Consider the following 227918-nt stretch of genomic DNA (forward strand, 5'->3'; position numbering starts at 1 on the left):
TTGTTTTGTTTTCTTTTTGTCAGTAATGTTGCAGAGCTGATTTTGTGATATGGAGGAAATCTGCCTATGTTTCTAACTAAAGAATTTCTTAGCCTTCAGGTAGGGTCTTCCTTAAGAAAAAAAAAAAACAAAAACCCGAGGTCCTGCAGGATGGAAAAAAAAACGGCAGAATTCTGTCACATGCCGAGCCAGGGAAGTTTTCAGTGTTGCTTTTGCGTGAAAGGCTTGGTGAGACTACCTGGAACCACCCCTGCGCGGGCCAGGACACCAGGGCTATAGGCTCTTAACTCTGAGCTCTGACGGTGCAGGCTCAGCCTCAGTTTCCCTGAGTCTGCGAAGCCAGCGAGCTGCGGCCTGGAAAGGGCCAGTGCCCCTGGGAGGTCCTGGCCGCGGGTCTACGCCACCGCCAGGGCACGACCCTCTAATCCGCTTTAGTCAATATAGTGTGCGCTCTGCTCCGCCAAGCAAACACGGGAACAAAGCAGCGGCCCTCGGCCCGCGACTCCTGACCCCAGGGTCGCGCCCTTTGTTCACCCTCAATGGGGCCGCCCGCCGCCTGGCTTGCGGCTAATTGGGGCGCGTGCAGCCTTCGCTGCCTGTGCCGGTGCGCGCCTGGCCTAGACCTGAACACCGTCGGAGACCCCAACCTGGACACCCAGCTGGGCAGAGACAGACACCCAGCTCCGGGCACCTACATGGACCCTGGAGCCTGTGCAGAGCAAAGATCAGACACTGACCCTGGGCTTGGACGGGAACCCAGTTCCGGACACTCCTGGACACTGAAGTGGACCGTGTCCAGGGTGAAGATCAGACCTGGACATTGACACAGACCCAGTTGTGACTGCAGACTCCTTCCCCAACACCCATACAGACACTGGTTTCAAACCCAGATCCAGACCAGAGCCACAGACTTGGGCCTGGTCCTTGCCAGACAGACGCATGCCCGGCTGCTCCTCCTCCAGCATCCAAGTAGTCCCCAGCCTGGCTGTAGTTTGCACACTGGGTTGCCTCGGGATTTAATGCCTGAGGCTTCAATGCCTCATCTTGAGCCCAGGACCTAGCACTTGGTGCCTAGCCGGCTTGGCTCCTGACTGCGGGAAGAAGCCCTCTTTCTTACACCTCCGAGATCCGAGGTTGCCTGCAGGAGGCGCGCCAGGCCAAATCCTCTCCAGCCAATGGGTGGGTGCTTCTGTGCCAAGCATAAGGGTCCCAAGCAGGCCTGTCTCCAGGTGGGACATTGGTCTTCCTAGGTTTGTCACTTGCCCGGGAGTCTTTAACGATCTCCGATGGTTGGTTGTGGAGTCTTTTGTTAACCCCTTTCTGCTCGTCACCGCCGCTTGGAAGTCTGTTCATGTTTCAGGAAAGACAGAATTCTCCGTTCTCAGATCCTTCTCCGCACCACATTTCTTGCCCCTCCGGATGACATCTCCAATGAAGGGTAATGCCAGGTACACCAGCACTGGACGTCAGGCACACAGCAGGCACCGAATTCAGGCCCGATCACTGGATGCCCTGTGGTCTTTGTTCTTCCACTCATATTGGACAAGGCTGTAATTTTTATCCCAAGGAGCTTTTAAAAGTTAACTCCTCCTGTTTTGAAAATGGGCTTTATCTATTTTTTATAAAAGGCACTTTCTTGTAATTAGGTGCAGAAAGGAAACAAGCAAAGGACTCTTAGAAGCCTTTGCCTTTGAAGATGGCAGAGGCCTTCAGCCCCCTGGCCCCTCTGGGCAAGGTCCTCTGGCCTGATACTCAGCTGTTTCATTTTGTTCCTAGCTTTAACTATTGCCAGGCTTTGTCAGGAAGACTTTCAAGATGTGGGGTTCGTTTCTGAACGTCTTGTTTGCAGGGTAGAAATTGCCTCCGGAAGGGCCTGGCACGCTGGAGTTGCCAGGGCATGCCTTTGCGTTGTAAGGATAGCTCTGGGACAGGGGCCTACCATGACCAGGAACAAAGGAGGCAGCGCCATTGTAGCTTGGTCTGTGTGCAATGCATGGTGGCTTGGAAGCACAGTTGTATGGAGACAGTTCTTGCATTTGGGTCTCCCAAATTATTCTCTTTCTTCATGCCTTCTTCAAACTTTAGTTCTGCCTGTGAATGCAGCAGCAACCTAGGCTTTTCCCTTTTCTGAGGCAGTTAGCCATCCGCAGTAGATGGTTGCCTTGGGGTGCTGAGGATCCTGAATACCTTCCCAGCAAGGAGGGGACCTCAGGAATGAGTAATCAATCTGTGACCTTGCTGGGCAGAAGAGACCTTCAGATTTTCCCAGCCATTTTCATCAATTGCTCTGCTTTTGATACCGAGGCCATAGGGCAAGTACCTGCCAGGGTCCCAGACATGGGCTTGGGGACCACTCTGGCTGCCTGGCTATGAGGGCTCCAGTTTCAGGGTGCTGGTACTTGGGAAATGAGGGCAGAGCTCTGGAGATATGATCCTTCAGTTCAGGCTAGGTGGTTTCTTCTGCGAATTCTCACTGGCACAGTGCGGAGCATGTGTCTGTGATTTTTATACATCACACCTGGTTTTAGAAGGGTGGTCAGGGAAGAGTTCAAGCCTCAGATGACCAAAGCTGGCTTCACAGCTCAGATTGGGGAGGTTGCCCAAAAGGATCCAGCTTAAGGCAGTTCTGGCCTGAGAATTCAAAGGAGCTCTGCTTTTTTTTTTTTTTTTTTTTTTTTTTCTGGAAATTGCTTTTACCTGTGAAGTAAGTCTTTTTGGGGAAAAAAAAATGAATGGTGATGTTTTCCTTAAAACAAAAAAACAAAAAACAAGTGCCCATGTCTGTACCAGGGTTGGGGGCCTGGGTCTGTGTAATATTGATCCAAGTCTCTATTCTCTGCCTTCTGGGCCTTAGTCTTCCAGCAGGTTTGACCATTTCTGTTGTTCCTCTCAAATTGGGAGGTTCATATGGGATGAGGTGGAAGCGTGTTGTGGAGCGCGGGCTGTTCGTATGTGATGCTGTCCTTCTGCTTTCCAAAAGCCTTTCTACACGGGTCAATCATTTTATTATTAAAATACTTAAGCAGCTCATACAGTGCTCAGTGCTGTCATTGGCGTGAACCATATCAAACTCCTCTGCACGGGCTGTAATAAAGGCAGCGACGGAACATGGGACAGATAGAATCTTAACCTTTTTCCTTTAAACATGTTAAGATGGCCCCAGTTTGGGAGATTGGAGTCGGTGGTCCTCTGGGTGCCAGCTAGCCCATGGGTAGCTCATTTGTCTGTCTAGCCTGGCAGAGGCTGCTGTCTCTGACCTGATCCTCAGCCTGTTCTGCACACTTTGGCTCCACCAACATAGCCTAGGGGCCCTTGAAGCTTTCAGAGTGGCTGGGCCAGGAGCCCTTCTCCCTTTCGCAAAGCACGGCTTTTCTTTTGAGGTTAGCTCTACTGTATCCGAGATCTGTCTGTTATCTAGGTCGCATTTTTTCCAGCTTTTTGGGTGTTGGCACAAGTGTAATGAGGAAGGGTATACCTCAGGAGGCTACTGATAGGGCCTGCCCTGCACCTGGCTGACGGCCCTCCAGAGGGAGTTCGGATCAGCCCCGTGGGCCACAGAGGAAACAGAACTGTGATTGTTGCACATGCACACGCACGTGCACTTGCATACAGGCGCACACACACATGCGCGCGTGTACACATGCACCCCAAGACGTTACCTTTATAAATCTAACACTTCATGTTCTCAGTATTAAAGACTGAGGCACCAACAGGCTGTCTTCAAAATCTCTCAGCCTGTCTGCCTGGGAGAGGTTTTATTTATAATTCTTGTCATATCAAAGAACTCTGTTTCTTGCAGACTGTTTTTCGGGGCTGAGTGTTTTGGGTTTTGGCTACAGCCGGTTAATTTTTCTGAATCTGTGGCTCCAGGTGTACACCAACAGACTTTTCCCAGCTCACCAAGTTCTCCCTTCTGAGCCTTGGGGTCCTGCTGTAAATTCAGTGTTCAGCGCAGGACAGATTTCCAAGTTTGAAATTTTGAGAGGTAGAGAAGGAGCTGGCAGTGCCCGTGTCCACTGCCTCCCCGTGACGGAAAAGACTCTGGGCAGAGTGCACTTGCAAGGCTGAACCTGCTGCTGAATTTAGAACACTGAGTTGAAAAACTGGTTCGTGGGTTAGGCATTCACAGAGGTGAAAATTCACACACGCGCACGCACACACACACACACCTCACCCAAGGTCAGTAACTCTTCTTGTCCAGTGGCCTATATGACAACTTTCTTTTAGTTAAAGAAAACAAACTTCATATTCTTTTGAAATCAGGAATCTTGTCGAAAGTTGCTCTGCAAATAGCCGGAAGCAAAATGAAAGCACCAGGTATTTCTTCCTCCTCCGGAATCTTTCTTTCGAAGCAGTTAAATATTCTCTTTTCTGGAGGAAGGAGACTTAGCTAATATTTTCTCACGTCTTGTATGAAGCACAATGTGTGAAGAATTGGGGTTTTAACTCTAAAGTTAGCATTGGATACAATTGGGACAATGAAGCTGTAGAGTAAACTTTACTTTGTGAAATCATGTTTGACTTTGAAAAGAATCAAGAGTATTTCAGTAAATAAGAGCAGTGATCAAAATCTAAATACTTTGCCACAAACTCTTAGAAAGACAAATCCTGTCCCAACCCTTAAAAAAAATTTGTGAAGTCTTGAGCTTTAAAACAGTTCCTGCAACCACTTCAATTTAACGATGAGCCGTTTAAGTTCTGCATCAGCTTCAACCCCCTTTCTTGCTAAGATCTTTACCCAGAGGTCTTCTAAGTTGCCTCAGCTGTGTAACACCGAGGTGCTGCCGAAGGCCTTTCGACTGGGGGGAAGGCCAATTTTTTTAACTGACTTTCTTATCATGTCAGCATTATTTTAAAATCTGGAGAACAAACATAAATGCTTGGCAGTTGCTGAAGTTTAGACTCTCACGGCTGTGTTCAGCTTACACGTGCTGCAGAGAGAATGTGTGGCCATTCTTTTTAAGACCCCCGTCAAGGGACAAGGTGCTGCAGTGCTCCCTCAACACTGAGATGTCTCCGTGAAGAAGGAAGGAAGCCCTCTGGCCTTTTGTGGGAGGGAAACACTTTCCAAACTTTTGAATGCAATCTCATTTTCTTGGAAATGTGTACCACCTACCAGAATCTGTGAAATTACCAATTCTAATACATCTTAAATTGCTGATAAAAATCCTGTGAGGAGCACAGGAAATTCTTTAGAAGAATGTTAGCTTCCCAGTTTATGATGGCTCCATTTTAGAAATTGTAGAATTGAGCAACTAAAATTAACTCAGCACTCCCTTCCCTTCGAAAGGTAATTTTTATTAATTTTTTTTAAACTTTAGCCGTGCTTATTCTTATTCCACATATAAAGCCAAGAATCTAGCCATGGCACTGATCATCGGGGATAATTTTCCTTTATCTTAGTTCATACTTTTTAATTTTTCTTGTTACTACTTTGGGTTGAAAAATAGCAATTATAATCCATCATCTGAATCAAGGCAAAATCTTCATTCTAAGATGCATCTATTATAGATAAAAATCAGGTATTTATGACCAAACACACTTATCACAGATCCCTAGTTGTTGTGCTCCCCTTCTATTTGAGAGATAATAACCACTTAAAGATGTGTTTGGGGTGGTAACATTCTTTGGTGACAGTCCACGGTAACTGAAAAAGAGAATGGGCCAGCTTCTAAAGTGCATTAAAGATGCTACGCAGTGGCTCGGAGAGGCTCTCTAAGCACAACTGATTGCACGGATATAGAGTTAAGCGCCCACCAGCTATGGGAGTGGAGAGCCTCATCACCGTCAGCTGCAGGCACACTTAAGTGTGGTCTTTATATTAAAAAGAAAGAGGACTGGAAAGAGGATGTAGTGAGGGGATCAGCAGGCTGCCTTGGTGGAGGTGGTGGTGGCTGTCCTGCTCTGCATCTGCTTTTGTCCTCACGCAGGCTTTGCTACAGCCAGCATTTCATTACTGTTGGTAACAAACGGATGCCAAGTTGGACATAAAACGGAGGGAAGCAAAGCAAAAGATTCTGCAAATGGCTTCATTATGTCTGGAGGGAAGGAATCCTTTCTCTGGCTGCTTGCTTGCCTTCCGTCTAACAGCTCGGAATTTTCTTTCACTGCTTTATCTGTATGCGAATCGGTGAGCTTCTTTCCTTTCTCAGTTTCCTTCATAATCGATACATATACATATCAATATATAATGTACACTCAAGGGACACGGGTGCTGATAGGTTTTGTGCATAAATAACCGAGTAGGAAGGTCGCCTTCCCAAGATAGAAGCACAAGTTCCTATGATATAGGCGTAGTAAAATGGGCTCTCAAACCTGCACTCTACTTCGAGACAAAGACGAAAGAAAAAAAAGAAAGAAAGAAATCCTAAGCCTGGTTTGCCTTTTCACAGAATACTCAAAGCTGGCTCGCAGCTCCTCTGAAGGGCACATTGTCAGCAATGATTGAAGTGGCATCTTAGCCAGGAGCGGCTGCAGACTCGCACTGCCAGGGCTCCCGGGCCAGCTTTCTAAACACCATTATTCTTGGACATGCAAGTTGAACGATCAGAACCCGAGTGAAAATCTGATTTCCCCTCTCACACTCATCTTGTTTTAACTAGATTAAGTGCATCTGTTTACTAAGTCCTCATAATGCCCTGGATACTGAAAATTTAACACCATTAAACATGTCTTTGTGGAGAGAAGCGAATCGAAAGTAGAGCCCCACAGCTTTCTGAGGCTGCACTGTGGGCCAGAGGCTGAGCGAGCAGAGAAAACCAGGACTCAAGAAAGGGCATGGCAGGAAGTTGCTGGCTGAATTCCCATCAAGCAGATCTTGGGAGAAATCAGGAAAAAATAACTATATAAGGCCAATATTATAAACATCCTGATCCAGGGACAGGCTTCCTAGGACTTCTTTTCAAACAGCTGACCCCAGGCGTGGCTGTAGTCCAGAAGGATAGCCAAGGGCTTCTTAGCAAAACTTGTCTAGCAAATGCTCACCAACAATATAAATTTTTTTTTCAGGTTTCCTTTTTGAGCATTTGAGTATAGTTTAATTTTTTCTTACTTTGAATACTATAATTTCATAGCAAGTAGATAAAAAATTAAAAACAAAATACACAAAACAAAAACAACAACAACAAAAAACAAAGCTAGCCAAACTGAGTAATGCCCAATAGAATTACCTAAAGGCCATTATTTCCCCTAAATTAGGCAGAATTTGATTTCTGAATTTGCAACCAAATTACATATAAATCCTTGCCAAGTACAGGGAGAATTTTTTAAAAAGTATGTGTTCTTGACTATTGTTCTGACTCACCCAATTTCTTACATTACTAAATAAAAATTGGGAAGGGGTTAGAAGACATTAAATTAATTTATTACAATGTGAAGGTAAGGGGGAAAGTCGGCTAATAAGAAGGTTAGCAATCCAGCGTGATTACACAATGATTTCAGGTGAAAATTACAAAGCTAATATCCTCGCATTTAATCGTCGTGCTTCATAATGATACACTTGTCAAATTTGTATTTGTGCCAATGGGACAAAAGTTGTAAGCGGCATAATGGAAGATAATCTCCTTTTCTTTGTGGCTTTTTAAAAAATTCAATGTTTTAATCCACCCATTTAATCACAAAACATATATCACATTACTTATAATATTTATAGTGTTTAGGAGCATGATTAGAAATAGATTATAGTGTTGTGGTTGGATGCAGTTTTTTTTTCTCTCTCTCACGAGCAGATCTCAGAGGTATGCAGCCATTTTAGAACTTGCACTTGAGAGAGAGAGCACTTTTATGTGGAAGTAAGCACCGAATATTTGTGTTCAGAATCCCCGTTTGGCCATTCCCGAGCCTGCTCATTATTTTGGAAAAAGAAGATTCGGCATTTAGAAGGGCCTGGTGTTTAGAATGCCAGGGTCTCTGTGGCCAGCCTAGTCCTAGGGTTTTTGTCCTTCTATAGCCCCGAAACTTGCTAGACCACAAAACGTCTTTAGTGTTTTCTGAACCATTACAGCAATAGATGCTGAAGTGAAACCTCATGGTTGAGGTTGTCCTCCTTGTCCCACTGTGGCTGGTGTAGGAGGGGCTTCCTAGGGACTTATGTGGCGTTAGGGGACACATAAGGTCACCCTACTCCACACTTCTTGATCAAGACTGAGAACTTCGATAGTAAGGAGAATTTTAAGTGCCAGAAAAGTTAGGTTTCACCTGCCCTGTGGCTGGGACTCTGTATTGCCACATGGGTAGAGAGCAACAGGGCCCCTGCCATTCTGGCCCTGGGACCCTGGCCCTGGGAGCTGGGGCCACAATGCCCCTTCCCCAGGAAGGGTGAAACTCACTGTTCGTGGTTGTCTATCTTCAGTTACTGGCAGTTGTAGAAAATGAAAGTTGATCAGGACAGGACGTGTCCTGGATTTTTTCCTTTCCCCTAAACTGTATGTTATGGGGTTGTCTGCACTGATGTAGCTGTGGCACTAGCCTAGGTCAGGGTCATGGTGGTCCACAGAACTTAGGTAGTTAAAGGCCCTGGCAGAACTGGCCAACTGGGGCCAGCTTTACCCAGTGTGTCCAGGACCTCCCTCGTGGCAGTCCAGTACAACGTGGAATGAAGTTTCCTGGGAAGCGGGACACACAAGGAATTTTTGAATTTACCAATGGCATAAAAAATTATATTTTTTATTACAACGGGCAAGTTTCAATTGGTTGACAGAAATGGCGAGATATGACGTCAAAGGATACTGGTTAGAATGCCAAGGCCAGTGGGGAGGGGGAGGAGGGAGACAGGCACAGAGACTGTGGGATGGGCCCTGGGGGCCTTGTTCTCCCTGGCCCTGGTCTTCAACGGGCTATCATGCACCTCCAGAACCAGGCAGGTCCAAGTGGCTGTGATCCAGAGCATGTCTGGGCAGGAGGAGGGAATCTAAGTCTAGGGACCCTGTGTTCACATGTGTCTCTGAGAGCCTGAGGCCCAGGCCGGCCTCTGTTTGGAAAACGCTTGGGCGCGCCAGTGAAGCGATCTGGAAGACGCTGCGGCCTCCTTGGCATTCTAACCAGTAACCAGGCCTTGGAGCCCAGCCGTCCCATTCCCCCTTGTAGGGGCCCGGTGTGGCCTAGAGCCAGCAGTGTCGCAGTTGCGCTGAGAGCAAAGCTATGGCCTTGAACTACCCCCGCAGCTCCTGTGCCCTAGTCCTAGTAGCAGGAAGTTGTTTCCAGCGAGAAGGGGGCGAGCCTAGAGCTGGGCACGGGCACTGGGCACCATGCCTACACGAATCCCATGCCTCCCATGCCTCCCCGGCACCTTGTGCGCCCCCTTTGCATGCTCAGTTCTGTGCATTACTCCCCACACCCACTCGCGAGGTTCAGTGTGCCCTCCCTGCCACTCCCCGCTGGGCACCGCGCTCCTTGCTCTGTTGGACTGGCGGGGTCGCCCGTGCGCGCGCCCCTTCCTTTGAGAAGCCACTGCCACTATCCGGCCCACCACGCTGTCTCAGTACCCAATCTAGATCTCGGCGACCCTGGCGGTTGTCCTTAGCGCCCACTGGACTGTAGGCAGGCAGAAGAGACTGCTGACCGCTGAGGGTCCCACTCGGCCCCAGCGTGCGCGCGCGTCCCGGTGCTGCCCGCAATCATGGCAGCCGGCGCCTTGGAGCGCAGCCGCGGAGCGCGCCCCGGCAGCCTCCTCCGTGCCAGGGCGGCGCGGGCGGCGCGGGCAGGGGACGCGCTCCTGTTCAGCCCTCCCCGCTGCGTTGGCCTCAGGGCTCTACGGGTGGGTCTCCGCCGAGCGGTGCCCAGTTGGGTGGGTGCGCGAGGGCGACGGGCGGGGCCGCGGGGCGGGAGCGCGCAGGCGGGGAGCGCCCGGGGCGGCGTGCCCGCGGGGGCGCGCACGCGGAGCTGCGGGGCCAGGATCAGGGCCGGGGCGGAGAATTCGCAGCTCCCGCCGCCCGCCCAGCCCGAGCGCGCCCGTCCGGGTTGGGAGGGGGGGTGCCCGGGAGGGGCGGTGCCCGGACGCACCGGCCCGCAGCGGGCACGGCGGCCGCGTTGGTATTCCGGGCGCGTTCGCAGCCCTGACCTCCGCGCGGAGCAGGGGTGCCCGGGTGCTCGGGCACGGCCGCTGCCGCCGCCCCCGGGCGGTCTCCCCAGGACGCAGGGCGCGCGGGCGCCTTGCTTCCCCCATCCCCTCCTTCCCGGTCCCCTGTGCCCCCTCCCCCGCCCCGATCCGGCGGCGAAGGGGTGGGCAGGGAAACGCGCTCTCTGGGACAGGTGCCAACTCCGAGACAAAAGACATAAAATAGGCGGCAACGGGGGAAGCGCGGCCAGCGCGCTCGGGCGGGGACCGCGGTGCCGCGGGGGCCGCATCCTCGGTGCCGGCCGGGGAAAGTTTGGGAAGTCGGTGCGACCGCTCTGCAGCGGCGGGGGACGCGCGGCCCAGGCCGCCCTCCGTGCCGCGCTCGTCCTCTCCGCGCCGCTGCTGAATAATTCATAGCGCGCCCGCCGGCCATTAGCATGCACCGGGCGCGCGGCGCGTCTGTGCCAAGCAGCCGTTGCATTCGGAGCCGAGGTAGCGCCAGACCAGTGGCCCGCAATGTCCCGATGCCCTCCGATCTTCCCTTCACTCCAGTGGCCCGCACTGTGGCCCCGCGCGCACCCTGGGCCGCTGGGTCCCGAGCCCGCCCGACGGTCAGGCTCTCTCTGAGCGTCCGGGCCCGCTGCGCCCGCCTGACCGCTCCGGGATGCACGTGAACTTGGAGAAAGTCACGGGGCACGCCGGTCCGATCCTCCGCGGCAGGGCGTGGGCACATGCGGGTCGGCACGCTTTCGTTTGCGTCCCGGACAAAGGTCTCCAGTGGCGCCAGTCGTGGACGCGTGATTCGTTCCTTCTGGCCACTCTTTTGCGTGGTGGGTCGTTGGATGCAGGACTGCAGAAAAACGGAGAGCAGGAGCTGTGGGTACGGAGCACGGGGCCTCGCTGTGCGCTCGCTGGCGGCCGTTCCAACCTGCGAAGAGTTGCAGGAGCTGATCCGCGCTGCCCTCCGCTGTTTCTGAGCGCCCAGGAGCCCGGCGCAAGTCACCCCAGACTCCAGCCAGCGGCCGCGGGTACGCCAGCGCAGCGCTAGCCGCGGCCAAGAGGTGGTCTGGCAGGGCGGTGGACCTGTCTGCCATGGGCATGATCAAGGTTGGAGAGGTAAGCGCTTTTTTCACTTTAGCTTCTTGGCATTTAAATATTTAATGGACACATTTCTAAGAGGGGTCCTTCTTCAGGGACTGCTTTTCACAGCCGGGGACGTATCCGAGGTAGGTTGCTTTTGAACCCGAAGCCAGCCAGCTTGCAAAGAACGCCAAGCTGTCCTCTATCCAGAACTTGGAATTTGTGAAACATAGCTTCTGATCTTAGGTGTGGGGGCTGCTAGCCTCGCAGAAATTTTATCACGCATATAAAATACTATAACAGACGTCTTAATACAAAAGAGAAAATATCTGGGGGGGGGGGTGTTTGGAAATGTTACTTGGAAGTTAAAGTCCTTTCTTGAAAACTTGAACTGTTTTATTACTAAACCCTTACTACTTTAATAATGTTACTTAACGCTGGATGGACGTTTGCAGAGAGCTGGTTTAAGTTTGGCAGCCTAGATCCAGGATGCAGTGGAAGGTCCTAGCGTGGAAGTTCTTGCTCATGGGGCAGTTAAATGAGCAAAGCAAAGCAAAACAAAACAAAAAAAACTCCAGTTCATAGCCTCTTGAAATAAGTGTAGCTATGGGTGGCTTGCACGGCCCAGCAAGCAGGCCTGAGGAGGTTTGTGGGGACCAAAAAAAAGGGGTGAAAGAATTTGTCTTCGCCATAATTACAGGGTTTTTAGGTAGAACTGAAATTAATTTCTTCGAAGTTGGATTTCAAAAGCCTAGGTGGTCTCTCCAGGCCCTCGATAACTTCATTTTATTTGAAACACATAGATTCCAGGTATCTGGGAAATAAAGCTGTGTCTCTCTGTGTGTATCTAGCCTGGGTTAAAACGATAAAACCACGTCATGGGGATTAAGCCTGCTTTCATATAGTCGTGTGGCAGGTGTGAATATACGGATTCTCCACATTTTCGATGTGGTTTGGATAGCCTTGCTGGGGCCATTCACTTCAAGTCACACACAGTGAGGGACACCTATTTCCATAACACCCCAGAGAGCCATGAAATGGCCAGCGCTTTAGGCCCTGTTTCAGAGAATGTGGATGAGGCCGGAGAAGTCCAGGCCTGCTTTATGCCTACTTTCCTGGACCTCGTGCTCTGGTTGATTCAGGGTAAGAGCCTCAAAGAGTAGGAAGTCTCTTTTTGCAGAGTCTGAACCAAAGACTAACCTTGACCATCTTTTACTTCTTCCTTTCTTTTAAAACTAGTCTGCTTTACGCTGCTGACCACCCCTGTTTTGAGCTTTTGTTTATTACTTAATCCGAGGCATTTAGCAAGCAAAAAACCCTGGGTAAGATATTTGGGAGCCGTCTCAGCTGTAGTAGTGCCTCTGCAGAAGGTATGGCACCAAGAACTGCTTGGCTTAACACTGGACATGATGGGGTCCTTAACAGAAGCTCACTCTCCTTGCCGGAAAAATGCTGGCAGTGTTTTCCCTTGTCCACAGAAGACCCACGGTACAGGGTTGGCAGGGTGTAGAGTAGGCGGTGGTTAGCTGAGGTTCTTCATCATGCTTAGGACAACAGCAGATGCACAAACAAGTGGACATCTCCTCAGGCCATCGTATGGAAACCAAGGCGAGCAGGATAGACCAGAGCCTTAGAGGAGGTGGTTTGAACCAGGACCTTGAGCCAAAGACACCATTTTGAAGAGCTATGTATTGCCAGACCATACCTTGGTACCTGGGAAATAGCGGGATTAAGCTTGTTTGTTTCCAGGGAGGCTGTCCAGGACATCTTCCCATTCTCAAATAGCTCGTTTTGGCACCATTTTTTTTGGGGGGGGGGTGTATACGCATACACAAAAGGGGAAACACGTACTTGTCTGTTTTTCTCCCTGTTGGATTTAATAAAAGAAACAGGTAAGTAGGCCCTGGTGGAATGGACGGCTGTGTGGACTTCCTGGGGCATGAGGCTCTATTTCTGCTATTAAATTAGGGCCGATCCCAGGGTGGCCACAGACGAACCTCACCTCTCCTCACACTGTCCTGAGCAAGTGACCTCTAGGGCAGATGCAGGCTGGGTTTAAGCACCAGGCGTGTGTGGCAACAAGGCCCACCGTGCCTTCTACCATGGCAGTGACCTCTGTAAACTAAACCTGGCTTTCTGCCTCTATCTACTCTCCAGCAGAACACATAGCCTCAGCCCATCACAAGGTCCTACTGAAAGGCAAGAGGAGAGAGGTGGAGGACTTTGCCCATCCAGATGGGCACCCTGCTGGGCGGGTACTCCTTTCTGTCCAGGAGAACCTCTTACAGGCCTTGAAAGAGGAACATTGCTCAGGGAAGTGCCAGGCCTTGTGGGCCAGGCAAGAAACATCTTACAACTTCCATGCCTCGTTTTTATTGATCCTGTTGGATTTTCAGAGTTGTATTTACATGTGTAGAGTAAAGGGCCAATACTGATACAGAACTCAGAAGGCTGGAGTGCCCAAGCTCACGTTGGGGCGTGGAATTGGAGCAGTCCAGGTTCCAATTTGTCCGTGTCTCCGGCTCACCATGTGACCCAGGGAAGTCCTGTTGCCTTCCCAAGCCTGTACCCCGATTGTTCCGAAGAGGAATAGAGATGCCAATATCAAAGGATGCAGACAACATTGTTTTCATAAGGTGCTATTGCTGGCATGTTGTCTGAGAGCATCTAATGGCTGTGCTATAGTTAGAATTGTAAATGAAGTCACTATAATTACTTATATATTTATCATTAATACCTTGTGCATTTTGTTATATATTTTATGTTATATTCTAGGTAACAGATCCCACTTCTGGTGAAAGGACACCAAGAAGTTGACTCCCCAGCACCTTTGGGTTGGCTGGTGGGAACTTGCAAAGCCAAAACTTTTCACGTCCCAGGGGATTTTGTGGAAATGTGACTACTGCATTGTGAATCTTGCCTTAGGTACAGCAGAGGAGACAGAGGTTTCCTTAGGGATTCAGAATATGTTACCCCTTCACAGGGCAGCATGAGGTTTTCCTGGAAAATGACTTCAGGGTTCCGGTACGGGTCTGAGCTTTGTTCCCTATGGTGGTCCAGCATCCTGGCTAGAGATACGGATAGGGGTTTGATAGGACAGTTTTGCCACTCTGAAACATGAAAGGTACATTTGCCAAATAGCTTGTCTTGGGGAAATTTTCTCCTGGCTGTTGGTTTAGAAAGACCCAGCAAGATTACCTTTTTTTCTTCAAAGCACCTTGTTGGAGAAAAAAAAAAACAAAACAAAAAACCCCCTAAGGACACTAAGCCATACTTTCTGATGTCACAGGGATATTGCACGAGAAATAGCAACAATTGCTTTCAAGCAGAGGCAATGGATCTTTTATATGGGGTGTTTACTTTGAGGACTGACCAGTGTCCCATTGGCTGGGACGGTGATCAGAGTTCAGGCATTTGAGTAGTGTGGGCCCTGGCCTCACAGTCAAGTGCAGAGGTTTACAGGGGAAAAACGAAAGTCCTCTGAGCTATGGTTCTGGGAAATTTCAGTGGGTATGCCCATCTCTCTTTGTGGAGTGCAGTTTAAAATTTCACTATTTTATCTTTCTCTTTCTGTGCTTTATTTTCAAAGGCCACAGGGGGTATGTCTGCAGTCCTTGGAAAGGTGGCCAGGTTTTTGATTATGGGCCTGCTGAGGTTTCCCTTAGACCAAGTCTGGCCTGCCTAGCTGGGTTTCAGAATGCAAGTGAATAAAATGGACTCAAAGGGGCAGAATAGCTTCCCAGGGGCTCCACCAGACAATGTGGGCCCATATTTGTGGTTTTCCAATGTCATCTCCTCCCCCTCCTCCTCCTCCTCCTCCTCCTCCTCCTCCTCCTCCTCCTCCTCCTCCTCCTCCTCCTCCTCCTCCTCCTCCTCACATCCTGTTCTCAGATGAACTTGGGAGTGGCCTGTAGGTTGTGGGAGTCTAACTGGAGTGGAGAAGACCACATTAGCTCTCCTTTATATCCCCGACTACCGAAAGTAGTTTGTGCCTCGTGATCAACAAACCCAGGATGTGGAGCCATGAAGACTGCCTTCTAAATTAGTTGAAAACCCTGGATTTATCTCCGAGGCCTCTACCCCAAGGAGAGTATTCCCGGCCTACCCTCCAAGGGTTGATCTGGCCCACACTATGCCTGGTGGTGGGCCACCTTAAATGTGGGGTCAATGGCTGAGGCTCACCTTGGGGATTCAGAGTGGCCTTGCTGTGCCAGGGTTTGGATAAAGAGTGCTGGAGAAGCCAGCATTATGAGATTCTGGGAATTCCAAGGGGGACCCTTAGTCAGCGAATACCTGTTACTTCAAGTGACCCTTAGGCAAGACTTTTCTGCCCCGGGGCCAGTGGAGGAAGACAGACCAGGGACAGACAGGTCCTGGCAGGGAGCACCTACTTATTACTCAACAGATTTTTTTTTTTTTGCAAATGATAATATTTGTCTCCTGAGTAAGGTTTTATTTTTAAAATCCCTTTTGTTGATCTTGTTTATTTTGAATGCTGAAAGTTCATAGCATCCCACTTTCTATATTAGCCTGTGCCTCCAAAATGCCAAGCCAAGAAACTTTTAGGGATGTTCAGACATCTAAGGCTGTGAGTATAGGCATGGAAAAGCTGAAATCATGGGAAATAAAGAAATCTTGTGTCCTGGGCAGAAAAAAAAAAATGGGTTATATTCACTTGCTGGTGGAAGTAGGCACAAAATGCAGTGTAGTCATGCCATCAGATTTTGGCATCTTCTATTTGGAGTCTGGAACCTGGAGTCTCCTCCTTAGGATGCAGGTGTGTGTGCATAGGTGTTTGGGATTCACTGTCCAGGCAGTGGTGGGGAGGGTTTGTGAGCGGTGATGGCGTCAGGCTTGGGTAGGGTTGAGGGTTAGGACCCGTCATGGTTGCGAAATGTGCACCTGAGGCAGACAGCCTCATGGTAAATTTTTAAAGGCTGGGTATGTTTTCCCTTCAGATTAAAGAGGAATGCTGCCCAGGTGCTCTGGCTTTCTGATACCGGCCTGGGTTTTTCGGTGAACTGCCCTTCTTTACTGTTGGAATTTCTGTCCAGAGTAGCACTCAGCAGAAATATCTTAAATTGGGAATCTCCCTTGATATTTTTGAGAAAGGTATATACATCCAATTTAGGCTTTTATAATTACATCTTAAATTATTAAAAAGGTTACTAGCCCTGCAGCCTTCTTTCCCCATACCTTTGGACAGTAAGAAAAACCATGACCAGTTATACCCAGGATGGCACTCAGCCCGGACAGAGCTGGTTCTGACCTGGAGGGACTTATGAGCATGTTAAAGTTTATGCATGTCAACTGCTGAGCCTTCCCACCTAGAGAAATGCTTGTTAATGGGGCTTATGACATGCGGTTGCATCGGATAAGGACCCTGCTGCCCTCCGTGGGGCTTCAGTGTCCCAAGGACTCGTTGGCCCTGCTGTAGCTGTAGCAACGAGCTGAGTGCAGCAGTGGTCACTTCTGATTGTGGTGACACTGGGTGCATAGGGGGGCATGTCCTCTTATGGCCATGCAATCCAAATTCCCTTATCTCAGCAGAACCCCCAAGCAGGGCTTCGGTGGCTTCTCTGCATTGTGGACTAGCAGAACAGGTCCCGTTTCACACGGCCTAGGGACCCTTCTCCTCCCAGGGCCAGGCTCTTGGCAGCTATGCCAAACCATTGCTGGCATGGATTCTCGGCGTTATTGGTCGAGCGCATGGCATTGGAATGCTACCTGCTTTGTCTCTGGCGTCAGCTGGCAAGCAGTCACGTGGCCGTATGCGTGAGGCCAGAGCTAGAGACCAGAGACTCCTCCGGGACAGCTTCCTCCTAGCTCACTCTGCCTATCCTCTTCTCTTGGCCTTCAGCATGACTGTCTGAGCGGGCAGGAAGCAGTAGAAAACAAGCAGGCTGCCCAGGAGCGATTAGATCCACATGCTTTGTCTGACCACCCTTTACATGGCTCAAAATGGACAGAAAGACCCTTACCATGTCCCACATGGTGAGGAGTGAGGCCCATGGGTAGTGGTCTCTCCACCATCCTCAGTGGCCGAGCTGGCCCTGTGGTGCCTGGGTGTCTGAGGAGAGGTGGCACATGCTGCTCATAAGCCCCTCCCCATACTCCAGACCCATTGCCTTTCTAACGTGAGCACCTCTGCTGTCATACAAAGGGCCCAGAGTGGCATGGCATGGAGAGGACGGCCAAGCTAATCTAGCAGGGGCAGGCGGACACCTGGAGGAAAGGGTGGCCGAATCTGATAAGTTTTAGCAAAATCGTCCCTGTCAGGCACTTAGTCCCTCTGGTTGTTTCGGAGGGCTGCAGCATAGGATTGTATGCCCAAGACAGTGACACGGAGTGACTTTAGTTACACTGAGGAATCTGAGGGGATGGAGGTGACGTATCTCAGCTCTAACCTGGCTCTCCTCCTCGTTCTTGGCTGCTTGGTTGCTCTGGGATCTTCTTGCTCTCCCAGGCATTGGGTACTGAGCACAGCGCTCGGTACCAGCCCTACTTTCTGCATCCCATCAGCTACAAAGTAGGAGACATAATCTCCCTAGTGAACATAGGTAAGAAAAACCAAGGCTAAGAGCAGATGTGTGGACACTTAGCTAAATTCAAACTCATAGTCTGAGGCAGCTCTCGCCTTAGAATGGGTCACGCTAATGGGTCAAGGGGTAGCTGGAATGGGAGCCCCAACTCTTCTAAAAGAGAGCAGCCGAGTGCCGGCCACCTCCTGCTTCTCTGCAGAACCCAGCATAGGAACAATGCGGCCTCTATCTGGAGCAGTTCGGGCAGCCTGGACTCCAGGCCCGTCAGAACTGCTTGGCTAGCCAGGCAGTCACAACATGGCGCCACGGCCACCCTGCCCATCTACAGGGCTGACTGTCGCCTGGGCTGGGGCTGGACTGGTGTTCAGGCGTCCTCAGGCTAGCTGCTGAGTGGTCAGGCACTGCGGTATCCTCCCTCCTCTCCTTGTCGTCCAACCCCCGCCTTTTTTTGGTGGTGGGTTTGGGGGCCCGGCCCACCCGCCTCTGCCACGTCTGCCATCCTCCAGGCACCCACGAGCATCTTTCGAAAATTCCCGGTGGGCGGGGCTGAGCTGTAGCGGCCGCCTCTGCCCCCCCTCCCTGGGAGCCGGTGCCAGATGAGAGAGAGCAGGAGACAAAAGTAGCATTTTCCTCGTCCTCCTAGGCTGGCAGCAGGGCCTTCCCCCAGCGCCACTTGCTCCTGGCAGTCCTAACCCCGGGTGCCAGAGTAGCCAAGGCCCAGGCTAGGACCTACGGACTGATGGATGCCAGAGCCCAGGAGGCCCAAGGGTCTGTCCGGCAGAGACTGGCACCTGGAGACAGCCTTTTGGCTGGCGGGAGCCCTCTTACCCAGCCAGGGCAGGGGACATCGTTTTCACTTCCTGGCTTTTGAGAAAGTGGCCCTGTCCTTCAGTTCCTTGGTAAGTGACCTTCTCCCCTTCTCCTGCTGGGGACGAGCAGAGGGCCCTGCCATCTTGAGCTCCGTGCCTGTTACGTCTTCTTCCCTCTAATTGGCTTAACCCAAACCCCAAATTCTATTTCAGAGCCCCCCTCCTCCTCCCAGTCTTGAGTGAAGCAGGCACTGCCAAAAAACTGCAGGGAAGAGAGAGAAACCAAGCCATTTATTTTTAAGATCCAAAGCTATGGCTTTCAAAATGATAATGAAAACACACGCTCGGTATTTCTCAGTGGCTGCGTGTTCGATGAGGAGCTGAATGAGGGCTGGAGGAGGCATCAGTCGGCAAGCCGCCCTTCCTTGCCTGTGTGGCTTTGTTGTTGGAGGGGGTCTTATTATTTCATTACCATTTTTTTTTAAACTTTGGAAGTACCGGGAATGGCAGAGGGGGAAAAAACCCAGAACCATCGTGAGGTCCTTCAGCAAAAGGCACAGGCAGGGCGGCCGCACACAGGAGGGAGTATTTTCGTGTTCCGAAACAGAGGTTCTTTTATTCTGTCCCGCATCCCTAATGCCACCATTTCCACAGTTTACGGATTTAGTCCTTTCTGCCTTTCGTTTCGTTTTATTTTTTATTTATTTATTTTTTTTAAAGAAGAAAGCTTTTCTTGGATGACAGCTCAGTGTGGGGAAGATTTGGGGTTTGCAGTCTGCTTTTTAAGCACTTGTTTTTAAGGCTTTTTTTTTTTTTTTGTAATTTTGAGGAAGGACTCTATCTACATCATAGTAATGTGCCCAGTTTGCAATCCCCTTGCCAGGCTGGGCAAGAAGTGCCCATGGACACGAGTCAGCAGGTAATCCTTAGAAGAAAGCACCAAGTGGTTCCCAGGCCTGTCCAAACCCCGTCCCAGCCTAGTTCCTCATCAGCACAGTCGTGCCAGGCCACACAGAGCGCAAACTGTGCCCGATGGGTGCTAAAGAGCCCCCGAAGACCTTTGTGTAACTCACCATGCCAGTATCGCCCGTGAGCTAAGTTAGAGGCTGTCTGAGTTTAGTCCCAGGCCCCATCCTTTATAAAAAAGGTGACATTTGCAGAGCTCAGCTGCCTGCTCACCTCCACCCCTCTGGCGCACTGACAAAAGCACCCTCGACCACAGCCTGGCCGAGCCTATGTTTAAGGGTAGCTGGGGTCTTGATTTATGGGAACTGGAAAATCCTACACAGAAAGTTCCACTGCGCAGGAAGAGGAAAATTCCCAAGTACAGACATCTTTGTTTCCCTCGTCCAGAGGCACATGGGCTCTGTGTGTCCAGGAGCTCAGCTGCAGCAGCCGCCCAGAGCAGACTCCACCAAATATGAAAACGGAGCCCAGTCTGGCTGCTTTTGTTCTTTCGCTAGGCAGCAGTCGATACTGAAGGGTTTGGGGCTGCGGAGACAGGCATATATAGCTGAGATAATTAAAACATTTTCACGATTATGACAGCCACATTCTGCTGCTGCAAGCTGGAGGATTCATTCCACCCAAATATTTAGCAAGCATCGAATAAAACACTAGTGGCAAAATAAAAGTAATGGGGGAAAAAACTGTAATAATGTTTCAAAGGCAAAAGCGTGGCAAAGAGAGAATTAGGCAAGGAAGAAAAGGGAGGTTAGGAGCTCGAGTCTGCATTTTAACAGCTGCCTACCCCTGGCCTGTTGTTTTTAATAGTTAGTGTAGGTGAATAGAGCTCCAATTTTAAGTTCTGGATGGATGTGCGGTAGAATTTCCTGAATGTTAATTCATCTTCTTTTTGGACAAGATAGGGGAAAGTAACAGAAAAATAATTCAGGTAAATATCTTCACCGTTAAATGAGTACCTTCCACTCTGAGTCAATTTATCCATTGCTTTGAGTGTATGTCTGTCACACTGTTTTTTTTTTTTTTAATTTTGCGCCTGGAAGATTGTAAGTATCCACTTGCCTGCCACCTAAGTTTTAAATTCCGATAGCATCAGACCCCTTCCCTGGTCCCCCAAATGTAAAATGTCATACTCTGTTTTTTTAAAAAAAAAAATGGGCAAAATCTCAGATCTCAGTGCTTTCTTATGGCACCCATTTCTTTTTGACAGTATTAAAAAAAATAGAAAGTACCACGCCAAGCGCTTTCCACACCATTGCTTCTGTATAAATCCCACCATAGACAGAAATTATACATTCTCGAGGCACAGATGGGCTGCTCTGTCATTACCACTGCCTGGTACTTGTTGGAACACACGGCATATTTTAATTGTGGAGTCAACAATTTCGAAGAACTGAGGTCAAAATAAACAAGCTGCATTTGTGTCGAGACGCGAGCGTGTTCCCTGATCTTCTGGAAGGGCTGACAGAGTGCCACTGCTTTGTTAGATTTTTTTTTTTTTTTTTTTGGTCTCCATATACACACACACACGGACGCATGCCGTTTGCGTGCGTGTAGGCATTTGCATACCATGCACGCCCGTGGAGGTGAGAGCACACCCTGCAGGAGTCGCTTCTCCCCCCCACCGTGTGGCTTCCAGGAACTGAACTCAGGTTGGCGGGCAAGTACCTCTACCTGTAGAGCCAGCTCACCTATCCTGCCACCATCTTTTAAGACTCCGAATGCCCTGTGTCAAAAGTCTTTCCGTGTTTTAATTAATTACCAATTTTTATCTCATTTTGCTGCGTGAACACCATAGCACTACCCTTAAATTCCGACTTGTGGGGCATGGAATTATTAACATAGCTTATTATCTATAAGGAGGTTCAGCCCTTGGCTCTTCTGGGTCAATGTGCATGTAATTATTTTGAGACCTGCGTGAAAAAAAAAAAAACAAATAATAAATATTTCAAGTGGTCCAAAAATACATTTAAGTCGAAACTTGAAAAAAAAATTCAGTGGGTCAGTTGGATAGAGTAGGTATAAATTTTAAGAAAAAAAAAAGTCCCAGCGAGATAAGGAAATGCAGAATTCATTGGGCTGTATCAGCACACTAGAGGCCAGAGCACTTTTACGGCCACAATAATTTGCAGATGATGATAACTGCTTATTTTGGGAATTGTGTCCAGGTGATGATGTAACCAGTGCTAAGCTGCACTTTTGCCCCCTTTTCCCATGTGTTAAACACTGACCTCTGTACTTCTGGAGTCAAACGCTGTGTTCCCTGCCTGGAGAGAGCATTTGAGGCTCTTGCATTGGGAGAGAGGAAGGGAAGGGCCTGGCTGCACACCGCCACCCTCCTCCCCCATCCCCGGGAGCTCCAGCCCCCCCCCCCCCCCCCCCCCCCGCGCACCCATTTGTTATTAGAAGTACTTTGTTGTGGCTTGTTTATTTGAAGGCTTCTACCTGTTGGTGGAGATGATAGCGAACAGTGGAAACGGAGCACTGATGAAATCCTCCCCAGCTGGCTAGGAGCGGTGAGTCTGAGTGTCTAACCTCTTCCTGCATTTCCTGCGGGTCTGCCAGTCTGTCCGCGGCTGCCTCAGAGTCAGGGGAACGTGTGTCCCTGCACTGGGCACCGTGAAGGCGAAGGCAGAGCAAGCGGGTGGTGACAGTGTCGTGTCAATGTACTGTTTGGGCCAGGGGTGCAGTGGCTGGTCACTTTTGGAAGAGCACATACTTAGGGCGGTGAGGCGAGTTGGGCTGGCTTTGTATTCTGTTAAATCAGTTCACTTTGTGAGCCTCAGTTTCCTTGTCTGTATAATGGGAACAGGGAGCAGAGGCCTACCCAACACCAGAAAGCTCAGGTAACAGAGCATGTCCTTGCCCAATTATTGCTTCCTTGTGGTACTTTGGAGCCTCGGAATATTCCCAAAGCAGGTACTTCCCTCTCCTTTCCACCCGGAGAGGCGGGAAAATCAGAAAGATTCAGCCAGCTAAGCAGTTAGGTCAGGTATCGAGCCCCAATGGGCTTTCCTCCAAAGTCCCTACGGGTCACTGGTGAGTACCCACACATGTACAGGTTGGAACATGGATGTGCCACAAGGTCTTTGCAGAGAAACATGCACAGAGGCGTGTGTGTGTGTGTGTGTGTGTGCAACATGCACATACATATATGAGTGTCTGTATTTCCCCGGTGGCTAGCATTCAGACCTGGCCTGGGTACCGGTTATAGACAGGCATTTTCCACCAAGGTGGGCAGTGTCTTTTAGATATTGTCTCTCTTCTTTAAGTGGATCGCAGAGCCCTTTGTCCACCCTTGCAATAACTGCACTAGACAGCCCATTGCTGTCCCTAGGGGCTTGAAATGAGCCCCTATCCTTAGGCTGGGGTAAGTTGAGGTAGAGGGTGGTGGGGTGCTGTCAGAGGTAGTCATCAGACCCAGGCAAGGCCTAGACCAGCTTCTCCCTACGTGGACGGATGGACAGTTCCAGGCGCCGGCCATTTGCAGACCCGGAGGAATGAGAGTGAGCCTCTGGGCCCAGCAAAGGAAATGGCGGCCCAGAGCGGGGAATCTAGAAAGGCGGGCCCTAGGGCGGGGAGCTGCCCGGAAGTCCTGCTATTGCTGCTGGTCAGCTGCTAGGGGCCTTCTTCCAAGGAGCCACCCACAGGGCTGGGCCTTCCCAGGCAGGTCTGTGTATGCCTGCACACATGCAGGGCCTAGGGCAGGGCTTGCCTGTCAGGAACACCAGACAACTGAAGGGTTGGATGAGATGGGACAGAAGCCCACCTGGTACTCCTTACAGGTCTTGGAGCTTGGTTTTTAAAGAGAGGATTACAGTACCAGTCTCAGAGTCCGGAGGAAGCTCATGGGAGTTCTTTGCTGGGAAGCCCATGAGTTGCTGTCTTTCTTTATAGCAGTTGTGTCCCGGTAGGAAGATCTAGGAAGCCCGCATTTCTAAGTGAGAGGTACTTGTTCACCTCAGCCTCAACGTCCCCTTCTCAAAACGGGAGAACATCAGACACACCGGCTTCTTGGGAGGTTAAAGATTTGTGATGTGATGGGACGTTTGGCCAGATGCAGGGTTGTTGATGGGTCGCAGTTGTGGGTGGGCCATGGGAAAGAGGCCTTGGCATTGGGCCTTGTGACTTTAGGCTTTTGAACTTTGAGTTTGGGTAGGGGATCTAGGCTGGAGCTGGGGTGCTCAGGAGGTAGCCTGGCCACACTAGTATGTGCAGGAACCTCTGGCCCAGTTTCCTGGGTGCCCAGCCCTGCCTGGGATTCCTGGGGTAGGTGTGCCTATGCTTCTGGCTCAGGCGTGGGAGGAGGGATCCTGGGATCCTGCCTGCGCTCGCCCTTCCGGGGCGCATGGGATGAACCTCACCTGGGCCTAGGCTTTCACAGTTCCTATTAATGACCTATTTCATCTACCAGCTGCACATGCGACCTTCTGGTGGACCCTTCAAAGTCCAACATGGCTGTTATCAGAGGTCTTAGTGTCAGGGAGACACATTCCACCCTGCTCAGGCCTTTTCTGTGAACATAGAGTGAAATCACCTAATGCCAGCACATTGGGAGACTCAGATCCTGAGGGCTGGGACCTGAGGATCTCAGGTCTGCATCCAGAGTTCTGTAGCACCCTGGAAAAGCTCTGAGATGTGGCACTCTTGAACAGGTGACTCTCTGGGCCATCTAGCTGAGGGGTCATGCCAGGCACTTGAAAGTGGGTACTTCCAAGGGCAAGCGTGCAACTAAGACCTCACAGCTAGGTACCAGGATAGCAAAGGCATGGCCACTATAGTCAGTGCCCAACCACCAAATGAGGGGATAAGACCAGGTGGGCAGGCCTGGATGGAGACCTCCAAAGCTGAAAGCCCCTGCCTTGCCCCAGGTGAGAGCTTGGTCGCAGTAGGCTTTTTCCCAGAGAGCACCAGTGCAGCTTGGCTATCACAAACATGTCTTACGCTGTGTGACTCCGATTCTGCAGAGCACCTACTAAGTGCTAGGCCCAGGCTGGGACTTTGCATGTGTTTTTAAAAACCATGGCTGTGTTTTTAAAAGTGTCCATTTTTAACTTTAATCTATCCGATTCAATTTTATCTCAGCATCTGACCAGAACCCTTGCTGAACTAGTTAGAATGTAGAATAAACAGAACACAGCTCCTGCCTTCGTGGAAGAAGTCCTAGTCTAGTGAGGGGTGGACCTCCACTTTTCTATATCAGAAAATACAGGCTCAGAGAGGCCGAGGAACTTTTCCACAGTCACACAGCTTGGGTAGCAGAACCCTAGCCTAGATCTTCCCCATGGATGTGCTAAGCAACCTGATCTTGGACCCTTGTTTATTTTCTGCCTTTTGGAGGCTGACCTTGGCTGTTTCTCCTCAGACACCCAACCCTAGTAAGGATCTTTCCTGCAGACTGGAATTCTGCTGCAGAAAGGAGTTGTCCTGGGTGGGGCTCCAGGCCATGTAGGTTTGAGGGTGCTGAAGACCCCTCCCTGACAGAACTGCCAACACCTCTACGCTGGTGCATGCAGGTTTGAAGGATCCAGGACATTGTCCTAGCTCATGGTCTCCATACCTTCATGGTCTCATTTGCTGTGAGCCACACTCAGGGTGACGGTGGGAGAGAAGGAGAGAAGGTGGTGCTGTCGTTGCTCCCCCGTGGCCCTGAGGCAGGGAGCTACTTGGGACTCTGGACCTAGATGCTGTGTTCCGGGTCATGGTAATCTTCTAAAAGGCCAGTTCCTTATGGTGAATAGGGACTGTGTCACCATAGGGAGCAAGGGAGCCTTTTAAGAACCCCAGCCAGCCTTCAGTCAGTGTGGCCCATGCTGGGGGCTTGAATCCCACATGAAGCCCACAGAGTCTCAGGCACACCAGAGTCGTGCCAAGCTCCCTCTGTACTTCAGGGCCACAATGCACAGGTTTTAAGTCCTTCAGCCTACCAGGCCAAGTGTGCTTGTGGGAGGAGACCCAGCAGCACCATCCAGAGTACAGTGGAGAGGACCATGTGGTGCTCGAGGGGTTTGCCTCCCTCTCTACAAGTACTAGCAGGCCTGAGGCACACAGAGCACCAGCATGGCTGGCATGGCAAATGCAGATATGTTCAGGAGGGCCAAGCTCTCACTAAAATGCCACTGGCTCGATCCCTTCTGAGGAGGCTCAGGGTATGCGCTTGGAACACCTGAGGAATCCAGGTGACTTCTTGGAGGTGGTGGACCCACAGCCCCGATCTCTTTCCTAAAGCTGACCGTCAGGGCTATGGCTGCAGGGCCCTGCGCCCAGCCCTACTCCTGCCACGTCCCAGGGCTCCCTGCCAGGCGCCGCCACCCCCCCCCAACCCTGTACAGGCCACATCTGCTGCAGCAGCCACGCCAGAGCTCCACCTCCTATCCTGTCCCCATGGAAACCAAGGAGGGGGGGTTAGCCACTGACTGGTTTCCATTAGAGCAGCCTGCTTTTCTGGAGCCCTGCCCCTGAGCTTCAAGGCCTCCCCAGAGACTTCTTCCTGCATTTACTGAACACCACTCAGTCTGTGCCAGGGAGCCCAAGGGTCTCAGCCTTGCCCACACTGGCTGGCTTCCATCAGGGGAGTATCAGGTGGGTCCAGGACCCTGCTCAACACTGGGGACTCTTTGGGTCTTGGCAAGTTATGGTATCAGTACTTGGCCCTTCCTCGCCGAAGACTGTCCCTACAGAGATTTGAGTGACCCAGAGAACCTGTGTGCCTGAATCAGTCCTGCCTGGGTTCCGGAACTCCCACCCAGCCATCAAACCTATGGGGCCTTGGATCCCTTCCCTGTCACCGGGCCTTGGTTTACCCATCTGTAACACGAAAGGGCCAGCAACTTTCCCTGCGTCCCTTGTAGATGTATTTAAAAAGGAAGGAAAAGAGGGAGGAAGGGTGAGAAATAAAAAAGAGGATGGGGCCTCGGTTCTCAGGCCCTGGTTTTGTTTGCTTTCAGGAAGGGTTTTTCGGGGAGCTTGGTCCTGGTATGTAACAGGGACGGTGGTTGGAGAGGCCGCGAGCCAGCCGGAGCCCTTAGCATCTGTTTGGCACCCAGTAACCTGGCCATGAGTGCAGCGACAGGAGGCTCCAGCCCTGCCAGCGGGCTCTGCAAACGCCTGGAGAGGCTTCCGGAGACCAGCAGTGTAGGCTGAAAATGAGATCCAGCTTTTGAAACCTCGGCGGGTTCATCCCTAGGAAGGCGGGGAGGCCCGTGAAAGGGACGCAACACAGTGGCTTTGTGACGTTCTCCCCAGGGCTATATGTGTCTGTGGTAGCTCAGCCTGGCTGACCTTTATACTGGGGGGCATCATAGCATGCCACCCCCCTTCAGAATCGGGAAGCTGAATTAGAGAGTATGGGTGTAGTTATCGGCACTGGCTCTGGGGGACTTTGGGGGCAACCTCCACGCGGGCTGCTTGTGAGAGACCATTGCTGGCGCTGGTACTACTGAGGCTACTGAGTTCTATCCACGTTGGTCCCACACCGGGACCAGAGAGCTGCTGGTGTCAGGCCATCTGAGTCATCCAAGCCACTGGCATTGCCTTCTGGGTTTTTTGTTGTTGTTGTTTTTGTTTTTGTTTTTGTTTTTGAGTCAGCGTTTCTCTGCAGCTTTAGAGCCTGTCCTGGAACTAGCTCTTGTAGACCATGCTGGTCTCGAACTCACAGAGATCCGCCTGCCTCTGCCTCCCGAGTGCTGGGATTAAAGGCGTGCGCCACCACCGCCCGGCTTGGCATTGCCTTCTGTGCCTCAGTGTTTTCATCTGCAAAATAGGGGCAGTGACTCAGACTCTGTGTAAGAACTAGATGAGAGGAGGGGTCGGGGCGGTGTCTGAGTGGTATCAGTGCAGGGTCCTTAAGATGAGCAAAACAGGCCACACATTCCAGATGCTACTGCCCATGCGTTCACGCACCCTCTCTCGATACTGTCTCTGTTTGATTTCCCATCCAGGTGCCACCCCAGCCTGGTATCCCTAGACCTCCCGGGGTTACTGGCCCCTCCCTGTGCCACTCCAAGAGTGGGTGTGATGGCATTTTCAGTCTTCTGCCCTGGGCAGGGAGGAAACTTAGATGTGGGACGGTGGCCTCCGGTGGCTGCTGTCCAGCGTGCAAACCATACAGCCTGATAGCTGTATGCCAGAAGAGCTGGAGAGAGCGGCATCCTGGGCCTGGCGTGGGCTGATTTAGACATCCAGGAGACTAGGAAAGCAAAGGAAATGAAGGAAATTTCCCCAGGGAAGGGAGAGACAAGATAGAGGCGCTTAAGTGTCCAGATAATTACAAAGCATGGCCTGGTGATTTACTGCCAGGCGGACTGGCTCCTCTGACTGCCTCCACGACCCGTCCTTCTGGGCCCCCCATGCCCTAGAGACCAGGGAAAGAGGCAGTGGGCACTGCCTCACGCCCAGCCTCCACATTGTCTCCTGGAGTTGAGCTCCAAGTCGGCTCTCACAGGAGGCACCGTGAAGGGGATCAAGCTTCACTCAGTGCCGGGCTCAGACATCTGGTATCTGGGTAGCCTCAGAGAACCCGACCTCACCCGGCCCCTTTCTACAGACCGAGGGAAAAGGGCTGCGAGATCAGACTCACAAACAGCATCCTAGCCTATACCTCTGTTCGCAGCCACAGGGACCTTAGTGGATAGCTAAAAAGGAGACCACTGCCTGCCCCTCCCACCTGAAAGAGGGCTCCTATCTGTTCTCAGTTGAAGGCCAGTGTCCTTAGCGGAACACTTACTACTGTGGTTTGTTCTGAGACAGGGTGTCACAGTGTAGCCCTAGCTAGCCTGGAACTTGTTGACTTCACAGAGACCTACCTGTTTCTGCTTCTGGAGTACCGGGTGTGTGCCACCGTGCCCAAGTCTTGGCGGAACTCACGACTAGCCTTGTGTCTCCACAACCCTTTTTCATTTTATTGGGACCCTGTGTCACCACCTCGAAGCCCTCCGAGCCCTGTACTCAACACCCATACTGTGGACCCCCGGTGGTCCTTTCAACCCAGTGTCTACACTGGGAGATCCAGTTGCAGGGTGGCTATAATCGCTCATGGTCTTACATCCTGGATCAGGAATGTTTGGGGGGGAACATTCCGAGAGTGAGTGAAGGACGTGGAAGGAAGGTCCCCATGCCTCCATGTATGGCACCTGACTGGGGGCCTCTCCCAGGGACTTTCTCCAGTGCTGTGAAACACAGAGTTCTCTAGGGCTGATCCACACGTGTGGGACTACAGCTCAATAAAGGTGGTTTTCTAACTCTCAGAAGGGCCTGCATATTCCTGCAGAGAGGACGGTCCCTTGTCTGCCATTCACCTTCTGGGGCCTGTGAGGAACAGATACAGTATGTCTTCATCCAGTGAAGCAGCTATCCTGTAGCTTGGTTATAGCTGTATAACACGTGTGCACTCAGCCTCATTGTTGACGGGTGGGTAGGAACTGTGTATCCTGGGGCCCATTCGTCATAAGCCTTGGGCCTCAGCGTCTCCATCTGCCTCACTTTAGCTCTGATATTCGTGGGTAGCTGGAAGGTTCTAGAGTCCAGGTTTGAAGCCACTGTCTTGAAAGAATTCCTGAGCTTCAACCTGGGGCCCTGATTTTGAAGTCTCCCTAGAGACCAGGAGGACTGACCCACAAAGCTGCAGGGTGTCTGTTGTATAGATAGGACACTCGGAGCAACCACCCAACTTTCCCAGGTCAGATGCTAGGGCCCAGCACAGCCCACCGGTTTCTGGAACATGGGAACCACTATGAGGACAGTTTAATGGATACACACACACAGGAACCCCTGTGGAGGCAGGTAGACAGAGAGACAGACAGACAGACAGACAGACAGACACACACACACACACACACACACACACACACACACACACACAAAGCTGGGTTGTAGGCCAGGCCAGACCTGGCCTCTGCTTTCTCTTTTCCTTTGTGTCCTAGACGTTTTGGTTCATGAATGCTGTTCCTTTTGCACTGGAAAGAAAATACTGAAGTGACAGAATAAACCATCTGTCCAGAGAGAAACTGACCCTGCCTAAGTTGCCACTATGTTTTTGTCCCCCAAACAGAGGCATTCCCAAAACAGGTATGACGTTGGAAGCCGTTAACAACATCCGCCAGCATGCACAAGGGTCCTAACAGAAGCTGACACCATAGAGGCCAGTGTGTCCCGTGTCCGGATAGCTCATGACCACAGCAACGGGGCCACTTTAGGGCAGGACCCTTGTGTGCTAACTACAATGTTCTGAGTCTTTTATCTGTAAAGAGAAACCAGGACTGGTTTTCTCCCTGGAACCGAGGCCTGTTACGCTGACGTCACAGACGGTGACATCATTTGTGAGACCTACCTAAGCGTTCCAGGTGGGAGTGCAGATGGCCGTGTGTCTGGCGGTGGCTTGGTTTTTAGAATCAACTGGACATTAGTGGGCGCTGGCGGTCGCTAGCGGAGACTCCACCGAGAGCGTTCGGTGGACGGATCAAAGGCTCCCACCCAGTTGCTTTCTCTCTCACCTATGAAATCCATGTAAATGTAGGTATAGGTGGCCACCCTTAGATACACAAGCGTGGCTCAGAGAAAACAAGTTCCTGAAGGCCACACAACCTGGGAGATTCTGCGTGGCTTCTTGGCTTTGGATAAAGCAGGACTTCTCCCAGGGACAGCCATTCTGCCAACCTAGATGGATGTCATGGCCCCACTGGACCCAGCGGATACATATAATTGTATGGTTGTGAGTCTGAGTAGGAATGAGGTTGGGGTGGGGCTGGCCCGAGCCTCTGGGACCTTCTGCCTGGTGTTTGGCCTGACAAATTCAGTACTACCATGAACACCAGTAACTATGCTATGGAGCATAAGCTCTAAGGGACAGAGGGATGGCGTTGGGAGACTCATCAGCCTGAGAGGGGGCAGTGCACCTCTGTGGTTTATTCAGAGGCTCTTATGGTAGATAGTGTAGTATCTGCCCACCCTTGGATCCCAGTGAGGTCCCTGTCCCAGGTACCTGGGGATTAAACCCAGGGCCAATGTCTGAAGTTAGAGGGAGCTTTGCAAAGCCCTCTACAGCTGCGGTCCCCCTTGAGCCGCCGTCAGAGCTTGCCAGCTACGTACAGCCAGGTGCATTCCTGCATTACTAAGGGTGGAACCAGGGTTCTCAGAACCACTCTTGGACTGCCGGCCAGAGTTCTGTACTGTCAGCATGGGAGTCATAGGCCTTCCTGTGTCCAGAGTGGGCCCGAAGTGACTTGTGTAGTCTTGGCCACTGACCCCATAGGGCTGTACTCAGCCCCGCCAGGGGTCTGGTCAGCATCTCTGTTTCCCTTGGCTGACCATCTTAATCCCATGTCTCCTGGCCCTATACCTGTGATCCTAGTTTAGAGGCATGAAGTTGTGCTTTTTAGAAAGCAGGGGTCTCTTCTGCTGGCTCTGTGGGCACCTCACCATTTTGCTTGTGGAAATGCCCCTCTTTGAGCCTAAGCAGGTGCAAGCTTTACTGGTTTCAATGCTCCTGTGGTTCTTTTCCTAGGGAGGCCTTGGAGCCCAAGAGATGGGTCCGGCCCACGTTCCCCCTGGTGAGATTAGGACATGGGATTGCCTGTCCAGGCTGCAGGATCTGTGAACAGCAGGCAGCTGTCCTGAGATCATTAAATTGGGTAATCTGTACACTGTGGGCCCAGAAGTGGAGGGGGTTTTACTTTTGGTCCAGGCCAAAAGAAGAGATGGGAGGGGCTTAGCTGTCAAGGGTACAGGACAGTCCTTTCTCAAAAGATAGGGTCGGAGGCTTGGACTTAGCAGCCCCAGCCCTGGGCTCTTCTCTTCCCTCTTGCCCACTGGCTTCTCTGGAGCCTTCGCAGCCCTGTGTGGATGAAGAACAGCATGAAGCTCTCATGGGCTCCCAGTTCCACCTGTGGGTGCTAGCAGCCTGTAGAGACGGAGGGATGCCAGCCGTCCCTAGTAGGCCTCGGGGCCCGGCACATTAGTAAAGAATCCCGAGCTCCTCTACGTCCTCAAGAGTTTAATGAAAAATCACTCTCTGGCGATAATGCTTATCTAAGCAGGATGAGGTGACAACCCGCACTGCTTTTGACTTGTCCATGGGAGAGTAGCCCCTGGTCCTATGGTGACAACCCTGGAGAAGGCCACAATCCTAAGAGGATACCCTGAGCCTTCTTACAACCCAGAGCTCATGGAAGTGTGGATGCCTGAACCATGGTAGACTCAGGAGGGCAGGAGAGAAGCAGGCAATTCTGTCCAAGGCCAAAACACCCAGATGTGTAGGGATGAGGGGGGAGCCTGGGAGGCCTTCTGGTCAAGGCTGACTCTTCATATTGGTGTCCTGTTGTCAATCCTGGCCTATCCCCCCCTTCTTGGCTTATAGTGATGATTACCTCTTGGTAATGCCCCAAAGTCCTGTTTATACCTCATAAACCCCAGATATCAAGTGTCATTCCCAGAGTTAGACAGGTAATGGACACTTGTGGATGCCAGGCACTGCTAGGCCCAGCGATATATGAATGGTAGGACATCCTTGTCTGAAAGACCCCAAGTCTGCAGGGGCAGTACAGGCATTGTGAGGTGAGGTAGAGGGACTCCCAATGCCAGTGCCATCTGACAGTGCATGCTGGAGTGGTCATCTATGGCGGCTGGAGAACATTCTGCCCACAGGCAATTGTGGGTACCATAGTAGGGTTGAAGTTAAGGGAGGATCTTAGCCAGGCACCAGTAAGCCAAGCCCCATGAGCCCTTCCTCTATAGTCACAGAGGACTCTAGGGTAGAGGTTAGGTCTTCTGTGTGATTTGGCTGCCTAGGAGCCTTGGCAGGGAATTGGTTTGGAATGTGGTTCCTGGCCAGCTAGAACTGGTTAAAGCCAGGCTTGGCTCTCTGTGTTGTCCTCTGTCTCTTGTGACCTGGAACTCCAGGCCTCTGGTGCCAAGGCCACAGTGAATAGCACACGGGTTGTCTTATCTTGAGGTGTCTGTGGGAAGGGAGGGCCATACTACCTCTGACCTTTCTCTGTCCAAGCTACACGACCTGCCAAGCTAACAGCTCGTTTTATTTCCTTATGTCTTGCAGAACATGGCTGCTCCAGAGAGCCTCCCAGGAAAGGGAAAGCCAGTCATGTGTATCAGAAGACCCCAGAGGACGTCATATACAGGTACAGTCTGCCCCACTTGGGCAGAGATCTCACTCCATCACTCCATCAGAAATAGTCCTGGAGATGATTGTGTGCTGGCAGACAGGAGTCCATGAGGGAAGCCAGGACCAGTCCTCCCCTCAGAGGCTTTACCTGCTGCCAGGCCTACCCTGCCCCCATCCCCTCAGGGGCTCGTCCTGGCCTCCGACCAGCGGGAGAGATCCTTGCCCAGGACAGGACAGGAGACAGTGCCAAGGATTCCGGGTCCCTGCTTCAGCCCTGCCTTCTGCCCTGCAGGCTATGATGGCCTGACTTGTCCTCTTGAAGCAGATGGAATCCGGCAGGGACAGATTGCCTCTGGTGGAGGGCAGAATTAGCTCTGAGACAGCCTCTTGCAGCCCAGTCCTGCTGTAGGCATACTGGACCCTCTCCTCCAGCCTCCTTGCTACCTGTCATTTATCAGGATAGATTCTGTTAGCATTTAAGCCTCCGTGTGCCGGTCCACAGAATGGGCAGAGATACTTGTTGGTGGAGATCAGGGGCTGAATAGTGACCCTTAAATACCTGTAGCTCAGGGGGGGGGGAGGGTGAAGACCCAGGGAGCTAGACAGTCTTTGGAAACTGTAGGTTCCCTGGCAGGGGCAGACTGTGTAATACACTGATGCCAGATTGCAACCCTGATCCCAGCCTCCCCTCAGCCAGCCTCCACAGGCTCAGAATCAGCTCTCCATGACTCAGAGCCATCCAGTTGGCATCTGTGCATGCTGGTGCTGCCTCAGGACGGTCCTTGGGTTGAGGCATTGTATCCGCCTCTGTCCAGTGGTGGAGCTGTGCTGTCTTCTCTCTTCATATGGCTGAGAAAGGGCCTGTATCTAGGAGCCCAGACCTGTAGGGCTCCATGGCTTCAAGTTAGTTTTGAGGACGGTGTGCAAGAGGCCTCATCAATTGGGATGACCTAGCCACCTGAAGGCCTAGACCTGTTATACATCACTTAGGTAGGTCAGGGTGCCCACTCTGCCCTTGGCACCCACCAGAGGTCCAGCACCAGCAGTTTAGCCAGAACTCTGAGGTTCTCTGGCAGTGCCATTACGTCCAGGGATGGCTCTGTGTGTGGCTCATCCATGCAGCCTCTCGGTCCTTCATGACTAGGATCCTTGTAGGAGGGGTAGGCCCAGGACTTTATGAGATTTGAGCCCCAACATTTGGCCGTGAGGCCACATGAACTCTCTTGGCCATGAGCTACCCTGAGTTCCAGGTGTCTCCTAAGCTGTGCCAAGGCCTTTTGGGGACCCCAGCAGGTTGGTGTTTGTAGGAAACGATATAAATGCAAAAGGAGTGTTCATGGACGTTCCCCAGCACCTAACCGGTGTCTCTTTCCTTCTAGCTTCGGCCTCTTCTTGACAACTCTCCCAGGTGACCTCATGTCCATCCCGGGTCAGAGCTACATTTTGGTTGTTTATGGAACTCAGGACCACCTCCCCAGCACTCCTGGATACTACTGTGGGTTCATGCCATACAGACCTGGAGGTGTGCATGTGCTGGGCCTTGATGGGGCAGCCTCGACCCCTGCCAGCCTCTTTCTGGGATTCTAGGATGTCTGGACATATCCAGGTGCACCCAGGACCCTAGACTGGGCCATCTTTCTGCTCCAGCCATCAAGAGGGAGATGCTGGAGACACAAGGAGATTACCTCAGGGCGTGTAACAATATCGGTAGTATCACTCGGGACTCAGTGGTAAAGGTCCTGTTTCCTCTGCCTTGGGCACCTTACAGTTAGAACTGGGAACCTGAGTCTCTTGTGTTCAGAGGGACCTGGGAGCTGTGCTCACACTTGTCCCTGCCTGCAAGGAGCCAGATGCCAAGTATAGCCTTGGACCTACCTAGACGAATCTAGATCCAGGAAATTGGTGTGGCCATGGTCAAGGGCAGTCTCATCACCCAGGCTATAGGCCGGGCCCCACGCCTTCTTGTATAAGCTAGAGAAACCTGTATTTGGGCCTGGGATCCCTCTGTTATCTGTGCTTTGGTGTATACGGACTGCCACACACAACCCTAGTCTCTGTGTCTGTTCCTGAGGTGAGGGATGTCAGCCAGTGCTTGAGAATAGGGCAAATAGACAGCTGGTGGTGGAGGGGTATTTCAGAACTCAGTAGATAGGACAGGACTGAGTGGGAGAGTCCAGGCAGAGATGGAAGAGAGAATGAGCCTCTGAACACCTGCACATACCTCAAGAGTGCAGCTGGCCCAGATATTCCTAGGGACCTAGTAGCACTTGGCCAAGGGGCTCTGATTAATAGATCCTGGACTTTCTGGGATACCCACCCTAAGACTGACCTGCCTGTCATACCCCATCTTAGCCGCAGGCAGCCTTTAATACACACACACATACCCCATTGTCCCATGGGCACAGATGAACCTTAGAGTTCAACAGTGTACCTTTTACAAGGGCTCAGGTTGGGAATGTGCTCCTGAGTCTCTGAGTCCCAAGAGCTAATGTATATGGGAGACTATAGGTGCAGGGCACCAGGAGCAAATGTGGGAGTCCCAAAGGCTCCTGGGCCAAGACATATGAGGAAGGGTCTGGAACAGAAAAGAATGGGCTGGGTTGGGGAGAGTGGTCAGTCCTGGTCTACGACACGGTCCCTACTTAGCTCCATGCACACAAGATGCACTGGATGTATACAGTAGGTGCTTACTCAGTGCAGGTGTAAGTGACGGTTAGTTTCAGAGACACCCCCCCAATACACAATATGGGCTTTACCATCCCATTCTCCTTTCTAGGGATCCCTACAGGTGGAGAGAGTTAGCCCCACCTCCCCTGTGTCCTGGGCACACTGGACCATGGGGACTTTGAGACACCAGCTTAGACTGGGAAGCCTTGGGGCTCTAGGGTTTAGTTGGGAAGGTTGGAATTGCAAGGTCTGAGCACAGGCAAGCCCTGGCCTTGAGTTCTACCCATGCATGTTTAGCCAGTCATGGTTCCTACCGTGCTTGTAGTGTTGGCCCCAGCAAGAAGCCAAGTAGCCAGCCTCAGCCGACCATCAACCCAGCAAGTGGTGGCCTCATGGCCTTGCGCAGTCTCGGAGGGAAACTTGAGTCTTGGGGTCAGTGGGCTGGACAAGCAAAGGAGAAGCACACTGGAAGTTAGATATGGGACTTCCAGATTCCCAAGGTCTGACACTCCCAGTCAGCTGCCCCAGATCTCCGAAGGGTGAGGGAGGACACAGATTTATCTAATAGCCAGGTAGTGTGTTTTTTAGGTAAGGTTTCTAGCCTAGGCTGACCTTGAACTATGCACGCAATTGAAGGTGACCTTGAACTCTTGATCCTCCTGTCTTCACCTCTTGAGTGCTTGGGTTCTAGGTGTGAGCCACTATACCCAGTGTATAGCGTGCTGGGGATTGAGCCCAGGGCCAGAGGCTTGCTAGGCAGGCACTCCACTCTCAGAGCTCCGGCTCCAGATCTCTTAAACATTTTTAACAAGATTTTTCGCCTGGTGATGGCAGCGGCACACACTTTTAGTCCCAGCACTCAGGAAGCAGAGACAGGCAGATCTCTGAGTTTGAGGCCAGCCTGGTCTACAGAGTAAATTCCAGGACAGCCAGGGCTATGCAGAAAAACTCTGTCTCAAAAAACAAAACAAAAACAAAAAACAAGCAAACAAAATGGTTTAAAAAACACCAATTAATGTGTGTTAGTGTTAGCTTCCATGCGTGCCTGTGTGCCACCTTTGTAACAGGTGCCCCCAGATCCTAGAAGAGGGCACTAGATCTCCCGGAACTGGAGTTGCCGATTATTGTAAACTACCACACGATGTTTGGAATAGAACCAGGCTTCTCTAGACGAGCAAAAAGTGCTTTTAACTGCTGAGCCATTGCTCCAGCCCCAGGACATTCTTTATTTAGTCTTACAAATACCTTGCACTTGGTCGTTGGCTTCAGTATAACTGATAACCCACAAAGTCCTAGCCTTGGTCCAGCACCAGCTCTGTCTTCATGTAGTATTCTAGCCTCCAGCTCCCAAGGACCCCCTGTCAGCCAGGCTGAGTGAGGATGATTCTAGAAAGACGTTCCTGGGAAGCTGAAAGGCCCTTTTGAAGGCACAGTTGACCTTCCATGATAGGGAGCTTCCTGGGGCTCTCAGAGAGGCTCTGATCCCTCTGGACAACTTAGTGACCTGTCACAATGTACCTGAGTTCTCATCCCTAAAACATGGCAGGATGAAAACACCCATGCTGTCCTGTGACTGGGGGTAGAGTCGAGGGCACAGTCACAGCCTCTCTGTGTTCCACCATTTAGTCAAGGATCCTGTTGTCATAAGGACAAAGTGAACCCTAGTAGTAAGGAACTTCACAGTGCCTGGCACATTGAAGGTACCAAATGCTCTCATTTGCTGGGCCTCGTCGCAAAGGCCTAGTTACTTAGGAAGACTAAAAGTTTGAGGCCAGTCTGAGCTATACAGAAATGAATTTAAGGTCAGCCTGGGAAACTTAGCAAGATCCTCAAAATAAAAAATTTTGAAGGGTAGGAGATGACACTCAATGGTAGAGGCCAGGATTCAGTCCCCAGTACCACCATCACCCCTAAACTGTGTTCACACCTATGGGTCCTTAGTGTGTACCCAGACCTGGCTCATGAGGTCACAACACTCTTGAGTGGCTGGGGACTTGAAGCCAGAACCATGTGGCTTCCCACTGAGGAGAATCCATTAGTGATTAAAAGAGGCCACCATGCTATTAACACTCTATAGCATTATCAGGACTACTATGGCTGAACAGGTGATGTCTCATGACACCTGCCCTTGCCATGTCACCGTGGCAGTTACCCTGTAAAGATGACGCGGACTCCTCTCAGTTCCACTCTTGTTTTTGTTTGTTTCTATTCTGTCACAGGCCCTGCCCTGGATTCATGTCGACTGGTCCCTGTCAGAGGCGTGAACCCTTGTCTGTGTGAGTTGCATCTCTCCTATGACCCACCCACCTGCAAGGTGGCTTCTATGACTGTAGCGTCCCTGCCCCTTGGACCTCAGACTGGCTACCTGTGAAGTGGGATTGTACGCCACACAGATTTTTGCACTGCACAGGTCCAAAGGAGGCAGCCTGAGGTGAGACCTGTACCCCCTAGAGCTGTTTTCTTTGCCCTGAGTGTGTAACTGGATTCTGAATACAGCAGAGGCTAGGATGGGGAGGGGGCACAAAGGAATTCTGCAACACCTGATCCAGCCCTCTGGAGTGCCTACTGCCCTCTGTAGAGAGGCTTGGAGACCAGCTGTGGTGAGCGGGCAGAGAGACACCTGGCCAGGGGCCGGAAAGGGGGATTGAATAGATGACGGTCACTTGTTTAAGAAGCAGCTGGAACGAGATGAAAAAGCTAGGGCTGTTCTAGTTGGATCCGTAGAAAGTAGGGATAGCGGTAGCCGTGTGCTCCTGAAGAAAGTCTTCCTGTCATCCGTCCTGTTGATGGCCGCTTTGGCAACTGATCCCTTGACCTGTTGGCCCCAGACAGGAAGGAGCTATCTAGCCCACTCATTCCTGGAGCATAGGATGGCACTTGAGCCCCTTGGCTTGGGGCCTCCCGACCCTGGCAGATAAGGACATATCCTGTAGATTCTAGAGAGGAGCTCAGGCCCAGGAAGCATCACCGTGGGCCACCCGGAGCCCCTTGAGGGGAAGTGTGGCAGTCACTCGGAGCCCAGACCCAATTTGGAACTTGGGTGGGAGGAGATTTCTGGAAGGGGACGGCTTGACCCATTTTCTCTGACCAGACCATCTTGGGCCTCAGCCCAGGGCAAAGCCTTGTTCTGGTAGGTTGTTGTTTCTCCTCCCTGCCAGGCATCCACTGGTCCCACCCTCTGGCTTCCATGGCCTTTGTCTTCCAAGGGTGCCACGAAATGGCCGACACAGCCCTCCGCCATTTTGTAGCTGAAACAAGTGGTAGCCTTGGAGAAGAGGAGACCCCTGCTTCCCGCCTGCCCTGAGTGGCCTGGACAGAGCCCAGGACCAGCGCCCCCCCCCCCACTTGGCTTTGGCCATGGCCGCCCCAGGCTTGGCACAGCCAGCTGCTTGGCAAGGCTGCCTGGGAGTCCTGGCCCCTTAGCCAGCTCCTCTTCTGCCTTACTACCCACCAAGCAAACAGAGAAGGAGGCTGCACATCAGAGTCAGGAAAGCCAGCCACCAGCACTAACCTTGGCTGGGGTGGGGCCAGCATGGATGGTTCTAGAAATGATGTCTGTACTGCGGTACCAGGTTCCTGAGTGTGGCCATCAACAAGCATAGATTTCAGTTAGGTCTCCCTGAGAGAAAAGTCTCTGGCTTCCAAATGCCCCTCATACCCTTAATCTGATCAGCGACCTTGGGGATTCCTGGCTGAGCGTGATATAGAATGCCAGTGTTTCACAGTGGCCAGTCTATTTCATGGCCTGGGTAACCTATGATGTAATCAAGTAGTCCAGGTGCTTGCTAGAGGAGGCCACTTTGCTCCAAGAGCAAGGCTACCCACTGGGCCACTGAGGCTCTGAGGTATAGGAAACTTTTCCCTATCACACGGTTCCTCTGCCTTCCTAGAGATCAGAAGGAGCACCTCCCTGAGTGCTGCCTTAATGATCCAGGCCCACAGCACCCCCAGCGTCCCTGGGTCATCGTCATACTGACAGTGCTTTCCAGTTTCCCAAGGTAGGACAAACGGGGCAAGCTCTAGGAGCCAGCAATGGCCAGACAGCCCTGCCATCCCTGTGATGGGGGTCCTTAAAAGAAGCTACGGGGCCGGGCGGTGGTGGTGCACGCCTTTAATCCCAGCACTCGGGAGGCAGAGGCAGGCGGATCTCTGTGAGTTCGAGACCAGCCTGGTCTACAAGAGCTAGTTCCAGGACAGGCTCCAAAGCCACAGAGAAACCCTGTCTCGAAAAACCAAAAAAAAAAAAAAAAAAAAAGCTACGGGGTCATTCCCTATGAAGCAGGGAAGGGTGTGGGATAAAATGTCTTTGACTCTTCCTAGGCAGCATGGGGGTTGCTCCATGGCCCTGCCTGGCTCTGTGCCCTCTGCCAGGATAGCAAGAAGCCATGTATAGACAGTAGGGCCAAGCTGTCTCATCTTGGGAGCTAGCTGGATGCCAGCCCCAGGCTTCTTTCTTCCCACGGCTCCTAGGAAGAACATTCTGTCACCGTGTAGTGAGGTTTGCTCAGGCCATGTCCCCTTCCAGGGAGACCCTGCAGTCCAAAGCCCACCTGCCCAGACCAATGTTTTCCCATGTGCCAGGCCAGGATGGAACCTCCCGGGGTCCTGGAGTATAGGCTTCCTAGAATGAGAAAAATCTCCCCAGGAAGGGCCAGGTCCAGAGGGAGTCAAAGAGCAGGCAGAGTACGTGCCCCACAGTGTGGCTTCTGAAGTCATTTCCCACACACCTTCCTATGACCTGGATGGTGCTTGGGTCGGGGAATATCTGCAGGTGAGTGGCCAGAGCTGGTAACCTGTAGCTAAATGTTCAGCTCCAAGCGGAGTGCAGGGAGCAGGAGGGCCCAGCAAGGGCCTTGCCCAGTGTACCACAGGCCTTCAGTGCTTTGCCCTAGGCATACGCCATCATGACTCCCACTGCTGTCCATACCAGACCACTATCTCATTAGCCCTCCAGAGAACACACCGAACCAACTGACTTTGTCTCAGACTCTATTTCTAGATGAAGAGAGCTAGGCTCAGACCTGGGCTTCCTCAGCCAGACTCTAGACCCTGAGTCTCCCCTTTCCTCTCGTGAATTTTGCTATGGGTCACAGTGTTTATTACCTTTGTTCTAGGGGTGGGCGTGCTACCCGGGTACCGCAGCTCTCGAGTCTACTCAAAGCTCAGTACAGGTCAAATCTACCTCGGGATCAGTATGAGGTGTGTAGGGCTAGAGAGAGCCAGGTCCGAGGCACTTAGATGCTAGCTCCATGTTTGACCTTGCATCCTTTTGTGGTACACTTTTGGGAAAGGATGTTTAAACCTGTGGGGTACTTTCCCACAGACCTGTCAGAGCAGTCCAGTCTGAAGCCAGGGTATTGCACAAACCTGGGTCATCTTTGTTCAAATACGATCTTATAATGTCTCAGGCGATCACATTAGTCGTTTTGCTAAAGTTTACACAAAGGCCTCACTTGTCTTAGTGACTGAGATTTTGGTCACCCCTAACATGCTTGTCTTAGCCAGACCAAAGAGACTCCTCAGTAGGCATGGCCCGCCTCTGGGCACACTGACCCAGGCCTAGTCAGTAAGCATGTATCTTGCTAACTTTATGGGCCGTGTTCACAAGGAGACCCGCCTTCTGCCCAGCCGGATGCCACCCCTCCCATCGTTCCCAGACTCGCTGTTGGCACGGCCTACTGAGCAGAGACACTGGTGGCTTTATGGGAGAAACCTAATCAGGGAGGCCAGGAGAGGGAGGCTGCCATGAGGGGGGGGGGGGTCTGGCTCTTGGTGGCCCCAAGCCAAGCCTGAGGTGACTTCAGGGTGACACCGTCTGTCTGCTTCTCTCCCTCCAGACATCCGCCCAGCCCTGAAAGGGCCACCTGCCTGCCTAGGCCTTTGGCGCACCTGTCCTGGCCAGCCTGGCTCCTCCCCCAGGCACCCTGCCCGTGGGCAGACACTGCAGGACTTGGGCAAGGCTGGGAGGGGGCAGCTGGCAGATGGCAGGGTGCCTGCTGACTGCTCACTCCCTGGCGACCTGTTCAGGATCGCCATTCATGTGCACTGCCCGCCCCGCCACTGGCCCTCCTCCAGCCTCGCCCCACTGGGTCCCTTTGGTTTGTTTCAGGACCCCTTCCCTGTTACCCATTAAGAAAGGAGGCATTTATGTGAGTCCCATCCCCCAGTGCAGAGGCCAGTGGTCAAGCTAATCCTGGCACATCTGAACACTTCTCGAGTATGAAGAGTCTTTTCCTCACTTGTTCACATTCAGCTCTGGAGACCAAGTAAAGGTGACCACAGACCAAGAAAGGGTGACCCTTCCAGAGTCTCGTGGAATCAGTTTACCCCCTGTGTAGGGCAGAGTCGCCTAAGAACTGAGAGGTCCATGGTAGCCGGGCCTGCCCCCAGAGCATGGAGAGACACCTGAGGGAAATGGGTCCGAGGTAGGCACCTGTGGGTCAGCCTCGCCAGACTAGCACCCTGGGCAGAGTGAGGCCCCCTGGGGAGCAGAAACCTTGTGAAAAGGAACAGGAACAACAGGTCAGTGGTTCCCGGCAGAGGGACAGACCAGGGCAAAGCCAGGAGGTGGGGAGGGCCTGGGAGATGGCCAAGGAGGGCAGAGGAGGCTTGCCCAGGGCATTCTGCTGCCTTGTGGGCTGGGGGCGGAGCTGACGGGCATGGTGGAAAGGATCAGAGAAAGGGTGTCCGATGGATAGCTTGGCCATCTTGGTGGTAACAAGCAAGGCTGGTAGCCAGGGAGGGAGGACCTTTCCCACCCTTGTGTCCTCGCCACCCTCGATAGCCAATGGTCTCATCTTCCTTTCCTTGAGCTGAGCAGGAATAGCAAGGCTTGTAACAAACTGCTCTGGCTTGATGGGCAGATCCCAAGCAGGCCTCGTCTCTGTTCTGTACCCCAGGCTCAGCTCCAGAGCCCTTCAGCTGGCTGGGCTGCTCCCTCACTGCCACCACGTCCCTGCTTGGCCTTCCATCTTTCTGCTGGCCCTGCCATGATGCCTTGGTCAGGATGGGCCCAAGGGAAGTAGGGTAGTGACTTTGATTCATGGAGGAAGCCTGCGGTCCAGTGAGTCCCTTCTCTGGGTCTCAGCTCTCAGGCGGGAGAGTTCAGGTCCCACTTGCCCTATCTTGGAAAGCTGCATCTTGCCGACAACCTCTAAGAGAGGATTAACTCTTTCCGGGGTCCAGCTAACTACCACAGTGTACGTGAGGGAGAGTATAAGCCTGTCCCCTCGCGGTGCTGCTTCTCTCAGGCTCCACAGTCAGTGGCCACATGGGTCACTGACCACCCACATAGACATGCTTGACCACCATGGACGAAGTTTGAGTCATAGTCTCTGGCCAGCTGGTTTTAGAGGCCATTCCATCCAAGCCTTTGCCTGCTGCAGAATGTCACCAGGCAGCAGACAGACTAGATGAATAGGTCACTGTGCTGTGGGCTAGCAGGGTACAGCAAGGGGAGGCATCCGGGGGCTGGGCTGTCTCCCTTCGGAAGCTGACGATGGTTGCTTTTGTTTCTAAACCCAAACAGGTCAGGAAATGGTGCCAAGCAGGAGCTTCTGCATGCATCCGACTTCCCTGTGGTGAGTGGGGCCTCATTGTCCTTCCTCGGGAGAGTAGGGAGCCTAGGGAGACCTCAGAGAGAGAAAGGCTAGGGTCAGAACCACAACCCTGCCACTGCTCCAGGACCTCGGCGGCGTAGACGCCCTTACCTGGAGGCCTGTGCCTCCCACCAACAGACTGCCCCTGGAGGATTCATCTCATCTACCCATGATGCACTGTGATATGATGATCTTTGACCCCACATTGGGCTACCTGTCCTGGATGTAGTTTAACGGAACTACAGTTCCATCCATTACTGGCTTTGAGGCACGGCCTTGCTACCCTGAGGCAACACTGTCTGTAGGCTCACACCCTTCAGGTCACCCAGCCTGAGAGTTCTCTGGGGACCTCAAAGGTAGCTCTCTGTCTCCCATCACCATCACTCAGCCCTCCAGTGTGATCCTAGTACTCCCATGCCACCCAGCACTGATGGAGGACCACCTGCCAGGAGAGTCGTGCCTGGTGTGAGGAAGAAGGCCAGATGAGGGAAACAGAATCACATCTGTTCCCAGGCTGAGCTAAGGCACGGGGGTGGTGGCCACGGTCAAGGAGGGACCAGCATGCTTGTCTCCCGCCATTTCTCTCCTACAGCTTGAGTTCTGCATGTTGCAATGAAGCCCAAACTTAGGGAAGGTAGTCAGGGGCAGGGGCAGGACAGGCACTTTTGGGGGCTATCACAGTGGCACATATCAGCCTCCTGCTGATTGCCAACTACACTGGCCAAGGAGCTGCCGAGAATCCCCGACGGCCCCCAGTGAGAGGCAGCCCAGACCTCCCAGGAAATCTTGCTCACAATATTGTATCCTGCTGGCCAGGGGCAGAACCCGAAACGTTGAGAGGCCCGTGACGAGGTGTGCCTTCTTTCCTTCTCCAAGGTGTTTCTGAAAGGCTCAGATGGCGTTGGCAAAAGTGACTTCTGGTCATTCTACCACGCCCAGGTGCATCCTGGGAACTGACAAGGTTAACCATGGCCAGTCAGTGACACCTCCTCTGGTCCACTCATCATCGATGGGAACACGGGGTTGGGGTGGGTCTGAGCCACTCTCTTCCCATGCCTTCCTGTCCCACTAGCTCTGCTTGGACCATTCTTGGGGATATTTGACCTGTCTGTTAGTAAAAGGGTACAGGCTTGAGGCAGGGGGATAGCACCCCTGAGGCTCACATAGATGTCCTTCTAGGGCTGGACAGTGCCTGCACACCTAGGTCCGGGCCACACTAGCGCTTTGGGGCCATGTTCCCAGTCCACTCTGCCTCATAGACTCCAGATGTGGACTTAAGCCTAAGGGCTCCAGGGTCCTTGGACTTGCTCCTGTGACCCTTGGCAGGGAGAGAGGGAGGTGTGGCATCAGGTGCTAGGGTTCATGTAGAGAGCCAAAGCTGCTTGGCTTCCTGGTACTGGGCACAGAGCTTTTCTCTGCATTGCTGCCTGAGGCCTGAGAGCAGAGCCACCCGGGGGCTAGAGCCTGTGTCTTCACAGTGACCCCACCTCACAGCTGGAGGAGTAAATGACTCCGCCCAACCTGATACCTGCCCAGGAAAACTATGGAAAGAGGCCTTCAGTACAGTCTCCAAGACTTTGTTGGTACCCGGGAACAGAGAGCTACGGAAGCATCTTACAAGGTGGGAAGGATGCTCCAGCGCACTGCTGCTGCTCAGCTGGGCAGGCTGTAGGCCTTGCTTATAAGATGGGCTTACAGTATACTTGCCCGAGGGTCCCCTGCAAGCTAGTGGCTGTGAGTGGTGCGGGCTCACGGTACAGGCTGACTGTTGTCCCAGAGTGGGCCTCACCTGTCCCACTACACAGTGAGTGGCAAGACCCACACCAGGCTGCCTGTTCTTACCAGGTCTTCTTCCCTGCTGGGCTCTGTCCAAAGCTCTGGGAGTCCCAAGCTCAGAGCCAAACACAGAGCCCCCGCTGGCTTCAGGAAGTGCTGGTCGCCAAGGACAGACTGGCCATCAGTGTCCAGCCAGGGTCTGCACTTCCGCCCAGCTGGCCACCATGGGGAGCTAGGCTGCCTCCCACAAGGAAAAAAAAATGGTTTTGAGCCTCCCGTAGCAAGGTCAGCTCAGGCCACCCTGGGGGGAGGCAGGGACAGAACCAGAGCCCTCAAGGAGGGGCTCTTCCTGTGAAAGAGGAGGGTGCATGCCCAAGGCCGCTGCCTTGCTGGAGTCCTGGTGCCTCCAGCGCTTCCTGTACTCCATCACAGAGGCTGGGTCTCATCCAGGTGGACGCTGGAGGCTCCCTGGACCTGACTGGCCTTTGACAAGTGACACCCTTCCCCCACTGTGGCCATTCCTGCCTAGTGACTGATCAGCTTTTTCTCTCTTCTCCCCGCCCCCACTTCCGTCATCCTCTCTGCTTGGTGATTTTGTTTAAGTGTTCTGGCCCACTGTGGGGAATCCCGGTTCGCTGCAGGTCGATACCCTTAGCACTGAGCTGGCCATGTTGGGCCCCTCACCATGTTCCCAGTTCTTCTTCCTCTAGGAGGCATCTCCAGACGCCGTAGCATCCAGCTCAACACCAAGACTGACGGACGGCCTTTGGGGTGAGGTAGTAGGTTGTATGGTTTTGGGCTCTGCCCCGCTCTGCGGTAACTATACAATCTACTGTCTTTCCTGAAGTGGCTGCAATATCAACAGAGGACACAACGCCAGCCTGGCTTGGGAGGCTGAGGGAGGTGTAGGGGGGTGGTAGCTGCCATGTCTGACAGGGACCTTGGACAGTCCCTTGACCTCTCTGGTCTGTTGGTTATCTGTAAGGGTTGAGGCGTGGGGGGTGTGCAGACGTGTGGCATTTCCGGGGCACCTCCTTGGCCACACTGAAGCGGCTTTCCTTCTCCTGACCCCATCTTATTAGGCTATGAGGCCTGGCCTCACAGGTCTCCCTGAAGAAAGGGTCTGGGCTGGACCTTCAACTCTGTTCCAGAGTTGCCACACACTCCGGACCCGGCTTATGCCCAGGCTTGCCAGCTCGAGGGCAGGCCTCTGTTGAATGGCAGTGTCTCTATCTACATAGAGACAAGGCAGCTTTTCCATGAAGGGAGAGGAGGGTTCTAGCTTGCCTGGGCACCCTGTGGGCAGAGCCTGCAGCTGGACTGTAGGCCGCTGTCCCTGGGGTGGTGGGTTCAGACACTGGAGACGTCCCTCATCCATCTGGTGGGTATAGGCCTTTCTTGCTGAGCCACTGTCTCCGCTTCCCCCCCTGCCCTGTGCCAGCTGTGCCATATGGCTCTGCAGCCTGTGACCAGGGTGGGCGGGGAGCGGCTGGGCCTCCTCCAGAACGTGGACCCCGCAGGGTGAGGTAGTAGGTTGTGTGGTTTCAGGGCAGTGATGTTGCCCCTTAGAAGATAACTATACAACCTACTGCCTTCCCTGAGGAGCCCAGGATCACATGCACATGGAGGCCCCTGCTCAGCAAGCCACGTAGAGAGCCTGTGCCACAGATTGGGTGGGGGCAGCGATGTGGGGCCTGGATAAAAATAAAGGCATTTTGACATGAATTTACAACTGGTCCTTGGTCATTCTGGAAAAACAGGTGCTGGCGGTAGGGGATGTGAGAGTATTGACCACAGCATCGGCATGTCTGTGTGGACAGAGGGTTGCAAGAGCTGCTCAGGGTAGTGACTGCTACCTATCTCTCACGTTGCATGTGTCCCTCTATGGCCCAAGCCCTGGAGAAGGCACTTGGCCTCGACACCAGTGGAGCCATAGACTCTGTGACTCTAAGTTAATACTCAGAGCACAGCCCAGGATGGCTTCCAGTGTGCCTCAGCCCACAGTCCTGACCAGATCCAAGAAATTCCCATCCTTTCATGCCTTCTTCCCTCAGGACAATATTGGGGTGGCCCTGAGTGTAACTTTCCATCCTTAGGCCGAATGGCCATTTACCTTTCTACCAGGAGCCCTAAGCCTTCATTCAGGTCGCTGTTGGAGGAGGAGTCAGTCCTCAGCTAGGGTTAGCTTACGAATATAGAATCCTGTTCTTTTCTTACCTGACCAGATGCCAAGGGCCCTCCCTTGTGGGTGTTGGCATGGCTCTGTCGAGACCTTGGCCTTCTCCCCATGGTAACTGCCCCTAGGCCCAGCTTCCATCCTGAGTCCTGACCTGCCTCAGCTCTGGGCACCCACACACCTACATGGGCACACATGGGCAGACCAATACCCTTAATACTCATGTGCGTTCATCCTCGGCTACCAGGGCTCTCAAACCTAGCCTGCCACTCCCGAAGATCTAATACTGTGCTAGGTCCATTACCCAGTACCCAGAGGACTCTAAGTAAGTACCCAGAGGACTAAGCAGCAGGGAGGACTTCCCGAAGTAGGGCTGTCTGAGCTGGGTCTTGATGGCTGTGTAGGAGCTGGCAGCTAGACACTCAGAAACATAGACAGTCAGACCTCAGTGGAGTGAACTATTGTCTCCTCCCTGCTACCTTTTGGGGCCATAGTGGCTAAAAAGCTGTCACCTTACCTCTGTTCATCCTGTAGTTGGTTAGCCAGTCATGTCTGTCAGTTCTTGTCCTCTGAATGTCATTTCTGTCCTCCCACCCTTGCTAGGCCTCAGGACCTAGAGGGGAGTCCTTCCTGCCCTTTCCTGGGAGGAGCTCGGCTCACCATCTTCATCATCCCTTGCCCCCACTCTACGCTCTTCTGCTCAGCCTAGCCCCCCACCCCTTCATCCTCACACAGACCCAGCCTCCAGCTACCACACCTAGCTGTGCCTGTGTAATCAGACTGACTTGCGGGCAAGTCATAGCCACCTGACTCCTACACCCCAGTGGGAGATGTCCTGGGCCCCCGCAGAACTCAAGAATACAAGACAAGAATACACAATGGCCACCTGGAGGCAGACCTGGGGTCGGAGGGCATCTGAGAGCTCTGAGGAGCCCTGCAGTCAGGGTAGCTTCCTGGGAGATGCCACCTGTCAGGGTGGGAGCTACCTAACACTCTGCAGAGTGGAAATTCTAGAGACCCTATATTCTCTTCCTCACTTCCACTTCCTATTGGGGGAGCAAACTAGTCCCACTTGAGGGGGTGGAGCCAGGAGGGCACCCCAGATGATAGTGCCTCAGGGAAAGGACACAGGAAGGTCCTGGTCGCTGGTCAGACGCTTGATGCCACCTGCTGGCCAATCTAAGAAGTGGATCCTGGGCTGGCCCTTGTACCAGGGTATGATGGGGGACAGATGGGCTGAGGTGCTGCTTAGGGGCCAACGGGATTCCGCAGGCTGCTGGTCCTAGGATACACCCATCCAGGCAGGCTGGGACTACAATCAGGATGTGCATAAGTGATCTTGAGGACAAACTAGTTCAAGGCCAAGGAGGAGAGCAGTTTGGAACTCAGGTAAACCTCAATGCAAGGAAGCCAGGTTCCACAGAACTGCTCAGAGCCCAGGCACCATGAGGAAGTGGAGCTGAGTCATGCAGGAGCGAGACCTGCACATCCTCACTCCTCCTGGGATGACTCACCTCCTGGGGCGGGGGTTGGGGGACTCTTCTGGGCGTGACAGGTGCAGCAGTGACAGAGGATCCAGCAGTGTTGGGGGGCGTTCAGGAGTCACAGAGCCACACCCAGGGGCTTGCAACTGAGACCCACAAGGCTGCTAGTACCCCCAAACAGTTTTACTTCCTTGGAAACTAAAAAAACAAAAATGAACAAAAATATTAGATATATAACATGAATGCTGCATATAGTGTAATGATCAGCGTTGATTCAGAAGATATTACATAGCAGGTGAATACCAGCTCTCATTCGCCATTCTACGAAAGGAAGACACACAACCCTGTGCAATGTGACCCAGCATAAGTCCATCTGGGGTTATGTATATCTGTCTACACCACTCCTGTCAGGCATGTACGGGGGGTGAGGGGTTGTGCAGAAGGCTATAGGAAGGCCATGTGCTTAGGCCCAAGGGTCTATTTCTGGGGCCCGCCCTGGGAAGGGAGCCCTGTTTCAGTCTCTGTATCTTAACCTATTCATCACATGAGCCACCCTTCTGACCAGCCAGTGAGGGGCCCTGACTGCGCTGATCCGCCTCCTCCACACGGCGGTGTGCTTCCCAGCAGCGACATCATGTGGCATCAGGAGGCTATGGCAGCTGTGAACTGAGATCACCAAGCCCCGCCTACCTTCAGCTCCACTGAGGTGGTGATATGGGTGGGGGGGGGGGCAAGTGGGAGCACTGATCTGGGCCATGCCAGCATTGGGGTCTGAGATAATTTAGGGAAGGTCTGCACGAAGCTGGAGCTGGTCCTAATATCCCTTAGTATGTTTTACCTGGTGCCTAGCTTGTTCTACCTGTCTCCACTTGGCTCTTCATATGACACGGCTACATAATAGGCCGCCTGGGAGTCCTGAGTCAGGGGAGAGCAGTGAACCCAGAGCACAGTTTGGCAGCACCCTGATCTGATCGTGTTTGCCCCATGTGAGTCAGTAGCACTATTCAGATACCCCCAGTGGGCATGATGGAGCCATCCTAAGACTAAGTCGATGTGAGGAGGAGATACCTGAGTCTTTTGAAGACCTGAAAATGGGGGTAAACCTGGGCAAGGGAGGTGGCTGAGGGGAGGCCCTGCTTGGGAAGTGGCTGTCATGGCTGAGCCTCGGGTGTTTGCATATGCACATATGCCCACGACCCTCGGGCAGATGCATACCTGTCCTGTGACATTCGGTGGGCATGTGTCTCCGGTGTCACCTACTGGATGGATTGCGGTACAGAAGTCCCTGTGTCAGGTGGGTGGATGCGGCTGATCGGCTCTCCACTCTGAGCCCAGGTCTTTCTCAGGAACGGGACAAGGAGGAAACAGCTAAACTACACAAGTTGGACCAGGAATGACCGGTGAACTGAGATAAGCCAGGAAGCAAAGTGTCTTTGGGTGTGGTTTGCTTATGGGCCCAAACCTCAGTACAAAGGCAAGCAGGGGGCTGGAGAGATGGCTCAGAGGTTAAGAGCATTGCCTGCTCTACCAAAGGTCCTGAGTTCAATTCCCAGCAACCACATGGTGGCTCACAACCATCTGTAATGGGGTCTGGTGCCCTCTTCTGGCCTGCAAGCATACACACATACAGAATATTGTATACATAATAAATAAATATTTAAAAAAAAAAGGCAAGCAGGACTGCCAGTTTACTCCATGCTTCCTCCCCCACTTAATGCATCCGGACCCCCAAGTTCGTTATGCCAGCCCCAGCCTCTTCCTGCCCAACCAGGATCCAGCCTAGAACCCCAACTATCTGTGGCCTAAAGTGGAAATCCAGGTTGCTCTCTATTCTGTAGGGGCAACTCCCTGGGGGTGGGAATGGGGGGCACAGGCTATTGAAGTAAACCCAGGTGTGTGGTGACGCAGCTTCAGGGTGTCTGATTCCAGTCTTCAGTGCAAACCCCGAGGCTGTCTTCCCAAGCTGGCTTCACGGACGTGGAGACTGAGGAACAGAGATAGAGCAGCTTTCTCAAGGCTGCACAGGAGGCTAAGCAGAGTGGGTAAAAGAGGTCATGTCTGTCCGCCACATCCATAGCTGTCCTGCCTCCCCAGTCGCTGGGGACTATGAAAGTGGCAGGCAGGAGGAAGGACTAAGGAATCTGCACAGAGGAGATGGTCTGCCCCCAGCTGCCCTCCTTGGCAAGAGGAAAGTGGCCAATACTCATCAGTCTGGTTTCCCAAGAAAGAAATGACTGCCCTGGCTTTGAACAAGGATGAGGAGATGGTCTGCCTGGGAGGTTCTCGTACCCCAGTGCTCTGGCCCTGGGCATCAGACATGCCTCTAGCCATGACCACACAGGTGATGATAAGCCATCAGTGTGAGGGGAGGCACTATCTTCTTGTGGTCTCTGGAACCCAAAGTAACATGTGTCCTGCCTTCCTTCCCCTTGTTGTCTCTCCTTCCCTCCTCCCCTCTCCTCTTTTTCTCCTTCCCCTACTGGGCCTCACTCGCCATCTACTCTTACCCTGGGCACCCTCTCTCTTAGTTCTGTCTTCTGCTCATTTCATGGGTCAGCTTGGCCTGAGTTCAGGGTCACAGCAAGAACTGGGCCTTCTAAGGAGACACTGCTTCAGTCAGTGTTTGTTAAACCGCAATCGGCTGGCCCGCCGCTGAGCAGGGCTGTGGGGTATGAAGATGTGGAAGGTTGGGGAGGGGGAGACCGGGGAACTTGTGAGGCCCTGAAGCCTGGGAAGGGCCCTCACAGGAAGAAGAAATGAGGTCATGTGGGTCTGAAGACAGGAACAGCCGCAGAGGCCCCAGGAAGAGGACAGCAAGCAGAACTGGATGGAGGCCAGGGTGGTGTGTGGAGGAGGCCCCAAGGGAGGTGCCCAGGGAATGTTGAGGAGCCTTGGAGGGGCCAGATGGCGTTGACAGAGCCCCTGTCCTGTGGACTGGTTATGGGGTGCTGAGCAAGGGGCAGGGAGGCAGGGAGTGACCAGCTACAGGAATGAACAAGACCAATGCTGAGATTAAAGTGTGCCTGGTAGAGCCCAGGAGCCCCCAAGGTCCAGCCAGTGTCCGCCGACCTGGCAGGTAACGGGGGATCCCTCACATTCCTCTGGGGGAGCTGAGGTAAGCTGTGGACAACCCTGACAGATGCCCTGCCCTTGAAGCTCGTGTGCCTCAGCCATAGGAGGCCTGCCAACGGCCCCTCAGGCCCACAGGCATTGCCCTGCAGTGCCCCCAGCAGCCACAGTAGGCCCCCAGGTGTGGCAGAAGTAGTAGCATCAGAATCCCACCCAGAACCCACCCTCTCCCCTGCTGTTTCTACTCAGGAAAGAAGGCCTGCTTCTCCCTGGTGCTTCGCCATCCTCATAGGTAGCCTCATAGGTACTTGCCAGGTCAGTGAGAGACAAACAGGTTCTGCTCAGCAGGAGGTTCCTTGTAGGTGGTCCCTGCAAATGACCTGGTCCCTCAGACCAACAGCCCCTGAGCTTACTCTATGAATGGTTCTGGCAAAGTCCTCTAGTTTAGGAACCCATGCGGCCCCACGGGGGTATCAGAAATGCAGGCGTGGAAGGGTTCTGAGGGAGGAGGGCTCTGCTCAGAGCAGCCCCTTGGGAGGTAGCTATGAGGAGCCAGCTGCCTGTGGTGAGGCCAGGGGTGTGACTGCTGGCTGCTCAGGAGTGGGGGAGCATTCCAAAGCATGGACGTTGTTCATGGTGCCGTCTGTGTTGGTGCCGAACTTGTAGGTATTATCTTGTCCTCACTCGTTGTGGGCTCAGGGAAGCCTTGTCTGAGGTTGCTGGGGTTTTAAGTGGATACACAGGTTAACCTCTTGTCCAGCCTCACCTCTGTCGTCATCCTCCTGTGCCCACTCCAGTTTGTCCTGTGCCCCGAGTATGTGGTCCACTCACAATAGTCCCCTAGGGTTCCGGGGACTGTGGTCATTCTCACCTGTCCCACGGCTTAGCAGTCAGAGCGGGTTGTTAAGTGAATTAAGTGGTAGTTTTTGTGAACTTTGTACAAACTAGTCATGGGGAAGAAGGAATTTCAACTGAGACAATGCCTGTGGGCAAACTGTGGGCCATTTCCTTGATGAACGGTCGATGGGAGAAGACCCAGCCTACTGAGAGTAGTGCCACCCATGGGCAGTCGGGCCGTCGGGCCTGAATTGTGTAAGAAAGCAGGCTGAACAAGTCATGGAAGGCAAGTCAGTGGAGTGTTCCCCCATGGTCTCTGCTTCTCTGTGTGTGTTTGGTGTGTGTGTGGTATGTGTGCGTGTGTGTGTGTTTGGTGTGTGTGTGTGTCTGGTGTGTGGTGTGTGTGTGGTGTGGTGTGTGTGTTTGGGGTGTGTGTGTGTTTGGTGTGTGTGTGGGTGTGTGTTTTACTCTTAGCTCTTTGGGGACCCACAACCCAACTCCCAAATAATCAGAGACTTATTCTTTCTTATGAATGTTCAACCTTAGCTTGGCTTATTTCTAACTAGCTTTTCTTAAATTATTCTGTCTACCTTTTGCCTCTGGGCTTTCTTCTTTCTTTATTCTCTATTCCTTTCTTTACTTCTTACTCCGTAGCTGGGTGGGTGGCTGACTCCTGGTGTTCTCCCCTTCTTCTTTTCTCCCTCCTCCCTCTTCTCCTATTTATTCTCTCTGCCTGCCAGCCCCACCTATCCGTCTCTCCTGCCTAGCTCTGGGCCGTTCGGTTCTTTATTAGACCAGTCAGGTGTTTTAGACAGGTGAAGTAACACAGCTTCACAGAGTTAAACAAATGCAACAGAAAAGAATGCAACACATCTTTGCCTCGTTAAACCAATGTTCCACAGCATAAAAGAATGTAGCGCATCTTCAACTAATATTCCACAGCATTTATCCTCTCCAGGTTAGCTGTGGTCAGTGTTTTATTGCAGTAAGAAACCAAACTAGAACAGAAGGTAAAAATTAAAATGACTATACCAGGGCTCAGGTGAGCCCAGAGCTGCGGGAGAATTCAGGAGAGGCTGCTGCAAGTTGGTGGGAACCTGGGGCAAGTCGAGGCGGTGACTGCTGGCTCTTGTAGTGACTCATGATATGTGCTTGCTCTATGAGTATTCCTGGTAGCGCAGGGAAGTAGTAAGAAGTTTTTAGTGCTGCCCCATATCCTCTCTTGGAGTCATGGAGCAGTGACCCCTGGAGGCTCTGACAAGGTCTGTAAAGGAGGAAGCAGGTCTAGTTCACTCATGCTAGTGACTGTCCCACAGAGCAGGAGCCACGTCAGAGGCTGTAGTCAACAGAAGTCTCAAACGGGCAGAGAGTCTTGGGAGCTGGCAGCCACTGGGCCTCAGGCCAAAGTGGACTCATGCAAAGCATGGCAGAGTGGCCCCCAGTGAGAAGCTGCAGCCTCCACCCCCACACACACACACCATACTTGGCCATCCACAGAGAGCCTTAGCCTGGCTTTAGGTGGTAGCCTTTCCTGAAAGAATCCAGCCTCAGGCAGGCTCAGGAGTAGCAGAGGGTAGGGCAACTGGATACGCGCACACCTGGGTCCACAGAACATTGAGATCGACTCAGAGCCAGGTGAGCACTAAGTGTCATAAGTTAGGCTCCAAAGCCAGAACAAGGCAGGAACTCCAGAGACAGAAGGTAAGGTATGGTCCTAGACACTTCCAATTTCAGACAAAGCCCGTGCTGCTTCCCTGTACATGGGACTTCGGGGATGCAGAGCCTGGCTCCTGAGTGTGAGGCTCCGGTCCTGGTGGCTTTGCTAAGGGTGCTGGGAATAGTGGGCTTCTAAGCTCCAACTTGGTCAGGGCTGGGAGACAAGACTATGCAGGCCAGAGATGGGGGTCTGTATGGTTGGGGCAGTGGTCCCTTTATAGTCAAGCTGCTTTAGCTTGATCTGCCAGCCAAGCATGAGTCGGAGGGACATCATGAGCTTGAGGAGTTTGGAAATCTGCTAATGGCTTCAGTCTCCCCACGGTACAACAAAGAGGCCCGGAGGTGCTTTCTATAGCCGTGATCAACACTATGACCAAAAGCAACTTGGGGAGGAAAAGGGTTTCTTTCATCTCAGGCTTCCAGATAACAGCCCATCATGAGGCAGGAAGTGAAGCAGATGTCAGGAAGGAGTACTACTTACTGGCTTGTTCCCAATGGCTTGCTCAGCCTGTTTTCTTATACAGCCCAGAATCACCTGCCCAGAGGTGGCATTATTCATAGTAGGCTAGGCCCGCCTACACTAATCATTAATCAAGAAAATGCCCTACAGACTTGCCTACAGGCCAGTCTGATGGAGGCATTTTCTCAGTCCGGGTTCGCTCTTCGCAGATGAATGGGATCTGCTGCTTATATATAGGCAGTTCCTAGTCTGTCCACCAGGTGGCGCCCTGCGCCAGCAAATATACCAGTAGTAAAAGGCTGGTCAAGTGGGTGCTTGGCCTTGGCCACCTGTAGATTAAATGGTTCTGGTCTCCAGGTGTGGTAGCCTCTGATAAGAGTGTGGATGGAGGCTTGGACTGAATAGCCTCAGTGTCAGCCTGGCCTAAGGGAAACCTCAATCTTCAACCCACATGGACTCCTGTCCCCAAATCTCTTTTGTAGGTTCGCAGGACTCTGACCCCACGTCCACCTGAGTTCACCATAGTGCTCTGCCTCTTTGAATTTCATTTTCCCCATCTGGAAGTAGATACACAGATATCCCCACTCCTCCCCGGTTTAATAAGACTGACCATTGCCCAAAAGAAAGTCTGCCTAGCCCCTCCAGCCAGCACCACCTCCTCCCCTACCTTCCTGTGTGCCAGCCCCTACAGATAGAGGGGTGTCCTGCAAAGTGAAGGGTGGCTGGCTGGGTTAGGCTGTCAGCGGGAGGTGAAACAGTAAGAGAAAGGGGACTCTGTTGACCCCAGGTTCCAGTCCTGCAGCGTTTCTCAACCTGTAGCTCGTGACCCCTTTGAGGGTCAAATGACCTTTTCACAGGGGTGATCTGAGATATTGGAAAACACAGGTGTTTACATTATGATTCATAACAGTAGCAAAGTTAGTTATGAAGTAGCAATGAAATGATTTTGTAGGGGGGAGGTCCCCACACATGAGGAGCTGGATTAAAGGGTCGCAGCCTTAGGAAGGTTGAGAACCACTGGAGTCGTGGGTGGGTGATGCCTCCAGCACAGAGGTAGGGGCTGGTTTTCACCTGCTCATCCCAGACGAGGCCATCAAGATAGGGACGCCAATGCCACTTTCAGGGCCACGTAGACGTGCTCCTTCGAGGGTCTCTGATCTTGTGCCTGATCGTGGGAGTTGTGGCTGTCAACACGACTGGTCACCACTGGGTAACCCTGGATATGTCATCATGCTGATCTCCCAGAGGGTCACTGGGCCCCAAGGCAGGCTCCAAAGTGCTGGACCCACAGGGATGTTGTGGTGGGGAGGGGAGGTAATTCAGGGACAGCCATGTGACACAGACAGGAGGTCCTGGTAGCTTATGTAACCTGGCTGGCCCATGTCCTACGGAGGAGCTGGTGGCCAGTAGATGAATTCTCCCCATAGGCATGGGCAAAGGCAGCTGCTGGCCCAGCACTGAAGGAACCTGTAGGTAAAGGGACCGGGTCTGAGAGCCTGGTACCTGGGGCACATGCCACCACAGGGTGAGGGTGCCTTGTCTAGGTGATGGGCAGTGCCATTTACTGTTCTGAAGGAGACAGGCTCTGCTGCACAGGGAGACAGCTAGGGCTGGAGAGAGGAACAGCATTGTGTGTCCCCACGCCTTTCCTAGCTATTGATTGGTGGTTCAGTTCAATCTCTCCCATTGAAGTGCTCACTCCTGGACCGCTCCCTCTAGCCTTCCTGCCATAGGGGGCTGCTTGCCTCTCAAAAGCACGAGTGTCCAGCCTCAGCTCACATCAGGCCCTTCTCTGGCAGCTTTACCTGGCCTCCACCCTCAGCCTTTGGGGGCACAAACCACCTGCCTGTCGGGAGGAGCTCCTGGGTATTGAGTCTGTTTCCACATCCTGGTGTTTACTCTCTTCCATCTTAAGGGTGAGAACCCTGGGATGTCAAGGGGGACAGGCAAGACCTTCCCAAGGTCTATAGCCTGGAAGACGCCTATCAAAAGCACTGGTGGCCTCGCGTTACATAAACCCCGGCTTTGTCACTGCCTGCCCTCATCTCCAGGGAGCTTTCCTGGACTCTGTCTCCCCTCTCTGCCCCAGCTCTTATACCCAGATGTTCACAAGCCCTGGCACCTAGGACGCTTGTGGGTTACTGGGACAGAGAGGAGCCAGTCACAGACATGAGGCATGTCTGTCACCCACAGGATGAGGGGGTAGCTGTATGCCCTCGCTACTGCCAACCCAGGAGGAAGGTGGTGGGTACCACCTACCCAGGGAGGCCAGGACCTGACACTGAGGCCCCGTATCTGCTTCAGACCTCCCCTCCCCCACTTTCTGAGTGGACCCAGTCCAGTGTTGCCACAAGTCATGTGCCATGCAGTCTCAGAGGAGGCCTGTTTGGACAGTGTGACCCACAAGGACATAGGTGGCAAGAGCCAAGGAGAGACCCATGCTATGGGGGAGGTGCCTGCAGTAGAGACTGGCTGGAACTCTTGTTTCATGACCCCACCTCCTTCTCCTGTGCCCCAGCCCCCCACTTAGCATAGAGTTGACACTACATGAACCTGGGTGAGTGATGTAGACCTCAGTCTGGGCTCTAAGGGTTGAATAAGAGTTTATGGGAGAGAAGAGGGGCGTGTCTTGTGTCGAGGGCACAGAAGAAGCAAAGACTTGAGTCAGGGCAGGAAGTACTGTGTGAACGGATAGCAAAGACACATGGGATGGGTAGAGGCGTTGAGGCTGCTCTACCAGGAAGGGGAAATGGGTCCTGGTCTGTCCAGAGCCACTCTGCTAACACTGAATACTTGCACAATCAAGGGTGCAGCTGCATGGGTAAGGTCCATCTCACTCACCCCCAGTCCCGCAGCCCCACTCATCTCCTATCTCCGCCTTCCCTTAGGAGGACTCCCCAGCAGGGTCGTTTGTAAGGAAAAACAACCGCTCGTTTCTATGGCTGCATGGATGCTGCTGCCTCTGTCACCGCTTCCTAGCTAGTGGGACAAGCCTAAGTAGGGCCGAGTTTTCATAATTCATAATGAGTCTCTGTGTCATTATTTGAGATCTGGTGGCAGAAAGAAATATCTGCCTAAATACCCCCATAGCATCTCATGCCTCCCTGACCTGGCCCTGCCACCCTTCCCCAGGGTGCTCTGGCAAGCACCAAGCTTCCCTCTCCTCTCCACACCCTGCACCTCCCTCTAACCGACCCCTCCCTCCTCTTGTCTCTCTTCTTGGTGGGAGCCTGAGCATCTTGACATCTCCCCACCCTCACCCGCCCTGCTGGGATGTAATCCTTTCTCTCTGGCCTCCATCCTCCACTCTTCTCCCTAACAGTCCTGGGCAGCATGGAGAACAGGCCTTGGTCAGGCTGTCCCCTCTTGTAACTTAGGTGTGATTTGGACTTGGCTCAAGACAGGCAATGGTTAGCGGGACACCTAATTGCCCAACCTTCTAGTAATGACCTGCTATGTTATGTGGCCCCCTGGGATCACTCAGGAGTGCCCTCATCCATCCCTACCCCTCTGGTCAGGCATAGATACTAATCATAGGCTTGGGCGGCTGTGCTCTGTGGGTAGCGTCTCTTGAAGCGACTGGCTTCCCTCAAGTCGGTGTGATGGGACAGGGAATATATGCAGGTTCTCAGTGGCCACCTTCATGCTGGATACAGTCAGAGCTACACACCTTCAGAGATTTGGGGCTACACACCTGTGGAGATTTGGGGCTACACACCTTTGGAGATTTGGGGCTACACACCTGTGGAGATTTGGGGCTGCGAACCTATGGAGATTTGGGGCTATACACCTGTGGAGATTAGGGGCTGCACACCTGTGGAGATTCAGGGCTGCATACCTGTGGAAATTTGGGGCTACACACCTGTGGAGATTCAGGGCTGCAAACCTATGGAGATTTGGGGCTACACACTTGTGGAGATTTGGGGCTACACACTTATGGAGATTCGGGGCTACAGACTGAGGGGAGGAACTTTCCCCTCTTTTCTGATGAGGACTGGTGTCAGGTTATTGCAGAAGTGCTGTGCCACAAATCTACATACAGGCTTTATGCCTCCGAAGACTCCCTACACCCAGAGCAGGCTGTGTGATGTGTGTCAACAGCTCTTGAAGCCAATGGGCCACTCAAGCTGGGCTGTGTCTTCACACCCCCACACTCAGAGGTGCTGACTACAGTGAGCAGCCAAATACTGCAGAGATGCTAAAGCTCAATAGAGCATGTCACCTTGGCCCCAATCCTCCTCGTCTGGAGCTGACTCTAGGTTCCAGTCTCCAGAGCACATCAAGGTCTTTGTTAGCCTAGCAGGAGCTGGCCTGTTCTGGTGGGGTCCTTAAACTATGACTGAGGCTAGGTGATGTGCAATGTCTTTCTGTATGCTGTGAATATATTTTGCTCTCACTGGTTGATAAATAAAGATGCTTTGGCCTGTGGCAAGGCAAGATAGAACCAGGCAGGAAATCCAAGCAGAGATACAGAAGAGTCTGAAAGACACCAGTCATCCAACGGCCCAAGAGGCAAGATGCCAGTGAACCAGTAAAGCCATAGCCATGTGGCAATACTTAGATTAATAGAAATGGGTTAATTTAGATGTAAGAGCTAGCTAGTAATAAGCCTGAGCTATTGGCTGCCCATTTATAAGAAAGACTAAGTGTGGTAATTTGGGAAACAGCTGCAGGACTGGGAAGAACAGATAAACCTCCATTTATAGCCAGGGTGCAGTGTGGTGCTGGACCTGGGAGTAGTTTGGTGGACACAACACTGACTGTGGAGAGGGTCTGGGGAGCAGGCACAGGGAGTGACATGCCTGCTATAGGCAGGTACTGACTGGGCTGTACAGGGTCGTTTGTACCCAGTAAGCCTTTATTTAAAAGCTGTGGCTTGGCCAGGGGCTCTCAGGAGCATTTGGCAGGGTCCTCTGCTGTTGTCAAGGATGAGGGTCAGGGAAGGGTCCTCAGGTGGATCTGAGGACAGGGACAGGGAACTATGCTTAGTGTGGACTACCAGTTCATGGTCAGCACCCACATTTGCTGTGTCAGTCCTGACCCTAGGCCCCAGTAGACATGATGATTTCAGGTCCTCGTGCTGGCCTTTTGGTCATCAGGCCACCTATGGAACTGTGTGCAGGGATCCAGAATTCTCTGATGTCTTCCAGCCAGATTGATCTAGAATGGCCATTGATACTATGTGCTCTGCCTGCCATTTCTTTACTGCATCTGGGAGGATACGCTCGGCATACGGAAGCCCTAGGAGTGCAAAGCCACTTTGGGTTACTCAGTACTATCTTGTCTCAGCCATGGGTACAATCACCCCAGTGCTGGATGCTGGCCCTCTGCCTTGTAGCCCTGGCTAGCACTTCCCTTTGGTGTTCTGAGGACAGTGGGAGTAGTCAATGGCAGGTAATGTGGGATGATAAGCATGGATGTCCTGGGAGCTAGTGGGTGAAAGAGCCTTCTGGTAGTTTGAAAGAAGATGGCCCCTAGAGAGAGTGGCACTATTAGGAGGTGTATCCCTGTTAAAGGAAGCAGATCACTGTGGAAGTGGGCTTTGAGGTCTCCTATGCTCAAATTACGACCAAGTAAAATATGCTCACAGTTTACTTCCTGTTGCCTGCGGATTAAGATGTAGAACTCTCAGCTCCTTCTCTAGCACCATGGCTGCCTGCATGCTGCTGTGCCCCACCAAGATGATAATGAACTAAAATCTCTGAAACTGTAAGCCACCTCCAATTACGTTTTCCTTTATAAGAGTTGCTGTGGTCACGGTATCTCTTCACAGCAATGGAAACCCTAAGTAAGACAGAAGTTGGTACCAGGGTCTGGGTATTGATAGACCTGGCAATGCTTTTGTTTGAAGGACTGTGGACCTTGGGACTATGGATTAGAAAAGCAGTTGAACACTTTGCATGCTGCTTAATGGGCCATCCTGGAAGGAGCGTGGAAGACAGTGATACTGACTATGATTCGTTGAACTGTGGAGGCCTGGCTTAAAGGGTTTCAGAGGAGAAGAATTTTAGTAGGTTGCCTAGAGACTGGTCTTATGGTGAAGAATGTCGCTGCTTTTGCCCTTGTCCAAAAACTCTGCCAGAGGCTAAAGTGAAGAGTTTTGGATTAATTCCACTGGCAGAGGAAATCTCCAAACAACCTAGTATAGACTCTATTGTGTGGTTGTTAACTGTAATGAAGATTTATAATGAAAAGGAACATTTATAAGCGTTGCTATGGTCATGATGTCTCTTCACAGCAATAGAAATCCTCCTTTATTGGTGTGTGTGTGTGTGTGTGTGTGTGTGTGTGTGTGTGTGTGTACCGGGTGGTTTTGTGTGTCAACTTGACACAAGCTAGAGTCATCAGAGGAAGAAGCCTCAGCTGAGGAAATGCCTTCTTGAGATCCAGGTGTAAGGCATTTTCTCAATTAGTGATCAGTGGGGGAGGGTCCAGTCCATGGTGGGTGGTACCATCCCTGGACTGGTGATCCTGGATTCTATAAGAAAGAAGGCTGAGCAAAATATGGGAAGCAAGCCAGTAAGCAACACCCCTCCATGGCCTCTGCATCAGCTCCTGCTTCGGGGATGCTGCCCTGTTTGAGTTCCTGTTCTGACTTCCTAAAGTGATAAACAGCAATGCTGAAGTGTAAGCCAAATAAACTCTTTCCTCCCCAACTTCCTTTTTGGTGATGGCGTTTTGTCTCAGCAATAGGAACCCTTGGACAGTGTGACATGACCCCAAGAGTCCAAAGACCAGGCCAAGGTCATACCATGGCCAGGCATCCAAGATGGTGTCAGGTTTCATCTCCCAGGTTGTGAAGTAGGATTTCCCTCTGTGTGCTGTGATTACCATTAATGAATAAAGAAACTGCTTTGGACCGATAGCAGGGCAGAACTTAGCTAAGCGGGGAAAACTAAGCTAAATGCTGGGAGAAATAAGGGTGGAGTCAGAGAGAAGCCATGTAGCTCTGCCAGAGACAGACGTTGGGAACTTTACCCTGTAAGGCACAGCCACATGGTGATACACAGGTTAATGGAGATGGGTGAAATTAAGATGTAAGAGTTGGCCAATAAGAAGCCAGAGCTAATGGTCCAAGGAGTGATTTAATTAATATAGTTTCTGTGTGGTTATTTCCGTTCTGAGCAACCGGGATGAACAAGCAGCCTACAAGGTTGAGCTCCTTTCTCTGTAGTACTTAGGATAGGGATGAATGGGCTATGATTTCTTTCCATTCTTGAGGGAGCCAGTCCCAGGATACATCAGCCCCTGGGTCCAGGATCTAGTGAAATCTGAGGTCGTAGAGAGGTGACCTGGGGCTTCTGGCAAACCTGCTGACACTGTCAGCTCTCTAAGGTGGCCTTGACTCAGGGGATAAGTGACCAGCACGTTGTGGGCACCTCCTTTCTTCTTTCTAGAGCAACTGGCCTTTCGGGGCCCGTGGGCAGCTGGCCAAGGTATCTGATTGCTTGGTCCTCAGAAAGGTTCTCACTTAGCAATCTGTTCAGGCTTCCTGTCCCAAAGGCAGAATGGCCACATGAGTCCAGATCACACGAGCCCTCATGTCAAAGAGAGTCCTTAGGGACCCTGGGACCTCTGTTAACACCAGCTTGGCTTCTGTCTCCCTGCCTCTCCCTATTTTTGAATCTCTGCTAATCTATTCACCCCTGATATCTGTCTTTATCCTTCTTCCTGGGCAAAGAACCTATAGGTCACTTCAGGGCTCAAAGCCAAGACCCTAGGCCCAGTGTGGACACTTCTGTCCCCCTGTTTATCTGCGTCCTGTCCTCCCTGACTCTGCCCCATCTCAGTAAGGTTACAGGAAGACTTCAGTTCCTATTCTGGCTCACTGGCCTCTGGGCCTCAGAATTTTGTCTTCAGAACAGAGATTATTATACCATGCCATAGGACTGGCATAGAGACTGATGATGTTTATGCTTACCAACACTGAACACAGGGCTCTCTCTATGCCTGTTCTTATTTGACTTGAGACAGGCATAGCCCTCCTGACCTTTGCTAGGTGTAACCCCTGCCTGAGATGGAGGACCACTTGTCTGTCAGCCCCAGGAGTCTGAATCCTCATTTTCAACCTTCACCTCAAATGTCTAAAACCCAAGCCCTCCTGACCACACCCTATTCAATGCTCTCTCACTCTTGGCTCTTGCTCTTTCCCCTTCCCTCTCTCCCTGCCTTCTTCCCTCCCTCTCTTCTTCATCCTCTCTTTTCTCTCTCTCCTAGCTACCTACTGGCTTTGTGGATACTGCAAACACCTGCAGAATGGCCCACGTGGACATCTCCTCCATAGACCCTGGCCCAGCCCCACACTCTGCCCTGGACCTGAAGTCCTTGACTTCTGTTGTTCCTGCCCAATAATTCTCCTCTATCCCTGTTCCTGTCACCTGGAGAGCAATTGGCCTCATATCTGCGAGGGGGACCTCAGGGACTGTGACTGTAGGTAAGTCAGGTGTAGTATCCCTCTGCACCTCCACCCAGGACAAATCTAGCTCCAGGCAGTCCTGGTGCCAGCCCTCTCTGTAGCCAGTCCTTTCTCCTTCATGCATGACCTAAGAGGAACCTTCACGAATCTAAGACCATGGCTTCCAGAGAGATGATATCTGTGGCCCGAGACTGTGAGTGTGAGAATTACCCCTCTTCCCAAAAACTGGGGCAGGTAGGAGTGGCCATGTCAGGAGCACAGGACTCTGGGAGAAACCCTCAGCAGAGCGGGATATCATCCAGGGGCACAGAGCCTTGCCACTTGACTATTTTGGAGTTCTGCATGCAAAACTCAGTGGTCCACCCCATGGGTGCAGCAACCCATTATCTCCCACAGAAGAGCAGACGAGGATGCTGGAGCATTTTAGACAGTAGTGGTGAGATGAAGCATTCTAAGTGTCAGCTTCAGAGGGAAGTAAGCTGGGGGAAATGTTGGTTCCTAGGGATGGAAGGCCCCGGGGAAGAACAGAGGAAGAGTGAGGGCAGGAGAGAACAGAGACCAGGAGCACCAATGTGGAGCCCGGAGGAGTAGGAAGGAAGATGCCGGTGCAGGGGAGGGAGAGATTAAGATTGTTCCAGACACCAGGTGGTGGCAGCGCTCACCTTTAATCCCAGAGCTTGGTAGGCAGAGGCAGGCAGATCTCTGAATCAGGGGCCAGCCTGGTCTACAGAGCAAGTTTCAAGACAGCCAGGACTATACAGAGAAACCCTGTCTCAAAAAATAAAAACAGGCCGGGCGGTGGTGGCGCACGCCTTTAATCCCAGCACTCGGGAGGCAGAGGCAGGCGGATCTCTGTGAGTTCGAGGCCAGCCTGGTCTACAAGAGCTAGGTCCAGGATAGGCTCTAAAAAAGCTGCAGAGAAACCCTGTCTTGAAAAACCAAAAAAAAAAAAAAAAAGAATAAAAAAGAAAAACAGACACATTGTTCCAAGCACACACATGGGCCAAGTGTGAACAATACAGGACAAACTAGACACCCCAGGGTGCTCTGGCCAGATGGCCATCCATTCTGCCTGCCTGCTTCCAGAAGCTGTGTCTGAATTCCCAGGCTCAAGTGAGGAAAGGAAGAAATAAAATCTTTGCAGTACTTTCCCGTAAGCTGTTACAATTCTATCTTTGTTCCTCTAATGAAGCAAATGCTGGAGAAAAGGACAGCCCTTCAAATTTCTGTGAAGCCTTAAATAGAAGGTCCAGGCCAGCCTGCACCCCCACCATTATGGGAGCACCCGCTGGGAGAAGAAGCAACTACAAGGACATCTCTGCTGCCTTTCGGAATGACCTTCTCTCAGAAGGCGCTACTTGCTGTGGAGAGGGAGAAATTGGGAAACCAGCAACAGAGAAGGTCAACATCAAAGCCGTTGCCAACATCATCCAAAGCAGTAGCCTGCCCCTGCCTCCTGACCTTGGCTTTGTGGAGTTCAAGGTCTCAAGGCCTTCCTGGCTGTGAAGAGACTGTGGGTCACGGGACCAAGTTCAGGACAGTCGCTGCTCTCAGCCGTCTCTGGTATTCCTAATTACTCGAGAGAGCAAACAAAAGAGTGTGCGCACCCATCCAGACACAAGCTCATGCAGATGTACCCATCTAGACAGGGGCATGCCAGCACACCTGTACGTGTCCATAAAAGCGTGAGTGCATGCTCACACATACATGTACCCGCATACTTTTTTTTTCATCTGGAATGGCAACTCTGGCCACGCGTGTGGTTATTCCATGCCACTAGTGAGCTTGAGGAACACAGCCCACTGATTTGGTAGGATATCTGTATGATAAGACCCAAGCTACCCCCTTCCTAGCTGGAGAGCCACAGGAATGTGTGTCCTTATCCGTGTAGCCCCAGCCAGAAACCCCTGGAGAAGTGCAGAGTCAGCTGAAGGCGCTCAAAAGTTACTGTTTCTCTTTAGGACTTGCAGCCTTGCTACATTTCCTTACTACGTGGCCTGGTGTTCTCGCCAGGAGATACTTTGAGGCCAGGAGATACTTTGAGACCATAAATACCGAGTTAAAATTTCACCTACTTATTCTACCATCCATGGGTGATTCCCCGCCCCCCCCCATTCCACTGTCACAATGGTTAAATGATTTTTTTTATTCCATTTTATTATGTTTTGCCATCAATCTCAGAAGACATTCTAATTCCCAAGGACTTTCCAGTCTAGTGAGAAAGACAGCTAGGGCAAACCAGTACAACGGCAGCAGTAGGAGGCACAGGGATGGAGGTGGCAAAAAGCAGGACACAGAGGCGAGATCAGGGAGGCCTTCCTGGAGGGGCTGGTGCCCCAAGTGAGACTTTGAGGGAAAAGCAGAAGTGAGTGACAGAGATGCCTCACAGAAGAGAGCGCGGAGCAGCACAGCTTAAGTTCAGAACTGGAGAGAGGTGAGGTGCAGCTGGTGCCGATTCCCGGTGTGTGGTCCCAGGGCTCTGCTCAGAACTGCCAGCTGCCACTGCGTAGGGTTGTGGATGGAGATGGGGCTGTGCAGGTAGCCGGAGATAGCCTATGGAATCAGTCAGATGGGACGTGAGCAGGTAGGGTCACCAGGTAGAGGGAGAGTCTCCACTCTTGCCCTTCATCATTCCCACCCTCCTGCAGCCCCTCAAAAGGCCCGAAAAACCAAGTCTCACTGGGCAGTGGAAGCACATGCCTGTAATCTCAGCACTTGGGAGGCAGAGGCAGGCGGATCTCTGGGAGTTCAAGGCCAACCTGGTCTACTGAGTGAGTTCCAGGACAGCCAGGGCTACACAGAGAAACCCTGTCTCAAAAAAAAAAAAAAAAAAAAAAAACAGCAAGGAAACCAAATGAAAACAACAAACAAGTTTCAAAGAGGTGAGGTCAAAGACACCCCGAGGAGCAAGTGTGGGTTAGTGTTCAGACGCAGAACAAATGGGTTTTGAGAGAGAGCGTTCTTTCCGTGGAGGGACCTTCCTCCTGGAGCCTGCACCTCTCCCAGACCCAGAGACTAATCCATGGGGCCCACCCACCCAGTTTAGAGAGTTCTTGGTGATCTTGGGTCCTGCCAGGTCTGTCACAGCTAACTTGTTGGGCTTCCTCCCAAACCAGGCAAGGGTGACCAGGCAAAGAAGTGCAGCTTTGACCTTCAGTTCTCTCAGCTTGAGGACTGAGCCTCCCCATCAAGTACTGAGGAGTGAAACACGCAAGGTCTGCTCTTTCAGAGTTTGCCAGAGCAAGCCTGCCTGGCATTTCTTCCTGCTCCCAGCAGGATGTGACGTCTATTTCAGACCAAAGTCACAGCATGGGACAGTCACAGAGCTCAGAGAAGAACTGGGGCAGCCAGTTGTTCAGGAGGGTAGAAACTCAAGAGAGATCATCCCTGCCCCAGGATGAGCTTGGGTGGTAACCTTCAGCTGGTTTGCTCTGGCCTTGCTGGATTCACTGAAAGGAATCAAATCCCCAGGGCCGTGGACTTGGGGCTAATTCTAGGCCTGAACTAGTTCTAAAAGCATTTGCAAAGCACAGAGCACTGAATTCACTACCAGGCTCAGCCTGGAAGGTCATGTGGTTGCCTCCTCTCCCCCCAGGTCAGGACATGCCCCCTGGCACTCTCCTACTGAGGCCCAGCACAGTCACGCCTCCAGATACTACACAGGATCCCAGGCTGGCAGGAGTTTTCCTGATCAGCTAACCTAGCCTCTTGTCTTACAACTACCAACAGGCTGCTGGGAGACCAAGGTCACAGAGCCCAGGAGAGAGCGTGAGGAACAGTTGAAAAAATGAGGGCGTGTGAGCAGGGCCTCCTTGCATCCGGGTCAGGCCAGCACTGCCTTTCAGCCTCCCTGCCTGTTTCTATTGCTGGAAGCAAGCAGAGGAGCAGCCACAGGAGGCTCCCTCAGAGATGCTCAACACCTTGCGGTATCATCAGTTGCCTCCTGAGCAGTGAAGCTGGAGAGGTTAGCGCTAGGTTGCCTGACCCTCTTTCCCCTGAACAGTGGCATCCTTCAGAACTGTGGTCAAAATCTCTGCCTGGCGACTTCCTCTCTGTCCTAGGGAAGTCATGGGTCACATGTTCAAGGGCAGGTGCCATCTCCAGTTATTTAGCACCTGGCATGTGGAATCAGTAATGCTCATAACTTAAGGGCTCCGGAGACTGGGGGATGGCTCCGTCAGTACAGTACCCACTGCACAAGCCTTCAGTCTCATGAAAGCCCAGCAAAGACTGGATCAAAGGCCTAGAGAAGCACTGGAAGGCACACACCAAAAAAAAAAAAAAAAAAAAAAAAAAAAAAAAAAACTGTAACCAAGATGCCACTAGGAAGAGCCCACAGATAGAAGTCGGGCATAGTAGTGTCTGCCTATAATCTCAGCACATGGGAGACTGAGACAAGGAGGATTGTCAAGAGTTCTAGGCCACCCTGGGCCGTAGAGAAAGACTCAGCCTCAACTCAAGGGCTGCAGGCTGATGAGCAGCCACCTGCATGGCCTCGAAGTACTATGGTTTCCAGGATCTACCAGAATCACGGTCTAGCCATGATAGAGAGATGACCATATTTAGGTCCAGCACATGGCTTACCTCTGCTCCCCTCAAGAATCCTGCAGAGGACTATCCTGTCCAGGAATCACAGGTGCTCAGGTGGCTGCAGGCAGGTGGCTAGGGCAGAGGCACGAAGATGGTGTGTCCTGACTTTCTTACATACTTGCTATGGCACTGTGTCTCCAACCTCAATGTATGGCAGACAGGGAGAAGCAGATTTGCTCTTAATAAAGTAAGTATAAACAAGGGACTGGAGAGATGACTCAGGATACAGGCGCTTGCTCCCCAGCCAAATGACCTGACTTTGATTCTTGGAACCCACGTGGAGGAAGGAAAGAACCGACTCCCACAAGTTTTCCTCTGTCCCCCACATGTGGGCCATGGTGGGCACCTCCCCCAAATACACTTTTTAAAATGTAAAATGAAGTTGTTTTTTTTTTTAAAGTGTAAGCAAGTATGGGGAATAGTTCAGTCAGTAATGCCTTCTAAGCATGAGGACTGGGTTCAAGTCCCAGAACCCACATAAAAAAGGCACTGTGGTACACGCTTGTAATCCCAGTGCTGGGGAGGTAGAGGTAGGCAGATTGCTGGTCACTGGCCAGTCTGCCTAGCCTGCTGGACAAGTTCCAGGCTAGTGAGAGACTCCGTCTCCTCAGGAAAAAGAGGATGACAGCTAAGGAACAATACCCGGTCTGTCTGCACACATACATCTGCACCAGTGCCCTCAGGAACACACACACACACACACACACACAGACACACACAGAGGAATCAGATCTGCTCAGGGCCCACTTCTGTATGGAGGTAAAGCCAAGTGCCCAAACAAACAAGCTGTTTTTTTTTTTTCAGGATTGTTTTCTTTCTAATTTGCCATTACCCAGAGCTACCTGGAAATTGCTAATGAGCTTGGCATTCAAATCTCCACAGTCGTTCAAGTCACCAATGTAAGGAACATGCTTACTGTTGAATTTTAGCTCCTCCCACGTGGACCTGCCGCTTCTATTCACTGCAATGCTACTCTCCCCCACTCCCCAGACACGAGAGAAGAACCTCTGGCCAGCTCAGCAGCAGAGTTCCATTGTCCCTTGTGTGTGCCATCTCTGCACACTAACCTCTGCTCCTTCTCCTGGGCCTGGGGCAGGTCAGGACAAGTAGGCAGGGGAGTTCCTACTTTTGAGTCTATGGCTGCTTGGTACCCCCTTTTGGCTGCCCATTGCCTGTAAGACCAAGCCCCACTTCGCCTACATTTTAAGACTCTCTGTGTCTTGGCAGAATGATTTTGCAGCCATACCTTTGGACTGCAGGCCTACAGAGCTGGCTCTTGCTTCCAGGTAGACAGCACCGTCCCATCCGATGACAAAAGAAGCTACAGGTCAGCCTTCAGTCTTCCGTGGGAGCTTCTGGGTGCTGCGGCCTCACAGCTAGTGAAGGCAGACTCTTCCCCACCCAAAGAGGGATGCAAGCCAGCAAATGACCCAGTCAGCAGTAGACTGAGGTTTTCCCAAGGCACTGGGGGACTGTGAAGGCAGGTGCCAGGGACAGTAATAGGCTAGACAGTGTGTGGCCAGCCTAGGACACTGTAGCCCAAGATAATGAGCGAGTGCCGAGATGTGGTTCCGTAAATGGGTAAGATCCCAGAACCCAGCTTGTTGCTTGTCAGCGCTGTGGTTGCTGGGCAGGAAGACGGGAATCATGCTTGGAAAGCACCAACTCAGCCCTTGCTTCCCACTTAGCACTGCCACATAGGTTTAGGGTTGTTTTAAAAGTGAAACTCAGCACTAACACTTGACAGGAGACTTCAGTTCCTTCCAGCGTTTCCACCCTGGGGATGTGAGGATGGGGCTCCGGTTCCTAGGCTGTCCTCCTGCTGGCTAACCGCTTTTTATTTAGAGCAAATAGTCTTTCCCATGCGGCCTGGTTCCACGTCCTTCACTGTCCCAGGCCTCTTCCAGAGAAATGGACTGCCTCTTAAACCATGAGGCATGAAGCTCCCTTCCCTGCCTCTAACTGCCCCTTGTAGGGACACTCCGAGGCTCCCAGACAGTGGAATCATGCCTCTCCAAATCTGAGCCCTGGGAGGATGCCCAGTACCTTGTGCCAGAGCCCCATGTGTGCAAAACTCCTGCAGGCTGTGCCGCCCACACCCTGCTCCTTGGCCTCCTGCAAGATCAGAATCTAGCCCTCGCGTAGAATCTTGTATTTCACACTGCAAGTCTCAACATAAGCCAGTGTGTTGACTTGAAAAATAAATATCACAAACAAAGCCAGGGGAAAGGGCTGGGCATGGAAAGTCCAGAAACCGTATCAAGAAGCCTTTGCCGCTGGCTCACCTTTTGGATCTGTAAACAGAGCCCGTTCAGGCCAGAGGTGGGAAGCTGTAGCAGGGGGCTGGGTTACTAACCCACTTGGAGACTCATCATGGGGTTGCCAGCATTTGGTGAGGCCAAGTCGGAACAAATTCAAACCTTCCTGATAACACCCGTATATTGCTTAGGGAATTTCCGTTAAGAAAGGATATTTTCAACCATAATAGATTATAAAGGATGCTCAGGAAAGAAAACTACATTTCTTTAAAGCAACTAATAAAGGCTGAAACCGTGACATGTCCTTTCCCTCCATTTTGCTGAAGAGTTAAACATGACCTGTTCCCTTCTAGGGACCCAGGTGCGGAGCACAGTCCAATCCCACATTTTAGTAAAGCCCAGGGCCATCCAGCTGGTCTTATCTACAAGGGCAGCCTTCCTGAGCTCTGTGGACGCACTGCAGGGCACCACAGCCCCTTCCAGAGAGTGCTCTGGAGTCTGGGGCCTGGAGGCTGCTCTGGACAGAAGGGACTCTTCTACAGAGGGCAATGGAGTGGCGGGCGGGGAGGGCAGCTGAGGGAAGCGTGCAGTCATAGCGACGGTAGGAGTGAGGGCTTCCTGTCTATGCCGAATGGTAGCCATAACAGCGCAACCAGAAACTGCCAGATAGCAGGGAACTGAGCTAGCTGCATGGCATAGGGAAGGAGGGTCTGGAACAGAGGGCGGCACGGCCATGAGATGATTGCCAAGAAGCCTCCTAGAGGAGGTACGAGCCTCAAGTTTGCGGTCACCACATTAAGACTGGGACCTGCTTTTCGGAGGGGGTTATGCAAGCACTTTCCTCATTCTCGCACCAGGACCCTGGAAAAGACACGTTGACCCTGCTTGCTAGATGGGGAGGCTTCTGTTGGAGTCAAGTCCAGTGCCAAAGTTACAGAGTGACTAATGGGTGGAGCAGACTCTGTGCTAAGGGGGACTAAGGGGACAATATCCCCAGCAGAGGCGGTATGTGTACTTCCAAACCTCCGGGAGATGTTGAAACTCAGTACCAGAACCTAGGGAGAAAACCTAGGAAAACCTGGGATATTCCTAGTCATTCAGGCCCAGGATAAAGTTTAATTTATATAACAGGCACAATAATAGATTAGCAACCAAGCAGAATAACCAGTAACACATTGTAATAAGCATTATTGAAAATATGTAAAATGTTTATTTCCATTTAATATTTTCAAACTGAATTTGACCACAGGTTCTTGAAAACAAAGAAAGCACATTTTGTTTGTTTGTTTGAAACTGGGTCTCTTCTATTATGCAGCCCTGGCTGTCCTGGAACTTGTTCATGAAGCAGGTTAGCCTCAGATTCACAGAAACCCACCTTCTTCTGCCTGCCAAGTGCTGAGGTCAATGGCATGGGCTACCACCCTGGCTTGCATTTGTGACTAACACACTATGCCTTATCTCTACTCTCCTGACCCTTGCCCAGTCACAACAATGTAGCTCGTGGTCCTACCTCCTGTCCTTGTCAGAACAAATGTCCTTTGGGAATCGAATCTGCATACTTCTGCACTGAGACTCTCCCAGTACACAGTGGGTCAGTCTGCAAGTCTGTGCTCTGGATTGGATAAAAGGCACCTCTAACCCAGTGCCCCAAGACATAGCCCACTGGGGATATAGTCACATGTGTCCACAAGGAGAGTATCTGTGTGCCCTGGGAGGGGAAAGGGACAAAGAGCAGAATTACTGTGGGCAGGCTGCTTTGACCTTCCAAGACTTAGAAAGACAGACATCTGACCCATGGTGAGCACAGGCAGTCTATGAACTTAGGCTGGAGATGGGTTAATTATCAAAAGAGGGTAGTGTGTTCATGATGCAGCAGTTTCTGGGCAGAAGGTTCCAGATCTTGCACACCTCCAGTGAGTTTATAGCTTTACCCTCCTCTGCCTGGGTATCCACCAGAAGTTGATATCGCTCTCGTATTATCTGTTGTTCTGATGGGATTGCAGCCCCCACTTAAAACCATCCATGGTGGGCTTCCCACAGACCTCCATACCCCAGTCCTCCCCAGCTACAAGACCCTTCCTGGATAGGGGCCCATCACCTCTGTCCACCTTGGCCCACTTCCACACTCTCCTTCCTTGAGCCTGTCTCCCCTTCTTGCCATGGCTTTTGAATTGTCTGCTGCCAATCCCAAAAGTCCTGGCGCTAGGACTGACTGTCCAGAGCACCGGGCTCTGGTGTCTGCCAGAGCCTGAGGTGTCAAAGCCAGCAGGTGGCCTCTGTACCAGAGAAGTGCAGATTGCAGAATGGATATGAGGTCTGAGAGCATCCCCATTCCCTCTAGGTGACTTCTGCCCTCGATTTCTTCATCTGTGTAGTGGGAGTAGGTGGAACTGCCTTCCAGGGCTACCGCAAGTCTCGCATCTAAGGTGAACATACTTTGTTTCCTGGACGGTGAGTGCCAGACCTAGGGTGGCATCCAAGGGCATACCGGGATTGGTCTTCTCTGAAGTCTACCTCTGGCCACCAGCAGCTTCCTATTTTCCATCAGCAGTACCTACTTCTCCTGCCCTGGTGGACTTCCACCACCTGATTGAAGGCTGGCTTCCAGGAGACCAGAAGTCACTGTCCTGGCAGATGACATATGATAGGAGGGCTTTGCAAATCAGCAGGGGGCAAGCCAGTGACCCTTGGAAGCCTTGGGTGGCTCCTGGAAAGGACTCACATAAGCTGCAAGGTACATACCGATAGGCCTGGACCCCAGATCCTTGGGAGAATCTCTAAGTGTTGGGGCAGGGCAGGTAGTGGGACTCCTACGCTTCCTGCACTGGCCTCTCACTACTGTCCATACGCTTGCTGCAGGAAAGTCCCTGCAGGTATTTCTTCCATACACCTTCAGGTAAGTGTGTGCAGCAGCAGCGTCACAGACTGGCTTTCTCTCCTGGGCTTGCAACCGGCCAGGAAATGTGAACATGGAAGGGACAAGTGTGTCTAACCTGCATCCCGTGGGCCGCAGAAGTCCCAACACAGCTATAAATGTGACTCAACACATTTGCAGGTGACATCATCGTGCAGTCTCAAAAGGCATCCCAGAGTGAACTAAGACACATGCCCAGAAACTCCCAGTGGGGTTAGTAACGTGCCAACTAGGGGACACAAGCGTTTTGATTAGTCCCCAGAATCACAGGAGTCTACTAAGCCCTACACAGGCAGTGTCTCTGCTCTATGTACATCCCTGTCTATGGATACCAGGCAACACTTGGGAAGCAAGGAGAGAGGGTGCAGAAGCATCCCAGAGCCAGGTGTGTACCCTCTGCTCTCATGGTGGCTGCAGGACACGCCCTTGCGTCTCTCTCCTCTGAAAGCAGTCTCCCAAATGAAATTCACTGTCCTCTGGGGCAAGTGACAGAGGACCATTTGAAAAGAGAAGTTCAAGATGTCTAAGGGAGGCCAGATGAAAGTCTGTTCAAAAGTGATTCCTCTGGATATGTAGTTAAAAAAAAAACCCACAAGTTTTCTTTTCTTGAAACCTTGGGAGCTCCAAGAACCCCAACTATTGGTTGTCTGTGTTCTCTGTGTTCACAGCGACTCTGCTGGCCCCTTACAAACTTTAGTTCTCATTCCTAACCATTATATCAAGATCATTCCAAATGCCTAGTAGAACTAGGTTTATGGCAGAACAGAGAGAGAGAGAGAGAGAGAGAGAGAGAGAGAGAGAGAGAGAGAGAGAGAGAGAGAGAGAGAGAGAACACCCCTGCGTGTGCTGCATGTGGACTCTGGTCCTTGGAGCTTGGGACCTGTTGTACACCAGGTAACTAAGATCTCTTTCCAGTGGCCACCCTGGCCATCTGGTACCTAGAGAAAGTCCTTCAGAGATGTAGCCCCGTGAGCAGCCTCCAGTCAACCTTGCTCACTGTTATAAACATGCCACCTAGCACAATGCTGCCACTGTAGGACAACGGTTTAATGCTGTCCCTGCCTGTTCCCCAGGGCATTCAGGAAATCATATAGGCAGGTCACTTTGCAAGTTCTTTTAATATTTCCATTTATTTATTGTATGTGGCAGAGTGGCTGGTGTGTGTGTGTGTGTGTGTGTGTGTGTGTGTGTGTGTGCGCGCGCGCGCGCATATGGAGGTCAGAGGACAACTTTCAGGAGTTGGTTCTTTTCTTCGACCATGTGTAAGGTTCAAATACAAGCCATCAGGATTAGTGGCGAGCACCTTTACCCACTCAGTCATCTCCAGAGTCCCAATTTTGCAAGCTTTGAAGCATTTTACAAATGGTTATTTCCTGGCCAGCATGAGCAAGAAAAGGAGGGCTTGCCAGTAGACAAGTAGGGAATGTTCTGTGGGTGTCTGGAGGGTGGGGCAAAGTTCACCACAGGTATGAGGCTAATCAGCAAGGGTGGGTTTAAAAGTTCCTGAATGTTACAGTTTAATCCGGTCGGGTCCCCAGTTCCCTAGTAAAGAGACGTGCGCTTAAAGTTTCCTTTCCCGAGTAGGTTCTCCAGGGCGCTCATCGCCACAAATAGCATAGTGGCAGGCGCAGCGTGAGGACAGAGAGGAGGGCTGGCATAGCACACATTTCGTTCCCAAAGGAGCGGTATCCTGATGCGTTGGCACCCCGGGGGCCGTGTGCATTCCGTGAGCAGAGATCCAGGGAGGACGCAAACAAAGTGGCTGCGCTGGGCCGCAGCACTCCCCCTCAACCCCCCACCCCTGGCGCTGGCAGTTGGCAGAACCCCAGCGCCTCAGCTGGATACAGTCAACCCCTCAATCCCTCAGCGTACGCAGAGGGGGTGCAGCCCCGGCGGGGCGGGTGCTAAGGGTTGGAGCGGTGGCGCCTCCTCGCCACCGTCCCCGATGTCCTTCACTCTCCTAGTTCCCCGCCCGCCACACCCACCCTGGCACCTCGGCCACCTGTTGCCGCGTGCCCCGGCTTGCTCTTCCTTTTCCCCCCATTTCTCACCCTGGTGCCCTGAAAATCAGATCCTTCCCGCTCGCCACCCCTACGAACTCCCCGGACTCTGGGGTGCGCTCGGTGACCTAAACCAGCTCACCGAGGGCACACGGCGGGAAGTTGTACCCGACCCGCCACCTTGAACTTCAGTCCCGGTTGGTGCGTGGGGCTGGGAACTGAAGCGCGCGCGCTTTGGGGTGTACCCTTCTCTCTGGGCTTTCTCGCCCGTCGGGTGACCTTGAGCAGTTCCCATACCTAACCAGACTCAGTTTACTAACGGATACCGTGGCCCCCGGGCACTAAACGGGCGTCGGGAAGAGCTGCCCCGGGCCTCTTCGGCCCCGCCCCGCCCCTCAACAGCCAATCGTGCTCTGCCGTCTGGGGGGTGTGTCTCGCCCTGAGCCGCGGCCCCGGGCCTAGGGGGCGGGGTTTCCGGGGCGGTCACCTCGCCGCGGGACCCCGCAGGGGACGTCCGAGGGGCGGTGCGTGTAGTGGGGGCGCGGCTGGCACGGGCTCACAGAGGCGGTGCCGGGCCGGGGCCCGGGACGCGGCGGCCCCACGACAGGGGTGACGGGGGCGGAGGCAGCCGCTTGCGCCCCGCCTGGCGCCGCCTCCCCGGGCGCGCTGGCCTCGCGGACCCGCAGGCGGAGCGCAGCCTCAGGTGCTCTGGGGCGGGAGGGCACGCGCGGGGGCGGGAGCCAGGCGTCCCGTCCCAGGACAGTGAAGTGGGTGGACAGGGAGAGGAGGGGCTCGGTGGCGCATGCGCGCGGATCAGGGGCGCGGGTCTACAGACCCACAGGCACCGGCTGGGGCACAAGCTGGGAACGCGTGCGACTCTCCGGGCCCGCGGGACTGTCCACTACTTCGGGTCCCCGCGAGTGCCGAGCGCCGGCTCCGAACTCTGTTCGCAGCTGGTAGTGGGGTTGGGGGGCTTCGCGGAGTTCTTGAATTGGAGCGACGCTGGGTCCTCTGTTTGTCCCCTGGAGGGGAGGGCCCACGGGCGGGGACATCGGGGCGCGTCCTTCCCACGGCGCGGTGCATTGGGGCGTCACCCACCGGGGGGCGTTTCCTGAGACCCTCAGGGATCTCAGAGGCGAGGTAACCTGAGGACCGGACAGACTGATTCTGGGATCACTGAGCCCGGCTACTCCTGTGGATCTGGAGAAACGCGGGTGGGTTCCTGTCACCAGCAGCAGACCCGCTTTGAGCACCATTTCCCACACTGCGTCTGACCGTAGTGGGGAGATGGGGGACAGGCCCCAGAAGTAGGGTAGAATCTGCCAAAGCCACCCTATGTCTCTGCCTCTCCAGAGCCCAGTGCCACAGCGGGTCCTGGATAGGGCAACTTAAGTCTCCTCAGCACCTCTCGCTGTGCGGCCAGCATGCTAAGGATAAAGGGAGCCTAGAGTGCCATTGTGCTAGTCGGGAGGGTGACTCTGCCCCAGTATCCGCTCCAACTATCCTGGAACAACTGCACCCCTCCTTTTCCCAAACTTTTTTTTTTAATTTTTAATTTAAAGGGAAGAAGGTGTTTCTCTGCAGTTAAGATTCTTTCTAAGAAAACCTATGGTGTTATAATGTCTTAGTCTTTGAGGGGCACTCTGCTACTGTTGGAGTTGCTCACCCACCGCAAACCCAGCCCACTCCTTTCTCTTAAGAAAACCGGAATGGCCTCTCCCCTCCTAGCACTTCATGGGGGAGGAACTCAGAACTTTCTTGGGCCACCCTGGAACACTATAGTGGTTGCAGGCAGCAGGGTCATAGTGACTTTCCCAAGGTGGCAGAGAGTTGGGGGGGATCCAGAGAACGTATTGTGACTGGTTCCTTCCTTAACGTCCCACAGCCAAGACTGAAGTTCAAGGCCCTGTCCTACCGGTGGAACTGACCTTTGTGGCTAGTCAAGCTCAGGAACAAGACGCTGTCATCACAGGTAAAGAGGACTTGAGCTTCCAGACTGAAATATAAATGCTGTCTTTGGTTGCACTAGCAGGAGGCCGGGGGGTTGGGTAGATTATTTTATGATGAAATAGTAAATGCATTTTCAGGGCTTGGAAAGCCAGGCAAATGGATGGAACTGTGCTTCATTTCTGACTGTGTGTTCCCTGGGAACTTCAGTTCTTTACGGCAGCCTGCTTTGGTGCTTTTTAAAAGGAGGTGGCATTGCTTTAGAAATAGTCTTACTGACTGGTTATAAACTGACTGGTAAGGCTGGCCTGATGTCTTCTAGCTGTTTCCAGATAAATCTGACTACGTGGTCGGTGATTTTCATCATTAGCCATGGCAGGGATGACCCCAAGAAACAGTCAGATGAACAGTCCTTAGCGGCCACATAAAAGGCCAGGGACATTGGGCCTGACGGTAAATGAAAGGCAGTAGAAAGCAAAGTGTTTCTTTTCCCACATCTTAAACATGTATGGAAACACACCAGACTCCCAGTGCTTGTTAGTAGGGCAGGATCCTGTTATGTAGCCCATGCTAGCCTGGATCTTGCTGTGTAGCAGAGGCTATCCTTGAGTTCTTTATATTCCTGGCTCAGTCTCCTAAGTACTGAAAGCTGAAGTCGTTCTTTTTAACTTATGCTTGTCAAGCCTATTAATTAAAGAGTTCTAAAAATTGTGCATGCTTTTGTGTGTGTGTGTGTGTGTGTGTGTGTGTATGTTTAAAGGGTGGAAAGAGATGGGAGAAAACATGTTTCTTCTATATAGACTTTTATAATGCTTTATTATGTTGAGGAAAAATATTTTCGTGTGAATAAAATGTCTCATTGCTTCATTTAAAGTGTCTGTATAATATCCCACTAGGCTTAGATACAGTATTTAGCCAATGCATATATAGATAAATGTGAATATATCATTCATTTGATTCATGCTTACTGTATAGCTGCTAGGGGCTCCTGTGTCATTCATGAACAAGGCAGTCATGGACTTGCTCATGAAACTAATTTTATGCTGGAATATAGGAAACAGCTGGAGTTGGAGCTCAGTTGGTGTAGTGCTTGCCTAGTACACACTGTACCCTTGGTTTGATCCCATGCAGTACATAAATCAGGTGTGGAGGGATGGCACATGCTTGTAATCCCAGCACTGAGGAGACAGAGGCAGGAGAATCAAAAATATATAATAAGTTTGAGAGTAGCCTGGGCCACATGGGACCTCATCGCAAAAACAAGTAAATAGACATGGTGGTGCATTCTTTTCATCCTTGTACTCAGGAGGCAGAGGCAGGAGGATCTCTGTGAGTTCAAGACCAGCTTGATCTACAGAGTTTTAGACCAGCCAGTGCTATGCAATAAGACCCTCTCTTAAAAAAATAAAATAAGCAAACAATAATAACAGAGCTAACAAACAGACAAGCAAAAGAGAGGTTTATAACTATCCTCATAATGGTTAAAGGTGAAGACACTGGAATGCAGGGAGAGAATGGGTGTCTTAGCCGTTTGTGCCTTGGGACCCTTGTGCCCCCTTTTAAATGTTATGATCATTTGTGGTTTTATAATATCGTTTGAAAAGATTTTATTAAAACATTGATTGAAATGTCTCTTTGCTTGACATAAATGGATTTTAATTACAACAAATTCCCTTGCCCCTGGTTGCTCTTGCAGCCTCTGTGTGGGGTGTTGTTGTTAGTGGCTGATGTTTGTCGTAGCTTTGTGGCATTTCAGCGAAGGTCGGGGCCAGTTGAATGTCTGCTTTTGGTGGCAGAAGGGAGAGGGTCTCTGTTTTCATTTCTGATTTTGGCAACTTGATAGGCACTGTTTTAAAAGATATCATTTCAGTGGACATGGTGGTGGTGCATGTCTTTAATCCTAGCACATGAGAAGCATTGGCAGATAGATCCCTGTGAGGTCCACAGTCTGCTCTGCATAGTGAGTTCCAGGCTAACCAGGGCTACATAGAGAGACCCTGCCTCAAAACTAGATAAATAAATAAATAAATAAATAAGCTATAACTTTTGTGTATGGGACAAACCTTTGCTGTGTCTGTGATTTTAGCCTTTTTAATGTGCAGAATAAACTAGATCATCTAGGGTCATGGGCTTAGAGAAAATTAGGCAGAGAATTTAAATCTCCAACTTGGTGATAAGAGGGTCTTTGCTATTGTTTTGGGGTTTTGTGAGGTTTCTGCTTTGGTTTTGGTTGTTGAACATCAAGTTCAGCACATGCTGTGCTGAGGGGTGCCCCCAGCTGCAGGTGGGTTTCAGTAGGAGCTTCCAGAGAGAAGTGTGTGCTGTTTAGCAGCTTGCATCTCTGGGCTTCGGCAGAAAGGAACACCGTGCATGTGGCTTTCTAGATTGTGCTATGGATTTACTTGTTCTTCGAAAGTGTGTATGTGTGTGTGTGTGTGTGTGTGTGTTTATGCGCTTTGTCTATGCAGCCTTCTGTGGCTGAGCATGAAGGGGCGGTGACTGCGGTGTCCTGGAAGAGTTTGTGCACATCACATAGTGAAGCCCTTGCTCTTTGGCAAAGTCTTCCTAGTTGAGCTGAGCTGGCTTGGGGTCTGCACAGCAGAAAGGAAAGGGCACTGGGGAGTGCATTGGAGACCACCTGAATACTGTGGGGAAAGGTGTGATGTCATCATTCATTATGACATTTTGGGTCCTCGCCTCTCACTGCCACCTGCTAGGCCACCTTCTTTCCACCTCCCTATACTGCTGCTTCTCAACAGAAAATGCAGCTCTCTAGATCACCTTGAACAGCTATGACACTGGGAAACAGCAGCCGAAACAACCATGCCCATCCGAGTAGCCGTCAGGGTGGCTCAGGCTCTGGGCCACCTCTGTTGTCCAACTACCCTGAGCCATTTGTAGCTGTCACAGCCTTTTGACCTCCCAGAGACTTTCTCACTACCTTCCCATGCCCTCTCATCAGATTCCAGTTTGAAGCAGGTAAAGGAGAGGGCCGAGGGCTCTAGCAGTAACTTAGAATGTGACAGACAAGTCCTGCATGTGCCCTCCCCCCAGTGCCTCTCCAGAGGTGTCCAGCTTAGGGCCAGCAGGCTGTGTGTGTCCCAGGATCGCTGTGAGTGTGACCCAGTGTGTAGATGATACGGCAGTGCAGTGTCAAAAGTCAGATGCCCATTAGACCAAACCATACTGAGGGACCTACTAAAAGGCAGCCTCCGGCAGCATAATGGGACTCATGTTTAGGTGTTGCCTGCACCATGGTTCTGGAGAGTCTGCCTCTCCCACTGAGGCGGGGGTGGGGACTGGGGGTAAGGTGTTGGCATGGAGGGCGGGGGTTAGGATCTGTCCACTGTTCACCTGCTAGCACCATAGATTTTGTAAGAACTTGGAGAATCTCATTGAATATGTAAATGACTGGAAGTAATGAGATCAGCAGAACTCATTGCCGTATACCCTTGTAGGAGCACTCAGGGCAGGTGTCTCTGAGCTGGCAAGTGCTACATCCTCATCTCCACTGTGGGGCACCTCTTGGTAGTTGGCAGCTCTCCTTATAGCCAGGATATAGTTCCTGTAGCAGTGGAGTAAGATGTGCTGGTTGCTGTCAAAATATTATGTTTGTAATTATCACTAGATTTGGGAGCTACTCTATATGAAATACTTTTTTTAACACTACAAAGCCTGAAGATATGTTTAAATAAAGTGTTATTTTTTTCTGCAAACCATGGACTCAAATACCTGACTGAGGAAGAAATGTGGTTCAAGTTCTGTAAGTTGGGACATGGAGCTAATGCCGTGTGTGTGTGTGTGTGTGTGTGTGTGTGTGTGTTTTCCTGCATTTATGTCTGTGCATCACATGTATGCCTGCTGCCCGTGGAGGCCAGAAAAGAGCATTGGATCTGGAACTAGAGTTACAGATCGTTGTGAGCTGTCATCAAACCTAAGTCCTCTGCAGGAGCAGCCAGTGCTTTAACCACCAAGTTACCTCCCAAGCTTTTAAATGTATCTATTTAATGGATTAAGGGTCTTGCATGGGATGTATATTCTTAGGAGAAATTGGAGAAATTAAATGCCCCTGCAGGTGGCACACCACAGGCTGCTTTTATTCTGCTGGATTTTTAAGAGGTTTGGAAATAAAAAAGGAGTGAGTGTCTCTAATTGGATCCACTTTCTTGACACTTTCTGCTTGGAGAACACAAGGAAGCCTTTAAAACAGCATCGCTCTGAGTCTTGAGAGTCAGGGCTGGAACACAGACTGGTTAATTGTCCCAAAGGTCACTGAAACTTGTTGTGAACAATTCAAGATTAGGGTAGGGTCAAGAGTGAGGGGCCCCCTGGGCTCTTGACAGCCATTTGTAACTGAACAAGTCTGCGGTTATGTGATAACTACTCTTGAGGTGACAAGCAACAACTATCGGGGAGAGACCTAGTAATTAGAGGTGAACGGGTGGATGTGCCTGGTTCAAGACATTAGCTCTGGCTAGCCTTAGGTGAGCATTCACGCGAAACAAGATGACCTGTGAAAAATGCAAGGTGAAGTCACACAGCAGGTGACAAATCTTAGTGCCTCGGAGCCAGTGTTTCCGTGATGGTTTTTACTGGAACAAGTTTTAGCTGCGGTTTTCCAGGTGGCTTTTCTGATTGGTCAGAGTGATACCTAATGGCTTGCAAATCCCAGAGCCCTGCTCTCCTCGTCTGGAATCACTAGCCGAGCCGCTCTGATGCATTCCAGGCTCCAGTCACAGACCAGCCTGGGGGAGGGTTTTATTCACCACTTTCTAGTCCTGTGCATGAAGAATGATGCTTTAAAAAAAAAAAAAAACTGTTCTGGGAACTTTGAACTTTGGCTGCCGTGGGGTCATGTCTGAGTAAGTGAAAGTTACTGACAATGGAAATCATCCGGGCAGTGTGTGGTAGCATTGCCCTTGGACTTCACAGTTTAGGGAAGCATTTTGCTCAAGTATTATCATTGCCTCGGTCTTCACTTTGAAAAATACTGCAGATGTCACCAGATGCAGGCAGGGGAAGTTGGGCTCACCTTTCCTGCCTGCTGCTTCGTAAGCAGGAGCCTAAAGTACTTGAAACTTCAGAGCGTGACCTCCACGATCTCACCTTCATAAAAGTCACTGTCTGCTGTTTTCCGTTAGGAAAGACAGTCTATTGCTGTTGTTTTGAAATCACGGAAACAAGCCTGACCTGCTGTACTCAGTGTGGAGGACTGACATAGGAAAGTCACTTTAAAGGGAAGAAAAGAGTTCGGGTGTGCAAAGATGTGTGCACAACACAGAAAGTAATGTGTGAGGAAGCAGGCTTGAAAAGGGAGCGTGCAGCGAAGGAAGGGGTCTTAGTGGCTAAACGTGCTCTGAGCCAATGCTCTTTGAAGTACCGGGCTCATTTGACGAGTGCCAGCGATAAACGTGGGATGAAGCCATGTATGTCACCACATGCCTATAATCCGCGTTTGGGAATCCAAGGCAGAAGAAGTGCCACAAGTTCTATAATAGCCTGGGCTGAATAACACCAACCGAGGGAGCATGGCGTGGCGAGGTTGATGCCTGGTGCCTTTATCCGAAGCAGAGAGTATTTTATATGTATGAAGGGATTATGGCAAAAGTGGGAACATTCAAAAGTAGAATGGGCTAGGCGGTGGTGGCGCACGCCTTTAATCCCAGCACTCGGGAGGCAGAGGCCCAGCCAGGTCTGCAAGAGCTAGTTCCAGGACAGGCTCCAAAGCCACAGAGAAACCCTGTCTCAAAAAACCAAAAAAAAAAGAAAAAAAAGAAGAAAAAAGTAGAATGGGGTGGACAGTCACCAAGGGTGGATCAAAGATGGTGGACAAAGGGCACCCACCCTTGCCACTGAACCTGCAACCTGGATGGGACCATGAGAGAGGAACGGGGAGTGTGCATCTGGGCTGGTAGGTGGCGGCCAAGAGGAAAGTTGTGGTTCTCGGCCAAGAGGACAGCAGTGGAGAGGGAGGAACAGCTTCTCACCTGGAGCAGCCAAGGCTCCTTGCAGGGTTCCGGGGTTGTACTTAGAGACTGGGCAGGGAGTGTAGCAGGATTCAGAAGGAAGAGTGATATGTGAGTGGCTTCCTTTTACTCTGGAGACCAAACATTATCGGTTTTTCCCGTGCCCTATTCTCTACTTGGATGAATCTAATAAAGGTAGCTTTTAGTGTCTAGGGCAGAAGTCTAATGAAGGTGAATGTTTAACCATACTCAAGGGCAGCTGATAATCTCGATAGCAATAGAGGCACAGGCTCGGAGAAATGGGAGCCCGAAGGAAGACTTCAGCCAGGACTTCCTTGACTCAGAGAGCACAACCCTACAATGAACTGTGACCCTTTGGAGAAATGAATGAATCTAGGAGAGGCTTTCCTGGTGAGAGGAAACATTTCTAGAAGATATTTTAAAAGAAGGTTTAGTGGAGACTCTGAAGCCTCAGATAAGGAAGTCTTTGAAAACCAGACCTCAGGAGATGGTAATGTGCATTGTAGCATAAATTGAGCACATCTACATCCAGTTATCTTGAGAGCTTTGTATTTAGACTCACGAAGGCAGATTACCAAAGGGCCAGTTAGCATAGACTGCCCAATTCTCAGTATCCTCAGGGTCAGTCCCCTGAACCCAGCCAGCCCCTCTGCCTCCTGCCAGGCCTCTACACTTTACCATTTCTCTCTGAACTCCAAGTCCAGACATCACCTGTGACCTTGCCATGACTCCCAAGCTTTGTGTGTCTTACTCTGAGCCACCCTGCACTGCTCCCTCTCCTTGATCCTTCCCCGTCTCACTCATTGGCTCCCACCTGGACTGGTCTAAGGGAAGCTTGGGGCAGCACAAGCTACAGGGTTCTCTCCCGTCACTTAGCAACCCTCAGACTCAGGTTTTTCACCTGGCCTGTGCTTCAGTTTCCTTGTTCATAAATGGGATGACTGCCAGCGCTTTCCATAGACAGCCCTGCCTGGCAGGCTATAAGAACTCTGTAGGTGCTTGCCTGCCTAATTAACTTTCTCCCACTGTCCGTCAGCCCACACGTCAGACACTCATGGGTTTCAATGGTGACCAGAAAGGCATAGCCCGACCCCCCAGAGCTGACATTTTCCACTCTGGCATCTTACAATTCTTTTCCTACTCTTTACCTTTTCCACAGAAGACGACGACATGCACCCTTCTCCTGACCTAGGTCTTCTCTCGACCCATAGCCTCTTCCCTTCAGATCTCAGCTGAAGACTTCCTTCTTAGCTTTCTCCCTGAGCCTCCCTTGGTGGGAGCTTTCTGACATGGGTACCAACACAATTCTGGATGCCTTCCTGTCAAAGCATGCGTGTCTGTGCTATGTCTGTTCACATGTGATTTGACGAAAGTGACTTTTCCCTGAGACCCAACAGCTGCAAGAAGCCTAGTGCTCCTCGCTTACACCCCACTCCCAGATCGGTAGGAGCAGGTGCATTCTCTGTCTGAGAGTTCTTCAAGGTTGTTTCAATGCCGCTTCCTTCGTGAAGTCTTCTTGACTCTCCCCAAAACAAGTGTGTGTGTGTGTGTGTGTGTGTGTATGCACATGTGTGTGCGTGCATATGGAAGCCAGAGCTCAGCTCCTACTATCTTCTACTATTGCTTGCCACCTTACTTCTTTTCTTTACAAGGATTTATTTTGCTTTTAAGTGTGTGTGTGTGTGTGTGTGTGTGTGTGTGGTGTGTGTGTGTGTGTGTGTGTGTGTGTGCGCGCGCGCGCTCGTGCACCATCCATGTGTGGGTATATCCAGAGGCCAGAGGCACTAAATTTCCTGGACCTAGAGTTATGGGCAGTTGCAAGCTGCCTAATGTGGGTGCCAGGAAATATTTTAAAAACACTCTGCTCAGCCATCTCTCTAGCCCTTTCTACTTTACTTTTTGAGACCAGGCCTCTCTCTGAACCCAGAGTTGATTGATTTGGCGAGGCTGACTGGCCAATGCCTCTTCCCCTCCAGTGTTAGGCTGCACACACATGTCTCTGTGCCTAGATTTTATGTGTATTCAGAGCTGGGCATCCAAATTCCAGTCCTCATTCCTGTGTGGCAGGCACTTCACTGCCAGAGCCTTCTCCCCAGCTCTGGATACAAGACTTTTGCCCATCACATACCCAGAGGCGATTTGAATCTCTTGCTTCTGCTCATTCTTCTGCCTTCTCTTGGCGTCTACCAGTCACTTGTTCCTAGGTTCGTTGGCTTATTCAATAGATATTTATTGCATCGCAGCGGATGCCAGACTTGGTCCTGAGTGCAGAGCAAGCAGCGGGAAGCCGCAGGGACTACCCTTCCCTTCCACTGCTGTCCCTCTCTGGGCTACAAGGAGTGGCAGATGGGGAGTGAAGCATGACCTGTGGTGTAGAAAGACCCTGCCTAGAGGGTCCGGTGGCCCTCCAAGGGCACATGCACAGGGCTTAACAGTGGCTCCAACGTGCATCTCAGAGCATGCTTGTTCTAAGAATTCAGAATTTCCCTTTGCTAAAGGAAAGAAGTTGAAGGAAAAGTAAGACTCACTAAAATTCACAAATCTGCAGAACCCTTTCCGTTCTTTTCATTGTGATCTTGAGGCATTAAGTGTGAGTTAAACTCCTCTTGACCCACATCGGCCGACGGGATCTAATCTTAGGTGATTATTAACTCTAATCAGGAATTTAATGACCGATATTCAGGAAGCATTGCCCGTTTAATCACCACGCCTGCCCGTCCCCTTCCTGTCGCGATGGGTCCGGCAGCCTCAGGGCAGTGACCATCTTCCCCTGGCCAGCAGGTCAATGGCTTCCTGAGATGGAGCCTGGGAGGGTCAGAGCAGACTTCGGGGTGCAGTGGGCCCCTTGCCATTCAGCTCAGTTGGCCTGCATGAGGTCAGTTGTTCCCTAGACAAATATAAGCCTCTCATCCAGGCCTGTTTGCTAGAAGAATCTAAAATGAGAGCGAGCCCAAGCTGCTCCTTGATTTGCCTGGTGGGTTTGAAGGATGGGGAGGACATCTGGAGGTCATGAGCCCACTAGGTTAGATGGGAGCAGCACTGGCCCCTGCTGCTTCTGGGCAGGGTACCCTGGCTGCCCTCGCTTGTGCATGGAACCCAGGTAGTGAGATGGATTTCAGGGTTTTAGCTTTTCTTTTACAGTCAAGCTGTTTAAATTACTGTATGTCCTCAAGAGACAAAGGCAGGCAGATCTCTGTGAGTTCAAGGCCAGTCTAGTCCACAGAGCAAGTTTCCAGGACAGCCAGGATTGTTACACAGAGAAACCCTGTCTTAAAAAAGAAAAAAAAAGAAAGAAAGATTACTGTATGTCATTTATATACAGTGAAATGCATCTGTCCTCAGTCTGTAGTTCTGTGAGGTTTGAGAAACCCTATTAGATCCCTGTTTTCTCGCTAGATGCCAGCTAGAGTTTGTTAACTGTTTCTAGTTATCATTCCCAGTGGCCTTTCTGTTGTCATTGACACCAACCCCTCTCACTTTGTTCTCTCTCACACATCACCTGTTCCTGGCTCCCCTCTGCCTTCACCTCACCCACCCCTTCTGCAGCATCTCTGCTTCCAGCCAGCAGAAGACAGAGTTCTCCACCATGAGACCTCAGGTGGGCCCCTTGCTCCCACCCTAGGTCTCAGGATGGCCCACCATCAGAGTCCCTCAGGATTCTTCTGGAGAGCTGGAACTAAGTGTCACACCCTGTGGACTCTAGGGCTAGTCATTTCTTGTGGTTTTGGAGGCAGAAGTCTGTATCAGCCGGCAGAGCTGCATGGCTGTGAAGGTTCTGGGCAGAACCCATCCTTGTCTTTCTAGTGTCTATGATGGCCACAGTCCTTGTGCTCCATAGCCCGCCAATGTGGCCCTGCTGTGACTGCTTTCGCTTCTCTCTCATATCTGTCTATAGTCGCATTTCAGCTTTAATATTATTTAGTGTGTGTGCATGTTCATGTGTGTGCACAATCATGTGTGTGAGGTCAGAGGGCAACTTTTTAGGAACCAGTTCTGGCCTTCCACTTTGTGCAGACGGGGTCTTACACTTTGCAGAGACAGGGTTTCCCTTGTGTGTGCCTCTATGCCCTATACTCCAAACTAACTGGCCTGAAAGCCATTCAGAGTCTCCTGTCCCTACCTCCTTCACCACAGGGAGTGCTGGCATTAAAGGCATGTCCACTGCATCCAGCTTTTCATGTAGGTCCTGAGGACTGCACCTTGAGTCATCAGGCATGTACAGCTAGCCTGTCTACCTGCTGAACTATCTTCCCAGTGTAAGTGGAGACTGCTCATTTGGTCCCAGCTGCCCAGACCCAAATAGTCACACAGAAACTGTATTAATTACAACATTGCTCAGCCAATGACTCAGACATAGTTCTAGCTAGTGCTTCATCTTGAAGTAATCCATTTCTAGTAATCTGTGTATTGCCACGAGACTGTGGCTTATTGGAAAGATTCCGGGTCTTCTTCTTTGGCAGCTACGTGACGTCTCCCTGACTCTGCCTACTCTCTCTCGATATCTCTGTTCAGATTTCCTGCCTGGCTTTATTCTGATAAACCATTGGCCAAAACAGCTTTATTCATTAGCCAATAAAAGCAACACAGAAAAACATCCCACATCACTTCAGACCCATGCTCCTCCTTTTTGATGATGTCTATCACTTTGCCTTAGGCCTTACCTACACCACGGTGAGCTCACTTTGACTTTATCGTTGGTGACTCATTTGCAGATAACCTCCATCTCTGAGGTATGGTGAGTTGAAATAGAAAATTCTGTGAGGAGCGCAGATCAACTGATCACAAGACCTCCCAAGCTCACTGTAGAACCCTTTGGCATGGGAGAGAACAAGCTGCAAAGCCTGGGCTCAGGACACAGACAGCTCTGGAGCCATCATTCCGTGGCCACTCATGGCTCCCGCCTTCAAGCCCACAGTGTGTTGGCAGCCGACCCTCACTCAGGGAGGTGTGGAACATAGTGGCCTTTCAATTGTTCATGCTTAAATGTGGACCTGGCAGGAGGAGCTATGGGTTAGAAGCTGATGTAGTGCTGGCCACAGTGGCTTTGCAGGGGACGGGGCGAGGGGGTTAAGGTTGATGTGATGGCCCAGTATCACAGGTGCCCCTTCCCTGCATAAGGCTGGTGTGAGGGGAAGCTGGCACCCTGTTTGCTCAGGGTATGAATGAGTAAAGAAGGCACTTCACACACAGAGGCAGGGGGTCCTTTTGGGGAGTCACAGCTCCTGGCCCCTGAAGAGAGGAAAGACAGATAGTGTGGCCATGCTCCCTCATGATCCCTGCCTGGTTTCAAAATCACCCTGTGATTGGATCTGGGTTGTGTTCCTTGAGACCATGCACAGACAGCAAACCTTTAGCTGCATGGTCTTCTCATGTCCCAGTGATAAACATGCCCGATGCTTTATAAAACTGGAAAAGTGAAAGAGGAACTGGCCGTGAATATCCAAAACCTGTCCATCATCCTTAGCCATCAGGGAAATGTAAGTCACAGTCCTACTGAGTCTCCCAGCTTGTCCCAGTCAGAGCGGCTCTAGGAAGGAAACAAACCACACATGCTGGCAAAACTGAGGAAAGAGCAAGTCGTCCACTGTGGGGAAAAGTTAGGCAGGTGCACCCATCGAGGGAACCAGTGTGGAGATGTCTCCAAAGCTAAAAACAGCTACCGCATGGTCCCGCTATACACAGGAAGGATCGTCAGGCAATATTCCTTAGAGACATTTGGACAGCCATGTTTATTTTGGCCCTGTTTACAGCAGCCAAGATAAGAATCATCCTTGCGGCCTATCAGCGGATAAGTGGATTAAGAAATGTGGGGCGTACCAGCAAAGGAGTTGTATCTAGTCACAAAGAGGAGTAGAATCTGCCATTTCTCAGAAAATGTATGGAACTAAAAATTACCATGTAAGTGACAGAGACTCGGGAAGACAGATGCTGCGTGTTTCTCTTATGAGGGGTCTAGACTTGAAAACACGCGTGTATGCACAACATGGAAGTTAGGAGGGACTCCAAAGGAGAGGATGAGGTTGGAAGGGAGTGGAAAGGGGCAAGAGAAATGAATGGGAGGGCTAGAAAAGCCAGCATTCCCCCGACCTGAGCAGTCAGGATTTAAAGACATACATGACATGAAACAGGGGAAGGAGCGTTTGGGTTGGGAGGCGAGTGAGTCGGAGAGCGTAGTTAGATGATACGGCGAGTATAATTATATAGAGGTGACACATGGTCACAAGCCCAGTACTCTGCACACTATCTAAGATATGATAATAGGTGATAGCGGTGCTGTCCCAGGGAGCGCATGTACCGCAAGTACACGGAAGAGAGGAAACCAGTGCTGGTGCCTGGGTGGAAGGAACAGCGGGAGAACAGCCAGCCGCTACTGAAGGTGCGCTGAGGTCCCCTCCTCACACAAACTGAGAAAGCGGCGGTGATGAGAAGCTTGAAGAAGCAACTCCCACACATTACAGGGGTTCACAAGGCCACTCATGACTGCAGAAGAGCACAGGGTAGCGGCTGAGGAAATCCCAGTGGTTAAAGTACTTGCCCCGCAAACACAAGGACTGGAGCACTGGTCTCTGAACCCATAGGTGCCTAGTGTGTGTGGCACCCCACCTGTCGTTCTAGCCTCAGAAAGTGGAGAGTGAGCCAGCTAGTGAGACTGACTATATTAGTGAGTGCTGGGTTTGACTGAGAGACCCTGCTTTAATGAATGAGGTGGAGGAGCAATTGTGAAGATTCTGAACAGCGACCTTGGGCTTCCATGTGCATGCACACATATGCAAAAATGCACACAAACACATGCACACACATGGACCTACACATGCAAAAACATACATCTACACACACATGCACACATATGCACATGCACACCACACAACAGGAAAGCGGAAAGGGGGGTAGTGCAGAGGATAATGTATTGGTAGCAATTCCAAACATCAAAGCAAGTCTGATGGTTTGTGTGGCACAGAAAAAAAATTGCTCCTATTCACCCTCCCAATTACCAGGTTTTTAAAAGAAGAGTGGGACTGGAGAAATGAATGGTTGTTTTTTCAAAAGACTCAGGTTCTGTTCCCAATACTCACATGGTGGCTCACAACTATCATTAACTCCAGTTCCGGATGATCCGATGCCCCCTTATGGCCTGTGTAAGTATTGCATGCATATGATGCACAGACATACATGCAGGCAAAATGCTAGACACATAAAAGAAAAATAAATATATATTTTTTAAAAAATAAAGAAGAGTAAGGAAGTAAAATTATATCCAAATATTATCAAATTAAATATAGTAGTATGCAGAAGTACAATATGTTTTAACCACATGTCAGGAAGCCAATAAGAATGGAAGTTGATTGGTTAAATATTTGGAAAATATTTGAAAAAAAATCAAGTAAGAATGATCTATGAATTTCACAGAACCTATGGAATGAAAGAGAAAGATCAGTGTAATTTATAATATTGGTTGGATGAGGGAAAAATTGTAATACAGTTAAGCATTGAACAAAATTCCAAAGAGAAAAATGTAGAGAGAATCTTAATCCAAGAAAGGATCTGTGAAATCCCTGGCACCTAACAGTGAACACTCAAAGCTCTATAAAATTAGCTACAGATTTATTATGTAGTTGTCTGCAGCATTGTGATATCAGTATATGACAATGTAATAGGACAAGAAAAATAAAAGTCATAAGTGCTGGGAAAATATTTTCAACTTTTGCTTATCAAAAGACACTTAAGAAAATGAAAAGTAAAGCCACAGACTTGGAGAAAAAAATTATAAAGCGTTTATGAGAAAAAAGTTATGCCTGAAAATAGAAGGAGCTCTCATAACCCAGTAAGAGGAAAGTGCAGTTTTAAATGGGGAAAGAATTGACTAATTCATGAGCAAAGGACATGTTCTTAAGTGGATGGAAAGAGAGCACACGGGAGATGTCTCACATCCTTAGCCTGTTGGGAAAAGCAAGTGAGCAGTACCAGCTCTCGCCTAGTAGAGATGGACCGTGACTCTCCTACTGGATCAGGTGGCACTAGGCATTTGGCACTGGCCAAGTGTGGGGGGGGGGCTGTGGGAGGGAATCTCATACATTGCTGGTGGCAATGAACGAGGACAGTCCCTTCAACAACACTGTGGCCGGTGCCATCCATTAGACTCCAACAGTAGACAGCATGTATGAACATGTTGAATCCCTGAACTGGTGCTGTACAGTATGATCATAATGGCATGGCATGGTGGGAAAGTCAAGATTATGGACCCCGTAATGAGAACAGAGAGGCCTAAGAGAGGGAGGAACAAGTGAGTCGGGAACATGGATGGGGACACTTTAGGGACAGTGAGACTGCTTTGTGTTATATAGTAATGCTGATGCCATCCCACAAAATATGTCCAGTCCTGCAGAGAGGGATCGCCAGTGATAACTAGGGACTTCAGTTAGTAGTGTGTGATGTTGGCTCATCAGTGAGCTAACGAATCTGTCTCCCCAGTGCAAGGCCTTAGTAAAAGGAACTGGTGAGAGCTGAAGCATTGTATGTATGGAAAATGTGTTGTGCTCAAATTTTCTACAAACCTTTAAACATATTGTAATAATGGATTAAAAACTAAATGCATCTATCATACACCTAGGCATAAATTTGAGAAAAGCATCCGAAGCCTCCGTTAAGAAACTTGATGTTATTATTGGGTGTTATTATTGATGCTATTATTGTTATTAAGTATGGTTTGTCCTGGTTAGTTTTTACTCAAAACTTGACACAACCTAAAGTCACGTGGGAAGAGAAGAACTTAATTGAGCAATTTGCCTTGATCAAGTTGGACTGTGGTCATGTCTGAGAGATTGTCTTGGTTAATGATTGATGTGGAAGGGTCCAGCCCACTGTGGGAAGCACCATCCCTAGGCAGGTGGGTCTGTATATAGGAAAGCTAGACGAGCAAGCCAGAGAGTGACCCAGCAGGCAGCATCCCTTCATTCTTCTGCTTTAGTCCCTGCCCTGACTTCCCTTGTGATGGACGGCATGACCTGGCAATGAAGAAATAAACCCTTTTCTTTCCCAAGTTGCTCTTGAGTTTGATGTTTATAACAGCAACAGAAAAGCAAACCATATCATAGACCAGGTAAATAGACAGGTATACCATATTCATGGAAAGGGGCTACCCGGTTTCATAAAGAAGTCATTTCCTGTAAGGAAATTCCTGTATGACATACTTAAATACTGACCTTGAACACCAACCAACCATATGCGTGCTTAGTTGAGTAGTGTGGATCCTACACAACTGGTTGTTGATGCTTTCAGTGGTCTGGGGTACCTTAAGCATTTCTCTTCCCAGGAGGTTTTGGGATGCCTGTGATGGCTATTTTTGGTTATCAACTGATTACCTCTGGAATCAACTAAAAGCCAAGCATCTGGACATACCAGATGTGAGGTATGCTCTTGATTGAATTATTTGAAATAGGAAGACCCTCCCTAAATCTAAACCATGCTTCTAGTGACAGCCCTCCCCTCGACACACAAAGGATATGGAAGAAAGAAGCCTTTGATTTTTGCCTGCTTAGTCTTCAGTCTATGTTGGAATCCTGAAGAAACAGGTTCTAATAATTGCAAAAAAAAAAATACCTTAGTAACAGGATGATTGAACTTGCCAGCCAGAGTGAAGACTAAGCTCTCTAGGAAATATCTGGGGCTCCAGCACCATATTGGTACTGCTGAGACACCCAGTCTTGTGGGCTGAACAACAACCAAATTCTTGGCCTTTCTGGAGACAGCCTTGTTGGACTACTTGGACTTTACCTGTAAATCACTCTACTAAGTCCCCTTTAAGGTAGGTACGTAGGTAGATAGTAGATAGATAGTAGACAGACAGATAGATAGAAAGAAGATATGTAGATAGATAGTAGGTAGGTAGATAAACAGTAGGTAGGTAGAGAGATAGATAGATAGATAGATAGATAGATAGATAGATAGATAGATAGATAGTAGGTAGTTAGATAGAAGGTAGGTAGATAGATAGCAGGTAGGGTAGATAGTAGGTAGCTAGTAGGTAGGTAGGTAGATAGATAGATTCAGAGTAGCAATTATGTTCTTTAGAGAACCCTTATACTGCACCTATCAAGAATCCAATGGCAGAAAGTATTGTTATGCTTTTCTTTCTTTGTTTAGCTGGGCATCCCTAGGCAGCCCTGGATAGCCTGGAACTTGCTATGTAGATCAGGCTAGCCTCAAACTCAAGATATCTGCCTTCCTCTGCTTCCTGAGTGCTGGGCTCAAAGGTGTGCACCACCACACTCTAGGGCCATGCTTTTATTAAGCAGCTGCTTCTGTTCCTGTGTGTTCTCGTCACTTTAGGTGACAGAAATCCTGTCTCTTTAAGAACGGCTTTGCCTTGAAGTCAGCTCTGTCCTTTCAACACTGGCGTTATCTTGGGGCGGGCCCCTCTCCTTCCTATAGGCTCACTGCTTAGCACGGCAGGGAGCATTGTTCAGACATTAGTACCAGTATGAAATTCATGTCATAGCTATTGATGAAACGGTGTTGTGTAGGAGTGAGAGGAGGCAGACAAAGTGAGAATTCTGCGAAATGAGTTGCTCCTGCTCACGTGGGCAGGCCGTAGGTAGGTCATCAGTCAGGACCTAAGAATGGAGCAATGGCGAGTCGGGGAGTGGCTCTTCCACCCTGGGCATCCTCGGGAGGCTTTTGAGAGGAGAGGTCTTCGAGTGTCCTCAAAAGTGTGAGTGATGCTCCAGATTGAAGAAATGGGGGCGAAGCGTGGAGGCTGAAAGCAAGTAATGGGTCTAGCAAGCTCTGAGTGTTTTCTACTGGTCAGAGAATTGAATTTACAAAGGAAAACCAAAACAGATGTATTCAAATAGTCATTGAGCTCCTCTGTGCCCCAGGGGGTACGTCAGTAAGCCCCAAACCCAAAATCCCATCCCTAGTACCAGGGGTGTGGGATCGTGGGCACAGTGGCTGAGTTTTGGACCTGGGAAGGTGAAAAGAGGACAGAAGCAGTGGGAGGAGCAAGCTTAGCTTGGGTCAGCTGGGTCCGGAACATTGTGAGATAGCCTTGTTTGACCTGGGGAGAAAGGTATGATGAGAGAGGTTGAACTCAGGTGAGAACTTGCTGAGCAGACCGGATCAGGGGTTGCCCTGGCAGCTCAGGCCGCCAGCTAGGCTCATGCGAAGAGCAGCAAGGCAGTGGAACTGGAATGTCCCAGAGAAGAGGACAAGACGTCCCAGGAGAGAGGTGGGAGCAGGTCACTGTGGTGACCATCATGAGGCCAGGTTGGGACTCCACGTGAGTGGCACGGGGCTTCCGAGTGAGTCTGGGATGTGCTTTGATTCCGCTGTTAAGAGGCCCCCACTGGCTGAAGGTGGAGCTGAAGGTGGCTAAGAGCGATTACAGAGGACTTGGGCAGGTGTAGCCCTGATGAGCAAGGGTCTATGTGGGAAGGCACTGCACCACGTGGGAGTCAAAGGAGACCCTGGCTTAGATCCAAGACCTCGTGAGCTTCCAGGCAGCTACACAGAGACCAAGCCTAGCTCTGGCTCCCAGCTGCAAACCCAGCTCCTGTCCTCCTCAGGAATGGAATGCCCAGGATTCACCTCCAGGACTGCGAACCCGGCCCCACTGTGTGGGACCCTTGTGTTGTGGAGTAGAAAGGAACACCATGGCCAGGGTTTGGAGGGGAGGAGATGATGTTTACGGAGCAGGGTGAGGATGAGGGGTCGGATGAAAACCAGTGGAAGAGAAAACAGTCTTTCAAAGCAAACAGCATGGAGGGAAAGCAGACAGTTCAAAGGGTACAAGCTGTAATTCTGTGCACAAATAAAAGAGCAAGGTCGCACAGGGGCATGCTGGGGTCAAGACTTGTGGACAGCTGGGCCCAGCCTCAGCTATACCCTCTTGCTGGTAGAGTTAGCGGCACAGAAGCTGCAGAAGCTGCTCAGCATGCTCCTGTATTGGGCCCTGGATAATTTCATGATGATCGACTCCAGACACACATCTGTCCCCTTGAGGTCTCATTAATAACACATAGTGGGTTTTCCTGTCGGGGTGTGTGTGTGTGTGTGTGTGTGTGTTATATGTTTGTGTATGTATGGGTGTGTGTGCACATGCATGCAGAGGCTACAGGTCAATATCTGCTCCCACAGAGCCCAGACCTCACTAATTTGGCTAGGCTGCCTGGCCAGCAAGCCCAGGGGTCCTCCTACCTCTGCCTCCAAGTGTTGGGGCCTACAGGTGCATGCCACCATGCCTATTTTTTATGTTTCCTGACTCTTTTTTGGGGGGTGTTTTTTCGAGACAGGGTTTCTCTGTGGCTTTGGAGCCTGTCCTGGAACTGGCTCTTGTAGACCAGGCTGGTCTCGAACTCACAGAGATCCGCCTGCCTCTGCCTCCCGAGTGCTGGGATTAAAGGCGTGCGCCACCACCGCCCGGCTGTTTCCTGACTCTTAATTTTAACTCAGGACTTTAAAGCAGAAAATTCCATTTCCCTCCAAAAATGGATTGCCTTCTGGTCCCTTAGTGTTCATGCCACTTTAAATCGTATCTGTCCTTATTTCCCTTCAATCAGTTATTACAGGAGGTGCCTGACTTAGGAGTCTTCATGTCTGCTAAGCATTTAAATCCCTAGAATAGATTCAAATCGGTGTCGTGGGGTTGGTCACTGGGGCCCTCTACTCTCTTACTTGGAGGTGGACAGAATAATTATGCCTCCAGGTTTCTTTTATTGGTTGTGCTGAATAAGAATGGAGGCTATGCAGCTCCGGGACCTCTAGTTCCAAACAGGAAAGCCTTGTACACACTTCCAGCTGGCAGAGGGACAAGACTGAGGGAGGGCATGCAAGGGGAGAGGCCTGGAGGCTATTTAAGAACCAGCTTGAGAATGGGACACAAGATAGCTTGGGCGAGAAATTCTCAATCTGTGTAGACTCAGCTGTGCAGACGGCTCTCAGAAGTAGAGGTACTTACACAGCTCCTACATTCTGTTTAAAAAAGAGGAGAGCTGCCAGGGGTACCCCCTTGAAAGTGTCCTCCACATGGTCGGCAAGGAAAAGTCATGGGCGGGTTTCAGATGCAGGGAGAGATGGCAACCTGACCCTAAACAGGGACCTGTGCTGGAGAGAGCCAGACTGCCTCACAAGAGTTCAATGTGAATCTTAGATTAAGGTATTGTGTCTCTGTTAAAATTTGCTGGAAGCAGTAAGTGTGCCCTGGTGTGTGGAGAACACCTTTGCTTGTAGCAAATATGCCATAGCAAACATGTAGTTTAGTACTTGGGGGATGGGGCCATGACTAATCCTCCAATCATGTGCACGTGCGTGTGCACACATGCATACCTGCGTTCACATGCATACCCCCATAGATACAAATGGTAACTATACTGAGAAATGGTAATTACACTGGGTAAGAGCTTACTGTGGGCCTGATACCCAGTGTGTCCTCTTAGGCATGGCTTTTTTTCACTCACTGTGATTCCTTGAGAGGCATCTGCATTTTGGGGTTCCTTAGTAGATCCCTACTGTTTGTTACTGAGCCCCATTCTGCATTGCCTTGTGATAAACCACGGTGTGCAAAGCTATTCACCCACAAAACACATCTAGGTTTCTTCCAGGTTGGGGTTACTATTGGTAGAGATGCTTTCAACATTTGTGTGTCCATTTCCTCCCTCCCCTCCTTTTAAAGATGTATTTATTTATTTTTGTGTGTTACGTGCATGTGCCTACTTGAGTTTGTGTTACATGTGTGCAGTACCTGGGAAGGCCAGAAGAGGGCATCAGATCCTCTATAACGGGAGTTGTAGGCATTGCCTGCTGCCCAATGTGGATGCTGGGAACCTCCATTCACTGCAAGAGCGGTTCTTGCTGTTAGCTGCTGAGCCATCTCTCTAAGCCCCCCTTTTCTTATTTAAAGGCTCTGTTGAGATGCAGTCCACACCGGTTCATGTTGTGTTATCCCAAGATGCTGAGCTGACTTACACAGTTAGCAATCACAGTCTCTGAACTTCTCAGCTCCTCCCCTGACAGCCACTAATCTGCATCCTATAGGCCTCTTCTGGAATCAGACACAACCTGGTCTCTGTGATCACCTTTCCCATGTAGGAAGTCTGCTGGAACATACGCCCATTCCTCTTATTGACGAAATATCCCCTTGTGTGGACAGACTGCATTTTATTTAACTATTTATGGTTTGGCATATATTTGTTTTCTGAGTTTTTGCTACTGTGAATGAGGTTGCTATGGCCATCTCTTTATGTGTCTTTTAAAAAATATGGATGTTTGTGTATGATACATGTGCAGCCATATCAACTCAGAAACGGAGGTCAGAAGACAACACCTGGCAAGCTGTTTTCTCATTCACTGTGAGTCCCAGGGATGGAACTCAGGTCCTCAGCTTGCGTAGCAGGTGCTCTTACCTACTGAGCTGTCTTCCTGTCCTCTTTGTTATCATAGCCTAGTGGGCGTGAAGTCACAGATCCCCTTGGGTTTGATTGCATTTTCCTTCCACCTTCCCATGTGCCTGCCGTCTTCTTTTGAAAAATGGCAGGGAAATGTTCTTGCATACTTTCTTTTGTGTGTGTGTGCATATGGTGTTCGTGTAAGCACACAAATGGGGAGGCCAGCGGATACTGTCAGATGTCTCCCTTTTTTGCTTTCTACCTTATTTTGTGAGAAAGTCTCTCCGTGAACCTGGAGCTCATTAATTCAAGCTTGATTCCTGGTCTAAGGTCCAGGAATCCATGAGTCTCGGGCCTTGGCCCTGTACTGGGCCGCAGGTGTATATTGTTGTGCCTGGCTCATATAGGGGTGTTGGGGATCAAACTCAGGTCCTAAGGTCTGCATAGTAACTTTTTTAAAAAATGACTTTTCAAGACAGGGTTTCTCTGTGAAGCCCTGGGTGTCCTGGAACTCACTCTGTAGATCAGGCTGGCCTCAGATTCAGAGATCTGCCCGTCTCTGCCTCCCACGTGCTGGGATTGTCCATATGCACCACCATGCCCAGAGTGCCAATAGTGTTCTTCCTTTTATCTTTCTGCCTTTTAAAGGTTTAGTTGTTTTAACTCTGTTGTAAAGAAGTACTTGGAAGGTAGGTATGGAGAGCACACATCTTTAGTCTCAGCATTAAGGAGGCAGAGGCAGGCAGATCTCTGTGAATCGAGGCCAGCCTGGTCCTCATAGCAAGTTTCAGGCCAGCTAGGGCTACATAGTTGAGACCGTATTTCAAAATAAAAAGTATTATTTTCCTACTCATGGCGGCTTCAACTTTATTCAACAAATACATGAATTCCTTCGTTTGAATTAATCCTAAACTTGTAATTTACATTGCAGTTTTCACTTATTTTCTAATTTTTTTAAAAAACGTGGCCTTCCATTTTTTTCATTTTTTAAAGTATAATTTTTATTTATTCTTTTAGAATTTCATATGTCTATATAATGCATTTGGATCACATTTACCCCTGCTCCTCTCCTCTGTCCCCTAGTTCCTTACAAGAATAGCTGGAGCCGGGCGGTGGTGGCACACGCCTTTAATCCCAGCACTCGGGAGGCAGAGGCAGGCGGATCTCTGTGAGTTCGAGACCAGCCTGTTCTACAAGAGCTAGCTCCAGGACAGGCTCTAGAAACTACAGGGAAACCCTGTCTCGAAAAACAAAACAAACAAACAAAAAAAACCAAACAAACAAACAAAAAAGAATAGCTGGAGCCCCAGCTATTCGTTGGGTCAGCAGTAACTATGAGCGTCCTTGGCCTTGCTGCTGGCCAAGGCACAGAGACCCTCAATCTCACCGTTAACCTTAGTGTTCGTTTGATAGATGTCTGTTATTGAGTTGGTTTGATCTTCCCTAATCGGAACTCATTAAGGGCCTTGTCATGCTTTGTCCACTGTCTCTCCTTTAGCTGTTGCTATAACAGCATGCACTTCCCAGTGTTAAATCGCACACCTGGGATCAGTTTCACGTGACTGTGACATATTGGTTGGGTTTTTTTTTTTTAACTGTTTATGTAGTTGGGGTTTGATTTGCTAATATATTGCTGAAGATCTTTATGTTGAAACTCATAAGCAAAACGCATCTGTAGCGTTCCTTCTTTTAACTGGCTTTGCTGGGTTTTTGAGTGGTACTAGCTTCATGGAAATGCATCGGGAAGCATTTCCTTCTTGTCCTGGTTAGACTTATCTGAGAACTGGGCATATCTTAGATGACTTGGGGGAAGGGGCTAAAAATGAAAACCCTGTATCTTTGGTTTTGGCCCTCCTATCTTTATCAGGCTGGCCTGTGGCTCTGTCTGTAGGGGATTGTCTTAGTTGGTAATTGATGTAGGAGGGCACAGCCCACTGAGGGCAGCACCATACCCTGGGCAGGTGGCCCTGGGCTCTATAAGAAAGCTATCTATACATGGGTCCGTGAGCATCAAGTAGCGTTCTTCTGTGGTTTCTGCTTCAAGTTCCTGCTTGAGTTCTTGCCTCAGTGATAGGCTGTGGCCTGGAAGGGTAAGCCAAGTAAATCTTTCTTCCCCAAGTTGCTTTTGGTCATAGTGTTTTATCACAGCAACAGAAATGAGACAAGAATACTTCATTTTTAAAATAGCGATTATATAAGATTGTTTATGGATTCTTCTTTAGATATTTGGTAGAATCCTCCAGTAAAGCCAGACGAAGCAAGGTATTTCTTTGTTGGATGTTTTAAGTAACAAATTAAATTTTGTGGTCATCAAGCTATTGGTGAAGTTATGACAGTAACTTTTGGGAATTTGTCCATTTCTTCTCATCTGTTTTATTTCCCGACAGCGGGGGCCTGCATCTTGTATCTATCAGCCTAACTGAGGTTTGTCAATTTGATTGCTTTCCCTGAAGATCCAACTTTTTGCTTCATTAATTTTCTTTATGGCTTTTTTTTAAAATTTTTAACTTCATTGACTGCTGTTCCTGCTTTATTATTTTCTTCCTTCTCTTGCTATGCATTTTCTTTGCTAGGATTTTGTTGGCTTCCCAAGGAAGACTCTTAGATTATTGCTTTGAGCCCTCTCTGCTCCTCTTTCCCCTGCTGGGTATTTTAGGACTAGGAATTTCTTTCAGCCATATTCCTGCAGCTTCTCATGATTCTGTTGCAATTGCGATACGTTGTGTTTTTATTTAGCTCTGTCTGTTCCAAATTTGTTTTGAGACTTCATCTGGACTTGTGGGTTGTTTCGAGGTACACAGTTGCATTTCTAAGCATTTAGGAATATTTATGTCATCTTTCTCTCGTTAATTTCTAGCCCGATTCTGTTGTTGTCAGAAAGCACAGTTGACGTGGTTTTGGTTTTAAATGACTAAAATCTACTCAATGGCCCAGGATATATGTCTTGGTGAATTTTCTGAGGGCTCTTGAGGTAAATGAAAGTGTAACTGTTGGGTGGTGTCTTGGCCCTGCTGAGCTTCTGTAGCCAAGTTATAGTAAGCCGCGGCCGGCAAGAGAGTTCAGCACTAAAGTGTATGCTGTATGAGCCTGGGGACCAGTGTTTGGATCTGTGGAACTCGGGGATGTGCTGGGTGGGTCTTGCAGCCCTCCTGTAATTCCAGACTCTGTGGAAACAGGGAATTCCTAGAGCAAAATGGCTGGCAAGTGGAGACATATCTGCAGACTCCCTGAGAGACCCTTCCTCGATGAATGAGGCAGAAAAGCAACTGAGGATGATTCCTGATGTCAGCCTCCAGCCTCCACGAACACCCTCACATATATACACATGTACACACATATGTATCTATACACACAGGTACACACACATGCTCCTGTACGGGCATGTACGCACATATATACATGTATACACATATGCACCTGTACATACATGTGTGTACACATGCACCTGCAATATTTGTACACACACACACATTAACAGAGAAAGAAAAATGTTATCATGAGCTGAGTCATGTAGAAACAATATGAGCCTTTATTTCTCACAGGCTGGGAGTCTGGGATCCCAGGCTCCTGCTCTGTGACTGATGAGCTGTTTCCTGTTGCAGAAACATCTTCTTGAGTAGTCTTTACCTGGTAGAGAGAGGAGGTGACTCACAGGGCTCTGCCCTACGTGCTCTCTTCCCATCCCATCTGCCCTCTTGAGCTAAACACCTCCCAAAGGATGCATTTCCTTATACCATTGCCTTAGGGTTGAGAATTTCAACATGTAAGCTGTTGGACGGAGATAGACCATTGAGCTACCAGACTACCAAGCATGGAGTCTTCTTGTCTTATTAATTATGTCCCCCTGGTCTTCCATAATCAAGCTGACTTTCTGTCCTACTAACGTTATTGGGTCCTGAGAGGAAGATGATGAAGTCTTCAGCCATGCCTGTGGACTGGTCCTCTTTTCCCTTTGGCTTTGCCAGTTTTTGCTTCATTATTTGGAGGCCCCCTGTTTGCTGTCACGTCTTTCTGGTAGGTGAATCCCTTCATGGTCATTCACCCTCTAAGTGTCATGCTTTTCAAAAGAAGCTGCATGACAGCCTAATAATGTTCTTCCCCCCATTTTATTGAGAATTCATTAGTTCTAATGTGCCAGTGTCAGGCATGAACAGTAACATGTTATCTGATAATTTTATGGTACCATAATCTCTAAGACTCAAAATGAACTCTAAGTGCAGATTTGGGGATGGAGCCAATTGTTGAATTTAAGCAATGGTTTGAGTAAGTATGAAGAAAGCAACCTGCTAGATTCTTGGACCTATATATCAGAATATCAAGTATTCACCTAAAGAGCTATATAGAACCTCAGTTGCAGGGGCTGGAGAGATTGCTCTGTGGTTAAGAGCACCTGTATCTCTAGCAGTAGACCAGGGTTGGGTTCTCAGCACCCACATGGTGACTCATAACAGTATAGAACTCCAAGTTCCCAGGGTGCATCGGCTTCTTCTGAACACTGTGGCCACAAGGCATGCATGTGGTACATATGCACACATGCAGACAAGACACTCATATACACAAATATTTTTAAAAATAAACAAGAATCTCAGGTGTATGCCCAAGAAGTAAACTGGGATCTTCAAGTATAATGATCAGTTTACTTTGAAATTATGCAAGCAATATTAGTGAATATGAGATGCTACTCTCCAGAAGACAGTGTGGAGTGTAAAACATTGAAGGGGCTGAGAACATGGCTTAGCGGGTCCGAGTGCACTTACTGTGAAATAAGGGAACCTGAGTTCAAATGCCAAGCACTCAACACAAAAGCTGGGTATGGCTGGGCATGGAACCCCAGCATTGGTAGGTAGGCAGGAGGTTCCTGTATGCTTGCCGGCCAGCCAGCCCAGCTCAAACAGTGAGTTTCTGGCTCAGTGAGAGACTGTCTCAAAACCTAAGGAGGGTGGTGATGGAGGAAGACAGCAGCGTCATGCTCTGGCCTCCAGATGTGCGTGATTGAAGATGGGCACTCACACATACACATAAACACATGCACAGTTTAAAAAAAACATTTATAAAGTATTGAGAAATACCAACCAAACGGCCTTATTAAAGCCAACTTATTTTATGATGTGTGAAAATGATCAGCCCCTTGTCCAGAGAAGATAAAAACCAGCTTATACCAAAACAAACAAACCAACAAACCCCAAACAAACAAAACAACCAGACAAGCAAACCGAAATCTGCTTTCAGAGATACTGGGTGTCAGGTAGTGCAGTGTGGGTCGTTCTCAGACAATAGCAAGTACGGTGCTGACCTGAGGATGGCCAGGCTGACACCCATGGAGGAGACTGGACAGAGCTTGCAAAGTCCTTAAGTTGAGGAACTGGCAGTGGGAGGGGTAGTGTCCACCCCCAGGCAGGTGATGAGAGGAGAAAGATCTCTGGTCCCCAGACATCTGGCAGTGAATTTGGGGGTACATGTCTATGGACAGAAGAAAGAACCATCAGAGAAGTCTAGAGGGAACAGAGAGCAGGACTCACATGGGGCCAGACATGGTATCTGGTCCTCATACAGGCCCAGGAACTCTGCCAGCTCCCATTGCCAACCTGGAAACCCACATACTTCAGTGGGAACCCAACAGGAGATCCCTCTTCAGTAGTGGGGAGCGCTTTGCTATGCTCCCGTCTAGCAAATCGCCAGGACCAGATGTGGAAGGACCGGAATTGCCCCAGGTGTTTAGCTACATTCCCGGACAAAGGTCAAGAATATTTCTAGGAATACAAAGCTGCCCCACAGCAAGCAAGGAAAGATCACAAAACCAGTTATCTGAATGTTGCTGGTATGGGAAGACACAGGAAGAGAGGACCTATAATGAGGATAAAAATCAATGCTTTGAAATGTAGCAGGAATGGCCATGGATATTAGATTTAGCAGCCAAGTACATTAAAGTCATTATGATTGAATTTCAAAGGTTCAGAAAGCCAAGTGGAGACGTGGATGATATTATGGAGAAAATTGAAGTTCTCCGGTGAAAACTGCAAGAGCTGAGATATAAAACCCACTGAGTGGGGTTGGCAGCAGATTAGACACTGCAGAAGAAACACTGGTGAGGTGGAGCCTAGTCAGAAGAGTCATTTAAAATGACATACACAGGGGAAAAACATTTTTCAAAAAGTGAAAATGCCATCAGTGATAGTAGTTTGACTCTAAGCATCTAATATGTGTATAATTGGAAACCTCAGGAAATAAAAGAGGGACAAGGTTCTAGCTTCCTTTCTGTAGCTATGACCAACACTATGACCAAAAGCAACTGACGGAAAGAAAAGATTTATATGGCTTACACTTCCAGGTCACAATCCATCACTGAAGGAAATCAGGGCAGGAACTCCAGGAGATTGAAGCAAAGGCCAAGGAGGGAACATTCCTTTCTGGCTTGCATGCAGACTTGTGCTTAGCTGGCTTTCTATATACAGCCTAGAACCACCTGCCCAGGGAATGGTGTTGCCCACAGTAGGCTGGGCTTTCCTGCATCAATTAATAACCAAGACACCCCCACCTCAGGCATGACCACAGGCCAATCTGATCTAGACAATTCTTCAACTGAGACTCCCTTCTCAGGTGGCTCTAAGCTGTGTCAAGTAGACAAGTAAAGCAGCTAGGAGAGACAGAGAAAAGTTTTTAAGGCAATAATAGAGATGATGTATTGGGAAGAGTTAATTATCCTAAAAGTTTTTCATCTGATAATAAAGCTTTAAAATACACAAAGCTTGCCAGGTGGTGGCTCACTCCTTTAATCCCAGCACTTGGGAGGCAGAGGCAGGCAGATCTCTGTGAGTTCGAGGCCAGCCTGATCTACACAGAGAATTCTAGGACAGCCAGGACTACACACAAAGAAACCCTGTATATAAAAACCAAAATCCCAAAACAAAAGAAAGCAAAAAATAAACCACATAAAGCAAAGAATGATGTCACTATAAGGAGAAATATCTAAGGGCACAATAGTCATCAGATACATAAGACAGATGCAGGCACCAGCAAAGATAAAGTGCATTGAACAACATTGCCAACCAACTTGATCTAACTGACATTTATGTGAAATACCTCCCCACCAGCAGCAGGACATACAGTACTTGTTAAATTACTTAATTCACTAATACAAACCATGTTTTGGTTATACAACATTTCTCAATAAATTTAAAGAAATTCAAGTCATATAAAGTAAGTTCACTGGCCGTAATGGAATTAAATTAGAAATCAGTCGCATAAAACATGACTGGAAAATCATCAAACATTTGGAAACTAAATGACACACTAAACCCATAAAGAAATACCAGAGGAAATTATGAGGTGCTTAGACCAGATGAAAACTTAAAGCAACATATTAAAGACTTGTTGAATGCTGCTTCAGCTTAGGTGGAAATTCATAGCACCAAAAATGTATATTAGGGGAAAGAGAATGAACTCAAATAAGTGATCTTAAACTAGAATAAAGGTCTTGTAAGAAAGGCTCAGTTGGTAAAGTACTGCCATTCAAACATGAGGATCTGAGTTCAAATCCCCAGCACCTACATAAGAAGTTGGGCATGCATTTTCTTGGAAGACTTTGCCTCTGACCTGCTCTGAGTGCTCACATCTCTCTGTAGCATCAATAAAATACAGACAGCCAGTGATGCTGAGTAATCATAACTCGGCTGAAGAAATGGTCACGGCGTATCCATTTCAAGTTGAGGCCAACTGGAGAATGTGATTGCTGTAATCGGGAGCAGATCAAGAAGGAAGAATTGGTTATCTTCCAGCTAAGTCATTCCTTTTCCCTTTTCTTTTTACCGTGTCCAGGTGGCATGCCTTTTCTTTCAAACTTACCCCCACAAAGATAAATAGTTCTATGATTATTTCTGTTTTATTTGTTATGGGAAAAAAAAGTTGGGCGTAGCAACAGGCACCTGTAATCCTAGTGCTTGAAAGATGGGAACAAGTCAGTCTCTAGACCTTGTTAGGCGCTCGGTCTAGCCCACCAGTGAGCTCGAGATTCAGGGAGAGACCCAGTCTCAGTGCATAAGCTGGCTCACGGACCACAGTGAAGGAGGGGGTGGTGGGTAAGCTGGCTCACGGACCACAGTGAAGAAGGGGATGGTGGGTGGAAAGCTCACAAGGCCAGAGGATAGGGAGGGCTGGAGCTAGGGTCTTCTGGACATGACAGGACTACTATACTCATGAACTCCAGCAGCGTGGTCGCCTGCATATCAAGCAGGCCAACATTCCAGCAAGGAGTGAGGAGAGGGTCTTGAGAGCCCCCCCCCCCCCCGCCAACTAATGAGCTAAAGGCAGTCAATAGCTTCTAGGAGAGGGAGAATCGGTTTTCCTTAAGTGGCCCCTGGCAGGTTGACCATGCTTCATTGAATGGCCACACACCCAGGGGTATATGGACAACACAAACTGGAGCTAATGGATTGCTAAATTAGAGGGAGTTAGGGAGAGAGAGAGAGAGAGAGAGAGAGAGAGAGAGAGAGAGAGAGAGAGAGAGAGAGAGAGAGAGAGAATAAAGTTACAGGGATAATGGGATGGGGTGAATTTGGGAGGAGTTAAATAGAGAAGCTAGCATGGATATGATCAAAATACAGCATATGAAATTTTAGAATAGTTAAAAATACTTGTTAAAAAAATTAATGAAGCCACCTGACATCAACTTCTGGGCTCCGTGTGCACACTCTCTTGCACACACACATGCACAAACACACAACAATAAATTGTAAGAGAAGCTAGGAAAGGATAAACAAATTAAATCTGATATAAAGCAGGAAGAAAGAGCGATCAAAATGGAAAAGGGGTTGTTAGAATGCCAGGTGGAGAGACAGAGAGAAAAATCAATGAACAACTAAGCTTATTCTTTGGGAAGGTAAATAAAACTGAGAAACCTCTAGCCAGGCCGATTGGGGGTTGGGAGAACAAGTCACCAACATCTGGCATGAGTGGAGGCATCTCAAGTTCTACAGACATAAACAGGCAATAAAGGAGTATTAGGAACACATTTGCATCAATAAATTTGACAGCACAGATGAAAAGGACAAATTACTTGAACTACATGGCCTTTCAAAACCCATTTCCAGAAGAAATACATCACCCAGCTAGCCCTAAGACTATTAAATAAAGAATTTTTTTTTCTAAGAGACGTCTCTCAGAGAATTTCAAGATCGAATGACTCCGCTGGAGGATTTGCCCAAATATCTCAGGAAGAAATAATGCTGGCTCTATACGTCCTTTCAGAAAACCAAAGAGGTAGAAGCAGTTCCCAGTTCGTTCTGTGAATTCCACATGAATCTAACAATAAAATTAGTAGCAAATAAAACTAAAAATCAATGTCCCTGGTGAACATAGAAGCAAAAATTCTACTAAAAATTTTGGGACTTAGAATTCAAGAGTCTGTAAAAATAAAAAAAAAAAGGACATGATAAAGATGATGATCTCAGCAATGCAAGGATGTCTGGACAGCTTAAAAAGCAACAACAAAAGATGAAACACCATCTCAGCAGGATGCAGGATGCTGTACAATCATCTCAATAGCCCCAGAAAAAAAAGTATTTTAAAAAAACCAAAATATTTTTTTTGCTTATAACTTAAAAACAACAACTGTTTCTTGACAATGATGGAGAAAGGGAATTATTTGCAATACATGGTGCCATGCTTGTATGTTTGCTTACTATGTACGTGAATGTCAGTCTATACCTGACCCCAGATAAACAAAGGTAACCCAGAACAGATGGTAGGTTCGAATACAAAGTCTAAAGCGGTAGAACTTTAGAAGAATTCATGGGAGGAAAGCTCTATGACTTTGTATGAGCAAAGTCTTCAAAGCTCTGAAGGCAGCCACCTTGTCTATAAAATAAATAAACAAAAATGGAGTTCGCCCAAACCAAGGCTCGCTCTCCAAGATAACACTAGGAGAATAGAGACACGAGCTGTGGAGCAGGCGGGATCCTACGTAAAGTGTGTGCTTGGTAAAGGGTTATATCCATTATACAGAAAGGGCTTCAAAGCTGGAGTACACAGATCTAAGCTTTAAGACTGGCAAAAGATTTGGATGACAGAACACCAAAGAAGACATCAGTGTAGTAAATGATCTGTGAAAAAAAAAAACGGTCAGCATCTGTGGCCATCAGAGCCGTCACCTGGCACCTAAATCTCATGCTCCCATCTCAGGGCCTCCACAGTCTCAGTGTGGCACCGCACACACGCAGAGTGTCCAGATCCAGAGAGCCGACCACACCAAACACCAAACCAGGCCTTGCACGCATTCCCGGTGGGAAGGGAAAACGAGGCAAACCCTTTGGAGAACAAGTTAGTGGTTTCTTTAGAAGCTCAACAAGGGCCTAGAGAGACGGCTCAGACACTGGCTGCTCCTGCAGAGGACCTGGGTTCAGTTCCCAGCATCTACAGTGCAGCTCACAGCTGCCTGTTAATCCATTTCTAAGAGATCAGATACCCTCTTCTAACCTCCATAGACATCAGGCATGTACACAGAGTATGTACATGCATACACATAAATACATACATAAATAAACTTTTTTTAAAAAAAAAAAACATTGAACAAATACATACCACCATTCAGCATTCCCAGCCCTGGGTTCTTCAGCCAGGACAAAAGAAATACACATGTGTGGATTTTACCCTGGCTCCCAAATGCCTCTCACTGCTTTGTTTGTAGAGGCAAGAGCACGGAAACTGCTCGAATGTCTATCAGCAGGTGAGTGGGTGGCCAGATGGGTTACCCACCCCATAGCTGTGACTTTGAAGCAAGGGAGAACTGGACAAGTAATAGAGCCCACAATGGGGGTGCATCTCAAAAGGATGATGCCGAGTGAAAAGGCCAAACTATAGCTTCCGTGATTTTTAGTGCACAGCTCTGTAGCAACAGACACTGGCAGGTGGAGATGCTGACGTTCTTGGCACGAGGGTGTGGGGGACCTCTCAGGGGTGATGGATGTGCTGTCGGCTTGGTGACGGTGCTGTCATAGGTGTGTGTGAGTGTAACATCACAGTCTGTAACCTTTGCACACTATCAATGTGTAGACTGTTACATGTCAGTGAACCTTCCTTTTCCTTAAGATTTTTTTTTAATTTTGGTTGTGTGCATTTGTGTATGTCTGTGTTTGGTATGGCGTGTGAGTGAAGTTGCCTAAGGAAGCCAGAGGCGTCAGCTCCCCGGGGGCAGCTGGAGTTACAGGAGGTTCCGTTCTATCTGACGAGGATGCTGGGAATAAAACCCGAGTCCTCTGGAAGAGCAGCACATGCTCTTACGCACTGACCCATCTCTCCAGCCCCTGAAGCTTATTTTTAAAGTAAAAAGGGAGAAAATAATTGAACATCAATATGGACTGGGACTGAGGCCTTGGCTGAGGGCTAAACTGAGACCCAGACTCAAGCAGCCCTAGGTAGTGACACCTACAACGGCTCTATTTTCTAAGTGAGTAGGCAAATAGATGTGTGTGACAACACAGTATTTAGCAGCATGAGCCGCTCCCTGAGAGTCAGGTGACCCCCTAGTCTTCACCAAAGTCTATCAAGGACGCCAACACAGAATTATACCACTCAGTCATATGTGGTGGTGCACACCTTCAATCCCAGTACTCAGGAAGCAGGGAAGGTAGATCTCTATGAGTTCAAGGCCAGCTTGGTCTACATAGCAAGTTCTAGGCTAGCCATGGCTACATAGTGAAACCCTGTTTCCCCCAACACACACACACACACACACACACACACAACAACAACAACAACAAATGAACACATAGAACTATACTACTCAATGGAACATGCACTATTGTGTGTGCATTGTGTGTGTGCATTCACACACATCTTCATACACAGGAGTGGGTGCGGATGGTAGAGGTCAACCTCAGGGTCATTCCTCAGCTGCTCTTCATCCTGTTTTTTGAGACATGCTCTCTCACTGACCTTGGGGGTCTCTAATTTGGCTAAGCTAGCCGGCCAGCAAGCCCCAAGATCCACCTGTCTCTACAGTCCCAGTGTTGGATTGCGAGCACACACCGCCACACACAGCTCTTAAGTGGTTTCTGGGGCTCGAACTCAGTTTCTCGTGTTTGCAAGGCCAATATTTGCTAACTGAACCACCTCTCCAGTCTTTGAACTCTTGAAGTATAGAAACCAGGAAGGAAAATGTAAGCGTGGACCGGGAGTCGTGGTGGGAATGAAAAGCAGATGTTGGCAACCCGGGTTTATTATAGTTCATGGGCTGTGACCCTCGACAGGTTACCGAGACTCTCCGTACTCTATCTCCTTCTCTATAAAGTAAATTCATTGACAGCGCCTGTCTCTCGGGCCTGAGCAAGGATAACAAGAGCTGGTGGTACGCCGGGCGGTGGTGGCGCACGCCTTTAATCCCAGCACTCGGGAGGCAGAGGCAGGCGGATCTCTGTGAGTTCGAGACCAGCCTGGTCTACAAGAGCTAGTTCCAGGACAGGCTCCAAAGCCACAGAGAAACCCTGTCTCGAAAAACAAAAAAAAAAAAAACAAAACAAAAAAAAAGAGCTGGTGGTATCTTAGATATTAGGTACTTAGAACTCAGTGCATGGCTCATGATAAGAACTCAGGAGTGTTCGCGCGGCTGCCATCACCACCAATATAATCGGCCACATCTTTGACTTACAGCTGTGTTGTGTCTGACAGACAGACACCAATGATGACTGCTTCCTCAATGATAGGCTTAAAAGTCTGTAAGCTGTAAAATAAACGCATAGGACAGAGACATAGGAACTTAGCAGTCCACTGTAAGTTGGAGATCTAGAAAAGGGTGCCGTTAGGTCCCGCCCATGAAAACCGTTCACCAGAGAGAGGTGGGTACTAAATATTGGTGAAGAGGGTAGGTATTCTAGAATTCTAGAGCCTTGGAGATAGAGTGAACAGGGTGAACAGAAGCTCCGCACTCTTCGCACCCTTTGAATAGCTTTCTGAACTTGTGGTTCCCACTGTTTCCTTCTTCATGAGGTGCCCTTTGCCCTTTTCTGTTGAGTTTCTGGTCATCTCTTAGGCTTGGTGTCTGGTGTTCCTGATCTCTGATGTGCCATGGTTCCCACACAGCACCTAGCATCTCCAACTGTTTACCGACATGTGCCTCTTATGTACTAGTTGGGCAAATAAATGACCTGCTCTCTGACCCTTTTTCTGGTCTGTGAGTTGGACCCATAACTCCCATGTCATCTCGGTACTGGGAAAATTAAAATCATTTTTATTGAGGACCTGACACAATGGGTTGCCTAATAAATGTTTGTTTTTCCCTTGTCCCTCCTTTTCTGCCTACTCCCCACTCCTCATTCCAGGGCTCTGGCTCATGGGCCTCTTCAAGACTGTGGTTTCTAGTATTGAGCACAAGTGTTAGCTTCAGTGGCTATTTGGGTCTCGTGGAATTCATAAAATATGGTCTCTCTTCCCAAAGGGACCATCGGGTTAAGTCTAGAAGTCAAGAGTACTCCTTTGGAGTCTTCGCTGATGGAGTTTTGTGCCAACTGCCTGTGGCCCTTCCTCATCCTGGACTGCTGGCATCGCTCTGCGGCACAGTCCACTTTACACGTGGCAGGGCTATCGATCCGTAGCTTCTCTCACCTGGCTCCTCACCATCACAGCATGGTCCCCAGGGCTGTACGTTCTGTCTGTAGAGGACTGAGGCCTCTGAGTGACAAAGACAAATGCCATGTTAGTTGACTTTGGATTCTTAGGACAAACTTCTGGTCCCGCTCACCTTGGATTGCATCAGACACAGAATGTGCCCAAGCTTGTGTGGCCTTTCTTCCATTATTTTGACATCACTATTCAGAACGGTAAGATTGCATCAAAAACCATTTCAGAAAGTTAAAAAGGCACGTTGGATTTCAGTTAGAAGTCATAAGCCCCATCGTGTAGTGGGGACCTGTTCCTCAGCATCAGCTGGGAATATCCATCTATTGCTGTCAAAGAAGGGCTGTGGAGGCCCAAAGCTTCTGTCTTATGCCACTTTGGGCTTGCCATCCTATTTCTCATGCCAAGTGTTGAGAAATGGAATGGTGAGGAAATGATTGGGACTGTGTAGGGCTTGATTTGTTAAAATACGCCCTATGTTTCTTTACCATTGCTACGTGCTAACCTTGGCCTTGGCTTTCTTGTATGTCTTGTGGGCACTGTCTACACTGACCATTGGCAAGTTGATCTCTGTGTGGTTGGTAATAATTAACCTATCTTGTTGAGCCCCTGGGTCATAGGTAAAGGTACACAGAGGGCGTCTGCGGCTTTTTGTTTGTTTATTCTGAAATGTTAGTTTAGGTCTTTGTCCAACAGACTGGACCCAAAGACTTGTAAATATGACTATATTATATAAAAAGAAATCTGCAGAGTATGATTAGCTTTTGAACTATTCTTGGTGAGGAGAAAGACTCCATCTGGGAGCTACTTGGGCCATCAATGGTCCTTTGATTAGACTTCCTCATTGGCTTTTCAACCACTCCCTTAAGCCTAACCATGCTTCTTAGAGCAGCAAAAGGGTTAAACTGGTTTTTCTAGGTTTGCGGTGTTGAGCTAGTAAACTAGGGAACCCACTGGAGAAGGCATAGTGGGGAAGCCAGAGTCTGTGAGTATCTGGATGCTTTCCTGACAAATGTCCCAGGTTCGCTTTTTCATCGAGGGATTCAACTGTTTTCGTAGCTGAGACAGTGTCGTGTGCCCTCCTATTTAATAAGTAATTCTAGAAGATATTTAGGAAGTGACTTGTCAATCCAAGAAATCTCTGTTAATAATGCACAGGTTTGAGGATGGTCAGGGACAGCAGGTGCCCCTGGGAAGCCCGGAGTGATTTTCCTATGTTACAAGGTCTTTCTTTGTGGCCTAGGTTAACCTAGAACACAATCCTCCTGCCTCACAGCCTTCCAAGTAGCCAGGATTCCATGTGAAAGTCACTTTGCTGGTTTGGGGGGGTTGCTTTTTTTTGTGTGTTTGTTTGTTTGTAGACAGGGCCTCACCATGTAACCCTGGATGTCCTGAAACTCACTCTGTAGACCAGGCTGGTCTCAAACTCACAGAGATCCGCCTGCCCCTACCTTCCAAGTTGTGGGATTAAAGGTGTGCGCCACCACATCCGGCTCCTTTGCAGGCAGATGAACTTCTGGACTCTCCCCTGGCACACTCTGTCACAGAACACATCCAAAGTTCAGCATTTGCAGTTCTGAGGGAAAAGTCAGGCGAGTCTCCCGTCCCTTTGCCTCTGCGTGTTTACTGTCTGCTGGGTGCTAGTTCTCGCCCCAAAGCCAGGGAGTGTGCTGAACCAGCCTGGCCAAGTCCTTTGCTTTCAACTGAGGGGTTGATCCCTGTTCCCCACCGCTCTTGCTCGGTGGCTGGGGAACTTCTCTGTTCACTTTTCTGCTGAGATGTTTTCCCTCGTTTCTCATAACACTACAGTCCCTGTGATTATACTTCTCTCTGAAAACGGCTGGCGATATATCCAATGCACAGTCCCCTTGGCTTCTGTTGTCCGTACCCACGGCTCAGATGATGTCCTTGGAGGCTGTGTGCCCTTTCTGACACCCGTAGCAGCTGCTCATCCAGAGGAGCCCCACCTGTCTCAGGTGATGGCATGATCACTTGTTCTGGGCTGAGCCGTAGTCATGGCTTTTGAACACCTGCTCCATGGCAGAGATTGCTTTGGACGTAAGCATACAAAAATCAGACAAATGCACCCCTTGCTCTCAAGACATACAGTCTCGTAGGAGAGACAGATGTAAGAAGTTACACAACCCTATGCAAACAGGGCCCAGGTGTGGTGGACTTTAGAGGTGAATGAGCTGAGCCCCACTTGGCTTCACACAGTAAGTGCTCATTGTGAGATTAGCAAGTCGGGTTAGCTTAACCAGCTAATGTCCTAGAGTGGCAACATGCAAGACGCTTCAGCATCAAAGGTTGCCAGTGGATAATACCCAAGTTCTCGTGTGCTTTGTCTTGTCCTAACATGAAGCTGTGCATCTGTTTCTTTTGTTTCCTTTTTATTGAATGTTCTAGAGTTTTCGAATAGTTAACTTCCTAATTCCCAATGGAATATTTTTGTTACTTAATTCAGTTATTAACCACATACACACACACATACACACCCACCAAAAAAAAAGGTCCCGAGCCATGTGGTTACTGCTGAGATAGGGGATTGTTTCTCATTTTTCTATCCTTCTGGGACATCTGGGTCACAGGGCACAGCCACTGGCTGCCCTGGCTGCTCTTCTTAGTGAACCGTCAATGGTAGTGAACTATGGGTGTTGGACACAGTGGTAGGACTGCCCGGATGTTTTTGCTCCTAATCAGAGTAAGCGAGGATGCCAGGGTATGCTGGGAACCTCAGGGTGAGCATGTTGGGGTGTGCCCATATGACCTCTGTTATCTATCTGGGGGACTCATTGAAAAGGAAAGGCTTTTATCTTCCCTGCTTGGAATCAAGAAGGACCTATGTGTTCTGTGCGGTGCCAGGCCCAGCGGCCAGAGTTCACATCAGGCTTGCCCCACTCATGAAGAGGTATTATCCCAGCTATCTCATGAAAGGAAAGACCAGCGTTTCTCTAGATAAATCCAGTTACTCTTTAAAAGCAACCAATGAGTCAAATCATACGCTTCCCAAACGCTGGCGCTCCCTGAAGGTCATGACGAGGAAACCAGCTCATGGCCTTAGCCCAGTGCTCCTAGTGTGCGGGAATAAAGGCTGCTGTCGGTGACAGGGACAGCAAAAAGAGAGGACACAGCCCTTCCCTAGTACAGACTTTGCCCTGTTCTGGCCTTTCATGGGGATGAACTTTATGTCTGACCTCATGATTGTGGCTTTTGAACATTTTGTTCATGATGAAAATAACTTATGTAATGTTTATCATCCTGCTATCTGGCTTGCCAACTGGAGAACTACTTCTTTCAATACAATACAAAAGAAGTGTGTCGACAGGCTGGGGTGGCAGCTCAGTGGTGGGCTGCTCTGAGCATGCAGGAGGCCCTGGATTCCATCCCCAGCACCGCCACTCCAAATAAAAAAATAGGCACCGATTTGTGGCACAGCATACACGGACAGAAAATAGAAGACCATCTTTAGCCTACAACGCTTAAGATTGTGTGTATGTGTCTGTGTGGTGTGTGTGTGTGTGTTGTGTGTATGATGTATGTGTGAGGGGTGTGTAGAGTGTGGAGTGTGTCTGTGTGTGTGTGGAGTGTGTATGGTGTGTGTATGTGTGTGTGGTGTGTGCTTGTGGTGTGTGTATGTGTGGTTGATGTATATGTGTGTGGTGTGTGTGTGTGTGGAGTGTGTGTGATTGGTGTGTGTGTGTGTAGGTCACCATTAGTTGTCTTCCTGACATTGTTCTCCACCTTGTCTTTTGAGACAGTCTCATTCAACTTTGATGCAGCTTTTTGATTAGTGGGCCAGGGAGCCCCAGGAATCCTTCTGCCTCTGCCTATTCAGTCCTGGGACTGTAGGTGCACACTGCCATGCTTGGCTTTGTCTGTCAGCGATGGGGAGTGAACCCAGGACCTCAACCCTGACAGCAAACACTTTACCAGCTGAGCCATCTCCCCAGACCCATGATGATGATTCTTTACTGTTTCCCCCTGTCTATAATGATTACCTGTGATAACTTGTCAGGGCTCTACATCTGAGATGTGAATTTTCACAAAAATATATAATTGTACCCATTTTTCGTTCCTTGAGGAAGCTCAAGCACCCCTTTCTCTTTGTGCTTGAGAAGGTTGTTAACATTTGGCAAGTGTTCATTCAGTGCTCTGGGAATTGGAAATGCTCTTCAGAAGACACGGGCTCTCTGTGGTCACAGCATGGCAGGAGCTGCTTCATTTGGAGCTCACAGCCTTGCTAGTCCACAGTAACTCTGGCCTTCTCTGAGACGTGAGCTGTGGTGTTCTCTGTGAGGCTTTCTCTGAGACTACTTCTAGATGGAAAAACAGGTCAGGAAGCTGAATGTCATCTAGTCAGTCTGGCTGGATGCTTGGTGACCCTGTCAGGCTTAGGTGGGCTGGAAATCGGGCCTACTGAAGGCAGCAGTGGGCAGTCCTGGCAAAGCTGCCGAGGTGAAATAGCAAAGCCAAGAGGCCTAGTGTGCTATATTTCCGTGGGCTGAACTGACACACTAAGGGATTGGACTTTGACCTGGAGATCACAGGAAGTCATTTAAGATTATGGAGAGTGTACTTATCATAGGGGTACTGATTTTTGCTTGCAGGTAAGTGGAGTTTGGAGTTGCCTGGGACTCAAAACTCCACAAAGCACTTGATACTGTGTAATTTTTCTAATACTATCTACAATAGACTACCTTTCACATGTACAGAAGAACACCTAAGAGTGAATAACACACAACACTCTTGCTGCCTGCTCCAGCCTTCCCTCCTGGTGCCCCTTAACCAAGCCCGGTGGCCTCCCTGCTGATCCTAGAATGTGCTGGCATGTACCAGCACTTGGTGTTCTTTGTACTGGAACATTCTTCTCCAGAACAGTGCATCCTTCTGAGGCTTCTGGGTCTGAGGCATCTGTGCTTCACCTGTTCTTGCTCATGTCTCTCACCCCCACCAAACATCCCATTCAGTTGGCCCCTACCTGTGTCCCCATTGGAAGGCATGTTTCAGGGAACGTGAACTGTGTTTTTGTCCATGGCTGGAAAGCTGAGCTCATGTGTAGTGAACAGTCAGTAAGCAATGAAGGGTTGCCCTCTGAGTACAGTTTGACTCTTCTATATTTGTTTGGAGATTTTAAAATATATATTTATATGTTTGAGAATTTAGCCTTGGTCTGTATGTGTGCACCAAACATGTTGCCTGTTGCCCATAAAGTTCAGAGTTCCCTGGAACCACAGTTACAGATGGTTGTGAGCTGCCATGTGGGTGCTGGAAATCGAACCCAGATCCTCTGCAAAAGCAACACGTGCTCTCAACTGCTGAGCCATCTTTCCAGACCCTGTTTAGAGAATACATCACTGTGATTTCAAGTGTCAAGGGTGGAGAGTCAATGCTGCCACTGCTGAGATTTGAACTTAGACAGCCCTTCAAGGATAAGTGATGTTCATTTCAGAACAGAAAGAAAATGCTCTTCTGGTTATTTTTGTTCCACAGATCGACGCTCTGTGGCCTGCCTGGCCACTTCCAGTCAACATGGTGGACACAGAGAGCCCCATCTGTCCCCTCTCTCCACTTGAGACAGATGACCTGGAGAGTCCCTTATCAGAAGAATTCTTACAAGAAATGGGAAACATTCAAGAGATTTCTCAGTCCCTTGGGGAAGAGAGTTCTGGAAGCTTTAGTTTCACAGACTACCAATATTTAGGAAGCTGTCCAGGCTCTGAGAGCTCTGTCATCACAGGTAAGTGCTGCTTTCTGGAAAGATCTTCCTAGATGTCTATTTTCCTCAGAGTATTTAAGAATCTCTGTCTCTCCGTCTGTCTGTCTGTCTCTCTGAAACCATCATTACAATCAAAGTAATGATGGCACCCATCAAAGTCAGCTTGGTGCGCCCTGCAGTGTCCTCCTTCCTCTTTACCACATGACTTTTGATATGTTTTCTGGCACTGTAGGCTTCTTCGTGTGTGTTGTGTCGGCTAGTGTGTGCTTCCTGGAACTTTCTCTAAATGCATGACTCTTCCTAGATGTCCTTCTACACTCTCTGAGATCTGTTGATGACGCCTCTGCGTGGTGGTTGTTTACCTGTTCTTCCCTCGGTGCTGTGCACTGCCCGACATGACTTTCTTTCTGTCTCCATGTGTCTGCCTGTGAACACTGGAGCTGTGGACAGTTCCCAGCTACCGCATTGAGAACCATCCAGGCAAGACTTTGTCCAGACACCTGTGTTCTTCTCTTGGGTAAATACATAGGAAGGGCTGAGCTAGTGGGGCAGGTGTGTGTGTGTGTGTGTGTGTGTGTGTGTGAGTTTTCAGGAGATGCCAAAACACTTTCCAAAGAACTGTCCCCACTTTCAGTGTGGGAGTTCAGCGGGCTCATCTGTGGAAGGTATGACCGCTCTTTGACGCCTTAGCCATTCTTGCGGGAGAGCCACGGTGCTCCGTGGGGGTCGTTTTAGTTTGCACATCTCTGGTGCTGCATCTTCTTGTGTGATAATTTGCCCTATAACTGTTTTCGTAAAGTTTCTGGTGAAATCATTTGCCTACTTTGTACTTGGGTTGTGTATTGTCTTACTACTTATAATAGAAATTTGAAATGTATTCTGGATACAAGGACTTCCTCAGGTAAATAGTCTACAAATACTTCTTCCCAGCCTGAAGTTTATCTTTTTTCATTAGCTGTGTCATTCAATGAAAACCAGTTCCTAATTGACAAAGTCCTGCTTATCAGTGTCCTTCTTTTGGTAGACCATGCACCTTGAGTCATCTTGGACATCTTCGAGAAGTTTTAGGTTTTACATTGAAGTCCTATGTTCATCAACTTAATTTTTACATACAGATCAAAGTCTCTTCTCACTTTCCTCTCATTCACAGTTGTTTGGGCATAGCTCACTGACAAGAGCACTCGGTTGTCTGTGTGCCTCTGAAATCAGTGGACATTGTAGGTCTGTAACCAGGCTTTTTCTCAGCTCCATCCATTTCTTTCATTGGATGCCAGTTCCATGGTGCTGGCATCTCCTGAGAACTCACACAAACATCTGCTCCATGGTCCATGGTCCAGCTCTTCCACTCCTATGTATTCACCCAAGGGAAGAATGCAGATACCTGGGTAGAGCCTGTGTACAACTGTTCACAGTAGATCTCTGTGCAATTGCCCAGTGCCCCCCCCAGATAAGTTCTCTGGTCTAGGGGTGTGTGTGTGTGTGTGTGTGTGTGTGTGTGTGTGTGATATTATATACACGTGAGTGCAGGTACTCGTGGCGGCCAGAGGCATTGTATTCCCCTGGAGCTGGAATTGGAGACAGATGTAAGCAATCTGAAATATATGCTGGGAACCAGACTCAGGTCTTCTGGAAGGACAGTGTTCTTACTCACTGAGCTATTTCCCTAGCCTTTATTACTCTACTCAGTCAAGGCAGCTGAGTTTTTTCATTAGAGATACATATGTAGTCAGTTTGGGGAGAATTGACATCTTCCTGATCTGAGTTTTCCTATTCATCTCTGACAGTCGTGTTTTTCATATCTGGGTCCTCTTCAGGTTCTTTGCCCATGTGTTATTCTGTCTCATGTGTTGGCATCTCACATATTGTGTCAGATTTATATGCAAGCATTTTATACTTTTAACCTGATTATAAATGAGTGGTATTGATTATTTTGTATTTAAACTTCTGGTTATTCGGTGCTACTTATATAGACATATAATCATTTTTTTGAATGCTAACTTTTAAACTTAATTAGTGCCAGTGACTTTTTAAATATAGATTCTTTAAGATATCCTTGTAAATAATGGTGTCATCTGCCACGAAGACAGCTTTGCTTCCTGCTTCTCAAGATGGGTCTCTTTAATTTCCTTTTTCCACACTGTAACACTGGTTAGAACTTCCTGCACGGTGTTAGGTGGGAACGGTGATGCCTCTTCTTAGCACTGGTCCATGAGAAAACCACCTTGTCTTTGCTGCAGAGTGTGCTGGCTACAGTTTCTCTTAGATGCCCGCTAACAGCATTCCTATTGAGCTGCTGGAGTTACCTTCTTGTCCCAGCTTGCTATGAACTTTTATTAGGCATTGGTGTTAGGTTTGGGGAAATTATTTTTATGTGCTAGGATGACGATCAAAAAGCTTCCTTTTAGTTAGTTTGTTTATTTACCTATTTATATGTATCTTTTCAAGACAAGGTTTCTCTGGGTAGCCCTGGATGTACTAAAGCTCATTCTGTAGATCAGGCTGGCACTAAACTCACAGAGATCTGCCTGCCTCTGCCTCTGCCTCCTGAGTGTTGGGACTAAAGGTGTGCACCACCACCGCTCAGCCCCCTTGAGTTTATTTATACAGTGAATTGCATATATGGACAGTTAAACTAACCTTGCATTCCAGTGGGAAAATGTTAATTTGTCCTAATGTCTCATACTCTTGGTAAACAGTTTAATTGTCTAATATTCTATTAAGGGGATGCTAGTTTTTGTTACTGAAATATCCTTGTCTGACTTTGGTCTTAGATTGATTCTTGCCTTGTGAAATGAGGAAATGTTCTCTCTTTTTTGGTTTCCTGGAAGTTTTTCTGGAAAACTGTGATGTGGGATTCCCCTCTGTATGTTATGAATATGTTTACTATTGGTTAATAAAGAAGCTGCTTCAGCCTATATCAGGGAAGAATATAGCCAGGCTGGAAGAGGAGGGAGGGGGAGAGAGAGAGAGAGAGAGAGAGAGAGAGAGAGAGAGAGAGAGAGAGAGAGAAGAGAGAGAGTTAGGGAGATGCCATGTAGCTGCCGAAGAAGAACCAGTCAGTGCCGGAACCTTTCCTGTAAGTCACAGCCTCGTGGCAATATACAGATTAATAGAAATGGGTTGATTTAAGATGTAAGAGTTAGTTAATAAGAAGCCTGAGCCCTGAGCTAAAAGGTCAAACAGTGTTGTGATTAATATCGTTTCTGTGTGATTATTTGGGTCAGGGTAGCCAGGAAATGAACAAGCAGTCTCTGTCTACAGAATTGATACTTGGATTTCCTTGAATGCTTGGTTGATTTCATAGATGAGGTCATCTGGGCCTGAAGATTTCTTAACAGCTTCGCTCTTCCTTCCCATGGCTAATGCTGTTGTGTTCTCTCTCTCTCTCTCTCTCTCTCTCTCTCTCTCTCTCTCTCTCTCTCTCGTTTGTGTGTATGTGTTTCACTGTGGATAGTTTCTATTGCTGTGTTTTCCACTTTGCCAATCTTTTCTTTTGCAGTGTTTAGTCTCCCTGGTTTATTGTCCACAGCAGATATTATAGTTTTCATAACCAGCACCAGGATCTAGTCTTTGAACCTTCATTTTTATCCAACACACACAGTCTTCCATCTTGCTTTTTAGGGTATGGTCAGAATAACTTTTTAATGTCTTGGAAGCAAATTATATCATCTGTGTCACTTCTGGGTCTCTTTCATTGGTTTCTCTTCTCATCGCGAGCCAAGATTTCTACTTGTATGCCTTGTAATTTTTTAATTGAGTGGCACACACTGAGAGCTCTGTTGTGTGGTGGAGTTTGCATTCCAATAAGCATGCCCAGGCTTTGTTCAGAGATGCAGTTAAGTGACTGTGAAATGTTTGATCCTTTCGGGTCTTGCTTCTAGCTTTGTTAGATGGAACCATATAGCTTCTACTCTAGAGGTGACTTCCTCACTGCCAAAGCAGTAAGTACACTCCAAGTGCTGGACCTGATGTCCCACAGAGTCGGGAGCATCCACTGTGCAGGGCAAGAACAGGAATGAATGTTCCTGGCCCTGCCAGGGCAGTTTCCTGGGATCAGCTGCTAGGCTTTTTATAGTTGGTTTGTTATGATTTGTTTTTCTTCCTTCCTTCCTTCCTTCCTTCCTTCCTTCCTTCCTTCCTTCCTTCCTCCCTTTTTCACTCCCTCCCTCCCTCCCTCCCTCCCTCCCTCCCTCCCTCCCTCCTTCCTTCCTTCCTTCCTTCCTTCCTTCCTTCCTCTGTGTGTAGGAGCATATGTATACACATGTGATGTGTCTGTGGAAGACAGAGAACAACCTCCATGTGTTAATTCTCTTCCTTCCACTGTGAGCTCCTGGGATGGAATGAAGAATGTCAGGCTTAATTAATCTTGGCTACTTCCAATTCTTAGCAATTAAGTAGGAAACTACCGAGGCTGGGGAAATGGTCCCATTGGCAAAAGTGTTTGCCATGTAAGCATGAGGACCTGACTTCAAAACCTAAAAACATGTTTGAAGAAATAAAAGAAGCCAAATATAGTAGGCTGGGTCCGCAATCCCCATACTGCGTGGATAAAGAGGTGGGCAGATACAAGAGCCTCCCCAGAAGCTCACAAGCTAAGCCAGCTACCTGGTGTACAAAGAGGTAAACAACAGGAGAGAGACCCTGCCTCAAAGTGGAAGGTGATAGCTGACACCAAGTTGTCCCCTGACCTCCATATACATGCCATAGCATGCCATGACATACACATCATACACATCCTTATTTTTTTAAGTTTCTATCTTTGATTTTTGTGTGGACGTGTTCCCAAGTCAGGTGGGTAAGTAACCAGAGATGCAATTGTTCTCACCTATGACTGTTTTGCTTTAAAAGTGGCTGTCCCTTTTGTTCTATGTGTGCACTGGGCATGAGTGACAGCAGCCACTCCACAACCCTGCTGGTGCTTCTGTTGTCAATATCAAAGACGTTTCATTTAATGGGTGCTCAGTGACGGTCACTGTGGCTTAAACTCACAGCCCACTAATGACAGTGACACACTCCTCATCTGTCTTCTTGGGCGAAGTATATATTATTCTATTATTGATGGGCTTCTGATGCTTTTGGTTTATTGGTACCTTTTTTTTTTGAGAGTGTAGTATGTAGTTATGGTGTTTATTATCTGCTATATTTTATCATATGGTTAGACTTTTTTCTTAAATAATACACTATATTTCTAAAGTTAAAACTTTATTAATACATTTTCATATAAAGTGTAATACCATTTCTCCTTCCCTTACTCTTCTAAATGTCTCTTTTTTTGGGGGGGGGTGGAAGGGAGGGGAGGGAAGGGGGAGGAGAAGGGGAGGAGATGGAAATCTTGAATAAAAAAATGAGAAAAAAAATAATAATATTGGTACCTTTTATATGTGTGGTTTTCTATTGTTTGATTTTAAGACTTCTTTGTATCTTTTAGACCCAAGACTTTCATCGAGTGGGTTTTTAGAAGCATTTTCTCCCCAGCTCTGATGTATCTTTCCATTTCTCTTTCCTTTCTCTGCCGTCTCTCCTCTCTTCTCGCTCAGTCTCTTTTTCTACCTTGTTCTCAGCACACTCTCCTCTCCTCTCTCAGCTCTCGTTCTCAGTTCCCTTCCATTTCCCCCTCGTCTGCCTCTCCATTTTTCTCTTCTGTCTCTGCCTCGCCATGTAGCCCATGCTGGTCTTGGACTGACAGTCCTCTTGCCTCTGCTTCTGAACTTTAGGGTGAGAAACATGTGTCCCTGCACCTGACCCGCGTGAATCATCAGGCCATATTCTGGTGCCACTGAGTCATGGGGTCAACAAGACTGGAAAGCAGCCAGCTCTGTGTTGGTCATGTGGCATGGGAGGCTGGGGCTCATGTGGAGGTCTCTCTCATAACATGGCCTCTGAAGAACTGGAGGTAGGGTATGAGGAAGCTGGCTAGTATACATGAGCTTCAGGAATGGTGGCACCATGGTAACTACGGGCAGTGTGTGGCCAGAGGCAGAGCTGATTCAAGACGGACACCTGCCCACATCCCAGGTTCCCCGACTACTTCCAAATCATCTTCCCATGGATCCGGTTCTGACATGGGTTGTAGCACCTCAAGTCTCACACACTTTCCTCTTCTTCACAGACACACTCTCTCCAGCTTCCAGCCCCTCCTCAGTCAGCTGCCCTGTGATCCCCGCCAGCACGGATGAGTCCCCTGGCGGTGCACTCAACATTGAGTGTCGGATATGTGGGGACAAGGCCTCAGGCTACCACTACGGAGTCCATGCGTGTGAAGGCTGCAAGGTACAGAGGCCCTGGGTGGAGGGGGAGGTAACCACATGAGTCGATGACTTTGCTCCTCTGCAAGATGCCCACCACTCTGAGACCTACAGAAAGGGCAGAGAACTGGCCTCAGTGGCAGGTTGGCTACTCTTTGGAGCATCTAGGGCAGGTTGCTTTGCTGTACTTTGTAAACACTCTAGAGGGATGCAACCTTTAAAACAAAACAAAAAGACGGGGAAACCAAACATGGTTGCTTTAAAAATGTCTCCTCCCATGGCACAAAGTGTAGGCTATGTACCTTACCTCGGGACCACCTCAGAAGCCAGCTAGAGCAGAGGTGACCATGCAGTGGGGTGTGTTTACCTACAGCCTCATGACCTCTCCAGGGGCCAGCTAGGGCAGAGGTTACCATGCATTGAGCAAGGGGCTGGCCATCAGACGTGTCTTGCCCCTTGCTCAGAGTCCACAGTGTCTGGCTCCCCTGCTATTGTAACTGACCCCCACTGGTCGCTTCTGGCACATACTCCCGTCCTTCTAGCCACCTGCATCCTCCTGAGTATCTCTGTCCTCTTAAGAGTCAACTTGACCTCCAGACAGTCGTGACCCAGGCCCCACAAACATGAAGCGAGTCCCCTTCTGCTGCATATACATTCTCAAGTTTGTCATTTCCATGAACGCCATATATGGAAAATTGAGAGATGCACATGTTTGCTTAAAAGCCACAGCCTCCCTTTCTAGTACCTTCTGGAAGTATCCAGGCTCTGAGGGAATATCACAGACCTTCCTTCCTGTATGTCATTCTCGAAGCCCTGTCATTTGTCTTCAGGTGGCCCTGGTGCATGGGACCAGTCATCCCAGATCCAGGGCCTGGTGGCCCCTGGCATTAACTCTCCTTGCTTCTCACCCTTCCTCTCCACCCCACACATCTTTCTTCCATTCTGCCTCACATGCCTAGATGAAGAAGCTACTCCTTCCAATCCCCCCATCCCAATAAAGGCCTGATCCCTTCTGTGTGGGCCATAAGAGTCCAACATGTCAGGCAAGTGGAGGGGGCACTCAAAAGCAAAGGATCCAAAGCTAAGATAAATTCCTTTCTGAGTTTTCCTTCTGCGTCCCTTTAAAAGTATGACTTGTGACAGGGCTTTCTGTCAAGGTCATGTCCAGTTGCTTTTGCTTAGTCTTGGCTTTCATGGGCTCACGTTGTTTTCTTCATGGGTGAAGCCCCAATGCTGCTATAAAACAAGGGTGTTGCTTTCAAATAACTGGTTCCCTCTTGCTATAGTGTCTCCTCTTCAGGAGTTGGTATTGTGACCCAAGAAACTACCATTTCCTCTTCCCCAGTTAGGTAGGGTCTTTCTAAGATCGCTTTGAATTCTGCCTTAATGCATTATTTTCCATCTTCAATGCAATGAGATGCATATTTTTTATTTGCCCTAGTTTTACATGACTAGAACTTCAACATGTAGTTTCTTTTGAAAGAGACAGTGAGGCTGGGTGTAGCTCAGCGAGCAGAGTAATTTCCTAGCATGCATGGATCCCTGGGTTGGATCCCCAGCACCCCACAGAGCCAGGCATGATGGTGCTCAGCCGAGTGGTCTCAGCACTTCGGAGGTGGAAGCGTGGAAGCAGGAAGACCAAGACTTCAAGGTCATCCCTGGCCACAGAGCAAGCTCTTAGCCAAGCTGGGCTACATGAGATCCTGTCTCAAAACAAACCTGTCAGTCAAATGCACAAGAAAGCCGAGGGACACCAGTCTGGTGACTTACCCAGAGCCCATGTTCTTTACATCAATTTTGTGGCGATATCACAGGGCTTCTTTCGGCGAACTATTCGGCTAAAGCTGGTGTACGACAAATGTGACCGGAGCTGCAAGATTCAGAAAAAGAACAGGAATAAGTGCCAGTACTGCCGCTTCCACAAGTGCCTGTCTGTCGGAATGTCACACAATGGTAGGTAAGGCTGCTGGGCACACCATGTCAGCCCGTGACTCAGTTTATCCTTCTATATTTTTAGTGGGTATGCTGTAACATGTAAATATTTTCAGCAGCTTGTATTTCGCAGAGCACTTGAAAATATTGTGGTAAGACTTTGCTGTCAACTTGGGAGGGGTGGGTAAAAATCATGAGTGGCAAGATGTCATATCACTTCTGTTAAATGTAGGTTCATTTAAACCTTGTACCATATTGTGAGTTTTGTTTTCTCAGCCATAATCTAATTTAGAACATGGTACCCAGTGAATGTAAATCAATCAATCGATTGATTGATTGATTAATTAATTAGTTAGTTTTGAGTTAGGTGGTTTACTACCCATCCCTGGCTGGTATGGAAATTGCTTGATAAACCAGGCTGGCCTTGAACTCACAGAGATACACCTGCCTCTGTCTCCAAGGAGTACTAGGAGCACGGATGTAGTAGTACATGCCTATAATCCCAGCACTCAGAAGGCTGAGGCAAGAAGAGTTTGGTAACTTCATGGCCAGCATGGGCTACACAGAGATACCCTGTCTCAAAAAGTACAAAATAGAGCTGGAGATATATCTCAACTGGTAGAGTGCTTTGGCACGCATGAGGCACTGGGTTCCTAGCACCATGTAGACCTGGCCTGTAATCTGAGTACTTGAGGGGTGGAGGCAAGAGTCTCGGGAGTTCAAGGTCATCCTCCATTATATAGTTGGTTGGAGGCCAGGATGAGACACTATATGAGATCCTGTCGAGAGGGAGGGAGGGAGGGAGAGAGGGAGGGAGGGAGGGAGGGAGGGAGGGAGGAAGAGAGAAGCAGATGATTAAAGTACATAGATAGCTATATAGATAGATGATTAATAGGCAGATGATAGGCAGACAGATGATTGATAGACAGATGATGTATATAAATGGACAGATGATTGGATTGATAGATAATAGATAGGAGATAGGAGATATCCCCTTCACTTTGGCGGATGGCCTACCTGAGGACAATAAACTACCCCACTGATAAGCTCTGTGGTTGGCCTTTAGTCTGCCTCGTAGAAAGTTCAGTCATAATAAGGAACGGGTTTAGCTCGTCATTCCTGTTCTGGCCTCTGCCTTGGTCCTCACACGCCTTGGTCATTTCTGCATCTCCCCTTGTCCTATCCCACCCAACTCCAGCGATTCGTTTTGGGCGGATGCCAAGATCTGAGAAAGCAAAACTGAAAGCAGAAATTCTTACATGTGAACATGATCTGGAAGATTCGGAGACTGCAGACCTCAAATCTCTGGCCAGGAGAATCCACGAGGCCTACCTGAAGAACTTCAACATGAACAAGGTCAAGGCCCGGGTCATCCTGGCAGGAAAGACCAGCAATAACCCGGTAGGTGCTCCTGCTGCCCTCGGAACCTTGGTGTATCCCTTGGTGATGTCAGCTGGGGTCACAGGGAATGACTGAGAACATTGTCTGATGTTGGAAAATAGAATTTATCCCAAAGTCAAAGGAAGGGCCATGGAAATACATGGCTCATTCTGAGGCTCTAAGATGTAGCTTGACACCAACAACTGCCTTCCTGCCTGGGCTCGCCTCAGCTCCTAGCAACCGAGACATTATAAAGGCTATGTAATTGATACGCCAAAAATAATCTAGTTAATTCCTTACCCAGTATCGGGGTGTTTCTTAAGTGTGTTTTAATCCCTATTTTAAGGCCAGAAATGAAACCTATTCCCTCCCTACTGGAATCACTTATTCTTCTGCTAAGCTAAGCCTGCCTTCCTTGTCACCTTCTTGCTTCTCCTTCACTCTGACGGTTTCCGTCTTGGGGAGGGGCCTTTGTTGACCGGATGCACCTCCTATATGTCAGCTCACCCCTGCATCTGCAGCTCCTGTAACAGTTGCCTGGCTCATGACCCACTGTTCCCACAGATGGATAAGCCTGTGTACACTGCAGAAGGGTATCAAGAGCCATTTCCACAGAGGGGCCAGCCCTCACTTGGCACAGAGGACTCTTGCCTGGTACGACAGGTTTAATTTGTGCTAATGAATAGCTTGGAGCCTTCCTCACTGGGAATTACAAGCAAGAATTTTTAGTCACAGGAAAACGGAGGATTTCACAAGCTACATACTTTAATCAACAAACCCCACCTCTCTTTTACTGAGTCTTCTAATTCTTTGGTGAACTCTCCAGTGAGATGGGCTGAGACATCTTAGAAGGTTTCAGCAAACTCCTCACCGGGTGACCCCAGAGGCCCTTTCCAGTTAGAGCAGTGGTTCTCAACCTTCATAATGCCGCGGCCCCTTAATAGAGCTCCTCATGTTGTGGTGACCCCAACCATAAAATTATTTTGTTGCTACTCCATAATTGTAATTTTGCTGCTGTAATGAATCATAATGTAAATATCTGATATGCAGGATATCTGATATGCGACCCTGAAGGGGGTCCTGACCCACAGCTTGAGAACCGTGAGTCAGGACCAGCTTTAGAAGCAATATCCAACTGCTTTTGACCCCTCTGTTGGCCAGAGGTACCTCCTACCTCCAGGTCTCACATCATTTCAGAGGCTGGGCCTTCTCTTCCTGCCCAGCCTGCTGGCCAGCTTCCCAGAACTTGCTGGTCCAGTGTGAGACCCCATCTTTCCTCTTCCATCTGTGCCCAGCCTGGGACATTTCTAGGTGGCAGAGAGCCTGCCACCAGCTTCGCTGCCCTAGCGCCTCTGCAGAACTCTGGTTTTGTTGCTACAGTTGTATTGAGAGACTGTAGGCTGTGCATTTTGCAAGATTTAAAATTTTCATTTTGCATGCGTGTGCACATATGTGCAAGCATGTGTGTGTGGACATATGTGTGTGTACATGTATGAGTGTGCGTGAATGTGCCTGAGTGTATGTCTGTGTACCACATGTCTGCAGAAGCCTGTGGAAGCCATCGGATTTCCTGGAACTGGAGTTACAGATGGTTGTGAACCACTGTGTAGGTGCTGAGAACTGAACCCCAGTCTATGAGAGCAGCAAGCACTCTTCACCTCTGAGCTGTCTCTCCAACCCCACGTTTTATGATATTTCGAAGCTGGGAGTCCCTTTAGGGGGATTAGGCTGTAGCCCTGGTTCACTCAGTTTGACCTGTGTCCCGTGGCACAATGCTCAGTGACTGTCAAGTTCTAGGCTGGGACAACAGCCTCAGCAAGATCCCAGCAGAAATCAGTGAGGCCCAAAAACTGTGTTTCCTCTGGTAAGCAGTTTAAAGCGCATGGATGGGATGCACATGAACTTGTGAGGTGGGGAGATGGGCAGTCACACCAACAGCGCAGCGCAGTCTTGCTGTCCTGCAGGCCAACTAGGGCAGGCGCAGTCACAGACGCCACACACCATACCGGGAGACAGCAATACTTGTTGGGTGGTATAGCCAAGCGGTCCCTGGTTTGCTAAAAGTCGATGTCAAGCCCCACTTTGTAAAAGACCCACCGGAAGAAGTGGCGGCTCAGGCCATCTGGAGCTGGTCGGGGCATGGGGACCTGGAGGCTGGATTCTGATAAGGTCTATAGACAGCTGTGGGGGAAGGTGAGCTTACCTGGGGGAAGGACTGGGGAGACCGATGAAACCATTGCTTTCCGTCTGGACCCTGGGTCTGATTTGAGCCCCCTGGGATTTCAGACACATGAGCAAGAAAATGGCCAGGACTTCTGGTGATGGGGCTAAAACATTTCTTGGGATGTGTTCCTGCTTGATTTGAAAGGGGCAGAATTGGAAACAGTTGTCTGTCTGTCCCCCCCCCCCCGAACTTGGCTCCCAAAGAGGCCTTTCAACAGCATCTTAGATGTCTAGATGTTAGAGCCAGAGAGATGGCTCAGCAGCTCATAACTGCCTGTAACCCCAGTTAGAGAGCATCTGCCAGCCTTTTCTAGCCTACTTGGGCACCTGATGCATATGGTTCTCTCTCTCTCTCTCTCTCTCTCTCTCTCTCTCTCTCTCTCTCTCTCTCTCTCTCTCTTTCTCTCCCTCCCTCCCTCCCTCCCTCCCTCCCTCTTTCCCCCTCTTTCTCTTCCTCTTTCTCTCTATTTCTCTACTTCTCTCTCTCTCTCATGCATGCGCACACACACATACACTAAACTCTAAATTCATAATTAAATAAATCTTAAAAAATAAAGTCTAGTCACAATATTGACCTGTCTCTGGGCATCACTGTGTAGCTCTGGCTGGTATGGAACTTGCTATTTAGACCGGAATTCACAGAGACCTTCTCGCCTCCCTAGTGCTGTGATTTAGGGCCCTTGCTGCTGTGCCTAGCTTTTTTGTGTGAGAGACAATGTCTCACTAGTCCAGGCTGCTTTTAAACTCACGGGACCCTTGTATCTCAGCCTTCTGAGTACTAGGATAATAGTCATGTGCCTCCATGCCCAACCAACTTGAAATTTTCAAAGTGATTGTGTTTTTAATCATGTGTAGATGTGTGTGTGTGTGTGTGTGTGTGTGTGTGTGTGTGTGCACGCACATGCACATGAATGGAGGTGCCCACAGAGGCCAGAAGAGGGCACTGGAGCTGGCGTTTCAGACATTGTCAGCTTCCCAATGTCATTGTAGAAACTGAACGCAGGTTCTCTGCAAGAACAGTGCTTCCTTCTTAACTGCTGAGAATTCTTAATTGTCTTATTTATTTTGCTTCACCCTGTGAGCTATGTGTGCAGCTGAGGCTGCCCTAGTCCTTGGAGATGCCCTTCAGTAATCATCAAGCCCCTGGAACCCACCACTCGCCACAGCCCCCTTCTGGAAGAGCCCAGTGTACATTTGCCATGTCAAAGTCTCCGGGAGGTCCCAGCCCTACTCACTGTTCTTCTCTAAATCTTGACTGTGTGTTTGCTTGCTTCCCACTTTTCTTTCTGCTGAGTGCATGTTAGGAAAAGACAGTGCTCAGAATGAAGGTGGCGCTGCTGTCCCGGTCAGTGTTTTCTTCCTGGGAAGAAACTCCATGACCATGGCAGCTCTTATAAAGGAAAGCATTTAACTCTAGTCCCAGGGGACCTGAGCTGCTTCTACCTCCAAGGGCACTCACTGCACAACACACATGGTAAAAAGATGTACATAAGGCAACAATACCCATACACATAAAATAATTTAAAAAAATGACTCAGACATTCTATAGGCTAAACCCAGAACCAAGCTGCCAGGGTTCCTACTTACAGATTCATGCTCAAGACCCTCCCCCCCCTTTTTTTAAAAAAAAAGGTTTTATTTATTTATTTTATGAGTGTGCCATCTGCATGTACTCCTTTATTCCAGAAGAGGGCATCAGATCTCACTTCAGATGGTTGTGAGTCACTTGCAGTTGCTGGGAATTGAACTTAGGACCTTTGTAAGACCAGCCAGTGCTCTTAACCGCTGAGCCATCTCTCCAGCCCTCCCCCCCCCCTTTTTTTAAGATACCACAGCAGTCACAGAGAATCACACAGACATCCTCTCTAAACTCTTAACTCACTCCAATGCCTTGTAACACCTGACGGAGTGTGAGCGCTGTGGAAATAATCACTATGCTGGAGTAAGACAAGAGGAAAACAGTCTCAGGGCCAAGAGTTCTCTCTGTGGTAGAGAAGCCTTCCCAGCATAAACAATGTCCATAATTTCAAATACTCCTTAACATCGGTACTCATTCAGTATGGACATTGAATTTTAATTATTAAGAGTTAAATTTAGTCTGTGTATGTGGGGGCATGTGTTCAGAGGTCAGAGTACAATCCACAGAGTCAGTCTTTGTCTATTATGTGGGTCCCAGGGATCAAGCTCAAGTCTTCAGGCTTGGAAACACACACTTTTCACCCACAATGCTATCTCACCTGCCCTAAAAACATGGACCTACTGTATTTCTGTAGTCCCTTAAATCAGACTTTCACTGTTGGTCTTTTCGGAAGCATAACTGTCCCCAAATTAACCACAAGAAAGTGGTTATCAGACTTGTTGTTATGACCCTTAGAGAAACTTTTTTTGTCTGCCTAGATCTGACTTGAGATACTCAGTGGCTTGGCTCTGAGTTTTGCCCATAGAATGTCCGGTTGTCATTTTTTTTTTATTATCTTATTGTATGGGTATTTTTGCCTGCACGTATATCTTTGCACCACGTGTGTGCAGTGCCCTTGGAGGTAGAAGGAAGGTTCCAGTCCCCTGGGACTAGAGTTACAGATTGTCATACATCACCACGTGGGTGCTTGGTGGAACCAGATACTCTGGAAGGCAGGCCGTGCACTTAACCTCTGAGCCACCTCTCCAGCCCCACAGTGAGTCATTTTTAATGCATCTCCTTTCGTTAATATAGAATCAGATTTTTTTTGGTCCAGTGCTATATTGCAAGTCAGGCTCTGCCTAAACACTTCAGAGACAATTGCTTCTTCTCCACATATCCTCCTGCCTCTGTACCAGGCACATCCCAGGTACCTTGACTATGCATCTATTCTGTGGTTCCTGAAGATGCTCTTAACAGCCCAGCAAAGGGGAGGGGCCAGGCTCTTCCTAGGTAGCTGGAATGCTTCTGCTCTACACTGGATTGAAGCAATACTGGCCACCTCATTAGTGACCTTTGCTCACTCAGTATAGATATTACATGTGTGTGCATGCATGCGCGCACATGTGTGTTATAGATGGTCCCTTGATGCTGTCACTCCTGCTTGGCAAATATGAGTTCTGGCCAGTAGTGAGGTAAATGCTGGCTCTTCTCAGTGTCCCTGACATTTAATCCCTCTGAGCACAGTGACTGCAAACAGCTGTTGTCCCAGCAACAAGTGATTTTTTTAAACAATTTATGTTTTTAAATTGCACACATTTATGAGATATAGTTTGAAAATCAGATGTAAATACAAAATGTGTGCTGATAAAATCAGAGCAGTGTGTCCACCTCCATAATTAGTTCTCATGTGTCCAGAAAGTTCAAAGTCCCTTTAAACTCCTTATGAAAAAAATGCAATATACCTGGAGTCAATGGCATTACCAGACCCCTCTCTCTCCCATCTCCCTTCTCTCCGGAGTCTCTTCCCTACTCTCTGTTCCCAGTGTTTTTAGCACCCACATGAGCGATGATACATGGTATTTGTGTCCTTTGGTTTCCTCCATTTGGTACAAATACCAGGATGTCCTTTTATGGCTGAATAATATTCTCTTGGCATAGTCATTCATCTGTCAATGGCCATCCTTATTGCTTCCACGTTTGTCTCTGGGGAATGGTGTGGCAGTAGCCGTAAAGACCCAGCATCTCATAGCCAGTTTCCTTTGATCACTTTATTTATTGCTTGCCCAGTCACTGTGACAGAATACATAGCGAAGGTAAGTTGGTGTTGGGCTGATGATAGGGAAGGCATGATGGAGCATGAGGCAGCTGGGCGCATCGTGGCCACAGCCAGGATCAGGGATGATTGGTGCTGACTCTCCAGCCTAAGGAATGGAGTCATCCACATTCAGGGAGGCTCTTCCACCTCAGCTAAACCTCTGGAAATAAATGTCCTTACGGTTTGTCTCACCACCAATCTGAAAATCCAGAGTAACTGTCACCTGTTTACATAGTAGTGGCAAAGCTGGATGGTTCACTAGACTTTATAAAGAGGCAGGACCTGCAGGTGTGGACGCCATGGTGGCCCTGCAGGTGTGGACGCCATGGTGGCCCTGCAGGTGTGGACGCCATGGTGGCCCTGCAGGTGTGGACGCCATGGTGGCCCTGCAGGTGTGGACGCCATGGTGTCCTGCGGGTGTGGACGCCATGGTGGCCCTGCGGGTGTGGACGCCATGGTGGCCCTGCGGGTGTGGACGCCATGGTGGCCTGCGGGTGTGGACGCCATGGTGACCTGCGGGTGTGGACGCCATGGTGTCCTGCGGGTGTGGACGCCATGGTGGCCTGCGGGTGTGGACGCCATGGTGGCCTGCGGGTGTGGATGCCATGGTGACCCGCAGGTGTGAATACCATGGTGACCTGCAGGTGTGTGTGCCATGGTGACCTGCAGATGTGTGTACCATGGTGACCTGCAGGTGTAGATGCCATGGTGACCCGCAGGTGTGGATGCCATGGTGACCCACAGGTGTAGATGCCATGGTGACCTGCAGGTATGTGTGCCATGGTGCTGCAGCACAGAGGGAGTCAGCCTGGGATTTGGCTCTTGTTCTAGGATAGGCCACTGATACGAGGCCCGGGTCTTCTGCACTGGGAGGTGGTACTGCTTCCACTCTACAGCACTGAACAAAGCCTGTTTGTTTATTTCTACACAAAGCCAGTCATGTTTAGCACAGTTTTACATGCCCGCATTTATGTCTGCTCCCCTCCTTCCTGCCTGGCTGCACAGGTCAGCATTAGATTCTCTGGAACTGGAGTTAGGAATGGTTGTGTGCTGGAAATCAAACCAACGTCCTCTGCAATGGCCGCTGAGTTATCTCTCCGGCCCCGACAACTGTTATCTTACTGACTTATTTGTTAGTTTTCTACAAAGTCTTTGATTGTCTGATTTTGAAACTGCCCAATTACAGGTCTGCACTACACATGTATTTTGAATCAGCCCAGCACCAAGCCTGGAGACTTAGACACAGTAGCTTCCCATTAGTCCATTGACGTTTAAGGGGACTGCATAGTTTGTCATAGGATAGCCACTTGATTGACATTAGCTCCTTCCTTTGTAGCCTTTCGTCATACATGACATGGAGACCTTGTGTATGGCTGAGAAGACGCTTGTGGCCAAGATGGTGGCCAATGGCATCCAAAATAAGGAGGCAGAAGTCCGAATCTTCCACTGCTGCCAGTGCATGTCCGTGGAGACCGTCACCGAGCTCACAGAATTCGCCAAGGCCATCCCAGGCTTTGCAAACTTGGACCTGAATGACCAAGTAACCTTGTTAAAGTATGGTGTGTATGAAGCCATATTCACAATGCTGTCCTCCTTGATGAACAAAGACGGGATGCTGATAGCGTATGGCAACGGCTTCATCACGCGGGAGTTCCTGAAGAACCTGAGGAAACCATTCTGTGACATCATGGAACCCAAGTTTGATTTTGCCATGAAGTTCAACGCCCTAGAACTGGATGACAGTGACATTTCCCTATTTGTGGCTGCTATAATTTGCTGTGGAGGTAAGTTGATATGCCACTGTTGATTACTTACAGGCTTCCCTCTGGAGGAACTCAACGGTTGTAGATACGGTGCCAGCCTGGGCAGGATGGGGTGGTGTCTGAGCCCAAGTTACTGCCAAGTAGAATTGAGAATATATCTACTGTATGTTGTGGTTGCGTTATTATAGTATTTATTAATGCATATTGGCATATTATATGCCTAAATTAAATATATGCTCCACTGATAATACAATTATATCAAATATAAGTGTCTTAGATACACATAATATATGGTGATAATTTGTACTGTTAATATTATAATTATTGTAGTAGATAATAGTCTGGAAAGTACAGTGCAGGTGTAGATACAGTGTTGTTAATACTGATGTTAATTCATGCTAACCAGAAGCAGCTGCAAGGTCTGCTTTGCCAGAAGGAACAGTCCTGGGGAAGGAAGATCTGGGCCTCACTGGGGAAGCTGGCCTTGTGGTCCCTCATATTTGGCTCAGTACTGCGCTTCTTTAAATAGCCTTGTCTCTGGTCTGGGAAGGTCATCCACCTACTGTAAGCCCAGCTGACCTTGCCTGGCCTTGGCACAGAGCTGCGGGTGACAGTTCTCCCCAACTGCCAGAAGCCATCCTGCCCTTCACAGTCACTGTCTGGCGGGTGACCAGTTGGACTGAAGGAGCATCATTACTCTCGCAAAGCACGAAGTCACAGATCTGTAGCATTTGTCGGGGTCCTTTGTGTGATGGCGTGTGGATGGGGGAGGGCGGCAAGGCCATGCAGAGTTACCATACACGGCCTTTTATGGCTGCAGTCCTGCACCCACCCTGTGGCTATGGGAACTGTTCCGTATGGAAAATAGTAAACTTGCCATGGTGAAGTTAAAACTATAAAGGGTGGGTCATTCTACCACTGGAAAACATAGCCAAGGGGTTGGGAAGATGGCTCAGTCAATAAAGTGCTTGCCACACAAGCATGAGGACCTGGGTTTGAACCCAGAACCCACATTTAAAAAAAGCTGGGTGTGTGGGCATGCTCTTGTAATCCCAGTGCTGTGGAGGCAGGGACAGCTAGATCCTTGGGGCTGGCTGGACAGCCAGGTTAGCTTACTTGGTGAAGAGCTCCAGGCCGGTGAGAGACCTTGTCTCAAAAAAACAACAAGCAATTTCATCAATACATATGTACCCAAAATACAAATACGTAGTACACAAAAACCTTGGTTATTTATATTTATTTTACTCCTAAACCAGTGAAGGTTAAAACTCACATCAGGGGCAGGAGAGATGGCTCATCGGTTACGAGTATGTGCTATTCTTGCAGAGAACCCGACTTCAGTTCCCAGAATCCATATCAGTCAGACAGCTCACAGTAGCCTATCACTCTAGCTCCAGGGGATCCCATGCCCACTTCGGGCCTTCCAGAGAGCTGTACTCATGAGCATCTCCCACCCTCCCAACACACACATACACATAATTAAAATAAGTATATAAAAATAAACCAACTTTTAAAAAACAAAATTTGTTAAAGGATACATTTTAAATTTCAATCAGATTATCAAACTAAAATTGTATATACTCCACATTTTGATTACCACAATGCCTGCTTTGCTTTTAAATATTAAGATTAAATTTCTGAACTTTCTGTAAAGGAAAGGCTGATACAAATGACATAATAATTGATAATATGATTTAGAGATGTCACTACCCTCTGGAAACAGGAAACAAAATAGATAAAATGAGCATATGTTATCAGTAAGATGTTCCAAACATAAATAAGGGCCAGTGAGCTGGGCCCGTGGTAAAGCCCTTGCTGAGCGAGCCTGACGGCTCAGTTTGTTCTCTGGAACAGCATAAAGGTAGAAAGAGAAAACCCGCTCCCAATGGCAAACATGAATTATGAAATAAATACTCCAGTACTGTAAATAAAATGTCTTTTATCCCTATACATGTACATATGCAAAAAAATAATAAACACTCCATCATTAGCAGCTTTTAAGGCCTGGTCATGTGTGGATGAGGTTTAAAAGGCACAGCTGTCTGGATGGGCTAGGACCTGAAACTGTCCCAGGAAGGCCACCAGATGAGAGGAGTGGCACTTCCTGTTGTGTTCTCCCAATGCCAGGGGCTCCTTGGCGTTCTGCCCAGCCATGATCCTCCCCAGCCCCCATCACTTCGCAGTCTGCCCTCCACCTGGGCCTCACCGGAGGTATTGATAACGTTGCTTTTAAGGCAGAGCCCGATCAGCCTCACTCCTTCGGCACTGTCAGGCAGCAGAATTCACAGCTTTCCCCCGGGAAGAATTACTTCATTTCCTACATTACGCAAAGATGGCGTGGTTTGGGGCCAGTCAGGCCAGGCAAATCCAGAAATGGGGGCTGCACTATACAGGGGATGGAGGTGGCACCATGTACTGGCCCTGTAAAGAGCTAGGAGCATCAGTCATGTCTGTCCCCATCAGAGCCAGCGACTGTGGAAAAGTCTGTCTGGCCTCTGGTCACTCGGCGCCTTCTCCACGGGGCCACGTTAAGCAGTGACACTTGACTCCTCCCTCCACTGACCAATGGCTCTCGGATGGTCACACAGACGTCTCTCTCTTCTTTCGAGCGTAGATCGGCCTGGCCTTCTAAACATAGGATACATTGAGAAGATGCAGGAGGGTATCGTGCATGTGCTCAAGCTCCACCTGCAGAGCAACCATCCCGACGATACCTTTCTCTTCCCGAAACTTCTTCAAAAAATGGTGGACCTTCGGCAGCTGGTCACGGAGCATGCGCAGCTCGTGCAGGTCATCAAGAAGACCGAGTCCGACGCAGCACTGCACCCGCTACTGCAGGAGATCTACAGGGACATGTACTGATTTCTCCTGAGTCGGCAGCCATTGCCACCGTCCAGGGACCTCTGAGGTCTGCAGCCCCACACAGGAGAGCAGGGATTTGCACAGGCGACCACCCTCCTACCCTTGGAGATGAAGGGGGCTGAGCCTAGGTAATGCAGGCTCTTCCCACGTCTTTCCTTTCTGAATTGGCACTTCTAAGAACACCTGTTACTCAAAGGCTGTTGAGCGGAGGCTAATAGGATTCAATCAGAGAATGGCAGTCCCCGGGCTGATCTTAACTGGTCCCGCGCTAATCAATGCACGTTTCTCTACATCGCGTTTATAATTTGCCCCTATAATTAATGTGTAACTTCAAAATCTGAGTGTTCTCATCTCTGCTCACCGACCTTCTGGCTGTGTGTACCCTAGGAAATCCCGAAAACTAATCTGCACTTTTTAACCTTTAAAATCCACAAGTCACCACACGGCCCAGGGTTAGCCATTTAGACCTGGCGAAATGTTTATTGGGAAGACGTCACTTCCGTTTCCTAGCTCTAAGAAAGAGAGCTGGCTTCTGAGAACATTCGAGAATGGCTAGAATATGCAGCCCCATCATTTCCTTTGTTGACTCACTGTTTTGGAGGGTGTAACTAATATGTGGGGGAAAAAAACCCAACCAAAAAAAAAAAAAAATTTCCAGGTTTGTGTAGAAGTTCCCAGAAAGCTACAATCTCAAGAAGTCTCAAGAGGCCTACTTGAGCTAATGTCTGATACACAAAGACAGGATGAGCCCGGAGCAACAAGTTCTGCAATCCTGTCCATGCTAACCCCATAGCTTGTGGGCATGACAGCAATTCCGGAGATGGAGTCACGGAAGATCTGTAAACGCTCCTCTAGGCCCCCTCTGGCAGCTCCTTTAATATGACACTTTATGGCTCTTTTGGTTTTTAAATCTTGGTGGGGAGATACTCCCTGGAGTGGAGAAGGCAAAGGTGACTTTACTACCCAGGCTAGGAGGATCTGGTGACCCTGGAGAACAAGAGGCAGGGGTGTGGTGTCCTTCCCCTTCTACTATCTGTACCCAATAGAAGATCTCACAACACTTGATTGGGTTTTTGTTGTTTTGTTTTGTTTTGTTTCAGAGAATTAGATGATAAAGTCCCTTTTCTTCCGTCCCATTGGGCAAGTAGTGCTGACTACCTTCAGGAGAAACAGTTGGCACAGAGAATTCGCAGACCTTACAGACCTGCCAGCGCCTGCCCTCCAAGAGGGTGGCTGCATATTTCCGATCAGGGTGTATCTTTTGTGTCCCTTCCGATCTTCAGAAAATTTTGACTCTTTTGAAGTCACATTATTTGTTATTAAAGAATGATCAAGATGGATACTGCCAAGGAGTTGGGGATGTAGCTCAGTTGGCAGAGAGCTTGCTGACCCCTAGTGCTGCTTTCTGCTGGGCATGGTTGTACGTGCCTGTACCACCTGTAACCTCAGCAAATGTTTAAGGTCACCTTCATATATACACTTAAGTTTGATTCCAGTCTATGCTGCATGAGACCCTGTTTTTCTTTTTTAAAAAAAATTGATGCAGATAAAGTATTCAAGATCAGCATTATGAAGACAGTAGAATGGATAATATGGCCGTGACATTTCAAGTAGGAAAAGGGAAAATTAGGATCAAGACATGGTTTAAGATTTGCACACTTTATGGCTGAGTGGTGGTTGTGCACATCTTTCATCCCCGCACTCAGGAGGCACAGGCAGGTGGACCTCTGTGGGTTTTGGGTCCAGCCTAGTAGGGCCAGCCTGGTCTACAGAGTTAGTTCTAGGACAGTCAAGGCTACACAAAGAAACACTGTCTCAAAAAACAAAAACAAATAGAATGAGTCTTTTTCTGTCCCACCAGCCAGCTTCCCAAATAATGACACAGAAACTTCTGATTAATTATGAAAGCTTGGCCCATAGCTTAGGTTTGTTCCTAACTAGCTCTTATAACTTAAATTAACCCATTTATGTTAATCTATGTTCTATCACGTGGCATTACCTCTCTTCCATCTTGGACCTCCTGTTTCCTCTTCATGTCTCCTGGAGTCTCTAGGGTGCTGTGATTCCCCCCCCCTTCTTTCTCTCCCTGGAAATCCAGCCTATACCTCTCCTGCCTAGCCATTGGCTGTTCAGCTTTTTATTACACCGATCACAGCACTACATCGTCATACCATGTACAAATATCCCATAACTTCCCCCCTCTTTCTCTCCTTCCTCCATGTCTTCTTTCCTCTCTTCCTTCCTCATTCTCACTTTCCCGCTCTGCCCTCCTCCCTTCCTGCCAGACAAAGGCTCTGCTGGGCAGCACTTGCCACAGGCAGTCTGCCCAGGCTCTCAGGAAATCAGTGGCAGAGCAAATCAGTTTCATAGATGATCCCAGGGAGGGTTGAGCTCATTCGGGAAGGAGCTGGCCTCTGTGGCACATGGCATACCCAGTCTTCGGTCCTTCCTGCAGGCTAGAGCTGGTCCTAGGTTTAAAGGGTCAAAGGTTGGATCCCAGTTCCAAGTCTCTTCAGTGCACCTGTCCCCAACCAGGGTAGACTTTTGTTCTGATGGGCCTTAGACAAATGCCACTCCGGGGTAGGTGACCTTGGAAAGAGAGTTTTGAGTCATGGATTTTTGGAGCAGCCATGCACTCTATTTTAACTTCCATAAAACTTATAAAAGTAGCCCCTTGCCATATGCTTTCAGCATGGACTACACAGCTGGCTGATAGCTCTGTGTCAGCTTGCGTCAGAGCTGATGCTCAGTGGTGTTCATGAAGATGTGGTGTTCTCAGAGCCTCTTGTGACTGCCAGTGAGTTATCCCCAGTGGAACCAGCAGGGACCACACTGGCCTTGGTTTGAAAATCATGACTTTGTGCACTTTCATTAACAGGAAGGACATTCACGATGTGGCCACATAGTGATAGGATCTTTCAGGTCCCCTAGTCAGATTTAGCAAGGTGACAGTCACCCAAGCCTTGCCAGGCCAAACACTGTAGCACATGTAGGAACGATAATGTGGACAACTGTCATCTACAAGGGGTCAGTGGCATCAACCAGTAGCCCAGTAAGAGATGCCACCTTGGTTCCTGGAGCTCTAGAGCAGGGGTGTGGAGCCACTTCCCAGCACTGATGGCAAAATTCTCCTGGTGCCAGACTCCTTGAAGACCAGTAGAGACCAAGTCCCTCCTCCTCAAATCCTGTGTCCAGGAACATTTGCTGTTAAAGGGAGCTTCAAAGATGCACTTTTGCAAAAATGGCTGTTATCTACTGAACTGAGGTCTACCTGACTTCCTCTATGACCCGGTCTGCTCCACTCCGCTAGCCCCTCCCTCCACACCGCTAGCCTCTCTCTCCACCCCACCTCTTTCCAATCGTCTTATAGGCCCTTCCCCAGGAGAGATTCTTGAAGCAGACCTTCAGCAAGCATGGCCCCTGGGCTGCTCTACATTCAGTTTGTTTCTGTCTGATTCCAAACATATCTTGCCTTGAGCCTTTATCAACACACCATGACATGGGCTATGCTGGACACTCAGCAGCCTGACGCATGGTGGAAAGGGATTTTTACCCTGCTTCAATGGCCATGTATTTTGAAAATTTCTTGCTGAAGTTCAGCTTAAAGGTTTTCTGGTGTCCCCTGAGATTGACTAGCCTTTGGCCCAGGGCCTCCTAGAGCCAGAAAGCCCACCACCTTCGCGGAATCTCTCTTTAACCTTTGTGGGCTTTCGAGATGAAGATTCCCACTAGAAAAATGCAGCACCTACCTACAGCTGCTCACCCAGCATGCAGAGTAGGTCCCAGTGTCCCCCCTCACAGCCTCTGGAGGGGTGAGAACAGGAGCCTAAACTGATCTTCAAGTAGAAACCACAAGCCTGATGGCTAGAGGGCCAGCCTGGTTTCCTGGTGGCCCACTCTGTCCCCAGTCCCATTTGTATGGCTGACACCCATGAACAGAATATGTTAAGAATATCAGAGCAACAGCCTGACTCAGAACAGAGACGGCCTTTGTCTTTCTCTGAAAACACAGCACACACTAAGATCTGCATCAAGACAGGTTTGGGTATAAATGAGTAGATCGTGTTCCTCACTGAGCCACCTCTGAGGAATGTATTGGCATCTCTGGTTTTTCCTCAGTGGAGTGGGCTTCAGGCTCATCAGACCCCAGCCAACAGCTGTCGCACCCATGTCTCAGAATCTCAGAGACATGAGAAATAGAGTGTTTTGCTTTGCTCCCCAAGAGAACTCCTTTTGTCAGGGGGAATGGTTGCATAGTGAGGTGCACCTTTTGGGGAGTCCTGTGCCAATTGGAACTGACCAAACTGCATCCATGGTCAGTGTCGTGTCTTGGCCATGCAGCTGACAGCGCTTGACACCTCAGTGGCTGCCAGGAGCCATTGTTGGCAAAAGAAAATGAGAAACATCAAGTTGTATGTAAGAGACAGCAACCAGGCTCAGTTTCATTTTCTTTTTATTTAAAAGTTTGCCAGTTGAGGTCAAATATAGAAACTCTGGAATGATCTGTGAAGAGAGGAGATAATGGTCTCCTCTTCACATCTCTTTCCCCCTTGACCAGCTGCAAATTCTTTACTCAGTGAAACATGCTTCACCCCTGGGGCACAGGTCACCCCTACAGCAGTGAGGCCAGAGCAGAGGCAGATGGGTAGCTGGGCTCCCTAGCCTGCAGGGGGCACGTGGGCATCTTTCCCAAACCCCTGGGACTCAGTGTGTATCAAGTCATGTAGAGTCTGGATTCAGGCCCTGAAGACCCGCGAGTGGCTGACCCTTTCCTGGTAAAGTCACTGGGGGAAATCTCACTTAAAAAAAAAAAAAGGCACAGCCAGCTCTTTTGTCAGGCCTGAAACCAAGTGTACCTCACAACAGATGATTGCCACTTGGCACCTTTCTAGGAAGATGTCAGTATTATCCATGTCAAGTGTCACTATGTTTTCTGCACTGAATGAAAAAGAATTATCTTTATAGCTATATCTTAAATACTGTGATTTCTGTTTTTTTGTTTTTTAAACGCTGATACAAACAGTTGACTAGCTTGTGATTGTGTGTCTAATTGCCAACACCTGGAATCTTCTAAGTCGGGGTTCAAAGCCTGGCCCTTGAACCTGCTGGACACAGGAAGCCCAAATACACAACAGCACCACTGCCTGTGAGCGCATGCCCCACACCCGAGCTGTGCACTCTCTCTTTCCAGTGTGGGAATCTGTTCCTTTAGTCAGTTTTTTTTTTTCTTTTTCTTTTTCTTCCCCCTCGCAACAAGTGCAAGCCAATCTGTTTGTATCCATCTCTGCCAGCCAGGCCTTCCTGAACCCTGACTGGAAGTCACCAACCTTACACCGGTGTTGCTATCAAGGCTACTACTGAGTAGGCTTGTAGGGTTAAAAGCTGCCCGCTATTCAGGGAATTGTTACCTGTAAATTACCAAAGAACTGTGGTGATCTGAGTTGTTCCACTATGTCTCCATGTCATTTCCGGTCTCCTGGCCACATTGCTCCTTAGTGTGTCTTCGTAACACCCTCCAAGACCCACAGTGCCATCCCACTAGAGCCCAAGGGGAGGAGTCTGACACAGACACACACAAGGACATGGTCATTTCCAAAGCGAGGTCTGAGCCCAGCTTTCTGCCACCTGCTCACTACTGTCCATGTGCCATTCTCTCAGAGCTGGGGGCCTGCAGCCCTTCTTCACTTCTGTGGTAAGAACGGTCCTGAACAGTGCCGGCATCCTCTCCCACCTCCCAGCTCTTCGTGGATACAGGGCTACCCAGGACATCAGGAATCCAGGGTGAACACAGAAGCACAAACAGAATTTTTAGTCACGTGAACTGACTGGTTCCAGGCAATTAGAAAATGGCTGTAACTTAACCTTAATTAAAAAAAAAGTATTGAGTCTTCTTCGTTTTCTCCATAGGAGATTGAACTGACTGTATGCATTGATTTATATCCTGAATTTATGGGAACCTGTATGTTTGGAATGTCCTACTGTAAGACTGATGAATGTAAAGAGTTAATTTCAGGGTACAGTTTTGCCTTAATGGTTTTAAAAAAAATAAACTATTTTTAAAACTTAGTTGGTTCGTTTTGAATGATGCTGGGACATGACTGGTTTGCACAGACCGAGCCCCACAGATTGGCCCCCATGGGATGCACTGGGTGTCCAAGTAGGTCAGGGAAAAGGTTACTTAAACCATTAGCTTATTCTTCAGGTCTTTAATTATAAACATGATACAGGGTCAAGGTTTAAATCATTTCCCAGACATGTGACACAGGATGTGACGTAACCCTTGAATACCCTTGGAGGCTGATTTCCCTACAGACAGATGCCATCATGTTACTTGGAAGTCCTGAGAGAAGCCGGGTGTCTCCCACAGGTACCTCTACCGGCGGTGTCTACCAGCTGTCCACCGAAGGAGGCTCCCTTTCCCTCACTCCTGGCCTTCACTAGAGGCCAGTCCTGGAGCTGCAGCTGGATCCACTCCCGCTGTCTGTCCTCGGTCTTGGCCACCTCCTCAGTTCCCAGGGCTCCAGGTACTCCACAGTTCAGAGAAGGCCAGATATGCAGCTCCCAGTCGGAACCCTGGCCGAGCCAGCCCCATGCTGCACAGCTGCACTGGAGGAGGTCGTGCGCATGCTGGTCAGGGATGGCTGGAAGGCTTCTTGGAGGCACCTTTTCTCTTCTCCACATCCTGCCGGATTTCCTGAGGGAAGGCACTGATATTCTCCTGAACGCAGGGGAGGCAGACCCTCTTGGAGTAGAACAGGCTGCAGTCCTGTGAGAGGGAACAGGGCTAGAACATGGAGGGTGGGGGCAACACAGCACTGCCGCTCCCAGGCAAACCCCACTCCCCCACACGGCAGAAGACAGAGGGAGAGGCAGCCACCTGAGCAACAAAGAGATTCACCAAGGGCTGGCAGAGTGGCCACCCTGTTTGAAGTTCTGAGGAACAATCCATTGCAATGCAGATCATCTTACTAACAATGTATTGTTTAATCCAAGAAAGGGAAAGATGCCTGACATTGTTAGGGGCAACTCCCACTTCTGCTTCCAAAATACAGCCCAAATCCAAGGAGTGAGCACTTGAGGCTCCTCAGAGGCTGGCTCCCAGCCCACTTTTCCAGTCTGTTGACCTCAAACACTCCCTCCATAGTCTTCCCGCCAAGTCATGGGACCTGAGGCTCCTGCCACCATCCCCTACATTAACCAGACAGCCTAGAGAGGGGACAGTTGTCAGGTATGACCTGTGACAAGGCCCCTTGTGTGCACTGAACCTGCAGCAGGTGCCAAGGGGTTCTCAGACCCTATGACGACTGCAAGGCCCAACCTCAGGCTGAGACACTCTACCTGCCCTCACTGGCCCTTTCCCCTTACCCTTGTGTCCCCAAGGCTAGGCTAGCTGTCATCTAAGAACACTCACCCTCTCTCCACCTGGTGATCAGGAGGTCCCCAGATCTGTGGGGCAAAAACAGGAAGTCCCAGGTATACCTACCGGGCCCACACACACCAGCCTGCCGCACACACTGCACCGCGAGCCGAGGACCAGAAACCTTGCCTTGTCTGAGGAGAAGGGATCCTTCATGATGTAGCTTTCCTCCAGGAGGCTGCAGGGAGAAGGGACACTCCCCTGTGAGCCATGGCAGGGCTGCACAGCAGCACCAGGAGCCTCTGCAGGCAGGAACTAGTCAACCTGAGGGTAGTGGCAGAAAGGCTGGCAGCTGGGGGGCAGGTGGGAACTGAAACGTGACCTAGCCCCAGCTCCACAAGGTGCAGTGGAAGCCTCCCAGTGCATGACAGAGCAAGTAGGATTCACTAAGTGGGCTCATGATGTCAATACGGGCACGCTCTACTCCATCCCACAAACATCAGCATGAGAGCAACTGAGTGGCATGATCCTCCAGGGACACAAGGGAATTGAGCCTGGTCCCCTGTTGCTTTGTCACGAGTCCAGAATGAGCCGGCTTTTTCATATGATGTGTTGGATGAAGGACAAGCCACAATCGAACAAACAAGCTTGGAACTATCTCTACTCCCAACCTGCATGAAGCAGACCTTCAGGAAGCTGGTCCTTAGGAAGCACTAGGTACCCACCCAGCCCAGAATACCACCAGCAGGGACAGGACAGTGGGACAGATTGTGCCACACATGAAAAAGCCACAATGCTCCTCCATTGCTGTTTGGCCTGGGCCACAAGGCTTCCATCTCATAGAGCAAGTGCCTAATTGTCAGCTGCACCTACAGAGAGGGCAGGGAATCCTGGCAGAGTTTTTTTTTTTTTTTAAGCTTTCCAGCCTTGCCTGTGGCTTCCCCCGGCTATGCCTGGAGCATCCAGAACAAGGGCAAGGACTGATCTACAGTACAACACCCAAGCCAGGTACACTCTCCACACAGCACCCTCCGAGCAATGCTGGACAGAGCTTCTGGAGCACTGGCCCAGGGCGCATACTCACACAACAGCCTGGGTGTCTGGGGGCTTCTGCCCCACGTAGCTGTAAGGAGCTGTCAAGGCACAGAGCTGGCACTCAAACATACCCAGGGGGCGGGGCTCTGCCTCAGACGCCATCTTCTGTAAGACCAAGAGGTAGGGGCATCACCATGGGAACCGAGAACCAGCACCCTTCAAATCCACTCTGCCCGCTGTGCATATTCTCATCCACAAGATGCAAGCCTCCTTGACAAATAAGCTCAAACTCAGAGCAAGTAACGTCTACTCAATGCCACCCAGGATTGCCAAATGTGTAAGATGAACTGTGGCTAGCCTGGGCTACAAAACAAGGTGAAATCAGAGAATTTGGTTCTCATTCCTACATGCTTCAACTAGATAATTTACTTTGTATTTACGTTCATTTATTTGGGGAGAAGATTGTGCATCCGTGGAATTCATGACGAGTTCAGAGGACAACTTGCAGAAATTCTCTCCTTCTACAGTATAGGTCCTGGGGATTGATATAGGGTCATCAGCCTTGGCAGCAAATGACTTTAACCTCTGAACCATCTTACCAGCCATAATTTTTAATATTATTTTTGTTGCTTGACTGATTTTGTATAGGTATGCATGTGTGTATTAGTCAGGGTTCTCTAGAGTCACAAAACATGGGATGTCTCTCTCTCTCTCTCTCTCTCTCTCTCTCTCTCTCTCTCTCTCTCTCTGTGTGTGTGTGTGTGTGTGTGTGTGTGTGTGTGTAGCAATTTATTGGGCTGTCTTACAGGCTGTAGTCCAACAATGGGCTAGCTGTGAATGGAAAGTTCAAGAATCTAGCAGTTGCTCAGCCCCATGAGGCTGGGTGTCTCAGTTGGTCTTCTGTATGTTCTAGAATCATAAATCCAATCCAGTGAAGGAATGGATGTGCTGACAAGGCGAGGGCAGGCAGGTGAAGAACGAATGAACCCTTCCTTTGTCCACTGTCCTTACATTGGCTCCCCAACAGAGGGTGTGGCCCAGATTAAAGGTGTGCCTTCCGGCCTCAAGATCTGGACCAAAGGCCCGTAGTCTTCTTGCCTCAAGATCTGGATCACAAGCGTGCCCTCCATTTCTGGATTGTAGTTCATTCCAGATACAGGCACAGTCAGTTTGACAACCAGGAGTCGCCAACACCATGGGCCACAGGACCAATGTGGAGTCAGTTCTCACCTTTCACCATGTGGGATCTGGAGATCAGTTTCAGGTCAGGCTTGGAAGCAAGGCACCTGCCGAGCCATCTCACCAGCCCCAATCTGGATAATTTCTATAGACTTCCTTCAAGTTCACTGGCTTTATTCACGTCAACAGGCCCCTTAAGTTATTCTTCTTCTCTTCCTGTCTACTGTTCTTTTTCCCACTACCAATTCCTCCTCTGCAGAAATCCCCATCTGTGTATGCATGTTATGTGTCTTTTCCACTGGCATGTTTAATGTGTTAACCACATTAATGTTTTAAACCTCCCATCTGATAGCTGTAACAACATCCGAGCCATGTCTGGTTCTGCACTTATTGAGTATCTTGTTCCTTGGCAGCAAGGCTGTCTCCTTGCTCTTTCTTGTGTCTCAGTCTGGGTTATAAGCCTGATTTGTCTATAAAACGGTACAGGTAAAAACAGTATTTAAGACCCAGAGTGGGCATGTATGTCAGGCCTTGTGCTGTTTGATGCTGAATCAATCTAATGAGAGGTTTGGCTTTCCTGGTTGTTCTTCTGTACTGGCTTCAAATTTCTCTAGCATTACTTGTGCTTAGGTGTGAGATTTATTGGCCTCTCAGATACTATTTAAGGACAGATTCATGTGCCTCCTGCGCCTTCCCTTCACTGGATGCAAGAATCTTCACTTGCCATTTGGATGGCACTCCTATACTCAGGTGTAGCTAAGGTCTTGGAGATTGCTAATCCCTGTAGATTGCTGGTTAAGTGGTCCACCGGCAAACAGAGTTGTCTGATGAGTTCAAGAAAACGCAGTTCACAGATTTAACAGCGCTGTATCGGAATTCCTATCTCGCCTTTCAAAGTTCCCACACAACCCATCAGCACCCCCCCGGCCCCATCTGTGCCCTCCTCTAACCCTCCAGGTCCTGCAGATTTGGAGCCAGAAGGCACAAGCCTTGGAAACTGGCAGGGGTTCCAAATGATGTCTAAAAATGAAAAGCCTATTTTGGGTGTGCGCGAACCTAGCTAGCTCTGCTTGGTATCTCAACTCGCACGTCGCAGGCCCGCTGCTGGGCACGTTGCCCTCGCAGCAGGTGACAGTCAGGGGACAGTCCCAGGATAGCGGGACTCGGCCAGAGCCTCCACCTCCCGCTCAGTCTTCCGGGTCAGCAGGGCTCCGCCTGGCGACCAAACACACCTACAGCTCGGATCATCCACTAGCCACCCGCGCGCAGCCCTTCCCGCGCCCTCAGCGGGGTGTTAGGCCCAACGCTTCCCTCTCAGCTTCCAGAAGGGTCGAGGCTAGACCTAGCGAGCCCGGCCGTGAAGAAAGAACGGCGCTGCTCACCACGCGCGTTCCCGCGACACACGACCGCGCGCACTCACCACCTCCCCGCCGAAAGTCCCACGGCGCCTGCGTGACCCGCCCACAACCCTAGCTCCGCCCCATAGCGCCTGCGCGGCCCCGCCCCAAATGCGCCGAGGCTCCGCCCTCGGCTCGTAGCGTCAGTGCAGTCCCTCCAGGGGGAGTGGGTGTGAACCTGCTGAGGCTACTCCCCGGCACCACCTTGGGGCTCGCCTCAAGGCTATTCCACCCGGTCCCCCGCCTCCGAACGCAAGATTAGTCTGTGGAGTGTCCCTGTCTGGGTAGAGCTTCACCGGCCGCTTCCGTTTCCGCTGCTGATGTCTAGAGGTTGTGGATTTCTGCTTGAGCACTGTCTGGGCTTCTTCAGCTCAAAGCCTACTTACTGATGGTAGACAAAACCAAAATCAATTCTTAAATTTTGCTTGGTGAACCAGTGAATGTATTGGGATTATTTACAGAGCTAAGGATGACTGAAGTAATTACAACATTGAAAAGCCTACCCTATGGGGTTAATGACTTGTCTGCACGACTTGAAGGCAGTTCCATCTGTCTCTCGCAACAATTGCTAACTGCTTTAGTAACTTTGGGAAGGGGCTTTGTGGATATTCTTTTTTTTGTTTGTTTGGTTGGTTGGTTGGTTTGGTTTGGTTTGGTTTTGATTTTTCAAGACAGGGTTTCTCTGTGTAACCGAACCCTGGCTGTCCTGGAACTCGCTTTCTAGACCAGGCTGACCTCGAACTCACAGAGATCTGCCTGCCTCTGCCTCTCAAGTGCTGGGATTGAAAGCGTGTGCCACCACGCCTGGCGTGGATAGTCTTGAATTAAAAGTTTGGTGAACTTTCTGATTCTCGTCCATCCTCCTCTGCCTCCAGGAGAGAATGTTTCCATCTACAGGAAAGGGAACACTATATAACGCTTTGCTTCTTTCTATGGCCCGTATTTCTGCACCTCTTGGATAGTGTTTCCTGAACCTTGGAAGGGGTCACGTAGAACTCTGATTACTTTTTTTTTCACTTAGGGTTGGGCATTGATGCGCAATGCCATAGGAATAGGTATTTATTTACAACTGTTTGGCTGGTTTTGTCTCATTAACTACCACTGACTGCAAAAAGAAGAGCAGCAGTAACCTGTGGGTTAGAAAGACAAGTGTGTTTACGGGCATGTCTGTTCATTTAACAAAACAATAGTACTCTCCCCACCAGAGCTTATGACCTCCAGCCACAAGTTTTTGCCAGTTTTATAGTTCCAAACATGGGTTCCTTCCTGGGGAGCCTTAAATCCAATCAGACAGTGTTATCTACATTCACACCAGTTTGCCATTATTGCACCAGCGGACACCCCTTGCCTGGTGTGGTCGTGTAATGAAACCCATAGCCAAACAGGACTATTGGCAATAATTCTCCCTCTGCAGTGTGGGCTCCTCCTCAGTTTTGGCCTAATTTCTCCATGTCCTGCAATATATGTGTTTTCACCTAATTTAGCCATGCAACCAACATTAGTGGAAATTGCCTTTCTGATTTCTCGGATTTAAAGGGTTTTGTTGGCTAGCAACTTGTAGGGATATAACCTGCCCTTGACTGTGTGGGATTTTCTTTCAACAGCCCTACAGCTTCTGGGGATGGTTTTCTAACCATGCAATGTCCTTTCTTTACTGTTGGTGTATGCATCTCCAAGACAGCTGATGACTAGCACTATGACATGTATGTAATAAAACCCTCTCACAGAAGATGGGCAGAATCTCTAAAGCTCCTGCCATTCCAAGCAAGTGCCAATTGAGTTTGAGATTAAGCAGCAGAAGGGGTTCTGTAACAAAGCCATTCGCAATGTACAGTACAACACAAAACAGCTGGGCTGTTGAGTGCTCAGCCCTAAATGGGACATCTATAACACTCCCACCCCCAGCAAGGCTCAGGGAACATCTCAGAAGAAAGGGTCAGAAAGAACTTAAGAGCAGAGGGATGCTGGGGGAGCATTGTGAAGTGCTGTCTTTGGGGCATGGCATGGCCATTGGCCTCATGAGTTCACAGCAACCGAGTTTACCTGTACAAGCCTACACAAGAAGACGAAGCCAGTTAACATTCCAGCATGGATGGGGGAGGGACTCCTGTAGCTCCACCCTGTCTCGGGAGTTATTGGCAACTAATGGCTACTGGAGAAAAAGAGGTGTCATGGTCCTAAACCCATCCAGAGTAGGGAGGACTTCGGATGAGGATGATGATGGTGGTGGCGGCATGAAGGTGGGAAGAGGAAGTCTTGGGGGAGTACAGAAGGAGTGGTAGGAGTGGGTAGATTCCAGGTATATTATATACTTCTATGAATTTTAAAATAAAGCTGAATATGGTGATACACACCTTTAATCCCAGCACTGGGAAAGCTGGGATTTTATTTATTTGTTTGTTTGTTTGTTTGTTTGTTTGTTTGTTTTGGTTTTTCGAGACAGGGTTTCTCTATAGCTTTGGAGCCTGCCCTGGAACTAGCTCTTGTAGACCAGGCTGGTCTCGAACTCACAGAGATCCGCCTGCCTCTGCCTCCTGAGTGCTGGGATTAAAGGCGTGTGCCATGGCCACCAGGCAGAGGCAGGCAGATCTAAATGGTGAGTTTCAGGGCAGCCAGAATTATGTAGTTAGCTCCTGTCTAAAAAAAAAAAAAAAAAAGGATAGAGTGTCATACAGGTGAGTCTTCAAAGTTGCAGGACATTGTGAGTCTAGTACAGCCATAGCCTCACTTGTGTGTTTCCTTTTCTGGCCCTCGCCTTCGAAGGCAGCCACAGATTCGCCTTGATCCCTTACACAGAAATCACTGCACGGGTCACAGAAGAAATCTCAAGTTTAATTCATATAAAACTTAAAATGGTGTCACCATAAAGGCACATGCCTCTGGGTAACAATAGAGTAGTTGTTAGCCCTTGTTCTTCGTCAACAGTGAAATGCATTCCCTTCCTCCTAAATCATCCACCCAGTCATAAATGCACGCGAACGCCCAAGTCATCGGACACATATTGTTATATTCGGAACAGGTACCGTGTTTCCACATGGACCTTTGTGCGCCTTGGTTGGCAACAGCTGAGTCTCTTGGTCAGAGACTGTTGCCAAGTGCACTAGAAAATGCTTATCCCGAGGGGATTAAGTGGGACGTTTCAGATCCCTGTCCCCTGCTCTGATCTCTGCATCCTCAAACTCTAAAGCCAGCCCTGGAACTCCCTGCACAGGACCCCTCTAACCCGGGGCCTGCAGAAAGGCTGGAGGAGAAAGGCTTCCCAGGCATGGTCTGCAAGGGAGTCTCCTAGGGAGACTGGCCAGTTTGCTTCGGCTTAGAGGCTGCTGGCCTGACGCTAAATCCACCATGGGACCTGGCCAGCTCTTTCCCTTGAGGTTGGGTCTCAAAATCAGTGGCTGTCACTCCTCCATACCGCTGCAGGCTCCCACAAAAGGAGTCCCTTAATCCCATCCAGAGGGAATCCTACCTTGCCATCCTTTTTTTTCCCCCCAATATTCCCCTCTGCTCATAAGTTCTTATTCCCAAGAGCAGGGCCCAGAGCTGGGATACTCCAGGTGTGGATATGTGTATGACCAAGCCATCAGACATTCTTTGGTCCCCTTGACAAACACCTAATGTTTAGGGACAGTCTTGCTTGTGGCCCTTCCAATTCTCACCAGTCAGACAACAAGGTAAACCATTTTCTTCCCATTGATGTTTCTGGTCTTCAGCCCCAGGAACCGGCGATTGTTTTTCTCTGGCTGTCCATACATCATGTCGACCAAGAATTCAGATTGGTCTTTGTCCCTAGATCGGGAGGTGAGAAATTCAAACCCAGATCTTAGATTATCACACAGGTAGGTTATTGCCTCTGCCTCATCTGATGGCTCCTCATACACAGGCTGCTTCATCTCATCGTAGGCAGACAGAATCAATGCCTGAAACAAGTTGATGAAGATACAGATCATCACCAGCATAAAAGATGATAGAAACAGGACCCCAAGAACCTTGTTGCTGGAAAATTCTGTGTTCTGAAAGGCTGACACGCAGTAGGAGAAGATGGTTTGGGTGGCGTGAATGATGTTGCTGTAATTCCATTCATGCTGACCGAACACCAGGTACCCAAAAGCTACATACATGAAGGAATACATAGATACCACCAAGGCCACGTGGCAGATGCCAGGAAGGGCGGCCTGAATGGCCTTCTGAGCCAGGCGCACATCATAGAAGAATCTGGAATACCTGAGTGTCTTCAGTATGGTCAGAAATAGCAAGAAAGCCAGTATGATCCTCATGGAATGATCAAGCCGAGAAACGGCATGGAAGGGGATGAAGGCTCCAGGGTGAGTCAGGTAAAGCTGGACCATGCTGGTAGCCAGGAGGTGCTTCTGGAAGAACAGTATTATCAGCAGAGCGAACATGCACTTCAGAGACAAGTTGAGCAGGTTGTACACACTTCTTAAGTAGGAAGCTCTTTCTTGCACAGTGATATAGCCCTCGTCCACAACATAGGCACAAAAGAAAATGAGGATGGCTACATACAGGTAGATTTCCGCCGACGTTTCTCTGTTGAAATCAGATAGCGAGAAGGAGTACACAGAGAGGCTGGAGTTGACAACCCCTAGAGGAGAGACTTCGAATACAACCGAAATGCTACACATCAGACTGGCATCTGGATTCAGCGTGGTCAGTTCCACAATCACAGCCCATGTCATCTCATCAAGCCAATTCTTTCCCTCAAGTTCCTTGAGCCTCAGTGTGGAATTGGAGATCTGCTCTTCTGGAAAGAAATAGAAGGCATACCCTCCAGATCCATAGGTGTTTAACACTCCATAGGAATGATACACCCATTTCTTCTCAGGAGGCTTGTAAGTAAATCCATCACTGGTTTTGCCTGTAGACCGCTTGCCAACCTTATTCCAAACACTGGAATAGTGTTTTGTGTCTTCTGGGTCAATGCCATACTGCGGGTGACAATGGATTTCTCCTGCGATGCTTCTCTGCGCAAACTTCTTGGCCAACAGACAGGTTTTGTTGCTAGGTTTGGCCCTCACTTGCCTCATAAGTGGAAGGCCAAGGATTTTGGAGGAGCTGTCTGGAAGGAACGTTGGGTTCAGGTTATTGTGTAACAAAGGCAGGAGCACACTGTTGAGCCACGTGTAGATGTCGCCCAGCTTCATCACAGTGGCGAGACCCATGGAGAACTGATGGCCAATGAACTGGTTATAGAAGAAACTGTCTTTATGGCGCAGTGTGACAATGAGAAGTAGGAGAAGGGTCAGGAATATGAAGTGGGTCACGAGGTAGCTCAGGAACAAGAGGGACCTCCTCCTGATCCTCTTCTTCCTCCTGAGTATTTGTATTTTGTCTTCACTGATGGGCTGGTATATGCTCGAGCTTCGGAGGTAGTCCAGGTCCTCATGGAGCTGCTGCATCTCCTCTGGCGACATCTTCGCCTCCTGCAGCCTGATTTCTGTGTAATGGTACTTGCTGGACCATGAGAGGTTTTTACAGTACTTCGGGTTTTTTGTCCTGGTACTTGACCACAGTAGAATTTTACATGGTTGTACAAGGAACACAGACTGACAGAAGGAGCAGAAAGATGCAAAGAGCCACTCTACTGACTTGTCATAGCCGTATGTCAGGCCATAAAATACAATAAGGAATGATGATATGCCAGAAGTGGCAAACACCAAAAACCAGGCTATATAAGTACACCACCTGGGCAGGATAATCTGGGTCTTATTTTTAACGGGCTCAGCAGTTTCTGGCTGGGTAAAGGACTCCCTTGAAGACGTGTCTTCACTGTCTCTCTTACTGTTACTGAAGTTCCTATTGGACTTCTGGGTGTCTGGGTCCTTGCTGTCTGCTTTCTTACTCTTCTGGGAGGTCTGAAAGGTCCTCTTTGAAGGCTTTTCCCTGGGAGCAGCTGTGGACCTGGCAGCTGTTTTGGAGAGAGCCTTCACTTCATGCTCATGCCATTTGTCCAGTCGCTCTTTCCAGAACATGCCTTCCTCTGACATCAGGGGGTGCTTCTGAGGTCCCACCTTGTCTAGATTCACTCGAGGTTTTTTCTGGGAATAGGTGAAGAAGAAGGTTATCAATATTTGCACAGGGATTGTGATCAACACACTTTCGATTCCTATCATCATTGACCTGATGATGCGCCCCTCTCTGGATTCACTTTGCTCATTTATGTTCAGATTGAAAAACATGATATTACAAACGAGAGAGCTTAGCAACATAGCCAAGCAGCAGGACAGCCGCTGGAGCCTGTTGAATGATTTGGGGACAACGTCGGTGAAGACGGAGAACCACATGTGGTTTTTCCCTAGCTTATGGCTCAGGTCAATGAGGAAGAAGTCTATTCTTCTCAGGGGTTCATTCGGTTTGGTGACAGAAAACGTGGCATCCAAAGTGGTGTCCACAGAGAGCCACTTTCGGCACATAAACAGCCAAATGTGTCTGCTGAAGAGATTTTCTACTTTGATTCGACTTAGGTACCAGCTAGGCGCTTTGCCTTCATTGTCATGCCACACTCGGATGGAATGGATGTCCCCCAAGTCATGCTTTGTTGTTAGGAGGAAAGTGTTGATGCTTCCCCGGTAGAGAGTTCTAAAATAGGGATGGCTTAAACAATGCACATCACTGGTACTCTCTGTTCCCATAAGCTGGATAAAGACATTGGCTCTGGTTCCGGACCCCAAGCGACTTCCAGTAAAGATGGTGATCAGGTAGCATATGCTATCAAAAGGATCATTATCAGGCAGTATTACCACATGGTCCCGAAGATACTGATCCATTACATCCCTGTGCAAGGCCCAGAAAGCCAGAATAACATACAGGATTATAATGAAGAGCACAGCCAGGAAGGTTGCGGGGTTTTGGTTAAGTTTTCTAATGATCGTTAGCTGCAGATCCACAGGGTTAGGGATCACGATCACCTTACCAGTCACAAAGTGGATGTGCAGATGATGGTAGATCAGCTTGATCGAGGCCAGCTGCCGCCGGCTCCGCCCCACATTCCTGCAGATGCAGTGTACTCGTTTCCATGTGGTCTTCTCACCCAACACACAGGTGCCTGCTTGCCAATCACCCTGGATCCCATACAAGTCCAAACAGTGAACCATGAAGAGAGCAATTCTCACTAGCTTGTTAGTGGGCCTAAAGACAAAACGAGGTGCCTGTAGGACCATGGATACATTATACTTGAATGAATGGCTGCGTTGAGCTATGATTCGAAGCAAGGATGATGGCAGACAAACCACTCGGGCCTCCTTGACTGGACAGGTTGGGTCAAACAGGCCACTCCACTTGGCAATAGGGGGGATGTCATGAGGTACCAGGAAAGTGGCAACCAAATTGGTGGGGGTGACCTTACTGCCTACATATACCAAGGCCTTGAACAACACTGTCACTTTTGTGACAATTTGAATCAGCACCTCCCCGGTTCTTCTGCTGTCCACCTCAAAGCTAATTCCACCAGCTGTCATCTTTGAAAACCCAGCACCCTCGAGGACTGGTCCCACCATGAGGTTAAAACTCGCGAAGGTCAAGTCTTTTCTAGCCATGTACACTTCCGCTACATCAGGTGTGATCTCTATGACACTACCGTTATCTGTGGCTCCTGTCATTCTGAACCCTACCACATCTGAAGAAATGTTTTCCGGGTAAGTTAACCAAGGAAAGGGGTCATTGGTGAACTCACAAAACATCACTGAAACTGGAGCCTTCGAGGGTAGACCGTGAGCCCTGCTTGCATTCAGTGTCGCAAGGAGGCAGTTTGGGCAGTGTGTCTCATTTCTGAAGACCCTAGCAACATGCGAATTTTCAGCTTTCTCCACATATATGTTAAAGTTGCTGGCCCTCAGTACTGTGGTTTTGCTCCCTGGCACCTTGTTAGCCAGGATCGTGTCCGATAGCGATTCAACTACAAAGAAAGGGTCTTGGAACACGTAGTAGGGACTGATCAGCTTAAGAAGGTTAGACAGACCGGTGAGGATGCCAGTGCCCACAATTTCAATGTGCCGGGTGTGAAGGTGTTTGTTCCTGCGTTGGTAGGTTTGCAGGGCTTGGTTTGCTTGCCACAGCCGTAATGTGGCTCCCACCGAAAATGCCTGACTGGAGTTAGAGGCTTTCTGTGTTAATTTGGTGATCGCCATCACCACCTGGCAGATCTCATCCAGGGTACCCATGGTGGGCACAAAAGACTGATTGACAAGGTGCTCCAGGAACTGAGCTCCCTCATCTTGGAGCGCCGGCTCCCTTTTTATGTTATTCAAGACAGAAGCCACCACATATATTAAGTAGCCTGCGGGCAGCCAGTCCTGCTTTTGAAACAGAGTAGACAGTGGTGACATCGGTCCCGTGGTGAAATTGAGCAGCTGTTGTAAAACCGTCTTCGGGGAGTCCCTGACGGTCGGCACCAGTACAGTGGCTTGCAAAGTCACCTGAGTAAAAGTCCCTAGTGAGTCATAGACCTGAGCATACAGCCTCAAACTGTAGTGACTCGCCATCACGCCAACAGGAAGAAAGAAGGCAGGTGTTGTGGACTGTGTCCCTAAATACGCGATGGTCCCTAGTGTATTCTCTTCTACTGAACTGATTTCGCCAGTACTCTCCAACTCAGCTACTGTTATCTTATACGTAAGGGGGAGGTTCTTATCCTTAAAATCACTACATTCAACAACAAACTTAGTAACCATCGAAATCCCTTTCGCTGGATTGATCTTGCACTTGCCAACTTGGGGGCCATGGTTAATCACAAAGGGATGTATCAAATTCAACGTTGTACCACTCCAAGATATCAGATCCAGAGAAACCAAAAACCCACGTTCCAAAAAATTCCTAAAGGCAAATGCTTTTATAGATAAAAAAGTCCCATTCCTCCTGGTGACAGCTTGCCCAGTCCAGTCAAACGTCACTTCATGACCTGACCGAGACAAAATGGACCATCTATAGAAATCCTGGCTGGCACAACCTGTGCAGTCCAGAAACAGAGAGAATCTGTCTGATACGACTAACGTGGGGCCACAATTTTCAATGCATGAAATGAGCGCTGTAGGCGGGAGTCCTTTCAGTACCTGCACGGTTTTATCTGCAAACGCAGTTCTGTTTTGTTTCCGTACTACCATTCTGAAGTAATACACGCCATTGCCCCTAAGAGTTTCTGGTGGGATGGTTAGTACCGGGCCCACTGCCCAAGGCCAGTTCATTGTATCCTGCTCTGGGTGACAGACATCCTGCTTGGTCACTGGTACATAATTGTCACCATAGTATAGAGAATTTGTGGTACAGTACCAAAAAAATTGGAGCCCCTGTGTGGGGATGTCTGCCTCTGGGTCATAGGACATGTTTCCATTCAGGATTAGTTTATCAGAGAAATTCATAATCACCTTGGCAGTTGCGGGAAGAAGAATCGCCTTCAGGGGGCGTTTTTTAACCCAAATGTAGATACTATCCGAGTCTGTCAGCGGGGGCAAGGTGGTGTCCCACCTAATGATGGACAGCGTGAAGTTAAACACATACACCCCGTAAGACAGGGCTAATTTGGGGATGTGGATGGAGGAAAACTTCATCACCCTCACCTGCGGCAGGCGCACAGGTCGGTTCCAGTCAGGCGTGTCATTCACAGAGGCCACCAAAAAGTACAACCAATTCTTGCGAATGATCATGGCTTCAGGGCAGTCCCAGAGCATGGTGACATTGAGGGTGACTTCCTCATTCCTGCCCAGGATGAGGGGAGCGTGCTGGTCTTTCCTGTTGATCTTAACCTGCTGAATGGTACAGATGGTCGTCTGGCAGGACACCGTAGCCGTGGAGGCTGCAGGATCCGAGGAGTTGACTTTCAGGAGGACACGCGCAGCTGCGCCCGAGGGACACCTTCGGGGCAGCGTAGGGTCCGCGCGGCGCGGGGCTGTGCGCGAGGACAGGCCACCGGTGCCACCGCGCCGGACGCTGCTCTCCTCTCCTTGCCCCAGCTCCGGGGTACCCCTGAGCACGCCCGGCAGCCCGCGAGGGCTGGGAGATGGCGGCAGGCGGCCCAGGCCCAGGCCCAGTCCCAGGAGCAGCAGCGCGGGGCCCGGCCACATGGCTCCCCCAGGAGCTGCGGGGCCGCGGGGCGCAACGGCCGTGACGCTGGGCTGGGCCGCGAGCGCACCGGGAGGGGCCGGGCGCGTAGCCGGCCGCGGGGCAGCATGCCCCGCAACACTGGAATAAAGCGGTCCACGGAGCATCTGGGGCTCAGACGCCACAGGGCAATGAGTTCCCAGAGGGAGTGGGTTTTCAGGGACTGCGGATTTCCAGAGCTTAGAGAGTTTCAAGAAGAGTGAGTTCCCAGGGGCGGTTAGGTACCAAAGGGCAGTAGGTTCCCAGGAACAGTGGGGTCTTGGCGTCATCAAAGATCTCAGGACCAAAGAAAAACACGGAACACTGTGGCGTGGGAAATCACAGAAAAGTAGGGGAGTGGGTCTCGGGGAGTCTCAGGAACAAGGAGGATGGTAGAGCTGCTGAGACCAGGACTTTATCACAAGACACTGGGGCCTTAAGGGCAATAACATTTCCAGAAAGGCAAAGGCAAGGTAGGTCACTATGCGCTGGCCAGCAGCCTGGCTCAAGAGTGCTTCCCACTGACTCTTTTCTTCTCACACTGGTGTAGGCTCCAGGATCAGGGCTTGCTAAATGAGGTTAATCCCGCTCCCCGCCCCCACCTCTTTTCTTCTTTTTAAAACTGGACACACCAAAAAAGCTTCTTAGCAGAAATTCCGCTCCCACGGGAAAACCAGTTCCAAAATAATGTAATCAGGAAGACCTTGCCAGCGCCTCAGCTCAGTCTGGGGACATTTGACATTTGTTCTTGTTTTGTTTCTTCCCTCCACTTTTAAATGCATTATTTATGTATTTGTTTGCTTGTTTGTTTGAGACAGTGTCATCCCAGGAACCAACTGAATGAAGATCCTCCTGCCTCAGCCTTCTCAGTGCTAGGATCACAGAAGTGTGTTTGAACCTAGCTAAAAATAACTATATGGTTTAGGAGGGAGAAGGTTACTGGAGATAAAACCTGAGGTCTCTGGAAAAGATAGAGAGGGACTGTATCCCTGAATCCTAACAAGAAACCTTTGGGGGCATTTCTTCTTCTTCTTCTTCTTCTTCTTCTTCTTCTTCTTCTTCTTCTTCTTCTTCTTCTTCTTCTTCTTCTTCTTCTTCTTTTCTTCTTCTCTTCTTCCTCTTCTTCCTTCCTTCTTTCTTCTTCTTCTTCTTCTTCTTTTTTGTTTCTTGTTCTTTCTTTTTTTTCCTGTTTTTCTTTTTTCTTCTTTTTTTTCCTTCTTCTTCTTCTTGAGGGAGAGGACGAAGTTGCTTCTTCGGGTCGTCGCTTCGTCGTCTCCTTCCGCCTCCTCCTCCTCTTCCTTCTTCTCCTCCTTCTCCTTCTCCTCCTTCTCCTTTTCCTTCTTCTCCTTCTCTTTCTCCTCCTTCCTCTCCTCCTCTTCTCCTCCTTCTCCTTCTTTCTCCTCCTTCTGCTCCCTCTGCTTCTCCTTTTCCCCTTTTTCAAAGGTGTTCAAAACTATAAATTACCTACTACACAGTATTTAAATACATCCTATATGTTTATTGTATTTTTGTCGCCTTTCTGTTAAAATATAACTAATTCCCCTGGTGTTTTATTTGTACCCATGAATTAATTATCCCAAAGGGTGTTGTTAGTTGCAAACATTGGGGGTTTCTGCAGAAACCTTATGATTATTAATTTCTAATTAACTCTGCTGTAATTAAAGAGTAGATTTAGGATGATTTTTATTCTTTTAAATATAGAACTTGCCTTAATGGCCACTCTGGGGTCCCACTTGGTATATGTTCCATGTGAACTTAAAAACGAATGTGCATGCTGTTGTTAGGGTTGAACCTAGGACCTCATTCATGCTCCCCAGGCCCTCTTAACTGAACTAAAAAACCAAACCATTTGTTTATTTTGATACAGGGTCTTGCTAAGTTTCTCAGGCTGGCCTTGAACCTGTGATATGCCTACCTAAGCCTTCTGAGCAGCTGGCTTGCACTATCCGACCCAGCTTAAATGATAATACCATAATTTAGAGACTGATTAGATGCAGCCGGTGGGTTGTGGTACTCCCATCTTTAATGTCCTTCCTGAGGTTTCGGCAAGTGCTGTAATTTCTAAGTGAAGTTAATTTCCTACCTTGGGAGTGGGAATTTCTGTTTCACAGTTCCCTTCTGACATTTCTCACTGTGCATTTTGGGGACTCTGTTGGTTGGTGAGTGTACCTAGCTTTGGGTTGATGTCTTCCTCACAGATTGCTCCTCCTGTCACTGGGAAATGTGTCTATCTGGTAACAAGCTTTTTCTTGAATCTGTTTTATCTAAGCAGCCAACAACCCTGCTTACTTCCTATGTGGTGATCTCTTTCGTTTGGCTTCCATGTTTGATAGAGGTTTGTCTCTCTTTGTACTCAGTCACTGTTGGCTTGTCATTAAATTTTTTAAAAGATCACCATCTAGTGTCACTTTTGATAAATGTCATTATTGACTGTTGATGCTTTTCCTTCTTTCTTTACATGCTTTAATTGTGTATGTGTGTACACAGTGCATATAGGGAGGTCAGAAGGCAACTTACAGAAGTCAGTTCTCTCTTTTCACAGTGTGGGTCCAGAGGACCAAATTCAGGTTGTCAGGTTGGGTAATAAACACCTTTAACTGCTGAGCTGTATCACTGGCCCACTCTTGTCTTGTGTGCTCCATTAATTCATTTAACACTTTCTCAGATAACCTTTGGGCACCAACATTTTCCTAGGCTGACAAAGAGGGTGAGCAAAATTAATTAGGCCCTTGAACACTGGACCCTTCTGCCTCTGTTTCCCAAGTGCTGGGGAAATTGCGGGGAAGGAGCAGGGAGATGCCTGAGGAGGTCATGTGACTTGCTGTTGGTTCCAGATTACTGCCAACAGAGTCAGGGAACAAAACTGTCAGCTAGATCATGCTGCCAAGGTATAACTGTGGGCATTTGACCTACACTGGAAAAGTTCATCCAAGAAAAATTCCCAAGGCATTCCACTTAATTTATTAATGTAGACCACATAATGAGACCTCTTTTTGTAAATTATCATTCTAAAATGAGGAGGGTGAGAATTTAAATATCGTATGTTCTTCTGAAACCCAGCATGTTTGATTGCTTATCTAAAACTTGCTTGTCACAACAGACACTAAAACTAACTGGGTGGAGGTGGTGCATGCCTTTAATCCCAGCACTTGGGAGGCAGAGGCAGGGGATCTCTGTGAGTTCGAGGCCAACCTGGTCTACAAAGTGAGTTCCAGCACAAGAGCTATTACCCAGAGAAACCCTGTCGATAAAAAAAACTAAAACCAAAACCAAAGAGAGAGGAGGAGGAAAAACTGAGACAATATCTGAACTGTCTCCTAAGTCTGAAACATCCGACTCTGCGTGGTAAGCCCTGTGATGCAGGATGTGAGGGTGATCTGGCTGCAACATCTGTGTCCCCAGTAATCACCAGGGTGGAGTTGGCTGATTGAGGCCAGTCAGGTCTATAGAATGAGAGAGCATGAAACTCAGAAGAGACTTTGCACATTCAAACCACCACATTCCACTCCCTGGCCCCCATACGCTTGTAACAATATCATAATGGCAAATGCATTTAGTGCAACTTCAAAAGTCCCCGTCATCTATCACAGTCGCAACAATGTTTAGAAGTTCAAAGTTCAAAGTCTCTTCTGAGATTACTGTAATCTCTTAACTGTAAAACCCAAATAAAAAACAGATTACTTATCTCCAACAATAATAATTATTATTATTATAATATTTAATATAAAATTATATTAAAATTTATAATATAATATAAATATAATATAATAATTATAATAAATATAATAATAATGGCACAAGATATACATTATTGTCCCAAAATGTAGGGAAGGAGAATCGTGAGAAAATACTGAACCAAAGTAAGACCTAAAACCAGGTGGACAAACTCTGCATCTCTATGTCTGAGGTCAAAATGCTCTTCAGATCTTCGACTCCTTTCAGTTTTGTTGACTGTAACACACTTCTTCCTCTGGGGCTGGTTCCACTCCCTGTTAGCAGCTCTCCTTGTCACGTATCCCACTGGCCCTAGCATCTCCAACATCTTGGGTTCTCCAAGGCAATCCAAATTTCAGCTACACAGCTTCATGAAATCTTCTCTCTAGGCCTCCATTCATGGACACCCCTGACACATGCCTGGCCTCCCCAGCTTAACTTAGATGTGGAGGAAGATTCCATAGTCCCTTTTTTCTGTCCTTAACTCTAAAGCCAGAAACAGGTGGCCAAAGCTGCCAAGTTCTGCTGTTTGCTGGGGCTGGAACATGGCCCCCTCATTCAATTACATCTTCACCAGCTTTCTGTTATTGATGGTTACCTTCACTGCCTAAGCTTGACTATCTTAGAACTTGCTCTTAGACCAGGCTGACCTCAAACTCAGAGATCCGTCAGCCTCTGCCTTCCCAGTGCTGGGATTAAAGATTACCGTACCCCACTCTAAACTTTTCTTTAGTTCCTTTTCACAAGTTGAAAAGTTAGCTGGGTGGAATCTTGTCCTGAATCCACCACAACATCTATTCCATTTCTTAATCTATTTATTTCCTTGAACACATGGTTTAGCTCTGTTCTACTTTCTGATGTCTCTTTTCTCAATCTGTACCTTTTTTTTTAATTTGCTCAGCTTTCTCCTTTTCATTACAAATCTTCATTAGAGTTAACATTGATAACCACATGGCAGAGTCTATAGTAGGCTGTTTTGAGATTTCCTCTGCCAACGGAATTAATCTAAAACTCTTCACTTTAGCCTCAGGCTAACTTTTCAGACAAGGGCAAAAAGCAGCCACATTCTCACCAAAATATCACAAGACCAGTCTCTAGGCCACATACTAACATTCTTCTCCTCTGAAACCTCTTGATCTCCAAGTTCAAATCATTCTCGGCACCACTGTCTTCCATGTTCCTGCTAGTATGGCCCATAAAGCTGTGCTTAAAGCCTTCTACTGCTTTCCTATCCCAAAGTACCAAAGTCCAAATTCCTCCAAACAAAAACATTGTCAGGCCTATCACAGCAGTATCCCAGTCCCTGGTACCAATTTCTGTCTTAGTTAGGATCTCCTACACAAAGGCCATAACTACTCCAACAGCATCACTCTCTTATGGGGACCATTTTCTTTTAAACCACCACACACATCCACAGAAGGACATATTTTTTGGAACAACCTGAAATCTGTGTATTGAGTCATTATCATGCACATTTGGCTCAAGGACAAACTATCTCTTATTCCCTTTGAAGTGACAACTGAGCTTTTTAATGAACGTGACGGGGGGGACTCATGATGAGTTTGGTGATGTTATAAAAAGATTCTCCCTGTTTCACTCTCTGTGGTCATCTGCAAAATTCGAGGTAGGTCCTCGCCAAGACCGTGACCTTGCTGGCTCTCTTGGACTTCCAGTCTTCAGAATGTGAGACATAAAATTTTGCTTTATTAAAACAAAGATTAAAAGTGCCTGGCATTTTTTTTTCTTCCCAGTAATTGACAGGTAATCAACAGTAAACCTCTGACTTTATTCTACACTAACTTCTCCCTACCCCCGCTCTGGCCTTTGCTGGTTCCTCATGTCACCTCTGTCCATCCAATGAAATTAATCTGGAGGGCACCTGTGTCACTGATGCCCAATGGTTTCACATCCCTGAACCTGGCTCCTCCCCGAGGACTTGGTTGTTGGTTTTTCGAAGGGTCTCCTCACCTGGGGTCCCTCAATTAGCCAGGACTTCCCTAGACATTCTTCAGCGCTGGGTTTGTAGAATTTTGGCCAGTCTACCCTCATGTCAAGGCTATATCAAGGCTAGAGTAAACATGAGCACTCTTTGTACTCTGCCCTACCGGGAGGATGCCCTTCCCACCACAGTTCTGCTCCTGCACACGCCTTAGAGCTGCCGCCACATCAGACACCAGTTTATGGGGCCATAGGTGCAGGCCAGAGGGCTTCAGGAAGATCCTGCTATTCAGTGGGGAGGGGAAGGGAGCATCATGCTGGCATTTCCAGTGGTCTCAGAGACACCCTCTGTTTCCTCTACAGTCCCTATGCCTGAAGCAAGCAAGGAGACCCAAGCCCTCAATGGCCTCTATAGAGGCTTCCTTGACCTTCTTATGTTGCAGGATATTTGATCACACTGTGAACTCTGAGATTGCATTATTTACTGGAAAAACCTGTTTCTGGTTGTTGTGTGGCTCAGCCCTAGCACTTACCTTTAATCCAACAGTTTTCTGCATATTGTAAACAGGATTAAATAAAGTCAGCATAGGCCCAGAGGCGGAGCAAGCAACCAGTTGACAGGAAGTGAACAAGAAAAAAACCATAGAGAATAAGAGGCCGACAGGAGGATGGATAGAGAGACGCACAGGAAGTAGAAGGGGGAGACATTCAGTTTGAGGGTATTTTGTTTGAGAAGGCAAAGGAGAGAGGGAATTTGGGGGGGGGGCATCAGCTGAGGTGGAAGGCAAGCTGGGTGCTTTCTCTTCTTCTTTGAGTTAGCAGGGTTTCACCCCAGCATCTGACTCCCGAGTTCTATTGGTAAAATCAAACAATTGAGATTTAGTCAAAAACAACACCCTTACTTTTTTTTTTTTTACATATATTTGTTTCTTTCTTTGTTTGTTTGGTGGGGGGGCAGGCACATGCATGCATATGTGGAGCTGAAGTCTAAGAATTAAATTCAGTTTATCTGGCTTGACAGCAAGCACCCTACCCTCTGAGCCCCCTCCCTCACCCCATTGGTTTGTTCATGGTATTTTGGAGCTTCCTGGTTGTGCAGGAATGGAATGCTGGTGATTTGGATTCTGGGCCACTCCAGCTTCACTGGAGGCCAGCAGTCTCCGGATTCTTCTCTAAAGTGATAATCTGGTTGACACCAGCCTGTGGAGAATGAGGAGGGAGCAGGGAACCCAACTCAGGTGCAAGATTCTAAGGGGATGTGGCAGGAAAACCCCATTCATCAAGACAGCATCTTTATTGAAGTGATAATCACATTAAGTGATCCATTCAGAAGGGTAAAGCTACATGGTAATAAGTACATATTCAAGGTTTTACAGCCAAATATTTTATCACCCCAAAGAAAACCCCACCACCACCACTGGCAGTGGTTGCTTATCCTCCCCTGCCCCGGCCTCCAACAGTATGCCTTCTGTTTCTACCAATCTACTATTCTGGATGTTTAACATATACCTGATGATGATGATGATGATGATGGTGATGGCGATGATGATGGTGATGATGATGGTGGTGGTGATGATTATGATGATGATGGTGGTGGTGATGATGATAATGGTAATGGTGATGATTATGATGATGATGGTGATGATGATGATGATGATAATGATGATGGTGGTGGTGATGATTATGATGATGATGGTGGTGGTGGTGATGATGATGGTGATGGTGATGATTATGATGATGGTGATGATGATGATAATGAAGATGATGATGATGGTGATGATGATGATGATGATGGTGATGGCGATGATGATGGTGATGATGATGGTGGTGGTGATGATTATGATGATGATGGTGGTGGTGATGATGATAATGGTAATGGTTATGATTATGATGATGATGGTGATGATGATGATGATGATAATGATGATGGTGGTGGTGATGATTATGATGATGATGGTGGTGGTGGTGATGATGATGGTGATGGTGATGATTATGATGATGGTGATGATGATGATGATAATGAAGATGATGATGATGGTGATGATGATGATGATGGTGGTGATGGTGATGATGGTGGTGATGATGATGATGCTGATGGTGGTGGTGGTATATTTCCTTTTGTGTCTGACTGCTTTCACTTACCTACAGCACTGTGAACCTCCTTACAAACTCTGCAAAAGCCAATTGTGTGTCTTCTCTGGGAAGCTGTCCATTCAAATCCTCCACTTGCTTTGTTTATCCTTCCTTTGCCAATTTCTCACTTGGATTTTTAACACTTTTCTGTTGAATTGTCAGAATCATTTTTTAAGATTCATTATTATTTATGTATACGTGTGTGTGCCTGCCCGAGTTTACGTGCACCATATGCATGTGGGTGCCCATAGAGGCCAAACAACATTGGGTCCCCAGGTTAGAGTTACAGACAATAAATATGCTAATTTAGTGAAGTTCAACTGATCCATTTTGTTAGTGGTGGATGTTTCAGTGCTGTGCCTAGTAGTCCACTGTCAAACCCAAAGACATTAGGATTGCCACCATCCATGTTTGCTGTCAAGAATGGTATCGATGCAGCAGCACCAGATCCAAGATGGCGGCCAGCAGGAGGCTGGTGAAGAAACTGGAAGAGATCCGCAAATGTGGAATGAAAAACTTCCGTAACATCCAGGATGATGAAGCTAATTTATTGACTTGGCAAGGGCTTATTGTTCCTGACAACCCTCTATATGACAAGGGGGCCTTCAGAATTGAAATCTACTTTCCAAACCACCCAAGATCACATTTAAAACCAAGGTCTACCACCCTAACATTGATGAGAAGGGGCAGGTCTGTCTGCCGGTAATCAGTGCTGAAAACCGGAAGCCAGCTACCAAAACCCACCAAGTAATCCAGTCCCTCATAGCACTGGTGAAAGACCCCCAGCCTGAGCACCCACTCCGGGCTGACCTAGCTGAAGAATAATCTAAGGACCATAAAAAACTCTATAAGAATGCTGAAGAGTTTACAAAGAAATATGGGGAAGAGCGAGCGACCTGTGGACTAAAATCTGCCATGAGTGATTCCAGCAAGTTTGAGGAGAGCCCCCGAGCAGTGTGTTCAGGTACCCCGCAAAGCAGGGCTCTGTGGAAAATTGACGCGTGCCACCACCTGGCATCTGCTTGTGGCAGTTACTAACTTTCTACAGTTTTCTTAATCAAAAGTGGTCTAGGTAACTTGTAAAGATTAAAAAATTCAGATGTTCTAAAAAGAAAGAAAGAAAGAAAAAGAAAGAAAGAAAGAAAGAAAGAAAGAAAGAAAGAAAGAAAGAAAGAGAGAGAATGGTATCCATGCCAGCTGGGGCGGCACACAACTTTAATCCTAGCACTTTGGATGCAGAGGCAGGTAGATCGCTGTGAGTTCAAGACCAGACTGATCTACATGGCGAAAATGTCTTTAAAAGGGGGGAGGGGTATCTTTTCAGCACTTATATAAATCAGTATTTTAATTTATTTCTGAAAGTGAACAGTAATACAGAAAATCTGTGACAAAAGAAACCCCAACATTTTAAAACAAAGATGAATCTGCCTCTGCCCTGTCCTTGTTCACCTGACTCCCACACACTGGCAAGAAACTCCTACAGGGAACAAACTCCATAGTAGGGAGGGAATTGTCCCAGGGCAGCAGTGGAGTGACGGGTGAAGCCTGTCAGTGAGGAATTACCCAAAAACTGAGCTGCGTGTCTGAGACTCGAGCTGGAGTCTCAGACACGCAGCTGGAGGAAGGCTTCCGAGAACTTACAAGTGACAATCAGGTCCGCTGGGACAGATCTGTACCACTATCAGGCATAAGTAATGTAACAATTCTAAGCAATACAATCTAAGTTCAAAACCCACCTAAGCAACAAAGCTGATCTCAGACCAGCTTGGGCAATTTAGTGAGATCCTAACTCAAAATTGACACGCGCGCACACACACACACACACACACACACACACACACACACACACCGTGTGTGTCAGTGGTACACTTCTTGACTAAGGTGCTTGAGGCTCCAGGCACTGGCCCAGGGCTCCCAAGCCTCCCGAGAGCCTCTGAACTAGTGAAGGAGGCTCGGGCCGGGAGAGACTGGATCACGGGTACCCACATCATCAGATGGCCAGGGGACATTAAAGCTCAAACCTGAGCTGGGCACCTTTAGTCAGATGGGGTTTAGTAGCAGGGACTGCAGTCACCATGTTTGTTCTGAGCACCCCAGCTGGAGAATACGTCCAGGGCGCCCAGGCGTGTCCTCCTATTCCCCCCCTCCCCTCCCCATTTCCTCCCCACACCCACACAGACACCCACATCTCCCACACCCACCCCCGGTTTCAGGGGCGGTCAGGTCTGGGCCCTGAGCTGGACACGTGCACCCAAAGCCACCAGTGAGAGATCAGGGGAGCGCGGCCGCCCTCGCTCCGCCCCCTTCGGCAATCAACAACACTCTCACCTCCCCGGAAGGCTTCAGGGACTTCCAAGAGCTTTGACCGGGTGGCACTCACTCTGCAGACCAAAACCACAACCATGTCACTGCGAGACTGCCAGGTACGCACCCCCTCGTCTGGGTCCTCTTGGGTCCAGGAGTTGGCCCAGCGCCGAGCAGTCGGGAGCAAACCTGCAGGTCAGGCAGGGAACCTGGTCTTGAGCGTGCTGTTCCTCTGCAGCTGAGGGTGGAGCGGACTTTGGAGTGGTTCCCAGTCAGGGCATCAGTGAAAGCTCCGACGCTGGCTGTGGCTTCAGGAAGCGTTTCATATGTAGCCCCCACCCGGGGCCGGGACCTTGAGCCGGTTTTTCAGATGAAGAAGACGAAGGTCGGAGCAGCATAGCCACCTAATTTCCAAGTCCTGGGAGGTGCAGTCCTTTGCTGACCAGGACTAAAGGTCATGTCCCACACCCTCGGGAGACACTGGCAGTGTGCATCCTGACATTCAGGTCCCTGAGGGCAGCTATTATAATCTGAAGGATTTCCAAGACTCCTCCCACACAGTGTTGGCAAGGAGTACACACCTTGCTAGGCAGGTGACAAGTCAGACATCCTTCGAGATACACACCGGGGCCCAGGCTTCCCATCACTCCTGCTAATGCGACTCCATTTACTGTCTCCCATTTACCGAGTGACACTTGAGTTCACCTCACTGGGCCCTCTTAGATATCTTACAGAGGGGTAACCAAGGGGCTGGGGACTCAGCTCAGTAAACCCCTGGTGTTCCTTCCCTGTTGTGCAGGCATGGAAGGATGCCCGTCTCCCGCTCTCAACCACAAGCAATGAAGCCTGCAAGCTGTTTGATGCCACCTTGACCCAGGTATGCCCGCCAAGAGACTCATGTCCTCCTTGAAGGCTTCTGAGGAGGGCTTTCAGCTGGTGACTGGTCTGTAAATCCCATCGCAGTAAAGGTCTGCACATTGCCCCACAGAGGTCCAACAATATGGGGTTTGTCTCTGCCAGCCCCAGTACCCCTATTCCCAAGGTCCCCAATTCAAGGGTGGACAGCAATGGATGCCCCGAGGGGGCCTGGAAATGCTGAACCTCCACGGGTGTCCCGTTGTGTCCCGCTGAGGGTTTGTTGTGAGCTCTGCCATGAAGGCATGGGGTCCTGTCCCGAGACTCATCTCAGACCTTCACCCATTCCCAGGCAGTTCCACGCCAATGAAGGATCTTGTAGTTCAGGGTCCTGGGGCTTATGGGAGAGGGGACGGGGTCTCAGAAGGAAGGTCCAAGCAGCCTTTTTGCCAGGTGCGATAGTGAAGGCTCAGAGAATTGAACTGACTTGAGTCAAGGGTCATCCAGTACATCAGAGGCAGAGTCAATATGGCCCTGAGTCTGAAGTCACAGGAAGCAAAAACTGGCCTTCCCATCTTCCAGCCTTTGTGTCTCTAACTGTAATGAACATGGGCCGTGGTCTATTTGTTTGAGTCTCATGCTGTGGTCCAGGCTGGCCTGGAATTTACAGGGAGCTTCCTGACTCAGCCCCCCGATTGTGGGTTTATGGATGTGAGCTACCATACTTGTCTTATTGTGGTTATTTTCGAAAGAAATGAAGCAGGAATTGTGTACGTTGTTATGGTTTAAGTAAAAATAAAACGGTGCTGCTCCCGAGTGGTGGCAGTGGGTAGCAGGCACAAGACTATGGCAGGCCATGAAGACAGCCAGTCCTAGGCAGGAGCTGCATGGTGGGTGAGACCGAGACGGATGGGCACACCATGCAGAGTGAGGTTGGATATTTATTTAGTGAGTTGTGGAAGGGAAAAGGGAGAAGGGGAGAAGGAGAAAGAGCAGAGAGAGGCAGAGAGAGAGAGAGAGAGAGAGAGAGAGAGAGGCAGAGAGAGAGAGAGAGAGAACAGGGGCGGGGAGCCATGGCAGCAGCTACCTCTTTGGGAGAGAGACAGAAAGGAAGAGAGCTCAGGTTGGAAGCAGAAGGAAGATCTGCCTGCCTTGGCAGTAGACGGGGGAGGGAGTGGGTCCAGAGCTCCTATTGGTACTGAAGAAGAGGACATGCTGCACCTCATCTCTTGGGAACGACCGCCTTTTCTACAGTTCTTTTCTGGCAGTGGGCATCCCCAGCCCTAAGAAGTGTTACCTGGGTAATCATGTGTCTTTAATCTCATCCTAGATCAATTAAGTTATACCTTCTTTGAATTAGGGTCCAGAAAACGCTCAGTGTTCTAGAAAGAAAAATAACCCAGATCTGGGACTCCCTCAGCAGTGGAGCTTATGTGAGACCCCAAGTTTGATCTTCAGTACTCCTGACCCCCCCAAAAAATCAGAGTTTAGATACATGCTTTCATTGATATGGTCTAAGGACTCCTTGCAGACAGACTTGTCTTGCATTTCTCATTCCAGTATGTCAAGTGGACCAATGACAAGAGTCTTGGTGGCATCGAGGGCTGCCTGTCAAAGCTCAAGGCAGCAGACCCAAGCTTTGGTAAGAGAATAAAGCTCTCCCTAGGTAAAGGAGCACCGTTCCGTTCACATGCTCTGACAGTAGGACTTGCTTTGCTGGGGGGAGGGGCACATTGGGGACAGTGACAGAGCTGACACTTGCACGGGGCCGGGGGGGGGGGGGGGGGGGGGGAGGGATGAGGGAGGGAATGATGATGGCTACTTTTATGCTTGAGGATGCCATTGCTTTGGAAGGCTCTAGATCTTTCTCTATTATCAATTTGACGTAGAACATCAATTCCACTTCATAGATAAGGAAAACAAGGGTCAGTGACCCGTGAGAGACTTACTTTTAAGTTCAGCTGGCTCTAAAGCCCAGAATCCTAGAACACAAGAGATGGCTCCTGAAACCTTGGTCAGGGATCTCAGGACTCAGGACATCTCCAGAGCCGGATTGCGATGGAGGACAGAACCTGGCTCATGGGCGAGCCTTGGATATAGCGGGCTGGGGAAGGTCAGTTCAGTACATTTCAGAATCCAAGGTGGGTGGCCTGAGTATGGGGCAAGGTTCCTGGCGTTTGAGAAGACGTATAAAATGAAGAAGGATGTTAGGGACATTTTTAATACACACAGCAACCTAGCGTAGCTAAAGCCAAGGGCCCTACTAAGACAGAATGAGGAGAGACCCAGAGAAAAGCAGGACAAGCCAAATGCAGCCATAGGGACAGCCGGTGGTCAGGGTGGACTCCGGCTGTAAGCAGGATCTGCTAGCTGGGCTGGAAGGTATCCTAGTACTGTAGTTCTTTTTTCCAGGCCAGTGTCAGTGGTCGAGTTCTGCGAATCAGGGGACAGCTGCCTTTCTGGAGATGGGGGAGCATGGGTAGGGCCTAGGACTCACACCTTCAGTAAGGACCACCACCTGCACCTCATGTGTGAGGACAGCAAAATGGGATCACCGTCTGTGCCCCAGGGCCTCGTTGATTCAGCTCCCTGAATGGCATCCACTGGACATTCCAGGAGGTCTGAGCTGGTTATAGCAATAATACCAGTCAATGAGCTATTTTGCAGCTTCTGCCAGGCTCATGAGGGCAGAGGGAAGTACTGCAGACCTCAGGGGTCAACAGAAAGCCCCATTAAAAAAATAACCTCGGTTACTTAGAAGGTGCTAAAGGCCAGAGCTGAGATCCAGGTTTTGACAGTGGCGTCACATACAGCAAACCTGTACCCAGCGTGGCTCACACCTTGTGGAATGTGGGGCTGGGCTAGGCTGAGTGATCAGCTGTTTTCCAATCTTCTGTCAGCCATGGGTCATGCCATCGCTAACGGCCTTGTGCTCATTGGCACGGGAAGCTCCGTGAAGCTGGACAAAGACCTGGACCTGGCTGTGAAGACCATGGTGGAGATTTCCCAAAGCCAGACTCTGACACCTCGGGAGCAACTGCATGTGTCCGCAGTGGAGATGTTTGCCAAGGGGTGAGGAGCCTCCCTGGGCTGGGGATTGGGTCTCCAAGCTTGTGCAAGGTGATGACTCAGAGGTTGAGAGTCTCACCAGCCTGCTCTGCCCCAGATTGAATGCTGAATGAACAAGTATTTAGCAAGGGTTCCCAGTGATTTAGGGTTCAGAATAGCTGTGGTTCATTTACATGATTGTTATTTTAATCACAACACCTAGGAGACGGAGAGAGGTGGAAACCTGTTTGCTTCTTGCCCTAATGGCTGTATTTGTCAGCTTTCTGTTATTGTAACAAAGCACCCAGAACCACACATTTCTAAGAAAGAAATGTTTTGGCAGATGGTTTCAGAGGCTCCAGTTCTTGGGCACTTACCCTATTGCTTGTGTTTTGTGGTAGTAATAGGTAGTAGAGGAGGGTACTCACCTCATAGCAGCCAGGAGGGATCAAGGTCCTAATGTTCCCTTCAAGGGCATGCTTCCAGTGATCAAGTTTAGTATCCCAAACCCTGGAAGGTTGCACCACTCCCCAAAGGCACCACAGGCTGAGACACCCAGTCTTCCACATACAGGTCTTTAGGGTATGTTCAGAATTCTAATAGTGTATGCATCAGCTCTCTGCCTTCCAGATGATTCCCTGTCTCCATTCCCACAGGCCTCTAGGGCAGTCCTTCTGTCTACCCAGACAGGTGAGATGTCCCTTAGAGTAGATACCTCAAGCTGATGAGGAGGAGTCTCAGGGGCTTAGACAAAGAAAGTTCCACCCCTTTTTGGTGACTCAGTGAAGTTGTGGGGTTCTCTGAGTGCCTCATGGTGTTGGGGCAAATTGTCCTTGGCAATGGGTTAAGCCTCCTTGGGCTGAAGAGAGGCTCCGCTGATAGGATGCTGCTACACAGGCTTAAGGATCTGATCAGGTGTCCAGCACCCAGTCAAAAAGCCAGGCATGTTGATCTATACTGTAACCTTGTTGGGGGTCGGGGAGGTAGAGACAGACAGGCAGATAGATCCCTGGTGCTCATTGGTCCACCAGTCTGACTGAATTGATAAGATCCAGGTTCAATAAGAGGCTGTGGAAACAAGGGGAGACCAGTTGAAAGGGACACTGATATTGACCTCTGCCCCCTCACAGACAGACAGACAGACAGACAGACACACACACACACACCCCAAACCTGTTACTCGTTTTTCTCTTCCTCTTTTAAAGCGTTATTTATTGTTATATTATGTGTATTGAGTGTTTTTCTTATGTGTATGTCTGTGTATCACATGTGTGTCTGGTGCCCAAGGAGAGCTGGAGAAGGCACCAGAGCTCCTGGAATTGGAGCTACAGATGATTCTGGACACTGAACCTGGGGCCTCTGTAAAGGCAGCAAGCACTATTACCCACCGAGCATCCCTCCAGTTCCCTGGTTTTCTTCTTGAAGTTAAATGAAAGGATAAATTTTCCCATTTTATTTTATGAGGGTTTTTTGAATTTTAGGAGTGTAACAGTTTTTTCTGGTGGAATCTTCCACTAGAAGGAGTGAAGTTGTTACACTCAGAGGGACCAGAGCCAAACTGTAACAACCTTCCGGTGAAGCCCTCCCCTGCTGGGACAGAGCTGTTACATTGGGGAAGTCAGAGTAAGCATAGCAGCTCACAATGAGGTACAACCTAATGTAGAAAATATATACAGAGAAATGTCTGTAACTTTTTTTCTTCTTGCAGTGTTGAGTATGGGCTCTGGAGCCCTGCCTGCTAAGCAAGCTCCAGCTTACATCCCTAGCTCTTGATGGAATTTCCTGTTCTTAATTGGAAACATTTTTTCTTTTTCTGAATACTGTTGACATACAAAGCAACGGGTGTTATCACACATTGTTCTCCCACTGTCTGTCCTCAAGTCCCTGCCCCACTCTGGCTTCTTTTCTTCCTCCTCCCAAGAATGTCTCTCTGCTTTCATGTCACACATGGTCCTTCGCCTCCCTTCAGATAGCACCATTTTTAGTTTAATGACCCATGCATGACACACATGCATAACTTTATTTTATATCATATATATAATTTATTTTGTGTGCAGGGATGTGTTATAGCGAGTGCACACATGTCTGTGCTGGTGAGGTGTACATGTGCCCTTGTGCTCAGCGGTCAGTGGAGGATGTCAAGTGTCCATCCTGCCGCTCTCCCTCTTAGTCCCTTGAGACAGGGTCTCCCACTGAGCCTAGAGCTGATGGCCTTTGAGCTAGACTGGGGGCCAGCAAGCCACAGAAACCCTCCTTTCTCCACCACTTGAGTTACAGGAACATGGCCATGCCTGAATTGTACTCTGCTGCTGGGGATTTGAACTCAGGTCCTCCTGCTTGCATAGCAACCGCTCTTACCCACTGTGCCATCCCTCCAGCCCCAGACCTAATGGCTTAAAGCAGCTCAGGCAGAGAGAGACATAGGATGGCCTTCTACCCCTGTGGATGTGGACTTCATGCTCAGTGTGTTCTTGGCTTGCAGGAACTTCCCCAAAGCTTGTGACCTCTGGGAACAGATCCTCCGGGACCACCCAACAGACATGTTGGCCCTGAAGTTTTCCCATGATGCCTACTTTTACCTGGGCTACCAGGAGCAGATGCGAGATTCTGTGGCTCGAGTTTACCCCTTTTGGACACGTGACACCCCCCTTAGCAGGTACATGCCAACAAGAAGTCACATCATCTCATTCTTCAGTTTCTCTCTTCTACTCTAAAGGCATAGAAACTGTACTGAAAGGTAATGAGACTCCTGCTACTAATCTAAAAGGCTTCATTTTGTTCATTTGATCTTCATCCCATCCTGTGAATGAGGTAGTACCATTGTGTATCAGTCAGGTAGGATTTGTTGCTGTGGTAACAAGCATCCCCAAGATTATATTCTCCAAAGCGTAATACCCATACTTCATATCTATCATTAGCTTTATTTTTTTATTTTTTTAATTTTTAAAAAATATTTATTTATTTATTATGTATACAATATTCTGTCTGTGTGTATGTCTACAGGCCAGAAGAGGGCACCAGACCTCATTACAGATGGTTGTGAGCCACCTTGTGGTTGCTGGGAATTGAACTCAGAACCTTTGGAAGAGCAGGCAACACTCTTAACCACTGAGCCATCTCTCCAGCCCCTAGTTTTATTTTTTTTTTAAGATAAGATCTGATTCTGTTTCCCAGGTTGACCTCAAATTTATGGCACGCTTATGCTTCATCCTCTTGGTATTGGGATTACAAGTAATGAGCCACCATTCCTGACGATTCCTTGTTCATCTGTACAGGGCTAAGGATTCTCTGGCCATGCCCTTGTCTATTCTCAAAACAGTTAGAACAATGAAGTGTGGATGCACTAGTTGCTGCAAGGAGAAATGCTCTCCAGAGGGCAGCTTAGGTGGCATCTGGCAAATTCAGAACCTGTAGGGCAGGGTGAGAGGCTAGAAATTCCCACAAAAGTCAACTTCCTCTTTGTATCTAACCGCGACCTGATTGGACGAGACCCACCCACGGTATTGAGAGTGTTTGTCTCTTAAGTACTCACATCTGTAGGTGGAGTTTTCCTGTCCCGACCGCCTGCTCCCAAAAACCAACACAGAGGCTTAATATTACTTACAAATGCTTGGCCAATTGCTCAGGCATGTTATTAGTAACTTTTACACTTAAATTAACCCATATTTTTTCTTATAAATACATTTTTAAAAAAAGATTTATTTATTATGTATACAGTGTCATGTATGCCTTCTAGCCAGAAGAGGGCACCAGATCTCATTACAGATGGCTGTGAGCCACCATGTGGCTGCTGGGAATTGAACTCAGGACCTCTGGAAGAGCAGCCAGTGCTCTTAACCTCTGAGCCATCTCTCCATAACCTATATGTCTTATCTATGCTTCTCTGTGTGGTTCATGGCTTGTTACCTCATTTTCTACACATTCTTCTTCGGAGGCATCTGCTCTGACTTCTCCCTTCTTCATCCCAGTATCCTCAGTTTGATTGTCCCACCTAACTTTATCCTGCCTTGCTATAGGCCAGTCAGCTTTTTTATTAACCAATGAGAGTAATACATGTTCAGAGTGTACAGAACGATCATTCCATGGCACACATCTAATATAAATACCTTTGTGGTGACCCTCGGAGTGGTACCTGACCACACATCCAGGCACCATGGTTCAACCAAATCGATGATTAAACAACTCCCGAGCTAATAGTACCTGACCTACCTCTTGGCAAATGTTTTTGTTTGTTCATTTTTCGAGATGGGGTTTCTCCGTGTAGCCCTGGCTGGCCTGGAAATAGCTCTGTAGACCAGGCTGGCCTCGAACTCACAGAGATCAGTCTGCCTCTGCTTCCGAGTGGTAGATATTTTTAAAAGTCATCTGCAAGCCACTGCTCTCCAGTAAAAGCTGCCATTTGCCCGTGTGACAGCAAAAGTGACACCCGAGTCTTAGACAGAAGCTTCTGTTTCACTCACACAGGATAGAGTCCCTCTGCCCCTTGTGGCCAACCATCTTTGGGCCCAGTGCCTGGCTGACTGATGGGAATGCAAGTGTGTGGTCATTCAGAGTACATGAGCCACAGTGGAGGGTGCGCTGGACAGATGGGGCTGGAATCTGGTGCTGGGACGTGGTGGGCTGGTCAGTGGGTGCTCCCAGGCTGGGGGAAGGGCAGTGAAACAGAAGGCTGGGAGGAGCTACCCATAGGGCTGGGCTTCCCAGGAAAGTGCCTCCAGACCCTGTCGTCCTCTGCGGAGAGACCCTGAATCAATGTCTGAGGAAGTGGATCTTGTTGAGGAGTGGGCCAGCTATGCGGGCAGCATAGGGTTCTGGCACAGGTTACCAACACTTTGTCTCCCTCTGGAGGAAGTTCAAAAGGAGGACTGCTGAGCTCAGCTCCTCTCTGGGTTGGGGGCATTGTAGGAGGAGGACATCCCAGCCACCCAGAACCAAAATAACCACACAGAAACTGTATTAATTAAAACACTGCTTGGCCCATTAGCTCTAGCTTCTTATTGGCTAACTCTTATATTAATTTAACACCTTTCTATTAATCTGTATATCGCCATGTGGCAGTGGCTTACTGGCAAAGATTCGGCATGTCTGACTCTGGCGGCTCCATGGTGCCTCTCTCACTCTGCTTTCTTCCTCCCAGCATTCGGTTCCATCTTCCCTGCCTACCTAAGTTCTGCCTTGCTATAGGTCCAAAGCAGTTTCTTTATTCAATAACCAATAAAAGCAACACATAGACAGAAGGACCTCCCACACAGGGAATGAGTCAGTCTTTCAGTCTACCTCTTGCTGAAGGTCTGAGCGGTCAGGGTGTCAGCAAGTAGCTCTACACGGCCTTCTTATGAAGGGGACAACGATGATCAGATTGGCACCCACTGTGTCTCCTCTTGGTTCCATCTGCAAAGCTCCTGTGTCGAAACACAGTCACATACATGCCAAGGTGTGTGGACTCCAGCCGATCCTGTTGGAGGACTCCATCCCACCTGCTCCTTTTCGGCTTCCTGGGTACTGAAGTCTTTTCTCTGTTTCCAGCTATGTGAAAGGCATCTATTCTTTTGGGCTGATGGAAACCAACCTCTATGACCAGGCACAAAAGCTTGCCAAAGAGGTAAGTGGGTCCTTCTCAAGGTGTGAGGCCCTTCTGGGTATGGCCCCTCATGTGAGGAGGACCAAGCAAGCCCGCTCACCACCTTGAAGTGTCCTCTTAGGAGGGGCTGTTGTTAGGGCAAAGCAGCTACCTGTCCATCACTCCTCTAAGCCTCCCAAGGTTCCTGGAGCAGATGAGGCAGTAGACTCCGGGAGGTGGTGGCTTTTACACTTTAGTTACCAGAGTGGCAGCTCTGTGCTTCTGTGAGTCCCAGTGGCTTTAGAGCCACAGAGCCCATTGGGACTGGAGCATTACAGGAGAGCCATGCAAACCTTGGTTCTTCCTCCTTGAATTTCACTTTTCCACTGGGTCTGGCCATGATCTATGAGGCTTGAGGTGGGTGGAGATTTCAAAGGTCAGGACCGGATCTTGTTATGCTCTTCCTCCCTGAGTCTGTGTGTGTGTGTGTGGGGGGGGGGGGGTCTTTGTCATGCCCACAGGCTTGTCTCTTAGCCTTCACTCATCACTCAGAGTACTTCCCAGTGGAAAAGGGTGGAGCCAGTATGGAGCCTACTAGATGCTTCAGCCTCAGACCCTGTGTTCTGTATTCTGATTGGGTGTGTTGACCAGTCTGGAGCTCTGGGGAGTCCCCTGTGGGTCTGGAACCAGGGTCAAATGACAAGCCTGGGTGCAAAGTAGCTCAGACTCTGGAAGTCCTTTTCTGCCACCTTTGTCCTTTTGCGAGAATGGAAACTAAGGTTCAAGGTGGTGTTGCTATGCATAGAGAGTGACATATACCCTTGGTTCAGATTCACAACTGTCACTTGTGATGCCTGCTTCTGCTAATGGTCTCTGCCCACACTGTTAAATAAATACCTTGGTGCACAGACAAGAGAACTGTAACTCAGAGAGAAATGAGGCACAGCCCTCCCATGTTGATAAAGCTTAGGGGTCAGAGTGGCAAGGTGACAAGCTGATTCCAAAGAGAGATGTCCAAGCAGACTCAAGTCTTACAAAAAAACAAGATGTGGCAGAATAGCGCCCCGCCCATTGCTCTTTCCTGCCCCTTGCTCCAGCTCTCCTGGTACTGTGGGCCACACTGACCTTAGCCCCAGCCCCCACAGACTGTTACTAGATATGAAGACAAGGCTATGGCTGTGTCCCGCAGGTTTCCACAAGGCAAGGGTGGACAGCACCAGGCTCCACTGAACTACAGTGACCTCACAGACCTCACAAAGTGACTAAAAGCCCAGCAGGTCCACCTCAGGCATGAGGGGAAGGCAGAGAGTTGGAGTTTCCCAGGGAATCTTGCAAGGGCTCCAGCTGAGTGAGGATGCTTTTCAGAAAGAACAGGGCTGAGTCGTATTTCCCAGCTGCCCTGTGTGAAAGCAGCATGCTTAGAGGGGTTCCTTTAAGGGGGCTCAGGATGCACCCTGCCACATCCCCAGCTGTCCCAATGCCTTGCAGACATGCTGCAGGACCCCTGTCTTCCCACATGGAGTGGACAAGACTGTGAAAGCTGAGGGCCAGGAGCAGGAGCCAGAGACTGCTGGGGACATGTTACCAAACCCTTGCTGCAGGTGCCAGGCCAGCACAGAGGCACTCTTAATTCTAGACACCAAGGAAAGCAGGGACCCATGATTTGGTGTGGGGCTCTGAGTACAAGTCAGTGGTGGGGTTGCAGTGAGCCCCAATTCCCCGCTTCATGTCCAGAACTTGGGAGGTGCTCAATCAACGTGAATTGCCCTGGTGAATAGATAGACAGGGAAGTAAGAGCCAGTTCGTGTGTCCCTGTGCTTCACCGTGGAGCTCACGGTTCATGGAGATTTTGTCATTAACGATAGTGTTCCTAGAATCAGTTGCTTCTAACGCAGGAAGCCACCTGTGGCCATCTCCTGAGTCTAAGTGGGAGGGGCATCTCTTGTCATTCACCACCCAAGGATGTGACAGCCTACACTGTCCTCATAGCCCTGAGAGGTAGGCAGTCCTAGAAGCCGTGATGGGAAACCAAGGTACCGAGCTCCTGGGTAGCAGACTGCAGAGGATTTGGATGCACCCAGGAAGCAAGTCCTGGTCTCCTTGAGCCCCAGTTTCCTCCTCTGGGAGGCCATCAGTGTCGTCCTCCTCAGCAGCCTGTTGTGGATTGTAAGGCACACATTGGTACCCCCCCACCAGGCACATTAGAAATGGGGGTAGTGTTGGGACTGTAATTACTCTGAGTTAGAGCCCAGTCCAGGCCACCAGGACAAACCCCATTTTCTTTGTTCTTAATCCCCATTTTCTTTGTCCTCCTGTCTCCTACCTCATGCAGGCTTTAGCTATTGAGCCGACGGATGCGTGGTCAGTGCACACTGTTGCCCATATACATGAGATGAGAGCAGAGGTCAAAGATGGGCTGGAGTTTATGCAGCACACCGAAGGCCACTGGAAGGTATGAGTTGAATCCTGTTGGTGGTCATCTTCTGGACGATCCAGTCTGATACCTGGAATTCCACCAAGGCGTGATGGGTGGGACTTAACAGACGTAGCTTAGTTCCCCAGGAGCTTAGGTTCAGCTTGGAGGCATCCCTGACAATCAGGCATCCTTTGGGAGCTCCACAACACCCCAACATTGTGTGATTGTACAGTTGGGGTCTGCCTGAGGTATTTTGCTTTGAAAGGAATAGGCCCAAAGGGTGCTGGGGAAATAAGAGCCCAGCAAGAGTGGGCATGTTTAGGACCCTGACTTGCGTGTGCTTCTGCTGTGGCTAGCAGGCTCCACGTGGGATGATAGAGTGTCCTTCTGGACCACATGATGCAGTGGGTGGGAGACAGGCCGATGGGGTGTGGTCCACTGATGTAGGACTGGCATATAGGGATTAGGATGGTTCAGACCCTTAGTGCCTAGCCTGACCCTTTCCGTAGCCTGAACACTCTGTGTGGCCTCATTGTCCCTATTCCCTACTCCCAGCTTTACTCATCCGTGCTCTTGACTGGTTGGTGCTCCCTCTGGCACCATTTCCTCCTTGCCCACTAGCTGAAGTGGCCCTTCTTTTTCCATGTGTGCCGGTTTTTTCTGGACTTGCCTCTGGCACCTGACTTGGCCACTTATCCAGGTGTCCTTGCTGCTCTGTCCTTCTGTGTCACAGCAGGCTCCAAGGGTAGGCAGCAGGTCCTTCCCAGAGCCTGCCACTGAGTAGGAGATGCTCAGTGCTTCAGAGACCAGGGAGGGTACAGTGGCCACCAGCATCACTCTTGAGCAGTTCTCTGGGCTAGGACTGTGATTGACAACCAGGCCAGTTCCCAGCATCTCCAGGAAGATGAAGCTGGCTTATAGGGAGGGTTATAAACATGCAGCTCATTTAAAAAATGTCCAGACTCCAGGGCCTGGAAAATTCTAGTGGGCACTAGGAACCTAAAGCCAGAGAGGCTCATTTTACCTGGGGTTCCCCAGGCAGATACTGCAAGGTTTTATGGGTAGGGAGGAACACCTGGGTGGGAAACATTAGCTGGCCTCATCCTCCAGTTGGCCTGGTTCCCCTATTTCACATTCCTCCCCAAGAACACACATACTCCCCCACCTCCGCTTGTGTGTGTGTGTGTGTGTGTATGTGTGTGTATGTATACCTATGTGTTCATACATGTATGTGGGTATATATATATGTGTGCTTGTGGAAGCCACATTGTCATTTCTCAGGTGCCATCTATCTTGTTTTCTAAGCGGAGTTGCTTCCGTAACATATGGAGCTTGATTAGGCAAGACTGGCTGGCTAGAAAACTTCCAGGCTCCTCCTGAGATTACAGGCATACCCCATCATGCCCAGCTTTTACATAGGGGCAGGGAGTCAGCTCATCAATGCTCACCCAGCAAACATTGTATCCAGTGAGCATCTCCCCAGCCCAAACTCAACTTCTGACCCTCTGTTTCCACCTCCCTGGGATCACAGGTGTGCTGGGATCACAGCGTGTACTGGGATCACAGGTGTGATCCACCAGGCTCAGTGTATTCGATGCTGGGGATTGAACCCGGGGGTTCATGCGTGATACCAACGGAACTGTAGGCCCAGCCTACCTTCACTCAGACTTTCTCTCATTCTTCCTGCAGGACTCTGACATGCTCGCTTGTCATAATTATTGGCACTGGGCCCTGTACTTGATTGAAAAGGTAGGATACTTGGCTCGTCTCACCTAGTACAGATATCCAAAGAGCCCTACCCCCGACTGTATGTCCGACTTCCATGCAACACCTCTGTGTGCTGGTGCAAAAGATGGTATCTTAGGATTTCTATTGCTGTGATGAAACACCATGACCCAAAGCAAGTTGGGGAAGAATGGATTTATTTAGGTTACATTGTCCATCACTGAAGAACGCCAGGGCAGGAGCTCAAATAGGGCAGGAAGGAACCTGGAGGCAGGAGCTGATACAGAGGCCATGGAGGAGTGCTGCTTGCTGACTTGCTTATCATGGCTTGCTCAGCCTGCTTTCTTATAGAACCCAGAACCACCAGCCCAGGGATGGCTCAACGCACAATGGGCCCTCTCCCATCAATCACTAATTAAGAAAATGTCCTATAGGCCTGCCTACAGCTGGTCTTATGGAGACAGTTTCTTAATCGAGTTTCTTCAGATGACATAAACCTGTCCAGCAGAGATGGTGTCTGAAGCAATACAGCATTCACGTTCCAACAGCTTTGGAGGCTGAGCGTCTCCAAGGGATTTTCCACTCTTGGAAAGTGAAACTCATGTGGGTTGTTAGCTGCTTTCCTATTGCTGTGATGAAACTCTGTGGCAAAGGCAACTTGGAGAGGGAAGGGTTTATTTGGTTCGCAGCTCAGCGGCTGGGGGTAAGAGCCTCCATCGCGGTGGGGAAGAATGGCAGCAGGAACTGGGCGCTGAGAGCGCACATCATTCCGGGGAACAAAGCAGCAGGGACTGAGAGTAGCGTGAGGCCTTAAGCTCTGAAAGCCCACCCCTAGTGACATACTTCCTCCAGCAAGGCCACACCTCCCAAGCCTGCACAAACAGCGCCACCAACTGGGGACCAAGTATTCAAACATCTGAGCCCATAGGGGACACTTTCACACCATTTAGTGCCTGCCTCTTTACTGCTTGGGATATGGGAGGGTCTCAGATTGGATCTATGTCACCAGAAATAATGCTAGGATGAGAAGGGGCAGGGATGGAAGATGGGGACGGGGAGCAACCCATGTGTCAGGGTGCTTCTTGCAGCACTGTGACTGTAGAGAAAGGCACGGAGGCTCCTAAGATGCCCAGAGAGAAAAATGTATACAAAGTGTGGCCCTCACCATACAAGGGTTGGGCTCACCTTCTCCCTTCTCCACACCGGGGCTGGCTGTCACTGAACCCTGCCCATCTCCCTTAGTCAAGGGGGTGGAGATTGCCATTGAACCCTGCCCATCTCCCTTGGGGTCGGGGGGGGGGGGTTGGTCAGCTATTTCTCGTGTGTTTCTGAGCATCACCTTTTGACTTCTCCTTTGCAGGGAGAATATGAGGCTGCGCTAACTATCTATGACAGCCATGTAAGTGCACACACATCCTTTACCTGCGATTGGCCTTTGTCTCTCGTAACCTCTGAGCCGGCTGACATTGTCCTAGCCAGAGCAAATGGTGGGAGAATGCCCCTAGACTCCATGGGATTGGCTGTTGTCAAGAGCCATGTCCTGACTCCTTGTACCGTGGAGTCTCTGCTGACAGGTCCAAGGCGGTCTCTGACTGTCACTGTCCTTTCAGAAGGGTATTCTTAATGAGGTAATTTATTTGTCCATAGGAGGTTTGATTTTGTTCACTTCTTTTTGTTTGTTTTTATCTTTTCAAGACAGGGTTTCCTTGTGTAGCCCTAGATGTCCTGTAGCTTCCTCTGTAGACCAGGCTGACCTTGAACTCACAGAGATCCGCTTGCCTCCACCTCCCAAGTGCTAGTATTAAAGGCGTGTGCACCACCTCCCGACTTTTTGTTTTGTTTTTGTGACGGGGTTTCTCTCTGTAAAAGCCCTGACTGTCCTAGAACTTGCTTTGTAGACCAGGTTGGCCTCAAACTCACAGAGATCCTCCTTCTTCTGCCTCCTGAGTACTGGGATTAAAGGCATGCTCCACCACCACCTTGTTTACTTATTTTTAACCTTTTTTAAAAAATCAAGAGCTAGGCCTAGTACACACTTCCTGATCCCAGAACTCAGGAGGCAGAGGCAGCCAGATCTCTCTGAGTGTGAGGCCAGCCTGGTATATATAGTGAGTTCTAGGATAGCCAGAGCTACATAGTGAGACCCTGTCTCAAAAAAATTACATGTATTTTGTATGTGTATGCATGCCATGACATGTGAGAGTCAGAGAACAACTTGCAGGAGTCAGTTCTTTCCTTCTGCCATGTGAGTTCCAGGCATCAGATCAGGCTCGGCCTTACAAGTGCCTTTGCTGAGCCACATGGCCAATTGTGTGTGCATCTGTATGTGTGTCTTAATTGTTTAAAGATTTATTTTATTTTATGTCTTTTGCATGCATGTATATATGTGCACTGCCTCCATGCCTGGTGCCTGCAGAAGTCAGAAGAGGGGGCCAGATTCCCTAAAAGTGTATTTATAGTTTGTAAGCTACCATGCTCACTTAGTTAGGAGTTTTATTGCTGTAAAGGGACACCATGACCATGACCACTCTTTTCTTTTTTTAAAAAATATGTACATGTATTTCCTTTTCATTATTGTTATTTTTAAATATTTTAATGATTTATTTTTATTTATGTCTGTATGAGGGTGTCAGATACTTTGATGTTACAGATTGTTGTGAGCTGCCATGTGGGTGTTAGGAATTGAACCTGGGTCCTCTGGAAGAGCAGACAGTGCTCTTAACCATTGGGCTATCTCTCCAGTCTCCGACCATGGCCATTCTTATAAAGGAAAATATCTAACTGGGACTGGCTTACAGTGCAGAGGTTTAGTCTGTTCTGTTATTGCATAGTGGGAAACATGGTGGCATGCAGGTAGACATGGTGCTGGGGAGGTAGCTGAGAGTTCTGTATCTGGATCCACAGGCAGGAGAAGGAGATTGCTCCACTAGGCCTGGCTTGAGCATGTAAGGCCTCAAAGCTATCCCCACAGTGATGTACTTCCTTCAACAAGGCCATGCCTCCTAATAGTGCTGCTCCCTATGGGATGAGCATTCAAACTAGGGGGGGCCGTACCTATTTAAACCACCACACACATGAGTGTTGAGAATCGAACCCTGATCCTCTGGAAGAGCAGTCAGTGCGCTTTCTCTGTGCAGGCCACACTTGTGGCTCAGATGACAACTCTGGCTGCACCCATGGCCGTGTCGTTATTTGGCCTTCTGAGCCTGGCCTCCCGTGACTCTTGTCTTCCAGATCCTCCCCAGCCTTCAGGCCAGTGGTGCCATGCTAGATGTGGTGGACAGCTGCTCCATGCTCTACCGTCTCCAGATGGAAGGTAGCCGAGTCTCTTCCCTTTCTCTACACAATGAGAGAAAAGCGTGATTACTGGTCCTAAGGGTGGGTGCCCAAACCACAGGCCTCGGGATGAATGGGCCTGCCTATAGCTTTGTGTGCGAGCTTATGCAGCAGTCTCTGTGCCAGTCCAAGGCAAAGGGCCTCAGCTGTCCTTTATTCTATTCTCCATTCCTCCTTGGTGTAGTGGCCTTGGGCTCTGAACCTTGCCATTCCCATAACCTGCCTGGCAGGCCTTTCGGGACACTTGGCTACTGTCTGATGCCTCTTTTTCCTAGATCACAGGAGGTGCTAATTTCCCAACTCTGACATTGCAGAGGCTTCTCAGCCTGTCACCCTAGGCTTCACAGTTGCCCTGACAGGTCTGGATTCCTGCCCATGGCTGGAGGCCAAATGATACCCCACACAGAGAGATGCTAAGGAAGGCCAGAGCTCCAGATCCCCACTGTAAGGGGTGAGGTGGGGTATTGAGTGACTGGCAGGCTGGGAAAGGCCTCTCACTTCCTCGTTGTTGTAAGGCAAAGATCACTGTTCGATTTTTTTTGGAAGTGGAGCAATGTTTGAGACAGGTTTTCTCTGAGTAACCCTGACTGTCCTGGAACTCACCCTGTAGACCAGGCTGACTTTAAACTCACTCCCGTCTCTGCCTCCTGAGTGCTGGGATTAAAGGTGTGTGCTGCCACTACCTACCTGGCCCTCTCTGTTCAATCTGATAGACCAATACATAGATGTTCAGGGTTTTCTGGGTGGGTGGGGATGCCCTAGAAAAGAAAGCTGAACCTAGCATTCCAGGTCTGAGAGGGAAGAAAAGGAGGTGGAGGCTGGAGGCTGGGGCAGAGGTGGGGACTGTCTAGAGTAGGAAGATTCAGATTTAAGGAGAAGGGTGTTATTTATTGATGCCACTGGCTTTCATTGAATGCCCGTTGTGTATCAGGTGCTAGGCTTAAACAATGTGTTTATATTTTGTATGTGAGTATTTTGCCTGCATGTATGTCTGTGGACTGTTTGTGTGCCTGATGCCTATGGAGGCCAAAAGTGGGCATTGTCTTCCCTGGAAATGGAGTTATAAAAGGCTGTGAGCCACGTGCAGGTACTGGGAACCAAACCCAGGTCCTCTAGAAGAACAGCCAGTGCTCTTAACCACTGAGCCATCTCTCCCCAGGTACTAGACTTGTGATTACATAGGAAAAATATGAAACATGTTTTTTGGGGGGTCTGAAGGGGCTAGGAATAGTTTGATAGCCTGTGACAGTTTTTCAAATTTGCTTTCACCTCATGGATTTGTTGCTTTTCTAGGAAGGCAAGGAAAGCACAGGCCTTGGTGGCCCCACTAGTCGCCCTGCCTCTCACTGGGACAAGACTGGATAGGCTTCCGAGGGATGTGCGTGCAGGACTAAGTGTGGGACACACTGCTGCCTCACACCAAGCCCTTGGTTCTTCTTCTTGTCCCCCCAGGGGTGTCCCTTGGCCAGCGGTGGCAGGCTGTCCTACCAGTGACTAAGAAGCATACCCAGGACCACATCCTTCTGTTCAATGACGCTCACTTCCTGATGGCCTCTCTGGGTGCCCGGGACCTCCAGACAACACAGGAGCTGCTGACCACCCTGAAGGAGGCCAGCGAGTATGTGAGACCCTGAGATCATGCAGTCTGCCAGCTGAGAGGGTGAAGGAGTGCAAGGGCTGAGCCAAGGCCTGCTAGGGGTCCCCCTGCCTTCTGGGGGAAACCTTAGAGTGAGGTCCTGCTGGTGAGCATGGCTTTGAAGATATCCATGCTTCTAGATGGGTATTCCCCAGATGGGTGCCCATGCAGGTACATATTTCATAGGTATCTGCTTCCAGGAGCCCAGTTGGTGTCTTCTTTGCTCTGAGCCTCAGTTTATCTGTTGGAAATGGTGCCTTCTGGACTGACAAGGGTGTCCTGAGAGGATAGGTTGCTACAGACACATACTTTGGTATTCATGGTAGTGCTGGCTGTTGGTGCCCAGGCTTTGCCTGCAAGGTTCACAGTATTGATCCCTCTGCTGTGTTGTCACACCATTTTCTAGATGGGCAAACTGAGGCTGGGGCCAGGGAGCCCTGTCCTTCTCTACATTGGGCAGATGTCTCCTGTTCCCATCAGGCAACTGTGAAAGGCCCTAAATTTGCATCCCTTGCCAGGATGGGCCTTTGTAGAGTAGATGCTGAACTTTGGTCTTGGTGACAGGTCCCCAGGAGAGAACTGCCAGCACAAGTTGGCACAAGATGTGGGGCTGCCCCTGTGCCAGGCCCTTGTGGAGGCTGAGAACGGGAACCCTGACCGAGTCCTAGAACTTCTGTTGCCAGTCCGCTACCGAATCGTCCAGATTGGGGGCAGCAATGCCCAGGTAAGCCAGCTGTGGACAGGGAACCAGAGGCTGGAGAGCCTGGCCTGGCAGCCGAGCGTCTCCTGTGTAGTTGGAGTACTCTTGTTTCACGCTGACACCAGGGTTGTGATGAGGGTGGGTGGGTGTCTCAGTGGTTCCTTTGGGTTGGGAGCCCATCCCTGGTCCGCATTGCAGGTGCCTAACTTGCCTAACTGACATCATAGAGAGACGTCTTCAACCAGCTGTTGATTCATGCGGCCATCACCTGCACTTCCAGCGTCCATAAGAATGTGGCCCGGTGAGCACTGCCCTTCCTACGGTTAGCCAGGCGTGGGTTGGCTCCCTACACAGGATCTCCGTATGCATACACCTGCCTTGGCATGTGTGCTTCTGCTTTTGGGGTTCAGAAAGCAGGGAGCAAATGGGGATTTGGTTCTCTTTCATTAACAGGCTCAACTTGACCAAAGGGTACAGCCAGTGCTACCCTTCTGACCTACCCTCTTGCCTCCTCAGTCTCCTTCCCATTGGTCATGCTGAACTACACAGATATCCAGTACATTTGTTCTCTGGTCCTTGCATGTGCTGTGCCCTCTGCCTGGGACACCCTGTCTCCTTTTTCGTCTGCTTCTTAAGGCCTCACCTTGCAGTATCTTAGCTACCTGTGCTGGGTGTGGGATGCAGTACTGAGTAGGTGGATATGTGGATCCTATGAAAAAAACTAGTTCATCACACAAATATCTGGGCATTCACGTAATTGTGATCGGGAGGAGAGGTTGATGGTGGATCTGGTGAGGGGGTAAAGGAACATGGGGGTGTCCCATGAAGGGGTGTAGGGAGACTAAATGCCCAGTGCACTTAGCCAGTGGGCCTGGTTAGGAGAAAGCCATAGACCTAGAAGCTGGGTGTGTTTGGGACACCCAGGAAAGGAATTCCTGCAGCCCTAACCATTATCCTTTCTTCCCCTGGTTCACCACCCACCCTGCCAAGGAGAGGGCCCCTGCATCCCTGTCCTGTGAGAAGAGGTCTAGGCAGGTGCCCTGGCTATCGGGGCCAGACCCCCAGCAGTGCAGGTGATGGCTGGGAGCATTTGAACTACTTTGAACTCAGAATGCCGTGGACACATGCCCCTGTTTTTGTCATTCCATGTCCACATGCAGAAAGCCACATGTGATGCTGTAGTGGTTGAGCCTCCTGGAGGACCTGCTGTGGGTAAAAGGTGGGGCCCCTTGGTCACAGTTAGAAGGATGCGGGCTGTGTGGACAGAGGAGCTGGTTCAGGCAGATTCTAGGGTGCAGGATGGCCCATACTGGAGTAGATGCGACACAGCTCAGGTCTTACCCAGGAGAGGTGAGGTAGTGCTGGGGAGAGAGGCGGCACAACTACCTAGGAAGACACTGCAGGAGTGGGTCATTCCTTCCAAGTGCCCCCCTCCCTTTGCTGTCCATCCCCTGCACAGGCAAAAGCCCTCTGCTGTGGTTTGGGATGGTTTGTGTATGGCCCCCTGGGTTTCATGTACTAGACAACATGTTCCCCAGGTTGTAAGCACTGAGAAAGGGAAGAGGGTTGAGAGATGAGAAACTCTGGAATGGGGTCCTGGGGTTCGCCCCCAGAAGACATTAAAGCCATTCTCGAGGGACCTTAGTTAGTGCTCTCCACAGGAGAATGTTATAGAGTGGAGCCACTTGGCTTGCAAGGCCTCCTCTGCACGCAGCCATTTGCCTCTCTGCCTCTCTTCCCAGCCAAGGAGCCTCATCTGGAGCCAGATAGGGCCTCCATATTAGACTCTGAAACCTAGCTAAGTAAAATCTCTAATTTTACAAAGTACCCAGCCTCAAATATTTGTTATAGCAGCAGAAAGTAGACTGATACATTCCTGCCCTGGCTGTGGTGTTGTCTCCTACCTGCATACCAAGCCTCCGACCCTTCACCTCATTCACTACCCACGGACCCACCATTGTTAATCTGTTTCTATCTTAATCTGCTCAGGTGTTACCAAAACAAACCAAACACAGACATGGTGGTTGCTCACACACCAGACTCAACTCAACGAGACAACTCGTTGTTTAGTGCTAAAATGTCCCACACCAGAGTCCAGCAGGGTTCAGTTTCTGGTGTGCTCCTCTTCTGGGCTCAAAGCTTCTCACTATGTCTTTCTTTCCCTGAGCACTTAAGAGAACAGATTCTCATATGTTTCTTATAGGGACACTAACCCCACTGTAAGGGTCATACCCAAAGGCCCTCCCTCCTAAGTCATGCTGATGACAAGAGTGTCAACATTTAGCCGCAGCAGGGACTTTACCTCTGGTTGATTCTATGCTTACTTTCTTTAAATTAAGGCTTCCCTACACCTACCTACCTACCAAACTATTCTTTCACTTGCTTTTCCTGAATCAGTCTCACATGTGGCTTCCTGCCAGACACCAGGCCTCTTGTCCCTCTGGTCCTCAGCATTAGACTATGACAGGCGCATGAGCTATGACATCTTGAGCCATGGCTTCCGCCTAAGACAGGCAAAGCCACAGTGACAGCCCGACACTGGAGTCCTTATCGCTAGTGTTTGTCTCTAAGGCAGAATCAAAGTACTATCCAACTGCCTGTACCCATTTGCTCCTGCCAGTCATGCTTTTACATTCTTCTAGAAGGGTCTATAACAAAAAAACTCTTTGTGTTTCCACAGGAGCCTTCTGATGGAGCGTGATGCCTTGAAACCCAACTCACCCCTGACTGAGCGGCTCATCCGCAAGGCAGCCGCTGTGCATCTTATGCAATGATCCAGGCCCCGTCCTTGGCCTACAGCTCAGTGCTAACCTCCTGGCATTAGGTTGACTGTCCGGTTGGGTTAGGGTTAGGAAATAGCTGGGACTGCTCGTCAGAGAATAAGGTAGAATTCTCCAAATCAATCTTTGGTGGAAATAGGGGACGCAAGTTAATTTTGAGTGATATTCAGAATTCCTCTCAGGGCCAACATGCATTTTTAAGCTTCCAGAACCAAAGCAATGCTATTATTTGCAGGTGCCTTGAACATTGTACTTTCTTGTTCTGAGGCTGGCAGGCAGGGCAGAGCTGTGGCCCCTCATCTGGGAGGTATCCAAGCGCCTCCCACACACAGTGAAACTTTTCATTTAGCTTCCCTTCTCTTCTACACAGAGCCCGCTGTCCCATTTCCCTGGGGAGGATTTCAGTGAGCTGCCCGGGGTCCCAGCTAGCAGAGGCTTTTCCTTTTGCTAGGGGGTAGGGTGGGAGGAGGGTGTCGGGGTCCAACGCCCCAACATTAACTTTTCCCTCTCTGGACTGGCATGGAGGAGACGGGAATAAAGACATGACTCACATGATTTCATTGGGAGGGAGATTCTTTCTCAGTGGTCCCTCATGAAGTCCTGAGTTCACATCCTGAAGAATTCCCCCATTTATTCTCCTTTATTCTCCAAACAGTCTTAATACCATAACTTAACTGAGGGTGAAATACATTAGCATTCTGTCTCCTAGGTAACCAGGTGAATGGCCTTTTGTCATGTCCACAACTACCTGTCTGCTCTGTATCCTAGCTATTACAGAGAAAGGAGCAAAACATCCTGACCTTTTGTTAGGTTACGTGACCCTTCTCAGGTGTGGACTATGGCTTGATGGCTTGGCTGCCATGCCATATAGAAATATGGGCCTACAGGGGGGGATCCGCTTCATTGACCTTGATTTCCAGCCCCAGACTACTGCACCTGCCACCATCCCCAGAGAGGAAGGGAAGGGTGGCTTCTGCCTCCCAGAGAGGATCTAGTGGTGTAAACTGGAGCTTTTCTTTAAATTGCACATGGGAGTGGAGCTTGAGGGATGTGGCTTTCTTGGCCAACCTCTGATTCTGCTTGTATGAGTGGGTCTCGAACTCACAGAGATCTGCCTGCCTCTGCCTCTCAAGTGCTGGGATTAAAGGCGTGCACCACCACTGCCCGGCAGCCTGCCCCTGCTATTACACCACTTTCTGCTATGATTTCTCTCTGGTCAGGAAGTGTGAACTCTGTATCACCCAGCCAATCAGTGGCTTCCACTGAATACCTGCCTGTAAAAGCAGGTGTGTAGGCTTTAATGAAGGAGGGTATGAATCTACCAGGGACAAACCACTGATTTAAAGTGTGTGTGTGTGTGTGTGTGTGTGTGTGTGTGTGTGTGTATGTGTGTGTGTGTGTGTGTGTGAAGAGATGGCTCCATGGTTAAGAGCACTTGCTGATCTTCTAGAGGACCAGAGATCAGTTCCCAGCATCTCAATTGTGGCAGCTCTCAATTGCCTGTAGCTCTAGCCTCAGGGAATGTGACACCCTCTTCTGTCCAGTGTAGGCACCTGCATACATACATGTACATGTCCACACATTAACAAATGAATAAAAGTATATTTTAAAAGCCAAGAGAAAATGCAACCATGAATTATTGATTTAGAGGTATGCTTTACTGAACATCTACTATGAATTAATATGATACAAAGAGAAGTGTTGGTGGACCTAACACTTTAGGGGGCACAGAAGAAGTGGGGTCAAGAGCTCTTGAGGCTTTGACCATAGATGCGCCTGCCGCTGGGGTTTTGTCTGTCCTCTTGGGCATGAATCAAGAAAGCTTGGCTCTTACAATTCTAGCTATAGTGCAGGTCACACTGAACTGGTCACCATCCCTGGCAGGTGGGAAATCTTGGGCACAGCAAAGCCAGCTTGCATAGGCAAAAATCTGCAGACAACCAAACTGATGGCCTCCTTGAGTCAAACGACCTTGAAGCCAGCTTTCTGTTCAGTGCTATCCAAAGGCTCTTGCTACTGGCGGCTAGGATGTGCTGAGGCTGGCTCCGTCGTCGTCACTCTTCACCAGTTTACAGAAACAGGGAGCCCAAGATCAGGGGATCTAGTGGGGGAGGGGGGGAGGAGGATAAAAGGGAGGGCCAGAACATCAGAGTACAGGAGCGAGACCTCAGGCTGCAGAGGGAGAGTATTCGGACGCAAGAAAAATGTCAGGGATGCCAAGACAAGCACTGAAGAGAGCGGCGGTCAAGACAAACTTGCTTCCCAGCTGCCTGGCCTTTCTCCATACCCCGCCCTCACCGTCTCCGCCCAGTTGCTAGCACAGTCTCAGGCGGAACGCAAATATCCTCCCTGGTGTTTGCTGGGGAGAAGACTCGCGGACACCTCCGGTGGGAGTGTCCGATACCGAGCTGAGCCAATCCGAGGCCTGGAGTTCCTTGCGAGTGCGCATTGGTCTCGCACATCAGCACTCTGACTACAATTCCCAAGGTGCACGGAGAGCATCTCCCTGTTCAAACCAGCCAATCGGCGACCGGCGAAGGCCAACGCTGCATTTAAACCCGTGGCGGAACACCAGCTGGGTTTTCGGCCCTCCGAGTGAAAGGCTAGGGGGTAAGTAGTGAGCACGAGGTAGAGAGAGTGGGGAACCCGGGCTCGCGCCTCTGAGGCCGAGGAGAACGGGCTGCCGGGCCTGCTCTGCAGCTCAGAGTCAGGAATCCGTTACCCCGCCTCGGGGCGCACTGTGTCTGGGCGACACGGAGCAAGCTGGGGCTTGCCTCTGACATTCCCTCACCCTCTGGTCCCCTTTCTTCCTGCAGCGATCTTCATGGAAGGAGGAGACGGCCGCGACGTGCCTTCGGCCAGCCAGGCGAGAGAGGTGAAGATGGATGCTTGTAGTAAGGAAGGTAGGTCTTTTCTGTTTGTGCGACTGTGGAGTTCGGGCTATTCCTAGTCGCCCCAAATAGAATAGAGGACCACAACAGACCAAGGAAATGAACAAGTCTGGTTTGGTAAGCTAATGAATTTAACTGGGTCACTTACAGGGACATTAGCAACTTACAGCTACACCACCAAAGAAGAGGGCCCCCACCCCCAGCAATTGTAAACCACTTACGTATCTTCAGAGGAACCTCTTGTACCTCTCGAATCCGCGGGCCCCCACCCCCACTTGCAGAAGGGCATTATTGGGCTCAGTCTTCTGAGAATTTACTGTGGGTAATCACAGACGCTGTGACATCAAAATGACAAGCTTCCTCATGCACAGAGGACATTGTACCACCACACTCCACCTCTTTCCTCTGGCTTTTGCATTTTTTTTCCTCCTCCTCCACTTTCCTTTCTTTTTGTTTTGCGCTTGTCTTCCGAGTCAGGATCTCGCTTTGTAGCCTAGAACTCACTTTGTAGACCTGGCTGTCTTTGAACATGCAGAGATCCATCTGCTTCTGCTACATGAGAGCTGGCAGATTCATTCTTTGAAAAGAAATTCTTGTTGGGCAGTGGTGGTGCACCCCTTTAATCCCAGCACTGGGGAAGCAGAGGTGGGTGGATCTTTGAGTTCCAGGACAGCCAGGGCTTACACAGAAAATACCTGTCTCAAAAAAAGAGAAATGAAAAAGCTCTTAGCATTTATGAATTTTTGGAGGAGGGGCCATGGTGCACATGCTTCTGTAGAAGTTCAGAAAACACCTTGCAGGAAAGAGCTCTGCTTTTGTCTAGTGGGTCCCAGGGCTTTGAACTTAGGTCTTAGTGGACAGTAATTTTGCTCCCTGAGTCCTGGAGGACTGATACAGGTTTACAATTATTTTCTCCCTTTAGGACTAAGCACTGAGTCTCTGTATCTTATCAGGTTTTGTATCCTCTTCACTTTGACCCCTCGTGAGACTGCTTCCTACAGTAACTGATGCCCACTACAAGAATTTTCCCAGACCAAGGCTGGCACCACAGTAATCTATGGGCGTAAACACAGTTGAGGAGGTAGCTTACCAGGCATATCTGTTTAGCACAACAGCAGTGGAGTCCCCACTGGAGCCTATGACCACCTTCAGCCACAGTTTTCTGTTTTGAACTACAGTACCACATATAGGTTCCCTGTAGTGGAGTGGACCTTAAATACGATTGGGAAGTTGCTGGTCTGTTAGAGGGAGCAGAACAAATAAACAGTTGGGCCAACCAAGGCTTTGCTAGGAATATGGACTGGGTGGAGGGCAGAGTGACCCAGGAACGGATCCAAGGAGCAGTGGTGGTCCACAGGTACGTACTGAGTCTCTGCTGTGAGTTTGACCCGTCCTTGGACTCATTGTTGATGGATGGCTAGGGGTCTTGTAATTTAAATCCAGGGGAGCTGAAGTAGGTGGTCTTTAGAAAATACCCCTGTGTCCGAAGGTGAGCCAGCTCTCTCGGAACGCTCTGTGGCGATGTGTAGACTATCACAGCTGCAAGGTTCTGTGCTTTGGGGTTGGGTCAGCACACTCAGAACTTGAGAGTGGACTTGAGTTCCCCAGGAAAAGGGATCGAGCTCCAGCCACCATCTCTTCCTTTTCTCAGCATGAAATGTACAGCAGCTTTGAAACCAGCAGACCTGGTGATGTTTTCCTGTCTTATTCTAGCCCCAAGTAACAGTGGACTTTTCCCTCCACCCCCTAGACATTGTTCTTTTGGAAGATGAAAAATTTGACTTCGACCTTTCCTTGTCTTCTTCAAGGTAAACAAATGCATTTTCTTCCCATCTCCCGGCAGATACGTTCGTTAAAGCCCTTTATCTGAATGTTGGTGTAGCTCATTGCTGTTAATCCTTTTCTTTAAATGCAGTGCAAACGAAGACGATGAAGTCTTTTTTGGGGCTGTTGGACATAAAGAAAGATGCATTGCTGCCAGCTTGCGCCTAGGCAGCCAGGTTCCTGAGCAGGCTCTTGCAGCAGCCTCTGGCAGCCCTTTCACCTGGAGCCCTCTCACTGGGGAGAAGTTTGTAGAGGTGTACAAAGAAGCCCACTTACTGGCCCTCCAGATAGAAAGCCACAGCCGAAGAGAGGTGGCCCAGGCTGCCAAGCCCCAAAATCCTGGGAACCAGGGTGTGGAAAGATTTCTGCAAGACTCAAAGCTAAAGATAAGTCTCTTTGAAAAAGAACAGAAGAGAGAGAAAAGCCCCACGTCACTGAAAAGAGAGACATTTTGCCTGCCATCTTCAGGGGTACAGCCTCTCTTAGGGGAGACCCAGCTGCTGGCTTCTCCAGCCCTGCTCAGTTCCCCTGTCCCAGCTGGCCCTGTTGAGACCCAGAGCAACCAGGATCTGCCCTGCTCCTCTCAGCTGCTGTCCAGGGGAAGCAAGGACCTCCCAACCTCCACATCAGGCTGGGCCTCCGAGGAGGATCACCAGCAAGCTGCAGCCACCCCGAGCTCTGCCTGTAAGAGGAAAACCTCTTCACCTGGCCACAGAGAAGGTAGACGAAACACATAGCAACGGCCCGAGGGACACAGCTCCTCATCTCCCCACCTCTCCTCAGCCCATGCTCTGCTGTGGAAGCCTCATGGGAGGGCCTGCCACTCTCAGGATTGGAGAGCCCGGGAGTAGAGCCAGGATCCAGACAGTGCAGGGAACATGGATGGGGAGCTGCCCAGCGTGGGCTCCTTGGATAAGCACTGTCCCCCAAGTTGGGCTCTAGTTCCCTGGGGCTGCGACTTTATACCTTTCCTTCCAGGCATTGCATGCGCAAGCTGTCAGGGAAGTGGCAGTAGACAAGTTGGCAGTTGACCAGCTCTAGAAAGCTCAGGGTCCTGGAGGCTTGGTTGGGGGTAGGCAGAAGGGCGGATGGCAGAGACAGTTTGCTTCCAGGTTTGCCTGCTCTGTTCTTCTTCGGGAGAGGGGGCTTCTGAGAAGAGATGCAGAGTAAAGGTGCCCTAGGGTGGCATCTGTCGTGATGTCCCGCACCAGCGCCATTGTATAGGGGGCTGCAGTAAAAGGAATGGCTTGGGGAGGTTGTGGGACCGTGAAGCCCTACACATCCCTTTCCCCATGAGCCTCTGCTGACCGTGTCTGTTCCCCCAGGGTCCAGGATGCTCTGGGTGGAATCTGCTAGCAGCACATGTGGACATGGAGCAGGATTTGTGTGTGATTCGTGCATGGTGGTGGGGCAGGGCTGAGCTCACAGCACCTGCAGGATATCAGACAGGGTTGTGGGTGTGGCCCACATCAGCTCAACATAGGTGCTCACAGCAGCAGCAGTTCATGGTTGCCGATCCAGATGAGCAGAGAAATACAATGGGGCATATCCACGTAATGGGCCAGCGTTTTAGTGAGAATTGCCGTGTCGCTGGGTATGTATCCCAGGCGGTTGCTTCATGTCTCATGAAGCGCTAAAGAGAAAGCATAACTGTTACACTCTCACACTGAAGCCGCCGCTTGTGCCTTCCTGACGCCCTTGCTGCTTGCGTGCACATGGAGCAGCTCCCTGGCGCCCTTGTCCCTGAATAGGGCAGGAATTTTTGCCTTGCAGGCTAGAGACTATGGCTTTCAGCACTTGGCCAGAAAACCTCACTGTGGTAGAGGGTGACAATGCAATGAACAAACCGTTGCACTCAACATGTAGAACATGTGTGACTGAGCCAGCTTCCTCACTGGGGCTCTTGTTTGTCTGTTTTTGAGACAGGGGCCTCACTATGTAGCTGTCTGGCCTTGTTGAACTCAGTGTCCGAGTGCTGGGGTTAAAGACGTGCACCACCACACTGACATTCTTTTTGTTTTGTTTTGTTTTTTCTTTGTTTGTTTTTTCAAGTCAGGGTTTCTCTGTAGCTTTGGAGCCTGTCCTGGAACTAGCTCTTGTAGACCAGGCTGGCCTCGAACTCACAGAGATCCGTCTGCCTCTGCCTTCCGAGTGCTGGGATTAAAGGCGTGCGTCACCACTGCCCGGCTCTCACTGACACTCGTAAGCAAAAGTCTGCCAGAGGAGAAGCCTTAGAGATCTTCCTGCAAGCCGCCTGTCCCCATCTGACGTGGCTTTAGTGGGGAAGCCAAGTCTGTCATTCTGTGCTGTTTTCCTCACTCTAGCGGAGGAGTTGACTGGTAGGGGTTGGGAGCAGTGGTGCCAGCTCTGGCCTTGTGAGACCATGTAGTCCTCACCTTTCAAATTAACATTTTCAGCTCAAAAAAGAGGTGCCAACTAGTGTTCAGAGGATGAAACCGCCCAGTCAAAAGGGATCCCAGAGTGATGTGCCCGTGGACAAACCCAGCACCACTGCAGATGCTGCCAATAGAGGGAGCCGCCCAGGTAAACGATCCCTCCCGGTTCCTAGCAAGGTGAGTTGGCTGGGGCTCCAAGGCTGCCACGTGTCCTCCATGGTAGCCAGGTGCCAGTTTTGTATATTTTGATTAGAATTAAGTTGGTGGGGTGGTATTTTATTTGATAAATGCTTGCGTGGACGTAAGTTAGATATCTAGGACTCATTTAAAAAGCCTTGTGTGGTGGTGTGTGCTTGTAATCTCAGCATTTGTGGGGGCGGGAGCAGAGACAAATGGAACCCTGGGGCTTGCTTGCTGGTCAACCAGCTTAGCCTACTTGGCAAGTGCCAGGCCAGAGAGAGACCCTGTCTTTAAAAGAAAAAGGTGTCTGGGCCTGGCAGTTGTGCACGCCTTTAATCCTAGCACTCGAAGGCAGAGACAGGTGGATCTCTGTAGCTGATCTACATAGTGGGTTATAGGCCAATTAATTATAGCTACTCAGCAAGACCCTGTATCCAAAGTAAATAAGGGTGGAGTTGTCCTATGGTCTTCATGTGCATGTCTTCATGTACATGTGTGCGCGCGTGCACACGCGCACGCACATACACACACACACACACACACCCCAGCACACCAGTTTAGGAAAGTTGGAAGCAATCCACAGAGGTGGCTGGGCTACAAAGGAGAGAGGCTGGCAGTGTGCACTGAACTGGCTTTGTCGCTTGGGCTGTGTGGGTTGATAAGAGCCTAGCGCTTGGTTCTCAGCTACTGATTCTTGCTGATCCCTCATAGCCTCTATGGGAGACATGAGTGTTGTTCTGTAGTCTGAGCTAACATTGGGGCTGTCACCTTTCTGGTACTCTGAGCTACCTATAAGAAATCATTTATTAAAGTTGCCAAAAGCTATGCCTACAGTTACTGATTTGGGGTCTAGGTTGAGCCCCACAGTCTTGATTGCTGCTCGCTCTCCTGTCCATGCCTCTAGCAGAGGCTTGGACATTACAGTTAGCCTTCCAGGTCCGTGTTCTCCTCTGCATTCATTCAGTCAGACAGAAACTATTCAGAAGGGAGGTGCCTTTGTATTGAACATGGACGACTTTTCCTTGACAGTGTTGAGGAAGTGTGGTGGCTTCCACGGTCTTGCGTTAGAATTAGAGTCATCCAGGTGACTCAGAGTCTGTGGGTGGATGTGTGTAGGTTCTATGCAGCTGTCACACTACACTGTTGCATGTGGAGGACCCACGTAGTTAGTGTCCACAGGGTGCCCAAAGCCATGCTCTGCGGAGACTGGGGGATGACTCTGTTACTTCAATTTTCCTATAGAGGTAGTTATTACAGAAGATTTTAAAAAAGATTTTTAGATTTTGTTTTATATGCATGAGTGTTTTGCCTGCATGTATGTCTGTTGACTGAGTTTTCTGTCCTGCCCAGTTCCTGCAGTCATTAAGTCCCAAAGAAATCACACAGAGGTCTACATTAATTATAAACTGATTGGCCCATTAGCTCAGGCTTATTAACACTTATAACTTATATTAGCCCAATATTCTTATCTATGTTAGCCACATGGCTTGGTACCTTTTTCAGTGAGGCAGTCACATCTTCCTTCTTCTGTTTCTGGGCAGGACTGCAGAAAGAGCTTCCTTCTTCCCAGAATACTCCTGTTCTCATTGACCCACCTGTACTTCCTGTCTGGTTGTCCCGCCTATACTTCCTGCCTGGCTACCTGCCAATCAGCGTTTATTTAAAATATAATTGATAGGATACAAACAATTTTCCCACACCGTGTCTATAAATCATGTGTTCCCAGTACCCAAAGAGGTCAGAAGAGGGTATCAGATCTCCTGAAACTGGAGTGATAGATGCTTATGAGCCACCATGTGCCAAGCATTGAATCCAGGTTCTCTGCAACAGCAACAAATGCGCTTTCCTGCTGAGCCATCTCTCTAGATCCTTTTTAAATTCTACTTTTGCAGACCTATGAATGTGTATGTAGGTAACAGTCCCAGCTAATTTTTTTTCAACTTTTCTCTCAGTTGGGGCTGAAGAAGACCCTGTTGAAGCCACCTGGCTACACCAGCAGTCTCGCGAGGAAATCCTCTGCCTCAGGGTCTGCTTCGAGCCTCACGTGTGGTGCATGCGTGTCTCCAACAACAGGCAAAGGTGAGCAGGTCAGCTAGTCAGGTGAACCCTGGAGCACCATGTTTGGGCCTCACAGGATGCTATGTAATTATAGGTAAGGACTGAGAGCTGGGCAGGAAGAGACTCATTGTCCCTCTGCCCTGGCATACTTTGTCTAGTAAGGAGATGGTGGTTTCAGTTGGAGGCACACAAACTCCTGAAGTGCCAAGAAGAGGTGGATGTTCCACTAGCCAGATATCCAGAGCACAGGTGCTAGCTAAGTCAGGCCAGCCCGCCTGGGTCATCTGGGGCATGTGCCCTTGAGTTCAACGTGCCCAGGCGAGGCTGCCACCTAGTGGTGAGGTGGTATAGGGGCTAGGGAATGCGCCTGTCTCTTGAGTTTGCCTGTGGATTCTGGTCATATCCATTGTTGCCATCATGGTGAGAGCTTGTCACAGATGTGAGAAATCTGAGCTCTAGAATCAGTCTGATCTGAAGCCCTGACTGCTACTCAGTGGTTAACAGAACTCAGTGTCCTTACCTTTAAATCAAGTCATATCATTGGCCTTGCAAAATTCCTGTGAGCCTGGGAGCATTTGTGGGCCCTTCCGTGGCCCATGAGGCCATGATCAGGAAAGCTCCTGCTGCTGCCTAGGCATTGTGAGGCGAGTCTTGCTCCACTGACTCAGGACTTTGACACCGTGTGTTGTATATGGTAGAGTCATCGAGCCCGGTGAGACTGGGAAGAGACCTGGTAGGACTGACACACGGTGTGGGTGTGGCTACAGGATTATTCTCTAAATTTCACTTTGGCCTTCACTGTGTTGATGCCCACAGTGGGTCCATTCCTAGTAGAGCAGATGCCATCCTTGCTATCCATTGCGGTTTCCAAACTTCCTAGTCCCAAGTTTCCCTCCTTGACCACCTGTCAGCTGTGAGGGTGGGGCAGGACAGGTGACCAGACAGACTGTCCACTTTCTGTGCTCAGCAAGGAAGTGAGCGAAGGAGAGCTTAGAGCGAGTACACACGCAGATTTTAGTAACTGCTGATCCTCAGCTGGCATTCAGCTCAGGTCTGGGCGCCCTGCTGCCCCTGACTTTGATGATCACTTAACAGGCATCCATATGTTGTCTGTGGCTGATATTAGGTAGGTAGTCTAGAGGTGTCAATATCGCACATGCGTGTGTGTGTGTATGTGTGTGCATGCGTGTGTGTGCGTGCACGCGTGTGTGTGTGCATCCGTGTGTGTGTGTGTGTATTGGTATGTTAAGGTGTTTGGAAACACTGGCTTTGAGTGACCAGCCTTGATTATCTCCTTTCGCAGCAAAGTCCAGTGATCTTTCAAATGTGACCGCTAACAGCTCTCGGCCTCTGTCAAACACCAGCAAATTGGGCAAAATAGACCCCGCCCCTCTGCATCAGGCTTTGCCAGCAGCCCCTGCCAGGGCATCTTGCAAACAAGCCAGAGGGGCTGATGCTGCCCAGACAATGGTAGAGCAGCCCAAGACCTCCATCCTGACTCCTCTCAGCCAACCACCTCAGACTCCAGAACAAAGAGGACCAAGGCTGGGCCCTGACACCCTGACATCCTCTCAGCTGAATAAAACAAGCAGCATAAAGCGGCAGGACTCATACCAAAGCTGCAAGACAGAGGCTGCGTCTACCGATACAAACCTATTTAAAGTCCCCCAGTTTTCTGTTGGTAAGTCCTGGGTGTGTCTGGTCTTTATGATTTTGGGGAGGTTACCTGTATGGTTAGTGCTGTTTTTAACTTTAGCTCTGACATTCTGTCCAGGGCGTATTCTGCCCACTTACTGTGTCCATTCTTCTTGTGGGTAAGCCATAGCCTCTGGGTTGCTGCTTGCTCACTGTGGTCTTCAGTGTGGTCATTATGTCTGGAGCTGTGGCTTTTAATTTGTTGCCTGGGTGGGTTAGAGCTTTGTCAGTCTGTTAGGATGGTATTGGTGGTTCTGCTTCTGTGGGTCTGTTTATAACCATCTGGATTGTGTTTTCATTTACGGGGCTGAGCTTGGCAGCCAGTGAATGCGCAGACCACCCTGCTGTACTCTGGCCTTTTTAACCTCTCACAGATGGGTCTAGAAGGGTGTCGTCTGGAATGGTCTAGCCCTGGCACTGATGTGGGGTTTTGCCCAAATAGTTCTCTTCTAAGCTTCTAAGCTCCATGTTAGTTTGTTCCATCCACTCAGGCTGGGTGGAATGAGCTGTTTCCAAGCCCTTGTTCCCCACTAGGGGATTGTAGTTAGGTTGTTTTTTGTTGTTGTTGTTGTTTGTTTGTTTTGTTTTTTTAACTCATTACTCTTTGGGGACCCAGCACCCAATAAATACACCTTCACACAGACTTACTACTTCTCATGAATGCTTGACTTTTTTCTAGCCAGCTTGTCTTAAATTATGCCTCTGGACTTTTACATTTCTCTATTCCTATATGTCTTTTCTTTCTTATTCTGTTATCTGGCTGGATGGTTGGCCTCCAGCATCCTCCTCTCCACATCTTTTCGGTCCTCCTTCTACGTTCTCCTTCTATTTATTCTCTCTGTTTGGCAGCCCTGTCAATCCCTCTCCTGCCTACTTATGGGCCGTTCAGCTCTTTATTAGACCAATCAGGTGTTTTAGATGGGCAAAGTAACACAGCTTCACAGAGTTAGACAAATGCAATATAAAAGAATGCAACACGTCTTTGCATCATTAAACAAACGTTCCACAGCATAAACAAATGGAACTCATCTTCAACTACTATTCCACAGCAGTTGCTCCTGTTGCCCTTCAGGCATCTCTCTCTGCACGGTGTGCTCCTGCTGCGTATCTGCCCACTCAGGAGATTCCAAAGAGCTCTCCAGATCTTTCTCTCTGTGTGGCTTCTCTCCAGTTCTCTGGCTCTCAGATTCTGGTACCTCGGTCACCCAAAACTCAAGCCACTCTCTGTTTCAGTCACTAAGACTGTCCTGCCCTGTTTTATCAAGACCAGCATGTGCTACATAATGAGTTCTGGGACCCAGGAACACACCGTGAGACAATATTAAAAAACAAAATGGCTAGGCGACGGTGGCACATTCCTTTAATCCCAGTGCTTGGGAGGTAGAAGTAGATGGATCTCTGTGAGTTAGAGGCCAGCCTGGTCCACAGAGTGAGTTACAGGGCAGCCAGGGCTGCAGAGAAACCCTGTTGTGTCTTTTCCCATTTAAAGCACATCTTAAAGCTTGGGCTTTAGCTCAGTGGCAGAGTCCTTTCCTAATGTTTGAGGCCCTGGATTCAATCCCTACCTCCACACACAAATATAAATAGAAAGCTCTTTATTGGAAAAAAATTTTAAATTTTCTCTTTACCTGTGGGTGTGTGCGTGAACCGTGACACAGCTAGAGTTCAGAGCACAACTCACAGGAGCTGCTTCATGACACCTTTAATCCCAGCACTCGGGAGTCAGAGGCAGGCAGATCTGAGCTCAAGGCTTCTTAGTCTACAAAGCAAATTCCAGATGAGCCAAGACTACAAAATAAGATCCTGTCTCCAAAATAATAAATAAATAAATAAATAAATAAATAAATAAATAAATAAATAAATAGAAAGAGAGAAGCATTGGAAAGGATTGACAGTGGCAGGGTTGGCAGAGGCAGGGGTTTTCAGTCTCTAGAGAGCACTAGAGCAGTTGCTCCACCAAAACCTGTTATCCGAGGTGGGACTCTTGCACATGGTGGCAGCCGCCCTGTCGGCTCGTAGTTGGTTGGTCTTGGCCTGCCATTCATCATTTTCTTTTTCTAATGGAAAGTTCAGAAAGAAATAGGGGGGCAGACAAAGGTGGATCTCTGAGTTCAAGGCCAGCCTGGTCTACATAGCAAGTTCCAGGGTAACTAGAGCTGCAATCCCTACCTCAAAAACAAAACACAACAGAAGGAAGAGGAGGAGGAAGGAGAATAAACAGGGAAGCAGCCTGACAGGCAGGGGGGACTTGGGATGAGCCTGCCACTTAACTCAAACCCAGGCCAGCTGGGAAAGGGACTGGCATAACAGTACAGAGGGTTCTCAACGTCAGACCCAGCCCATGGCTCAGTTGGGGTCTTAAGAGGGTTTCCTTGTGTGTCTTATCTGACCTTCTGTCTGTACTTTACATGGACAGTTGGGAAGGTGGGGACATTTAAAGGAGAGTGCCCAGGGAAGGGCACATGCTAGGCTTCCCACATGGCTCTCTTCTCTCCTGTTCTTAGGCGAGTCAATTGATGGCATGACCCCAAAGTTCTCGCGGACACATCGGCTACAGTCCTGGACACCAACTAGCAGGTAGCTGACAGATTTGCCTCCTTTTTTGCCTTTTGAGAACTGCTCTGTGTCTGCAGGCTCTGGGGAGTGCCACCTGGGCTGTAGGTCAAGCTTCTGAGGTGCAGGCTTTCATCACACTGCCCTGCCCACCCTGCTATTGTGGACAAGGCTAGTTCTGCCACAAGCTCCAGTCCACAATAGCAAGATGGGTAGGACGGTGGGCGTGGCCCTCGGCAGCAGTGGTGGGAGTTTGAGCTGAGAGCACCCCTCATGCCTGGATTGCCCTGTGTGGGGAGCCCATCTTTCAGCTCATGCTGTTTAAAGTTTGCTTCCAGACTCTGAAGAACACAGAAGTTGTCTTTGGATGGGAGAGTTGGTCGGTGACTCTAGGCCTGCCAGGGCTCTGTGTTAGTAGTGTGTCCTAGAATTGCTTCATCACATCTGGGGCGATATTAACAAGCATACCAACACCTAGTTTTGTTTAGGTGTGAGTCGGGGCCGGTGTGGGGTCTCTGTGTGGACTGAGCTGACCTCAGTCTCAGTCTTCCTGCCTCCTCCCTCCCTGCTGTTCCTATTGGCTTGTGCCACCGTGCTGGGCATCTGGGATTAAGTGGGTGTGTGGCAGTTCTGAAGCCTGGTCATCCCGATCAAGGCATCTACAGATTGTCTGTGGGTCCATTGCTGGGCATATCATGTTTTCACATGGAAGGGCAAACATGGTGTGGGGGACTTTGTTTATAATGTTACTAATCCTATTGATTGAGGCTCTGCCTTCTGACCTAATCACCTCCCAGAGGACCTGTCTCCTATGTCATCATCTTGGGGGAGGCTTCCAACATAAGAATTTGGGAATGCAAACATTTAGTCCATAACTGGTAATAATTAGCTTTATGACTCAGCCTCTGGTTTAAGAACAACAACAAGCCAGGCGGTGGTGGTGCACGCCTTTAATCCCAGCACTCGGGAGGCAGAGGCAGGTGGATCTCTGAGTTCAAGGCCAGCCTGGTCTACAAGAGCTAGTTCCAAGACAGGCTCCAAAGCTACAGAGACCCTGTCTCGAACCCCCCCCCCCCAAAAAAAAAGGTAACATTTGGGACAGTTGGTGGTTAAGGCATGGGCGCTGCCAGGAAATGCTGAGTTCCCTGACTCGGTTCTCATAAGCCTGGGGATGACTGGGCAAGAGGAGAAGACAACCATCAGTTCACCTCTTAGCCAGAGTCTGATGGGAGCCCAGATGTCTCTGTAGAGAAAATCTACTGGCATGAGTATCTCCTTAAGTCCCTCTGACTCTTCCGTGGATGATACCGCGAATGCAGCCATGTTCAAGGATATTCTAGTTCCCTGTGGGACAGGGTGGAGGCATTGCTTGCAGAGGAACCTGAAACTCAACCAAGGTCTCACAGAGACTGCCAGCATCCTTGAGTCCAGTCCATGCCTGAGTCCCTTCTCAAGAACAGAGCCACTCAGACTCCCTGACTGCCCGTTCAACTTCAGTGTCTGTTGACGATATCCCTGTCTTCCCCAGAGTCATCAGCAGCACTCCTGTGAGGCGCTCATTGGGGCCCACTTCACAAGGACTGCCCAGCGGTGTGAGGACCCCCGTGAGCGCAAGACGGATGTCAGCGCTGCCCACACCTGCCAGTCGGCGCCTCTCTGGCCTTCCATTAATGGCACCTCAGTCCATGCCCAGGGCTCTGGCATCCCCACTATGTGTGCCTGCCCGGCGACTTTCTTCTGAACCCAGGAGAAGGTCCACAGTCAGGTAAAAAAAAAAAAAAAAACAAACCAAGGATCGAATGAGCTTTTGTCTTTAGTTCCCCAGACCTCAGGGTCTTCTGTGCTGGGAAGGTGCAGGCAGTAGATGGGAGAAACAGGAAAATAAGCTCAGTGGAGCACGTGTGTGTGTGTGTGTGTGTGTGTGTGTGTGTGTGTGGTCGTGCCATGTATGTGTTGTGTGTGTTTTAAGTATGATATGAAAGGAACTCTTCTCGGGTTGTTGTGAAGCCCATAAACCATGACAAAGAAGGTATTCCGTTCTGATTTGTGGATATTGTTGCTTTTCCTGGTTTCCACAGTTCATTCAGCTCTGAGTCACCGGGTGTTTAGGGTTGTGCTAGGTGCCTAGAGGTCTGAGCTTGAGGGAAACACAGCACGCCAGGTGTAGCTGTTAGTGCAAGGCATGCTGCAGTGTGGAAAGCTGTGCGAGACTGGGCTTCCAACCTGGCCAGAGCGAAGGACCAGGTCTCCTGAGAGAGCAGTGGGGAGGGTCACTCAGGCAGGTAGGCAGGCACTTGGCTCACCTAGGCCTGGGGTGCGGGCGGGCTAGCTACAGCCTGTGGGTGGAGATAGAGCCCCTCCTGTGTAATTTACTGGCTCTGGAGAAAAGGGCTGACGCAGACATGAGGTGTGAGGCTAGACTGATAGAATCAGACGTGGAAGGAGCCCTGGCAATGCTTGGTCCTCCTGCCCGTTGAGGGTGTCCTCAGAGTTAGGCCTCTGGCCCCAGGTCCAGGTGCTGCTTCAGAGACTGCTTTCATGCCATGGCTGATGAAAGGTATTTTCTCTCCCCCACCCTCCAGGGCGGAGCCAATACAGGAGAGCAGCAGCAATGGGCAGGGCGGAGGCCTATTTTCAGATGAGAACTCTTCCCCTCCGTCCTCCGTGCCTCAAGCACTTGACTTTTCTCCAGAGAAGAGTGACTTTCCTCCTTCCCACGGCTCCACCACAGGCGCAGCTCAGGGTGAAGCAGAGCCTCAAGAAAACAAAAGCCCCAGAGAGGTACATGGAGCTGGTTGCAGTTAGGAGCCCTCTGAGATGCATGGAGAGCCACGGACAGGGACTCATAGGTCCCTTCCCCCTTCCCTCTTTCACCTCCCCCCTATGGCTGGGCTATGGTCCCAGCAGACTCCAGGGAGCTCAGGACTGGGAACTAAAGAAATGTTTAACAAGGCAGTTGGTTGGGGGTCAGAGGCCAGGGATGGGAGCAGGCTGAAGCTCCCTACCAGTTCTGAGAAGGGGTGCACTGCCCAGAGAGGAGCTTACTCCCACTCTGCGTATCCTCCAACCTTTCCCTTAGGCTCCAAGCTGTGAGTCCAGGCCATAGGCCAAGCCTGGCTTCCCAGAGTGGTTTCTGAGCACCAACATAGTACTAGACTCTCCCCCTCTCTCCATGCCCTGCCTAGGATCTTCTCCTGGACATCAAGCTGGACCAGCTGACCATCACTCCTGAAGCAGGGGGCAGAGACCTATCAGACCACCCTCTCATCGACTTCAGCAACACCCCTGAGTCGAACATGGCTTTGGGACCCAGCAGCTGGCCCCTGATGGACCTTATAATGAACACTCCAAACATGGCCAGAAACAATGTGGGGAAACCGCCAAAGGCTGAGCTTGGGCAGGTGAGAAGCTGCAGGGCATCCATACTGACTTCAGCCCAGGGTGTTGTCTGACCTGGGCCCTGCATGGTGGGTGCCCTTGGGGCTCACAGGGTTTGTGTCTCACTCTCATGTTGGGCAGGCTTGGCTTCTGTGCGGTTACCCATTGCCTTCAGGCATCTTGCTGGACCTGGAGGTACTCTCAGGACAACAGTCAGGACCCCAGCATCACATGTTCCTGCCGGCTGTGTCAGGGAGTCCTACAGTGCTTATGAGTGTGAGGGTCTAAGAGTCTTAGACATGGTGCTTGAGTCTCCGTGGTCTCACTGCTGTGCTGAGTTGTTTTCTGTCCCTGGGCTTAGCCACTGCAGCTGCTTGTGTCCAGGTGATGGCCGCCTAGACAGCTGTGTTCACCTTGCTATCCGTTTTCTTCCAGCTGATCGACCTGGACTCCCCACTGATTCAGCTGAGCCCTGAGGCTGACAAAGAAAATGTGGACTCACCACTGCTCAAGTTCTGAGCAGAGCACCTTCTGCCCTTCGCGGTTGACCTCTGTCGTGTCCTCAGACCGTAGACACAAACGTTGGAAGGAATTGTATTTGACTGGGGGGAGGCCTGTTATACTGCTTGTGTATGGAGTGGCGCCCAGGTAGGGTTCCCACTGTGGACCTAAAAAGTCCACCTAAGTGGCTGCCCGCTCCCTGCCTTGATTCTTTTGTATGTAAAATAGCTAATGACTGTTTATAAACTTAAATTTGTTTGAAAAGTTAAATATTCTAGATTTAAATTATAAAGTACATTAAAATATGCTTGATTTTCAAACTTGATGTTTGGACATGGAGCGATGTTTCCATCTCTCCAGACATTATAGAAGATTCATTATCCAACCTTAATTTTCAAAAATGTAGGGAAATAAAATTGGTATAAATATCACTCTCTGGTCCACCCCAGGTACACCAGCCTGTCATCTGGGCAGGCCTAATAACCTGTATTGTTGATACAGTCAGCTAATTCTGATGCAGTAGTCTAAGGGGCACACCTTTCATGGCTGCCCTGAGCTGTGAAGGAGGGTCGCTTCAAAGTGATAGCCCCTGAGCCTGCCGCTGTCTTCCCTGGGGCACTTCTGAGCACACACCAACCAGATGATGTGGGACACTGGGAAGAAGGTCACTGGAAAGCCAGTTCCATGCTTGAAGCCTCACTTCAGAAAGACTAGTTACCTGGAAGCCACTGACCTATGGATGACGGCAGAAAGCACTATGTGGAGCCCGCTCATGTCTCTGCTTCAGTCTGGAGCCTCTCTGTCCATGGTTGGGATAAAGAAGTCTGGATGGGTCTCTTATTCTCTGGTTATGTGTTGAATGCAAAGCTGCTAGCTGGAGTATGGTTACGGCATCAGCAGGACAAAGTGAGGGGGCACTGCTGCATCTGCCCATCCATCTAATATAGATCCTGCATGCTGCATTCCCTGAAGATATGGAAGATTGTTCCCCAGTGGGTGGTAAGTTCTGGAGTCCTGAGCATTAGCAGTTTAAAGTGCCCTCACCTTCCCAGATCTAATCCTCCTTCCACATGGGAAAAACGAAATATGGAATTGAACTCATTAAGCAAGTATTGGGTTTGCATTAGGGTCTGGGCTGCATTTCCCTTAGGGTATAATAGAGTGTTTGGTGGGGAAAAGCTATTAACCCATAATAACCAGGCTACCTTGGTAGTGTTCACTCAGTGTCTGTACTTGGCTCTTTGCTCTGGCTCAGCCCTTGTGTGCCTTTCCCTAATGTGGCTGGGCTCTGCTCTGTCTACCAGGACATCTGATGTTTGGCAGCCTGTGTTATAATCCTTCTGCTTTCCCCTCTGAAGATGCTCAAAGGCAGCTTTCCTAAGTCCTTGTTCTTCACACATCCTAAGCTGGCCTTCTTCTTCCTCCTCCTCTTCCTTCCTCTTCCTCTTCTTCTTCCTCTTCTTCTTCTTCTTCTTCTTCTTCTTCTTCTTCTTCTTCTTCTTCTTCTTCTTCTTCTTCTTCTTCCTCCACCACCTCCTCCTCCTCTTCCTCCTCCTCTTCCTCCTCCTTTTTTTTTGTTTGAAGATAGGGTTTTTCTGTGTAACAGTCCTAGATGTCCTGGAACTAGCTCTGTAGACCAGTCTGGCATCAAACTCACAGAGATCCACCTGCCTCTGCCTCCTGAGTCCTAAAGGTATGTGCCACCGCCCCCTCCCTGGCTAGGGTCAGTGTTTCTGAGATTTACATGCTTTTTGTGTTGTTGCCACACAGCACTTTATGATGTCACCTTTGCCACAGCTGGTCCATGGTGTATTAATTATACTGCAGACTGTTAGAACTATAGGTTAGCTAAGTACCATGTGTTTAATCAGAAAGACATGTCCTACTTCTTTGTTTTCTATTGTAATAAAACACTGACCAAAAGCAGCCGGGGAGAAAAGTTTTTTTTTTTTATTTGGTTTGCACATCTTAAACACAGTCCAACCTCAAGAGAAGTTATAATAGGAACTCAAAACAGGAACTGAAGCAAAGGCCATAGGGAAATGCTGCTTTCTGGCTTGCTCCTCATGACTTGCTTAGTTCTTTCACAACCCAAGATCACCTGCACAGGGGTGGCCCTGCTCACAGTGACCTAGGCTTTCCTACATCAGTCAATCAAGAAAATCCCACCCCCCAGGGGTTGGAGAGGTGGCTAAGCAGCTAAGAGCCCTGGCTGCTCTTCCAGAGAGCTTGAGTTCAAGTCCCAGCAACCAAGCATGGCTCACAACCATCTGTAGTTGGATCTGATGCCCTCTTCTGGCATAAAGGTGTACATGCAGATAGAACATTCATATATATAAAATTTTTAAAAGTCTTAAAATCCCAAAGGCTGGAGGGATGGCTCAGCTGTTAAAGGCTAGGCTCACAACCAAAAATAGAAAATCCCACAGACTTGCCTAAGGGCCAATCTAATGGAAGCTTTTTCTCAGTTGATGTTCTCTCTTCCAAGATGACTCTAGCTTGGGTCAAGTTGCCAAAAAATAACTAGGACAACAGAGGTTGTACGTTTGTCAGGCTTCTGATACTCTGTGGTTGGTCCTATCACCAGCTCTGGCAGGGAAAGTGAGGCTTGCTATATTAAATGCCTACACCTAAGGAGGGAGGTCGCAGTACTCTAGGCCGACTTGGGTGTGTTATCCTTGGCTGGGACACTCCACAGACACGACCCTTTGCCCTCTTGCCTGCTCAAGTCTCCTACTTGACTTTGCTCATACCCTACTCCCCCCATACATATTCAGCACATGTTTCTTCCAGCAGCCACTCACCAGCTGCCAGGTGCCTGGCTCCCCACAATGAATTCTGAAAGAGCCTCAGCTCCAATCCGAGGTCCCAAAGGCATCCACTCATCAGAGTTCATCCTCCAAAAATAGCCTATGAGACAACCCACCCCCTGGACAGGGTTTTTCTGTGTATCCTTGGTTGTCCTGGAACTGGCACTTTGGACCAAGCTGGTCTCAAACTCAGAGGTCCGCCTGCCTCTGCCTCCCGAGTGCACTCTTAAGTCGTGGTATCTCCAAGGCCACAGCACCAGGTTCGACTCCAACTTCTCCTACCCGCTATGGCTCATCCTTCCCAGCTCACTGGGCCTCCTAAACATATTCCCATCGCGTACTCCAACACGCTGACCGAGCAACTAGGGAAGCCTTACTAACAGTCCACTCTGTCTGTCCACTGACCTCTGCACCCTCTGTGGCTGCAGCAGCTTCAGGCATTTGCACCCCAGGAGGACCCGATGCCAGCTCTCAAAAAAATGTAGTCTGTCTAAAATTCAGTGGGAACGTAGTGACAGTCCAGTCCCTCTAGCCGGTAACCATGAGGAGCCAGTTGCAGACACAACACGGTGTCCTCGCCCTTGTGCGGCCAGGACATCTTTGGGACCTCAAGCCAGAGCGGAGGCTGTTCCTGGTGCAGCTGACCCAGGAGGACAGCGGAGCGCAAAAGAAAGGCGGAGCAGAAGCAGCAGGCAGCGACCGCGAAGCTCGACCCGCCCAGTTCATCCCCGACCTCTCCGGGACGCGACACGCCTAGCACAGCTCAGCCAATCCGCCCTGCGGAACCAGAAGGCGGTCAGAACGCAAGGTGGGCGGAGCACATTTCCGGCCGGGTGAAGAGTTGAGGACGCCCCGGAGGCCGGGACTTCCGGCGTAGCGTAGTCGCAGCCCGCAAGCTGCTGGTAGGAGTTGCCTGTAAGCCCATGTCGGCGCTGCGGCACGTCGTTTGCGCCCTGTCTGGTGGCGTGGACAGCGCGGTGGCTGCGCTGCTGTTGCGGCGGAGAGGTGAGGCCAGGGTTCCTCACTGGGGACAATAACTGGGCTCATGCAGGCCTTAGGCCTGGCCTCTGTAGACTCCGCGGGCCTCCACTTGAGGACGGCCACCTGCTTGGTGACTAAATCACTCATGTGTTTCCCCTTCGTTGATGACAAACTCTCCTCTAAACGGCTATCATTTCTTCCTGACTTGTAAACGCGACCCCACAGGACCGTAGGGTCCGGATCTGATACCAATTTACCCATCTAAATTCCTCCCGCTGTGTCTCCTCCCCCCCCCCCCCCCCATTCCGACTTCATTCCGTATTCACGTGGCAGTGTTTATGGAGCCTGAGCCGTGAATCACCTTCCCCAAGGCTCGGGCTAGGTCTGAAATTGGGCAAGTTAATTAAGCACCCCTCTGTAAAGTGGGACGACCCCAAATTTGGGGTGTCTGGAATTGTTAAATGGTGTAGTTTGTGTTGAAAGGGTTAGCCATGTAGTATGAGAGAGTTTGGAAAGCAGGAGCGACTTTATAGTATAATCACAGCTGCCATGAGAGGCATAAGTGCCGAAGAGGATGGGCATAGTATACACAGGTGTGCTGGGTGGGAAAGGGAGAAGGGAGCCACGCCTAGAAGCAGGGGTGCTGGAGCAGGGACGGAAGCTCAGTAGGGTTCTCTGCAAAGGGCTGGCTGCTGAGGCAGAGTCAGTAACGGGCAGGGCAGGAGTCAGAGGATAGATGAGTGCTGAGACTCTGGCCAGGGTAGGGTAGAGAGGGTTAATCCCCGGGTAGTGAAGCCCTGTGGTATTAGGGAGTAGGCAGCTGTGGGTCTTGGAAGGTTTCCAATGAGGACTGTGACTGCACGCTTTGGGAGATGCAGCAGGTTGACTGTGTTCATCCGGATTTGTCATTTTACAACCGAAGGAAGATAAGTCCTGCTGGCTAGTTTTTATGTCTACGTGACACATGCTGGGATCCCCTGGAAAGAGGGCGCTCAGAAAATGCTACCATCGCATTGGCCTGTAGGCTAGTCTGTGGGGCATTTTCTTGATTAATGAATGGTTAATGTAGGAGGGCCCATCCCATTATGAATAATGCTTCCCCCTGGGCGGGTGGTCCTGGGTTGTGTTAGGAAGCAGACTGAGCAAGCCGTTGCGAACTACTAGCCTGTAAGCAGTGTTCTTTCATGGCCTCTGCTTCAGTTTCTGCCTCCAGGTTTCTGACCTGAGTTCCTGCCTTGGTTTCCCTTAATGATGGACTGTGTTCTTTAAGGTAAAATAAATCCTTTCCAAGTTGCTTTTGGTCATGCTGTTTATCACATCAGTAGAAACCTAGCCAAAACATTGGCTCTGTCCCTCCAGGATGCAGTGTCTCTTATTTCTGTCTTTTCTTGGATTTCTTTCATGGAAGACGCTGATGGCCGTATCAGGGGGGAAAGCATTATCCTCTCATTTTGGCATCGAGGGCTCTTTGCAGGGGATGCCCTTTCACACATTCCCTAGAAAGCTCACCCACCCTCGAGTGCCTCCTCCCACCCTCCCACCCCCCGGTTTGTCAGTATGTCTCTCTGTGGGATAGTTGATCAGGCAGATTTGGATAGGGAGGTGCTAAAGCTCCATGTACATCCTACAGACTTGTCAGGTTTTAGCTCTCCTTATGCACTGGGCACTGTAGTAGCTCTGGGGATCCAAGGTTGGATTATGCCGTCTCTGCCCTCCAGGAGTCCTCTTCTGTAGTAAGTTAAATACAAGACTAGCTCAAGAGCTGAGCCCAGCATGGCTAATCTGTGGTAAAGTAGAGTCAGGTGCTTCCAGATGCAAGAGGGCCTCATCCCATAGGTCCTTAGGGTGTGTAGGACCTTAATGGGCATGGCATTTCATTTGTTAAAGATTTGTCAGCAAAAATTTTCCTGGAATTTGTGTGTGTGTGTTGGGGGGGGGGGTGTTACTTAAAGCTTTTATTACAACTACTCTGTCTTTCCTAACATTCAGCTTATTCAAGAGAAACAGGGTTCTGATGTAGGTTGAGCATCTGTGAGTTTTCTTTTTTTTGTTTTTTTTTTTTTTTTTGTTTTTTGTTTTTCGAGACAGGGTTTCCCTGTAGTTTCTAGAGCCTGTCCTGGAACTAGCTCTTGTAGACCAGGCTGGCCTCGAACTCGCAGAGATCCGCCTGCCTCTGCCTCCCGAGTGCTGGGACTACAGGCGTGCGCCACCACCGCCCGGCTCATCTGTGAGTTTTCTAAGACGTTGGAGTGCCAATGCTGTCCTATATGATATTTGTCACGGTAGAGAAGAAAATGAATCATAAAATATATGGATGGTAAAGCTGCCTGCATGTATGTCTGTATACCATGTGTGTGCCTGGTATTAAGACTAAGGCAGGCAAGAAGGAGGCACTGGATCCCCTGGAACTGGACTTACAGATGGTTGTGCCTGTGTGGATACTGGGAATTGAACCTGTGTCCTCTGGAGAATCAGCAAATGCTCTTAACCCTCGAGCTATCTCTCTGGCCCTGGTTTTCTTTCTTTTTTTCTTTTCTTTTCTTTCTTTCTTTTTTTTTTTTTTTTTTTAACAGAATCGATATATAGCTTGCAGCTAGCCTCAAACTCAGTACCTTCCTGCCCTGGCCTCCCAAATACTGGAATCTTAGGTGTATGTGGTCACATCTGGCTGAATGATAGCTTGAGTTTCTGCTCACTGTTCAGTCATTCAGCACATATCTGATATGTCCCTGCTGTGTGTTAAGCATTGTTTTGATACATAGGATGGGAGAAAGCTCATTTTCTCCACTTTGGGGACACAGTTTCAGTACACAGTGTACTACAGTGTGGAGGCCTTAGCAGTGCAATGAGTGTTAAAGGGAAGAAGAGCCTACAGGGATTACACTAGAATGGAACCCAGGTCCTAGGCCACGTGGACAGGCTTGGACTGCCATCCAAAATCTACAGAGGCATTGGGGCTGGAAGGGTATGGTGTGTCCAAACTGCTCGGAGCACAGATGGCCCTGCTTTTTACCCTCACTTCTCTCTGCAGGTTACCAGGTGACGGGGGTATTTATGAAGAACTGGGACTCGCTGGATGAACATGGTGTCTGTGCTGCTGACAAGGACTGTGAAGATGCTTATAAAGTCTGTCGGATCTTAGACATCCCTTTCCATCAGGTGTCTTACGTGAAGGAGTACTGGAACGAGGTGTTCAGGTGAGTGCAGGCCGCTGGACATGCAGGGTTTACTGTACTGTTAGTCTTTTCCAGGGCAGGGTGAGAACAGTCGGTGCTTCTCCATAGAGGTGCCCAAGACTGTGCTGGAGTTGGAGCGCCAGCGGCCTGGCCCACAGCACCCTCACCTTTCTCACCCTCTTGGGATATTTCCCACCTGCCAGAGGTTTCTGTTTTTCTTTCTGATTTTTCAAGACAGGGTTTCTCTGTATAGCCCTGGCTGTCCTAGAACTCTCTTTGTAGACCAGGCTGGCCTCGAACTCACAGAGATCCATATGCCTCTGCCTCCACAGTTCAGCTCAAACACCATAATTCTTACTGCTTACTATATGTTAAGCACTGTGCTACATCTAAGAATACAAAGTCTATACATCATGGCCCTATTCTGTGGGAATTGACTATCTACTTGGTGGTAGAATCTTTACCCGAGGTGCCGATGGTAGTGAGCATCCTGTAGGAAACTCTCTCGTTTGAGAGGAGAGAGAATGGTGTGCCATAGAGTATGGTCTGGCAGCCTCATGGAACAGGAGGGGCCTTAGCAGCTTCAAGGAAGACTTAAATAGAAGTTGTTATGTGGGGTACAAGAGCAGCAGTGAGGGGGAACATGTTCCTCTTCTATCTCAGGAATGTGTGAAGTTTGGCTAGCCACTTACTCCTGCAAAGAAAGACACCCAGACTAGTCTCTGGTCAACCCTGACAATGTCTGGAAGTTCTTGCACATGCAGAGATAAACAGGCCATGTTCATTATGGGTTGCCCTTGTCTCAGCTGTGCCACTCCACATAAAAGACCTTTGACAATTTATTTGATTGATCGATTGATTTTGTTTTTTGAGACAGGGTTTCTCTGCATAGCACTGGCTGTCCTGGAACTAGCTCTTGTAGACCAGGTTGGCCTTAAACTCACAGAGATCCGCCTGCCTCTGCCTCTTGAGTGGTGGGATTAAAGGCATGTGCTCCCACTGCCTGGAGACAATTTATTTGATTTCTCATCTTTAAATCAAGGATGATGCTCATACCTACCAGGAGCATTGTGGGAATGAGTTGCTGCTGTCCTGAAGAGTTCTAGAACAGTGCCTGGTCCACTCACAGGGGTTTGGGCATTTTTTGTCGCTGTGACAAACACTGTGGCCAAGGCAGCTAGTGGAAGAGTTTGTGCTAATAGTTCAGAGGGATGCAAGCCTGCCATGGCAGCAGGCAGCAGCAGGGAGGGTGAACTGGGAATGGCATGTGGCTTTTAAAACCTCAAAACCGAGCCGGGCGGCGGTGGCGCACGCCTTTAATCCCAGCACTCGGGAGGCAGAGGCAGGCGGATCTCTGTGAGTTCGAGACCAGCCTGGTCTACAAGAGCTAGTTCCAGGACAGGCTCCAAAGCTACAGAGAAACCCTGTCTCGAAAAACCAAAAAAAAAAATAAAATAAAATAAAAAATAAATAAAACCTCAAAACCTACCTCCCAGTGGCTTAGTTCCTCCATCTGGGCTGTACCTTCTAAGTCTGCCCAAACAGCACCACCAACTGGGGAACAAGTATTCAAACGTCTGAGCCTGTTCTCATTAAGATATGTGAGTTCTGGGAAGCCACTTGCTATAATAGGAAATGGTTTGATAATGAAGCTCTCATGGGGGAGGAAGGTATAGTTTGGGGACAATGGAGAGAAATTCCACATTAAACAAGTAGCTTACTTGTTTTTTAAGGAATGTATCACTTAGAGCTGAAGGTGCTTTCCTTTTTTCCAGTGACTTTTTGAATGAGTATGAGAAAGGACGGACTCCCAACCCTGATATCATCTGCAATAAGCACATCAAGTTCAGTTGCTTTTATCATTATGCTGTGGACAATCTTGGTAAGGAACTGGAATTTCTTCATCTGCGTGCTCAAATCATAGCTTTCCAGGCATAGTCAGAGGCTAGAACCTTGTAGACAGTTTTGTCTTTCAGAAGAACTTTCTAGTTCAAGGAGAGGGTGCCCTCCATCATGGGCAGGCAGCTGGCCTCACATAGCTGAGAGGAGGTATGTTTGGCCACTGACCTAAAGGCTAAAAGGTGGTAGGACTCTAAGCATAGGACTCTCAGAAAATAGGATTCAGATCTAAATCAGTAGTGACTGGAGAAAGAGCATCAGTAAAGAGAAGTAGGCATGGGAACCTGCGCGTCACCTGTACCTGTAACACGGGAGTGCCGGAGACAGAGCTCTCAAGTGTCTGCCGAGCAGGAAGTGATAGCACACGCTTGTAATTCTAGTAAGAGGGAGGCTGAGGCAGGCCTGTTGGGAGTTTGAGTCCAGCCAAGCTTTATAGCAAATACTAAGCCCTCCTGTATAGTGAAACCTTGTCTCAATGAAGGAAGAAAGGGAGGGTGGGAGGCAGGCTGGGGGGTGGGTAGGCAGGCACATGGACAAGCCTGCAGGCCAGTCTGACCATAGCCAGAATTGTACAAGATGGGAGTCAGCAGACCACCCATAGAGCAGCAAGCCAGGACTTACGGGCCTGTGTGTTATTTCACTACACTGGCAAGAAGACTGCTTAAACTGGGAGCCAGTGGTGTCCAGAGTATGACCCATGGGAGCCCAGAGGATACCTAGCCTCTTAGATGCATTTGTGTTGAGGGTCAGTCAAGCTATGACCTAGTGTGATGGTCCTCTGTGTAATCTGTGCCACACCTTACGTGGTTCCCTGTTGCAGCATCTCCCTGCCTCTCCGGGTCCCTATTCTGTGTTTGAAGTCCACACTAGAACCCCTCTGATGGTCAGAAACCTGAAATCTAGGCTCTGAGGGAGTGGGGCTTCTCAGAAGAGCTCCACATTTCTTGCAGTAGGGGTGAAGGTCCTTAAGGAATGATGTGCGAGCAATGAGAAGATGCCGTGCTGTGTCCCAGAAGGTTCTAGTTGAGTGGTTTGATTGCAGTGTTAGCCCAGCAGTGCAGCTGCTCAGGTCTGAGTCTGCTTCACTGTGCCTTCCAGGTCAGTCTCAGCAGTACCGACACCTGAACTTCTCACTGTGCAAAGGTAGTATCATGGAGACAGAAGAGAATACTCTTCTGTTGAGTGGTCCTTCCATATGAAAATAATGCACACTTACCAAATCACTGGCATTGGTAAAAGAGGGGTAGCTTACCTATGATTTCACACAAGAATCAAAGGAATTAGACTGAGGTGGTCCTTTTTTCCCTGTATATTAAAAGTCGTGGGGACGGTATGACTCTGCTTACCACTGCCATGGGTGTGGTCTCTTGGGACTAGTCTGTGCTTTGTCAGTGCCGTTCCCATCAGGCTGCAGCATCAGAATTCACGCCTCCTACTGTTGAATATTTTGGTTTTCAGTTTTTCCTTAGTGTTGTAAGAAACTGGTAAGCTTGTCAATCTTTGAGTAAGCTAGATGAGTGAGTGGATCAGTTCTGACTTTTGAAAGGCTCTTTAAAGATGCAGGGTTTTGTTAGCTCACATTAGGAGCTGAAGGGAGCTGCTTATGGGCTGTCACACAGGCCTCTATGCCCTGTGCTCTGTGGTCAGGGGGATTGACAGTTGTTCAGGTTTCAAGGTGCAGTTGGTTCTGCATGCTTTATCTAGGCTGATATCCTAATTTACTTTCTGTTGCCATGATAAAAATTATGATCAAAAACAACTTAGGGAAGGAAAGGTTCATTGGCTTACATGTCCCAATCACAGTCCGTCATCAAGGGAAGCCAAGGCAGGAACTCAAGCAAAAGCCATTGAAGAATGCTCTCTACTGGCTGCTCCCCATGGCTTGCTTAGCTAGCTTTATTCTACAAAACAGGACCATCTTCCTGGGGGTAGTACTGCCCACATCAGCCATTTATCAAGAAATTGCCCACCAGCTGTGCATGGTGGCACACACCATTGGTCCTAACATTTGGGAGACAGAGGGAGTTCAGGACCAGCCTGGTCTACATAGTGAGTTCCAGGACAGACAGTAGTATGTTGAGAGACCCTCCCTCAAAAAAAAAAGTCTGCTATCTGATGGAGAAAGTCCAGTCTGTTGGAGACACTTTCTTAGTTGAGAATTCCTCTTTGCAACTGACTCCAGTTCTCTGCCAGTAATTTTGTGTCTCACACTGGATCCTTGTGTTTTGAAAACCCTCCAGGAGCAGATGCTGTTGCCACTGGCCACTATGCAAGGACCTCGCTGGAGGATGAAGAGGTCTTTGAGCAGAAGCACATTAAGAGACCAGATGGGCTGTTCAGAAATCGATTTGAAGTCAGAAATCGTAAGTTCATGTGTGCGGCCAGAGCTCTAATCTCTGTGAGCACGGGAGTACTTAGAAGGATGGCAGGAGTGGGGGCTGGGCATACAGCCCCACCCAGTCCTGTGTGCTCCTGGCCAGTTAGCTGGTCCGTTTAGGTTTAGATTTGCAAAGGCACAGGTAGCAGCAGGGTTGCTTCCCCAGGGCCTGTGGTTGAGCATTGCAGTACCCTGGTCAGGAGCCAGGGTGAGAGCTGAGGAAGGAGATCAGAAACTTATCATCTAGGTTATGACATGTTGGTAAGTTGGACTTCCAAAAATATCTGGGGAACTATTTGACAGTAATAGTTGGGATGATTTTAAGAGGACCCCAAGCAGATGGCGAGTCACTTCCCATCTCACTTCCCATCTTGAGTAGATATATCTGCTCATGTCGAGGACATGCTCACCTTTGTCTGTCCGTACTTGTTCCAACCCTCCTACGATGGTTAAGTACTGTGTTGAGTGACTTGCCTGTGGTAGTTTTATGATGCCTTGGTTTCCGGTGTGCATTTTAGGCAAACCAAAGCTGTTTTGTGGCTTTGGTCTGAGTCCTAAGGGATCATTCAAGTAGAAGCATAAGAGCTCTTGGGCTCAGGGAATGGCTGTAGTTGTGGACCTGACCTTGTAACTAGCTGGTTTTCATCTGAACATGGTGCAGTGCCTGGCAGAACCAATAGGAGGGCAGAATGGCTTTACCAGATGTTAGCTGCTGCCAACTCTTTCCCTCTAACATCTTTGTTAATATGTTACCAGCTCCTGTTTCAAAGGCATAGGTTTTCATTGTGTTTTAAAATAACTCAGAAGGTAGATGTGGGGACACACCTGGAAGGCTCAAAAAAACAACCAGTCAAAAAGAATCCAGGACAGAGTAACTCACAATCAAGAGAAAATGTACACAAACACTATTTGAGAGAATTCTAGCCTTATTTTCAGACAGTTGCAATTTTATTTTTTACAAAGTAACAAGTCGGAAATGGGAATCAGCTCAGTTTGTAGAACAGCCTTCAGCACCCGCATCATCTTGGACCAGACCGTAGTCCTTGCTGTAGAGACTGGGAAAATTCTCCTTTACAAGGCGATGTCAGAGCCAGCGGGTGGAAACCTACAGGCATGATGATGCTTGCTGCTGACTGGTGTGTGATGTGTAGAGCTAAGGAAATGGCTTTGTTCGTAAAGGCTATGACCTCAGTTCAATTCCCAGAACATGTGGAAAATGGCAGGCATGGTGGCATGTCCATGTAGTCCCGGCACTGAGGAGGCAGAGATAGGCTCGACAGTCTAGCCTAGTTGGTGAGTTCCGGGCCAGTGGGAGACCCATCTCAAAAGAGAAAGCAAAATGGGTGACCCTGAGGAGCAGCAGTTGAGGTTGTCACTTGACTTCCACACTCATGCACTGACGCGGGCAAGCTCTCAAATGCATGTGCACACACACACAAACTGAGCTGCTGTGTGTGAAGTGCTCCACACTCCCTCTGGGTGCCTTCTAGCACCGTGGGAGAAGCAAATCCACCCATTGCCCCACCAGCCCTGGCCTGAGTAGGAACTGTCTTCTTGGGGAAACTTACCCAGCCACCCTTCTCGTTCTAAAGTCAATGTCACTCACAGCTGTGTACGTGCAACAAGGAGTTCCTTACAGTTACCTGGAGAAAGTTAGAGAAACCACAGCAGGGCTGGCGGCCGATGTCAGTTTGGATTCTATAGCAAAGCCGGTTCCACCCTGCGGCTGGGCTGGCGACCAGAGCCCTGTGTGTTTCTTTGCACACGTCACATACCTGCAGTTGATAGGCAGATGAACTGCTGATACTGCTTCAGCGTGATTCTGCAGGAGCTGTCTGTCCAGCCTCCCAGATGTGACTACATTTATTTCAGGACCATTGCTTCTCACTTCACATTTTTTTCATATAGTGTTTCATGTTTGAAAATCTTACAATCAAAATTACAAGCAGTGATAAGTTTCTGTATGTAAAAATATACCTTCCCTGTGCTGTTCATTATAGATAAACCAGATGCCAGCAGCTTCTGGCAGACTGGGGTAAGGAGTAACTGCTCACACAGAAGGGCATTAAAAGCAGAGTTACTATCTGTGTTCCTGCAATGACTTTTGTTCTTTACTCTTGGCAGCCGTAAAACTTCTCCAAGCAGCTGACAGCTTTAAAGACCAGACCTTCTTTCTCAGCCAGGTTTCCCAGGATGCCCTGAGAAGAACCATCTTCCCCCTGGGGGAATTAACAAAAGAGTTTGTAAAGAAAATAGCTGCAGAGAATAGACTCCATCATGTGCTTCAGAAGAAAGAGGTAGGAGTGAGCGGCTTGCCATTGATTCGTGAACGTTTCCACCCGTGTCGTCATGGCACAGGCAGGGCTGGGCTCGGTGGTGCTTTTGCTAGGAACCCATCGGGCCAAGCCACAGAGCACAGTTGCAGGTGAGGAGCAGCTGAGGCTGACCTCATCCTCCCACCTCTCGTGCCTGTTGCTGTGGTCGACTGCTTTCTCAGCAGACATGATAACTGGCTTAGCCAGCCAGGTGAGTGTGGGCAGGGAGCAGCCATGGTGGTCCATCCCATGAGACAGGAGTCTGCAACACAGTGCTGCCTGTCCCCAGTGTTCCTGTTCTGTCAGGAAGCCCCAGAACTCAACACAGGCACAAACAGAACTCAAGGGCCTAGAGAATGTCCTGTCTTTCTGAGGTTGGCCCCAAAATGGATGCTATCATGAAAACACACTGCATTTACAACTAGACTGTGTTGGAAAACCCATATGAGCAAACCAGGAGAGCAAATTAGATTGGCTTCCTGCTGGAGAGACAGGGCTCCCTGCTGGAGAGACAGGGTCCAAAGGCAAGAGCAGGAAGCAGGGTCAAGCCAACTCAAGGCAGTAGGGGAGTCAGGGAGAAGATGGCTACAACTGGCTGAGCCCAGCTGGGAGACCAGGCAAGAAGCTGATCTCCCCAGGACTGCACTAGGCAAGCAACTCTGCCATTACTTCTCAGTGTGTGTCATGAGAGCAGGGGTCTGCCCCATAGATTGCAGTGACTCTGTCAGTTCCTACCATGGACAATGCTGTCAAATGAACAACAGGGAAGATGATAGAACAGGTAAGGGATATTCTCTTTGGCAATGTGTACTTGCTGATAAAGGCACAGCCATGCGTGTTCCCAGAAGACTGGCATAAACAGTGGCTACAGGTGAAGCTGTACCAACCTCTAATCAAACCTGGACTACTCCCAGATCCTTCTCCTAGGATCCCAGCTCTCCCTCCACATGGGTTAGCATGGTTTCCAAGATGCAGTGTATGAGCGTCCTTCTACAGGGAGCTCTGAGAAGGTGGAGAGGAACTGATTGTTACTGCCTCCTGGCTTCTGCTCACATCATGTTGGCCTTCCTCTCATTTCAGAGCATGGGCATCTGCTTCATTGGTAAAAGAAACTTCGAGCATTTCATTCTTCAGGTGAGTGTCCTCTGATGTGAGTGGCTGTCTGCGCTGGGCCTGGGTCTCCAGTAGTGATGAACCTTGTCTTCCAGTATTTGCAGCCTCGGCCTGGAAAGTTTATTTCTATCGAGGATAATACAGTTCTGGGAACACATAAAGGTGAGTCCAGGGCTAGCTCCTGTCCATCCCATGAAGGGCACGGGAGGACCTGAGGGGTAGGCTGGGGTGGGTACATGTGGCATGAGCAGTCGCTCTGACAGGAACTTCATGTGTGCTGTGATGCTCTATCTCATATTTAGCCCTTAGATTCAGAATTGGACTCTACATGTATGTGTGTGCATTTTACATTGCTAAAAGTATGCTGTTGATTGCTATGGGAGTACAGGGAGACTGCAGGAATGCCACTGGAGAAAGAATAGAGCTGGCCTCAGGACTGAGGGACCATATGGGTGTTATTCACATAATCACAGAGGACCACCATGACCTGCACTGTGCTGCATGTGAGACAACCAGTCACAAGTGCTCATGTGCGGGCAGGAAGTATGGGCTGGAGGGGACATGCTTCCTAAGACTTAATGTCTGAACCCATCTGTTAAACTGGCTGGAAGGTCAGGGTGCCGGGTTTTTTTTTTTTGTTGTTGTTGTGTTTTTTTTTTTTTCCTTTGCCATGTATGGCTCCTTTGCAGGGAGCTCCTTTGCAGGCTCCCCGAGAGTAAGGAGAGACCCAGTTGTTATATTGGAGAAGAGAGTGGCTTTGCTGGAGACAGTGCTGCTGTCCCTAGGAGACTCAAGGGTTTGGATGCCCAGGGTACAGTGAATCCTGCCAGATTGCCTCTGCCAGGGCACATGCATTCTTGAGTAGGTAAAGCTGGTGACTAGGTGGTCCAGTGGGTATACAGTGCAGATGCAAGGAATGTAGTCACTAGGCACAAGACCCACTCTGCAAGCTGTATCCCCATGGGGGTCATAGCCCCCAGATGAAAGAGCTGGCATTTGTGCCAGGCTTAGTACCATCCTAGTCATCATCATATCCCTCAAGTCCTGACCTTAGGTGGCGTGTGCATGGGTGTGTGGTTAGGGCCACAGTTTAAAGACAGCATGCCTCATAGCAATCCAGAGCCTCCCACTTATGAGGACTGAGATGTACCCTCTGGATCACTGTTTCATAGGTTGGTTCCTGTATACTTTGGGCCAGAGAGCTAAGATCAGTGGCTTGAGAGAGCCCTGGTACGTGGTGGAGAAGGATGGCACCAAGGGTGACGTGCTTGTGGTGAGTGAGATTGGCCTTCACTGTCTGGTATGCCAGTAAAACAAGCAGCACTGGAGTGCCCAAGAGCCTGGAGCAGAGCCTGGAGTAGCAGACCAGCCCTCTATAGCTCCTGGGACAGGTGTACAGCCTTTGTATAACATATTATTAGGCTCCTAGTGTGTGCTGGCCATGTACCAGTCAAGGCACCCATTCCCAGAGAAATTGCCTTGCTTTGCAAAGGAGGACGAGAGTCAGATAGATACCTTGTAAAGACCTCTTGTGGAGAGGAAGTCGACATAGTACCCAGTCAGCTCTCCCATCCACCTAGAACCTAGAAGTTCTTGTGGGCCGAGGTAGTTAGGATAGAACCAGGCTGAGCCAAGACCAAGCCATGCCCTTGGTCACATAGGACCCTGGGCCATTCTGGTCTGCCCTAGGCTCTGGAGGAAACTCTCCAAGAGGACAGCTTTGAGGAGATTGACACTGTCGAGATATTTGGGGTTATGAATTGGGTGGGGATGGAAGAATAGGTGCTGCTGGCATCCTGCCTGTGCATACATGGCAGTCCCCAACCCTCACTGAATCCAGCTCTCAGGAGTGCAAGGGTGGGAACCCTGCTCAGGGTAGGCTGAGCTGCCAGCTGGTGTGGCCAGAGATGCTGGAGGACCCACAGACCCCAACGCAGCAGACTTCACCACAGTCTTCTAGAAGAGCAGCACAGAAGTGCCTGCTCAGGCTTGAATTAAGGTGTCTTTAGCATAAGCTCTAAGATGGGCCTGCTGAGAAGAGCTGGAATTGGCTCAAGGGCCAGGTTATCTCAGTGTCTTAGCACCCAGAATCTCGGGGCTTAGTGTTTCTGGTTCCGCTCCAGGCAAGACTAGACTGCCGTAGGCAGCACCTGGGTTCTTCTGTACAGAGACTAGTGGTGATGGGAATAGGGACTTCAGAACCAGTCCTGCCTGTGAGAACTACGCAGGCCAGGGCCAGCCTCACAGTTCCGCAGCAGCCTAGGCGGCTGGGGGCCTGCATCCTTCAGCCCCTGCTTTCCTCAGCCCATTGTTGCTGGTGGGATCTGTGGCCCTTCCAAAAGGCCAATTGTATCTCTAGGAATAGAAAATAATCTTCAGAGCATGGCAGGGTGGGGGTAACGAGAGGTGTGGGGATCTCATACCTGCCCTCTGCTTCTGCTCCATGGCTGACTGTTCTCTCTTGTTCCTTTCTCATCTGGAAACCAACATAAACAAGCCCGGAAGCTGATAAAATGAATTCCACATATGGGCTGACGCATGCAGCTGAGCGGGGCTGGTTTATAAATAATTATGGATGTGCTGTTAGGATTGTTCTTATTAACGATACCTGCTGAGAGCTTTGGGATGAGGGCTACTCCCCTTGAAGGATCACAGTGTCTGTATTCTGCCCTGCAGGCTCCCCAGATAGACCACCCAGCTCTGTACAGGGACCTGCTCAGGACCAACCGTGTACACTGGATTGCCGAGGAACCACCTGCTGCCTTGGTCAGAGACAAGATGATGGAGTGCCATTTCCGATTCCGCCACCAGATGGCACTAGGTGACTGGATGGAAGGGGCCCTTGTTGCTAAACTCCCTGGGATTAAACTAAACCAGACTGTCCATGCGCAATATGCCCTTGAGCACGCCAGGAAGTCCCCATCATTGGTACTGTGTAACTTAAACTCCTTATCCTGTGTCTGCCACACAAAGGGGACTAAGGTACAGGAACGTTGTTTTGTCAGAACTGCTGGAAGGTGGGTCCTAGTATGAGGGATTGAGTATATGCTATTCTGAGGTGTCATGTCCATAGCCAGGGCAGTTTTGAGCCCTTTGGGGCACTGTCCGTCCTTCTCCAGCAGGAAGGATATTAGGTGTTCCTGCACCCACAGGCTGCTATTTCCCCCAGGGCTGTGACTGGCAGAGAAAGTAGACCCACACCCATCTCATAACTCTCTTCACAGTGCCCTGTGTACTGACACTCAACCAGGATGGCACCGTGTGGGTGACAGCTGTGAAGGCTGTGCGGGGCCTTGCCTTGGGACAGGTGAGTGGGGCAGCGGGAGGTAGAATGGGGAGCCTCCACATTGCTGTCCCCCTTAGGCCAGATGCTTGGTCAGCTCTGCCCTAGAGTCTGAGACACCACAGTGAGCCTCCCCCATCCCTTTCTTTCCAGTTTGCTGTGTTCTACAAGGGTGATGAATGTCTTGGCAGTGGGAAAATCCTGAGATTAGGGCCGTCTGCCTACACACTCCAGAAGGGCAAGAACAGAACCAAAGTGGCTCCTGAGGTCTCCAGTGACAGCTCAGGCCTGCACCCCTCACCCTGACAAAGGCAAGCTGCTGGAAGGAAGTGCTAGAGCAGTCTGGGGGTTGGTCAGTGATGGGCTTGGTGCTGCCAGAATCAGTGGACTGGTTGGCTGCAGAGCCAGGGCAGTGTGAGGAAGGAGCATGCGTCTCTGCAGTGGTGCTGCGGTACACCAGAAGCAGTTGCTGGCTGGTGGGTCAGCCTCCAGGGCCCTGATGGAGCTGCTCTTCCGCAGGGCCGTGCACCGAGGCTGCACAGAAGCAGCATTAAATAAAACCGTCTGTCAAATAGTCTGACCACTGTGTCTGGGACCGGCTGAGCTGCTGTGTCTGTGCTCCTTCCACTGAGCCTCAGCTGTAGCCCTTTCCCCCTCCCTAGGGCCTGGTTTCCAAAAGGAAGGCAGTTATCTGTATTAGGCCACTCCTTGTCTGGAAGTCTGATATGTGTGAGATAACCCTTTAGCTGCAGTGCCCACACCAAGTGGAAGCCAGCGTTTTCCTATCAACTTGGCACTGGATTGAAGTGTACATTTGTGTCACTCCAGAAGGGCTCAAATGTGTAAGGAAAAACACATTGGAAGATGACCTTTAGTGGGGAGGTGTGCATGCAGGTAGAGACCCGGGGAAAGGGCACCCACTACTCTGCTCCCATTTTTCCCAAGGGTAGCACCACTGGGCAGATGTGTGAGACAATACAGAGGTTAAAAGTCTGGAAACTCACCTTTTTGGACAGGAATCAAGATAAAAGGCCCTAAGAGATGAGGACTGGAAACAGCACTGCTAGCCAGGTCGCTGCTACGTTAGGATGAGGGTTTTAACCAGGCCCAGACTCTAAAGAATTCAAGATGCCACTGGAGTTCTCAAAGCTGAGAGAAAGATGACGGATGGAACCCTAAGGTCATTGATCTGTATACAGCACCAGGGAGGGTAGAGCACCGATCCGCCGTGCCTAGGAGATGATGGTGAATGCAGAGCAGTAGACAGCGAGGAACCAGAGCACTTGAAATGTGAGCAGCAGCGTAGTCTCGGAGAGGAGGAGCGAGCATCGTGACTATTGCTAGTGCTTAGGTCTGCAGAACAAGAGAGGCTGGGCACCAGTGGGACACCATAGCACCACAGGGTCTAATAGGTCACTGTAGTGTTCCCCCTGTAGGGTCCCAGATTTGGAGACTGCCACAAGATGGCGCTGTGGTTTAAAGTGCTTGCTGTGCAGTCAGGAGGCCCTGAGCTTGGACTCAGCACCACATAAGCTGCTTGGCCTGCACATGCCTATGACCCCATCTCCGGAAGGAGTAGAGACAGGACTAATGGGGGTTTGCTGGCTTCCAATTTAGCTGAAAAAAACAAAAGAAAACCCACAAACCCCAGGTTCAGGGAGAGACCCTGCCTAATAGGTGGGAAGTGATAGAAGACACCAGATGCCCTTTTCAGGTCTCTGTACACAAACACACTTAATATCCCCTGCTGGAAAGATGGTGACTGTGGTTAAGAAAACTGGCAGAGACATCCACGCACACTTATGTTCTCAAATTTGATAAAGATGCAGAGGCAGAAGAATTGGAAACTTGGGCAAGTCCATCCATGTTGTAGCAGGCCTGCACATGAATAGAAAATTATGACAATACTCCGTGGGCCTGTCTGCCACCTGCACCCCACGAGAGCCTGAGGCCGTCTTCAGCAATCCCTTCCATGCCACCTTAGTGGATGGGAAACACCCAGCACAGATGGGTACAAATCCACAATTTTAATTTATTATAGCTGTGTCTCACCTGTGTTGTCACCCAGTGCCGAACAGTAATAAATACACTTGTTAAAACCTCCAGTGTTGAACCTGTAGTCTTAGGTCACAAAAACAGTTTAAAACTGACAGCTTGTTTTTGTAACAGTTATGATCAAATTAAAAAACTCCACCTTCTGGGGAGGCGTGGAGCTGCGGCATTGGGAGCAGTCGTAGTGCTCCAGCTCCTGGAGACCGTAGCTCCCTGTGCTTCATTCTTTGTGTCCTTGCGTCCTCAGAGGCTGCTTGGGGCCTCCCTCCGAGCCTCGTGGTAATGAGTGACCTCAGACCACGTCACGTGGGCTTTCCTCTGACACAAATCCATCATTAGCAGTTCTGATCTCTCAGAGGGCAGCGTGGTGTGAAAGTCGTCGCATTTGACGTCCTGGTTTCTCCCATTCGCCAGCAGCTGTGCAGCACATGTCCACCCGATTCCAACAGCAGTGAATGCTGAAGTGTCAGTAACTCTGGGCCCCATCTCTTGGGCTTGGCCGCACAGTGGCATGTGGCAAGCTGATCACAGTAGCCCTTGGTGTGAGTTTCCAAAAAGAATTTGCTAACCATTGGAAACTGGGACTGTGGCTTTGTTTCTCTGCACAATTGGCCACTTAAAGCAAAGTGATGTCATTGGTCAGATTTCGGGGGTGGAGCCCCTGCCTGCCCAGAGAGCTCTGGAGTTTGAAAGAGTAGAACATTGGCAGGAAGGAATGTGACATCCTGGAAGACCTCAGGGGTCCCTCTGAATCAGGAACATGATTCCTCTGAGATCCTATGGGGAGCAGGAGCAGGGACAAAGAAATTCTCTCCCACAGTACTGGGCTGACTGGGATGCTCCAGAGAAGCCTCTCTGTATCAGGAGTAGACCTGGCACAAGGGTGTGGGAGTGGCAGAGTGGTGGGGATTTCACCCTGTGTGAAACCAGCAGTGGCAGTCAGACTTCACAGGCCAGCCC

At 49.5% G+C, this 227918-nt stretch overlaps 6 protein-coding genes and 1 pseudogene across 11 annotated transcripts; 5 read left to right on the forward strand and 2 right to left on the reverse strand.

Moving 5' to 3' along the window:
* Positions 1-75205: 75205 nt before the first annotated feature.
* On the forward strand, positions 75206-137337 carry Ppara (peroxisome proliferator activated receptor alpha). 3 transcript variants are annotated; one of them, XM_038342489.1, is made up of 8 exons: positions 75206-75226; positions 76409-76495; positions 115931-116177; positions 122266-122426; positions 124216-124354; positions 125532-125734; positions 132989-133436; positions 136030-137337. In XM_038342489.1, the coding sequence occupies exons 3-8, from the start codon at positions 115970-115972 to the stop codon at positions 136275-136277; spliced, it is 1407 nt and encodes a 468-aa protein (XP_038198417.1). In that variant the 5' UTR covers positions 75206-75226; positions 76409-76495; positions 115931-115969; the 3' UTR covers positions 136278-137337. The 3 variants fall into 3 exon arrangements, with proteins under 3 accessions (XP_038198417.1, XP_038198416.1, XP_038198415.1); XM_038342488.1 differs by lacking the exon at positions 75206-75226 and adding an exon at positions 75325-75737; XM_038342487.1 differs by lacking the exons at positions 75206-75226; positions 76409-76495 and adding an exon at positions 93532-93681.
* A 5336-nt stretch (positions 137338-142673) lies between these two features.
* On the reverse strand, positions 142674-147299 carry Cdpf1 (cysteine rich DPF motif domain containing 1). Of its 2 annotated transcripts, none has more exons than XM_038342486.2 (4): positions 147231-147299; positions 144719-144834; positions 143761-143872; positions 142674-143043 (listed from the first exon to the last, which is right to left on the reverse strand). In XM_038342486.2, the coding sequence occupies exons 2-4, from the start codon at positions 144829-144831 to the stop codon at positions 142909-142911; spliced, it is 360 nt and encodes a 119-aa protein (XP_038198414.1). In that variant the 5' UTR covers positions 144832-144834; positions 147231-147299; the 3' UTR covers positions 142674-142908. The 2 variants fall into 2 exon arrangements, with proteins under 2 accessions (XP_038198414.1, XP_038198413.1); XM_038342485.2 differs by having other exon boundaries at positions 147269-147296.
* Positions 147300-150625: 3326 nt separating this feature from the next.
* On the reverse strand, positions 150626-157315 carry Pkdrej (polycystin family receptor for egg jelly). Its single transcript, XM_038343310.1, has one exon. It carries the CDS (start codon positions 157313-157315, stop codon positions 150905-150907), a length of 6411 nt encoding a protein of 2136 aa, XP_038199238.1. The 3' UTR covers positions 150626-150904.
* A 7750-nt stretch (positions 157316-165065) lies between these two features.
* Positions 165066-166154, forward strand: LOC119823622 (annotated as a pseudogene).
* Positions 166155-167393: 1239 nt separating this feature from the next.
* Ttc38 (tetratricopeptide repeat domain 38) lies at positions 167394-190031 on the forward strand. 2 transcript variants are annotated; one of them, XM_038342924.1, is made up of 14 exons: positions 167394-167539; positions 168220-168297; positions 169836-169917; positions 171176-171347; positions 173806-173979; positions 176850-176925; positions 179216-179335; positions 180989-181048; positions 182385-182423; positions 184259-184340; positions 185813-185978; positions 186561-186720; positions 186924-186997; positions 189377-190031. In XM_038342924.1, the coding sequence occupies exons 1-14, from the start codon at positions 167519-167521 to the stop codon at positions 189468-189470; spliced, it is 1398 nt and encodes a 465-aa protein (XP_038198852.1). In that variant the 5' UTR covers positions 167394-167518; the 3' UTR covers positions 189471-190031. The 2 variants fall into 2 exon arrangements, with proteins under 2 accessions (XP_038198852.1, XP_038198853.1); XM_038342925.1 differs by lacking the exon at positions 189377-190031 and having other exon boundaries at positions 186895-186997.
* A 1866-nt stretch (positions 190032-191897) lies between these two features.
* On the forward strand, positions 191898-208372 carry Gtse1 (G2 and S-phase expressed 1). The gene is given in 13 exon segments (XM_038343030.1): positions 191898-192086; positions 192293-192379; positions 194118-194175; positions 194283-194784; positions 194786-194911; positions 196609-196764; positions 198720-198846; positions 200129-200506; positions 203025-203097; positions 204602-204838; positions 205656-205854; positions 206259-206474; positions 206887-208372. Coding segments are annotated over 12 exon segments (2235 nt in total). The 5' UTR covers positions 191898-192086; positions 192293-192300; the 3' UTR covers positions 206971-208372.
* Positions 208373-210612: 2240 nt separating this feature from the next.
* Positions 210613-225480, forward strand: Trmu (tRNA mitochondrial 2-thiouridylase). Of its 2 annotated transcripts, XM_038343629.2 has the most exons (11): positions 210613-210767; positions 213775-213940; positions 215695-215801; positions 218059-218181; positions 220320-220492; positions 221591-221644; positions 221719-221785; positions 222796-222896; positions 224300-224444; positions 224848-224930; positions 225060-225480. In XM_038343629.2, exons 1-11 carry the CDS (start codon positions 210686-210688, stop codon positions 225210-225212), a joined length of 1254 nt encoding a protein of 417 aa, XP_038199557.1. In that variant the 5' UTR covers positions 210613-210685; the 3' UTR covers positions 225213-225480. The 2 variants fall into 2 exon arrangements, with proteins under 2 accessions (XP_038199557.1, XP_038199558.1); XM_038343630.2 differs by lacking the exons at positions 210613-210767; positions 213775-213940; positions 215695-215801 and having other exon boundaries at positions 218064-218181; positions 220379-220492.
* The last annotated feature ends 2438 nt before the right edge of the window (positions 225481-227918 follow it).

The sequence above is a fragment of the Arvicola amphibius genome, chromosome 9 (assembly GCF_903992535.2).
Source record: "Arvicola amphibius chromosome 9, mArvAmp1.2, whole genome shotgun sequence".
NCBI classification, from domain to species: Eukaryota; Metazoa; Chordata; class Mammalia; order Rodentia; family Cricetidae; genus Arvicola; species Arvicola amphibius.

What these genes read in the sequence shown, in the direction of transcription:
- Ppara (XM_038342487.1), top strand. Translation starts at nt 93,613, where the DNA reads ATGCGAAGAGCAGCAAGGCAGTGGAACTGGAATGTCCCAGAGAAGAGG. An exon ending in CAAGACGTCCCAGGAGAGAG is followed by an intron (nt 93,682 to 115,930) that starts GTGGGAGCAGGT and finishes TTTGTTCCACAG; the next exon opens with ATCGACGCTCTGTGGCCTGC. An exon ending in TGAGAGCTCTGTCATCACAG is followed by an intron (nt 116,178 to 122,265) that starts GTAAGTGCTGCT and finishes TCTTCTTCACAG; the next exon opens with ACACACTCTCTCCAGCTTCC.
- Cdpf1 (XM_038342486.2), bottom strand. Translation starts at nt 144,831, where the DNA reads ATGGCGTCTGAGGCAGAGCCCCGCCCCCTGGGTATGTTTGAGTGCCAG. An exon ending in CCAGACACCCAGGCTGTTGT is followed by an intron (nt 143,873 to 144,718) that starts GTGAGTATGCGC and finishes TTCTCCCTGCAG; the next exon opens with CCTCCTGGAGGAAAGCTACA. An exon ending in GGCTGGTGTGTGTGGGCCCG is followed by an intron (nt 143,044 to 143,760) that starts GTAGGTATACCT and finishes TCCCTCTCACAG; the next exon opens with GACTGCAGCCTGTTCTACTC.
- Trmu (XM_038343629.2), top strand. Translation starts at nt 210,686, where the DNA reads ATGTCGGCGCTGCGGCACGTCGTTTGCGCCCTGTCTGGTGGCGTGGAC. An exon ending in TACTGGAACGAGGTGTTCAG is followed by an intron (nt 213,941 to 215,694) that starts GTGAGTGCAGGC and finishes CCTTTTTTCCAG; the next exon opens with TGACTTTTTGAATGAGTATG. An exon ending in TCGAGCATTTCATTCTTCAG is followed by an intron (nt 221,645 to 221,718) that starts GTGAGTGTCCTC and finishes CTTGTCTTCCAG; the next exon opens with TATTTGCAGCCTCGGCCTGG.
- Pkdrej (XM_038343310.1), bottom strand. Translation starts at nt 157,315, where the DNA reads ATGTGGCCGGGCCCCGCGCTGCTGCTCCTGGGACTGGGCCTGGGCCTG.
- Ttc38 (XM_038342924.1), top strand. Translation starts at nt 167,519, where the DNA reads ATGTCACTGCGAGACTGCCAG. An exon ending in CACAAAAGCTTGCCAAAGAG is followed by an intron (nt 176,926 to 179,215) that starts GTAAGTGGGTCC and finishes TACCTCATGCAG; the next exon opens with GCTTTAGCTATTGAGCCGAC. An exon ending in ACCCTGAAGGAGGCCAGCGA is followed by an intron (nt 185,979 to 186,560) that starts GTATGTGAGACC and finishes TCTTGGTGACAG; the next exon opens with GTCCCCAGGAGAGAACTGCC.